Genomic DNA, 247,019 nt, shown 5'->3' with positions numbered 1-247,019 from the left:
GTCATTTCTGGGAGGAGCCTGAGCTCAGGTACCAGTCTGAAGGTGACTTGATGGACTTGGGCTACCCTAGGCTCTACCTCTGTCTCCTACCATATTGTCGAGTTGGATCTGGCCAGAGCTGGAGCTTGGTGGGGGTCTGCAGCTGTCAGGATGGAGCTCAGCCTCCCCTTGCCTGGGCTCTTGTGCAGGTCAGAAAGGAAAATATGGGCTATTTATGAGCAGCAGGGGACTGCATGAGGGTAGTGGTGGTCTTGGGCCAAGCCTGAGCTCCAGCAGGGCTCAGACAGTAGAGGAATGGAACATTCCTAACCTTTCCCTGGCTCTGGTGCAGATGCTCCAGCTAGACCTGGGCTGGGAATGAGCTCTGGAGAGTGTCTTGCCTGTGGGCAGAGTCGGTCCTGGACCAAGCCTGAGCAGAGGTGGAGGTCTGGTGATGGCCATGTGTTCCCAGTGTTACCCTGTGCCAGGGCTCCTGTGCACATCTGCAAGGGTTAACTGGTTGAATGCTAAGATACAGCAGGGTGTCAGCTGTTGGCAGGTGCTGAGGGCCATTACCAAGTAGGAATGACGCATCAAAATCCTTGCCAGCGTACCCCATGTTAAATGGACTTGCCTTGGAAATTTGCTGCGACCTTGCTTGTGTGTTTGAGAAAGGTGACCCTGCTCAATCACCAGGGTGGATCCAAGATTAGGGTGTATTTTGCAGGAAGTATCCCCGTCCTTGGGTTTAGGGCGTGACAATAGGAGTTTTAGGGAAGTTGGAGGTTGAAGATTATTCCTGCTGAGGGTAGGGCGTGCCTGCTGCCTGAGTTCCCGCTGAGTTCTCCTGGAGAGAAAGTATTTAGGACTTGAATTGTGCGGGAGATGGGGATTGCCCCTGTACCTGTGTGGAGGCAGTGTGAGATCGGGAATAAAGAATCGCTGTTTGAACCTACAAAGGTGTGTGGTGGCTCGTGATTCTGGTGCCAAGCCGAGACCTTGGCAGGCAGGAGGGAACAGGATCTACCCTGTCAGGACTTCTCAGTGGATCAGCAAGGTGGATTGGGGCACAGATGAGCTCTGGCAGAGGTGGGCCTTTGGGCAGAGACTGTCTTGTTTCTGGCCTGATCTCTGCTCAGAGCCTGCTTGTGGCAGTTGGATCCAGGCCTACCTTGGGCCAAGTTCCTGCACCTGTCAGCAAGGCTGATCTGGGTGGCTGCCAAAATGACTTTTGGTAGGGTAGGCCTTTGGGCAGAGACTGCTAGTCTCATGGTTACTGGATTGCCTTGGGCTACCCTGGGCTAGGACTTCATCTCCTGCCATATCATGGAGTTGGATCTGGGTAGAGCTGGAGGTCTGGTGGGGTTTTGCCTGTGGCGAGATGACATTGGGCCTATCTTTGCCTCTGCCTTCAAGCAGGTCAGCCGGGCCAATCTTGGCCGAATTTGAGCTCCACTTGTTGATCGGAGGTGGTCCCGTGTCTGGCCTGAGCTCTTCTTGGGGCCTGCTTATTTCAGCTGGTACCAGGTCTACCTTGGACTATGCTCCCGTGCCTGTCAGTGAGGCTGATCTTGGTTGGGGCTGAAGTTCTGCAGCTGTCTGTCAGTGGGCAGAGTAGGTCCTGGGCAGAGCCTGAATTCCAATGCAAGCCTCTTGATGACTGGAAGGACAGGGCAACCCTGGACACTGGTTTTGTCCTCACAGGTCCTCATGGTGACTCTGGACTGGATCTGAGCTCCTGCAGTGGTCTGCTGGTGGGCAGAGGCAGTCACCACGGCCCAAGGCTCAGCTCTGGGGAGGGTCAGCCAGTGTTGGGATGGACCTGGACCTACCCTTTCCTGGGCTCCATACAGGTTTGTGAGGCTGATCTGGGCAGAGCCTGAATTCCAACAGGTGTCTGCCAGTGTGGGGACGTGGTCCTGGGCCAGACTTGAGCTCGGTGCAGGTCTCCCAGTTGAGGGATGGACACTGGCCTACCCTGTGTCTGGCCTCCTGCCCAGGTCAGCGGGGGCAGATCTGGACTGTACATGAGCTCTGGTTGGTGTCTGCAGGTGAGTAGAAGCATTCTGGGCTGGGCCTGAGCATCCCACTGCAGCTTCAGTGCATCTGGAAAGGGCCTGAGCTCCGGTGGGTATCTCTGGACCTTTATTTTATTCATTTGTTCATAGAAGGTACTGAGAGTCAAACCCAGTGCCTCACACGTGGGAGACAAAGGTTCTATCACTGAGTCACAACCTCAGCCCTATTTGCTTCTTGTTGACCTTTAATCATACCATATTTTTGTTCTATATCATTTTTTTCATGCATGAATTTGAATTTTAATAAATAGCTATTATTTGATATCACCAGCAATGCTTCCCAAGCTGGCCCCAAATCAGACCTTGATCCTCAGCAGGATTACATCCCACACATCCACATCACCTCTGGCATAGGTGCGAAAGAGAGATAACTAAGACATGGTCCATGACTCTCAAGTTTTGGGAAAAATTGCTTTGAAGAGGTAAAGGGTAAGGCGACACTTGACAGAGATCTGCAGAATTTAGAGCAGGTATGTTTTTGAATAAGATTTATGTATTGATAGTTTGTTTATTTCCTTTTTGCTGATGTTGATTTATCTGTAATTTGTTTTTCATTTTTCTTTTTGGAACAGGGATCCAACCCAAGGCTTTGGGAATGAGAGGCAAGCACTTTGCGGCTTTGCCATTGATCGCTTCCCAGGCCATTCATTCATTGTCAGCGTGGGAATTTGGGGCTGATTCTATGAATGAATCTACTATGAATATTAAAAAGAGACTGACCAATGGCATTAGTATGTGTCCGACCCAATCAGCATAACTTTGGACCAATAGCATTGGTACTTTTTTCAAGTCCTAATTAGCATAAGTTTGGACCAATAGCAGTGGTACTTCCTTCAAGTCCTAATTAGCATAAGTTTGGACCAATAGCATTGGACCAAGTGCTATATAAACCCCTTGGAGGCTGTTCTGCGAAGAGAAGCTGCCAGTCCATCCAGATTGCCTCGCCGGAGCCTCGCCGGAGCCTCGCCGGAGCCTCGCCTCGCCGGAGCCTCGCCTCGCCGGAGCCTCGCCGGAGGCTCCCCTGGCCGGAGCCTCGCCTCGCCTCGCCTCGCCTGGCCGGAGCCTCGCCTCGCCTCGCCTCGCCTCGCCTCGCCTCGCCTCGCCTCGCCTCGCCTCGCCTCGCCTGGCCGGAGCCTCGCCTCGCCTCGCCTGGCCGGAGCCTCGCCTGGCCGGAGCCTCGCCTCGCCTCGCCTCGCCTGGCCGGAGCCTCGCCTGGCCGGAGCCTCGCCTGGCCGGAGCCTCGCCTGGCCGGAGCCTCGCCTGGCCGGAGCCTCGCCTGGCCGGAGCCTCGCCTGGCCGGAGCCTAGCCTGGCCGGAGCCTGGCCGGAGCCTGGCCGGAGCCTGGCCGGAGCCTGGCCGGAGCCTGGCCGGAGCCTCGCCTCGCCTCTCCGGAGCCTCGCCTCGCCTCTCCGGAGCCTCGCCTCGCCTCTCCGGAGCCTCGCCTCGCCTCTCCGGAGCCTCGCCTCGCCTCTCCGGAGCCTCGCCTCGCCTCTCCGGAGCCTCGCCTCGCCTCTCCGGAGCCTCTCCGGAGTCCCGAGGAAGTTCCAGCCTGCTTTGTTTCCCGGAGATGGTTCCTCGACTTTGTAGAGACTGCCGAAAGAAGAAGAAATGGTTGAGGATCTGCTGGGGTCTGCTGCAGCCCTGTGTGGAATGGCCCGCCATGAAGAGCTAGGACTTCTCTCTGCTGCCGAGGCCTCCCTGCCCCTCGCGGGCAGCGCCTACCTGCCAGCAGAAGCCATGGAGCTTCGTCTTCGAACTCCGGTTTCAAAGGTATTGTTATATTTTAGATAATTAGTCTAAATATTGAAATTTGTTAATTTTAATTTCCAATAGTGAAAATTATGAGATTTATAAAGAATAGAAAATTATTTCCCACAGTTCTGGAGGTAAGAAGCCAGAAAAAGTCTGTCCCAATAGTTGAGTCATCATTTGGCAGAAAAGTGGGAGAGAGTATACCCACTCTTAAAAGCCCTTTTACTTTCCATTCATTTGATGTTGATTTGAGTGTTATTAAATATGATTTTATTAATTTTCACTTATTGGTTGTTTAAATTATAAAATCCGTTTTAAAGATTTTTTTAAGTTGTTAATGGACTGTTTATTTTGTTTATATGCGGTACTGAGAATTAAACCCGGTTCCTCACACATACTAGGCAAGTGCTCTACCACTGAGCCACAACCCTGGCGTTTTTTTTGGTGTTAAGTTTTGTGAGTTCTGCATATATCCTAGGGATTAATGCTCTGAGGTGCATGTGGGGAAGATTCTCCCATTCTGTAGGCTCTCTTTTCACATTATTGATTGTGTCCTTTGCTGAGAATATACTTTTTAGTTTGAATCTATCCTGTTTATTAATTATTGAATTTACTTCTTGGAATATAGGAGTCTCCTTAAGGAAGTCAGGTCTTAGGCTGTCATAGTCAAGATGTGGGCCTACCTTTCCTTCTATTAGGCACAGGTAGTCTGTTCTAGTGCCTAAATTTTGATTCATTTTCAATTGAGTTTTGTCAAGAGTGAGAGAGAGGGCTTTACTTTCTGTTTTGTTTTATGTGGCTTTACAATTTTCCCTGCACCACTTGTTGAATAGACTTTTTAAATTTAATGTATGTTTTTGGTGCCTTTGTCTAGTATGATATAACGGTATTTTGTGAGTTTGTCTCTGTGTCTTCTGTTCTGTACCGTTCATTGGTCTCTCTGTTGTTTTGGTGCCAATGCAATGCTGTTTTTTGTTACCGTGGCTCTGTAGTACAGTTTAAGCTATACTATTATGGTGTGTCTTACTTCACTCTTCTTGCTAAGTATTGCTTTGGCTATTCTGAATCTTATTTTTCCACATGAATTTCATGGTTGCTTTTTCTAGTTCTGTGAAGAATTGTCTTTGGGATTTTAATATGAATTCCATTAAAATTTATCCCCAAGCACAAATTAGTTAAAACTGAAAAAGAATCCCAGTTCACTATGGACCTGACAGCTATCTGGTCACTGGTGTCTGTTGAGCCAGCTACTATCTCCTGCACACTGGGTGGTGGCTAAGCTGAGGTTACTTGTTGCATTTCGGTGTTAATGGTGTCTTAGAGTTGAGTCTACTCTGCATGTTGGTGCTGACTTCTAGATTCAGGCACACTTTTGCCACCACACAACCTGGGATACTTTTCTGGTTTTTTTAAACTTAAATGTGTCTGAAAATTTCTTTGGGTCCTTTAACCACTTTGCTTGATCAACGTCTGTGTGCTAGGCACTACACTAGGTGTGGAGTACAGAGTGAATAGGCCAAGTCCTTGCCATGGCACTCAATGAAGTTTGTAGGATAATCATAGCATCTATATCTACCTCAATGTTACTGTGAAACTTAGAAGACGGTATGTCTGTTAATAACTGCAGTGCTGAGGACTGTAATATTGTTGAGGAAATTCACAGACGATTTCATCAGGCACCACCTTGTTTTTGTCTGGGAAGTCAGAGCAATATAAAGTTGTTACTTTTTCTGTAATAAAAACAGACATTGTTTTATTAGTTACACATGACAGTACAATTCTCTGGACAATTCGTACATTTGAATCAAATGGGGTATAATTTCTCATTTTTCTGATTGTACAGGTTGCAGACTCACATTGGTCATACACTCACCTATATATACATACAGCAATAATGTCTATTTTATTCTGCTGCCCTTCCTATCCCCCCTTCCCCCCTCCCCTGAAATCTCTCTACCCCATCTAATGTGATATACTTCCTTTTTTTTTTCTCCTCGCAACATCATACATGTATTCTGTATAATGATGAGGGTCTCCTTCCATCTTCCGTGCAATTCCCCTTCTCCCTCTTTTTCCCTTCCACCTCTCTTTCCTATTTAGTGGTAACCTTCTTCTCAATGCTCTTCCTCCCTATCCCATTTTGAGTCACATCCCTTATATCAGAGAAGACATTCGGCATTTGTTTTTTAGGGATTGGCTAACTTCACTTAGCATAATCTGCTCTAATGTCAACTATTTCCCTGTAAATGCCATGATATTGTTATTTTTAGTGCTGAGTAATATTCCATTGTGTATAAATGCCACATTTTTTTATCCATTCATCTATTGAAGGGCATCTAGTTTGGTTCCACAGTCTAGCTACTGTGAATTGTGCTGCTATAAACATTGTGGCTGTGTCCCTGTAGTATTCTCTTTTTAGGTCTTTTGGCTATAGTCCGAGAAGGGGAATAGCTTGGTCAAATGGTGTTTCCATTCCCAGATTTCCAAGGAATCTCCATACTGCTTTCCAAATTGGCTGCACCAATTTGCAGTTCCACCAGCAATGCATGAGTGTACCTTTTTTCCCACATCCTCCCCAGCACTTATTGTTGCTTGACTTCATAATGGCTGTTATTCTTATTGAAATGAGATGGTATCTTAGAGTAGTTTTGATTTGCATTTTTCTATTTGCTAGAGATGGTGAGCATTTTTCATGTATTTGTTGATTGATTGTATATCCTCTTCTCAGAAGTATCTTTTCAGGTCCTTGGCCCATTTGTTGATTGGTTAATTTAATTTTTGTTGTTGTTTTAAATGTTTGAGTTCTTCCTATACTCTAGAGATTAGAGCTCTATCTGATGTGAGGGGTAAAAATTTGTTTCCAGGATGTAGGCTCCCTATTCTCCTCACATATTATTTCTCTTGCTGAGAAAAAAAACTTTTTAGGTTGAATTCATCCCATTTTTTGATTCTTGTGCTTTAGGTGTCTTATTAAGGAATTTGGGGCCTGCCCCCACATGAGAAAAACAGACATTTAACACAGTTTATATCTGAAACCTGTGAATTTCAGGGATCCCTGTGAGTTGCCTGTCTCCAGGTCAGACACACAGTTCTGTGCTTACTCAGTACAGGCTTGGAGACCCTTGAAGCTTCTCCTATAACCATGAGAGCCAGTGCTTCATAGTCGGTGGCAAATTCCGAGTCTCCAGCTCACATAGATGACATATCCCTATGGTGCTGACTTCCCCCCAATCAGTTCATCTCCTGCCTTCACATACTCACTGGCTGCCATTTAGCTGGAAGGCCCTGTTCCATGATGGGAATGTTCTAGACTTTGCCTTAATTGTTCAGAGCTCTTGGAGAGGGGCCTGGCCTTTCCTAATCCCCAGAACAGTGTGTCCTCTTCATGGTCCTGTTATTACTGGCTGTGAGTGTGCTTTTTGCAGATGGTGGTGTACTGCAAGCTCATACCAGATTCATTTTGTGTCCTCTTCCTTATAGCACTTAGCAAGGTGCTGAGAGTTGGTCTGAAAAATGACCCAAAACTTCATGACCATATGGTTAGGAAAACCTAGGGGTTGGAGGCAATGATAGTCTGGAGAGAAACCAATTCCTCCTAGGGAAACACATGCACAATCAAACTTCATTTTAGTAAAACAACATCCTGCACACTAAAACCAAGTAATTCTGGATGGATTTCGGAGAGTTAAAAAAATGAAGGGAAAACAGAAGTAGAACATAAAATTGAATAGTTTTTCAATTTCTGCTTGGGATCCGGTTGTCACTGTCAGATCACACTGTGCTCTAGCTGGGGATCATGAATATATCACATGAAGTGAGAGATGTAGAAACACATATTCAGTTATTTGTCTTGTTGCGACACAGCACATTTCCTTAGTCTTTTATGAGGGAAAAATTACACATTTCCTTTAAATATTGCTCCTAATGAATGCTATGCTAAGGCTGTTCTGCCTCAGCCAATAAAGACCTGGGCTTTGTTCAGAGGGTCCCAGATTTTTAGAAAAAGGCTAAGCAGCAGAGAGAGAGACACATATCAAATCAGTTGTCAGAACAGGACTCCACCATGACTGTAAATATTGAGCAATCACTTCTGGTTCTGTGATTTAGTATCTGTGCTGCCTCTGCATCTGGTGGTCTCTAACTGATAAGCTGGCTTTTGACATTGGCCTGCATGAGGACACCACAGGTGAAGACTTGGGGATGGTGGAGAGCCTGGCTGGGGTTGGGTTGGACCATTGTGTGAGATGCCATGGAAGATGCATTAGACCAATACCTGGTGGGTAGAATCAGGAAAAAGTGCTTTCTTCTTGACATTGATAGAGGGAAGGAAGTCTGAATTTTTCCTAATGGCAATCCCCAGGTAATTAGTTGGATATTCAAACTAGGTTTCAAACTCTACTCTTTCATGAGTTTGGAGGGGAAAACTAGTACTTACTATTTAGCTTACTGGGTGTTAACTATCATAGTGTGCACTGGTTAGTTTATAAAATATCACTGCATATCTCTCATTTTAATCAGATTTTAAGTTTACACATGTAAAGTCCTCAATGTCAACATACAAACAAAATAGAGAATGAGAACCTCCTTCATTTCTCTGACCATAGGCCATTGTGCTGAATTTAATATCTGTTAAGGAGATACGCATTTCCATATTTTTGAAACAAATATAGGTATATATTAACATACTTATACTTTTGGAAAGTCAAAATAAGAGAACTCTTCTCAGTTCTCTGAGGATTTAGACTTAATTGATAAACTCAGAACCACATTTAAATAAATAAATAAAATTAAGGCTCATTGGCAAATAAATAAATAAATGAAAACCAATAGCATACATTTTCTGGAATGCTATTGCACAGTAAAGTGGTGAGTATTGATAACATTTAGATATGGTATATTTCAACAAGGTGGAAGAAAAGATCCCACATGTTTTCACCATATAAAAAGGGGAAATGTTTAAGGAGGTGGGTGTCTAACCTGATATAAACATTGTACCTTATTTGGTGTATCAAATCATCACATGGTACTCTATAAATACATAGAATTTTTACATTTTATATATCAGCGACAAATTTAAAATATTTTCCATATTCTCTGAAGTTTTGTAAACAAAACATGATTAAAAAGTTATTTATTAATAAATAACTTCTGAGAATCCTAGGCACTCTCATTTCATTTTCCATAGGCTCAGTAATACTTCTGTATTTTCTCTAGGCTTTTGGTATTCTCATCTAATATATTTTGGCACACTGTTAAATGAAATTAAAGTGAAGGTTGCTCTTCAGCAGACATATAAGACAGGTTCTGGAGATTGTGTTCCTATGATAAGATGTTAAGATGATACAGTAAGTCCCTTCCCCTGCATCAGATCCCTTGTGATACTCTGCACCCCCATAGATCTACTTTTACTGAATTACTGGATTATTTATTGTATTTGTTGTCTGCTTCTCTTCATCAGAATGGCACCCACAAGGCAGGTGACTATTTTTCTTGTTTATTGATGTATCATAAGCTACTGTGAAACAGTGGTTGGCAAATAAATAGTGGTTACAGTATAAATGGTTGTGTGAGTGAATGCAAAACTAACTACAACTCTAAAATGTGGATCTGGTGAATAAAGATAAGGAATTCTGCCAGGTGACCTGCAAGTAAGAGAGATTGTGTAAGGAAAGCGTCATGAAGCACAGGCTACATATTGATGCTAAGGATGCTTCAGAAATATTATTGGATTAGTCTTCATTGACTCATGCAAAATTAACTTTAACAGGAGATTTTCTACCTCAGGGGCAAGTCTTTTGGGATAAAGGTCAAGGCAAGGTGTATATCCCTATCTGAGCTACTCTTTTCTTTGGCTCTGAATGTAGATTTAAATGCAGAAGTACATGGAAAAGTAAATCCCCTTTTCTTAACAAATAAGATAACTGGGAATCAGCAGTTTCTTAAAGCAAACTTTTTCACTTTCCCCCTTTTCCCAAAGCAGCAGATTTCTGGTCTCACCAATCAACTAACCATGTGAGTTGGGGGAGGAGGCATCTGCATTTGTCACTGGGATCAGTTCCCTCACTCCCAGGGCAGGTGGCTACAGACTCCCCAGTCCCCACCCTGTAACAACTGAAGCTTCAGACAGCCTTCCTTCCAAGAGCACCTTCCCAGTGGGTGATCTGGTGACACAGGGGAACCAGGACTCTTCTGGGGTCTAGACTGACAGTTTCCCTGGACCAGGTAAATGCTGCCTGCTGGGCCCTGGCCAGGCATCCTCAGCTAATGGGATAACAGAAACAAAGTTACAGTCCCCTGTCAGGGACAAGAATGAAGGCCAGGGGAACTGGGGCTGTTATTGCTGCAAAGCAGATTTCTCTGACATCTCCCTGCATTTTGCTGTTTTTCCCCAGTGGTGACCAATAACATCCTAGGCTGAAAGAGTTTTGTATTGTCTGGTTGTGCAACAAAGGAAGGAGAAACAGAGGCCTGACCTTGTGTCTCCTATTTATTTCTTCAAAAAAAATTCTCTTGTTCTGCAAGGGATAGAATCCAGGGCCTCACATATGCCAGGCAAGTACTGTGCCCCTGAGCTCCACCCCGCTGCCATCTTATCTTTTTTTATGCTCCATTCAGTAGTCAGCAGCTGTGCTGGTTCTTACTTCCAGTGCATCCAGAACCTGGCCTCCACTCTATGCCTCCATTGCTCTGGCCTCCCTGGTCAAGCTGTGGCCTCTCCTGGTGCCTGGGATGACCCCAGTGGGCTCTTGGCTTCTCCACCTCTAGATTTCTATCTGTAGGAAAAGACCAGTGGAGGGTATACTTCCAATCCTTTCCTTTTTAAATGAAGCACTGCCACTACTAAAGTTTGAATCTGGAATGATCCCTACAGGCCCAGGTGAGAAAGCTTTGATCACAGCCACAGGTGCTATTGGGAGGAAGTGGGATCTTTAAGGGGGAGGCTAGTGGGGAGCTTCCTGTTAAGGGCCTCCTTTCATGGGACTGAGGAATCCTGGTCTCTTAATTTCCCACTCTCTGCTTCCCAGCCACCATTAAGTGAGTCACTTGCCAGCATGCACTGCCAGGTAGATATGTGGTTTCACCCCAGGTCCAAGAACAACAGGGCAACCAACCACGGAGTGAAGCCTGCAAAAGTCAGCCAGAACATACCTGTGTCTTTTAAAGCTGATTACCTCATATATTTGTCACAGTAATGGAAGGCAATGAAAGTACAAAGCAGGGGAGGGGACCACAGAGAAAAAAAGTGTAACTTAGTGAAAAATTATGTGGAACACCCTAGAACCAAGTCAACAACAGCACCTTGTCAGCATCCCACATGGCTGCATCCTAGACCTAGTCCCTCCTTCCTCCGGAAGTAACCAGCACCAGGGCACACAAGCTCAAGGGCTAAGACAGACACCCCATACACCACTTGGTATGTCTTTGTGCAGTTCTTGGTTTGCAGGTTCTCCGCCCTGTGTGTCTTTTCCTTGGTCTCTTTGTTATAGTGGCAGGCCCTGGGATCCATGGACGTCCTCACATCTGGATTTTGCTAATTCATATTTAGAATATTGCACACATCTTTCTTTCTCTTTCTTCCATATCTCTTGCAAAATGGCAGCTGGATGTAGAGACCTGTTCAGAGTAATCTGTGATGCTGAAAAAAGTTCTGAATTTTAAAGTAGATATTGGGACCTGAGGCAAATAACATTAAAAACAAGATCATGATGCTAATGTCCACCAATTGAAGCTCACCAGGCTGTCACCTGTGGTCAGAGTCAGTTTACCTAGATTTCTGGTGGCTCCACAGCCACACAGAAGCATTTCAGAAAGAAACATGGAGCAGTGACCCTTAGAAGATTCTGTCTTTTATTCAATGACTCCACGATGTGAGTCAGGACAGGGGCAAGAAGTGAGGCAGCTTGGTGATTGAGCATCTTCAATCACTTTTGTACTTTTGTCTCAGGGGTGGGAAGATTACTGGAGAGTCACAGTCCATGTTGGTAAAGAGGTTGCTCGCTAAATGGCCATTTCCCCTTGTTCTGGGCAAACCTGGGGTAGGTAATGCCTGGTAAGAAAAAGGTTGGCTCCGTAATTTCTGTTGCCTCAGAGTCAGTTTTTGATATGACCACCATGTGGTCCTGCCTGAGGTTTTTGTTCTATTAGGAGTGCTTTTGTTGACTTGTGGAGATCATGGACGAGCCACCTATTATCAGGAAGGCCATTTCCCTTTCTCAGTTCCTTTCAGGGTTTAGATGAAAACAGCACTGACTTCTACCCATATAAAAGAGAAATTGATCCAAATTTCCAGGTTTTCTTGTGTCTCTAGTCAATTTACACATTAGTATAGATTTTTTTGACAAAGGCCCTTGTTCCCATGTAAACAAGTGCTCCACACATTACCCCAAGGCTGTGCTAAATACCACCATATATCCAAAGTAAAATGATGTTTGAAGTAAGCCATACATCTTTGTTTCAAAAAAAAATATTAGTAAAACGAATACGTGTAAACAGGGATTGAAGTTGATTCAGCAGAGAGAAAACTTGTCCACTGCCACCTATAATCCCATTTAGCAAGAAGTATGTGCACACAATATCACATAGATGGTAACAATGCAAAGGATGGCCAGAACCAGCATTATGAAGTCATAGACATAATAGATGTGAAAATGAAATACATTTCAATAAAGATAGAGCCAAAAGGTAAAATACTTCCCAGGCAAACAATAACTGCAGGCTACATAAAATATTTTTTCTCCAGTATAGGACAAGGCACAGCATTGGCACAACAAAGGAAGTTGGGCTGACCTAACAAATTTCAGCCAAGTATTATACCAATAAGATTTAGATTTTTGTTCCAAAAGGAATGGCTCTTGAAGCATGGTAATAAATAAATATAAAATTGAAGAAGGCCTGCAGCACACTGAAGCTGGGATAAGGAATGCCCCAGTGAACATCTGTTTTACCCATCTCCTTTCTCCTTGTCTAGCATACAGACTTCTTCCAAAATAATCATTCATTGGTGATGTAGCAGCATAGAAAAATATATAAATCTTCTATCATTGCAATAATAATAACAATGAGAAACACAGGAAATATCTGAAATCCAGAACCAAGTAGAGAGGAAAATATTAGCTGGTGTCTTGATGATCTAAATACATCTCCATGCACCTGTTTCTATCCATATCCATCTCCTAAGTCTATCCATGTCAGCCATTTCTTCATTACTGAACCAGACATAATCTTTCCTTAAGTTCTCATTAAAATCATTGAAACTAAGCCTATCAAGAAGATCACCATCCTGAAGGAGTTGAAAATTAAAAACCAATGAATCCCCTGTTGAAAAAAGGATGGATCACAAGATATTTGTGCAATCGTTCTTCAAATTTTACATCTGAATTTTTCCATTTTACCAAATATGACATCTGTATTTTGGTATTGGGAACAGTTTCACATTTCCTCCAACAATTAAATTTCCATTAAAATCTATTTCAAGCTTTTTGTAGGTCCAAAGATAACAAACTTGTACATTTTCATCTGCTTCACCAATAATACCCCATATTGCTAAATCAACTATGTGCATCTGGTACCAGTAGTGAATTTTGATAGCATAAACAAAGGCATCTCTTTTCTTTATCAAAATCAATTTCACAGTAACTGGCTGGCATCACATCATCTTTAAATTTAATATCTAGACCACTAAATTCCATTTCAACTCCTTGAAATGTTTCTCCTAGAGCTTCATGGTAATGACTGTTACTTTTTTTGACCCCACACAGATTAGAAGTGAAAAGTACTTATATGTTTCGAGGCAATTTTGGAAGGGTCCAGCAGTTTTCATCCATAAGACAACTTCTTCTGTATCTTGAAACTGACTTTCCTGCCTTGCTCCAGTTCACCATTCTGAAAACCATCCAGTCCTAAGTGAAAGCCACTCCTAGAATTCTTAACATCCAATCTTGAATGTGAAAATGCAATTAAACCACCGATCAACTTTAGACCAAATGCAAGAGATTGTTTTGGGGCCAGGCCTTCCACTGGGAAACTGGAGACTTTAAGGTCAGAAGTGGCCTAAAAGACTACCATATGGAGCCTCTGCTGGGAACATGTGTTGATGCTCCTCTGCCTGGGCCCTGGGCAGCAGCAGCAGCAGTGCAGCAGAAGCTGACAGGCCAGGAGCGCCCTGCAGAGGCCTCATCCTGAGCGCTCATGCCTGACTGGCCCATCAATTGCTCTGCCTTTGGTGTTTGTGCGGCAGTGATTCGCATCCACAGGACACTGGCAGACTCAAGGCCTGGGCCCAGCTGCTCTGCTGATGCCCCTGCCTTAACAGCTCCTGTGCCGCCCTCCTGATCCTGCCAGCCTCTTTCTCTGACTCAGCCACAACAGCATTGTGCAGATTTAAGTGAGTTTTTGAAAAATGCTTATCCCACCCCCAAAAGATAAAAAATTCATAGGGACAAGGATATCACTTGTTCTCAATTTGAATCTCCCCCACACCAGGCATAGAGCTTGCCAAAGGTGACTATATTTTTTGAAAGAATATATAAATAAATTTCTTTCAAATAGGTGAAATAAAAAGTAAATGAAGAAGTAATGAGTTGAGTGGAGTCAAGGAAGTAATTTTAAGAATGCTGTAGAGGGAGGGGTTGACAAAAGACTGAAGACTGGACCATGCGCCCTGATTGACAGACTGTTGGATCCTAGTGCCCCACAGTGCCCAGGAGCTGATCAAGGATAGGAAGCATTCATCACAAGACCTGATGGGGAGTCTTTCCCTGATTGTGTAGTTGGCTGCGATCTATTAGCTTACTTTGGATTCTAGTTCCATACTGTGTATATAGTAATTGTGTGACAAGCCAGAGACCATCTGTCACACAATTACTATATGTGCAAAGACTGGTTTTCAGACTGGATGGTTTTCAGTATGTGCAAAGCATGTGAGCATTAAATAAAGGCTGTTTTCATTTCTTCAGCTCCCTGTGCAGTTCTTTAGCATAATAGAAGATAGATAAGGAAAGCAGACAAACAGACATTTTAAAGCAGATTTTCAGAGTGGTCATCAATATATCATTATTGTAATTCTTCAAAGTTCTTGGTATTTTTTAATTGTATATCCATCAGGAACAAATCTAAGCTTATTTGTCTAAGGTAAGGAATTAAGGAATTTGTTTTTGCCTCTTATTTACTAAACTTTTTTAAAAGTCCAAGTTTTTAGAAAACATTTATTCACATGTCAGGCTTGATGTTGGGGTTACTAAGATAAAAAAAATTGATTTTTATCCCCAGGAAGTTCATTGTACATGGGAAATAGAGATGCACAAACCATGCATTTCTTTACACTGTGATAAGTAATATAATAGAGGTATTCACACAACGTATAAAATTGCAAACAAAGGCTAGAGGCATTTTATTTAGCTTCAAAATTGACTTTGGCAAAGGAGATTTTGTAAGGCAACTGTAAGAGTTTCTTTGTTTGAAGGAAAAGAAAATAGGAATCAGAGGGTGTGTGTGTGTGTGTGTGTGTGTGTGTTTGCAGTATCTTCATGGGGGGGTATAATTGGTATTTCAAGTGTGTTCAAAGCATGTGAAAGGTCATTAAGATTTCATATAGCAGTTTCTCACTTTTCATTCTATATAGCATTTCTGTTTAGTAATCATTGATGAGATGCTGTGGCAGACAAACCGGGGCCATAATGACTCTTTATTCTAAGGATAACGTGAACCCACTGGATTTTATTCAGAATTGCTTCTTAGCTTTTCTTTTTCCTTTCCTCTTTCTTTCTTTACACCACATACTCTTGTTCAATATTCACAAAAAGAATATGGCCTCCTTTAAAAGATTTTGACAATTCTAAATAAACATTATAAAACAATTATGATTTTGTCGATAATATTTTCCCAGTTACTCTATGGTGAATGATTTATTTAATTAAAGATGTCACCCTCCTTTTACCATACCCCCCCAACTCTTAGATGAAATTGTTATATGATTTCTTTGCAGTCACTGTGTTGAAAATAAAAGATTTAGGATCAGTGTGGTTAGTGGATAGATAATTTTCAGAATGAACTTAGGGGATCTGTTAGGAGTTTACTGTGTACTTCACGTAAAAATGATAAATGCCTGAATTGAAATAGTAGTGGTAAGAGCAGAGAGAGCAGGGTTGGTATGGGAGATACTTAAAGAGGTTGGATCAATAGGACTGGGTCAAAGTTTGAATGTGGGTTGGAAAAGATAGAAATGTTCAAGTTGACTGCCCAGGTTCTGACTCAGCCTTTTGGGTAGAAGGTGACCATATTACAGTGTGTTGAAGGGTTAGGTTCAGAAATAAGATAGGAAAAATTCTGAGTGTACCTGGGAATCTATTGATTTAGAGATGGATAATGTATAAAGTATATGGACATATTGACTGTAGCTCAAGAGAGAGATCTGATAGGCAAACAAAGATTTGAAGCTCATTGCTGAACAGACAGTAGTTGAAGTTATAGGATTGACTAAAATGTTCCAGGACAAAGTTAACTGGGATCATAAGAAGAAAATCCCATATTTACAGGGAGGAGGAAAAATAAAACCTGAAGGATACTAAACAGAATATCAGTGTAGTAGGAATTAAAGAAAATTATCAGAATCTTGGGAGATGATAGAGAAAATAATTTTAAGATTTTAAGATTATTCAAGAAGAAGGAGTCAATGTTAAAAGTGATTAAGAAGTCAAGGGGGTTAACCTCTACAATTGTCCATTTAATTTTGATGTTAAAAAAGCATAATGGCCATCATGAGGTGGCATTTTAATTTTTTTCTTTTAAAAAAGTGATTTCATTTAGAAAGAGAAAACAGAACGAAACCAAAAGTATACTGATCACAAAAACATCTACTTAATTTTCTAAATGTTACAAAACCAATTGATCATTTTTATGAAAAGGAAGAGAAATGGGTGTATTTTATTTGCCACTTCCATATCATTATTTCAGTAAATTGTTGATTTTAGTAAATCCATATTACTAAAAATGACAAAACTGCCTTCTCAAATCTTTTTTTTCAGGACATTAGCTGTATTTTCTTTATTATGTTAAGGTATAATTCAGAATGTTATTTTCTAACATATTATTAACAATTCTAGATTCATGTCACAGGGGTTATAGTTTGAAATTTTTCATCAAACTATTAATTCATTTTAAAGCAACAGCAACCAAACCTTGTAGCATCTCTTACGTGATTCACCAAATTAATCAGCAATTAAAAACATCAAGGAAAATGTATTCCCAGAGTGAGAATCTGCTCTTTGATTCAGGTCTTCAAGTTTAACTTCTAAGTATGGGAGACAACATATACAAAGTTAAAATCTGGTGTCAATGAAGACAGGAAAGAGGAAGAAACTATAAAGTTTCTCCTCTATTCCCTAACAATATCTGGTAAACAACAGGTCAACAAGTATTTCAAATTAATGTGAACACAAAGCTCAAAATAGCTTTGGCAATACAGGAGAGCAGAGAAACCACTCAACTGTATGCCAAGGACAAAAAATCAGATGAGAGGGTACAGGTGAAAAAACTGGCAGCAGGAGTAACATTTTGAGATGAGGAAGGAAAGAGATGCTTCCCTGGATTTGCCCACATTCTGAAGCAGGATTGTGTGAGTTATGCTTCCTAGATTTGTAGCACTTACAACATGCATGGCTAGTAACTCTGGAGATGTTAAATCAATTATGTATTTAATCCCAGGTCTCAATAAATTATTTCCTCAATAAATAATCTCTTCAATTAACTAAAGAAGATTCCAAGAATACATAGCATTTCCTATGTGAGGGTATCCTTTGTGAATAAATACATGTCTTCTTATTTCTTTGGTCTCTGTTCACCCAAAGGGCAGAGACAAGACAGCTAAAATGGGATTTATTCTCTCAATAAATTTAGCATTAAGAGTCTTTAGCCTTCAGAACATCTACAGAGCAATGGAATTATCTAATTCATATTAGGAGGGACAGAAGATTGTGTCTCTATAGAGTCAGAGAGGCACTCTAGATACTTCAGAAAATTATAAGCAGAGAACTTTCCAAAATCTCCTATGAAGCTATATCTGGTAAATGTAATTTACTTTCTAATTGACTTAAAATATTTTCAATTGGGAAATGAATTAGAATGTATAACTAAATATTTCAATAATCTAGCACAATGCATGACTTTAAGACTTGGAAAATCACAGCACATGTCAATATAAGCACATGGACACACACATGATTTGTATATTTCATTTAGGATATGACATAAGGAAATGCAAGATTAAATTCTGACATGGAAAATTGTCAAGTCTTCATGAAATTACATGCAGTTGAAGAGATTTAGAAAAGGCTTCATGTCTTACTTGATGTGCATAAATAATTTTTGAAAGAACTGCAAAAAGATACATTGTAAAAGAGGCATAGCTCTAGAAAGTTTATTAAACCAATGATAGCCAAAGGATGCCAACAAAGAAAAAGTATTTCGATTTCTGTGATCCTAAAGAACATCCTAGTTATTATTAGAAATAATAAAACATTATTTCATAAGATTGATTCCCAGTTTTCCAAATGTGAGAGCTGTTGGGAACAAATTAAAAAGCATTAGAAAGTGCATCAAAATCTCTGTTTGGAATGAATAAAATTGACACTAGAGATGTTGAGGCAGTTTCTTAGCTCCTGCTTGTGAAACCCTGGCCACATATGGGTGACTCCTTTCTGACACCCAGCTCCTATCTATTATTCAACCAGATTCATAGGTTGTATGCTACCTAGAAAATAACCCTTCCCTTGCTCCACTTAACCAAAATCTTACATGTTTTCAGGTTGTTTCTGAAATGTCACCTGCTTCATAAAGCCTTTTCTAAATCTCTTCAACTGAACGTAATCTCTCCTTCCACTGCCCTTGTAAAGAATCTCACTTCTCACCTTGTGACATCCATTTGTGTTATTGCCCACACTCCTTTTCAACTTCCTAGAAGGAACACAGTTTCTTGTTGAGATATGTATTCTTTCTCCCCTTAGACCAACATCAGATAGATGGATAAACAGACAACTGATGCTCAAATATTTTATTTTTAATTCAATTAAATTACAGAGAGGAAAAGCAGGCAGGTATAAAAGGATTTTAAAGGACAGACAGAAGACACTTTGGCCAAAATGTTGTTTATCAGAAGTGTGCAAATGGGCCTAAATAGAAGGTATCCTGCCAGTCTATGGATGGACGAATTCTCTTTTGTCCACACATGTTTTTAATTTTTCACTCTTATCACCATGGCTTGTTTATTATATTTGTGTCTTACTCACTTGCTTCCTACAGTTGATTTTCACAATGGTCATGTGCCAGTTGGCTAGAGCATGAAATGTTTCTTTGTGGAAGTCAAAAGTGGTACAATTACAAGGTCATTTTATCTCTGCACTTTTAATCAACCATTTAATTCATCCTGATATTTGACTTTTGTGTACTTCCAACTCATGAACATAATTTTACTTCTGACTTTAGATCCCATTTTAGAAATGTCAGCTCTGAGTTTTGAGTATTATTCTTCTTGGCTCTCCTCACTCTGACTCTTTCAACCTTGGCATCCTCCTTTGTAAGATCATTTTAAGCATTTTTTATTGGATTAAATGTAAAGAAGAGCCAGGGCATGGTATAGAAGACAGTATTTGTGATTGCTTTTCAGTATTACTTAAGTTTTGAATTTTTTTTGTCATCTAGCTCTTCCCCTTTAGTTTGTCAGATGGCTATTTCTGTGCTAAGTGGTTCTGAAGTCTTTGTTAGGGACAGTTCTGTTTCTATAATGATCCCTTAAATCAAGTGCAATATAGAACATTCAAAGATGTGATTTTATCTTCTTCAATTACTCATTCACTCCAAATTCCAATATACAGTATATAAGTAAAACTTCACAGAATTAGTTAAAAGTCTTTACGTGATTAATTTCAAAGTACATGTAAATTTATTTCCATGGAATATCAAGATTAAAAAGATGATATTCTAGAAGGTAATATTGTGGTCCTAAAATAAACTTTGTATATTCTGAGATAGTCTATACCATAGCTTTCAAAAAAATTTAAAAAATGTGAATTGAATTAAGATTCAAAATACATTTTAGGAGGAGTAAATTATGCATTTAAAAACCATTATATGTCTACAGTAGAAAGGATGTGCATAACATTAATTTATTTTAAAATTAATTACATTTAATTAAAATATAGGAAAATATTTCATGATAAGAAAATTAATAATTTGAGAATAACCATTTTTCAATTTGATAAAGGTTGTCTCCAAGCAAACAAGCAAGAATAAAAACATGCACCACCAACAAACAAACAAATGATAAAAATACCTACAGCCAACCACACACCTAATGAGGAAACACTAACTGCTTTCCTTCTAGAATTAGGAATAAGGTATGTTCACTTTTTCACATGTTTTCAACTGAAGCAACTGAAGTTTTACTGAAGCTTCTATTTGAGAAAGTAAAGCAAAAAAGAAAGGAAGGAAAGAAAGAAGAAAGAAAGGAAGGAAGAAAGAAAGGAAGGAAGGAAGGAAGGAAGGGTATTTGCATAAGAAAGAAAGAATTCAAATTACTTTTATTTGCCCAGAAGATTGTCACTTATGGAGAAAAATTACATGGATTGCACAAATATACTTCAAAAATGAATAAGTTAGTTTACTATGATTGCAGGATACAAGATAAATATACAATAAAATTGCATTTAAGTTAGGCACAATTAGACATTGAAATAAAACAAAATAGCATACATAATAGTAAGTTATATATAGTTACAAACATACAAAAAGTCAATTATGAACAATTACCAACAAGACATTTAACTTAACTTTTACAGAAAGAAATGCCATTGAAGTAATGCTCAATATTTTTGTCATTTGGGAAATTTAAATATTAAAAACACAAGATTACAGACATTCCCATTAGAATTTCAAATAGTTAAAAATTAACAAAATGTGATAAAATGCAATCATTAATTTTTATGAGTTGGCAAGGAGAAAGGGAAGGGAGTAAATTTAAGGTATGTTAGGAAGCTTTTAGGTGTGATGGATTGATTTTCATCTTGACTGTATTTATGGTTTCATGGATGTATCTATGTTAATAATTAAGTTGACTACTAAACATATCCAGAGTGAATTAGTAGATATTTTCCAGCTAACCCTGATTTAGAATGCTCATTACAACGTTTACAGGTTTACAGCGAGAGACCAAGAACATATCTTCTTACCTCAAGAAGAATGATAAATTTATAAATCAGGAAAATCATACCTGAACATATATATGATATATTTATGTTTGGATATATGTTTGAATATAACAACTGGTTGTAAATAACACCCCTATTTTAGCTCTCTTCCCCCCTGCCATTTGAAAGATGCTCTCATGGATGTGTACACATGTCAAAATTTATCCACTGTACACTATAATAATTTCTATATATATGGAAATTCTCTTTTCTACTTATGCACAATTAATGAATTTGTGTGTGTGTCATATTTCATCAGTTTCTTTAAAGTTTGGAATTCTAATAGGTATGTAATGGTATCTTAATTTGTGTTTCTCAATTTGCAAAGGATGTTGAGACTTACTTCACACACTTCGTGTGTGTGTGTGTGTGTGTGTGTGTGTGTGTGTGTGTGTGTTGTGTATAATATATGTATTTTATATAGGTTTATGTATATGTATATATATGAATTAGGTTCAAAAATTGAACATTAAAATTAAATATTAAATTGCTTCCCTGGTAAAGTTAGAAAATACACACAAACATACATATTCATGTGACATAATTTTATAATTTTCAAAATGGGTCAAAACATAAACACACATATTTATGACACAAATTTATCGTTTTCAAAGGGTTTTGAAACATGACACCTATTTAACAAAGTTGTTTTGAAAATTAAATGAGTTAATGAAATTAAGATATTTAGAATATTATCTAAGCCCAAGGTAATTATTTAAATGCTATATATTCCTCCTGCTTACAATTGGTAGCTCTATGTAGCCATAATGATTTTTAAAATGCTATCAATAAATGTTGTAAAGAAATTTTAATCTTCCCCTGTTAATCCAATAATGTCAATTGGGTAAGTATTACTCTTAAAATCTGCCTCTCTAGATTAATATTTTAATATTCTAAATGTACCTAAATAATGCAAAAAATATATATTTTACATTTTCCTTCAATGGTAAGTTCTTTTGTATATCTATTCAATTCTTTTGTGATTTGTCAATCTACTCTATTGACTTTCCACTATGTAAGTTTAAATTATAAACAATTTTGACATAAATGAAATTGACCTTAGATCCTCTCATGATAGCAGGTCGAGATTCATCTGGCTAAAGTTTTTTTTTTCCTGGTGACACATCTGATCTGTTCACAGTGGAGCAAAAGAGGAAAAATTGATCTAGAAAAAATAATTATACCTTTTCAAAATGCTATTTGATTATTTAAAATTTGTTTTAATGTTTTTATTATCTAATATTGGAAGAGGTCATGTATAAGTAAAACAAAATTTACTTACAATATATAAACAATAGGGAGGCAGAAGAATAAACATCTATAGCTGTAAATCACAGTGTGACAATTTAAATATTTATGTTGCCATGATGACATCCTTAGTGCCTATTTAGAATCGTGATGGACATCTTAAAGAAATAAATATTTCTATCTTATTCAATGGGCATAGACTCACTCTCTCTCTGTATAATATATATGTACATATATGTACATGTAGTGTGTACTGGCATGCAAGTTTTATATGTGCATTTCTATAGAAAATCATAAGTAGACATAACTATGAATATTTTGTATATGTATGTAATATTTTACACTGTATTTATATACAATGTCTGATAATTAGCATATGTATGTTCAGGAATACATCTACATATACATATATATGCTCACACACATCATAGCTTTATTAATATTGTTCATAAACACAACTAGTAAAACACTATGAATTTACTGTGCATAGGCATGTAAAGTATATGTGAATGTTCTTTCACAATGTGCAAATTATAGATATTAAAATTGGTTAGGCAGGATTAAAGAAGTAAATGAGAATTGTTAAATGAGGATTTGGTCAATGCAAATTTTGTGAGCTGTACATAAATTTTGTAGACCTAATGATTTTTGAAAACCATTTCCAAGGCTGTTTATGGCTCATATGGAAATCTAAATGGAATCTTACAGGAACTGGATTAAGGAATTAAGCTCTTGTCAAATATTGCTGGTCTCTGCTTTTTAATTTTTCTTGCCCTCAGAGTTCTCTTGCCTTTAATACATGTTTATACTTTGTAGGCCAGAAGTGGAACTCTCTAGCTAATATTTTTTTCTTCCTATTGTGCAAAGAAATCTTCTTTAATGCTTACATGGTTATTTGAATTTTGTAGTAGAATGCTGTGCACTACAGTTTTGTTTTGAAATGAATGATCCTCTTTTTTTGTTTGTTTCAAGGTAAATGATTTTCTGCAGTTTTGTTGTGCATCCTTAGGAGACGACTCATCCCATTGCTTAGATGTAGAAGGGGATTTTTTTTTTAAATCACTGCTGTGAACAACTAACTGCTTGATCATCAATGTTCCTCTTTTTCTTCTCCTTCCCTTTGTAGTGGTCTTAGTCCGTGCCTGTCCTCCATGGCACATCAGGATTTGACAAACTGGTGCTACTCAGAGTGGAAGCAATGTATTCTTTGTTAGAAAAGTTCCCTCTTTCTCAGAAGTCACATAAACATCTTAGGAAGAATGGTTGATTAAATTGGCTCTGCCAGGAGTTATACTTATCTGAACACATACTTTCTTTGTGTAGGATTTGGAAATTCTACCCAAACCCCACATCCTTTCTCTATAGAAGGTAAAATTAGTCTTGATTTCTTCCTGTATGTGCAAGCTTTGTTCTTTGTGCAGTTTCCATAGAAAGAGTGATTTTCAGTATTCAGGTCTTATCTTTCAGTATGAAAACTTAGTTATTGTTCAGCATTTTTAAACTTCCAATTGGGCCTTTGTCTTCTAGACAGTAAGTAGAAAGTTGTACTTCATAAATGACATTTTACTTCATTATATCGTTTCTTCCACTAAGCCATAGGTTGTGCATACATTATAGTTAGGTGAAATATTTGCTTAGAAGATAGTAAAAATCAGCTGAAAAATGATGTGCTCACCTGCCGAGAGCCTATTCTAAGTGACTTTACTTTTCCTGTAACATTACAGAAAAACGACACTTGGTCTTCTTTAGGACTAGATCAAGGGGATTTTGGAAACCATAGGTTTCTCCAAATACAAGGCAGTGTCTGAACTAAAGGCATACAAAATACTTTTTTGATTGAGTGAATGAAGGGTCAAAAGCAGGAAGAAAAATTAACTTTTGGTTATTTTAAATATTATGAAAATAATTATATCTTAAGTTTACGTGAATGTATAATTTGGAAATGATTATTCTCCTCTATTAACTATTAAGCTTTTGTTGTATTTACACCTATTTTGGAAATTATTCCATAGAGCATGAAAATTAGGTTTTGTATACGTATTTAGAGATTGATTAACAAATTATAATAGATTTTTTAAAAATTATGCTTATTAACCCTGAAAGTCAATCATTGACATTTAAAAAACAATAGTATAAAAATTGTGAAAGGGACATTATTTGAAAGTGGAAGAAGGATTATAATTTTTCCAGGTTACCTTTATGGGGTATAAATGGAATATGTAATATTTTGAGAATACTTTGAATTCTGAAATTTTATCATGTCCAGGTTAGAAATATGCAATGCAATACTATCCTGTAGGTAGAAGCAGCAAGCTATAACTCTCAGTCAACCACACAATCACAAGGGTAAACTGTGGATGCCCCAGCTTACACTTTGTTCCAGCTTACACTGCATTTCTAAGCTATGGTGTTCATTAGATTGAGTATATTAAATGCATTTTTTTCTTCAATTATTTTAATTTCACAATGGGTTTATCAGGATGTAACCCCGAAGTCACGGAAATCTGTAGTTCTCTCCTCTGTGGTATATATATGAATACACACACACACACACACACACACACACACACGTGCACAATTGCTGGGGATCAAACACAGAATCTCACGTGTGCCAGGCAAGTACTCCATCACTGAGATGTGCCCTCTGGTCCCTTTTCTTGGTTTTTAATGTTCCATATGATAAATGTTCTTAGTTCATCATGCTTAGCCAGAAAGTAACAATAGCCTATCATATAAAACAGCCATATTTTAGAGGACATTTGATTAAAAAAACCTGATAATTTTGCCAAAGACAAAGTTTCCAGTGATAACAAAATAAATTCTGGTTGCAGCCAAATCATTTTTGTTTTGCATTGTGCAGATGTCTATAATATTTTTTTTGGATAAATGCTTTCTGTCAAATTGGCAATTTTGCTTTTTCTTTCTGAAAATTTCTTTGGAATACAAATGAAATTAGATTTGTTTTTTTGGGAGGAGGGGTACATGTGAGGAAAAATGTCTGTATTATCTATCACTTGGTATTCCCCACCAGTCCTTCATGTTGTATTAACTATGTTTTTGCACATTGGAAATAATTCCTTATAAATCCAGCTGGCTTTCATGTCTCCATTATTGGTTTACAATTTGTTTCAGTTATATATAATCATGGAGCAGCCCCTTTAGTCAATAAGATGTTGGTAATGTTTTGTTGCAAACTATAAGGATGCTATAGGTTTTATTAGTTACAAATAGCTATTGCTAAAAACTAGCAATAGCATATTTATAAAAAGCCCTGTAAAATAGCAATATCTTTTTCCCATATAGCAATACTCAGGCAAAAATTATATTTTCTGTCTGTAAATATTAGTAGATGAAACATTCAATAGCTAGCCTTGCTAAAATATTCTCTAGGAAATGAAAAAATAAATGTATTTTGAACCCTATAGAAGAAAGAGAAGCACAATGTACCTTCACTTTTCTAATTTTACCTTGTTCTACTAAATATCAAGTTTTTGCTATGAATTTTGTCAACAGTATTTTAATAACTCTGCTGAAATTTCAGATACAAGTCTGTGATTACCTCCTTATTTATGTATAAATAGCACATCATTGGTAAAACATATACATGGATGGTGATTATTTATATATATATAAATGTGTTACAAGGAATTTCTTCTTGTAACCAAATTAGAAAAGTATATTCCTATGGTCTATGATATAAATGTAGCTTATTTCAGGACAAACTACCTCTAGTCATTAGATTGTGAACTTTAGGAAATTTATGAAAGTATATTTTCACTAATCTTAAGTTCCATGATAAATGGTGTCTGTATTTGAGAAAAATCAAGGCATTTTAATTTAATTTTGTTTTAGTTTTGCAGTGCTGTGGATATAGTGCAAGGTCTCACATATTCTAGGCAAGTATGTACCATTGAGCAACATCCCTAGCCCGACACTTCTATTTATTATTTATATTCCTTAAAAATCATGACTTTTCATTCATTAAGCTACTTATTTTGAGATAATAGTAGCATACATTTGTTTTAGTCAGCTTTTTTGCTGCTGTGATCAAAATATCTGCCAAGAACAATTTTAGAGGAGAAAAAGTTTATTTGGCACTCATGGTTTCAAAGATTTCAAATGGCCAACTTTATTGTTCTGGGTCAGATGTAAGAATACCATGGCAGAAGGTTATGGCAGAAGAAAGCGGTTCAGGACATCCAACCAGGAAGCAGAGTAAGAAAAAGTGTACTCATCAGGGACAAAATACATGTCCTAAAGGCATACCCCAATGATCTACCTCCTCCAGTCATACTCCACCTGTATTTAGTTACCACCCAGTTATTCCCTATTGGGGGATTAATTCACCAATTTGGTTAAGACTCTCATAATCCATTATTTCACCTCTAAACCTTGCATTGTCTTGCACATGAGCATTTTCAGGACTCCTCACATCTAACCAACAGCAATATTCAATTATAAAGCTAATGCATAATAGATCTTATCTATCCTTTATCCACTCACCACTATAGTAACATCTTGTCAGACTGTAGTACAATATCACAACCTGAATATTGACATTTGTTTTAATCAGTTTTTCTATATTGTAACCAAAAAATCCTGACAAGAACAAAGTGTATTTGGAGCTCATGGCTTTAAAACCCTAAATATAACTTCACCTTTAGAACTTTAGAGGTCTCGGTCTATAGAGAGCCATTTCTATTGCTCTGGGCCCAATAGAAATGGCAGAAAAGTATGGTGGAGGAAAGTAGCTCAGGACATGGCCATCAGGAAGCAGAAAGCAGTTCCACTTTCTAGGGATAAAATATATTCCCCAAATGCCTCCCACAATGACTCACTTGCTCCAGTCATACTCTACCTGCCTAGTTACCACCCAGTTAATGCATTCAAGTGGATTAATGCACTGATTAAGTTAAGGCTCTCATAACATAATCATTTCACCTTTAAAGTTTCTTGCATTATCTCACATGAGTTTTGGGGGACCACGTAATATCTAAACCACAACATGATGCAGTTAAGATACAGAATATTTCTCTAGTCACAGAGATCTCTCCTGTGGCTTTTACATAGCTATAACCATCCCCTCACCATATCCATTGACAACCACTAATCTATTGTCCATCTCTATAAATCTGTCACTTCGAAAACATTATATAAATGGAACTCTACAGTGTAGGATAACTTTTAGGATTGTTTCTATTTTTTCCCTCAGCATAAATCTTTTGACATTTATTCAGATTCTTGAATGAGCATAAATTTTTATTTTTCTGGGATAAATGCCCAGGATGCAATTGCTGAGTCATATCATATTTGCATGCTTAATTTTTAAGCAAATGCTAAATTCTTTTTCAAAGTAATTGTGCCATTTTATATCTCCATTAGATATGCATAAGTGGTACAGTTTACATTCTCAACAGCATTTTGCATTGTCACTATTGATTATTTTAGTGATTCTGATTGGTATATAGCCATATTTGATTTGTGGTATTAATTTGCATTTTCCATTTACTAATGATGTGAAACATCTTTTTATATGGTTGTTTGTAGGCTGTATAGCTTTTTTTAATATAAATTCTCTGTCCATACCTTTGTTTGTTATTGCTGTTGCTGTAGTTTTAAGCATTCTTTGTGTATTCTCAACCCTAGTACTAAGCTGAATTTGTGATTGGTAAACATTTCTTCAAGTCAGTAGCCTGTCCTTTCATCTTCTTTAAAGAATGTTTTTCTAAGTAAAATGTTTTAATTTCAATAAAGTCTAACTTACTATTTTTTTCTTTTCTGAATCATGGTTTTGGTGTCAAATCTAAGAACTCTGCCTAATCATAGTTGTGACAAATTTCCTATAGTTCTCTCTAAATATTATATCATTATATCTGTTACATTTAGGCCTCTGATCTACTTTGAGGTGATTTTATATGAGATTTGAAGTTTATATTAAGGTCTTATTTTTGTTTAAGGAAGTATAAATATCACAACACCATTTATTGGGAAATTTAAGTTTCTTCTATTGCTTTGATTTTTTAATTTGTCAAAAATGGAGTATATTGTAGTTTGTATTAATTCCATGTTCCCTTTTCTGTTCTATTGTACTATGTGTGTTCTGCAAATAATAAAACAGTCTTGACTGTTGTAGAGATATAATAAATTTTGAAAGTGATTAGATTTCTTGTTTTATTCTTTTTCAAAATTATTTTGCCTATCCTAGTTCTTTGGTTTATTCATAAACATTTTAGAATAATTGTGCCTGGGGGCTGGGGATGTGGCTGAAGTGGTAACACCCTCACCTGGCATGCATGGGGCGCTGGGTTTGACCCTCAGCACCACATAAAAATAAAATAAAGATGTTGTGTCTACCGAAAAGTAAATAAATAAATAAATATTTAAAAATTCTCTCTCTTTAAAAAAAGAAGAATAATTGTGCCCGTATTTATATAGCTTGCTATGATTTTGATGAAATTTTATGAAACAAGTATATAAATTTGTAGGAAATTGCTATATTTCCTCTCTTGTTTCCAATCCTTCTACATTGTATATTGTCTCCTTTATTTAGGTTTTCTTTGGTTTATCTCTGTTTCATCAATATTTTTTTGATTGAACATATAAGTCCTGTCTATTTATTTTGATTTACAGTTTTATTCTGAGAGATTATTAATGGCCCTGTATGTTTAACCTTTATATTTACATGTTTATTGCTAGTGTATAGATATAGAATTAATTTGTATATATTGGTCTTATATCCTGAAACATTGATGGGCTCAGTTACTAGATGTAGAAGATTTTATCTCTTTGATTCATCAGACAGGTTTACATAGTGAACTGAAAATAGTACAAATATTTTTTCTGATCCACATTCCTACTATTTTCTTTCTTGCATTATCACAAAATCTTTCAGAACTATGTCAAATAAGATTAGTGATAGAAGTCATCCTTATTGTATTGCTATCCTTAGGGATAAGGCATTTATTCTTTCTTCATTGACCATTTGGTAGTATTTTCCAGTAAACCATCTGGGCCTTGAGAGTTACAGATGTATTCAAATTATGTATTTCATATTGGATGGGCGTGGTTGTCCTTTAAAAAACACTGATCTATTTCATCCTGTTGTCCAATTTATGAATGTATGGTTCTTCATTGTACTGCTTTATTTTCCTTTGGGTATATTTTGAAATTCTATTGATATGTCATTTTCTTATATTGGTAATTACTTGAAATATTGCTTAGTTTGACTATTTGAGTTGTTGGTCATAGATTTTTTAATTAAAATTTGTATATGTGGGTATTATACAATTATACTCCTGAGATTATTTAAATCTTAAAGTTTATTTTGTTTTTCTCAGATTCTACTCTCACAGAGGAAGGGGTTGTCCTATCTAATTATATGCAGGGTAGAGTAGACATGCAGATTTCTCAATCTGAAGTGGGAAGAATGCCTGGTTTTCCTCTGGGCCCCTTTGATACTACCAGTGATTAAGAAAAACAGGAGTGCCGTGTTATTGCTCCTCCACTACCACCAATGGGGGATGACTTCATTTCTACTGGAAAATAGTGAACAATCTGGCTCTCTATCGACTATTCAAGGACAGCACATGGGTGAATACAAAGGAATTATGTAACATGAACAATAACTTATCAGAAAAAAAGCATGTTGAAACAACAACATATTTTTCCAAATAAGTGATTATTGGAGAATTCCAATGCACACTACAGGGGTTAGAAAATAAACTTAGGAAAATTTATAACAAGGAGGAAAATGATGAAATATAAAGCCTTGGACTCTCCTTTCCATGATACACAAACTGTTTCACTAGTGGTAATTAAATTGATGCCATTTGTGAGAAATCCACAAACTAGTCAGAATTTCCCTGCATCCAGGTGAAAGCAAAATCAACCACATCAAAAGTAGTAGAGAGACTGGAGACACCCTGTGGTCCCTTTCCCTTGCATGGCACCATGTAACAGAAGAAAACCTCAACTCCAGGTTTCTCTCTAAGGAGGAAAAGGTTTTGATTACACATCCAATATTGGAACTTTTCCTAGTGCTGCCTGAGAGATTGGCTTGGGCCTTTGACAGGATCCATCAGCAGGGAACAAAGGAGCATGGCACTCATCATAGCTTTTGTTCATAGCCCAATACAAAGCAAAGAGAGAACAAATAATCAAAATGCTCCCTGCGAAGGAAAAGTGTGGAACGTAGCATAAAACACTCCAATTTCTCCAAGTCATACCTGGGGGATTGGATTTGGTATTATCTATTGTTGAACACTGATGACAACATGGCCTGCTCTAGATAACTAGGTGCCACTAAGAACAAAATCTATGGTTCTGACCATCACAACTGTTTGAGGGGTCCACAGAATCTCTGGCTGGTTTAATCGATGATGTATCTTCTCCTGTGAAAAACCAATCTATGAATAGAAAAGGTAGCAAATTTTCTCTTGTGTGCATATGAACACAAAGAGTAAAAGACAATGAAGAAAGAGAAACAGTATTGAAACAAGGAAGAAGGTAAAATCACAGAAACTGACCCAAATTAAGCAAAGATATATGAATCTCCAAAACAAGAATTTAAAATAACTACCATTAAATTGTTCAATGAGAACAGGAGAACAATAAATGAATAAAGTAAAATAGTGGCTGGAAATTTGTCTCAAATAGGGAAGGAAATGACATTTAAATCCAGGAATTCCAAAGGACTAGAAAGAAGGATAATTCAAAGAAGTCCAAACTGAGATATAATCATATCGCCAGTAGTTAAAACAGAGAATTTTAACAACAGTAGTAGAACACCAAACCCCCACGTATAAGGAGATTGTCCTAAGACTAAAAGCAGATTTTCAGCAAAAATCCTGCAAGATAAAAGAAGTGGGATGATTTATTCAAAGCACCTCAAGAAAAAAAAATAACATAGCAACCAAGATTACTATACTTAGCCAAATTGTCCTTCAATAATGAAAGGAAAGACAAGGACATTTACAGACGCCCCCACAAAAATGCTGAGGACTTCTTCGGCATTTTAAATAATGTTTGTGTTTTTGTTGTAAAAACAGAAAAAAAATTTCTAACATTCCTAGGGAATCACAAAAATCCCAAATGACCAAAACAATCTTAAGAAGGAATAGCAATGCTGGAGGTATAGTACTTCATAACTTCAAAATATATTTAAAAGCTACAACAACCAAAGAGTATGTTAATAGCAGATGTACCAAAGGAATAGAACAGAGAGCAGAAATAAACCTATACTTACATGGTAAGTCTTCAGGAGAGATTCCAAGAATACACAATTGGAAAAGGATAGTCTCCAACAAAAAATGTTGGGAAAACTGGATATCCACATACAAAGTGTGAAATTATACACTTATCTTATATTGTGTGGAAAAAATACTCACCATGAGTTGAAGATTTCAACCTACAATCAGAAACCAAAATCTCTGGAAAAAATATGGAGGAAAACCTTTATGACATTGGTCTTGGTATTGACTTCTTGGATATGGCACCAAAAGCACAGATTTAAAAAAAGCAAAAAAAAAAAAAAAAAGAAAAGAAAACAGGCCAGTGTAACTACATAAAACCAAATCATTTCTGCAATGCAAAAGGAACAATAAATATAGCAAAAACACAAGCTATAGGATGGAAGAAAATGTTTGCAAACCATATGGTAGGCTATTAAAATCAAAATTATATAAAAAGATCCCACAACTTAATAGCAAAAAAATAATAATTCAATTAAAAATGGTCTAAGAGTTGAATAAATATTTCTACAAAGGGAAATAAATTCCCAAGAAATATATGGAAAGATGTCCTTTTCACGAATTGTTATGAAATTGTAGAATAAGATATCTCTTCTCATTTGTTAGGTTAGCTATCTTATGGGGAAAAAAAGAAGATAGCAAATGTTGGTGAGGATATGGAGGACATGTAAACTGTGTATACTTTTGTACTGTGAATGTAAAATTATATGTATGCTATAAAAACAACATGTAGTTTTCTCAAAATAATAGAACACCATATCAACTACCAATGCCACTTCTGGGTTATGTAAAATATAACTTAAATCATGATCTTGAAGAAATATTGGCACTCCTATGTTCTTTGCAACACTATTCACAATGGTCAAGATGTGGAAACCATTTTACTCTCCATTTCCCAACAAAGTAAAAAGAACACAAATGAATGCAGCTGTAGAAGATAATGCTAAGTGAAGTTAGCCAATCCCAAAAAACAAATGGCGAATGTTTTCTCTGCTGTAAGGTGACTGACTCATAGTGGGGTAGGGAGAGGAAGCATGGGAGGAATAGACAAACCCTAGACAGGGCAGAGGGGTGGGAGGGAAAGGGAGGAGGTAGGGGGTTAGCAATGATGGTGGAATGTGATAGACATCATTATCCAAAGTACATGTATGAAGACATGAATTGGTGTGAACATACTTTATATACAAACAGAGATATGAAAAATTGTGTTCTATATGTGTAATAAGAATTGTGATGCATTCCACTGCCATGTATTTAAAAAATAAAAGCATTTTCTTTTTTAAAAAAAAACATATGGTATATACATACATGAAATTTTTCTACTTTAAAGAGAAGAAAATTCTATAATATATGATGAGATGGATAAACCTTGGTGATATTATGCTAAGTAAAATAATCCAGTCAAAGAAAAACAAATACTATATGATTTCTCTAAGTGAGTTTCTAAGAGTTATAGAAGTAGAGAGTATAATGATAATTACCAGGCGGTTGGTAAAACGAGAAAATGGGGAATTGATAATTTAAGAGTATCCAGTCTCAGTTATGCAAAGTGAATAAGTTAGACAACTACTGAATAATGGTCATGTGCTGTACAATATCATTTTGGTCAATAATGAATCACATATTCAATGGAGATCTCATAAAATTCTAATGGAGCTGAAATTTTCTATTACCTTGTATTTTTACTGTATTTTTCTGACATGTTTAGAAAAATAAACATGCATGTTTATGTAACTGTGTTACAATTGCTGATAATATTCAGTACAGTAATATGCTATGTAGTTTATAGCCTAGGAGTGATAGATTATTTCATATGGCCTAAGTGTGTAGAATGCTTTACCATGTAGGTTTGTGTAAGTACAGTCTGTGATGTATGCACAACAGTAAAAATCATCTAATAATACATTTTTATCATTATGTGACACCTGAAGGTAGTGAATATAACTCAATTGGATTGTGTTCCTACTAAAAAAATATTACATGGTACTCTGAAAAATCTTTAAAAGGTAGATCTCATGTTAAGTGTTCTTATAATAAAAATAAAACTAAATCATATTAATGTGAAAAACAGACTTGAGAAACAGATGAAGAGACAGCTATGAATTTAATATTATTACCCAATGTAGGGTGATAGGTCAGGATATATGGAGAAAAAGTAGCAATCAACCAATAATAATTACCTCAATTAAAACCTTAAAGAATTTAAAGAAACCTGGGAAATTTAGAAAATGAAATTTAACAAAGAACTCAGGAAAACTCTTTTTTTTAAGAGAGAGAGAGAGAGAATTTTAATATTTATTTTTTAGTTTTTGGCAGACACAACATCTTTGTTTGTATGTGGTGCTGAGGATTGAACCCGGGCTGCAAGTATGCCAAGCAAGCGCGCTACTGCTTGAGCCACATCCCCAGCCCCAGGAAGACTCTTTTAAAATATATCAGTTAAAGTTCTGACTTTTAAAATTCTCAAAAATACACATAGACAAGAAAAGTTAAAAAATAAAAGTTAAAAATAGAATTAAATTACCATTAATTATATACAATATGATTTTTCTACTTAGAACACCAAGAATACTTGAATTAATAAGAAAATTTCTTTAAATTTCTAGTTTCAAAATACTTTAAAGATTTAATATCATCCATAAAATGATAATGATCACATTTATTTGGCTCTTACTATGTGCTTACTTTTTACTTAATAAAGTGCTTTGCATAGATTATCTCAAAGCAGTATTATGATATATTTATGATGTTATTATTTTCATTTTACAGATAAGAAAATGGAGGCAAAGAGAAATCATGAAACCAGTCCAAGATTACAACACTGGTAAGTAACTCATGAACAGTACACAAATATTTCTACTCTCATACAAAATACAATATTTAATTTCTAGGAATTTGACTTACATGATCACAAAATTAAGCTTGATTGGAACATAGAAGGTAGGAATCGAGAAGAGTTACAGGAGCTAGGAATCCTTAAGAATTGTGACACCTGGCCCCCTAGAGAAATCTTCAGATTATTTCAGGTTTTCCCTCCTGTGTCTTTACCTTCAAAGTTTGGAAGATAAACTATCTTGGTGCAGCTTGGGGCAAGTGTCTACTCCTGTGTTTTTCATTGGCATGAGAAAGTAGTGGAAGATCATTGATTAGAAGCCTCACTACAAATACATGGATTGATTGGGCAAGCAGAATTAGGCAGGGAAAGGGGCTCAAAAAGAATTAAATTCGGTGTCCATTTAAGACCCCAATTCTTTAGAGGAGAAGAGCAGAGCTAGGTGGCAGCGGGCAGTGTAAATGTACAACCACAGTAATGAAAGGATTGATTTTGCTGCTGGAACCTGAACAAATTCTCTGCTTTCAAGATTATTCGAGGGTTCTCATGTGGGTAACAGTCTATCTCAGATTCATTCTAAGTGGCTCTTTCTCTTTCTATCTTGAATCAAATGAAAGACTCTGCATAGAAGTATACTCCAGAGAGTTTGAAGGATTCAAATATTGTTTTTTTTGCTTGGTCAAACTGGTAACTTTTGAAAGTACCACTCTTATGGTACTATCAGTCACTGCACGGAAGTTTAAATTTTATGAACAGAATATAATGTATAATTAAATTGCTGCTACTTTGGTGTCATCTATTTTATGAGCTTTAAGGGGTTTTTAATTTGGATCATGTTGTTATTTAATGTGCCCTAAGAAGGACTTTGACTAGACATATTATTATAGATACTAGAGAAATTTAAAGATAAGCCTCTTAAGTAAATGTTTTGTGAGAACAAAATTTCTCACCTTTGGCACTACTGAATTTTGAGGGCAGATAATTGTTTGCTTAATGTATGGAAAGTGTCTTATGTAATTCTTGTAGAAAATTTACTTACATCTCTGGCTTCTACTTAAGAGATATCAGTAGCATCCTTAAAGATGTTGCAATAACAACAACAAAAATATCTCCAGTTATTGTTGAATAATCCCCAAGGGAAGAAATATTGCCAGTACTCCATTATGCAAGATGAATAAGTTCTAGAGATCTGCTATTTATATCTGCATGATGATGTTCTCCAGTCAATGATGGACCATGTATATGATTATACCATGGTGTTCTCATAATCTTATAACAGAGCTGAAAATTTCTATCAGCTAGCAATTTTACTGTTACTTTTCTATGTTTAGACATATTTAGATACACAAATACTTAGCACTGGGTGGCAGGTGCCTTCAGTATTCTGTATGGTAACATGCTGAGCAGGCTTATTGACTAAGAGCAATAAGTGGTATCAGAGAGCCTGGGTGTGTAACAGGCAACATCACTTAGGTTTGTGTAAGCACACTCCATGGTGTTTGGATAATAACAAAATTGTCCAACAATGTTCCTGAGGCTTTATCCCACCATTAAGTGACACGTGACTGTGGTGAAAGGCACTGAATGGACCTACCATGGTAGATAAAAGAGGGACTTCTTGACAATGGACTAGTAGAACACATTCCATTCACAGTGCTCAATAAGGTTAAGAGGACAAATTTCTACCAGTGTAAGAATTTTCAGTTTTGGTGTTCCTTAGGAAATTGGCATGCATACTCTTTACTTAGCAAGCCATGGTAGGAAGTGATTCTTAACTGTGGAGGCACAGTGATATTAAGACATTAGACTTTTAAAATAATACTGATTCTCAGGCCACATTCTTGATGAATTACATTAAAAATTCTGGTGGTTGCTATATTTTGGAACTGAAATGTTCCCCAAAGGTCCATGTGATAAAGTCTTGGTCTCTAGGCCATGGGAATACTGGGTGCTGATAGAGCCATAATGACAGGGGGTCTAGTTGAGGAAAGTTAGGTCAAGGGGTCATGAACTTGAAGGAGCAATTGGAAGCAAAGCTCCTTCCTCTCTTCTTTTTTTGCTTTCTGGCTTGGATGAGGTGAACAGGCCACATCTTCCATGAGCTCTGCCATGACACTTTGCCCCCATGAGCCTAAAGCAACTGGAGCAGTGGCCATGTACTAAAACTTCTGAAATCCTGAGTCAAGCTAAATCTTTTCTCCTTTCATCATTTCAGGTGTTTTATCATAGTGACAGAGAGTTGACTAATACAATGTTATAAACAATTTTTTTTAAAGTCCGCTAAGGGATCCTAACATATAGCAAATTGATATAAACTAATATGAAGTGAATCTCCTTGAAAATTCACCCAAATCAAGCCCAGGAATGTATGCAAGAGTATATAAAATTTATCACAACTGATTTCCTGCTTTACTACTTATAAGCTTGCAAGAATTGCATCATTTACAGAAGGCCCAGTGACAAAGTGCTCCAGTGGTTCAGTTACAACATCATGGCTCCATTGCACCACTGGTTGATAATAAACTAAGAAAAATAAACTTTGGAAAGAAAATTTACAGACTAGGGTACTTTCTGATAAACTGGTAATTTAAATATCTATGTAGTTCTATTTATCAATATTGGATATAACTCTGTATGGATTCTGACATTGTACAAATTAAAATAGAAAGCTAGGTATTGTATTTTTAGCATTATTCAGACTTCAACATCTGTGCTACACAAATGGCCCTGGATTTAACAGGAGAACTAATTCATTCTCAATCTGCTTTTGACTTGTAGATCTAACTTGGAAGCAATTTTTTTCATAAGAGAATTTAAAATAATCAAGTATATATATATATATAATACAGGAGTCCTTAATATCAGTCAAAGATATTCAGACTGGGTGTACTGGGTCAGAGTTATACAAACTAATTACAAGTATTTGTTTCTTGGGGCTTATTCTTAGGAGAAAAGGAATAAAGAACAGGATAAAAATGAAACAAGAATGTGGCTCCTGTATGCAGCACTCTGTAGCCCAGATTACAAGGCAAATTTAGCCCCACTTTGAGGTAACGTGGACCACATTTGTGGACTCCCTATCAGTATGTCATCAGCTTATTTGGGGAGGAGGGAAACATCTCTGAGATTATGTTTTGTTGAGTGAAATTCTATGGGTAAAAGGTATCTGGTTGGTTATCAGCTAACATGCAACAGCAGCTATGGAACTAGTGTGCCCATTGACAAGGAGGATATGGGCCAGTCACCAGGAAAATTCATTGAAGTACATAACATAGTCACCTCATTTCATTTAATATTTTCAGATGCAGCACTTTAAATATTGGATCGAGGAACTTGAACTGGACATACAACTTTAAGATATGTACATTTTGGTACATTTAAATCATGTACAATCAAATCTCTATTATTTTCATGTGGACTTATGAGACATTATGAATCAGTGCTGAAGGTATACTGCTCATGAAGATACCCACATACTTCCAAAATAAAATATGCGCTTTTATGTGGCTAAACCCCTTCCCCTTCTAAACTGAGAAACAGAAATCTCCAAAATAAACAAATATTTCATAGAGCTCATGCATTCATTTACCCAAAAAATGTTTATTTATAATACCTTCTACATATTTAACAATGCTATGTAATTTTTAGCTGAAAGTGCAAAAAGCAGATAATTTCTACAGGCAGTTCTCCAAGTTGTGAAGGATGATAAATTTAAATCCCTCCTACTAGCTTAGGAGGAAATAAGTGCTATAGGGAAATATAAAGAAGGATAATGGGATGGGAAGTGGTAGGTGCTATTTGAGATCAGAGGGGTTAGAAAGGCCTTTCTGATAAGTTGATTGCTAAACAGAGAGCTGAGCATGTGAGGAGCAAGCATTACAGACACAACATTTCCTAGATAAAAAGTGTTTGTTGAAAACACATAACACAAAATGCTTTAGTGAATCTGGGGGTTCTTCATGAAGGCACAGACAACTCTTACAGTTAACATGACATAGCACCAGTGGATGCCCATCACGGTCTACATTAGTGACAAGTGGTCTCTGAGTTATACCAAAGGAAAGAGGCAGCAACACAGACCTGATGTCTTATTTAAGGACACATGCTCTAGAGTTTGATTTAAAATAATAAAAGAGATTGCCTACTGTAGGTGCTAAGGAACTGTTTTAACTCTGATGCATGACCAATAAAACAAATCCTCATTATTTTCTCTATAACATTTAGGAATAATTTTATCATAATTTAGTGCTTATAAAATCTATTTTTTCCCTTCTAAAACATCGATGAATATAAAGGGGCTACTGATTCTAAAAAGTTTCACTTAGATGGACATAACTACTTCAATCTTGGAAAACAAAACAACATAACTACATTTTATGACTACAAAAGGGATGAAGAATGATGTTAAATGAAACTCTCCATGGGATCTCATAAAATGAATTAAGTAGCAATTTTAGACTAAATTGTAATCAAGGAACCAAATATTTACGTAATTTATTAACTATGTAGAAACTAAAATTTTTAAAAAGTCGTGGCACATTATTGACAGAGTTCTTACAACATCCTAATGGAAAAAGACATAAAAAACTTTTTTCTATACATTTTCAATAAAAATACCTTTCAACTGCTTAAAGCAGCTTTTAAAAATATCACTGGTGTTTTATTTAAATATAAGAAAGTGTTTTGTTTACTTAATCATATTATACCTGTTACACTCAAATTTTTAAAATGTGACATATGCAACATAATAAATTGCATATAGAAATATTAAAAGGTTGTTGGAAACATTGGCTGTTTACCAAAGCACATAGTTAGGCTTTATGTTTAAAATGACATTCAAATAGCCTAAATCATTAATGGAAAATCAAGCCAAGTTACTACAATAATGTCCTTTGTTAGAATTTGAGACGCTTTTTTATTCTTATTGTCAGATTTCTGAGTGAAATAATTGTTGTTGGGAATAAATGGAAATATTTAATTTCAAATAGTATCATCTGTGAGTCAATTACTTAGAGTGTTATGGGCAGATGGTTTAATCAGAGAATTGAAGCAAGATGAGTCTTTCTAGCTCTTTATCACTAACAATACATGGCTTTACAGATCTAAAAAGATTCCCTGAATTTTGACTTATGAACCAAAAATTATATCTGCTGAAATTTATATTTGGAAAAGCCCAGATTGTGTGTGCTACTGATGGTGTATATACCTCTCTTCAGGTTTTATTTCAATCATATCTATGTTAAAACAGGTTAAAGTTTTAACATAGATTATTTTCAGAATCTAAAATATTCCTCTAGTCTTGAGCAAAACTCATTTATCCAAAGTTATTCTAAATAATGATTCCAGAATAGATATTTTCACATTCAATGTTAATCATGAATGTTATAGAAGTACATTTATTTTAAATTATTGGGAGAAATAACATTAAGATATTGGTAAAAAAACTCCATCTCATATTCACATTTTTAAGTGAAATATATGAATCTTCAAATAAAGACCTCTAAGTAAGAGATTAGTAAGAATACTATTCTACTCACTAGAAAAATAAATCTATGCAACAACTGAAATTATTTGAAAATTCCACTATCAATTGTTTGACACTAGAAATAAGCAATTAGACATACTTACTGACCTAAAAATATTCTTGAAAATAATGGCAATTGATTCATCAATTGATAATTCCAAATATGCATTTTCTATTTTTTAAATACATTCCATTCTTTTCATCAGGATGTTGTTTTTGTAACATGAATTAAATCCATGACATCTGCATGACTGTGATCATGCTAATCTAGCATTTGTATACTAAGATTCATGAACTCAGGTCAAAAAACATAATATAATATGAAGGCAAACTAAGAATAGTGTTTAGGTTATTTTTCTACCAAATGGTAAAAAAATATGCTGTGTCTTCCTTTAAAACATGTGACTTTCAGAGATTTTGGGGTAGAGTTTATATGAAGTGAAAGATATATATCTGTGGGCTCAACCAAATTATAAAGATTTTATTTAAATCTTTTTAATAATTGAATATCTAAGTGCCCAACACAGTGTCAAGTCATATTCTTTTTTATGGTGAGAAATATCCAGTCACTCAAGCAAAGACTTTTTATAAGATTCCCTAATTTATAATGGAAACAGCACCTCAGTAATGTTTAGTTTAGTATCTAAATTGAGAGTTGAATATTACTGAGTTATCCAGAAAATAGGACAAATGATTCTAGAGGATGATGAATCATATGTCTAATAATCTGAGGATTTTTTAAATCTTTTTTGTTTCTGAAAGAGTAGATTAAAAACCTTGAAAACTTTCAGCAACTCTAAGTAAACTACATTAAAATCTTGACTAATAAACTTTTAGATAAGAACAAAAGCATAAAGGAATGAAATCAGAAGCATGATTAGAAAGTATGCTGACCATAGATTGGTTGCTTTGATCCTACATTTAAGTAGTCTACTTTAGGAAAAGTTTATGAGGTACCATAAAAGTGGACAAAAAAAATACAAGCAAAACAGGAAAGGATAAGGTCACAGATGATATCTTTCTTACATAATGTTCCCTCACTAGCCAAAGATGTGGATCCTTCCCCAGAAACAAGAAATTCCTGGAGAAAATAGCCAAGTTATTTTTACCGAGGTAAGCTTGTGAGGAAAATACCTGAGAAAATCAAGATACAGGAGGAAGGATTTACATTGGCTCACAATTTCCGAACCTTCAGACCATGATCAATTGATCAATCTGTGATGAGGCAGAAAACCATGGAAGGAAGGGTCACATCATCAGCAAAGGTGGTCACATCATTGAAGCCAGGAAGTGGAGAGAGCAAGCAAGAAAGGGGCTGGGGACAAGCAATATTCTTTCAGGGAACACCCCCAGTGACCTACTTCCTCCAACTAGCTCCCACACCCTGCAGTTTCTACTACCTCCCAATAAGCCATCAGCTATAAATAATCAATGGATTAATCCATTTGAAGATGTCAGATCCCTCCTGATCCATCCCTTTCTAAGAGCTCCACCTGTGCACATTGCTGCACTGGAAACCAAACCTCCAGAACCTCTGGGAACCTTCCAGAGTCAAACTATAAACATTGCTTCAATTATTTATTGCTTAGATTACTTATTGTTAAATATTCTATTGATTAGATTATTTATCATTAAAACTGGAGTGTACCTTTTGTCCCACAATGGATTAACATGGAAAGAGGAAAGTATAGTGGTTGCATTTCTTAGCTGAACCCCATTTTTTCTTTATAATGAGTTGCTGCTATAGAGAAGTTGTAAGTTATTAAGTCTACACTGTGACATAATCCTCTTATCATTTATATGAAAATATGATGCTGACATAATTGAATAATTTAATTAACTTTTCATTTCTACTTATCACACTAGTATTTCGTGTTTTTATATATTGGATTTCTAGCAATAGTTCTCTTTTTTTCTTTAATGTCTTGATTCCTAGAAAACCTATGAGCAAGCAAAAAAAAATAACAAAATCAATGATAAAGAGCATAATCTAGAGAACTCTCAAATCTGTGATTGATTTTTTTGGTTTCTACTTTTGACTTGGTATGATCTTGCCATTGGAATACCTTCTGTCTTAAAGGAGAAAAGATGTTTGTTTGCCTCATAGGCTCAGTTTTAGAAAACTACCAGAGGCTACCCTTGAGCTGAAATTAATATGCCAAAAACAATTGCCATTTCCTTCATTGACAAAGCAAATCAGCATTAGGTATGCAAAGCCATTAAGAGACCTGGATCAACTTTATCTGCTTTCCAACTTTTATCAAAGCAAACTGACATCAGATTTACACTTTCATATTAATCTAGGTGAGCAATTGTCAATACTGGCCTGAATTGTAAAAACATTAAGAATAGGCATTTAAGAAAGGGAAGCTGTTATTAATCTGTTAAGAATGATAGCACCTTTGGCTTGATCTTGTTTTGTCACTATTTCTTATTGACAGCAACATTTTTCTTTTTTTTTTCTCTGTTGCATATTTCCAGTAATGATGTTAACTTTTAGATTTTCTTTTTTCCTATGAATAGCTTTTTGGTATTTTTTAGTCTTCCTATTCTAAATTCAATCTATGCCAATGGTCATATTAAGAGAATTTCACCATTCATCTCCAAAACATGACTATGAATATGTTGCAATGCAATTAATTTACATTAGGAGTCTATAAATCTAAATTTTAGTCTTGGACTTCAAAACAACTATTTGTGTAAATTAAGGAAATCCTCTGCATAAAGTTTTATCTAAATAAAATGGAGATGTTGGGTTACTTAATCAATATAAATTTTCTGTCTATGAAAGTTGAATTTATCTTTAATCATAAAATATCCACAGTAAATTATATTGAATGTTGAGGGGAATGTTAAAAAAATAAACAGATCCAAAGATGATGCTGTTCATGTCCAATTATTTATATGAAATATACTGGTCTTACATATAAATAATAATTTAAATTAAGAAATTGATTTAAATTAAGAAAATGATTTTCAAGCACATATTCATCATAAATTTGAGTTATCAGTTTACTGTCATATCTTCCAGGAACAAATAATTCCTGGAGAAAATAACCAGGTTATTTTTACCTGGTCCCTATGTAAGAAAAATGTCTTATAGAATAAAAAATTGCTTATAAAAGAAAATATAAATATCAAAACGAAGTTAAAATTTAGAAATAAAGTTTTAAAAACAACAGAGAATTGGATATTTAAGAAAACTTGAAAAAGTTTTAGTTTATAAAATGAATTTTATTTAGAGCAAATTGAACATAAAGAATGCAATGTTCCTAAATTTAAAAATGATTTTTTTTCTTTCCCATCTCTGGCCTTTCTGCTGGTAATGTTAAATTTCATCTCAGATACATGCTCCGGAAAACAACAGTGATTAAGAAGTCAACCCCAACTTTTTGTTATCCTAAATCCTCATCTTTGGGGTTTATGGAAAACAGCATATCTCAAAGAACCATCCTTTTGCAGGTGAATCTCTGTCCAGCCTGTTTTATGATTCTTGTTAAGATTTGCAGATGGCTCCCTTGTTCACCTGTGACAAAGTCAGCCATGTAACTTCACCTCTTATGTCCGAACCTGCCAACAAATCTAGACTGACCTTCTGCATCCCATTCATTGTCTCATGAATACCGAGTTTAGAATTGTTCCCTAGGAAACCAGCTAGATGCAAGGATAAATATTTCCATTTTAGCCGTCTTTCCTGATTTAAAAAAAAAAATCCAGTTGTCATCTCTCTACTTTAACTTGTCAACCTTTTTTTGCTGAGACAATGATTTTTTTTTATTTCCCCATCTCAATAACTCAAATAAAATTAATCTCCATACTTTTGGGGGTTTTGTCTTTTATGCTGCTTTCCATTCTTCTCTTATTCGTTGTTTTCACTTCTCTTCTTCTTGTCTTTAATTTTTTAGATTATAAGAACCACAGGGTTTCTCAGATTTTATCCATGGAGAGACCTGAATCAGATCAGACACTTACCTTGCCTCACTAAGCCAGAAAGAATGATGAGTAGCAGATGGGCACATATCTACCAAAATGAGACAGGAGATCAAATGTTTACTAAAATAATAATAATAATGCTTTTCAGCTGAATAGCATTAGATGTTGATGGACCTTTATTTTATTCATTTATTTATATGCAGTGCTGAGAATCAAACCCAGTGCCTCCACATGCTAGACAAGTGCTCTACCACTGATCCACAGAATAACGTTGTAAGGGCCACACAGCACACAGTTTTTATCAGAGAATTTTTTGTCATCATTACAAAGGCTTGAATTTCAAATTTTCGTTAATAAGCTCCTCAGAATAATTGAGGTCCAAACTAGTCAGAGCCAACTTAAAAAAAGTAAATGTATGAACGCACATTGTGCATTGCGTTTGAATTTTAACTCGTTTCCATTTTATGCAATATATACGATTTCTTTCTGTCTTATTCACTCTCTTTCTCACTCTTTCTGGCTCTCACTCTCCACTGCCTCACACACACTCTTTCTCTAACTCACACATAACAAAAGAATCGTATGTAAAATATATAACTCCTTTATAAGCTGTTTTCCCATTGTGAGTGGTAATTCAATCTATTAAAATGTCTGAAATGCTTTCAGTATTAATACAGTTTCTCCAGCTTGAGAATGATTCTTTCATATTCCTTTAATTTGTAGCAGTGACTTATATAAAGAAATGCTGATTTCAAAGAGTTCCTGGAATTCTTGGCTTCTATAAACATAGCTCACCCTATGCTACAGCTCTATAGCATTTTTTAACCTCTAAAATATTTACAGGTGGGCATATCTCAAAAGATTTTATGTGGATTGGAAGCAGAAAGGCACAAACATTCCTGTCTCTCTCCTGTTCTGGAGGAATCCTCTCCCTCTCCTTGGGCAGGCACATTACTCTAAGTGATAGGGTTCATGGCACCACACAGCATGCTTTCTTGGATCAACACCAGCTCTTCAATCCCAACATCTCTCAGAGTGTATTTTGATGAATAAATTACCAAACTAATGAGACACACTAAGAGGTTAAGGATTGATGAAGTACTTAATCTTTTTAAAGAAGGACACAGCATGAAACACATTCCTCCAAATAGATACAATAAACAATTGCCTAAAACCTAATTAGAATAAAAATATGGAGAAAGGTGCACAGTCTTAGAATTTGTGCACCAGACAATAACTTAGCATATTCTGCAACAATGGAAAAGCTTCCTGTCTAGTGCCCTTATTTATATTTGAATGAGGTGAGTCGCAGGAGTTCACCAGGAGAGAATAATGGTATTTTAATATGGAATTTTAATATAGATTCATGCCTTTTGGGTCCATGAAAATTGCTTCAAATATAGCTTTTGAGCTTTTTTAGAACTTGCTCAGCCTTGAAGAGACTTAGCAAATATTTTGGAAATCAGTATATACACTTTTTGAGGCATTATGAAATGCATTTAGCTTTTTAGATGGAAACTTTTCATATAATTTATATCAATAAAATTTTAAAATTTTTATTGATTTTGAAAATTAAAAATAAGTTGTATATCTTTAATGAAAGGTATAGTGAAAACTGCTACTGGTGAATTGATTTTTATGACAAATCTATATTTAAAAATAGGATGTTAACAATAGGAATTAGGTAGCACAGTGAACCAAGTAATACACCTGAAGTAAAATAAAAAAAAATATGACAAAATGAATAGGCATTTTAGAGAGCTGAATCTATAAGAGTCTAACATTTGACTTGGTGATGTACATATTTACTGGATGCTTCCTTTCAAAGTTGATAGTGTAACACACTAATTTCTGGGTATCATCGCTGATTAATTATATCATAATAGTGCTACACAATATGCATTTGGAGTAATGTCCTTTTAGTCTCTAATTTTTCGTATTGTCTTTTGAGTTGAATATTTGGAATGTATTACTAAGCGTATCTACTTCAGATATCACTATGGTATTTAATAAAGCACAATTGCATAATCCAATTTTCCTTTTCTCAAACTCTGAGATCTGTTGTGAATCCTTTTTAACAAAGGGCTGTGTCCAAACGGGGATATCTGCACACTAGGTTTTACTCTTTCCTGATAAAGAACATGTGAGATATACCATCCTCTTTTCTTTCCTTACATTTCAACTGTATAACATTTCCTTTTCAATTATTTTACTACCTGCATGTACTTTGGGCAAAAGAGAAACATGGGCCCTATTTATTCTTCTGAATCTCAACCTCACGGTAACTTTTTAAACCAAAGTAAGTGTGCATTAAGTGTTTGTGATCTAAATGAATTCAATGTCAACCTTTCCATTTTCCAAATCAGACAATAATTAGAATATTTTTTCATTTGATCTATAAAAAAAAAAACCTTTAACTTGAACTTTTGACTTGATGACATTAAAAAATCTATAGTTTTCCAAAATACAGATATACTTTTTGTTCTGTGTAATATAAGAACCCGTGTAGTTTCCTTTTGAGTAAATAGATATTTTAAAAATATTTCAAACAATAGCTAAAACTACTGTGTTTTTCTAAAGCCATGAACTTTTTCTTTGCCAATAGGGAAAAAATCTAACAGAAAGAGGTAATTCTACTTTAATCTCTAAATCAATACATAATCATAGAGTGAAATTACTGAATTCCAATGAATTGATAGCTACTACTCCATAGTGCATCAATGACTGCCAAGCTTTCCTGTGGAAACAACGAAGGAATAGGCCAGTGGGCTAGAAAAATGTTTTAAAAAGAGAGAAGAAGAAAAAAAAGGCAATCAACCAGCTAAGTAATTCCACTGCATGAGAGAAAATGATGAGATATATTAAATTCAATCTTCGGGCATCATATTGCCAACTCTCAGAAAGTCAATATAACAAAGTAAACATTTTCTAATTTTTTTGTGTGTATTTTTGTGTAGTTCAGTCCAGAAAATAAATTGAAGCAGAAAATAAAAGGAGTTATTTTTCTGTTTCCTCTAGTCATAGATGGTTTTAAATTGGCCCTTGAGACAGACAGACATTTTCAATCATAGAATCAGATCTAAGTGACTCAGTGATTTTTTTCCTCCATGAAGAATTTTTATTTGATTTTCCAGCCCAGTTTTTTTCCTTCTATGTGTATCGGACTGTTTAAATATAGTGTCTTCCAAGCACACTACATTTAAATTCCTATTTCTAAAGAGTCATGTCAACAACCTACTTGAGCATTCATTAATTATTTGCATTTGTAAAATTCTTTGTGTTAAAAAAGCACTTAAGAAAAGCTTTTGCAGATACAGCCTTTTTTTTGTTCCCATAAAACAGTGATATAGTCCTAGCAAAGGATACCATGTGCCAATCTCTTCTTTTAGCTTGGGAAGTGGTTAGTTAAAATTACCTAGGAAATACAATAGGGATTTGTTTCCTCATCTGGTCTTCCTTCGAATGGAAGCCATATTTGAGCTGTGCAGCAAAGCAGAGGGAGAAGCAGAGAAATTAGAGAAGCCAGCAAACAGATGGCTTAATTGTGTAGTCCACTCTGTCACCCAGCCATGTGCTATTTTGGCAATCCAGGAAATGTTCTTTCCAGGAACAGCAGGAGTGGCTATCAAGGACAGCAAGTATGTTTTTATAGTAATACCATTGGCCAGTATCACTGAATACCATAATACAGACAAACCAGTAGCTAACAGCACGGATAGTGGTATTAACTACTTAACATCACAGGTATAATAATATTGTGTTGTTAATGCCATCTCTAGTGATATAGTTGCCTTCCTTTCTCACTGTATCCTAAGAAAGTAGGACATCACAATAATCCTTGAGTGACTTTATAATCATTTTTAAACTCTAAGACCAACTTGTGAGGTTGTGGAGTGTTATTAAAACATCTACACATACAATAAATATTATTGGTTTTTTGTTTGTTTGTTTAAAAGTGTTTGGCAATGTTTATTTTTTTCCCTAGTATGATGAAAATTTATAATACCATATTTGGTCATATTTTAATAATATTAAAAATATTTGTGGTATAGTCCCCAGCTCTTACAGAATATTGGATGATAATCAGGTTGAAATGAAAGCTGTATGATTTTCAGTAATCAGATTAATAATAAGTAAAACCAAATGAATGTATTAAAAAAAGAGAAATATTATATCACTCAATAATCTATATTTAAAAGATTTGTAGTGTGTGCATGAAGAGATAAAGAAGTAAAAAGAAGGAGGGAGGCAATATATTATGGATAGTACTTTTACATTTCAGCTTTGAAAAATAATTTACAGCTTTGTAAAATACTTAATTTTACTCATTTATTTAAAAAAGTATATATATATATATTGCCTATGGATATTCATACATGATTAATATAAGAACCAGTCAAGTTCTGAAAGAAAGAAAAAAAGAAAAATATCTGTATTTGGTATAAAATGATCTATTAACTGTCATGTCTCTTTATTTGGCAAACATCTGCATTTATTTCCTTAGAAATATAAAGAACTTCATGTCTAGATGTTCACATAACCATCATGCAAAGGAGGACTATTATAATTAAAAACACAACTAATACATAGTAAATACCATAAAAGTAGGAGGAACATTTGGATTATTAATCCTTTTTAAATTTTGAAAATCATTTTCCAAATTTCTTTTTTTTCCAAGAAATGAACAATATATTTTTTAAAGTTGACTTAACCTTTTGTGTCTGCAGATTCCCCAAATGTAGACTCAACCAACTACAACTGGAAAATATTAGGAAAAAGAATTATATCTGTATTGAATATTGGCAGAGTTTATTCCTTGTCACTATTCCCTAAACAAGACAATATAGTAACCATTTACAAAGCATTTACATTATATTACATGTTGTAAGTTATGTACAGATGATTTAAATATATAGGAGAATATTCCTAGTTTACATGAAAATATTACATCATTTTATTTTAGTTTTTAAATTTTTTATTTGTTCTAATTAGTAATACAGGATTGCAGAACACACTCTGATACACCATACACAAATGGAGCACAACTTCTTCTTCCAAATTCCTATTTCTAAAGAGTCATGTCAACAACCTACTTGAGCATTCATTAATTATTTGTATTTGTAAAATTCTTTGTGTTAAAAAAGCACTTAAGAAAAGCTTTTGCAGATACAGCCTTTTTTTGTTCCCATAAAACAGTGAACAATCCAAAAACCTATAACTATTTTATTGAGAGAGAGAGCAGGGAATGGTTAATGAATTTAATATTCCACACAGAAACTTAGGAGGTAGGTTGAGGGTCACTACATGGAAGCCATCCTCAAGTCCACTGTATGTTATAAACACTTTTACATAATTATGACCCAGATCCCTGAATTCTCTAACTAAAAGCTCTAACTTCCCTTCATTCTCCCAGTCACATTGAGCCTCTGTTCACAATCTTGGATTAGCTTTCTCAGCAGCAGGCCCTGATGCAAGAATTTAGGTACAAGTGATTTGTTAAGGAAGATCCCCAGGAGAAAGCCAACAATTGATTTTCCTAGAGTCCAGACCCAGCTGGAGCCCTCAGGGAGCTCCTCAGGAGATGCCTTTGTCCAGACTGGAGGCCAGGGAAACTGCCTCTTCACTCCTCAGTCACTGCTGGGTTCCTAGCTAGGCAGCCATGGTCAGTTCATCCATTCTTATGTCTTTTCCTCAGGACAAAGTGCCTGAGAGTGGCAGGAACAAGAAGTATGCTGTAAAGTGCTCTGAGGGACAGACATGGTTGCCCTGAGACTATCCAAGGGGTCTGAGGGTACTACGAATGTCTGCTACAGCCCCATTTTGCCTAAGCACAGAGGGTCCAGGTCTCCCTGAGTTACTTCTGTGAAATCCCAGCAAGGGTCTATCTCCTAGCAGTAGCTTGTTACCTGTTCCTTCCTTCTGACTTCTGAGAGACAGTCTGCCCCTGGGCCCTTGGATCATTTGGTGACTGCTTCTCAGAGTGGTCAGCTATAAACCTAAGACTGGTTCCAGGCTTTTCTTTCTCTTTAATCACAATTAATACTGAAGGCAAAGCTGTGAATGGAGTGGACCTAATTCTGCCTTGATAACACAACTGACTTACAAGGCAGAAAAGGAGAACTGAAAGAGCTCCTAAGTGCTCTTGGTTCTGTTATTCCTTAGAGTGAAAATCTCTTTGGCTGTTTCTCTGTTCTGCCCACCCCACCCCACCCCACACACACATTCTTGAGATCTAACCTGCTCCCTGGCCTAAATAAATAAGAACACTCCTCTTAACTGGTGCATTAATAAACCCTATTTAAGGGACTATAAGAATATTTTTAAAGGGTCATTATAATTCTCCAGGGAAAGGAAAGACCACCATAGTGTCTTACATACAAAAAAGAAATCTTGACAGTCTCCAATTTCATTTATGTACCTGTAGTTGATCCATCTCTTCTTACTGTCTGAATAGATCTGCAAATAGGGCCTTGTTTGACATACATACAACTAATTATTCACACAAAAGATGCAGGGCAGATATTAGATAGATCCTAGAAAACAGAAACTATTGTTGCTGCTGCTTCTTTTTTTAAATTCAGCATTGTTTTTTTCCTAGTCTACATCATTCAATGCACTTACCACTTGTACATTATTTTTGAAAAGCTTTAGCAAGTTTATGTAATTTTCATCTATCACATAGTTACTATATGGCATTAAACCACAGACTGCTTTCTGAATTATACTACAAATATGATTTTTCATACAGTTTTAGTTTTATAAACAAAATATAGCATTTTTTTTTCAGGGTTTAGGAAACCATTTGCCACATTGTGTGGCCTCTCAGTGTGTTCAGAAAATGCTGCTGTGTTTGGATATTGTTCCTCATTATAAATCCTTCCTTTTTAAGACAGTAAGGAGAACTTGCTTTAGAGTCTACCTGAGTGTTCAGACAAAAGAGTGCATGCCAAGTCCTAGAGCTCAGCTGTGAGAATTTATTAAGAAGGGAGCAATGTACGGAGGAAGGCATGGAACCTGTTCATGAGAGAGAGCATGGTGGGATTGTGGCTGACTTGTGTGGGTGATATTAGTAAAGATTCTGGCATTTGATTCTAAGCACTGATTGTATAAGCAGTAGACTCATCTCCAACTTGCTAACATGAGGATAAAATTCACACTGATCTGTTTCGGTGACTAAAAGATTAAATGAGATATTTCATTTATCATACTTAAGTGTTCTTAGCACAGAAGTAGTTCTCAGTATAAGTTAGAATTTTTGAGACAGAAGAATGAGAGGAGAAGGAGGAGGATGAGAAGAGGGAGGAGTAGGAGCAGAGTAGATAAGGGTGATTATGATATTCTTTCTCTAAGATGCTTTAATGATCCCCCAGACATTTCATGATAGAGGTCAAACTCCAAAGCCCATGCCACAGTGGCCTACATGAATTTCACCTCTTCTCTTGACAAAACTTTTCTTTTTCCACATGGGAGACAGATAGATTCATACATAAGTTACATTCACCTACTTCCAGCTTGTGAATATATGACATTTGCAGAAGTTTCAGTGCCTTTACTCAGGGTATGCCTCATTTATCTAGAATTGCCCTTTTCATGGCAATTTAAGTCACTTGTTCTTGAAATGGAAACATCTCTGAGAAGATTTTGATGATGTAATTTGAATTGGTGCTTGTCTCTCTTCTTTTAGGGTGATATGAATTTCTCAATCTCCGTGTTTAAAATCATTTGGACTTAAGGATTTGTCACTAACCCTTTTGAGAGTATGAAATGGATCTTATTGAAATGGCACCCCTCTGCCTTTAATCTCAGAAAGCCTCCATGAATTAAAAGAATTTTGTTGGAAACATTTGGTAGGATAAATAGGAGACTCTGAATCAAAAAAAAAAAATCTACTGGTGAGAACATGTATTCTACCCAAGCCCTACAAGAACAATCTATTATTCATTTTTAAATGTGTGCAAATATTTCCCTATTAAACACCATAGCAGAACTTATTCATTAACCTGTTCCCATGAGGCCACTGCAATTCCCCCTCCCTTACCAAATTTTCTTTATCCATGATGTCTGCTTTATCCCCCATGACTCTGCAATCCATTCCAACCTAGAATCACTACCACCTCCACTATACCTCCAGACACTTTTTAAACAAGGTCACCAATAATCTTTATGTCAGGAAATATAATGAGCCTGTTATGGTTTAGATGTTGTGTCCCCCAAAAGCTCACATGTTACACAATGCAAGAGGATTTGGAGGAGAAATGATTGGATAATAGCTTTAGTCTAATCAGTGAATTAAGCCCTGATGGGATTGCCTGAGTGGTAAGTGGAGGCAGGTGGGGTGTGTCTGGAAGAATTGGTTCATTGGGGGCGTGGCTATGGCGCATATATTTTGTATCTGGAGAGTGGACTCTCTCTCTGTCTACTTCTTGATCATGACTTGAGCTGGTTCCTTCTGCCACATACTTCCTCTGAGATGTTCTGCCTCACCTCAAGCTCTGAGGAATGGAGCCGGACCTCTATGGATGAAGACCTCTGAAAATGTGAGCCCCTAAATAAACTTCTAGAGTTGTTCTGGTTGGCTTCTTTCATCACAGCAGTGAAAAAGCTGACTAAAACAGAACAGCTTTGTTTCTTTACTTGCTAGATATTCTACCTACTTCAAAAAAGTTTGAAACAACTTTTTTTAAGGCTTTAGAGACCATTTTCACATTGTGTGGCCCCCATGCTCTCCTGCTGTTCCCATCTCCTAATTTTAACCTTCTTCTCAGTCTCCTTTCCAGGCTCAATTTCTTCTATTGTCTTTAAATCTTAAATTTCTTCATGGCACCATTTAAGATCTGTATCTCTTCTTTCTGGATAGCCAGAATGATGTTTTCAACACTAAGTGCATCGATTTCTCTAATAAGAAGCCATATATTAGTGGTTGTCACTGGTAAAATATCAAAAAAAATATATTCCAAAAGCACACCATGTGTAAATACTATATAAATATTATATAAACTCTGTATAATACTATAAAAATGCCAGAGACCAGACACATGCAAGAGGCCAAATGTCCTGATTTCCTAGAGAGAATTAGAATCTACCATTTGTTTAGGAAACAAAAGTGTAGAAATACTAAATATGTGAGCCTAAGACATAGAACATATATCTGATACCTAAAACACAGCCTGTAACTTGTAAGTATTCAAGAAATGCTTTCTGGGTGACCAAATTAATACATTTAACCTTTAATTATATATATATTTTTCTTTTTCTTTATTTGGTGAAAAAAATATACATTAAGAATGGGCAGGCTGGGGTTGTGGCTCAGTGGTAGAGTGATTGCCTAGCACATGTGAGACACAGGGTTGAATTCTAAGCACCACCTAAAAATTAACACATAAAATAAAGGCATTCTGTCCATTTATTAGAAAGAAAAAAAAATAATTGGCTAGCTGGAGCAGTTTGTATGATCGAATGATTATTTGGTAATATCCAAAGCATTCATAATCAGGAGGCAGTTGAATCAATCAGACTTGATCAGGGATTGACCTTGACCATATCAGTTTCACAGAGCTTCTTCCCAGCACGGTTGATCTGGTCTTTTCCAGTCTTCACAAGGAACATCAGTTTGCCACTGTTTTCTGTATTTCTCATGACAGGGTCAGTAGTCAGGGAACACTTGATAAAGGTACGGTGGTCAAGTCTGTTTCTCCTAATGGTATTTCTCATTTTCATTGTGGCCTCTGGAGACACAATGTCTTAGACTACCAGAAAGTGGGTGAAATATATGGACTTACTCTTCCCCTGCTTCCGGGGCTGTATATGCTTTTTAGCACAGCTGCCTTCTTGGTCTTCAAAACATTTGCTTTCGTTTTTGCTTTGGGAGAGGCAAGAGTTTCCTTCTTCCCTTTCAGCACCATCTTGCTTCTGGTGATGACTTTGAAAAGTTCAGTATTAATCATTTTGTTCATGATAACAGAGGGTATTCCTCAATGAAATGTTTGGGTATGTTTACTGGATGAATTAATGTTCACTGTGAAAAAATTAATGAACGAGTAAATTTAAAAACTAGCTGTTGTATTCTGAATATTAAATTACATTATGGTGGGGCAAAAATATTACTAGACAGAGGAAATATATATCCTTCAAATTGTTCAAGATTTCTAGTTAAAAAGGAGGATAGTGAAAATAAGTTCATGTTTGCATCTCAAAACCTCACATATGTTATAATAAGATTACACAAATTAATATTGGTATATCTTTTAAGAGGTTGGAAAACAAATAATATGTAAGAGTCCCAGAGAGATAGTGTATCCTCTTAAGAAGGTCCATTGTATTATGTAGTGGTGAAACTTGAGACTCATGTGATATTTTCAAGATACCAGTTTGGTTCTTCTACTGTTAAAATTTTGCCAATAAAACCTTTACCAATCTCTTGAACAATAGAAAAGATAGCGCATTTAGGAACCTAAGAGTTAATGACATTATCCAAGTATCCTAAGTGATCAGTTCAAATCATCCCTAGAAGTACATTTCTTGCGTCATCAAATGGACTTCATATTCTAAAGAAGAGTTTTAGAAATATGACTCCTGATCATCAAGGCTGATTAGTGTAAGAAAGTTAACATAAACTTATATTACAGGAGACTCATATATAAAACATACTAATTAGTAGTCTTACATTGGAGATTAATCACTTTCCTAACTATAAACTTTTCCTTTACTACACAGACCTTCTCATTGTTACAGAATGGGAAAACTTGAAACTGCAACTTTAGAGTAATTTGTTATGGCTGAAATCAGAACAAGGGAAGTAGAAGGTTTAGGAATATTCTTTTTATATCTTGTATGAATTAACCAGTAGCATAACAAAGAATATGTCTCTAGAAATAGAAAATGTTTTAAAATCAGATGTGTTGGAAAAGTTAGAAGTATATTTAATAAATGATGCTCTGTGTGTGCATGTGGCATGTGTGTTTGTGTGATATATATATGTATGTATATATATATATATATATATATATATATATATATCAGTTTCACAGATGTTCAAAATAGGAATGAGCTTAAATTATATGCACTGGTTATAGCCTTGTAATTGACTTAAGAATTCATATTTTAATTGGGTTAAAGTTTATTCCTAGAAAATTTTATTATTATTTTTTTTAGAGAGAGAGAGAGAGAGAGAGAGAGAGAGAGAATTTTTTTTAATATTTATTTTTTAGTTCTCGGCGGACACAACATCTTTGTATGTGGGGCTGAGGATCGAACCCCGGGCCGCACGCATGCCAGGCGAGCGTGCTACCACTTGAGCCACATCCCCAGCCCCTAGAAAATTTTAAATTATCAAACTAAGCAGAGAGTTCATGGAGGTATCTGATACCTTGAGGGGAAAAAAAACTCTCAGGGAGCAGTAGACACTTTCATTCTAATCATTTTAAGGCAAAGCTTCAAACTTATATAGTTTTTTGTTTTCTGATGGTTACATCAGTTCCACTTATAACACCAATTGTCCTTCCTTGTTTATATAAACAACTTGCCCGAAAACCTTATTCCTGATTCATTCATTGAGCTGATCCATAGGTATCATACACTGGTTATCCAACTTTTGCATATATCAAAATTATCCAGAATATGTATTAAAATTTCACATTACTGGGATAAGCCCTGCTTTTTCTCATCCTCATGATCTGAAAGATATTGGCCAGGCACAGAAGCTCACAATTCAGGAGGTTGAAGGAGGAGGATCACAAGTTTGAGGACAGCCTCAGCAACAACTTGGAAAGACCCTCAACAACCTAGAGGGGCCTGTCTCAAAAAATAGTGAGACCCGGGAGCAGAGGGATGTAGCTCAATATGGATCAGACACCAGGCTTTGTGAAAGACTCTCATACACTGATTTCATGACATCAGCCAATGTCCATCAGTCGCATTACCCTTTGATGTTGGCTGGGCTGGTGTCTGTTCTCATCCAAATGTCAAAATGAGTTATCCTAGAACTCCTAATCTGGTCTAGATGTCAAATGGTATAATCGGTGGTGTGTGTGTATCCAGCACATGTTCAAATGGAAAGACATCTATTCTCATCAGTGGTTGCTGAAGTACTGTTTAGCATTCAAAAATTATTCCTGCTACAGCAGTTCTTGATCCATCTATTTCCTAAAGAAGAATCCTTTCTTCAGTTATTTTTTTTTCTTTCTCTGGAGAAATATATCTGCTCAAATTTCTCAAAGAAACAAGGCATACTTTTTGCAAGTCAATAAAGCCTTGAAAGACTTGAAGTCTTTACTGGAAGACTTGGAAATAGAGAAAGACTCAGCCTTTCCTTGTTTTCTTTGTATGTAGGATTGACATAGTCACACATCTGTAGTCAAGATTTCACATTTTAAATCACCCAGTTCCTTCTAAAAGTGTCATAAGTATTCTTAGGCCCAATATTTAAATCTTGAAACTTTCTCTACAATTAATAAGGTTTGCATACAGAAAAGAAAAAAACAATCACTGAATTTAGAATTTTAAAAGAAATTTTCTATCAAGGGATTGTTAAAAAACCAAGATATAGGATCAGAAGAGGCAGATTTTTTTTTCTTTTTTTGCATTACAGATTTTAAATAAGTAGTTTAACATTCTACATTCAGTCATTTTAAATAAAACATTTAACATTCTATATTCAATACATGCTAAGTATACTTTCTAGCATGGTAAGATGGTAAGAATGATGGTTGGTGATGGTGATGAGCAATGAAGAATACAGGGACCATGGAGATCCAATCCATCTCAATGAGTGAGTTCTTTCCCCCTGTTCACATGTGCCAATGATGGATGTTTCTTGCATATAATACAATGCCTCCAGCTGGAACTTGCATCATGATTTTAATGAGGGAGGTGCATATCTTGGCTACTTGTCTGTTTAACATTAACTTCGAACAAAAGCATGTTAAGCACAAGTGCTTAATTGTTTTTATAGATATGCTTTCTCTCTGTGTTTGGAAAAGTACATTTGAACCACAAATTATATGTATTTAACCTGATTTCAACAATCTAGAGTGCTTTATTTTATAATATCTACTATTTAACACATACTCCTTCTCTCTTCTTTCCTTACCCTTTACACTTTTGCCTTTAATTCAAATTATTACTATAACCTCTTCCATCTTCTAACTTGAAGTAATTAATTTTATGATATACTTGGAAGTAGTTGCATATCCAAACACTAATGAATCTTGTGTTTATCTCTTTATATTTTGTTGTTAAAAATTCTATCTAATTAACAAGGGGCACACTGTTGCAACATGTACCAAGCCTTCATTTATTTGTGCATTTGTTTCCCCTGGGGGCATATAACATTTTGAAGAGAGAGAGAGAACTAGGGTGGAGGGGTGGCAAAAGGAAAAAGAACCTACATATTTTTTTGTGTGCTTTAAAAATAAAATAATTAATAGTGATAAACATAAAACAACTTTTTTTTCTCCCCTAGAAAAGCTGTTTTTGGAATTTGCTTTCTTCTGTCATCTTCTATTATATAGCAATTCCTTGGGGGCACTGTAGTTTGTCTCTGCTCATTGGTTTGAAAGCAAATCTTGAGCTCTTCCATCAGTGTGCTGTACTCTGTTTTCCTATATTCATCATCATAATTTTGATGTCTGGGTATCGAAATTGTTTCAGGGCATAACTGGATAGGTCGTACAATTTCCCTGAAGGTGGTGTTATTCTGATGTGGCTGATGATAAATCTGAACTCACCAACAAGGGTATCCATGCAGAGCAGTAAGCAATGACTTTAATAAAGATTCTAAATGTTCTTCTGATTAAACTGCTTTCCAAAATCCTTTGATTTTATGAAGTCAGTTTGGGTGCTTTTGTTTCTCTTTTGTTGTTTCATTCCCCCAGACTGATTTCTCTTAAAAGCTAAAGCTAAAACTAAGACAAAAATTACTGCTATTTGCCTATAAATCACTTTTTGTCTTGCATGTGAAGCACATACTGTAACTGTTGCTTATAGTAGAAAAAAAGAAAATAAATGAGTCCTTGATTTTCCTTGTTACTAACATTTTCTTTTAACCTATAGACAGGGTGCTGAATAAAACTCTAATTATATTGATAAAATTTGAAATTTATCAATTCAAATTGATAAAATTGAATGAATGAATGTTGACTCATAGCTGAATGAATGAGTGGTGGTTGATTGAAGGCTGTCACCTTAAATAATGGTCTCTCATTTCACAAATGCTGCAGTCACCTTGTACACTTTTAATTCAAAATTTTGGAATTGTTTTTTAAAAATAGGTTATTTTTATGCTTTCATTTTTTTACTTCCTTGCTTTATCTTCCTACTATCTCTTTCTTTACCTTCCCTCTCTCTCATACTTTTCTTCTGATTACTTCCTGGTTGGACTCCTAGAGGTAAAAGCCACAAAATTATAGCTGTTTCTTTTATTCTGGGTCCCACTGGAGTTTTTAATTCTCACACTTGTCCAAATTGAACCTTCAGCAGCTCATCAATTACAGTTTAATCTGCCTACCCCAACAGTGGTTCCAACAAAAATTTTTGCTTCTTGGTTTTTATTCCAGCAAGGTGTGTATTTTTGTATTTGCCTGTATTTACTCTGATTGTTGGGGCATTGCATTTACCCTCTGACCTTAGTTCTCATTTGTATCTAGGAAAACTTATCAATTTTTAGTTTGCTCAGCCCTTTTCTTATTACAAAGCCAGAATTGATGACTGCTAAGCTTTTTTCATGCTAGACCAGATATCAGAAGTCTCTTTGAGTACCTTTGAATGTAAAGGAAATTTAGAGCTTTGCAGAGAGTCTGGTACATTATAAGTCTTCTCTCATTTTTAGTTGTCAATGTTACTATAGTTAATGCATCATATCCTATTATTTTGAAAACTATATTTTTAGATTTCAACAATTCTGAAATTATGATATGGTGTCTTACATTTACTTGTATTTAATTCATTTTGCTTCTGACCCTGACTCCACCAAAAGAGAAGCTAAGAGACTATTGATAGAGTGAGATCTAGGTATTTGCCCCCTCCTTATGTTATACCTCCAAGATTCAGTCTATGCAGTGCCATTCCACTGAGGCCTCCCTATAAAGTACAGCCTGTAACAATACTAAACCAAGTTTTACACAAGGCAGGTTCACTGGAAGCCCACCAAGATTTGTCTGAGCCCTGTGTTAATCAGCTTTTCCTTATTGTAGCAAATACTTGAGATAATCAAAGATAATCAATGGTTTGAGAAGTTTCTATATACGATCAGTTGGCCCTCATGGCTTTGGGCCTATGGTAAAGCAGCATATCATGTGGGGAGAGCATGTGGAATTCATGTTGATCTCCTAGTGAAGAAATAAAGAGAGAGCAGAAGAGGAAAAGACCAGGGTCCCCAAATCCCCTGCAAGCGATGCCCTCAATGATCTAAAAATTCCCACAAGGCCTCACTCTAAAAATTTTCCTCACTTCCTAGTTGCAGCAGGCTGGGGATCAAGCCTTTAACACATGAGCCTTTGGGAAACATTTAATATTATAGTAGACCAAAACTTATTTTTGATATTTCTAAACTGTGATGGCACAACCATCTAGAACTTTCTCTTCTATTTCTCTTTGCATCTCTTTCTCTTTCTCTGAAGTTTAACAGAAGATAGGGAAATCTTCTAGGCCAGAGAATGTTTTTAAGGAGCCTTTCTAATAAATGCAAACATTAAAAATAAATGATAAAAAATTTTCATAGTTTAATGGGCAGCATTATTTCTTGCATATATACACATATATAAAAATATTAGACAATTGGCAGCAAATTATATTTGATCAAATTATACAGTGGTATGCTGAAGACAGCTCTTACTGATCTGTGAAGAAGATCATGTGTGTCTCTTCCCTCCTGTGTGTCCAGTGATGTGAATTCATAACTTGAAGTTAGTCATGGAGGGAGTATTAAGTCTACATTTGCCGCAGTCTGGCTGGGCACAAAATAACTGAGCCACCACACAAATTTGTAGATTCAAACAGCAACTCTTTATTGCCGAACTCTCACTGACACTCTACCCACACTTCCCGTGAACACACTGCCTCCATCCAGCTCTGGGCACCAATTCTCAGAATACCCCCCCACCCCCCACCCCCCAACTCAACGGGAACTCCAAAGGAGTGGGCTACTAAGGTAGCAGAACATGCCCTAATCCCAGCAGGATCCACCCTAAACCCGGAGCCACTTTAATCCCTGATCAGGGTCACCTTTCAACCCAAAATGCCATGCGTCATTCCTACTTGGCTATGGCTCTCAGCATACATTAAGATGCAAACATTAGAAATTAGCATGCCAGCCCCAACAGCCAGTTGTAAAACTGTTATCAGAACACTACTGATTTTATCTCTGAGTTACCAACTTCACTCTGGAAAAACTTTATATGCATATGATTGATCTCATAAGATACCAACATGTGAAGTTAAAACATTTTAAAAATGTGCACATATCACCATTTATTTAGATGCTAATTCTCAGCATAAAGGTTTATACAAAATAAAAATTATATTCAAGTTCATAATAAAGATATAACTCCAACAATTTTTTCCTCTTCCTTTGAAAAGCATTGAGTTTAAAAGTTTTTAAGCAATGTTTTTTAATAGCAAATCAAGTGATAACATTTTGTCTGTAGGTTGCAGTATGGAAATGTTTATTAATTCAGAAGACAAGTAGAACTAAGATTTAAGTGAAATTAATTGCATACTAATAATGGACATATCAGATTTAAACTTCAAAGTCCATCTTGCCTTCTGGTTTGAGATTATGGAAGCATCAAACATAGAGAAATGAAGGAAAATATCTGCTGTTCATCTGGCTGCATGTCCTAGAGGAATACTCTAAGCTTGTAGATCCTTGTCTAATTAGGAAATTCTGTACTTGAGTGGGTGCTGTAAGGTGATTTTTAATGTAAGAATTGAACTTATGTAATCCTGCTTCTATTTTATTAAACTATCGTAACCTAAGAAACTTCTGATCAGTTTATGATTATTTTAAAAAATATTCATTCTAAATGTGTGGCAATTACCTATGGAAAATATTAATCTTGAAGTTAATCTCCAGAGAGGAGTCATCAGGAGCCTTTGAAGGACACACACACACACATGCATGCAAGTGCACACTCATACACATACACACACACACACACATACACATTTAAATTTCTAACTCTTCATTTAGAAAGTCTTGGAAGACTGGTATTTGAAAAAATGAGAAGACTCTGGCTAGCAGAAACAAACAATAATGATCATAATGTAATACTTACTTATGATCTGGTCAATCAGGTCATTCATGGTGCCAATTTTGAACCTTTATTTCTTTAGGGTTGAGAATAGTGTTACTCATCTCTCAATAAAATGAATAAAAAAACCCAGAAATTAAAGATAGTACAACTTAATGTTTACTGCTTAGTAATGTTTACTGGTTAGTATCTTCATTTGCAAAATATTTCTCATATAATTAAATATCACATATTTGATATTCATATACTCTTTAAATGTTTTTAGATTTTAAAATTCTATTAACTTTAATATATATCTTTCCCTTTTCATTAGCCAGTCTTTTACAAGAAATGTGCAGAAGAAGATCACATGTGCCCCAGAAGGCTGACTTTAGTTTGGTGAAGGTAACAAACAAACAACAAAGTGTGTCTTGAAGCTCTTGAGTTATAATTTAGCAGTGAGGATGAAGGGTCCTTTGTTTTCATTTAACCACCTGAAATCAGCAATCATATTATTAAAAGAGGCAGGCAGGTGATTTTTGTTCAGATTAAAAGAAAAAAATATCTTTCAATTCTAAAGATAAAATCAGTCAGAGGGATAATATTCTGAACTGAATATATAATTAATATGATTAAAAAATTAACAGAAATTTCACTCAAGATTTGCGGTTTGCCTTCACACAAATAAGAATAGGAATTTGTTTTTATTAATCTGGACATATCTAACACTAGAGACAGTGATCTTTCTGTTTCTCAACAGCCGCTGCGTATCCTGCCACTAAACATGGGTTTCAAGTTTTCAAAATGAATTATTTTTGTGTAACTATGTCAGAAATACGTGGACTCTATAAAGTTTAAATAATTATTGAATGTGGCAAGATATTGAGTTAAATCAAGTTTGATTAATAAGACCTTGAACATAATATATATAACAACCCCAGAACATTCCTTTTGTCTGAGTTAATGATTATTAATATCATTCAACCTGTGATAGAAAATGAAAAATAAATGCATCATAAATATCAGTTACTATAATGAATACCAAACAAAAAATATTAGAACATAGAGTAGATAAAGTATATGAGTCAAAAAAAATCCCATTTGAAGTCCAAGTCATTTTCCCTACTAGTTGAACTTAGGACTCCTTCTTTTTTCAAAAGAGTACTTTCTTCATCTGTGAAATAGGATAATATTGCCATGTGTTCAGTATGTTGAACCTTACAGAAATGATTTGGCTTGTGAATTACTCAGAAAAACTAGCTTTAATAGTTTTCAAGATATAACATTTCAAAGAATTAAAGTACCATAGCATAGTTACAACTTTTCAAAGGTGTTATTTTCTATTTAATTCCATAAGCTAGTGAAAAACTTATCTTGTTATTGGAGGGATATAAATAAAAGTTAATTTAGACTTTTAAAATGTATCTCTTAGGGGTTGGAGTTTTGGCTCTGTGGTAGAGCACTTGCCTAGCACATGTGAGGTACTGGGCTCCACATAAAAAGAAATGAATAAATAACACCACATAAAAATACATGAATAAATAACAACTAACATTTTTTTAAAAAATGTATCTTAGAATTACAGAATATGTGCATTTGTGCATACACACATAGAAATTCCTATTTGTCTGATATGTTATTATTATTAAAGTAACTCAAGAAATAATACAATTTTGTAATAATTTCATTATGTTTTTTTTTTTAATGTGGTATTGGGGATTAGAACCAAGGGCCTCTTGTATGCAAGGCATGCTCTTTACCAACTAAACTATATCCCAGCCCTCATGATGTACTTTTAATAGATTTACAAATTATTCCTAATGAAAAAATGTTTAGTATCTCTAAAGTAGATTTTCAAACCTATGCCATATTCACTTCTGAATCAAATCACAAAATAACCCTTCCGAACATTTTTGGTATTCATTATTTTTTCATACTTTCTTTGATTTACTTGGGAAAAATAACTGTATTTTTCATCATTAATTTAATATCACAATATGATAGATCTTACTGCTCCATCTACATTTTAAAATACCAAATTTAGAAAAGGATCTGTGTCTGTACTCTGTTGTGTTTTTGTACGTTATTTTTCTGTTTAATTTTGTTACAAATCTATTGAATCTGGTTCACAGATGCATTTTATTTGGTTAGAACAACTGGTATTTGTCTCCATGTTCATGTTTTTGCATATAAATGTACAAATAAACAATCAAGGGAATGAATATCTTTTTGTTGGGGTGTGCATTGTCCAGTTCACCATAGGCTCTGCCCCCCTCCAGTGCCTCATTCTGAGCAGTTTCACATTCCATGTGCCAGGAAGATGGATGAGTTGTGACTCCATCTCTAGAGGTCTCCAGATTGACAGAGCCCTGTAATAAATCATGACCATTGACTGGTTGAGACACAGTCGTTTTAGTGTCCTCCAACACTTTTTCTCTGCTTATTTTTGTTGTTGAACTTATTGCTTAAATATATGACAATTATTTATTTTTAAAACCATGCAAACTAAATTGATAGACCAATAGAGATCATAGTGTTCTATGTAACAGATGGCTAAATCTATGTAAAATATTCAGAAGGTTTTTATTCTGATGACATTACATTTATCAGATATAAAAAGCAAAACAGCTAACTTTTGCTATGAAAGCACTTTCAGAGAAGAAACTGAGATATTTTCACTTTTTTATGTGTATCTAATGTAAAAATGAAGAACTGAGTTTTGCTAATTTCAAACTACAATTTTACATACATATGCCCTTGGTGTATACACTATCATTATTGTTTCCATAAAAGGGCAGGTTCAATCAATTCTAATTTTTGCAAAATGACAAGCAGACAGCATTTGTCATTGCCAAGACTAATGTGGGCTTGTACTTGGTCCTTTTCCAAGAACAGCTCTTCTAAGGGTCAGCAGACATTTAAAATTTATTTTTGAATTTTGTGCTTCTCTTAGTAATTACAATACATGATGTCTTATCTTTAGAGTTCTAAGTTTCTAAGGAAAGAATATAACATGTATATCTATATATTCACATACATACATATGTAAATATAAAAAATGCATCTATGTGCAATAGTTATATAATTATATTCATGTTTATGTGCATGGACATGTATATTCACATGTTAATGTATATGTATATATACATATCCCTACATCCCTTTTGCATTAGATGGATTTAGGCATTACGTCTAATAACACTGTAAGAGCATAATGATTTGTTTGAAAAGACTGGGCTGATGGATTGTAGGAATCAGCACTGAATCAGAAAAGAGATCAAAGGAATTGAAAAAGATGCTGACAGTGGAATTTGGAACAAATGAAGACAAGACAGTCTAACTTTTGTGAAGTTTGGTCAATACAGAAGGAAACATTAATTATGTCTGTCTGAGATGGAAAAACAGGGATTGTACCTGGCATCAGAATCTATGTGGTTGTCATTTATGTCCTTCTACACAAAAAGATTCAAAAATTTAGTACAAGGTAAATAAGTGTAAAACTTAGGTTTCAGGTAAAACTTTTTTTCTTCCAAGAAAATCTCTAGCAAACATGCTGTGTTTTAGTTCTCATCAGAAGTTATGGAAATTGTACAGAAAGCTTGGGGATTTATGGAGTGCTTGATACTGGGTGCTCTGATGGAGTAGGAGGTTAAGCATGCATTTAAAACAGGTTGGGAGAAAACACCCGGAAATGGAAGAGGCAAGCTCCCCGAGATTGGGGAGCAAACAGCCAGGTCCCAAGGACTCTATGCCCAAAACTTGACAAAGAAATTCTCCCTGGACAGCTGAAGGACAGAAAAGGAAAGCCAAGACATCTAAACAAAAAAACATGTATTAGGGCTGTTCCTTCTTTAAAAAAATATTGTTTTTTTTTAAAAATAGATGACAGTGGAATGTATTACAATTCTTATTACACTTATACAGCATAATTTTTCATATCTCTGGTTGTATATAAAGTATGTTGACACTAATTTGTGTCTTCATAGTGTACTTTGGATAATTATATCTAACACATTTCACTATCCTTGTTAATCCTCTTCCCCCTCCCTTTCCCTCCCACCCCTCTGTCCTATCTAGAGTTCATCTATTCCTCCCATGTTCCCCTACCCCACACCACTATGAGTCAACCTCCTTATATCAGAGAAAACATTTGGTATTTGTTTTTTTGGGATTGGCTAACTTCACTTAGCATTATCTTCTCCAATGCCATGCATTTCCCTGCTAATGCCATGATTTTATTCTCTTTAAAATTCCATTGTGTGTATATTCCACATTTTTTTTTATCTATTCATCTATTGAAGGGCATTTGGGTTGCTTCCACAGTTTAGCTATTGTGAATTGGGCTGCTATAAACATTGATGTGGCTGTATCCCTGTAGTATGCTGCTTTTAAGTCCTTTGGGTATAGACCCAGGAGAGGGATAGCTGGGTCAAATGGTGGTTCGATTCTCAGTTTTCAAAGGAATATTCATATTGTTTTCCATCTTGGCTGCACCAATTTGCAGTCCCACCAGCAATGTATGAGTGTACCTTTTTGCCCACATCCTTGCCAACACTTATTGTTGTTTGTCTTCATAATAGCTGCCATTCTGACTGGAGTGAGATGATATCTTAGAGTAGTTTTGATTTTCATTCCTTCTTATAATCAAGAATAGTTCAGAATCTTGAGTTCCAACTGGCCTCATGTAGGGTTTTGACTGAAGTACAGGTATTGGAGAGATGGAAATAAAAAACTAATATTTATGGCTAAGAATTAGTATTTAAATAATCAAGTTTAAATGAGCCATAGTTCAGATTAGTAAGTGAATAATTTTAAACGTATAAGTATCATTCTTTTATACAATTGCAGTAATAATTCCAATTTATAAAATAGGTATGCTTAAAATGTACATGCATATAATTATTGTTTTAATAAATTGTGTTGGTTTTAGCTGCATAAGGAAATTCGCTTAATATATATATGTGTATATATGTATCAAAAAATATTATCAGAAACGTGAACTTTGTTCTTCGGTGTATATCTTATATTTTTATAGTGATTTACATTTATAACATGTGTATTTATTTTCTCATCTCATTTGAATCTCATAACTCTGCAAGTTACACAGAAGCAGTATAGTTAGTTATATTTTATGGAAGTGGTAGAGATTAAGAAAAAGAAATATTCCCAACATCACACAGCTTTCAAAAATCAATTCTCAAGTCTGGGGCTGTAGCTCAGGGGTAGAGTGCTTACCTAGCCATGTAGGACACTGCGTTCAATCTGTATCACCACATAAAACTAAATAAACAAAATAAAAGTATGTCCATCTACAACTAAAATATGTTTAAAAATCAATTCTGGACCTTGGGACATCCTTGTATTTTTTTTTCTCTCATTCTTCTTTTTCTGTTTCTGCACAGGATGTTGCCTCTTTGTTTTGAAAAATGCATTCCTTCTTCCTAAGAGTTTCAGCGCAAGGGTGGAGTCTAATTAGTGAGAGAAGGTTGCCTTCTCCTTGGTCACATCAGCAATAGTTTAGCCCATTCCCTCAGCATGCAGCACAGCAGCTCAGAGCTGGAGAATATGGCTTCCCTTCCTTACACCTGGCTCCTCTCTCTGCATCCCTTGTTACTTGTGCTCAGTTTTCACTCTGAGCCTCTGATTCTGTGCCCAGGAGACCCCTCCCATTGCTGTGTGATCCTTCTTTATAGAGCTTAAACTGTAAGTCATAGAGCAGCCTATGTAGTAGCCCATGAGTACAAGGCATGCTGGAAATTTCCTCTTCTTATTTCAAGTCTGTTGTTACCACCGAGATTCTGTTTTGCTGCCACTCTGGAAGAACATAACTGACAGGGCACTTGCAATATTGAGGATAGCCTGTTACTACACCTTGGTTTTAGATGGTGCATAGTTCCTCATTGCTGCAGTGATCTGTTTGTCTTATAAATGATTTCAATGTTCAAGGCATGTATCTCAGTATAACTCTGTGGCTTAAAAGATTTCAGTCACCAGAAAAATGAGACACCTATCAATCTTACATTAATTACTTTCAGGTAAATAATTTTGTGACTGGACAATTAAATTATTATTTTTTTCTTATTGGAATTACACAGTGTTTCACATGTAGAATAGGTTAAATTGTAAATTGTGAACTAATTTGAAGAAACAAGCTGCGATCGTTCATTTGGGAGAAATTCATTTCAGATTCCCAAAGACTCATGCAAACCTAAATTTAAAAATAAAATCAACCTGTTTGCAGTTTCAAGGTTGTTTTGAGATGAAGCACATCTGCTTGACTAAAATTTCTAGTACCTTACTTATAATTTCTTCTCGTACAGCTGAATTCCACATACTATCTGCTCAGTAAATTAACTTAAAACCCTGTGGTGGGTAAAGTGAAGTAGTATCACCTTAAAAGCTTGATTATTTAATCATACTTTAGTTGAATTCATGAGTTGTTTTTTCATAAAATGATGTTTGACCTTTAAAGTATCAGAATTCACAAAATAACCAAGAATTACAACATATCTTAAACAAGAGTGTATTTGGAAAACTTTGCCAATTGAATGAGTGTTAAGTTGAATGGGAAAAGAGAAGGGAGTGGTCGATAGATAGATTTGATGAATAAATGAATTATATTGAAATGGAAAAGAAAGATTATAATAAAATAGGTTACTAGTACAAGTCAGAGGGAAATAATGGATAGAAGAATGTTATGGAGACTGAATACTATTTGAAAATTCAGATGGTAGAAGCAAGTAGAGAGAATTTGAGTGACAGTTAAAGGAACACAAATGTGAGAGACAGCTACAAACAACTAAGCTACAGAAAATAATTCACATGGTTTTCCCTAATAGAGAAGCAAACTGCACAGATGAAATATCCCACATTGATCAAGGAAATTCACTCTTATTATTTCTGTATGATCCTAATTTTTTGAAAGCAGACAATCTGGTGAATTTATATCTTGTCAACTTTATTGTTGAATTTTTCAACAAGCAATGTTGAAACTATGTACGTACTGTTGGTATTTGATTGATGGGGATTCAGGAATATGATCATGGCTGTTTTCAAATGAAGAAAGCCATGTAGTGAGCAGAATATATTCCTTAAATTTTAACAGGCAATACCAGAGCCTATACTTAGGACAAAAGTACAGATATTGAAGAAGTCAAGTTAACTCAAAAAACACAAAAGTTCTTTTTTACTTATTCATTTTTAATGAGTATGGACACAACACAATGAAATGAGCTTTCCAATGAGGAAACAAGGGGATAATCATGGGTGTATCTGTGGTTTAAAAGTTCAAATAGGTGAAGTCTCTGAACTTTCTAAAACTTATTAGAAGAGAAGAAAATGGTACCACTATTACTATTAATAGCCACAGTTTACTGAATGCTTACTGTATTTCAGGCATTATTTAATCTCATTATAAGTTTTTTTTTTTGAGAAGGGTGAGAGTCATCAAAGAGCTGACAACAGTCTAAAGAAAGTCTGTATAGAATCATGCTTTAAAAGATTAGGTAGGCTACTGGTGGTGTGGGTGGATTGTAAATATTGGCTTCTTGAGCTAGATAAAACACAATGGCATGAATATCTGAACCATTTGTTAAAAAGATACTGATAACTTCCTGGGAGTGATGGCACATTACTATAATCCCAGTGGCTCAGGAAGCTGAGCATGAGGATCACAAGTTCAAAGCCAGCCTTAGCAATTTAAAGAGATCTCAAGCAACTCAGTGAGACTCTGCCTCTAGATAATATATATATATATATATATATATATATATATATATATATATATATATATTATGTAATATATATGTGTGTATATATATGTATATATATATAAATACATCCCCTTGTTTAATATATATATATATATATATACACACACACACACACACACACACACACACATATATATATATATATATATATATATATATATATACACATCCCTATCTTTAAAATATATATATATATATATATACACATCCCCATCTTTAAAATATACATACAGAGATCTCTTTAAATTGATATATATATATATATTTTTTTTTAAAGATGGGGATGTGGCTTATTGGTTAAGTGCCCCTGGATTCAATCTCCAGTATCACAAAAAGAAATAAAAAACCTAATAATGTAAAGAAGGTACTTTCATTGTAATTTGAAAATGGTCTAAACAAACTTAAATATTGATTAAGACCCTGGCTATAGAAATTACTATTTAGAACATCAGATGAGTTGTATGAAGAGGGCAGAGAGGTTGTAGGAGAATAATCAAAACATTAGAAATATTAAAAGTAGGGTTTTTAGTATCCAAGCAGAATAAATAAATTTAATTGGCTTCTATCATATTCCCTGAATGTTTCCTTCTAATAAAACACTGTTATTTATTAGTCCATGATCAATTTATAAGATACCAAATCTGACCAGGCACTACTATTTTCTTATTTTTAAAAAAATAATTTTTAGTGTCAGTAGATTTTTATTTTACTTTGTGGTGCTGAGAATCAAACCCAGTGCCTCACACATGCTAGGAAATCACTATACCACTAAGCTATAACCCAGCCCACTACCATTTACTTATTTTATCATTAAAAGTATATTCTACATATATTTTAGTCTACTCATTCTTATTTCAAGGCACAATAAGAACAATTTCAACATGGCATATACTTTAAATAAGTATCATAGAGTGTATTCTGCCAAAAGCTTTTCCCTTCCTTTTCCTTTATTTATTTATTTATTTTTATTTTTTTAAGAAACAGAAATTCACTCTGTCTCAAATTGAAACCTGAGATGGGATTGTTCTAAAGAATTGACAAGCAGCATCAAATAACATTTTTGGGAAGGAAATTCAGTAGAGTGCAGTATCATATGAAATAAATTTAAGAAGTGAAGTAGCTGGAAGCAGATTCTTTTTCTGCTACTGTGTTCCAAAAAGTAGTTTTCCTTTTTGCTCCCATAACTAACTTATTTAACCTCTATTTCATAAAGACTCCAAACAGAAAGAAAATTATGCTAGGAGTAATAATCATGGGTGTATCTGTGGTTTAAACAGAAGTGTAAACAGAAGTGCTCCTGCTAGAAGTATTCAAAAATAATCTTAATAGGAGTAGATTGCTTATGTATTTTTAAAGATCTATTTGACACAGTCATCACTGACACAATTAGTAGTAGTACACTCTGATTTATTTTCATTAGGCAAACAGAAATTTCCACTTTCAATAATGTGTTTCCTTTAGAGATCACCTATACTTAAATTATTCTTCTTGGAGACAAGAAGTTTAGTTTGTAAGTTATTTAAAGATTTTAAAAATATTCTTAGATTCTGGACTTCACCCAAAACCTTGTAAAGACTTAAACAAAAAGTGATGTTCTAAGTATTTTTAATTAGTAAATATATGGAATGTTAGGTTCCAAAAGAGGATATCGGAGTTTCTGTGATGTTTCCTGCTTACTGCCAGCATTTATTCAAGTGGGAAGATCCCCTAATCTAGGGACGAGAACCTGAAATTGTATAGATTAAATTGTTTAACATAAAGAAATCTCAATGAGGCTTTGAGAAGTCATTTTTGAAAAACCTGTTTAAGTCACTAGAAACCATACTTACAGGTATACTTTCTAGAGATTTGTCCATGTCATTTCTAAAAACCAATTAACGAGAGAACAATTTTTCACAATCTATCATTTAAAGTAGTAACTATAGCAACTATATAATTTTTATCATTTCTATTCTGGCAGAAACACAATTACTCAAGATTTATTGGTCATTTTTATATTTTGGCTTCCACGTTTCTTTGAAGAAATGTTTTAATATTTTATACATTAATCTGATACAAAAAACTGTAATAAGCAATATTTCATAGTGAAAGTTTGACAATATTCCCTTTAATGTTAAGAACTAGAAATATGTGACTGTTCCAATAACTGTTCAAAATTAGATATTCAGTACAAAGGCAAAGAAGTAAATCATACGCACATGAAAGCAAAAATATCAACAACCAAAATTCAGTTATTTTGTATAGATCATGATCATTATGAATGAAGACACATTGATAGAATACATAAATAAATTATTAGAATTAATCACAGAGTTTAGATATGGGCTTAACAAAAATCAAAACACTAGTGCAAAAATATATGGAATTAAAAATAATGAAAAAAAACCCCAGTTTGAATGACAGCAAAAATACAAGTCGTCTAGAAAACTTACTATAAAAAGCTGTAAAAATGTATTTTTTAATATACCTAAAAAAATTTAAAAAGTTAAATAAATGGTGGACATACAGGTTCATTGCTCAAATAGTCAATAATAATCAAAATAAAAATTCTTCCAAACTTGTTTAATAGTAATATCCAATAGTATGTGAATTTATGTGTATACATGTATATTTACTTAAATTAATTATTTTAACCTAAAGTTAAAGGGAAGTAAAAGGAACTAACAGTATCTAAGCTAATTTTATGTAAGAATACACAGGGAGGAATCTCAGTACAAAATATCAAGATTTATGATGCAGTTATAATTATTAAGAGTACAGGGTTGGTCAAAGATATATAGACAAATGTAGCTGAACAAATACACAAGGAACTCACTCCTACACAATCACATATAAGGGAGTCAATGGGGAAGATATTTCTAAATATGTTGCCTTGGAGTTACTGATTATCATCCATTCTTTTTTTGTAAAGTGAGAATTAATTTTTTTCTATATATTATAAACAAACATTAATTCTATATAGATTTAAAATCTAAATATGAAAGGAAACCGTAGAATTTTAAGAAGGCAAAATAGTTTTACAACCGCAAAAAAGGAATGGATTTCTTTATTGAAAAAACAAACAAACAAAAAAAACACAGATGAAAATCATAAAAAGGAATTGCTGGAGGCGGCTACCTTTGAAAGGAATTTCTATATATCAAAATATACAAGAAAAATATAAAACATGCCCCATATATAATAAATGCAAAACACTTCCAGAACATGTGAAAACCTCTCATGAGTCTATATACAAAAATGATAAAAATCTAAATGTAATATGCCAAGAGTTTTCTACATGCACTGCATAGAGGGGATGGTCTAAAATGAATTATAATTGTGTAAATTATTAATCAGGAAAATGCAGATATAATTATTTTCTGATACATACATTATTTTACACAAAGAGAATGTGAATGGCACACTTTTTGCCTTAATGTAAGCTTGAAATTGTCCCAATTTTTTCTAAGCTTTAATTTTGTAGATAATTAGTCTACAAGTATTTTCTCTTTATATATAACCTATTTTTATGACAATTTTTATCACTCTTACAATTTACACATTTCATAAGACTGTGACTTATTTGCCAGACACTTAACACTTAATATTTTTTATGTTAAAAAGTAATTATACTTAGAAACTTAAATATGTGTGTATGTATGTGTGTACATATATATATATATATATATATATATATATATATATATATATATATATATAGTATTCATACATATGTAACAAAGTTTGCAAAGAAAATAGACTATAAATAATAAACTTTCAGGAAAAAATATATTTCTCAGTTTTTACCTCTATAATAACCATAAGGATTCCTATAGAAAAGATTTCCCAAATTAATCCTCCTTTTTTTTCTTTTTTTTTTCACTTTTCTATCTTCCATATTTTTTATTTTTGGAGTATGGAGAATTTCCTGGTATTCTCTTTTATTTAGTTCAATGATTTTGATTTGCTTTTCTGACTTATTCAATCTATTTTTCACAGTTTTGGGGAGAAAACATCCCCAGCAATCATGATTTATATTTCCAACTACCTTAATTAGCTATATTCCATGTGACAATTGCCAGTTCCAGATTTACCCATGCAACATGCTTTCTAATTTTCCAAAAATTAAAATAATTCCTATTTTTCTTGCACCTACAATTATTTACAGAGTATGATTTGCTGAATTCTCATTTTGCATGACATAAAAATGTGATCATTGTATAATCAATGTTTTTCGATTTATAGATTTTTTTCTTTTCTCTTTAATTCATGTAAATGGAAAGGCCTATATAACCAAAATTAATATATGAAGTCCTCTGATTTTTTTAAAAAAAAGGAGGGGTGCAAGAGCATAGAATAACAGATGGCTAAATTTAGCATAGACAAGAAAACTATAAGAAAAACTCAAATACAAATTATAAAGTCCCATACTTACACAGATATGAAGACTTTCTTCTATAGGCTCAAGAGCAAACTCAATAACTGAAAGCAGAACCAGTGAATGCAAAGATAGACACTGGAAATAGAAATTAGCTTTGAAAAGCTACAAAAAATAAAAAAAATGAACAAGGTTAAACAAATTCATAAGTGAAAAATAAAAGAGAATACAATAGCCATATATTAATAGTAAAGTTCTAACACATATAACTGACATCTCCTCAAGAAGAAAGAATGAGAAGGGAGGAGATAAATGAGGAAAAAATAAATAATTGAAGAAATAAAGGCCAAATTTCAAAATTTCCCTCCTCTCCTCCCCTCCCCTCCCCTCCCCTCCCCTCCCCTCTCCTCCACTCCCCTCCACCTCCTTCTCCTCCTCCTCCTCCTCTTCCTTTCCTCCTCCTCCTCCTCCTTCTTCTTCTTCTTCTTCTTCTCTCTCTCTCTCTCTCTCTCTCTCTCTCTCTCTCTCTCTCTCTCTCTCTTAGAAGTGGATATCCAATGCAGGAGAATAATCTCCTATTGAACTACATTCACAACCCATTTTATTTTGAGACAGGGTGTCACTAAGTTGCATGCACTGGCCTCAAACTTGTGATACTCCTACCACAGGCTCCTGAGAAGCTGGGATTACAGGCAAGAGCCCCTGTGCTTAGCCCATCAAAGTTTCTCTATATTGAAGGACAGGTATCAAATCATACATGCAAGTCATAAAAACACCAAATAAAGCAAGAATGAAAGAAATCATATAAATATTTAAAAACAAAGACCAAGAGAGAATCTTGAGGGCAACCAGAAAAGAAAAGCCAGACAACATACAGAGAAACAAATATAAAAAATACAATAGAAAATCTAGAAATGCCTTTAAATTGTAGTGTTGAACAATAATAACAGCAGAAAGTTAATCTAGAGTTTTAAATAGTAAAATTTCCTTTAAAAATGAAGTAGAGGGCTGGGGATGTGGCTCAAGCGGTAGCGCGCTCGCCTGGGTTTGATCCTCAGCACCACAAATAAAGATGTTGTGTCCGCCAAAAACTAAAAAAATAAATATTAAAAAAACTAACTCTCTCTCTCTCTCTCTCTCTCTCTCTCTCTCTCTCTCTCCCCTCCCTGTCCCCCTCCCTCTCTTCTCTCTCTCTAAAAAAAAATGAAGTAGAAATAGAGCATTATCAGAGAAAAACTTGAGGAGCTCACTACTAGAGGATCTCATTTACAAAGTTGTTAAAGGTTTTCATAAAAGGAATGCTACACTGTATTGGAATTTTAATATTCACAATGAAATTATGTATGTTGGAAAATACAATAAATGAGAATTAAAAGTAAACTTTATTGGCCTTCATATTTATAATGTCTCGGAAAAATAACTGAGTGTGTGAAGCAGAATAATGGCCAAGTATACTTTTTTCATAATTTTTTATGAAACACATAAGAGATTAAAAAGGGAAATTAAGCATATAGTTTTCAAAATTCTCGTATAACACATAAAGTGTTTCATTTATTAGAAATTATTGATGTATTAAATAAAGATATATGTTTTAATCATAGGATAGCCAATAAAATTTGAAAAGGGATAAAAGCAAAAAGTGAATAGAGGAAGTAAGAGGGAAAAATACTAAATCAGTCCAAAGAAAAACAGAAAACAGGGTAGAAGAGTGAGAAAAAGCAAAATGAATAAATAGAGAACTGCTAAAATATATTAAATTTTGATTCTATAATATCAAAATGTCACATTAAATGTGAACCAAATAAATCTACCAATTAGAATGAAGAATATTTCAGACTGAATAGAAAAATATGATACAAGTGTATCATTAGATTAACTTTAATATAAAAAATTATACCTGGATGATTTTCAACACATACTTTAAAGAAATAAATGGTGTCAGTTCAACTATAATATGCTAAAGAATGAAATTGGATCCCTAACTCACATCACACACAAAAAGTTACTAAAAATGGATTATAGATCTAAATGCAAGATTAAAACCAAAAAAAGAAAAAGAAAAAAAAAATACAAGAAATTTTTCACAATATTGGGTTAGTAACAATGTATTGAGTAAGATGCCAATAAGCAAAAGCAACAAAACCAAAAACATACAAGTGAATTGGACTTCATCTAAATGAAAATCTTTGTGATGTAAAAGATAACTCAAAGGATGGAGAGTCTATTTGCAAAAAAGAAAATATGATAAGAGACTTGCGTCTGGAATACTTCAAAAACATTTAGAGCTCAAATACTAAAAAAAATAATAATGATATAGGGAAAAATTGAAATAGATATTTTTTAATGAAGATATAGACAAATGTTCAATATATACAATAACCTTATTACAGATATTCAACATTACTGGAGATGCAAGTAAAAAACACAAAAGAAATACCACTTTTCACCCACCAGGAAGGTAAAACAAGATAAAAAAAAATTAATAAATAACCAGTGTTGGTGAGGATATAAAAAAACCAGAAACTTATTCACTGCTGGTAGGATTGTAAAATAGTACAGCTGCCTTGAAAAACAGTTTGGAAATTTCTCACAATATTATGCATAGAGCTACTGCATAATTCAGTAATTCTTCATGTAGGTCCTTGTCCAAGAAAAAAAATACATAGCCATACATATAAGAAAACATGAAATTTTTATGAAAATTTTATTCATACTAGACAGAAAATGGATACATCCCCAATATTCATATTCCCATTCAAATATACATTATTTTACACACAGTGAATAAATAAATAAAATGGGATATATCCACCAACTGGAATTTTATTCAGCCAAAAAAAAGGAGACAAAATACATATGCATGGTATAACATGAACTTTGAAAATATTATACTAAATGAAAGAAGCCAATCACAAAGATCACATATTATATGACATTATTTATGTCAAATATCCATAACAGGCAAGTTCATAGAGCCAACAAATAGGTTAGTGTTTGGTTGGGGTTGAGTTATGGGGATAGGAATAGGGAGATATTTCTATTCGATACAGATTTTCTTTTAGGAAAAACAAAAATATTATAAAGTTGATTGTAGTGAATATTCTAAATATTCACACAGTTTTATGGTATACTCAAACCACTAGACTCTCGATGTTCTACAAGTAAATTACGTGGATGACAGTCATATCTCAATAAACTTGTTTCAAAAAGTTCAAATAAAAAGATGTATACTACTTAAATAGTAATGAAAAGAACTAGATTAATATCAGAGAAATAGATTTCAGTACAATATCACAGGGTTAAGGTAGAAATTTGAATGATGAAAAGATCAATTAAGAGACTATAACAGGTATAATTGTATAAGCACTTACCAACAGAGCTTCAAAATAAATAAAGCAAAAACTGATAAGACAGAAATATGACAGAGATATATCCACAATTATAGCTGAAGACTGCAAAACTGCTTTTTCATTAATTGACTTAACAAAGAGAGACAAAAGCAGTAGGAAATAACTGATCTAAATGCAAGAATTAAAACCAAATTCAATAGATATAAAACCATTCAAAATGATTGATAAAAGTTTTTCAGTAAATGAAAAACTTTATCAATTTGAATTAATTGACATAAAAATCTCCATGCAGCAGGAGCAAAATACTTACACTTTAAAAATGAGCATGTACCAAAGGAGACCATATTCTGGATCTTAAATCAAAATTTAACAAATTAAAATAATAGAAATTACACAAAATATATTCTTATAATACAAGGGCATTAAACTAGAAATTGGTGATAGAGAAATATTCATATATCTTCAACCGAAAATTAAATATCACACTTCTAAATAACTGAAGAGACAAATAAGTAGTCTCAAATGAAATTAAAATATATTTGTACTTTTTTGAAAAAAAATTAAATAGCACATAAGACTAGAGGCAAGAAGATGAATAGAGGTATGGTGAAATTAATAGCTTTTAATAATTTTATTAGAATAAGGCTCGAATTAGTAACCTAAGTATCTATTTTAACAAAGTAATGAAAGAAGAACAAAAAATAAATGAATAAATAATTTAAATTAAAACTTAAATACCCAATGAAGAAAGAAAGAAGGAAAACAAGAATAGAAATAAGAAAAGTTAAGTAGAAAAACAGCACAGATTATAAATAAAACCAAACTCTGATTCTTTGAACCAGGCAGTGAAATTAATAAATCTCTAGCTGAGATAAGAAAGAAGAGAGAATATTCAATTTATCAATCACATGAGTAAAAGAGTGGGTATCATTTCAGCCCATATAGATACTACATGAATAACAAGTCAATACTACAAACAACTCTATGCCCATAGATCCAATATTTAGGAGAGAAGGACAAGTCTTTGAAAGGCAAACAAAAACAAAAACAAATGCCAAAACTAACCCAAGAAACAAATAATATGAATGGCTTTATATTTATTGAATAAATTTAAATCACAGTAACAACAAAATGTTTTTTTTTAAAAAAGAAAACAAATGGGTTCACTGGAGAATTTTAGTATACATTTAAAAGGGAAATTCTAATAGAAAAAGCTTGTTCTCAAATCCATGTGTCATGATGTGATTATCACACTACCAAAATTGGATGAAGATATTACATGAAAAGAGAGTACAGATTGACATCCTCATGGATATAGATAATAAAACCATCAATGAAACATTCATATATTATAGTTGACAATATATCACATATAAGTAGTTTTTATCTCAACAACTAAAATCTGTTTTATTGTTCAAAAATTAACAAACATGGACTGGGGATGTAACTCAGTGGTGGAGGCCTTATTTAGCATGAGCAAGGTTCTGGATTTGATTTCTACTACCATGAATTTCTAAAAATATAAATTATTATAATTTATACAAAAAGTTCAGAAAAGAAAAAAAATGACCATCTTTATAGACTTAGAATATGGTTGAATAATTTAACATCTATTCAGCATATTAAAAATGTCTATTGTAGGAACACACTGATGGTAGGATGCATCACTTTTACACCTGGACTGAGACAGTTCTCTGGGGATGCCTGGATATCTGACTTTGAGTCTTAGCTAAGATAAAGTTCACAGGCCCACTAACCAATTACCTACTGGTCTATGAAGTGCTGTTTAAAGTTCAAAAGTACCCTGGAGACACAGGCAGCCAGCATGTTTGTTCATGGCTTTTAACTTGTGTAATCCTTTAGCCAGGTGGACTTGGTTACATGACCAGTAGGCCATTAGAGACCCTGCTGGGAACTTCCATCATGAGTTCTCCTGAGGCCAGGATTCCTTGCACAAATTTTGGATGTGTAATTTGGAGACAAAGTGCATGTTGTGTGACTAAAATGAACCCTGAGGAACCGCTCCTTGATGTCTCTCAAACCCTTGGTGCTTGTCTGTACTTTCTTCTCCTGTATCATATGCTTTGTTTTATGGAAAGCTTTTGCCTGAGTACATTCTGTGATAATCTTTGAGTCACTTCAAATATCAAACATGAATAATCTTTATAGAAGAGGATTTATTTAACACAGTAATAGGTGTCCACACATATCAAAGCTAACATCATACTCAATAGTGACAAGGTGAATTCATTAAGGCTGGAAATAATTCTATTCAACATTCTACTAAACCTAACAAATAGTTCTAACTATTGAATAGGCAAAGAAAAAATGAAGGCATACAGAGCAGAAAGTTAAAAAAAAATGTCTCTATTGGCATACAACATGATTGGCTATGTGGAAAATATCAAAGTATATAAAAAAACAACAACAACAAAGATTAATGAGTTAAGCAATGGCATAGCCATAAGATACTAAATTGATATGTGAGAGTCAATTTTGGAGAATAACATTTGGGCTGGATCCTTATAGATGACAACAAAAAGAACTATAGCCCACAAACACTGTACTCCATAATTACTAAGATTATTTTAACTATTCTAATATTACTTTGTTTGTTAAATTTGAAGACTTAGGTAAGTATATTGTTGATAACCGAGAACTAAGTTTCTCACTCTCAGGAAAAGAAAATACAAATAAAGACATCTTGAAGACTAGAATAAAACCTGTGGTTTTCGTTGGAGACTCAGCTCATTTTTAAAATGCAAATACATAGAGATACAGAATACATATGGACACAGAAATAAATATAAATGTGCACATGAATAGAGTAGGTGTGCAGATATATTTTCTGGTTCTGTATATTGAGAAAGCTAAGTAGCAGCTGCACCCCAGAAATATTGGCCAGAACTTTTGTTCTAAAATCATTTTCTAATCAGAAGAACAGAACTCCCTTAGATGGTTTCTAAGGCTGGAGAAGGAAAAACCCAACAGTAATGTAAGGCACCTTATATCCAAATAGTCAGGGAGTGTAACTGAAAGATAAAGGACAAGTTGAAAGGGACACAATCCAGTCCAAAAGGCATTTCTAATGGCCAAGGCTCTTGTAATTTGAGCACCAAAGTACTTAGTATTCTTTCATGATAATATACAAAAATATATCTATGATCAATTATAATATAAATAAATAAATGATCATTTAAGAGAGAAAAGGGACAGGTCCCTCTTAGGGAAATTTCCAATTCATATATCTAAAAGGAATTAAAGAATTAGAAAACCACCTCTAGAGTCTCATGGCAATATCTGGGCCTCCAGCTATGTACTGGAAGCTATGTGAAGGTTATATTCGATGTTTATACTAGATTTCAGCTTTAATTAGAGCTTAAAATTATTTCAAAATAAAAAGGTAGAAAAAAATTTTTCAAGTAAATTTGCAAATAAAAATGAAAAGATTATTTTATAAATAAAAGCTTAAATTTAAACACTCCATTCCACCATCCTTCTCACCCCACACACCCCTTCCCTTAATTATAAAAAAAATAAAAATAAAAAAATATATAAAAAATAAATAAATAAACACTCCCAAACTTTTTGGGTTTAAATGTGGTATATAATTTATCTCTGTTTTTACATTTTTGCTGCAAAGCCTAGCTAGTGTCTGTATTTTTCTGTTTCTTGGTTCTTCTCTGCTTATTTATAATTGGAGCACAGCTTTGGACTGAAGCAAACAGAAAGGTATTTATTATAAGTGTTCTGAGAGAGTTGCACACCACTGAAATTCTCTCCTTTTCTCTCTCATCATGATTCTCTTTGAAAAAATGACTTAATCTTGACACATCAGTCTGTTACCACATCTCTGCAAAGACTGCTTCTGAGAGAACTTAACTCGCTGGTTTAGAGCCACCTTGTTGGGAGACAGAGTTCCTCAAAAGAAACACAATCTCAGAGAGTAGCATCCAGGAAGACAAAAAAAAATAAGTGTCTCCAAACCTAAACCAAGTAAAGTATATTTCATATTTTCTTAGAATAGTCAAGAAAAAGAAAAAAAAATGGGGCAATGAAATAGCACAAAACAAATTGAAATAGGATTTTTGTGACAGTTTAATAATGTCCTTTCATATTTAATAACACAATTATAAATGTTAATGCATATATTCAAGGAAAATCTGAAAGGAACTCTTTTGAAAAAAATAAGTAACATTGAAATAGTCATAGAATAATTTAAAATTGTTCTAATATTGATTTAAATAATTACCTATACAAAAACAGATCCTTTGCTCCACTGTTAAAATGAAAGCAACAGCAAACATATTCGCTTGCTAAGTTAAAATCCAAACATGATATTTTTCCTTATTTTAAAGTAATAATTATGTCATTAATTATTTTCACCTCTAAATTGTTATATGTGCTTTTCATTTTGGCCCCTTGCTATTTGAATAAGGTATATTGTTAATCTGATAAAAGGAATTATTGTTAATAACTCTTCCTATTTTTTTGCCTTTCAAAAATGTTGGCTTTCTCCTTTAAACTTGTTTTCTAAAAGCTTGCCCATAACTGAATGTTCTTCTGATGTGACTAAAACAGAGCAAACACCTGCAACAAAGAAAAAAAAGAAAAAGGGAAAAACTCTGAATTTAATTTGTGCCTCTGCCTATAACAAGTAGTGTGACCCTGAATGCATTGATACTTGACCCTCAATTTTCTCACATTTTAATTGGTAATAAGAAGGCTTGCTGTATTATTTTGCTGCTTCTTTTTGCCTAGTTGGGCACTATAATATAAAAAGGGCAAACAGGGAACAAAGACAAAACATAGATTAATACCCTGACCAAGTCAGGCTGCAAAATTCTTTTAGCCTCCCAAGCTGCTGTTGGAGGAGTTTGGTGGTGAAAGATAAGAACTATCCCCAGAGAAAAGGATTTCTGAATAGTACAAGAGACTCTTCCATGTGAAATTCTTCCTGGAAAAGCCCCTCCACCCCCACATTGCTCCAAAAGAGAGTGGTTATATATTTCACCTGGTACAATCCATCAGGAGAGCTGCAGAAAGTAATTTACAGAAATGTTGTAGCAGTCATTTATTTATTGATTTTTTTTCAGAGTGTTGGCGGAAACCATTCAAATATTTAGGTAACTCAAACATCAGCTGTACTCCAGCCTTCCTGGGCCAGCTGTGTTTCAACCTCATGCTAACTGATGTACTGAACAGTTCTTTTCTGTCTTTTAGTTTTCCATGTATTCTAGAATTTTGTGGCTATTTTGTATGTGAGTTATAACTCAACAAAAATTTAAATAAAGTATAGCATCACTTTAAAATAAATATGAATGAGACACACACCTTTTCTTTTTCAAAGTTCCCTTTAGACCACAGGGACAAACAATCATGCCCTTCTGGCAAGCCAATCTTCCTATTATTTAATTACACTCTTGTTTTCTGGCAAGCTTTTAAAAAACAAGTTTAAAAAAAGAAAGCCAACATTTTTGAAAGTCAAAAAAATAGGGAGCATTATTAACAATAATTCTTTTTATAAGATTAAGAGTATACCTTATTCAAATAGTGAGGGGGCAAAATGAAAAGAAAATGTAACAATTTAGAGGTAAAAATAATTAAAAATTTAAAAATATTAAATTTTTCTTCCCTTTTCCTTAGGAAAATAAGGACCTTCTCTAAGCCCAGGTTCTTGACTCTTGTATTTATTTGGCAGAGGTATCATTTTCAAAAAACAATGTCACTACTGTTAAAGAAAATTAATTTGCCAGGTGTCAAGGACATAATTTTTTTCTCTAAATTATCACATACTAATTATTGAACATCTTGGTTTCCATCTGTCCTACATCTTCCTTAGCTTTTCTTGGAGGTTTATAAAGAGCAGCCTGTCATTTGTGCTCTGTCTTCCTTTCTGAACAGCTAACCACATCTACTAAAGCATGGTGTTCTTAGTGCTTCTCCTAGCTACACAGGGGTACATCTCTGTTGTGCATGGATAATTGCATGCTTTTAGAACTTTAGTCATAGTTTAAAAAGCAACTTTTTGAATACTTCACTTAGAGTGCACACTGTGAGAGCAATGTTTACTTATGATTCTCTCTGTTGGTTCTCTGGATCTTTTACTTGAGTGGAGTAAGTAATACATAAAAATAGTAGAATGTTGATATATATGTATATATCACTGCTAGTTTAGCCTCATATTTATCTCTAGGTAGGACCATCTATGTTTTCATTTGAGGAAGATTTCTCCAAACATAATCTTGCTTGATATTGCTATTTTGGTCTTCCTTTTCTTATCTCTATGAAAGCTGTCTTATCCTACCACCCTTAATTTCACCTTGATAGAATATATTATTGGATGTTACTTTTTAAAAACTAAAATACAGAAAAATTTGCTTTTTGATATTAATTTCTATTTGATCTCATACATGCATACATTCTTGGAACCATTAGTACTGAGAGAATACAGTATACTTCCATTATCCCAAAGAATTTCCACAGGTTGCTCCTTTATATTGAGACCCTAAAACACTCCAAGCCCTTGCAATCATTGATCTTTGTTCTCTTCTATGGTATGCCTTTTCCAGAATAAATGGACTTATGTATTTTATAATCTTTTGAAGCTAGATTCTTTCCCTTGTTGTAATGTTTTTGAAGTTCATTTATGTGTGTATTGAGTGAATTAATAGGTTTTTTCCTTATTGTTGCTAACATACCATTGTGTGGATGTACCATAGCACATGCATTTATCCACTGAAAGATAGTTGAATTGTCTTCAATTTTTGTCCATTACGAGTAAAGCTTCTCGCTACACAAGTCTTTTTGTGAACAATGTTTTCATTTCTCTTAGATAAATACCTATGAAGTAGGATTACTGGGTTATATAGAATATCTATCCTTAATTTTATTTTTTTTAAATCACCAAACTTTTTCTAAGTGGTTGTACAGCTGCCCTTGCCTTCAAATTTTTTGCTTGATTTAGTACTTATATAATTTTCTTTTCTCTTATAAGAAAGGAAAATTGCAGCTATTTTCTAAATGTGTTTTTAGACAATTAATATATACGATGGGAAGACTTCCTCTTTATTTTAACATAGTAGAAGTTGTTTTATCTTGCATAATTAAAAAATACATTTGGTATATTTTTCTTCTGCTGACTCACTGTATAATCTCTTATTTGCTTTTTGATAAAATTGTGAAGAAAAAACAATCATGTATTATATCCTATCATCCACCTTGTAGGTATGATAGATTGATTTGCTTCTTGTATTGTAGAATAAGATCTTGATACTGTCACTTCTACATTCAGAACATCTGGACATATAACATGAGTTATAAATTAGAAACCTATCAGTAATAAACCAATTTATGAATTAGAAGAAAACATAATATGAGAGTATATATGTATTATTTGCCTTTCTTAAAAACTTTCCTGAATTTTAGGGATTGTTACAGTTGGTATCTTCTCTGGTGCTCTCTAATCCAATAAGGTCCTCCAAGTAGAACAGGTATCAATGAATCTGAAGTCCTGATCTTACAAGAGGGGATGTTTTTAAACTGTCACATCAATGATCTACAATAGAAATGAAGGTATGCCCCCAAAAGAGCTGAAAATTTAGAATCTGTGTTGGTTTGAATATTGCTATGCTTGCATTTTGTACCTTAATTCAACTATTTCGAAACTTTAGGTAAGTTTTGCAAATTTTTTAAAAATTTTTTCTCCTGAACTCCTACATTTTGGATTGCACATAGCTGTGGCAGACTCCTAATTACTGATACTATTCTTTTTATTCAGGTATTAATAAAGTAGGCAAGGAGAATTTTTCTAACATCTTTCTTCTATGAGTAGCTCCAATGTAATTCTGGCACAGGCAATCTTCTAATCGGTACCTGGTTTATCTATCCTACACATCAAGATGCCAACTTCCCTCAGGTCAGGGATTTGCCTGAAAAATGCCCAATAGAATGTTCATCCAGGGCTATGTAAAGAGAAAGATTATAGGGTGGCTGACGGAATTCACAAAACATGATGAAAAGTGTATACCAATTACAAAAAATTCTCTAATTGTAATTACACATGAGGAGCTGTGTATTATCCTCATTACAAACACAGTGAATAGTTTCCAGGTATGTCTAAAGGAAAGTTTTATTTTTGGTCCAAAATCTATGCTGATTTGAATTTGGTATCTGCTTTATTGCTTTAGTTCTATGCCCTATGTTTTTCTTGTCCCTGATAGAACACTCTGGAAAAGCATTTTTCTAATTTTGGGATCCTTAGTCCTAACTACCCTCATTTTCGATCTATAATTGCCCACAATTTTACTATCAAGAATTTTCCCTGTTCATCATTGCAGTTTTGCTTAATTAATATATTCTGTAAAATGTGACCTCCTGATTACTTAACTCTTCATGGTTTGCTGTATTATTCAGCTATCAGAGGCATAGGGTAAGCCAGCAGCACCATTCTGAATCCTTCTTGTCCAATCTTGTCTCTAGAGGAAGCATGTACAGCTTTGTATTTTTTTTTTTGCTGCTGTTACCTCAATATCAGGTAACATGCTTCCACACGATTTTTCATTTATTTGCTTTATATATGATATATTTCTTTTTTTAAAGGCAAAGATTTAGCTAGTTTACACTTATTTTCATCTTTATTTCTTTTTTTAAAGGCAAAGATTTAGCTAGTTTACACTTATTTTCATCTTTACGCTTCCGTCCAACAAAACAAACACATATGATGTTCAATTCAGTTTTCCTATTAACCAAAACATCATCTTCAGAAATATGTCTCTATAGATGTAAAGCATCATCAATAAATTATTTTTAAATATGATGTCTCAAATGTTACATGAGCCATCATATAGTCATCTCTAGGGGAAAGTATGGTTCTATAATTCTATTAATATAATTCTATTAATAATTTCTCTCTGTGTATTTTAGTTACAAATGATGAAATGAAAGATCTAAATGTAGAGCAGCTTAAAGCACATTACAACAGCAAACATCCTCTGACTTGGGCAAGATTTATAGAATCCAATGCTTCTGAATGGAAATACTAGTTCTGTTTCATAGGGTTGGATATGGAATTGAATATTTTCACATATAAAAAAAAATTATAAATGTGTGTAGTGGAGAGAATCCATAAAGTGTACATTGCCATAAAAATAGTTACTTTTATATTATTCTTTGCTTTCTGTACACCGTGTCTGAGAGTTTCATATGGGTTATCACCTACCTCATTGGATACTTACAACATCTCTGTAAGAAGATACGATTATCTGCATCTTACACATGGAGATGTGAAATAAAGAAAAGTTATTTATTCAAGTTGGCATTGCCAATGATTGAAGGAGGAAAATTTAAACATGGGCAGTAAAATTTCAGAGCAAATTTTCAGTCACCAGACACCAAACCAAACTATTGGGTAATAAAGTATGAAAGTCAGTTAGGATAATGAAAAAAGTTTACAATAGTTTGGGATTGGAACCTAAGTAGGATTCAAGTTGATATAGAAAGGAGAAATACAGGGACTGGCAAGTAGAGGTCAGTAGCACAAACCTTGGGTTGATATTTATGATATTAGTGCAATGAGTTCATCTCTTTCAAGATTTAGTTTGAGAGTTTTTCCAAAACTAGAATAGTGTTAATACCTAGTCAAGATAATGTTAATGATAGTAACACTTCAAAGTGAATTGAAGATAAATATTAAATGCTAAGTACAATTACTTTTAGAGATTTTTTGAAGAAATTGTGCAGAAAAATGAAAATATTGAAAAGAAACTTGTGAAATCAGAAAAATCATAAAATGTTGCTTACTGCATCTAATAGACATTTTTTTCATGTGCAGCAATAACTGCACAATAACATCTATGTTCTTATTCTATGACTATTTTATTTTTGTTTAAGTTGTTATGTCTTCTTTTAAAATTAATTAATTAGTTAATTTTAATTAGGTATATATGACAGCAGATTGCATTTTGATTCATTGTACATAATTGCAGCACAATTTTTCACTTTTCTGGTTGAACACAACATAGCATCTCACCATATATGTAGTCATATATGTGCCTAGGGTAATGATATCAATCTCATTCCACCATCTTTCCTACCCCCATATCCCTTATTTGCCTCTCTGTTTTGAATCGGTTATTTAAGTGTTTAAGTTTAAATTCCATGAGCTGTCCATTTCCTTGGTAGAGTTAAATGCAAATTCATCACCAATCTCTTGTTTGATTTAGGAGAACAGATTTCATTCTGCATTGTAAATAAGGATACTTTGAATATGTAATAGGAATGCTAGTTCTCTCTACCCAATCCTCATTCTAGACTTTAAGTTATTCATAGCCACTATTCCCATAACACTTAGAGTGATTATATCTATTGCCAACTTCTATAAATCATTAAGATCAAATCTAGCAATTCCCTGGCACCAAATCCCAACTTTCTACATAAAGCACAACTGGGGGAGGCTTAAATAGATTAAGGAAATGAAACTGGTAACACGGTCACTAGAAATTTAGTCTTTATTTACAAATGCTTTTCATTTCTTTCCTTACTAGTTCTTATTCACAAGACTTGGTTGTCAACAAAAAATTCTGTGTAAATTCCAAGAGTCCAAGTGTGATTTTACTGAGGAAAACTTATTCCACCCAACCTTTTCCCCACAGTTTTACATAATGAGGTAGCAGAGTCACTTCTCACTTAACAACACTGTGCAGTTATTACAGTTGATTCAGCAAGGCCTTACAGACTGGATTCATAAAACAAGAACTTATTGAATTCAAAAAGAGGAATGATGAAGATAAATTGAGAAATGTCTAAATGAAATTAAAAATTATTACTTTCTCAGAATTCAGAGAGTGGCTGGCAGTGGTACGCAATATCCAGTTAACAATGTTAGGAATAAAAGGTATGTATGTAACTGATAAAGATGGATGTCTTACTTTTGTGCATATAACTTGAGAAGTTTATAATAAATATTGTAATAATTGATCTTTCTTTATGATGTGCAAGTGTTAAATGACACTTGATTTATGATATCAACTTCCTGCCTTTGGCACTGATGGATGGTTCTCATGTTTCTTCTAATAAAAGAATGGTCAAGCCTTCAATTACAAATACCAAGGTGGTACACATAAACTAAATGGAGCTGGGAGCAGTCTCTACCACCACCTTCTAATATTAGCCCAGACTAAAACCATTTCTCCCATGCATGTTGACAACAGGAAGATATCACTGCTGATTAATGAGACTTGGATTACTCTGTCATAGCAAAAGAATGGGGCAGGGGAATTTAAACTCTTTTTTTAATAACAGCTACTTGGTTACCTAAATAAGTATAAAGAAGTTTCTGAAAGATTATTAATAGCTATATTGACATTCTGATTGAAAGTAATTTTTTAGGAGGCATGGGTATAATTTAGTAGAGATTCTTTTGGCTTTCAACCACAATTTCTAAGAAATATTTCAATTATTAATGTCATGATCTATATGCAATCATGGTATCTGTGTGAAATTTTTTCCTCAGCTCAGATCTGAGTTTTTTCAAAGATAAGAATTTGACAATTTGGAGCTGCATCATTATGGCTCTTTAGGCTAAAATAGTTAAACATAACCTAAATTGCTTAAGTAGATCAGGGTATGTTGGGGAATATTCTCTCATTTGTACCCAGAGCTATGATAAGGCAACATTTGATTTTATAGACCACATTTGAGACATAGGTTCTTGTAGTTAGTGAATTTTGTCTTTTGTTTTCTTTAAAATTCTAAAAGTATATTATTTTTTTAGTTTTGACCCTCATTTAAAAAATATATCTTTGTTCCGCCTCTGAAAGACTGATTTGTAGATTTCAAACCTCATGAAAAGATATTTCAATAGAAAAATAATTCAGAGTTTTGAAAACAGTAATTCAAACTAAGTTTCTGTGGGAAACACAATCCCTAAATTTTGTTGTTTTCCTGAACCCAATGCTATCTGTGGCAATTAATTTAAACAGCTACATATCCATAAAAATATTTTATCCTCTGTCTTCTACCTTATTAAGAAGTGTCCCCAATGTGAGAAGGTGTTACATAAATTTAAATTCAGTAATAAAGAGATATTTATTTATATTACCCTTGGAGTGCAGAGACTTAGGTTAGATAGAGCAGGGCTGTCACAAAGGAAACTTGCTTTTCTGCACTGTACGTATGTGTTTCACCATGTGTGGACATTTGTATTCTTTAAATAAAAACTCTTAAACATGGTATCAGATTTCACAAAATAAACAAAACCAGGTAAACATGATTCAGAAACTGAACATCACCTAAGCTTCAGTATATGTTCTCCCTTTGGCCATTACCTCTTTAATGACTCCTCTGAATTAATATGGTAGATATGAACTTTATCTTTTTATCTCTTTTCTTTTTAAAAGAAATATGTAAGAGATAAGAACTAGTCAATATAGTTCTCTTCTAAATAACCATACAGTATGTGCTTTATTGTGTCTGGCTACTTGTACGCAGTTAACATATTTAGTTTGTTTTTTTTTTTTTTTTTGCTATTTGATATTCCGTTGTAGGAATTTATTTATTTAATGGTTGATGGGGTTTGGGAGAAATTTCAAGTTGTTGTTGGCTTTTTGTAAACATCGACACACATTACTGATGGGTGTATGTTAGGAGTGAATTCTGGAGACTGGGTGACATACACATGTTCAGGTTTTTTTAAATATATGTATATGTATTTTTAGTTGTCTATGAACTTTTATTTTATTTATTCATTTGTGGTGCTTAGAGTTGAACCCAGTGCTTGCAAAATACTAGGCAATCATTCTACCACTGAGCTACAACCCCAGTCCCCATATGTTCAGTTTTAATAAATACTTTCAGGCAGCTCTCCAAAGTGGTTGCACTTGCATAGACTAATAGCACAAGTGTATGAGATTTCTAATCTTAAATTCTCACAAATGACTAGCATTTTTATGTGTGTGTTTCGATTTTAGCCATTCTTGTGTTTTGTGTGTGTAATTGTATTTTTTTATTGTTTCAATTTGTATTTCTCTGCAATTTAATACTTTTTCATAGGCTTATTATCCATTAGTTGTTCTATTTAGTGGTCTCTTTTGAATGTTTATTTTTTTCCTGTGTTGTCATTTTTAATTAATTTATTGTTTTTCATATATCCTGTATATAAAGTTTTTGTGAGATATATGCATTTCAAATATTTTTCTCCAGTCATTGCAGTGAGTAACCACGCTCTTAAATATTTTTAAGGCAAACAAATTATTAAATTTATTGTAATCCAAATGAGTAGAACATAATTGACAACATGTCTGCATCTCTCTCTCTCTCTCTCTCTCTCTCTCTCTCTCTCTCTACTGAAAACTACCTGTCAGAAGAATGGTTGAAATCAAAACTTTCTTGTAAACAAATTAGTGACCATATATCATAGCCTTCAAGCTTGTGGCATTCACTAGCAGGATGATAAACTCCTAGCCACAAAATGATTTTGAAGTAGAATATACCTGGTATTATGGTTTAGATGTGAGGTGTTCCCAAAAATTTCGTGTGTGAGACAATGCAAAAATCTTAGAGGTGAAATGATTGGGTTATGGAAGTCTTAACCCAATTAATCAGAATCGTCTCTTGATAGGGATTAGCTGGGTGGTTACTGTAGGCAAGTTGAGTGTGGCTGAAGGATGTGAGTCATTGGGGGTGTGCTTTGGTGTATACATTTTGTCCATGGTGAGGAGACTCTAAAACCAAGGCAACAACTTTTATGTGAGTAATGTTACCACACATATTGAAGAGGAATAGGATATTTTATGAACTTCCTAAGACTTTTCCAAGAAAGTACATTATTTTAAAAATACTAATTTTCCTTGCAAGAACATTTACAAAGCTTCTATGTACCCTATATATTTTAAAAAAAACATATGTATATGCATATTTAAATATATTCATATCAGGTCTTACCGTAAATCATTACAAAGAGACAGAGCTATATCATTTTTTGCTTTATTTCATTTTAAAAATTAATAAAGAGAGAAGATTTGAAAATCCTATTTGTTCTTCATAAAACATTATATACTCAGTCTCATATAATCTGACACATGACCTAAAATTTTAAATTTTTTAAAATAACTTTGCACAAATGTTATTTTAATAGGGGATATTTTGAAAAAAACTACTTTGCACATGTGTTATTTATGAGTATTATTTAAGCCTCACTTGTCTCAATTACCAAACTCATAATTGTGAATCATAAATCTATAATTCTATGAAGCCTTTTCTACCCTTAATATGCAAAAATATTGCTAATATATTTTGCTGGTAATTGGATAAGATACAAAGCTGGGATGTAGAGAAAATTGAGAAATGAATGTTTGCCTTGACATATTTTATATTATTCCCACTTTACTATCAATTGGCTAAGTGGAGTTTTTCCAGGAGAAATAATAGACCATTATCAATGGCTTTGACTTTGATAGATTCCTAAACTGGGGAGTCTTTTTAATATTTTAAAGCCAAGCATATTTTTTATGTAAAAAGCACACAGATATCAAATTTAACATTTTGTTATATAATTAAATAAAAATACCACTTTTAAGTCTAGATGGAGTCCTCTATTTAATATGGAGGTTAAACACAAGAATATCTAAAGTCATTGTCAGTTTCTCAAAAAACAGTTTGATTTATATTTATTTTCCAAACACATACTTTGATGTAGGCCTAGACTTCTGATCCAGAAGCATGCAAGACATTATCTTATCCTGGGAGTTATTTTGGGTGGGAGCCAGTCTGCCTCTGTCATAAAGAAACCTATATATGATTCCTAAAGGATACTTTCGTGCAAAACTGCAATCAATGAGTCTACCACGGAGAGTTAACTGCAAAACATATCCTTTGACAATTCAATCTTTGAGTAGAATTGCTTACTACTAACAACCTGGATGCAGTAGATTGTGCACCCAAGAAATTTTTAGTTTCATATGAGCTGTTTGCTTAAGATAAACAGAAAAATTAGTTTATCCTTTAGAATTAAAATATTTATTTTGGTACTTCTTTTTTTGCTTGCCATTGTAATGTTGAAAATAATATATCTTTATATTTATTCTAAATTCAATTTCCTTCTTGCTTCTTTCCTACCACCACCTGAATTTGATAGGTGCAGAGTTTTAATTCATTGTAAATTATGTTTATAATTTTGGAGGTTATGCTTTAATTTGTATTTCTCAATTCATCATCTTGATGCTGACTTACAGATCATGAGTAAATGAACAGAGGTCTGTAGTTTGTCCCAACTCCTTCCCTTCATTCTTCCTTCCTTTTTTCCACTTCTGACAGTTCTTCCCTTGCTTTTATGGGGTCATAGTATTAGTCATATGCATTCTACTCTCTAAATCAGGTGTTCCATGGTTTTTAAACAAGATGAATTTAAGAAGTAAAAAAAAAAAGAAAATATCCTCTAAAATTTATGGTTATATTATTAAAATTCACTGCAGATTTTTCATTCTACCACTAGAATATATCCTTGCTATCAATATTTTTTAATTTATACTTACTGACAAAGTAAATCTCTTATCTTTTTAGACCAACAGGAGTAAAACAAATTCCTTAATGTTTGAGGATCCAATGCTAGCTAAAACAGAGTTTCATCCATAATTTTCATACATAAAATTTACTTTGGTGATTAAGTTCTAAATATAACAAATAAAGGCTTAGCAATATGTCTTTCAAAGAATGTATTAGTAGCTGGAAATGAATCACCCATTAAGATTTCCATTTACTCTTTATGGGAGTAAAAGACACTTTCACAGTAATCATTGTTTTCAGAAATACTAACTTAAAAGGAGCAAAAAAAGGGTCTAGTATTTGTGAATAGATGTGTGTATGTATATTTCAATCTTTTCAGACTGCTATAAGAAAAATACCACAGACCATGTGACTTTGACAGCAAAACCTATTTCTCATAATTCTGGAGGCTTGAATCGAGGCATTGGGTGAAGGCTCACTTCCTGGTTCATACTGATATATATATATATATATATATATATATATATATATATATATATATATGCATTCATATACATACACTCATATATTTTATATATATATATATATACATACAAACATATAGGCACCTAATATAGGGACCTACCTGTCACACACACACACACACACACACACACACACACACACACACACGCATATATATGACTCACACAGCTTACATATTTACATTTGGTCTCTTGTTTTCTAGATATGTGACCTTGGACGATTAACATCTCTGAACCACAAAGATCCTATCTCAAAAATGGGGTTAGTAATCATTCTGACTATTTAAACGGTGGGAAAAAATTGAAAAAAACACTAAGGGGAGGTTTTTGTTTTTTTTTTTTTTGGATACCAGAGTTTGAAATCAGGGATGCTTGATTTTGAGCCACATTCTGGGTCCTAATTTGCATTTTATTTAGAGACAAGGTGTCATTGAATTGCTTAGCACCTCACTTCTGCTGAAGCTGGCTTTGAACTCATAATCCTCCTGCCTCAGTCTCCTGAGCCACTGGGATTACAGGTGTGTGCCACTGCCCTGGCTATAGGGAGTGTTTAAAATACACAATATTGTTATTATCATCTGTTTTAATGGACATTCAACTACTACTAAAACTAACTTTATACTAACAGAAAGATTCAACCATGTTATAATGGTGACTGTATTAGCAATTCATCTTTCCCTTAACAATTGTAATCTAGAAATATAGGTCAATTTAATTAACATTAAATTTGATGTTAATAAACATTAATTGGTGTACTTTATTTTTTTACTATTACTATACACAAACGCAGTTATACTTTTAACAAGCTTCCCTCTCCTTTTTTCTTCTTCTTTTTTTTTAAGTTTAACTTCTTCTGGCAGAGTATTTGTTTCAAAAATCATGCAAACACAAAAGATTATTTTTTAAAGTAATGTTGATATTGATTTAGATTTGTGGTCTGCTTACCAACTTGGTAACAATGTTATTAAACTTGTGACTCAAATTTCTCATATACCAATTTTGATGATATGCATCTACCTTATAGAATCGGTAGGAGTCAATGAAATAATGCATGCAATAAACTTTCACTTTACACATATTATACACATAATAAATGGTAGTTTTTAAACTCATAGTTTTAAATTAACAACTATAGTTCCTAAATTACTATAAAATGCTTGTTTAAATTAGAAAAACAAATATATATATATATATATATACACACACACATACACACACACACATACTGTTTGGAGTGTTATAAGAGTTTTAGTCTAGCAAGGCAAGTATGGCTCTTGCCTGAAGAGAAAGATATTAAACATTAATAATATGCAACACTCTCAATTGAATCATGTTACGTTCTCCATGTCAACATGTTCTATCTTTAATTAACTGCATAAAGGTTACATTAAATGAATCAGAAGGAAGATTATACAGAGCACACTTCAGACTTTGCAGAGTTTTATCCAACCATAATCTTTGCAATAGTGATATTCTGAAGTGTCAGATGAATTGAAGGAGGTGTAAAAGCATAGACATTTAATGAGTGCTTTATCAGTGCTCTATCAATTTATATCTAAACTTCAATAAAATAAATCATTTCAGTGTGGTTTACCTCTCAGCACATTGACGTGTGCCATGATGGTTTATTATTTATGTATGTGTGTGTGTGTGGTGGTGGGGGGTGTCTACTATATTATAAAAGAATAATATCATTGGATCAAATTTTAAAAGTAGGATTGCTAATTGTATCAAAAATTTATTCAAATTTATAAAATATTACAATGATACTGTACATTTGATATAAACAGAGACAAATAATCAAGATAAGGATATGATCTTACCCTCTTTATACTTACATATGCTATGGTCTGAATGTTGGATTCCCTGAATCGCTAATATGATAGCATTAGGTCATGAGGACTCTAACCTCGTGAATGGGATGACTATCCTTACCAGAGAGACCCCAGAGAGCTAGCTCTTTCCCCATGTGAGTATGCAGTGGGAAGGCATGTCAATGAGGAAGCAAGTCTTCATCAGGCAAGCCTGGTGCCTTAGCCTGGACTTCTGTATTTCTAGAACTGTGAGAAACAAATTTCTGTTGTTTATAAGTCACACAGTCTAATGCACTCTGTTATGGTAGCCCAAACAAACTAATATGCCCATAATTACTTTTATAATAGTAATGAAATACTTATCTAAATTACAGTTTATTATATTAAAGAAAATAAATCTCATTAACAAATTCAATATACCCAAAATGTGTGAACAGATAATGAGAATCAGATTTATTTACTTGCCTATTTTCTTATTTATGCACAAATTCTTCCAGAAGGAATTACGTTGTTAAAGGTTATCATTTAATTGATATATAAATAAGAAATAAAATTTCACATACACATCACAAAACTTTTGATAGAATGATTTTAAAAAAAATCTTTATTTTTTAGTGTAGTTGGACATAATACCTTTATTTATTTATTTCTATGTGGTGTTGAGGATCAAATCCAGGGCCTCACATGTGCTAGGTGAGCACTGCTGAGCCATACCCCCAGCTGTTGATGGAATATTAATTGAAAATTTTCTCATGTGTTATACAGTAATACTTGAAATAAAAATTTTAGGACTCATCATTGGACTTAAAGTTATTAAGAAGTAAAACCCAGACAGTTACAATTCTAAGTGAATTACATTGGAAATGCTGTGGTATCTAGTTGTAAATACCCTGAATACAAAGTAGAAAGCTTTGTTCCCAGAACAATGTGGACCTCATTGGACTAGCAGTATTTTGAAAGTCAGCACCTGTGACATCAGACAATGGTTCCTACTTTTCCAAGGACGTAGATAAAAAGCAGTATTAAAATTATCCAACTCTTATCTACCTCTTAGAACACTTTAATTGGCTACTCCACACCATCCTCCATTAAAGATGATGCACCATTATTGGAGGTTCACTCTAGAATCATCCTGTAAGTAGTGGAGTACCCACTAGGATCCTATCCCTCACTTTTTCTCTTTCCACTCAATTCCTATGTTTTAGGTGTTGTCATTTAAATCCCATGGTTCTAGATATCATTTTACATGGTAGTAAATCTCAAATCAACATCTTTGGTAACTATTTTCCAACTAAGTACAAACCATCATCATCTGTCAGCTGAGACTCTTTAAGTTTCCTCTACAAACTACTCTCCTCAAATCAACTAGACTGACTTTGGCAAAAGGTATAAGTAACTACTGATTTCTTGCTTAAAAGACCTGTCAGTCAATCCTGCTGCAAGAACAATACAATCCATCTCAGATCAAAAATAATTTAAAAAGATATTTCCTATCCATCCACCTGGACACACACACACTCATACATAAGAGTTATTAAGCATGTTTAAATGTTTTCTAAATTGTACATAACTTTTTTTGTGTTAATCGTGGTGGTAGTACTAATGATGATGAAGATTCTGATGAAACAATGCCCTGACAAGACCTTTTGTCCTGGGAATACCAGTAGGTAATTCCAACTAACAATGTGACACATAGTTTCTATCCAGAACTAAGATCATATATTTGCCCTACATTGGGCTCAATTCTCTCAGTGATAATGTGGTTAAAAACTACTGATTTTATTAAACACTGTGTAAAAGATTTATAAATGCTACTACATATGGATTTCTTAGCAATGTATAGAGTGCACCAGATGACTTTAGAAACTTTGCTTAAATAGGCAGAACTGATATTCATTTCCTCTTTTCTACTCTTTTTATTTATTTATTTATTTATTTTTCTTTTTTTAATTAGTTGCTCATGACAATACAATGATCTTGACATATCATACATTTGAATCAAATGTTACAGGATCTGATTCAAGTTACTTACAGAGGTATTCTATCTCTAACTTAGTTAACTTTTCTGTTTTCATGTATTTTAGTTAATTTCACAATTTTGTGGGTTAACTTTTCTGTTTTCATGTATTTTAGTTAATTTCACAATTTTGTGTACTCTTAGACATTCTTAGAAAGTAAACACATATGTGCTTATATAATACATATGTATGTACACACAAACATGCAGATACATGTAGATACTAATAATTTTCTCATTGAAATTTTTGTAAAAACATTTTAAAAGACTTAAAGAGATACAGCATACATATAAAATATTGAGTTTTAGTAGTGTAGGTTTTGTAAGTGCTGAAATTAATAAAGCTGAGCTTAGCTGAGATCAAGTTTGAAGGTTCAAATTCCATTATTCTCAATCTTGTTTTATTTGTCTTCCTGAAGATCTCAATAGCTTTAGTCATAAGCAGATTTTTTCCTCTCATAAAGGTCAGCTTCTACTACTGAAATTCTGATTCAGCACAATAATTAGACTCCTGTTACTAGGCAGATGAAATTTTCAGAAGATCCTTCCCATATACATAGTCCACTTAATATCAACATTTTCTTCATTAGAATATTACCAACTTTTCTCACTTCCACTGAATTGAGCTCAATATGTGTAATATTGCATAATTTGATGGCAATTTTGTTCAAAAATTGTAGTCTTAAAATATTTAAAAGAATAAGTGTGGTTCAATCACTTAAGAAATAAAATATTTCAATTCCATTGAAATATTCTCTAAATAGTAATCATTTTGCTTAATTCAGTATTCTTACAGTTTGGTAAGAACTTACATTATGCTTTATTTCTAAAATATACTTTATATCTATTTTATTAAAATCCATTCAAATGTTTTATTGTCTATATTGTTTTCCAAATTGCTAATTTTTCTTCAATGTCATTTTGAGAATAATACACCTTGACTATCTTACTAATGATCATCCATCTCACACATATTGAATAAATTCTACATATATGTGTGTATATACATATAAATATACACACACTTATGTATGAACCTTTTTACTTTATGAAAATATAAAGGTAAATATAAATTACCTTTAAATATAAAAATTTAAAGGTTGCTGCTAAATTTTCTTTATTATAAGTGATTCTATGAGCATATGGCCTTGTACAGCTGCCTCTTTAGAGAAAAACTGTTGGGTTTTGAAAAAAAATATATATATATACACACACATACATATTAAGTTTATCTAGATATCATAAAGTTACTCTTCAAATTGGTTGTATTCATTTAAATTCCCAATAACAGGACACAGAAATATTTTTGCTCCATATCCTTGTCAAAACATGTTATTGTCAGACTTAAACGTTCCCAATCTCTTAGTGTGAAATGGTTTCTTATAGTAGTTTTAACTTGCAATCCTCATATTACTGTTGAGATTAAATATTTTTACACACAAATCACGTTTCCTCTTCCTTCAATTTTCTGTAGCTGTATTTTGTTCATATTATTGGATTACTTTCATTTCTCTCCCTCTCTGCTTCCTTCTCCACTTTCATCATTCTTTCTTCCTTCCTCCCCTCCCTCCCTCCCTCCCCCTCTCTCTTCCTTCCTTCCTTCCTTTGTAAATCAACTACATAACTAAGCATGCCAATTTAGTTGAAATGACATTCGAAGCCAACCTCTCTCAGGGAAGTAAGCAGTGTGTTGATTTACATTCTAGTATAAACTTCTAATCCAACTGCTGATCAACAACAATCAGCTAATTGGCTATTTCAAGAAACATTTTCTATTACATAGTATTAACAGAATTAATTTGGTAACAGCTTTCCCTTACTTTTCTTAAAAGGCTTATTTAGTTTGTACTTATCAATTTCTTGAATGTTTTGACAATTAAAATTAAATCACCATTTTTTTCCTAATAGTTTTTTTTTTTGGTGTGTATTTTTGGGGGATAGATTTGAAAGTTCTGATGAAACATTTTCTACTTGTTATATGATATTTTTTTTCTTCAGTTACTATTAGAAGAAATTTTCCAAGTCATACAAATTTTACATTCATCCATATAGGGAAAGTCATTGTATTTTCATATCACTTGAAATCTCTTCTATATCCTTAATATGAATGACAAATTTCATGTCTACAGATTGGGTAGGGGATGCCGGTATAGCTAGTGAAACTTTATGTCAGTGTGCATATGGGAGGATGTTTTTCCTATATTTTTACATTTATTTTTGCCCAGAATCACACATTTCTCTTATTTTTTGCATTGAAATTAATGTATTATTGCCTTGAAGATCTTTCTTCCTTATAACTCATTTTTATCCTTTAGTATTTGTTTTCCTTTTGAAAGACATGCTTGAGATTTTTCTCAGATTTGAATGTTACCTCTCTGCGAATGTTTATATGCTGCTTTTTTCTATAATAATACTTTGACCATGTACAAAATTATAGGTTTTCAATTATTGTTTTTCTCATAGGTTGAAAGGTATTATTTATTCTTTCTTGAAAATGACTTTTCAAAACTCTGGTGTTAGTCCTGGTCATCTTTTATTTCTTTCTGTCACTGTTTAAAATCTCCCTGGCATCTTTTGTGTTTTATAGTTTTAATTCTATGTGTCAAGGGATGAGTTTTTCTCTTTGTCATGTGACATCGTTTGGAAGATTTGTGAATCTCCCCAAATAGAGTTATTTTAATTATTAGTGATCTACTTACACATTTAAACTGTGACTATTCCATATCATTTATCTTACTTTGGTGTTTTTAATGAGAATATTTTCAGGACATATAATGTGTTTTATTGCTAGATACTAAAGTTTCATGAATTAAATTAAAAACTGGAAATTATTTTGTTTATAAAACATGTGTGAAATGGTGATATAACAGAAATATTTAAGGAAATATATTATTTGAAAACTAAAACAAGAGAAATGTTTAAGAGTTTCACCACAGGTAGATGAGAAATCAAACACATATAACTTTTCCAAGAAGATACTATCTTTAGTCATGCATTTAAAAGCTCAGAAAGAAAATCTGGCAAAGGAAACTCATCTTCATTTTGTGAGCAACAAATAGAAACACATTTGCCTCTATCTACTGAAAAGAAGGAAAAATATTAACCACTGAATGTAATATGGACAAAGCCTTATCTTTAATTATTCAAAATTAAATGTTCACCTTTCATGTGAAAGAAAAGAAGGGTATATCTCTACAGATTGTTGAAGAAACTTTATTTGGTGTTTTAATCAGCTATTGGTTGCAATGTAGAGAAGGAAAGGTTTATTTTGACTCAGGGTTTCAGAGGTCTCAATCCATGGTTTTCTGAGTTCATAACTCTGGGTTAAAGGTAAGGTAGAAAATCATGGCAGAAGGGTAAGAAGGGGATATGGAAATCAGGAAGCAGAGAGAGAAGTCTACTCACTAGGGACAAAATATAATTCACAAAGGCAGGCTCCAGTGACCTACCTCCTCCAGCCACACTTTTCCTTCTAGAGTTACCACCCACTTAATCCATATTGGTGGATTAATTCACTGATTAAGCCACATCTCTTATAATCTAATACTTTAGCCTCTGAATGTTCTTGTGTTGTTTCATACATGAGTATTTTGGAGGACACTGCATATCTAAACCATAACATCTGGGAAGCAAACAAGGTAATTGGAATAAGGAAAAAAACAAAAACACTTTCATTGTGCAAATTCTGTAATTAATACTTAATTCTGTAGAGATGACCTTAAGCATTTTGTCTATTGTTAATTACTATAAAAATAAAAACATTTAAACATATTTTAATTATTTTTTTCCTAACAAAAAGTGCCTGTTTCTTTCTTAACTTGAAAATTACCTTTTTGGTGGTATTTAAGGAACATTATGACATTATAGATTTCCTGTGCTGAGGCATCATGCTGATTCATACAAGTAGAGAGAAAGTATCACACTATGATGTGCCAGCCTCTGAGACTGAGGAGACATATTTTCTTAACAAGCCACACCGAGGAATTTTCTTCAGTGTAAAATCTCTTTTATTTTTTTTTCCAATATGATTCTTCTAAAATACATATATTTCAAAACACCTCACTGAAAAAAATTTTTACTGGGTGTTAAAGGAAATGATCTGGATTAAAATACACATCTGATCAGTACATTCTGGAAAACTGATGTCATCACATGTGAATAATTTTAAAAATACCTAAAAACTTTAATTTTAAAACTGATACATTTTCAGAAAATTATTAAATATTATGTTGAATTGTTGCAATTGAGTTAATCAGGATTTTGTAAGTATTTTGTATTAAAATTTAATATTATTTGTTTAAGGATAAAACAATTAAGTGTACCATTTGAATTTGAATAGTAGAATTAAGAAACTAAGAATAATTAAGGAGAAAGGCAAGGGAATGGAACAGTATGAGAAACACAATCTATCTCTCATCACTAATCATTACTGAAAAACTGTCAACAGAAAATGTCTAAATGTCTTCATTATCCAAGAAACATAAATCATGAAGTAGTAGTATAAGCCTGATATTGGGGACATGAGGGAAACACAAAAAGATTTGAGAAATGAACAAGTAAATGTGGTTGCCACTAAGAAAAACTGTGATTGAAGCAGCTACCAGATGGATCCTTCTCATTAAATCTTCTATATGCCTAGGTTTTTCTTTCCTTTATTTGAAAACCATGTTTATGCATCACTATGGAAAATCATCAATAGAGTTTTATCAAGTTGAATATATCTATCATAGGGTCCTACTCAGTATACAAGATAGTTCTGTGAACTGAGGTTTTTTAAAAAGAAAATGCTGTAGGAATTTGTACACCAAACTAATACCTTTGTTAGTTTTCAGTATCAACCTGAAGAAAGATATGTTCATGTTTCTCGTCTTGGGTCAGGGGGTTATTATTTCTGTACTAACATACATGCTATATAAAGAGCTATGAATCTTTTCAGGAACATTCTTGATCTGGTTATTTATGTCTATCCTGTCTATTAGAAGCAGGCATGAAATTTTTTTCATTCAATGTAGCAGTCTACATGGAACAACAAAATGAATGTATTCTTTAACTCATAACTTCTATATCAAAATATAATAATCATAACACAAGCACATATGTATTTTGTATTCACACGTTTTTCTATTCATTTTCATATTTAATTACATAGCAGAATATAGAATTCAAGCAGAATATAGAATTTCTCTAAAGTCACACAATTAGCATATTGAACAGACTACCGTTGTCTTATTTATTTATCTATTGTGATTTTCTTCTAGATCTCCAATGACATTTTTAATCTCATGTATTTGAGAAGCCTTAATTGTCACTTCTAGATAATATTGCAAAATGTTTTTTCTCTTTTTGGGGGTGTTATTTAATTAATAAATTAATTACTATGTTAATAAATTAGGCAAGTATGTTGATATTTCCAGTTATTGATTATTATGTAACAAACTATTCCAAAGTTAAGTAGCTTAAAACAACCACCATTTTTTTATGACCCATCAAGAATTAGGGGGAGAGTTCAGCTGGGTAATTGTTCGGCTTCTAATGTCATTACTCTATAACACTCAATTAGCTAAGAGTTGTCTGCAGCATCCAATATGACTTCACCCACACAATGTGTATAGCTGTAAGGCTAGACTCAGCTCACACTGTTGACCTACCTGCAGCTTCTTCACTATATGATCTCAGGGTTTCAGAGTTTCTTAAGTAGCTGCTGGCTTCATATAGTTGTTGGCATTATAAGAGGTTTTGGTGAAAGCTAAGAGCCCTTTCTTCTTTGAAAATCCTAGACCAATTCACCCTATTCCACTTGCCAAGCTAATTAATTAATCCAGCTTGTTTAAAGGGGAATTGAATTTTTCCTGCACTCTCAATGAAAGGAGTAGCAAAAGATTTGCCAATATCTTTAATCTATTATGATAATTTGGCAAAATGATGCTTCATATCAGTATTCTCTATTTCTCCTAAATTTTTGAATTTTAATATACAAAACTCAGAGTATGTGCTCCTTCATCATTCCACACCTTTGTCTTCAGATTTTCAAATTATAGCCCTGTCAAAATCATGTGCTTATTAAATTTGAAAATGTATGGCTGTGAATGTGTATTTCACACTTTTATTTTTATTCTGACATACTAAACATTTTCCTACAGAAAGTTTAAGAATTGATCTTGAACAAAATTTATAAATTGGTATAAACAAAATAAAAATCGTGAAAGATGCTGAGAGATTGAACATTTTCTATTGGAGTGTATGAAAACTTTAGCCCCCAAGCACTCCCCTCTGGTCCATCTGAAAATCCCAAATGGGCCAATAAACAGTAGCTAAGCTGAGACTCCAGGCTTGCTTTCCCTGCATTCCATCCCCTACAAACATCTGTTTCCTCCTCTTTTCTAACATTTTTAATAGTGAACAGCACTGAGCTAGGTACTTGTCTATGCATGTATGATGTAATATTTACAATTCTTATTTACTAATTTAATATCAAATCTAGGCATTAATTTAGTAATCCAATGAAGTAAGTGAGATACAATTTAAACAAAGAAATAATAATAAAGAATCTTATATTTACATTCTTCCCAAATTCTCAGATTTTGTAACAAAGGACTAGAGAATAGAAATATTGAAAAATGGCAGATTATAACCATTTTGTGAAATAGAACATTATTTTGACTCTAACGTAAAATATTATTTATATTAGCTATCAATGGCTGTATGCCATTATTCAAAATTTAATTGCTAAAAATATTACACACATATTATTTCATAGATTTTGTGGATCCAAAATATGGATGTGACTTAGGTGGATCCTTCTTTTACAGGCTGCAATGCAAGAGTTGAGCTGAAGCATCATCTCAGGCTTGAATATGGGTTGGCTCCCCTTCCAACTCTCTCAGTGACTGTTGATCAGGTTCATGTCTCACAGGCTGAGTAAGGTAATTCGTTCCTTGGTGGCTATTGATGCTGCTAGCCATGTGGACTCCTCATAGGACAGGCCAAAACACAGCAGCTGGCTTCATCAGAATGAGCAAAAGAAGCTCCAAGACATTAGGACACTTTTTAAAAAATGATTATCTATTATTACATGTAGTACCACACCATTTTTAAAAATTTTGTTTGTTTGATTCTTTGTTTGGTATGCAGGAGCACTTAACCACTGAGCCGCATCCCCAGCCCTTTTTATTTTTTATTTTGAGACAGGGTTTCAATAAGTTGCTTGGAACCTTGATAAATTGCTGAGGATGGCTTTAAACTCATCATCTCCTGCCTTAGCCTCCCAAGTTGCTGGGACTACATCACTTTTGCAGTATTTAATTCCTGAGAAGCAAATCATTAGGTCCACTACATACTCAAGAGATTACCAGAGTACTAATACCCTATGCAGGGATAACTGGAAGTCATTTAAGAAGCTGTCAAGGATAATTATGAGCATATTTAAAACTTTTAATTAATTTACACTTCTCTAAGATAAATATATTGTCAGTTTTTGTAAGTGTAAGCTTATTTCTTGTCAACTGACATATTTGAATTATGATGTGTCTTTATTTCAGTGGATAAGTGTAAGAGTATAAATCTTTGGTTTGAGTTCTTTTATTTATTTATTTTATCTTTGCTTTTTCTTAGCCTCAAAATACCAAAGCTCAATGAATCATCCCATCTTCATTGTGTTCAGCTCATAAATATTACAAAATATTTATACCTAGAAAAATCACAAAGTATTTATACTTAGAAAATGTTTTTTTTTATATAATCTTTCAAAATCATGTACAATGGAAGTATAACCCTTGTATACATCTAGCCAAATGCAAAGCACATATTTTAGTTTCATTAAGTGTTATTTAGGGCCGGAGCACAAAATCTATAAACATGGTTCCAGAGTAAGATACACACGGCATATGGTGTCTTAAGTAAGTTGAAGCACATAAAAGGAAAATCTTATAATTGTTACACTTAGTAAAATTAGCACAAGCAAAGTTAAATAAAAAGTTTGAAATTTTTTAGTAGTAATATGAAATAAATATTATTTATCTATAATAAATGATATTTCTATTATTATAATGATACTTCTGTTATTATTATTTCATTGATTCCGTAAAATTTATAAAAAAATAGAATATTATGTAACATTGGAATAGAAATTCTCTTGTTATATAGTTGATGATTATTACCAAAACAGGATTGACATAGGTGACAATGTTAGTTGAATATTAAATGACATTATGTTTTCTACCTTTCTCCTTTAACTTTAAAAAAATTTGATATTCATCTTTAATGACCACGTAGAAGATATTAGGATATATAGATCCTGAAAAAAATTTAATTTGAATGTTTTGGTTGTACTTATGTATAATTAATTCTTTTATTTATATAGAATTCAAGTACTTTATAGAAAGCTAAACATTTTTATAAAAAGCATTTGTATTTTTTTCACTTTTCCTTCTTTGAGATCACTTTATTCATTCTTGGCTTTCAGGGTATTTCCACCTTTTCTGGGCAGTAATCTGTCTTTACTTTCATTATATTATGGGGGAGAAAAGATGCTCTTCAAAGGATAGGATCACCAATAAAACTGTTTATGACAATTTGGAATGGAAAGATTATGTGAAGAAAAATAAAAATGTCAAAGGTCTGCATGTCAATGAATTAACTGGTGGGCACATGGTCATAAGATTTCTAACAATGATGGATGATGTTATACTGAAAAGATAAACATGGAAAATTAGTCTGTTTTTACAATAAGCAGGTCTTTACTTCCTTAGTAATTCCGGTCCTTTATTATCATTTTATAAGGGTGAATGTTAAAATATTTTGTTAATGTACTACTCTTAGAATCTATTTCCAGATTAACAACAACAACAAAAGCCTAATGCAAATGAAAACATTGGATTACTATAAAACCCATTATGTATTTTATCTACAGTTAAATAGACTTATTTGTATAAATACCTGTTTAATTTCATCAACTTATAATTAATAACTTTGAAGTCTGTTTAATTTTTGTAAATATGTAGATAGTATAGGTAATACTATTTTCCTGCCATGCTAATACAGTGTTATAACTCTGATTTCTATGACTTTTGTTGCTCCCACAGTTCCAACTAGTAGGAAATCCCAAACCTCCATCTTCACACAACTTCCCCCCATCCATTAATTTAGTTCCTTCTGTGGGTTGAATGTTTGTGTTTTCCCACATTCATGTAATGAAGTTCTAAATTTGACTATTTGACAAATCTGCTATTTGACAATGTTTGGAGGGGCTTTACTTTTTTTTTAATTTCAAGTACAGGATGTTTTATTATGAACATTTCCAAAATACAAGTTTTTAAAAATTCCATTATTAGTATGTACATGCTTGCTCCAGTAACCAATATTTTTAAAAATATTTAATACTCCTGCTTTGCCAGAGAGTGAAGCATTGTTCACCCTTTCTATGATTCTGTAAACTAAGATGCTTCTTCCTCCTGTCCCCAGGACTGTCAGAGTTGGAGAGGAAAGGCTACAGTTTCATTCACTTCCCACAGCAGGTTACCACAAATGTTTGCAAATTCTTTTAGAGGAAGATAATAAAAGATGGCATATCAGAAGGCCTTACCCCTTTTCAAAGACATCTGCAATATCTCTCACCCCACATGCACTTCCACAATGTGATTTTGTCACCTACTTTCTGCTGCTTTCCCAAGAAATGAAGTCTTTTTAATCTCCTTGAATCCTGGTGATCTACAACTACACAGACCTCTAGAATATGGCAGAAAAGAAGTTGTGTCCATTCTGGGTTCAGCCATCAACTGGCCTAGCAGCTTCTGTATCCTTCCATTTGGATCACTTAGTCTTGACTTGTTCCATCTGAGAAACCAAACAACGTGCTATGAGATTTACAAGCCAAGAGGAGAGACCACATGCAGGCATACTGATTGACCAACAACCACTACTGCCAGCCACAAGAGGCTGCCATCTTGGATGACCAGGACAGTCTAGTCTTCAGATGACTGCAACCCCAGCCACCATCTAACTGCAATGACATGAGCTATCCCCCAGAGTGTCATTTGTTTTTAATCAATACAATTTAAAAAAAATCCTCGTTGGGTGATGTGGCTCAAGCTGTACCATGCTTGCCTGGCATGCGCTGGGTTCCATCCTCAGCACCACACAAAAATAAAGATGTTGTGTTCACCAAAAACTAAACAAATAAATATTAAAAAATTCCTTTTCTCTCTCTCTCTTTAAAAAAAATCTGACTTAGTCCTATTATGATGTTTCACAGATGGTAAAATGGATGCGCAAAGAAGAGTGGGAATTTTGAATTGTTCCTTCATGGACACAGTCACCCATGTGGTGGCCAGGTCTGATATTATTATATATACATGACAAATTGGAATAGGGGTATCTAGTTATCTATTACTGTAAAAAATTTTCTCTAATTTCAGTGGATTAAAACAACTATTTATCATCTTTTACCATATTTCTGTGGGTTGAGTGGATTTATTTAACCTTTAATTAAGTTTTAGTGAGGTCAAAAGGTGAGTTCTGATCCAGTGGGATCAGTGTATTTATAATAAGAGCCTCCAAAATTCCCTCTCTTTGTCTGTCTCTCTATCTCCTCTCTCTCCTCTCTCCCTCCTGCCTGCTTCTACTATGTGATGATAGAGGCAAAAAATGGTTATCCAAAGTCAGGAAGAAAACCACCATGAAAAGCTGAGTTGGCTGGCAAAGTGATCTTGGAATTCTCAGTGAGAAAATGAATTTCTGTTGTTTAAGTCCCACAGTCTGTGGTATGCTGTTATGGCAGCCTGAGCTGACTACAGCAGCCACCATTTCACTCAGTCCACAAGGTGCCCTCAACTTTCTAACAGGAGAACCAAGAACTACACCTGGAAATAAATTCCTTTTATATTTCCTTCTTTGTTCCTTGATGAAGGATGGGCTGCTTTTCCAATGCTGTCAGAAGGAACTGTTTTAGTTGGTTTTTTTTTTCATTCTTGAGACCAAAAGACCTGACAAGAACAATTAAAGGAGAAAAGTTTATTTTGGGGGCTCACAGTTTCAGATGTCTCTTACCATGGATGGTGAACTCCATTCCTCAGGACTCCAGGGGATGCACGACATCACAGCAGAAGGATATGATAGAAGAATTCAGGTCAAGACATGGCTACTGAGAAGCACACACAGAGATTCCACTTGCTATGGACAGAATGTATACCCCACAAGCACACCTCCAAGTACCCACCTCCTCCTGCCACACCCAACTTGCCTACAGTCACAACTCAGTTACTCCCTATCAGGGGAGATTACTCACTGATTAGGTTAAGGCTTTCATAACCCAGTCAGTTCACTGCTAAACTTTCCTGCATTGTCTCACATGTGAGCTTTTTGAGACATCTAATAGTGAAACCATAGTAGGACCTGACAGGCAATGTCTCAAAGACTAGAGTGCTGCTGGCCCATACTAAGCCCCTAGGATGACTAGCTCTTGTATCTTAGAATTTCATGTTAAGCCATTTTTTTATACTGTGTATCTGCTGGCTTAGGGTATCAGAGAATGGAGGATTCCTAGAGAAAGGAATGAACGCTTCTCAAAGAACCATTAGGCTCTGGACCCACATTCTGAGTCTCAAGACTTCCTTCATCATTCTTGTTTTCTACCTAATGACACATATGTCACAAAGACCCGTATAAAGCATGCCTTTTGTTATTTTATTAAACTATGAAACTTACAACTCTATTTTAAATTGCATTATCTTAAAAATGCTCATATAGGAGCTGGGGTTGTGACTCAGTGGCAGAGTGCTTGCCTAGCACGCATGAGGAAATGGGTTTGATTCTCAGCATGCCATATAAATAAATAAAATAAAAGTCAATTGACAACTACCATGTTTTTTTTTTTTAAAGTTGAGGTAACTTTTGAAAATATGTGAGTGAATGTATATGTGTTCAACATATATATTAGAATATATAATTATACATTTTAGTACACTTACTAATATAACAGCTGGATTGTTTTGATATAATGGAAAACATGAGTAATTTAATTTTTGATATAATGGAAAATATGAGTAATTTAATGTGTTTACTTCATAGTTAAAATTTTTTATTGCATAGAACAATTTTCAAGGTATAGGTTTATAAAATTACTCAGGGGATATACTTCAGGGAACTATCCATGAGAAAGTAAAATTATCAGGGAGTTGAAGTTTACTAATAAAGTTCACAATGATTACTTATTGAATATGATTGAATTTGACCTACACTTTTCTGGAGATATCACATCACTACCACATTAAATAATGCTTATAGTGTGTCTGAAGAACTAGAATTTCTTATATTATACCTCTGTTCTATCTGGCCCAAAATATAAGTGTCAATCAGAAGATGAAAAGAGAGAAGTTGTGGAAACTCACAGGTCATTTGATATCAGTGAACACAGAACTGCCACTGTAAAGAATTTGAGTAAACTGAGCTAGACCTTCAAAGATTGAGTGAGCTTAGAAATCATATTCATATCTCACTAAATTTTTGTGAGAGTGAATGAGTTTGTACATGAAATATCTGGGGAGCAGCTCTGCCTATATTCTTTGGAGTTTTATAGATCTTTATAAAAATTTCTAATTGTGTAATTTAGGCAAAAATTATTAATATCTCTCTCCATCAATTTAATCAGCTTTAAATTATTTTAAATGACTGCCTCAGAATTACTTTGAAAATTATATAATGTGTGTAAGATCTTCATGCCTTAATAGATTCCCGGAAAATGATAAGAATCATTACTTGAGAGTTGGGAACACTAACTTATTGCTTCTCATATTTATTTCAGCAAGGAAAGGTGCACATTAATGAGAACATCACATGCCGATGTGGTCTGAGCCTTTATTTTGTACATTTGTTCTGTCAGTCACATGGGTTAGACTGCAACTTGAACTTACACCTCCTCTATCCAGTTTATGAGCTTGGGTGAATAAACACTTAAAATATTATACAACCAGAGATATGAAAAATTGTGCTCTATATGTGTAATAAGAATTGTAATTCATTCTGCTGTCATATATAAATACAAAATACTATGTAGATGTAGAAAAGAAAGGAAAAGCATGTTTTATAATTTATTTTTAATTGGTAAATGAAGGAAATATACATATGCAATATAAAAATGAGAGAGGAAAAATCAAAAATAAATTTAAAAATTAGATTAGCTACCTAATTACAAATAAAAAAAAATTCAAGACTAACAGTCAACTTGAATTCTGGTTCCTTTATAGCAAGAATTATCTTTATTCATCTTCATATTTATAATGGTCCTTCACTCAGCACTTTACTCAATAAACAGTAGTTGATTGACTGTCATTTGAACATATGCTGACAGCTTATTTCAATTGTTCATATCTTAAAATAACCCAACACATTAAATATCTCTAAACAATGTCTTTTAATGATTGACAAGCTTTATTAATTAATATAGCTTGTAATGGACTTATTAAGATCAAGCATAATTGGGTTCCATTTTGACACCTTTGAGTAATACATTTTTTATCCATTGTACTGCTTTTTAAGCCTTGGCAATCTTAATGGCATGTCTGAGTCACCTTTTCTGTGGCTTAATGCAATATCGGATAGAGGACATAATGAGTGGAAATGTATTTAAAGGTACAAATATGCTCCTAAATTATCATTCCATTCTGTGACATTTGGTAGTTAAAATCTATTCCAATTAAACTCTTTTGAGATAGTAATTTATGATGAGAAGCAAGAATATTCAAAATACTTAAATGCTCAGAAGCTTTATTCTATTAAAAGCATAGATGTCCAAGAAAGATTTCAGAGCATATCTACAAGAAGCAGAATCTGCCTATGGTAAGGATTATTAGTGACATTAAGTTTACATAAAGTATTTATATTTCTAAAATATTGCTAATATATATGGTAAACAATATAATTCCTCATTGTGGGGTATATTTAGATGACATTTTCAAACAAATAAACATGGATATGTTTAAGCCATTTAGCTAAGGTTCAAATATTTCTTATCAAAATTTAATTAAAGTTTATTTTTATATATATCAACCTTTTTTGGTTCAAATATTTTGCATATGGATTAAGTATCACTAGTCAGGATGAGTAGTTTTGTTTAGTGGAAATATGACTAAACAAGATAAAATTGAAATTGTTTTATTTATTTTAGAAAATGGCTTGAAGATGCAGTTCTCAAAACGAATTCCATGAAGTGTTTGAGTTTAGGTGAAATCCTAATATATTGAATCAATATATATTCTCAGCAACACTGTGTGTCTGGCAGGAAATGAAACAGACAAGGTAGTTGCCCTTGTGGAACTGATGTTGAGGGACTTCCATCTCAAAGAAATGAACATACACTTAATAGGTTAGATTATGATAAGTGTAGAGAGCAGGATAAAGCAGTTTAGGAGGTTGGAGTGCAATGACATGAGTGGATAAAATTTTACACAGTGTATTACTGGAAGGTCTCTCGAATAAGTAGTTGTTAGAGCAGATGTAATGCCGTGTGAGTGAGCCATGGACTACCTAGTGGCCGAGTCAAGAAAAGAACAAACATAAGGGCCAGTAGTGTTAATGACCTTGGAACTGTAGGATGGTTGAGGAGTCCAGTGGGCTTGGGGAGGAGAAGAGAAAGTTAGAAGATGAAGCTAAAGATGTTCAGAGCAGTGAGAATGGTGGACATTGCAAAGACTTTGGAATTTATTCTGAGTGGGGAAAGTGGTTTGGGGAGGGTTATGAATAGAGATGAAAATGGCAATGAATAATTGGTAGCAACTATGTATCACTTCAAAATGTTAACCATATTAAAATGCATTATATCAGTATGATGTTATATATACATTATTGGATGTATTAAATTCTTATTTCAAACATGTATCATATTTTGAGAAAATATAATAATTATTTTTCCTAATTTAAAAAATCTTGATGCATATTACTTTTGATGAATATGCTAAGAATACATTAAACATTTTAAACTGTTTTAAGGTGAAGTTTATTTGTAAAACTCTGATCTAGACACATAAGTTTGAAACATGTAATTATGCTACTTAATTGCCCAATCCTGAGTCAATCAACTGAATTTCTTTGTAACTTGCTTTTGTTTTTGTTTTTCTGCTATAAAACAAGTGTATTGGTTTGGATGACTTCCAAGGACACTTATAGCTTTCATGTCCTGTAAAATTTCTATTTTCCCAACTATCAGAGAAACTTCTAAGGAAGTAATATTCTCCAAAATCATATTTTAAATCTTAATAAATTTCAGAATTTGGAGAATCATTGATTTCTTGATGTAAACCACCATAATACTAGAAATATTCAATACTTTGATATTGTATACTTTGCTATTATAAGTAATTTATAAAACTATACTTTGTGTATACTTTGCTATTATATATACTTTGCTATTATACTTTGCTTTATAAGTAATTTATAAAACTAAATATACTTTGCTATTATAAGGTTTGGTGCAAGAAATCTATGAGCAATCTTATGCAAACATTGCAAGCTCCAAAAAGTGTTACTTTTTTTTTCTCTTACACACTAGAAAGCAGATATTTAAACAAAGGAAAATAGCTCTATAAGGCAACATACCAATGTGCATTAAACTCCTTATGACTTGACTTAATTACATGTATTCTTTTGTAATTTGTCCATACATTCTTTTTAATTTTCTTTAATTTTCCCTGATCAGACATTTTAAAAATTTTCTCTAAGACCTGAGGTAGTAGGACTCATTTACAATGTTCCTTTGCTTCTCTGGCAGCTTTATGTAACAACTGATGCTGAGCAATCTTTACTTAAAGTTCCTCATCCCAGGCTCCCAGTTGTCCAATTAAAAACAGAATCACTGCATGACATTTGAATTATTTTTATACACCCAATGAAACTATGTCCAGTTTCCATTTCTGCAACTACCAAGAGAGAATCCCTTGTAAACACATTTTTTAAATGAAATAAATTCAGGAATACATTCAAATTAGGAGCCAGATATATCTTTAAAATGAGTGTTGTTTGAATAAACTGAGATTAAGAAGCACAAGGGGCTGGGGTTGTGGCTCAGAGGTGGAGCGCTTGCCTGGCATGCTTGAGGCACTGGGTTTGATCCTCCTAGGTTTGATCCTCAGCACTACATAAAAATAAAAAAAAAATAAAAGGTACTGTGTCAACCTACAACTAAAAAATAAAATTTTTAAAAAAGAAGCACAAATATTCATTTGTGTATGTGCGTGTGTGTGTGTCTGTGTTTGTTGACATTTAAGGATGAGGGGACGTTTCTTTACTATGCACTTATGTTTCTAGTTTTCACAGATACTTTACAAATAGAGAAGCATGAGGTTATGTTTGAGATATGAGGTATCCCCCCAAAGCTATTATGTAAGACAATGCAAAGAAATGTGGAGGTGAAATGATTGGATTATGAGAGCTTTTTTTTAAAAAAATAATAAATTTATTTTTAGGTGGTGCTGAGGATCAAACCCAGTGTCTCACACATGGTAGGGAGAACTCTACTGCTGAATAACAACTCCAGCCCATAGATTATGAAAGCTTTAACCTGACAACTGATATGGATTAATCTGGCTATCACCATAATCAGATGGAGAGTGGCTGAAGGAAATAGATCACCGGTTCATGCCCTTGGGGTGCTGCAGTCTGACTGGGCACAAATAACTGGTAGGTCACTAGACACTTGTAGGTTCAAACAAGTCTCTTTGAGGTCTGGTGCTAAGTCCTGAGCTTCTTTCCTCTACCATGCCCTTCTGCTTCAACTTTAGGCCCAGAACAATGAACAGAGCCATTTATGGATGAAGTCCTCTCAAACATTGAAGGCTAAATAAATTCTTTCTCCTTTAAAATTTGTTTTGTCAGGTCTTTCTGTCAAAGCAGTAAAAATGATGACTAAAACACCTGACAAAGTGGTGTACATAAATGGGAAGAAAAAATATGTGAAAGACCTAGGGTTTAGAATAATCACAATTCTGAGGGGTGAGGGTATTGTGTTCCACTCCTTAGTTTTATAAGTAGAGTTTTTTTTTTCTTTTTCCCTATTTAAGTAAATGTAAATGATTGCTTGTCATGGGTCCCAGAAGCAACATATCAATCTTAATAAGGATTTCTGTTAGTGATAACAGTAGGATGAGATTGGAAAGTGAGAATGCAGTGCTCGTTTATTGTGTGGTCCTAGTGCTAAGTAAATGGCAGAGGACATTTGATATGAGAAAGGAGCTATGATGTTTGTTTGGCAAGTAGAAAGAAACATTAGGGAAACGTGAATGACCAGCTAAAACTTGTAGACCAGCCTTTAAATTTTTATTTTGTGTTTTAACTGCTTATAAATCCAACTGCCTTACTCTCAAATGTTTACTCATAGGTTATGAAATCTCAAGTTTATGACATCTAATTCATATCATATTGTGGATAATGTCATTCCATAATTTCTGGAACAGATAACTTTGAATAGGAAATTGTGGTTATTTCCAAATGGCTTAAGCTAAATTGATCATAATTGACCACAGGTTGTCCATCATTCCTTGTATGAAAACTAATAAAATAGTTATTTGACTTAAAGACTCATTGGTCTTCAGATTTAGCATTTTCACCCATGAAGTGAAAAAGAATCTCTTATACAGCTAGATAAAGCATTCATGTAGTTGTTTTTCAATTTTCTTCTTGAATCACATTCTTAAGACCTATAATATAAAAAAAGTAAAAGGACTGTATTTTAGTCAGCTTTCTGTCACTATAAAAAAGTATTGGAGACTATCAACTTATAAAGAAAAAAAGGCTTATTTTTAGCTCATAGAGGATCCAGTCTATGATCAGTCGGCCCCAAGACTCTGGGCCAATGGCAAGTCAGCTCACCATGGTGGGAGTGCATGGTGGAGCAAAACTACTTAGCTCCTGATGAGCTGGAGAGCAGGAAGGTGATTGGGGTCCTAGTATATCTTTTAAGGGAACACCCCCAATGACCTCCTACTAGGCCCCTCACCTCTTAAAGATTCCATTACCCCTCAAAAGGCACTTTATCACATGGGAATTTGGGAGAATTTGATATCTAAACCATAACAGGCAGTTAGTGTAATACAATGTAAAATAAACACATAATTTTTTAGAATGGTAGTAGTATACAATCTATGTGATCTTTGAGGGAAAATCAAATTCTTAAGACATTGAAAGCATGATTCTAATTTCCTTAGCACTTCTAATAATTTCTTAATCTTTTTCCAGCAGTTGGTGACCATTCCAACTTGACCTATCTTTACAGACTTTGGTGGACAATACCTGGGATTGGTTCATAGTCTGAATGCTGAAAACTACATCTCTCAGACTCCTTTGCAGTTGGTGCTCTGCATGTGCTCAGGAATTTTCTACCACACACATTCTCATGGAAAATACAAAGGGAAGATCCTTCCACAAACTGCTTCTTGACTTTGACCAGAGGAGATTTTTAAACTCTGCGGTTAGGAAGAAAACATAAAGGTTATTTGAACGTGACACAGCAGAATGAGAACCATATACAGTATCTTACTCGTTCATCTCAAAGGAGTAACTAGGGCAACAAGAGAATGAGGAACATAAGAAAAATAGGTCTTACTTGCTGTCCATTTGCAACCTGGTGGGTACCAGAGTAGAGGCTTTCAAATAAAGTAAGTCCCACTGTGAGACACACAATAGCTAGTTTCCTGTTCTCAGGTTCAATAGTTAGAAAATGCCAAAGCTGGGATCTGAGCCAACTCTGCTCAGACTAGTGCACTACAATACCTCCACTTCAGGAGACGTCTGTATGATATACAATCACATCTTTGTACTAATATTTTTGTATCTTTTCTGGTTGGGCTAGGATTTGTGTCTTTGTTTAACTGACTCTGGTCTAGGGTTATGTTCAGTGTGTCTTAAACCATTCTTGTCTGGTGCTGTCTAATATGGGGCTGCTCTGTTCTCTATATCAGGGTCTTTATAATTAATTGCAAAAAATCATCAGTCTATTTATTGGTCTACAGTAACTAGAAATCCAGGTTATAAATATGCTGCTGACAGTCTTGTTGAAAGGATGCAGCCCTCCTGAACTTTCTTCCTGTAACCTAAAGGCCTCCAGGTATTTAGCACTCTGGGAGTAATGTAACTGAGGGCTTTCGGGTCCTGAATTTGTGTTTCTGAGCTCTTTGCTTGCTGCCTTCATGGTCAACATTCTCTTGCTTGAGGGGCTGGGGAGATTTTTTTTTTGAAGAAACAGGCACTCCTGAACACTGGGTCAGAGCTGAAAACAAATAGTTGTCATACTTCTTAGGAAGTATCACGGGAAGTATGCACTTAAATCCCTTGTCTGGGTAATAACAGTTCTGGTTTCTATGCTTGAATCATTTTATGTCCAAGAATCATGTCAATATTGGTTTTAAAATATGCATGCCATCCAAACTGGTTGTCTACAATTTTTCCATTGAAAGTGTTTTTCTTAACTAAATATTTCAGCATTTCCCCTCACATAGACAACAAAAAATGAGAAACTGAAGCTTATTATGAAAATAAACATTTAGACATCATCTGAAAAATCAAGATTAAATTCAAACTGATACAATAAATTATACTTTGCTTTTTTGACAGATCTCCAAAAATGCATTTTTGACACATTCTGCCCGTATATTCCAATTTACTAATTATAACTCAATTTAAAAATTTTTTAAAGACTGCCTGCTATCTGCTTTGTCCATGAGAGTATTCCCTAACCCTCTAACCCTAACACCCAACCCTAACCCTAACCCTAAATCATAACCCTAACCCCTAACCCTAAACCCTAAAACCTAACCCCAACCCTAACCCTAACCCTAAATCCTAAACCCTAACCCCTAAACTCTAACCCCTAAACCCTAAACCCTAACCCCGACCTCTGACCCCTGACCCTAACCCCTAAACCTAAACCTAACAATAACCCTAACCCTAAAACCCTAACCCTAACCCTAAAATCCTAACCCCAAAACCCTAACCCTAACCCTAAAACCCTAACCCAAAAACCCTAACTCTAACCCAAAAACCCTAACCCTAAAACCCTAACCCAAAAACCCTAACCCTAAAACCCTCACCCTCACCCTCACCCCTAACCCCTACACCCTCAATCTAAACCCTAAAGCTAAACCTAACCCTAACCCCAAACCCTCACCCTCACCCTAAACCCTAACCCCAACCCCATCCCCAACCAACCCTAAGCCTTAGCCCTAGCCACAGCCCCTAACCCCTAGCCCTAGCCCCAACCTCAACCCTAACCCCTAACCTTAACCCTAGCCCCAGCCCCTAACCCATAACCCCTAACCCTAACCCCTAACCCTCTAACACTAACACCCTAACCCTAACCACCCCAACCCTAACCCCAACCCTACCCCTACCCCTAACCCTAACAACCCTAACCCTAAACCTTAAACCCTAACCCTAACAACCCTAACCCTAACCTGAACCCCTAACCTCTAACCCCAAACCCTAACCCTAAACACAAACCCTAACCCATAACCCCTAACCCAACCCCAAAACCCTAAAACCTAATCCCACCCCTCACCCTAAACTTAACCCTAACCAACCCTAACCCTAACCCTAACCGTAAACCCTAAACCTAACCCTAACCACCAAAACCACCCTAACCCAAACCCCTAACCCCCTAACCCCAACCCTAACCCCGAACCCTAACACTAACCCTAAACCCAACCCCTGACTCTAATCCCTAACACTAACCCTAACAATAACCATAACCCTAACCCTAAAACCCTCACCCTCATCCCTCAACCCAAAACCCTAACACCTACACCTTCACCCTAAACCCTAAACCTAACCCTAACCCAAAACCCTCACCCCTCACTCCTCACCCTAAACCCTAAACCCAACCCCAACCCTAAGCCATAGCCCTAGCCCCAGCCCCTAACCCCTAGCCCCAACCCCAACCCTAACCCTAGCCCCAACCCCTAAACCTAACCCTAACTCTAACCCTAACCCTCTAACCCTAACACCTTAACCCTAACCCTAACCCCAACCCTACCCCTAAACCCTAACAACCCTAACCCTAAACCCTAACAACCCTAACCCTAACAACCCTAAACCCTAACCCCACCCCTCACCCTAACCCTAACCAATCCTAACCCTAACCCCCTAACCCTAACCCCTAATCCTAACCCCTAATCCTAACCAACCCCTAACCCTAACCCCCAACCCTAACCCTAACCACCATAACCCTAACCTTAACCCTAAACCCTCACCCTCACCCCCACCCTCACCCCCACCCTCACGCCTAACCCTAACCCTCTAACCCTAACCAACCCTAAACCCTAACCCTAACCCCCTAACCCTTAACCCTTAACCCCTAACCCTAACAATTTTCTCCATTAAATTTCCTCCTGATCAATAAAGATAATTAGAAATGCAATATCGCATAGGCTTAAGACAAAAATAAAACCAATACAATTTTATGAAAAGTCTACTTACCTCTACATAACTCTTCAAAAAAGGGTCCCAAACTCCAGGAGTTTTAATCAATCCACAAATATTTACAGATGTCTTTCAGCTGTCACTGAGCATACTTTGGGTTGCTGAACTGTATGCATAATCATTTTCATCTGCTCGAAGATAAAAAAATTTTTAAAGTCATTTGGTGAAGGCCCAGAGTTCAATACCCAGCATCACAAAAAAACAAAAAAGAGAGAAAAGTCGTTTAGTATTGAGAACTTCTGTTAAGACAATAGTAAACTGAGCTATTGTTAAAAGAATAATACATCATGCTCAAGTGGGATCTACTCTAGGAATGCAAGGTTGGCTTAACAACTGAAAATCTCTTAATGTAAATAAAGATCTACTGATCTAAACCAAATCAGTAGACCAAAGAACAAAAACTACATGATCATCTTGTGACCATGGACAATCTAGGAACTTTCCACAATCTGATTAAACAGTATCTATGAAAAACCCACAGTAAACATGAAATTTAATAGTGATAGATTGGATGCTTTTTTTCCCTAAAATCAAGAACAAGATAAGAATGTCCCCTCTCACTATTTCTATTCATTATACTGGAGGTTTTAGCTAGGGCTTTCAGCAAATTATAGAAAAGACATCTAGACTGAAAAGGAAAACTATATTTTCTGTCTAGAAAATTCTAAAATTCCATTAAAATTTATTAGAATTAATAAATGAATTCATCAATGTTGCCAGGTACAAGATAAATACAAAAAATGAATTTACAATGAAGAAGCAAACAATGAAATTAGGAAAACAATGCCATTTGTAAAAGCATCAAAAACTAAAAATAAAAGGTGTAAGTTTTACGAAAGAGATGAAAAGTTCCATCTGAAAAGTAATATTGTTGAAACAAATTTCAAAAGACCCAAATAAATATAAAGACACCTCAGATACACAGGTTGGAAGACCACTATTGTTAAACTAGTCTACAGAGTCCTATCATTCCTATCAAAACCACAGGGAATCTTTTTGTATAAATGGACAAGCTAACTAACTGCATTGTAGGTTTTTTAAAATTATATATATATTTTAGTTGTAGATGGACACAATACCTTTATTAATTTATTTATTTTTATGTGATGCTAAGGATTGAACCCAGTGCCTCACACATGCTAAGCAAGCACTCTACCCATTTAACAACTCCAACCTGCAACTGGCAGTTCTTTTAAAGTAAAGAATAAATTTGCCAAGGCCTGTAATCTGTTCAGCTCAGTAGGCTAAAGCCAGGTGGATCACAGTTCAGAGCTAACCTCAGCAACTTAGCAGGGCCCTACGCAACTCAGTAAGACCCTGTCTCTAAATAAAATACAAAATAAGGCTGGGGGAAGTGGCTCAGTGGTTAAGTGCCCCTGGGTTCAACACCTGGTACCCCCCCACATACCCAAAAAGCATTTAATTATGTCAGAAGCAGCCAAAATAAATAATCCATTACTCAACTATTACTATGTTCCAAGCACATAAAGATATTTCCCCTTAATTTTAAAAAATTCAAGCCTAGAGAAAGAAACAATAAAATGCAAATAACAAATACAATACAAATAGTAGTAGCTAATATTTATTGGATCTTTACTACATACCTGGTCTATTATTTAATTTGGGGCTAGGGATGTAACTCAGTGGTACAGTGCCTGACTAGTGTGCATGAGGCCCTGGGTTCTATCCCTCCCACACAGAATCACACACACTCACACTACATACTAATTGTTTTCTTCCACATTATGTTGAAAAAACTAAGGGAGTGAAATTATGAAACTTGTCCAAGGTCACATACACACACACAAAATGAGGACAAGGAAATTCAGAGAACATAAAACTACTAGGCATGACTAGAACTAGGACAAGAGATAGGTAGGAGGCAATGATATTGCAGGTGGCAAACGAAACTAGAAATACAAATGCAAAAGCGAGTTTGGAATTAATCCTCAAGAGGCTCAGTTTCTCTCTCCCTCATTTCCCACATCGACCCAAGCATTAAAGCTTCTGATCCTACCACCTAGAATTTCTACAATATTTCCTCTTCTCTGGAATTCTACAACACCCTGAAATTGTGTTAATCACTGCATTAGCTTTCTAACTAGTTACCCTGCCTAAAATACTGCTTTTCCACATTACTACCAGAATTAAATCCTTTAAAGTCAATTTCCGGGGTTAAACACCTAAGTTTGAAATAATATGTGACTCTGAATGCGACCCAGCATGTACTTTGAGGAGTTATAACACAAATTCTCTTTTCAAATCCTCAAAAACCAGAATCAGTAACACATGGTTGCCACAGTAACCAAAGCTTCTCCAGCTGGCTCACATTTCCCAGAACCCAAGGTTTTAGAGCATAAGGGGAAAAAACTCGGAAGGAAAATCCTCAAAAACCAGAATCAGTAACACATGGTTGCCACAGTAACCAAAGCTTCTCCAGCTGGCTCTCATTTCCCAGAACCCAAGGTTTTAGAGCATAAGGGGAAAAAACTCGGAAGGAAAACACGGGTAAATCCAAGCACACCCTTTTTGTCTTCTAAACAAGTAAGCTCGCAATTATACTCGCGGCACTCACCCACCTACCGCCGGAGCTCCGCAGGAAACCGCCTCCACTCCAGAAGAAAGCTCTCACCGGAAATTGTGAGCGTGGGCTTGCTCTGAGCATGCCCCAAAACCTGCCTTGGGAGCATGCGCAAAACCTAGCCCCGCCCCAACTCCTCCTTTGAAGGTTGGAACGAAGTTGCCCGCCCCTTGAGCCGCTACCGGCTAACGGAAGTGAACCAAGAACTGACTATAGGATGCTGCCTTCCCATTTGTTTGGCCAGAGATTTGCATCATTCTGTCCCATCCAGAAGGTGTAAGATTTCCATTGCAAATAGAGATTGTGGAGAGGGGACGGCGGCTGGACTAGGGGAGTAAGATGTCACTTTACCTGGTGGTCCTTTGGATTTTGCTTCGCTTTCCGACGGGAGTGGTGGTGCACACCTGTAATTCCAGTGGCTCAGGAGGCTGAGGTAGGAGGATTTTGTCAGTTCTACCTTTGGTTAAACAATCCCTGCGAAAGGAAACCACATAAGCAGTAATAAATACCTAGAGCAAAGGACTCATCAGGTTATGTAAAGCCAAATCATAGAATAAGGAAAAAATAACAAAGAATTTTTATTTTAAACCATTAAGTTTATTACACAGTTAACTAAAACACACAGTGCATCTGTTTCTACCTGATGGATCATCTCCTTTTATCCTGAAGAGGTTCTTTTAGCATTGTTAATAGTAGAGATCTATTGGTATTGAATTTTCTTACTTTTTATTTATTTTAAAATGTCTATTCTGCTTTCAGTTTTGAAGAGATTTATCCTGGATTAGCAGTTTTTGTCTTCTAGCACCTTAAACCTTTCCATTAACTTTAACCTCTCATTTCTGATAAGAAGTCAGCTATCATTTTAGTCATTTTTACCAATGCATAACACACCACTTTTTTCTAATTGCCTTCAAGACCTTTTTCCTTCTAATTGATCATTTACAGTTGACTCTGATGCATCTAGATGTGATTTGCTTTGTAACTAACCTTAGTATTCACTGAGTTTCCTAAATCTCTTGACATCTTTTTTGTTAATTTGGGATAATTTTAGTCATCATTGTCTTAAATATTTTTTTTCTGTACAATTTATGCCTCTATTCTTCTAGAAATGTAATTATATGTATGTTAGGTCACTTTGTATTGATAGTAACCAAGTCTCTATTTTTTTCTTTCTAATTTTTAGACCAGATAATTTTTATTGGTCTATCTCCAAGTTAACTTTTTGCTGTTTTTGCACTATACAATCTGATGATAGATTTGTTTCATAAATTTTTCGTTTCCAATACCGTACTTTTTATTTCTTTTAAAAGAAATTTTTCATTTATATGTTGACACCCATATCTACATATTCATTATGATTAAGCTTTTCTTTAACTCCTTGAAATTAGTTATAAAAACTATTTAAATTTTTTCTGCTAATCCTAACATCTGGGTCAGCTCACGGAACTTTTTTTATATGTGATATTTTCTCTTGTGGTTCTCATTTTTCTATCTTCTTTGCATCCTGGCAAAATTTAATGATATTCTACATGCCTATAATCCCAGCGACTCAGGAGGCTAAGGCAGGAGGATCAAGAGTTCAAAGTTAGCCTCCGCAACTAAGGGATGCACTTAGCAACTCAATGAGACCCTGTATCTAAATAAAATGCAAAAAAGGGCTGAGGTTGTGGCTCAATGGTTAAGCACCCCTGGGTTCAATCCCTGGTACCAAAAAAATTTTTTTAATTATATTCTGGTCATTTATAGATGATACATCATAGGAAGTCTGGATTATGTTTTCTTCCTATAAAGGATATTCTGTTTTATGTGTCATGCAGGCTAATTACTGGTGAATTGTTTTGATCATATTAGATTTGGTATTATTATTATTATTATTGTTATTATTATTATTATTTGGTTCCAGAGATTGAACTCAGGGTACTCAATTACTGAGCCACATCCCCAGACCTATTTTGTATTTTATTGAGAGACAGGGTCTTGCTGAGCTGCTTTAGCACCTCTATTTACTAAGGCTGGCTTTGAGCTCGTGATCCTCTTGCTTCATCCACCTGAGTCACTGGGATTATAAGCATATTCCGTGCCTCACTAGGTTTGGTATTTTTCTTTATTTCCATATTTCATGGTGCATTATACTTGTACATAATGGTGGGATTTGTTGTTATGTTTTCATACATATGTACAATATAGTGATAAAACTTAGCCAATATCATTCTTGAGTATTTCTCTTTTACCTGCTTTCCTCTCTCCCCTGATCCCTTTCCTCTATTCTACTGATCTCCCTTTGATTGCCCTCAGATTCCTTTCACACACACACACACACCTTTCTTTTCCTTTTTCCTTTCTGGCTTCCTCATACATTTTCAGCATGAATCAATTTTGGTTTCAAATTTAGGTCTACCATTTTCCCTTTACTCTTTTTTGTGTGGTTCTTTTTGCTAAGGCTTATTTATGAACTCTTAATTAAGTACCTGATATATTAGTGAAGCTGCTGCAACCTGACTCTGCTGAAAACCTAATTTCTTCCAACATTGCCATTTAGCATCATCTTCAGTCTCCTTTATAGCAGTCAAACTCTGCTAAGCCTTAAAGAGTCTCATCTGGTACATTCATATCAAAAATAAATTTCCTCCAGGCTTTTAGTATTCTCTCTCTCTAACACACACACATAATCACATTGCACCCACCATAAATAGCTCAGACATTCTTGTCCACAAAATTCCAACCACTATGATAATCTTGCACTTTGATAATTTTCTCCTTAACTCAGTATGACCACCATCTTACTTGAGCTTCATCCCTCTGAAATTAATACCTGAAAATGTTTAGTTTTTCTAGTTTTATACTCTTTTGTGTCAGGAAAACAAATCCCGTACAGTAGAACTATAACAGTTTCAAGTAAAAGTACTAAATTAGTTATATCCTTGCCCATCAATAGTGGTAGAAGAACTTAGGTGAACTTACATAGAAACTGCAACATCTTACATATTCAACAACAATTTCATTGCCCATGGAACCCAAAATTAATTGAAAGAGTAAACCCCAAAATGGATATCTGAAAAATAAACTGGTCAAAATTAGTAAGGCAATCAGAGTTAAATAATCATATATTTTACCAATAGCACTAGCTTAAAAGTATGGGTCTACAATAAGTAGAAAAATACAAGTTAATGGCTAGAGTCATAAAAGTTTCTATTATGATAGGCAGTCTCTTATGATGCTTTAATATTATATGATAGTTGTGAAATGATTACAAACTAATAATGAACATAATCTATTTGCAGATTAAAATGTTCTTCCCTGTATTATCTACAAATTTTAGATACACCTCAAAATGCCCTGGAAAAGAAATTTCTTAAGTCTCATCAAAATGAACTGCCAGGTTTTTTCCTACATTTGACATGACACAGTGCCAAGATTTCTAGTCCTGAATACACACTTTCTATAGGGAAGAGACATATATCTTGGCAATTAATAGATCATTTATCTCATTTCATACAGCCAATTTTAGTCGTAAGAAAAGAAATGTTTATGTATTCATTCTGCTGACTTTAGTCTATAATCTAATCATGGATCAACAAACTTTTTCTGAAAAGAGACTGATAATAAACATATTAGACTTTGTAGGCAAGTCTTAATTGCCACTCAAATGCCAGTGTAGCACAAAAACAGCCTAGACTATGGGTAAATAATATAAGCTTCTGTGTTCTAATAAAACTTTGTTTACAAAAGCAAGTGTCATTGTTGGACACCGTGGTGTGCTCCAACAGTCACAACTACTCAGAAAGCTGAGGCAGGAAGATTACTTGAGCCTAGGAGTTCAGGCCAGCCTGGGAAATAAGAAAGAAAGAAAGAGAGAGAGAGGGGGGGGGAGAGGGAGGGAGGGAGGGAAGGAGGGAAGGGAGAGAGAGAGAGGAATGAATGAAAGAAAGAAAGAAAGAATGAAAGAAAGAAAGAAAGAAAGAAAGAAAGAAAGAAAGAAAGAGAAAAAAGGAATAAAGGGAACAATTTAAAAAAACAGTGTCAGGCTTACAGCTATGATTTGCTCAACACTGTTCCAGAGTATTAATGTTATGCTCACAATAGATGTTTGGCTAGGCTGTATACATACATACATACATACATACATACATATATACATGAAAGCAATTTTGTTCTTTTGTTTGCTTTCTTTTATTTTTTCCATTTTTTTGTTGATACATTATAGTCGTAAATCATGGCAGTATTTGTCGTTACATATTTCCACATGCACAATATAACACTACAGTTTGGCCAATATCATTCCCCAGTATTTTCCCTTCACTCCTCCCTCTCCTGGTCTCTTTCCTACACTCTACTGATCTCCATTTGATTTTCACTTTTTTTTCCTTTTTCCTCTCTTGCTTCCACATCCGAGAGAAAACATAGGCTCCCTTGATCTTATGAGTTTAGCTTATTTTGTGTAACAGAATGTTCTCAAGTTTCATCCATTTTCCAGCAAATGACATAATTCACCTTTATGGCTGAATAAAGCTCCATTGTGTGTATATGCCACATTTTCTTTATTTATTCATCCTTGATAAGCACCTAGTTTGGTTCCATAGTTTGGCAACTGTGAATTGTGCTGCTATAAACATGGGTATGCATGTACTACTCTAGTATTATGACTTTAATTCATTAGGATAAACATTGAGTAGTTGTATAGCTGGGTTATATGGTGGTCTCCTGCCTAGTCTTTTGAGGAACCTCCATACTGATTTCAATAGTGGTTATATTCATTTATAATCCTATCAACAGAGAAAAAAGTGTCCCTTCTTCTCCACATTCTCTCTAGCATTTATTATTGTGCATATTCTTTTTTTTAAGTAGTTGGACACAATACCTTTATTTTTATTTATTTATTTTTAATGTGGTGCTGAGGATCGAACCCAGGGCCTTGCACGTGCTAGACAAGCAATGTGCTGTTGAGCCACAACCCCAGCCCCATATCGTTCATATTCTTGATGGCTGCTATTCTGACTAAAGTGAGATGAAAGCTCACTGTAGTTTTGATTTGCATTTCCCTAATTGCTAATGATGTTGAACATTTTTATAGATTTGTTGTCCATTTTTATTTCTTCTTTTGAGAAGTATCTGTTTAATTCATTTGCCCAATTAAGCTAGGTTATTTGAGGTTTTGGTGTTAAGTTTTTAAAAGTTTCTTATATAGTTTGGATATTAATCCTGTGTCAAAGAGTAGTTAGCAGGGTTGGGGATGTGGCTCAAGCGGTAGCACGCTCGCCTGGCATGCATGCAGTGCAGGTTCGATCCTCAGCATCACATACAAACAAAGATGTTGTGTCCGCCAAAAACTAAAAAATAAATATTAAAAAATTCTCTCTCACTCTCTTAAAAAAAAAAGAGTAGTTAGCAAATATATTTTCTCCAATTCCTTAGGTTCTTTCTTCATGTTACTAATTGTTTCCTTTGCTGTGCAGAAGCTTTTTAATTTGATGCCATTCTGTTTATTAACTTTTGTCATTATTTTCTGAGCTTTAGGAGTTCTAATAAGAAAGTCATTGCCTGTACCTATATGCTGGAGTCTCAAATGTATATTTTCTTCCAAGGATTTGCATAGTTTCTGGTCTAATTCCTGGGCTTTTGATCTCTTTCAAGTTTGTACAGGGTCTAATCTTATTTGTCTACATATGGATAACCAATTTTCCTGGCACCACTTGTTTAAAGCCTGTCTTTTCTCCCAATATGTTTTTGGCATCTTTGTCGAGAATCAGATGAGTGTTAACTGTGTTGGATCTTTTTCTGTGTCTTCTCTTCTTTCCCATTGGTCTATGTATCTGGTTTTATGACAGAGCCATGCAGTGGTTATTTCCATAGCTTTGTAGTACAATTTGAAGTCAGGTATTGTGATGATGCCTCCAGCTTGCTTTATTGACTTAGAATTGTTTTGGCTATTCTGAATATTTTATTCTTCCAAATGGATTTCAGGACTGTTTGTTCTAGTTCTGGAAAAATGACATTTATTATTATTATTATTATTTTAAATTTATATATGACAACAGAATGCTTTACAATTCATATTACATATATAGAGCACAATTTTTCATATCTCTCATTGTATACTAAGTATATTCACACCAATTCATGGGTATTTTGATGGGAATTGCATCAAATCTGTATGTTGCTCCTAAAACCAATTTCAAACATATACAATCATATTAGTAGTGATTTTAGTGTCCAAAAAGAGATCTACTAAACAATAATTACTGGGCTGGTTTGGTGACTTGTAGTCCTAACTACTCAGAAGGCCAAGCCAGGAGGATTGCTTGAGTCCAGGTGTTGGAGATCAGGTTAGGCAACATAGCAAGACCCCCATCTTAAAAATAATAATAATTACTGATGTCAAAACACATCTCAATCATTATGCTAGTTACCAACTCTTCATTGTTTTCCTTGAAACTCTAATATACAATTAGTGAATGTCAATTTAGGACTAATTGTGCTGTTTTATAGAGGAGAAAGCTGATTATAATAGTAAGTGAAATCATCTGTCATGAACTGATTTGTGTTTATTTAATCACAATTATCATGCTGATGACTCTACATATTAAGTCTCCACCTATAGTCCCCTAGGTGCTAATTTTAAAAAACGTGAGTTTTCATTAAAAATAAGAAAAGAAACCCCTCCATATGCATTTCAATAATTCAAATTGTATCATAATTTGACTATTAACACAAGGGAAAATCAATGCAACTAATTCAGATTTAAATTCAAGATTACACAGTGCAAAAGAGGGAATAGTCTTGGAAAGGGAAGTAGAAAAATGTAAGATCCCTCTTAGAGGTCAGAAAAAATAAAATAAAATTTCCTTCAGAATAACAACTGGACATAAAGCTTTCAAGAAATGTTAGCTACTAGCTTTCTTCTCTGACAATCGGTTTTGTCAGTTGGTTCCCACTAAGTTGTGGACTTTTTCCGACCAGGACCAGATATCTTGTCTTTTGATTTTCATCCACTCCCACACCATGCTAGGGCTTTGGTAGCACAAAATGAGAATTAAAAATATGCTTTTGAATTAAATAATTTCTTCCCTTACGGATAAAGATAAGAATCTCAAGATCTTAGCCTGAAGACTAATGTCCATCTCTCTGCCCCCACCTGTCCCCGCCTTAAAAAAAAAGCAGGCCACTGTCTCCAGTTTACACCCTCACTCACAGTTCTATTCACCTTCCCCTTTCCTAATCAGAGGGATCTTGGGGTGGGGCTTCAAGGAACCTCAAAGAGATTGAAGGGGAGGGAGCCTGGAACCATAGACTAGCTGTGACAAGTCATGGGTGGGATTTGGTAGTTCAGAAAAGGAGGTACCAGACCAGGAATGGGGGATGGGAGTGATGGTGAAGTGGAGTGGGCTAGTTTAGGATGGACCAGAAATGAGACATTAAGGAAAGCCAGAAAGGACCAGTTGGCAGGGGGGGGGATGGGTGGGTGACTACTAGAATCATGTGGAGGGTCGCTTGTGAGGTCACAGGAGCAAAGGCAGGTGATTGGACGAGAAGGAGAGTTCCAGTTGCCAAGGCAGCGACTAGAGGAGAAGGTCTTCAGTCCATGAGAAGGTCTGGACTAGAGAAGGACGGAGCTCCAGCTCCGTGTGTTCTCCAGTAGAGTCTGTGGATTGACCCCCAGATATCCCTGCTGAGGTGTCACCCGGGAAAGGCTTAAGCCTTCCCGGGCGCCACCCCTCTGTGCTTTGCTACCCACCCCACCCGCCCCCCTGAGCCCCGCCTCCGCCCCCTGACGCCCGCCACAGCCTACTCCACCCTGTCACCGACTCCCCAAGGTGACCACAACATGGCTGCAGCGCCAGTGCTGCTCTTCTTGCTGTTCGTGCTGTGGCTGACCTGGCGAGTGCCGGGCCAACTGGACCCGAGCACCGGCTGGCCCTTGTGGAAGCACAAACTCTGTGCAGATGACGAATGCAGCAGTGAGTCCACAGGTGGGCGGGCAGCCCAGGGTCTCCGTGGTGGCTCTTTGGGGCCGCATGGGGCTCTGATCCCCCGGTCCCCTGCCCCGTGGGCTGGGCTAGGGGGTCGTAGGATGACGGGTGGGGCGCAGGAGTGACAGAGCCTCAGGACCCTGCGTGTGTCCCCTCCGGCTCTGCCGGTGCCTCAGCCAGCCCGTTCAGGTTGCTGAGATGCTGAGCCTATGGTGCAGACTTCACCAGCAGTCAAATTCATAGACCAATAGTGAATGGAGGGCCTGGGGTTGTAGCTCAGTGGTAGAGCGCTTGTCTAACATGTGAGGCACTGGGTTTGATTCTCAGAACTGCATACAAATAAATAAAATAAAGGTCCATCAAAAACTAAACTAAAAAAAATTAGGCAAAAGCTTAAAAAAATAGTAGTGAATGGGAATCTCAGGGTTGAGAAAGACCTTAGAAGCAACTGGTCCAACTTCTTAATAACTGCATGTTGGACTCCTGCTGTTTAATCAAACGTACCCCAGGCTGTAACTCATACTGAAATTCCACCCCTACAAGCTCTCAGTTCTTACTGGAATTCTACCTCATTCACAGAGCCTCAATGCAGGTCTGTATCCAATTCCCTTTAGTCTCTCTTGATATTTCTGTGTTCTTTTTAAATAGCTGTCATCTGTGCATTCAATAAATAATTGTTGAGTATCTCTGCCAGGTGCCAGATACTGTGTTAAGCCTTGGCTCATTCCACCTGCAAATCTGCAAACCAAGACTCCCTCTATTTCAGCTTTCCTAAAATTTTAAACACAAGGTTTCACCAGCACTAAATCCATGTTTGTTGAATGTGACCCTGGTCTATATATCTCTGGTTTTAAATTTTCCCTTGAGTGAATATTGTTCTGGTAGCAGTTCTATGGCCATTGAAGTAGTGGAGAGTAGACTAGAGATTGTTCATTTTATAATTGAAGGGTCTAATAGCTCTAATTAGGATTATGAAGTTTTCTTCTCTGTGTTAATTGTCTTTAGGAGAGCCAAATATTCCAGGCACTGTGACTCATATATTTAGTGAAACACTCGATGAATATTGAAACTGAAGAGAGACAATTCTTATTCTATAGCATAAAATAAAATAGCCATTTCCCCTTTCAATTTTAGAGCTACTTATAACAGAAGGTACTCCTGTTGATGCTGCTGATACAGAAAACCAACTAGAGATAAAGGTGGAAGAGCCAGAAGATGCCACCACCATACTTTTCTTGTTACATTCATTCTTGCTTTATTTGTCTAAGATGGTAAGTTTGACATAGTTTCTTCAATTAGAATGTTGATTATTTATTAGTTTTTAAGTGGCTTCTGGTCATGAAGTGAAGAACTTAAAATGTCTTTATGAAAATTACTCCTGATCCTTTGAGTAGATAGCTCCTGAAACAAAAGCCATAGGGGTGTGGCTTTAATGGCTACTTGGTTTAGCACATGAGGAAGATTTGCTGTCTACCAAGGCTGGACATTTGCACACCTATAAAAACTTGGTTCTTCCCCTCAGAACCTTTCATTCTGGCAGGGAGATAACAGCATTCACTTGAAACACAGTAAGATAATGACAGAAAGAGAGGTATTTATTCGATGGTAGAACATTATTGTCCATAAATGCATTTATTATGGTTGGAAGGGTGATCAATAAGGTCAGAAAGTGGTTGAGATGTGTTTGAAGCACAGGCAAAGGGCAAACAGGAGTCTGACATGTGGTTTGTTGTTGATTAGACAGGCTGGGGTGGTGGGGGAAGCTGGCAGTCAGAAGAAATGTGTTCAGAGAAATGGAAACATGAAGAAAGGATATTTGGGGAGGGCAGGAGAATGTGAATAGTTGGTGTTGTAAAGTGTGAAGTTGGAGGGGGATGGGCCTGTTGGAGAGGCCAGCAAATCTTAACTGAAGTCATGAGCCAAAGTAGCATTAGACCATTAATAGTGGGGATCCTTAGAAAGTTTTAAGAATGAAAAGGAATTAGGTTAGATCTGTTTCTTAGAAAGAGTCACTTAAGGCTGATCTTTCTAAAGAAAATCATGATTCAAACAAGACATTTAATCTGTCTAGAAGCTTATCTAAGCATTTTAGGACTTACCTCCCCCCCATTGGTATTTGTTGATATTGGACTTTTAGAATTTAATTATAGGAATGAGAAAGCTTTTAGAGGTTGGAGGTCCTAGGGCCTTTGTGACAGTAATCCTCCTCAACTGAAGTTGTTTCCTGTAGATTGTGTTATTTCAAGGCTTGTGTAAGAAAGATGATGTTGTTGTTTTCCTTGTAAAATGTATAGATTTTGAAGCCAGGTAGATGTGGTTTCAAATCCCAAGGTTATCATTTAGAAGTTTGGGCAAATAAGTAAACTTTTGAAAAAAGTTTTCCTCATCTGAAAAATGTAGATAATGCTTACTCCAATCATAAGAATTAAATGATTTGACAAGGTAAAATGTCTGGTGAGGTGTCTGGCATTTTGAAGGGTTTTACCCCTACGCACCCCCTAATTCTCATGTAGGCAGTCAGAAGGTGGTATAAATCAATGAATACCTGGGGAGGAAAGACCACCAGGGTGGAAAAGATGTGGTGGGGAGAAACAAATCATTTTTCAGTTGGCTCCATGTTTGTTCATGATGGTGGCAGCCATCTGGGTAAGGGGTATGTACAAGCCAGGCAGTTAGAATAATGATATTTCCAGTGATTAAAGCAGTCTTCCACAGTCATAATTTGATTATCAGAATGAATCAGCATCACTTGGAAAGTTAACAGCCTCACGATATGGAAAGGATTTCTTTATTCATATTTTTAGGTATTCACAGAGCCCTCCTCTAGGTCTAGGTCAGGGGACACGAATGTGGTGCAGGTGTGTCAGTGATTGTACGGTGATAGGTAAGACATAGACGTGAGTGGCAAAGAAGAGGCACAATGTTAAAAGACTGATTTGAAAGGAGATTTCAAAAAGGCATTTTGATGGCCCAGTATGTACAGGACATTGTGTGAGGACTAAAAGAGTCTAACAGGTGTAAGGCATGATTGTGATTTTTGAAAGCCTTAAGAAAAGGACTTAACAAATATATGCAAAAATTATGAACAAATCAATGTAAAATCTTAAACAAGTAGTATGATATCTGATAGGACTGGAGAGTAATAGGCTCTGATGTGTTTGGGAGATGTGCACCAATCAGGTTCATTGATCAATGGAATCTTAGTAGAATCTTAGTGTTAGAAGAAACCTTGGAAGGCTGTTAGTCTAGTTTCTCACTCATTGCTGTTATTTTCTTTACTGTGGCCCTGACGAGTAGTTATGAGGCCTGTACACCAGTATTTCCTAGCATGAGTCACTCTCTTACAAGGCTATATGTTCTTCTGTTGTCTAGTTCATCCTTGTATTGACTCCAAATTTTCCTCCACATGATTTCCTCTATAAAACTGAATTCTTTTCTACATAGAAATCCTTTAAATATTTGAAGTTATATCTTAATTTAAAAATTATTTTTAGTATTTTTATCATGGAAACTTTCAAATAAGAGCAGAGAGAATAGTAGGGGACTATAGGTAACCATAACATACTGTACATTTTAGAATACTAGAAGAAAAGGTTGTGAAAGTTTTACCATAGAGAAATGATGTTTGAGGAGGTAGATATATTTAACTGATTTAAACGTTACATAGTGTAATCATGCATCAAAATGTCATGTTACCTACTTCAATAATTATAATGTTTGTTTCTATGTACTAGTTAAAAAATAAATTTAATTAGAAAAGCTTTAAAGAAAAGCACAGAGAGTAGTATAATGAACCCACGGGCCATCACCCAACTTAACAGTAATTCCTTGATAGCTAATATCAGTGAGTTTTTTTTAATTTGTTCTAATTGGTTATACATGATAGCAGAATGCATTTCGATTCATTGTATATAAATGGAACAAAACTTTTCCTAGTTGTACACAACACATTTGTATTCCTACATGTACCTCGGGTAATAAGGTTCATCTCATTCCACCATCTTTCCTATCCCTATGCCCCGTCACCTGTCCTACCTCCCCTTTGCTCAGTCAAAGTTCCTCCATTCTTTCCATGCCTCTTACCACCCACCTTACCCCCATTATGGGTCAGCATCCACTTTCAGAGAGAACATACAGCTTTTGGTTTTTGGGATTGGCTTAATTCCCTTAACCTGATATTCCCATTCACCCGCAGATGCCGTAATTTTTTTCTCTTTTAAGGCTATAAGTAATATTCCATTTCATATATGTACCACAGTTTCTTTATCCATTCATCTGTTGAAGGGTTGGTTCCACAAAACTATGGAATGCTTCACAAATGTGGGTGTCATCCTTGCTCAGGGACCATGCTAATTTTTTCTGTATTGTCCCAATTTTAGTATATGTGCTGCCAAAGCAAGCACACTCTGAGTTTTAACAAATGTAGATACCCATGTAAAAACTACCATAATCAAGATATAGAACAGTTTTTTCACTAGAAAAGGGGTTTCCTTGGGATCCTTCCCAGTGAGTTCCTTCACCACCTGTTCCAGGCAACCACTGATAACTTTTTTTTTAAACTATAGATTCATTTTTCCTACAGTACTATTTCATATATATGCCACTATAAATGGACTCATTTATATCTAGGAGTGCAATTGCCTCCTACGTTTAATGTATGTTTTTATCTTATGTGATACTGTCAAGCCATGCTAAAAAATGACCATAATCATTTTATACTTCCACCAGCAATTTAGGAGACTTCCACTTGACTTCATCTTCACTAGCACTTGGGCCATTCTAGTGGGTATGTCTTTGTGAGTTTATTTCCTGATAATTAATGATATTGAGTGAACTTTTTTTTTTCTTTTGAGATAGGGTCTCACTAACTTGCTTAGGCCCTTGATAAGTTGCCAGCCTCAAACTTGGGATCCTCCTGCCTCAACCTTCTGAGTTGCTGGGATTACAGACATGTGCCATGATGCCTGGATCAAATACTTCTTCATGAGCTTGTTGACCATACTGTTTTTGTATGTCAACTCTCTCTGGCTAGCTGGAATCCAGACTTCTCCCAGCTCAGTGCCAACTGTGGGATTGGTTAGCTTATAGTTGTTCTTGGCCCTCGCAGGTACTGCTTAGAATGTAGCCCCAAACTGAAGACCACCTCCATGCAGATTTCTGGAACTCTCTTTCTTTGTGGCTCCCATCTTTCTGGTAGTTTTCTCTACATATTTTTGGCTGCTTAATCTCCTGGAACTCTGGTCTCTCTCTCCTCAGTGAGACTGTTATGCCCTATTTGGGTTCCCCTTCCCAAACTGAGGTCTAGAGGGTGCCTCCAGGTGAAATGCTCATCTATTTGTTCTCCTGCTCTTAGGGGTGACAGTTGCATGTCCCTTGTGGCTTTCTATCTGAAAAATAGCTCTTTAAAAATATATTTTCACTGGGCATGGTGGCACATGCCTTAATCCTAGTGGCTCGGGAGGCTGAGACAGGAGGATCATGAGTTCAAAGCCAAAAGTGAGGTGCTATACTTAGTGAGACCCTGTCTCTAAATAAAATACAAAATGGGGCTGAGACTGGGGATGTGGCTCAGTGATCAAGTGCTTCTGAGTTTAATCCCTGATACCAAAAAAAAAAAAATATATATATATATATATATATATATATATATATATATATATTCCAACTTTCTGGTTGCTTTCAGTGGGAGAACAAGTCTCATATAAGTTACTCTCTATTGATTTATCCTTTTGTTGTAACTTTTTGCGATAATTGAAAAAAATATGTTTGTGGGACTTCTAGGATATATTGTAGCTTTGGTGAATAAATGACATCCCCCTGGTACAACAATTTAACCTGTTTTCTCTATTGCCTTTTTTTTGTTTGTTTGTTTGGTGGTGTTGGGGATTGAACCTCGGGCTCCATGCATTCTAGGCAAGTGCTGAGCTAACAACCTCAGCCTTTCTCTGTTGCTTTATATTTCTTGGAAATTGGTAGTCAGGTTTAGGTTCAATTCTGTTTCTTATGAAAACTTAATAAAATATTGCATTGACATCTGCATGTCCTCTCCTTTGATGTTGACTACTAGTCAACAGTGACCTTGGTGAGATTTGCTAATATATTACAGGTTGCAAAATAGCAATGGTCTGAGTTGCTGGGATTTTTCTTTCTTCATTTAAAGGCTGGGATGCCTATACAAATAAAAATTTATGATTGATTATTCTTTCTTTCTTTCTTTTTTTTTGTACTGGGGATTAAACTCAGGGGCACTTGGCTAGTGAGCCATATCCCCAGCCTTATTTTGTATTTTATTTATATACAGGGTCTCACTGAGTTGCTTAGCAATTCGCTTTTGCTGAGGCTGACTTTGAACTTGCTATCTTCCCTCCTCAGCCTCCCGAACTACTGGGATTACAAGTGTGTGCCACGACGCCTGGCTATGATTGATTACTCTTTACACAGATATTTGGTTTGTATAGTTAAGGCAGGAGATAAACATTTGATTCCTTTTCTTCATTACTTTTCAGAATAGTAAGGTGGTATTCTAGCATTATCAAATGATACCCAAAGGGGCTTTTGAAATCTTTTTAACTTTTATTTAAGAGTCAATATGACGTCATGCATTTAAAAATATTTGGTGTGTTTAATCCAGTTAGGAATAGTAATTGTTCTTACCTGATGCTCAATTTCTCCCCCTTTTGCCTTGTAGAAGCCTCTTTATCTTGGCTCCTGGGACCCTTTGCCACCACCTAGTGGTCATTGTTACCTATTTCCCTTGCTTTTGAACTATGAGATATTCCAAGTTCATCTTAAACATTCCCTGTCCAGACCTTGAAGGAACTATTTCTCTAAAAGAACTTTGGTTCCTTTCAATAGGAAATGATATTTAGAGGCTACATTCCAAGTACTAGGATTGCTTATTGCTCAAATTGACTGTCATTTGTAGGCCTTTTTAGTGAACGAAGCTCAGAAATATGTGGGGATTTTTCATCATGTCATTTAGATAATTCCCATGAAAATTCAGGAGAGATTTTACTTCACTTCATCTATCTTAGATTTGTGTTTTCTTTCTCTGATGTTGGAGTTCCAGTTTTCAATGACATCAGTATAATTGTTTACAGTCTTGTGCCACTTAATGACATTTTGGTCATTAGTGCATAATAATGGAGCTAAAAAATTCTTGTCACCTAGTATTTTTAATATCTTTTTTGTGTTTTGATATGTTTAGATATATAAACATTTACAATGTTACAATTGTCTACAGAATTCAGTATAATAATATCTTATAGGTTTTTATCCCCAAAGCGATGATATACCATATATGAATACCTACGTGTGGAAATGGCTATATTTTCTAGGTTTGTATAAGTATGCTCAATGATGTTTACATGCTGAAATTGCCTAAGATGTGTTTCTCAGAATTTATTCCCATCATTAAGCAACACAAGACTATATTTATGTTATTTAAAATACTTTCAGGAATGTATTCCTGAAATGAAATTCTCTTGTCTTTAAGCTATATCCCACTAAGGTATGTTTGAACTAATTCATTTCTGTGGTTTGTCACCAACTTGATGTCACAGGTTGTTTCATTTTTGCTTTCAATATTTAGGTATTACTTTATAAAGATTTTTTTGTTTATTTTACAATTATTTAAATATTTAGAAGAGCCAAAGTTAATTTGTAAAAATAAGTTGTTTCTGTTTTCTAGTACTGGTGATTGAACCCAGGGCTCCTATCCACTGAGCCACATACCTAGCCTCTTTATTTTTTATTTAGAGATAGTTCTCACTAAATTGCGTAGGGACTTGCTAAGTTGCTGAGGCTAGCTTTGAACTTGTGATTCTCCTGCCTGATTTTGAAAGAATTCTAGCTTTTGTCCCAGTTCTGTCTACCCTGATGTTACTCTCTTTTATAGTTAACTTTTAAAATTTATTTCATTATGTATTCTGTTATTAAAAAAATAAGCAAATGAGAAAAGGGATATGTAGCTCAGTGGTAGAGCACTTGCCTACCATACATGAGGCCATGTGTTCAATCCCCAGCACCATAAAAAGAAAAAGAAAAGCAAATGATTTTTACATCTAGCTATGATAGCTTTATATAGGTACTGGCTTCACCTTCCCAACTGAAACAACTAAAATAAATATGAAAAAAAAACCCACAAACAGATAAAATTTGAAGATCCAGCAACATTGAAGATCAAGCAACAAAGAATGATTCTGGAAACATAAGGAACAAATGCTGTGAGCTCTTTAGTTTTCCCAGCTTTTACTATGTTAAGAGATTCCCAAGCCATGACAAAGAAGGGGAAGTCAGGCAGAACCAGAGGATACCTTGAATTGAGAGATGGTGCTGAGATTCCAGGAAAACCGAAGTGACTAGAATTCACAGGGTGGAGTACCAAAAGAAGGTTGCTACATTGAGAGACAATTCTGGAAATCTGTGAAAGGCTCTCTGAGTGTTCAGCAGGGTATTGATCTGCACATAAGTGTGATGAAACTGCTTAGCAAGTCAGAGAAACAATCTTAAGTGATTAGAAGGAACAGGTCCTAACACAGGGACCAGAATAGCACCTGGAAAAAACTATCTAAGGAAGTTGGGTAGAATAATCAGAAGGGCGTTACCTCGGACTGACTATTACAATTTATGTAATACCTAGCAAATATTCAGACCCAAGAGAATCAAATTGTTTCCAGTAATTTAATTGTATACAAAATATTAAGAATAGTAATTCGTAATGTATGGCATCGAATCAAAGCTTACCAGGCATGCAAAGAAGCAAGAAAAATACAATCCACAATGATGAGGAGAAGAATCATCCAATCAAAGCCAACCGAGAACTGCCGGAGATGTTAGAATGAGGTAATGGCATTTTTTAAAAAGTTATTACTACTATATTTCGTGTGTTAAAAAGGTAAAAAGAGATATAGAAGATACATTTTAAGAAAATCAGACTTCTAGAGTTGAAAATATATGATAAACACAGTGGATGGGATTAATGTCAGAATAAGCATTTGTGATGAAATTGTTAGTGAACTTGAGGACATAACAGGAGAAGTACCCCAAATGAAACACAGGGAAAATTTCTTCTGTTAAAGAAAAGTGAACCAGAGCATCAGTGAGCTGTGGGACAGTTTCAAGTTGAGCGTTGAGAGGTATTCAGAAAAATATTTTAAGAAATGATGGCCAAAAATTTTCAAAAATTTGTGAAAACTGTACATCTGCAGATCCAAGATATTAAAAGGAACTAGAGTACAAAAAGCATGAATAAAGCTATATCAAGGTATATTATATCATAAATAAATTGCTCAAAACCAGTGATAAAGAGCAATCTTAGCAGTTAGAGAAAACATTTATGTAGAGAAGAACTAAGGATGACATCAGATTTCTTGTCAGAAATTAGGCATAAGAGAATATAGTGGAGTGATACCTTTAATATATTTGAAGAGTAATAATGTTGGCTGATAATATCATGCCCAGTGAAATATCTTTCTAAAATGAAGACTTGTACTGACATACAAGCTGAAAGAATTCACCCTACACTTGCACCAAGACAGCAGATGGAAATAATGGAATAAAGGAGTAAAGAACACTGAAAATGGTGACTGTGTGCATAAATATTTAAAATAATTTTTCTTATTTGAACATTTTAAAAAGTCATTGACTGTTTAAAGACAAACATCAGTGTAGTATGGGATTTAGAAAACATGTAAAGTAAAATACATGACAACAGTATAAATCTCAGAAGGGTAGTAATTATTGTAACGTTCTTATTGAATATGTGAAGTAATACAGTATCATCTGAAGGTATATTGTGACAAATTAAAGATGTACATTCTAAACCCTGAAGCACTAAGATTAGAAAACAGAGTTATAGCTTAATAAGCCAATAGAGGAATCACTAAAAATACCGATAGTGGTATTTCTGCAAAAGAAGACAGAAAGAAAAGAAAAAGAACAAAGAACAGAAGGAACAAATAGAAGATTATATTAAGCTTACACCTATGCACAGCAGTAATCCTATTAAGTGGAAAGTATCTAAATACATCAGTTAAAAACAGAGATTGTCATATTGCCTAAAGAAGCAAGACCCAAATAGATGTCTAAGGGAGTAACACTGTAAATAGACACAAAGAAGTCAAAATTAGAATGATTGAAAAAGGTATCTCATGTTAAACACTAGTGAAAGGAAATCTGGAGTAGCTACATTAAACCAAAAGAGGTTGTGGGGCAAAATATATCATCGGGACTCAAGAAAGTTATTTCCTAATGATAAAGGAATCAGTCAAGATTATATAATAAACTTAAATGCTTGTACTTTTAATATTAGACCTTCAAAATACATGAAGTATAAAAATTGATAGAATTATGAGGAAAATGATGAATCCTATAGATTACATTTAGAGATTTTAATATCCTCTCCTCAGCAATTGGCAGAAAATGAAAAATAAAAGTAAGATTGTAGAAAGTGTGAATGACATAATCAATCCATCCATTTGAAATTAATTGACGTTTATAGAAAACTCCCAAGGAGCTTAGTGCACATGGAACATTTACCAAGATAAACTGTATTCTGGATCTTAAAAAAATTATCAGTAAATATAAAAGTATTCAAAGTCAGGCAAAGCTTGTTCTCTTAACACAATAAAATGAGAAATCAATAATGGAAAAATCTGGAAATTTCTCAAATATTTGAAAACTTTAGTGCCAGACTGCTAAATATATATATATATATATATATATATATATATATATATATATATATATATAATGAACAACACAGTACATTTATTTTTATGTGGTGCTGGGGATCGAACCCAGTGCCTCACACATGTGAGGCAAGCACTTTACCACTGAGCTACAACCTTAGCCCCCACTGCTAAATAATTTTTGAGTCAAATAAATCAAAGAATAAATTCATATTTTGAGTTCAATAAAACTGAAAACAACATATCCATTTGTGCAATGTCACTAAAGCGTTATTGGAAAATTTATAGCACTACCAGGCCCAAGATAGCTTTATTAAAAAAGAAGTCTCCAGTCATTGACTTTAGTTCCTACTATGAGAAACTAGAAAAGGAAAAATAAGTTAATCTCCAAGTAAGCAAGAAAAAAAGATATAATAAAGACTATAAGTCAGTAAAATTTTAAAAAAGGAAAATAAGAGAAAATCAATGAAACCCAAAGCTAGTTCTTTAAGATGAATAAAATTGATCAACATCTAGTGAGGGAAATAAAAGAGGAGACACAGATTACCAATATCCGCAATCAGAGAAGGGATATAACTACAGATTTCACAGATACTAGACTGATAATGGGGATATTATGAACAGTTTATGTTAATTAACTTGACAATTTAGATGAAATGAAGAAATTCTATTTAAGCCACAAATTGCAAAAGTTCACTCAAGAAAAACAGACAACTTCATAAACCTTGTTGACTATTAAAGAAATTGAAGGTATAGGTAAAAACCTTTCTACAAAGAAAAAAATATAAGACCCAGATAGCTTTATTGGTGATCCAATTCCTGTAAGGAAGAAATGATACTAATTCCTAATAGTATTAGTAATACTAAACCCTTGTAGAATATTAAAGCAAGGAAATATTTCTCCTATGAAGCCAGTGTTATCACTACACCAAACCAAGACAAAGATATAACAAGAAAAGAAAATCACATACCTCTCAAGAGATCTCCAATGAATCTGTACAGAAATTCTAAACAAAAATTTAAGTCGAATACAACAATATGTAAAAGGAAAATACATCATAGACAAAAACTAGACTGATGATGGGGATTTATGTCAAGAATCCAAAATTTATTTAACATTTGAAAATCAATGAAATTTACCACATTGATGTACCTAAAAGCTGAATAAGAGAAGCCATAGAAAATACATTATTCCATACACATATCCCATACTCTTGTTTAGCTCAAGAGATACAAAACAAGCATTTAAAAAATATAGCAGAGGGGGGAAATGTTGGGGAGTAATATTGGCCAAATTATATTGTTATTTTGTGTGCATGTACAAGTAGGTGACAATAAATCCCATCGACATGTAAAAAAAAATCAGCCCTGATTATTATTTAAAAATTTTTTTTAGATTTTGATTGACTTTTATTTTATTCACTTATTTATATGTGGTGCTGAGAATCGAACCCATTGCCTCACACATGCTAGGCAAGTGCTCTACCACTGAGTATCAACCCCAGCCCCTCAGCATTTATTATTGATGTAGAAAAACAAATAACAAACTAGGAATAGAAGGGAGCTTAAAATATCCTCTGAAAAAATGCAGCTAACCTCATACTTAATGGTTGATAATTGAATACTTTTCCCCAAGATCAGAAACCAAACAGAGATGTCCACTCTCATTACATCTATTTAGCATTGTACTGGGGTGCAGTAAGGAAATAGCTAGTATACTAAGGCAAGAAAAAGAAATAAAATGCACTCAGATTGGAAAGAAAGAAATAAAATTCTCTTTATTTTCAGATAACATGAATATATATAGATACAATCTGGTATGATCTAGAAAAAAGCTATTGTAAGGTTGACAGATAAAATTTACATCTAAAAGCAATTATATTTTCTATATATTAACAATGAATAATTAGAAATTGAAATTTTAAAGATTTCCATGTACAATAGAATAAAAATATGAAGTATTTAAACATAAACGTGGCAAAAACTAAAATGTATATATTAAAAACTATAAAATATTGCTGATAAAATTAGGTATATCTCTCCTAAATGGAGAGATATACCTAATTTATGAGTCAGAAGACTAAGGTGTCCATTCATCCCAGTTTAATCACCAGAGTCAACATTATTCCAATCAAAATTCCTGCAGAGTTTTGTAGAAAATGACAAACTGATTGCAACAGACCTAGAATACGTGGCTTCAAGACTTAATCTAGGCCTGGGGATGTAGCTCAGTGGTAGAGCACTTGCCTAGCATATGCAAGGTCCTGTGTTCAATCCCTAGTACCATACGAAGAGGAAAAAAAGAAAAAAAATATTCTAAAGCTACAGTAATCAGGATTGCAGACAAAACATTGGAACAGAGCCAAGAATTCAGAGATAGATACACAATATATATGGCAACAGTCATTGACAAAGATGGAAAGACAAGTAGAGAATGGGAAGTTTTTCAGCAAATGGTACTGAAATTACTGCATATTTATATGCAAAATATTGATCCATGCCTTGCATTAGACACCTGAATTAACTCACAGACTTAAATATTAAACTCAAAACTACAAAACCTCTAGGAAAAAAATAAGAGAAAAATTTTTGTTGAACTTAGGTTTGGCAAAGATTTCTTAAATTTGACAACAAAAGCATTAAAAAGGATTTGACAATGTGGGATTCATCAAACTAAAACCTCTGTAATTCAAAATACACTTTGAAGTGAATGAAATAGACAAAACACAAGCTGGGAGGAAATTACTGTAAAGCATTTATCAAGACTTGCATCAAGAATATATGAAGAACTCTTAGAACTCATTAGAAAAAATATAGTCCTGTAAAATAACACTTCATCAAAGAAGATAAACAGATAGTAAATAAAGACATTAAAAATGCTTGACATAATTATCAGGGAAATGCAATTTTGAAGCATAAGAGTTACCACTACACACTTATTAAATATCTAATATTAAAGACAATTGTGCTGAGTGGTTGGAGATGGAGGAACTGGATGGGTACACAGCTGGTGGGGATATAAAGTGGTAGAATCACCTTCTTAAAAAGGTAAACATATACCAGTCATATCCAACCATTCTTTTCCAAAGAAAAGATAAGTTATATAGCAATAGGAGGAATTTTATATTTGTAAAAGCCCCAAACTGGAAAAAAATCCAAATGTCTATCAATAGATGATAGACAAATTGTGGTATGTACATATAATGAAATGCTACTCAGCAATAAAAATAGATGATAGATAAACTGATGTAGATGAATCTCAAATTATGCTGAATAAGAGAAGCCATAGAAAATACATTATCCCATACACATAAAACTTGAGGAATACAAAGCAATCTATTAAGATAGACATTTTGCTGGAGGAATGGGAAAGTGGGGGGCAAGAAGGAAGGGTGACAAAGGGCAGAATTACCTAGAGAATGAGAATATTTTTGGAAGTAAAGGATGTGTATATTATCTTGATTATAATGGTGATTTCATAATTTCATGTTAAAATTTATCAAATTGCACACTTTAAATACATGTAATTTATTGCATGTCAATTTTACCTCAAAGCTATAAGAAATAATATACTCATCTTTTTTCACTTTCTAAGATACAATTAGTATTCTACAAATATTTTTCTCTACTTCATTTTAAAAATATATATTCTGGAAACCAGCTCTTAGCAGTATTTAAAATTATTTTCTTTCTTCTTTGGTTTATTCAACAACTTTCATTGATGACGGTTGTTTCAGCCTTTTGTGACCATCTTGTATTATTATAATTAATGCTTGAATAACATAGTTTTGTAAATACAAGTTTTAAACATTTGTTGTTGTATTCCCAGTATCTTTAGAAGTTAGGGCTGGGGGACTATAGCTCAGCAGTAGAGCACTTGCCCTAGATACCCTTCCCCAGCACTGAAAAAGTTAAAAAAAAAGTGCGATTGTTGAGTTAATAGGTAAATATATAAGCAGTTTTGGGAGATGTTGCCAAATCTCATTCATAAGGGTTGTATCATTTTGTATACTTATCTGAGAATTTGTATTCCCCCACATTCTCTCACCTACTGAGTATGTGGTCAAACGTTTGGATCTTGCCAATGCAAGTGAGAAATGGTATCTTGGTGTGGTTTAATTTGTATTTTGTTCATTATGAGCTAAGCAGAGCATGTTTCCATATGTTATAGCTATTTGCATTTCTTTTCCTGAGATCTGTTTATTTCTTCAGCCCATTTTTGTATAGGTTTGCTGGCCATTTTATTTATAATGTTCTTTATATTTCAGGAACATGATTCTTTGGACAATAATAGGTTGCAAATATTTTTTCTCAGGTTGTCATTGTCAAACTGTGTGTGTGTGTGTGTGTGTGTGTGTGTGTGTGTGTGTGTGTGTGTGTGTGTGTAGCAGGTTTAGATACAGCCAGGAAAGATTTTTTCAATGAGGCAGGTTTTGCCCACTCATAATACATAGAAAATTTCACCCAATATTTTCTAGTACTTGTTTATTTTCTATTTTTACATTCATGTTTCTTATCCATTTGTAGTTTATCTTTTGAATAAGTAGAGAAAAATCCAATTTTATAATTTTCCATGTGGTAACGCTACTTATTAGAAAGTCTATTTTCCCCAAACTAACTTTTATTGTACCCCAAGTGTCCAGTTGGTTCTGTTTCTGGATTCTCTCTTCTGTCCCACAATCTCTATGTATTCTTGGGCTTGGACGAGGGTACATGAATTAATTATATAGTCTGCCCTCCCTGTACCCTTCATTGCTCTTCTTTTTCAGTGCTTTCCTGCTTATTCTTGTTCTTTTGAATTGACTATAATCAACTTGATGACAGATTTTTAAAGATCCACATATGTTCATTCCCTCCCCAAGTTAAACGTCCCCAGTTTCTTCAATTTTTAGCACGTGCTTTTCGGGGGCTATTCATGATTCTGTTCTTTTCCACAAGTCATGCAACCTTAAAATGTGGCATCCAGAAATGAAGCCACCGGAGTGGGGTGATAATGACATGATTCCTTAGGGTAAGGCTTTTTAAAAAGAGTGTCATCCACAATTGGAGAAAGTAACAGGACTGGATTGAGCAGGGAAGGAAAGCCCAGTCCAAGCAGTAGTCCTTTATAAGGGAGCAGGAGAAGCTTCTCCTCTTCTGTCTGCACTTTTGGGGCAGGTAGGTACCTGGTGTCTCAACACGTTGACAAAAGGGTTTTGCTCTGGGAGGAGCTGGGAGGCCTGACTTTCTCCTTTTTCCTAGTCTCTGCCTATAATCCCCTTTTGCTAGTTCCCTGGCTTCCTCCAGGGCCTTCTAAATCGCTGGTCCTCTCCCAGTTCCGGGGACAGGTGAGCCTCTTTCCTTCTGGAGTCCTTTCATTTGGACTCTTCTGCTGGGCTCTCCTTGCGCTGTCCCCCGCTGGGCTCCGCAGTTGGTTCTTTCCACTCCCTGCCCGCCCCTCTGCATCCTCTGTCCTCTCACTGCTGTGGGCCCAGGGGCTTCCTCTGATGACGCGTTTTACTTGCGTTGGGCGGAAAGCGCCTGCGGTGGAGGAAGGCAAAGTTCACTCCCAGTACCTGCCCCCTGCGCTGGGTCCTACCGAAGTAGGAAACGGTGAAAGAGGGTCCTGTGCTGTTCTGCATGGAAGCGTTGCTTCCGCTCAGCTGTCCCTACACCATGGACTCAGTACCTGCCACTGTGCCTTCTGTCACTGCTTTACCGGGGGACCCGGAGCTCCTGGGACCCCTGTCGGTGCTCTACGCAGCCCTCATTGCCAAGCTACTGGAGGTGACGGTCCCATTCCCAGGGAGGGACCCCAGCTCTGGCAGGCGGGTGGCTGAGTTCTGGCGGAGTGGGTGCACTGACTGTCATGGCAACGGAGAAATGGAGTGTGTCGGGCCCAAGGCAGGCAGGACTTGAGTGTATTGTTAAGCGAGGCCGGTGAGAGTGTACTTGAGCTTTCCCCACTTGCACTTTTTTTTTTTGACGGAATAGAGGTGACAACCTCATGGTATGTTCCGAAATGCAGCCAACAATCCAAACAGCTAAGGTTACTACAGGTGTTTTCCCTACGGAGACTGCTGGGGAATTGGGCCCAAATGACAGTTATCTCCTATTACGTGTAGAGGGCGGTGAAAACAGGGAAGAATAGGCAGGTGTTTACTGCACTGCCTTTGAGCAACCATTTAAAATTAGGCTTTGAATTTTATAGAAGGATGTTAAATTCAGAGAAGTTTAAGCCAGTTTTCAAGAGTTGTCTGAAATTACATGTCACTTATCTGTTTATATAAGAGTGGAATGGAAGTAAGATTTAAAATCTTATATCATCATTGTTTTTATTTGTTGCCATAAAATTAATTAGTTCTTTCATATATTTAAGTTTTTGTCTTAAATGAATTTTTTAAATTATAAAAACCAGGTTATCTAAGAGAAAAGAATGATCCAGAGGGATTCTAGCCAGGTGTTAGACAATGTGATGATATAGGGCCTGTTACAAACTGGAAATGTATGCTCAATTTAAAGTATTTAGATTCGGGCTGGGGTTGTGGTTCAGTGGTAGAGCGCTTGCCTAGCATACATGAGGCACTGGGTTGCATCCTCTGCACCATATAAAAACAAAACAATGTGTCCACCCTAAAACTAAAGATACATAAATAAATATTTTTTAAAAAAGTATTTAGATTCATTATACTTGAAAACACTGCAAGCCAACAAAAAATGTGAGACTGCCAGTATCCTCTCTCTTGAAGAAGCTATTGGAAAATATTGAGGAGGTTGATTTCTGATGAGGAGGTTGGTTTAGAATTGCCATGATTCTTTGTGACTGTTTTGTTATAAATTTAAGGTTTCCCATTTCTTCTAATTTGTCTGTTTCAGCTGTTTACTACATTGCCTGATGATACTCAACCTGGGCCTGATTTTTATGGACTACCATGGAAGCCTGTAGTTTTCACTGTTTTCTTTGGGATTGTATCCTTTGTCATTTTTTTTTGGAGAACTGTTCTTGTTGTGAGTAAATTAACTTACTTATACCTCAGCACATAAGCACAAGGATTATTTTATATAGTCACTGCCCCCCCCTTTTTTTTCTTTTTCAGTTGCTAAAACACAAATTAGTGGTTTAAGTCAAACTAACCTTATAAAATAATTTAGTGTGGGTGCAGTTGGTAGAACTGGTAATTCTTACAGCCATCCTGACCAGTAGTTTCATATGTATCAGAAGTCTTAAAAGTGGGATAAAAGATGGGATAGGTTAGATAAATATCCTTTTATGTAGCATATATGTCTAGTAATCTATCTTAAAGAAATAACTATGCTTTGAAGATTTTGGTAATGTTTTTCAATGGAACAGTGTATTAGATTGAAGACTTAGCACAACATAATTCATTTAGGGGTTATTGTATGTTCAATTAATGGAATAGTAGGCAGATGTATTTATTTCAAAGCTTTGAGGTACAGAAAATGCTCACAATTAAATGTGAAGTGGGGAAAAAAAGGAGAAACTAAGATTTAAATGTTGATGAACTGTATGTTAATATAAACACATATAAACAGGGGGAAATGCTGCAAAGAAATACAGTAAAATGAGAAAAAGGAGATGAGATAATTTTTCCAGTCTTTTATATAAATTTTTCCCAGATTTTATGATTTGATCATATGTTCAGAACATACCTTTTTATTTGGAAGTATAGATTATGTGTTGTCCAAAAATCCATTAAATGTTTTGTTCATTAAGTCTTTTTTTTTCCTGAGCAGAATTAGTCTATCTCTGTGTATATGTGTACATATATGTATAAGTGTGTGTGTGTGTGTATATATATATATATATATATATATATATATATATATATATGCTTATACATACTTATGTTTGTACTGTAGGTCATTCTGTTTCATAGTTATTTAACATAATTGGAAGAAAATTATTTTAGGTAAATGGACTTTGCATATGAAAAGCCTAACAGTTAAAGAGGTCAAAAGCATTGGATACAAATCTTTTCAAATCTGATTGTTCTTTTTCTGATTTCTTAATTATATCAGACATATCATTGTTAAGATAAGTTTCCTCTCCTTGTACAATTGAGTGTAAAATCTCCTAGAAAGTATTCCCTTCTTAAATAGAAGAATCGTTTGCCTGGATTCCTGTGAGGAATTTTCTAATCTCATTGAACTTTTTCTCAGCTAAAAGGAAAAAGGAAATAGAAGGATAAAGAGAAGGGAAAAACATGACAACATTTTATATTTCTCTCTCTTGTTTCTTTCATTTCAAAAACCCTGGTACCTGTTTCTCTTTTCACTAGGTTATGTGGGATCTGGTTCCTAGCTTGTTGCTCCTCAGTTTCAGCATTTGACTTTGGAACTTTAGTCCTTACCTTAGATGACTGCTTTTATGCTACTTCCCATTTTCCTCTGTTGTCATTTTGAGTAAAAGGTTAGCAAGGCTATGACATTAAAGAAATGTTCATTTCTTTCTGTGTTGGAGTTTTCTGAATGCAATTTCCTATTACGAAGATCCCATGGATGATCCATGGACACATCTGAGTATCCCATCACCATTTATAACATTTGAAAGGACAAGTAATATGCTAAGTTATAAAGAAATTTAGTGATGTTTTTAAAAAATTTCTGCTTACGTTTTATTATCAGGTAGTTTATTGCTGTCTTTTGGAAATGATTGTTTTTGTCCTTTCCAGAATATGTTAATTGTCATTTCTCTTGTTTCTTGTGCATTTTCTTCTAGCAGTCTTCCCTTTCAGAATTCTTGCTATACATTTAGTGGTTTGCAGAAATAAGATGATGTAGCCTCTTAGTTTCTAAATTCAGCCAATAGCCAAATTTAAATTGGAGTTCTAAGATGTTTTCTTGTGAGTGAAAGTGGCATATCTTAGTACAAAGATTATGCCTTTAATATTGTTTCCTCAGATTCCTTTTGAATAGTCATTGTTTCTAGACTTTATCCTGGTTATTTAGAATTGTCAAGTAAATGATTTTGAGTACACACACACACACACACACACACACACACATACACACACACATATTTACTGTGAAATAAGGTGCATATCTTAGTGTTTTTATGTCAGAGGCTATTTATGAAATATCACTACCAATTAAATTTAAAAGGCTTGTTAACCTTTACTTATTTTTAATCCTATAAATTATTATCCTGAACCAGAATGTTATTAAATTCTCACTTGGTTATGATTCTGATTGTTGTTTTAGGAATGCTGTTTCTATTGAGCAGATGTTTGATATCAAATTTAATCTTTTTTCTCTCTTCTAGGTAAAAGATAGAGTATATCAAGGTAAATTTTTAGGTCTCTTAAACTTGTAATAACCCTTTGTATTGGTGTTTGATGTGTGTTTTATGTATGTTAGAAGTAGATACAGTGACTTTTAATGTCTATTATCTTTTTTACCTCCTGAAAATTTTACTGTTCCTAGGTTGCTAGCATGGATAATAGAGTAGATGATGATGGTTCCAACTCTGAGATAGGAGATAAAGAGGAGGAACAAATTGTGGATAGGGAGATGATAAGTTTTAATTTGGGGCAGATTAACTTTGAATATTGATATAATGCAGATGTATTACATTTGAAGAGTATTTCTATGCTAATGATTTAATCATGCATAAAGTAATTGAGTAGATAATTTAAAGAATGTTAATGTGAATCAGTATGTTTTCATTTCTGTTTTTCTTTGCAAAGAATTAAATGATTCCATTTTCTGAAAAGAAAGTGTTTTGAGAAGGGAGGAATATCAAGCTACAACACTTTACTGTATTTCCCATCTGTGAAATAAGCTTAAATTTAAATATCATTTTGGATGGGAGGGGTACCTGGGATTGAACTTTGGGGCACGCTACTGAGCCACATCCCCAACCTCCTGTATTTAGAGACCAAGTCTCACTTAGTTGCTTAGTGTCTCGCTCTTGCTGAGGCTGGCTTTGAACTTGGGATCCTTCTAGCTCAGCCTCCTGAGCCACTGGGATTACAGGTGTGTACCATTGCACCAAGCAAAATATCATTGTTCTTATATTTTTCTTAAATTTTAATAATTTTTATACTCTTATTGCTAATAAGCATAGATTTCTTTTTAAAAGCATAATAGCTATGCTAAGAAGTATTTCCTCATAGTACCATATAACATGTCTTTGCTTTTAGTAGATTGAATAATTGAATTTCATTTAGTGATTGTAATAATCTTGTATATTTCCCCCTTTTAGTCAATGAACAGCAAATTTCCAAAAAGGTGAACAATTTCATAAAAGAAAATGAAGAACTAGTGCAGAAATTGTCAAATTATGAACAGAAGGTATAATTATTTTTTTGTTTCTTTCTCCTTTGGTTCTAGCTTGAATCATTTCTACCTGTTTTAATTTAAAAATCGTATTTTAAAATTTTTTTCATTATTTCCTACAAATCATCCAAATTCTAAGCAGTCATGTATTAAGTACTGCTTTCTTCTGGAAAGGGTCACTTGTCTGGAAGTAACTTGTATAGTAGCACTATAATTTGTGTATCTTAATTCTGAATGCTTTATTTGCATAGGTGAAGGAATCAAAGAAACAGGTTCAAGAAACCATGAAACAAAAAATGATTCTTTCTGATGAAACAACTAATTACAAGGTAAAAATCCCTTTTTTGGGGGGAATTACATTCTAAACTCAAAAGTAAATGTAATGAGTGAGTAATCTTGACACCTATTTTTTCCAGGATAAAATGAAGCTTCTTGAAAAAGCTAATGAACTTCTGGATGAGAGAGCTAAAAGTCTTCATGTTATGTTAGAATCTGAGAAAGAACAGAAAGCTAAGAATCAGGACTTGGTAAGAGTTTTGCTGCTAAGTGTTACTGCAATTTGGCTTTTGGAATATTTTGTAAAATTGGTTAAGTTAAACTTAGTCTAGCTGTTAACTAAAGTAAGATTAGGAGCCAAGGAAGTTGAACCCACTTCTGCCCATTTTGTGGAACTTTTAAGTACTGATACAACAAATTATTTTTATGGGCCTAGGAAATATTTTTATTCTCAACCTTGGATAATTTTCATATTGCTTTGCTCTGCCCTTGGAAACATGCAGAACAACTAAAAAACTATTGTCCAGTTGAACAGTATTTGTTTACTTTTTACTTGAAAGAGTAATGAATTAATCAATTTTCTGTACTTAAAAAAATTTATTTCATTTTCAATTCATGTTTCATTTTCAATTTTTATAAGTTTCTATAATTACATAAAAGTTGCAAAAGATAGTAGAGAGTGTGTTCTAAAATATCCTACCCCCAAGTAAGCTTGATCACCTAGCTGAGGTAGTATTTATCAGATTTCTCCACTGTAAAAATTCTTTCCAATCCTTTTCATATTGTATTCTTTGGAAGTTACCATGCACAGCCCACAGTTAAAGTATGAAGAGTTACAAGCTCAGGATGCAGCTCATGGTAGAGCACTTGCCTAGCATACATGAGGCCCAGGATTCAATCCCAGGCATTGCAAACAAAGATTGCAGAGTTATATCCACTTCCTTAAGGAGCGGGTATATTTATAAATTTTTTGGATTTCTTCTGTATGTGAGATTAGTCTATTCTTCCTTAAATTTTATCATTTTTTACTTCAGATAAGAAAATTTTAAAAATGATCTTGGGAAATTTTTTTCTCTATCACTAGAAAAAAATTACTAATTTGAACTGGTTTACTTGAAACAGTAATTAATTAGTTAATTTTCTATGCTTTAAAACATTTTATTTACTTATTGCATTATGATTTTCTATACTTTGACCTTTTTTTTCTGGTTATCTCATAAACAGTAAGGTTGTGGATGCCATGAAATATTTATGACTTCATTTTCCCTCATCTCTTTCAGTTCTTGATTTTTTGCTTAGTCCAAAGCTGGATCCCCTGCATTTACCTGAAATGTAATGGGATGGCTTGACAAAAATTTTGTTGTGTTTATCTTTTTAGTATATATATGTGTGTGTACACACACACACACATATATATCAGTATTTCTACTGAAATCCTAATGCATATTTTGTGTTCTGTTTTCACCTGGCAGATAATGGAAAATAAGAAAACTATAGAGAAGCTTAAAGATGTCATTTCAGTGAATACTTCTGAACTTTCAGAGGTAAAGCTGCCAACTCTTGCTAACGGATATTAATACTATATCTTAGTTTTGTTGCAGACCAAAAATTTGAGGTGTGCTAAAATGTGCAAAAAATGAGAACTGTATGATGTGTGGTTTGGGAAAGTATAACTTTGTTTTTTCTTTGGAATTAATTCACTAACTGTAGTGTTTTGCATTAGCTTCACATTGTCCTTAATGAAGCTAAGCTTTGTGAAGAGAAGGTGAAGTTGGAATGCTGTCAGCTTCAGAAAGAAAATACCATGCTTAAGAAGAAGAAAGAGCAGGTAAATAAAATTTGATGTCATACATAATGTAAACTAGAGAAGTGAATATCATTATCTTGTATCTTTTTTGGATCTGTTTCTGAGGTAAGGAATATTCATGTAGGACCTTTTCTAGATATGCAAAGTTTAAACAATGCTCCCCAAATTGAGTGCATATATATGGTCTCCATCTGTTTTGGATTTTTGGATTATTGCTTTTCTTATCAAATGTCAATCAGTTATTAACTTGCATAGCCTCAAAGAAACTTTTTAAACCAGAAAATTAAGTATTTTATGATCCTCTTTTGAGTAGTTACTGATTCACCGGCCAAGGGAAGATTACATGATAAGGAATCTAAATTTAGGAGACAGTCATATGTGCCCAGCCATTCCTGCTGGAGGTAAATTATTTGAATTGGCAGCAATTTTCTGGGGAATGCAATAAACAGGGTCAACTTCCTGATAGCTCTGATGTTCTTACTGCAGCTGTGAGAGTTGAGGCCACTCTGCCCTCTTCCTTAACCAAGGTCTCAACCTCCTCGATTGAGGGAGGCCACCGAGGAGTATGGCTCTGTATTTCTTTGTCTAAGTCTTGTAGTCCTGATGTATCCAGTGCAGAAACCCCTCCCTAACCCATAGGAATTCATGTGTTTTGACTTTTCAGTTGCAGCAGGAAGTGAAAGACTGGAGTACATCACACGCTGAGCTCAGTGAACAAATGAAATCATTTGAGAAGTTACAGAAAGATTTACAAGTAACGCTTAGTCTTAAAGATGATACTATTAATGTAAGTTTATACTCCAAATACATGTTTCATCTCATGAATTCTCCTGAAATCTTTGAATTAAAATCGAGAGTCTTCCAACCTTTTGCTTCTTTTCTAGGCTCTAACTAATTACATCACACAGTTGAATCGGTTACAATGTGAATCTGAATCTGAGGATCAAAGTCGAGATGAGTCAGATGAATTAACCAATGGAGAGTTAGCAGGTAAGATCAGTCTCAGGGAGGTTGAATCCTTTTTTTCTTTCCTGTCTTTAATTAAGTATACAGATGCCACTTTTCAGCTGGCTGAATTTCTTCTTAAGCTTCAGGGTTGTAGACACATATCACTGGATCTATAGATATGTCTGTTGCATTGGCAGAGGTGGGTTGCTGGGGTATAATGTAGCAATAGGCATATGAAGAACACTTGACTTTTCCTATCCCATTGAAAACTAGTAAGTACACTGCAGCTACAATAGTCACATCCTATACCTCTAAGTATTGAACATTGTACAGTAAGAGAAATTTATTTATTAACTTATGCAGATGATACTTGATTTTGATACTCATCATCTCTATGGCTCTGTGGTTTTAAGTCCACAGTCAGTCTTAAGAGTCCGGAGGTAGTTGGAACCATAAACTAAGGCTGTGAGAACAGAGGCTAGAGACTATCAGAAAGCTAGAGAGGGAGTGTAACAATGTTTACTGATGAGGAAAATATTTCCAGATGTTTTCTCCCAAGTTGGATATTGCTTACATAGCAAGTATTTCAAACCACACCTGGTAGTAGATTCAGGGAGAAAATAGAGGATTGAATCTTTCAAAACAAGACACTTACTTGCCCAGGTGAAGATAGATCTGAGAGAGAAGAAAAGCTTTTATCTTACAAGAATAACATAGATAACATTTTAGTTGTGCAAACTAGAAATTCACCTTTTTAAAAAAAAAAACAGACACAGTACTTTTATTTATTTTTATGCTGAGGATCAAACTCAGTGCCTCACACATGCTAGGTGAGCACTCTACCACTGAGCCACAACCCCAGTCTGAAATTCACCTCTTTCTTTTTTTTTTTAAATCTAAGCTTGCAATTCTCTTAAAAGTCATTAGTCTAATCAGTTTAATTATTTAATTGATTTTTTTTTCTTCCGGTGTTTGAACACAATCATTCTTTAGTTTGGGGAAGTTAGGAGAATATAGAGTTAAAAGTAAGGAAAGGAAAAGCTAAAAGTCTTTTGTTTTTTAGGTGATCGGAACGAGAAGATCAAAGATCAAATTAAGCAGATGATGGATGTCTCTCGGGTATAGTTCTTTGTAAGAGTCCCATAGTGCCTGTGAATTCTTCCTATGCCTCACTTTTAAGAATACCTCTCTTTTCTGCAATTTTTAGACACAAACTACAATATCAGTAGTTGAAGAGGATCTAAAACTTTTACAACTTAAGCAAAGCACCTTGATGTCCACAATATGTAATCTAGAAGGTGGGTTCTTCTTGAGAAGAAATTGCCATGTTGAAAAGACTTAAAATTTTATTGGAAAGATAAAGAATGGCTTCTTGCTTTCATGCTTCTTACTTTTCTTGGCACTACTCCCTCAAACAAGTTCTTAAGTCCTTGTACACATATAGAGATAAGCTGTTTTATCCTTTACAGACCAAATAAAGAAATTAGAAAGTGACTGCAATTCACTACGGTCTTCTAAAGCTGAACTGGAAGAGGAATGCAAAACTCTTAGGCAGAAAGTGGAGATTTTAAATGAACTCTACCAGCAAAATGAGATGGCACTACAAAAGTAAGATTTTCATTGTTTGTTATTGTTATCACTGTGTGAACTAACAGATAATTTTATCTTTTCTTAAGATTATTTACAATTTTTTCTAGTTGTAATAAGTAGAGATTTGTCTTTTTTCCTTTGTGTTTTGTGTCCTATAAGTTGCATTTTTCTTTCCATCGTCAGTCTTAAGAGTCCTGAGGTAGTTGGAACCATAAACTAAGGCTGTGAGGACATCGTAATCAATTGTCAAATTCATATGAAGGCAGGAAGTGGTAAACTGGTATTAACAGTCACTGATGTGGAAATACCTCTCAAAAGATCTAGGCCCTTTCTATGATCCCACTATTTATTTTAATTACCTTTCATTGTAATCAGTTATGTAATTCTAATGTTTTGAACTTTTATCTCTAACTCTGGACCTTTAAAAATACTGAGTGATTTGGAATGACATGTTTTAGTAGAATAAAAACTTCAAAAAGGAATAATATTTACTTATTGATGGTACAAGTTTTGGACTTGAATATCTCAGATGTTCACACTAAAAATTGAACTGTGGCAAGGACCTTAGGAGTTATGATTACAGAAGTACTTGTTTGTAGTATATATTTATATATTAATCTTCTCAGTGTGGAGCTAGTTATTTTTTGAAAGTTCATTTGAAGTTTTTAATCCACAAAAATACTTGAATTCTCTAAAAATAGGTTTTTTTGTGTCAGATTTTGTTTGTTTGCACCTGATTTTACTCTTCGGCATATATATATATATATATATATATATATATATATATATATCTTGTTAAAGCAAAGACAGACCTTCTTATAGACCTAACTATTTTTAGGTATTTTGACTTCTGTTGCCTAATTAATGCATTAAATATTGAAACCTTCCCATTAACTTTTCTAAAATTCTGTGATCTCCAAGCGACCTTTTTAGAATCTCAAATTTTTGTTCAGGCCAGTTCTAAATGCCTGGCCTGTTTCAAAGAAACATTTCTCATTTTATCACTTTTTATTTAAGAGAACACTTGTTTTCTCTGTCCCTACTAGTAATATGAATGACCTAAATGGCAATTAATTTTCTTTGTAATGCAGTTAAATTATAGCACTATTTTCCTCAACTCCTCCAAAATTCATTCAGTCATCATCTGTGGTTTGTACTCTTTTTACTCATCCCCAGGTACTATGTTAGTTCATGCCTGTGTCATCTTTTCTGTTTCTAACCTAGGTCATCTGTCTTCATTCTCCATTATTTATATTTTTATATAATTTATTTCAAATTCTTAGTAATTTTCTCTATAGCTGCTTGAGTGGACTTTCTAAAATATGTCTGTCCATGTCAATATGTGCCTGTGGTTTATGAAGAATTTGCTTTCTATTTGATGACCTGTTCTTTTTTTCTTCCTTGTATCTTTTTAATAGTTTAAATATTTTTAATTATTTTCCTCATCCCCTGTATAAGCTTGATGTAATCATAAATTATAATGGAATTATAATTATATAATTGTAATTATATAATTATAATTATAATTTTATTCATCTTCTCATAATTTAAAGGCCATGGTATATATTCTGGATTTAATAAAAACCTGACATAGATTAATAGGTTTATTATTTTTTTTATGGGCTTTAAGTAGCTCCCGAATCAGATAACTGTTGTGGCATTGTATGTTAGTACTTCATATACTGTGAACTCCATAAGACATTCATTCAATTTATACACATATTTAAAGTTTCTGTAGTTCTGCATTCTACACTGTTGGTTTCATATTTGAAATTATTTTCATTCTATTTGAACATTGTCCTTTAATGATAGATTTGATTAGTGTATCAAAGTAGTACAAGGATAAACAGAATAGTATTTTATCCACTAAATATTGCTACCTTTATAATCTGTATTAGGTTGACATGAACTTCATGATTAGAGTTAAAACCAGTTTCCATTTTTAAAGGATCTCTCTTTTGGCTACTGAATTTTGACTGTTACTTAGTTTTAGCAATTTAAAAATATCCAATTAATTACCATCTGTTCTAAATTTTTTCTTTATGGAGTCCATTATCATTGTTGTTTGGTCTTATCCCTCCCCTAGTTCCTGTAGTCATTTCTCTGTTTTTTTATCAGTTTTATTGGGAAGTGCCTAGGTGTAGTTTTCCCCACCCCACCCACTTTTTCCTCTTGCAGTTATGTTGTTTGGGACCATTAAATATTTCTTGAGTCTTTTTTTAAATGTTGATTTTACCTCATTCTCTCTTCTGATTATAATAATGCATATTAGAATTTGATTTCCCCTGCCTCCTACATTCTGGATTTACTTCTTCTGGATATTTTCTTCTGACCTGTCTTAAAAGCGCTAGGATTTATTTTACTTCCCAAATCTGCTGCTAAAATCATTCATTGAGTTTAGGATTTTAAAAAGTTCAGGGTTTAAAATATTATTTTAGTTGTAGATGGACATAATATTTTATTTTATTTTTTATAGAATTTTTTTAAGAGAGAGAGAAAGAGAGAATTTTAATATTTATTTTTTAGTTTTTAGCGGACACAACATCTTTGTTTGTATGTGGTCCTGAGGATTGAACCCGGGCTGCACACATGCCAGGCGAGCGCACTACCGCTTGAGCCACATCCCCAGCCCGACACAATATTTTATTTATTTTATGTGGTGTTGAGGACTGATCCCAGTGCCTCACACATGTGGGGCACGTGCTTCACCACTGAGCCACAACCCCAGTCCTATTTCAGTACTAAGGCTCAAACCCAGGACCTTGAGCCATGTGCTCTACTATTGAGCTACCTCCCCAGACTCCTTGCTCTTTCTCATAAGGGACTAGTGTCTTACTGCTTTCCAAGCTATCTTTAATCTCATCATTCTGCCTCTGCCTCCTGAGTATCTTCGATTGTAGGTAGGTCACCACACTCAACTATTTCTTGGTTTTATAGTTTCTAATCCTTTGACAAAATTCATAATCTTTTTTTTTTCCTCTTTTGTGGTGCTGGGGTTTGAACTCAGAGCCTTGTGCATGCAAGGCAGCACTCTAACAACTAAACTATATTCCCAAACCTGAAATTCATAATCTTGACTTTACTTTTTTGAGTATATAAAGCACAGTGATTTTAAAACATGTGCGGATAACCCCATTAGGTGGTTTCCTTTTCTGTGGGATTTTTTTCTCACAGAATTTTGTCTTATGGAGTGCCTGATCAGTTTTGATTGGCTAACATTGTTGTGATAATTATAGATGAAATTTGAGGACTAAGATGAAGTTATCTTTTTATATAAAAGTGTTGAGGTTACTTGAGTAAGATTGTCTGTCACTTTAAACTTAGTCAGCAATTAAGATAATTCAAAAATGACTTGTCTTTTCAATGTTTCAGTATTGTTCCTTTTGGATTTTTTGCCTGTTCATCACTTAAGTGTGCAGTACTTTCTAATCTAAACTCAAAGGCTAGGGCTTTTATTAAGGGTCCCTTTATTTGTAGCCCCAAACACTTGTTTTTACCTCTAAGCCCAGGAATTTGATGAAGGCTTAGTTCAAACTCATTATATCTTTGTGTTATCTTCAATATGTGGGTAAATCTAGGAGAAAAGTACCTTAAAGTGCCAGCCTTACTTGTAATTCTGAGATTCCTTTTTCTAATGGATCTTGGCCACATACATATATCTTCACTGCCTTTTTAGCTTGGATCCTTTCAAACACATTTTTATATTCTTATAAAGATGTTTTGATTGTTCTTAGTGCTCTCAGACTAACTCTTTGATAATTGGAAACAAAATTCTCTCTGTCCTTCAAGATTCAGTTTTCTCCATATTCCTTCTTAAGCCAGTGGGGAAAATTATTATATTCCTTTAGGTGTCATTTATACCTGAAACAGTGAGATCTTTTATTCTTTAGCATCTTACAAGGTAACTAGTATATTATAGCCACTCATAAAATACTTGCTGAAGAATTAAATGAGAAGCTATATAAGAATATATAATCCCCTTTTTCTATTTGGTATCAATAATCCTTTTTTACTATAGTTCTTCTGATTTATGGAAAATTAAGTTTCAATTTAATTATCTTTTGAATTGGAACTATGGCTAAAGTAATACAAGGATAGCAGAAAATAGTATTTTTTAAATCATTAAATGTGGCTACCTTTGTCTCAGTAGATGAACATCTTGAGTTTCATGATCAGAGTTAAAACTTGTCAGTAGATAATACTCTGATCGTGGGTCAGTTTGGCTTATTTTCAGACATTATCAAAACTCAGGTTTGTCTTTTTGCTTAATTGCAATTCTTTTGAAATAGATATCTAAAGTGTGAAAAATGTTCTGTCGTTAATTGCATAGCTAAAAAGACATATTCTAGAAGATTTTTTCTTTGACTGACTATATCTTTATTATGGTACCAGTCTTGGATTGAGAAAAGAGTTCCTCCATGACAAAGATATACTTAGTGTCCTACCCATGGCAGAAACGAGAAAAGAATTATCCCCTGCTTTATCCTAATATGTTTAATTATGTTAGGTTGATCAGTCCTGATCTTCCACATTGAAGTAAAGTGAGTTTTTATTATCTTACACACAGGATACTTGCCCCTGGGGCACATGTTGTTTTCACATTTATTTTATTTACTGGTAAGTAGAGAATTAAGAGGAGAAGTTAGAAAATGTAAGTGATTTGCCAGAGTTTGATTTACGAAATTGCAGGTTTGAATTTCTATTTTATGTGCCTAAGCATTTTATAGAATTGTGGGAAGTGATATTTACAAAGAGAAACTTTTGATTTGATAACTGGCTTTATTTTAGGAAACTAAGCCACGAAGAATATGAGAGACTAGAAAAAGAGCAGCGGCTGTCAGCTGCAGATGAAACGGTGGTTTCCGCTGTACAGGAAGTTAAAAATTACAAGTGAGTTCAGTTTCTAAAGGAGGGTGTCAATGTCTAATGATCTAGTGTTAGCTTTCTTTTTTAATCTTTTTTTACATTATGTAGATAGAAGAAAATAGCATGGAAGTATAAATAACGAGAGGATATGAATACATTCAATTCACACAGGAGAAAAAATAAATTTCAACTTTACAAATGAAAAATGTTAACAAAAAATTTACTTACACCCAATGGGGGAAAGATCATAGGGAACTTGGTCAATGCAAACAATTCTGCGGGTTTTGATTGTTGTAGTAATTCTTTAAGAAATCAGTTTGCTGTGTGATGTATCAAGACCCACAAAAGTGTGGCATTTGATAGACCTTGGAAATCTTCTATGGATATAATTTGAAAAAAATAAAAAATGTTTTAAGGAGGAAGATATTTCTAGCAGAATTACTTGAGAACACACTGATGAACAGTTACAGAAATTATAATTTATCATTCAGAATCTTTAGCAATTAAATGATAAAGAAGTTATTAGTATTAGGTTTTTATTTTATTTATTTATTTATTTTTGGTGCTTTACTACTAAGCTACATCCTTAGACCTTTTTTTTTCCCTTGAGACAGGGTCTCAGTTGCATAGGTTCCCACTTAATTGCTGAGACTGACCTCGAACTTGTGATCCTCCTGCCTCAGCTTCCCAATCATTGGGATTACTGGCATGTGGCATTGCACCTGGTCTGTAGTTAGTATTAGTTTTGATCACACTGGATTCATATAACCATAGAAATGTTTTTCTTATGTATGATAAAGTCTTTAAAAGTATAGCTGATGGAATAAAGGGAAAATGGTCAGAATGTTTCAAATGTTATTCAATTGTTGTAATTCTTAGGCGGAGAATTGAAGAACTGGAAGAAGAACTACAGAAAACCGAGCGCTCATTTAAAAACCAGGTAGTAATTAATACTGTCCTATAGTTGCAGAATTCTTTGTATCTAATACAGACAATTATAGGCTATTATAATGAGTCCCTAAAAACATATTTTTTAATGTGTTGTCTTTTTCAGATTGCTGTGCAGGAGAAGAAAGCTCATGATAATTGGGTAAGATTTTTTCCCCATTTTCTTTATTTTGTGCATAGCCTACCGCAACTGAATTTGAATATTTTCTCTTTAATAGCTCAAAGCTCGTTCTGCAGAAAGAGCTATAGCTGAAGAGAAAAGGGAAGCTGCTAATTTGAGACAGAAGTATGTGATTTTGGTATCTTACTATATGTTTTATAGTGTTTTAAGGTTATGCTAGATATTATCTATGAAGGAATAGATTGCTGTTTCATAATTCAGCCCATTCTTTCTCAATATTCAAGACTATTGGAAATGACCCAAAAGATGGCAATGCAGCAAGATGAACCCATGATTGTAAAACCTATGCCGGGAAGACCAAATTTACAAAATCCTCCTCTGAGAGGTAGGGGGCACTTTGTAAAAGGAGCTATTTTATTTCTTGGTGCAGAATGTATGTAAATTACTTTTTATTTCTGTCTGTAATGATTATGAAATAATCTGAATGATTTGCTAAAGCAGGAGGTGAGGGTTGGTGTCAGGGAGAAGGCTACCTTAAAGTAGTAACACGGCATTGTTGTCTTTAGGTCCACTGAACCATAATGGCTCTTTTGGTCCATCCCCCGTGAGTGATAGAGAATGTTCCCCTCCACTGACAGCAGAGCCAGCTGGAAGACCTCCTTCTGCTACTCTTAATCGAAAAGATATGCCCAGAAACGGATTTGGTGAGCATTCACATGTTGCTTTATAGTAAACTGCTTCAAGGTTTTGTTTTTTTTTCCCTTTTGAATATTCTAATAAAAACATAGAATTTGGGCCTGTACAATACATAGAAGATAATTTCTTACGTTATCTTAGTGAATGTTTTCTGTAAAATCTGTTCTAGAATAGAAAACATTTTTTTTTTCCTGGAGGTCCCTGTATTGTTTTTTTCTTTTAAATTTTACACTGTGAAGTGTAAACCTTTATCTTTAAATTAAATCTCTATGGTGTTCCTTTCCAAAATATTATAAAAGTAGCCTTAAACTTTATGTAGCATACATATTTCCAACATGAAATACTGAGTCTTATTTCCAATTCTAAATAGGACTGTAGCCTTGGTAAGATTGGAATTCAGGTTATACAGACTAAAGAAAAAACAGCCTACACATACTTCAAGTCTATAGCTTAAAGTTTAGGACCAGTACTTATTAATCTGCTGTTCTATCAACCCAAGGCAGTTCTTTATTTTTCTTAAGTCTCTTTATAAATTGTGATTTATGTATTGGGCAACCCATTTTTTTTAAAAAAAATATTTTTAATTGTAGATGGACATGATATCTTTATTTATTTTTTAAATGTGTGCTGAGAATCAAACCCAGTGCCTCACACATGCTAGGCAAACACTCTACAACTGAGCTATGACCCCAACCCCTGGGCAACCCATTTTTAATGTTGCTTTCCAGTTATTGTTGAACCCTGACCTGTCCACCAGTGGTTTATTTCTTCTGAAAAATACATACAAGGGCTCTGATCTTTCTTTCCCAAGGGTCAATGGATGGACCTTTACCTCGTACTGGTCTTCTGAGGCATCTGGGAAACCCATTGCCTCTGGTAAAGGACCAAGTAATTTCAAAGAATCTGTAATTGTGGATGGAGGATTTTTATTCTTTTCATGTTAGAATAAGTCTGAATCCATTCTTTGATCTCTAACAGACCCAGGATGTGGTCCAGCTCACATGAACAGCAGCTCCAGAAGTTCTTCTCCAGCTAAGGTGACGAATGAGGGCAAGGTAAGTTTTGTAGTTACTGTGAATCATGTGGTCATGCAGGAACATGTAGCTTTCCTACAGTACTTTCTCTTTGCTTTATCCTTCTTTGTGTTCTATTTGTACTATCCCATTTGTTTTTTAAAAAGCAAACTGTTCCCCAAGAACCTGAGACCCCCTCAGTCTCCACCATTACTTCTTTGACTGAGCATCCAGTTGGAGTAAGTACTTAGAGGTTGAGAACTGAATTGGGTTTTATTCTGTGCATTTCTGGGAAGGATATTCAGAGCATGACACTGATCTTGTTTGCTTTAAACTGCATGCAATATTGAGCTTACTTTTCTCCTTAACTTGGGAATGTTGCTTAAGTGTGTACAACTATAATGAACTACAGAATGTAAAAAGTTATCACTCTAACTTTATATGGTGTTTTGTGTTGAATCTTCTAAGGCAAAGTAAATTCATTATAAATTATATAATTCATCATTTTTATTTTTGTTTGGAAGAATGTTATTTAAGAATTCCTCCATTTGTGCAAACCCTATTTTGAGTGATTTGAATTAGATTGGTATCAGATTTTCTGAAAGTGAAATACTGTTTCAGTGAAACAATGATAATCTGAAATGACCTCTTGAGCCAGTCCCAAGCAATGGTCTCATTTGTTCACATAAGTGTATTCTCTTGTAACTGTGTTGCTATTATATCTGGTAGGTCTTCTGAAGCTCTATAATAAAATAAATTTTTAATTGTTTAGTTTCAAACCCACTACTCATAGGAAATGATAAATCAATATCTCAAATGGTGTACAGTAAATGAAAGTAAATATTAAAGCCTTTTCTTCCTAATTTGTGTATATAGCACTGTGATGGAAAATACTTCTCAAGTTCCAGTGTATATATATTCTAGGAATATACATCTCTGGAGAAATCTAAGGGCAGCTTAGATAAGACCCCAAACCCCTTTGTAGTAGAAGATTTAAAAGAGAGCAAAGACCCATTGTTAGAGAGGAGTAGAGGTGGGAAAAGCATGGCTTGGAGGCAAACCTGGGATTGAGTTTCTTTAATATGCAGTGTGGCCTTCAACAAATTATGATATTCCATTTGCTTTTGTTCCCTCTTATTTAAAACAAGACAGTCTACTTAAAGATCTCAGAGGTTGAATAATATATGAAAGACTTACCGAAGATACTCTGAATAGTAGCTATTATTACATGGGTAGAGAATGGATTTTTCATTTTATTCTGTTCATTCTTAATATGGAAGTAATGAGCTATTGTGATGAAAGGGAAGTGATGGGGAGGGGGGGAGTCCCTTTGAAATAGATTGTAGTGAATACAACATGACATACTGGTCAGAAATCACCTCTGTTAACAACCTCTGCCAGTCCTCTTGCCTTTCCCTTTCCTGTGCAGATATAATCAGTAACAAACTGGTCCCTCTTGTGGCATCCTTCCAACTTCTGTAAGCTGTCAGTGGGAATACACAGGAGGGGTGGGTAGAGTTTTGTTGCACTGATGGTGTTCTCTGGACAGGTGCCTGTTTTGGGTTTTAGCTTTTATCGGTGTTGGTACTTTGTCTTAATACATAGGAATTTTAAAACTTTTAACTTCTTTCAAATCTTAAATTGCAGGTTCATATGGCTATGAATGGGCCCCCTCCTTTCTCAGGGGTACCCTTCATGGGCCCCCCCATGGGACCCCCAATGGGATGGCCTCCACCACCTCCCATTCGGTATGGACTGCCACTTCAGCTCGGTGGGCCTTTTGGGCCTCAGCCAATTCCTCCACCTTTTGGTATGATGATCTGAATAGTAGTGATTGACTTATAAATCACATTCATCTTCCACTTCTATTGCTTGCTAAAACAGTTGGTTGCTATCTCAGGTCTTAACAATGAAAGGATAAAGCTGAGTACATTTTAACTTTTCCTCCAGTTTTCTGGCACATATGGGACACTACATAATCTTATACTGAGATAGGCAATAGCTATCTCTCATAGACAAGGATAAGGGGCTATATACAGAAAAGCCAGAAATATTACTTCTGCAGATGTTTGTTGAAAATCTGTTGATATGCACTGCAATAGATGGAAAGGTGGATGAGATGCATGCCATAACTTAAAATTTTGTCACAGATATGAAAATCCTACAACATAAAGTTTGTAATCACCCATAATGGAAGCATAAGCAGTAGGTTATAGAATATAGAAAAGGAAAAGTCAAACCCTCCTTACCTTGAGAAAAGTCAGAGGGAAGTGTTAAAGAGGAGGATTTAACAGTGATCTAATAAATGTTGCTGATTTAATTAGGTGGCTGTGGAAGGCCTTTTCCTGGAGGGCCTGCACCTTGATTCTGATGGCATGTGTAAAGTCCATGCTGAAATACTTCATGAATTTTTAATGGATAGAGTAATAAATAGTGGGATTTCCTTTTATCAAAATTTCTTTGATGTAGTAAAGTTCTTATTTCATAATCTATCATCTTTTCATGGTAATATAGTACTTCCAAATATAAATGGAGCTCTTGTGAGATAGAAATAATTCTGCAATTATATAGTAGGAAAAGAAAAACGACAAGCCTGGAGCTAGGTAGAGCCATATTTAAATCCTTAATATGTTGCTTCATGGCTGGTTGGCCAAAGTCTATAACCTAAACTTGTTCCATTTCAGTTTGCCTCATCTGGCAAGTCAGGATGTTCACCAGTTGATGTTCTAGGCTTGAGAGAAATTAAAGACTATAATATCAACATACTTGAAATCACCCTAGTTCAGAAATTTCTGGGTATTTACATAACTTCCTTTTTATTTTCCAGGTCCTGGTATTCATCCACCAATAGGCTTCAGAGAATATGCACCAGGTGTTTCACCTGGAAAACGGGATTTGCCTTTTGACCCTCGTGATTTTTTTCCAGAACCTGCACCAGCACCATTTAGAACTTTAGGCTCATTTGGACCAAGAGAGTACTTCATTTCTGGTGCCCCATTACCACCTCCAACTCATGGTCCCCAAGACTATGGGCCACCACCTGCTGCAAAAGACTTAATGCATTCAGGCTTTAAAGATGAAGCTCCACCTACACCTGATTCTCAGGTGTGAGGGATGTTCACAGGCCTTAAAACAGGGCCTGTAAATTTAACCTCTGACACTTAGTCAGAAAATGGACTATGAACTATTCATCGAGTTAAAGGATTATTGGCTTCAAAATATAAAAGTTTATTTTAAAAGATTTATGTTTTTAGAATAAAGCTGCCTTGGCGCAGTATACATTTTGAGCCAAAATATTTTCCCCCTAAATATCCCCACTTAAGCTAGAGTATTCTTCCAATTTTAAAATGTGCAATAAGGAATATCTTTGTTTTAGTTAATGTAGCATATACAATTGCTAAATGATTTAGAATGTCATAATTATGGACATTTCTTGTGGAAATGCTTTAAGAACATGTATTTCCATTATCCTATTTTTAGTGTATTGCAGTTGATAACAGAGAAATGGTGTTTTATAAGCTTGATTTTTTTCTCTTTCAATATCTGGTCGCAGAGACTGTTACACTAAAAATGTTTACTCAAAGATCATAAACTTCATTTTCCTTCTTGCTGAAGTTCTTTGTTGTAATAGTTCATAAAAAATTGTTTATTAATATTTCCCAAGTGTCTGTTGATTCATTGGATCGTCATGAGACTTTGTGCCATTGGGGAAGCATGTAAACTCACTCTCAGAACTGAAGATGGTAACTTGGCAGCATATTCCCTGTTGCTCACTGTTAAGGAGGCTGGACCTTGGTCAACTGTGGACTTCTATAGAGGATTTCTTTTACTTGTGAGAAGTCTTGTGGCTCTATTTTTGTAGCACATTCCTGTACTTTTTTCTAACCACTGTCTATGTGAGAATGGTTTTCTGAGAATGAGTTTACATTAGTAGCAAGAGTTGTTTGACCTGAAGTTCTACTGCTTTTGCCATTATTGCATTATAACAGTAAAATATAAGGTGGTATGTTGTGTCTATAAAATAAGGAAATTTCTTTTTAAAAATGTACACAACACACTCTTCTCTTTCCCATACCTTGCCACTGATTTTCAAGGAATATGATAAAAAAAATTAGAAAAGTATAATCCTCTAAGAATGAATGAAACTCATAAACTTATAATGTCTATAATCAGCAAATATGGGCTGAATTAAATTCTTTTTTTGATAGATACTCAAATATATTTTATTTAAAAATCAATTAAAGCAAATCCTGAATCTGTAACTACTGTCTTTAAAACAATGTTTCTAAGAACTAGCTCTCCAGAACTGTAATATTAATTACGGCAATTTTAACAGTACATTTTAAGAGGTTTAAGATTTAAATAAAATTATAAAAGCCTAGTACTTTTTTTTACTGCTAGACCATATTCTTCCATTCTTTTAAATTCTAGAAAGTAATAGGATTGTTAAAACCTAGAACATAACATATCATTGTTCTTTTTATGTCCCCTAAGTATTCTCAAAATAGGGGCAAAAGCTTCAGTGTGAAACAAAATCTCTAAACTACTGAAGATAACTCAGAATAAAAAGAATTTGAGTCCTTTAGGAAGAATTCAATCTACATAACCTCCATTTAATATTAGAAGCAGCAGCTGTGTGTGTAAGAGGAAAACCATATAATAGCTTATGCCATTTTTAACCATGTAAAATAAAATTTAAGTCACAAACACCAATTTTGAATGTATCTTTAAACCTCTACAGGACACAAGGCAATGCTGAAGTTACTAAAACTTCTAATTTTAAAATAGCATTTAAATAAAGGTGATGTCAGCTAGGAAGATAGATTTTCAAGGAAAGGCAGATTTATTATTTTATTCAAAGCAACAGTAGTTTTCCCTCTAAAGCCTTTTTTGTATTTATTCTATTAGTAAGTTATAATGCATTCTACATAGTTTATCTGAGCAGTTCTGAACCCACCCATAGTTGCCTCTCCTTACATCCATCTGATTGATTGTACCACTTCTGTAGCAAAGCCCAAGGTATCTGCCCATATACAGGTTGTGTGGAGAATACTGTCCCCTGATTCAATTATACTTTTGTATCTCAAAAGTTTTAGAAGTCCTCTCCAGCAAATTGTGTTTCAGTTTAGTTACTAAAATCATTTAATTTGTGAAGCAGTAGTGTTTCAACCTGAAAATATTACTGCTATAGTTGTAATTATTGTCCAGTGACTCATCCCCTCCCACACTAGAAAGTAAATTTAAACAACTAATTTGTGAGATACAGATTGCTTTGTGTTAACTGCTTCAAGATAAAATCACCTTTTTTGGGGGGGGTTGGTCAATCAGGTCTGAATTAAAGCTAAGCTGACGACAATGTTCAATTTAAGTTTGTTTAATGCTGATGAAAGACATTCATATAAAGCATCCTCTTTTTTTTCCATATAACCCCATTCTTTGGTGGCAGCTGGGGTTGTGGCTCAGTGGTAGAGTACTTGCCTAGCACAGGCAAGGCCTTGGGTTTAATCCTCAGCACCACATAAATAAATCGAGGTTAAAAAAAAGCATTCTTATGTGAAGGATGCTAAATATTTCTTCATATAAATTATCACTTTGAGGGGCTGGGGTTGCATGTGAGGCACTGGGTTTGATCCTCAGCACCACATATAAATATAAAGGTACTGTGTCCATCTACAACCAAAAAAAGTTTGTTTTTTTTAAATTATCACTTTGATATACATATTTTATAGTATGAGAAAACAGAAAGAACAATGTATCAGTTTTGCTACATTTTAATAGTAGATTTTAAGGAAGCAACATCAAACATCAGTAACATCAAACAAAAAGGTACTGAGCACTCCACAGGGTACAGAGTAGAGTGCTGCCAAGCACCTTGGAAAGTTTACATGACATGGAGAAGATGAGGCCCTTCTCTTGAGAAGTTTACAGTCTGGAAATTTTGACTACTCAGAGTTTCGGTTGAGTGAACATTTTATTAAGGCAAATTCTTCATTTCCTAGAACTACTGTATACTGAACTATTTTTGCACTTGTGAAATTAACCCAATCCAGATGAAAGAAAAGACTAAATTTGGTTGAGAATTCTTTCAGGCTCATATAGTTTTATTAACATTCATCTAGTAAACAAAACTGACCTAACAGACAACTGAAAAATTAAAGACTAGATCTCTTGAAGTGCAAGGGCTAAAATAACTGTTATTCGTTTTAAAAAGCAAATTGATGGTATGATTAGGGTTTACACTAGTTTAAAAATAGGTCAAGTATTGCATTCCCTTCATGCATTGTTCATTTAAAATAGTGAATATTAAAATACATGGGTTCTACATGTAACCCACAAAAAAGCTCCTCACAAATCTTTATTTTCTGTGTATCAAATATCCACCTTGTGTACTATGACAGTTTTATATATGTCTCATCAAGTTAAAAGTAATGTAAATAGTGAAATTATAATAGGCTAATAACCTGCATATTTTCATATGAATGTCAATATATCTAAATAGGAAATAAATGGCAGTCGTATCTACCTATATTAAAAAAATAGAATATCTTTCCAAATTTTGCATACTCATCACTTTATAAAGACAAGGTATGCAGGTTTTAAGGTTTCACAATCAGTTGTCAGAAAAACAGCAGTTGTTCCTGCAGTATCTCATTAGCATCTGACTCAATTATTTTTAGATGACATGATTTAGACGACGTAAACCCACTCAAAAATTTGTAATTATTCTGAGAGAGATAGTTTTAATGTTAACCCTAGAATCATTTAATGTTAACCGTAGAAACAATAGCAATGTGATATAGAACAACTAATCAACATGACTAAAAATATGCTCACTTTCAGAAAAACAATCTGGTCATCTGGAAAAAAATCACAGCTACAATCTGGGGAACACTCCCATATAAGATATTGATCTGATCAAGGCACACTATTTCTAAGTAGAACTATCAGATGAGGGTGAATTTAGGCCAGCTCTAAGGAACAGCCTAAAAGACAGACCATAACTGATCCAATTTCCTTTCAAAGCAATCTAATACTATCCTACCCACTTCAATTCAAAAGTTTGAAGTTAATTCAAATCAAAAGACCATATTGGAGCAAAAGTGAGCAAATGTGTAAACTCTAGCACATTCTTATTGCTGTATTAAGTTTGAAGATGAGCATACCTACCACAGCAATATTGTTCCAGGAAGCAGGGTAGGAACAGTGGTAAATTAGGAAACAGACTATTAATTGCACAATTAATAGAAAAGTAAAAACAAGTTTCAAAATCTACAATAAATCTGTATCTAAAGGAGTCATAACAATGAGGTGCTGGACTTTAGTTCTGTGGTACAGCTTTGCAATGGACTCACTGGCCTATAGATATGGTTCACTTCCTGCCTCCTGAAGGATGAATATGCTACACAGAGCTATGATGGTTTCTACTGAGTGGTAAAATTCACAGAAATTCCACATTACTCATGTCAGAATCATTCCTTGTGCAAAGTTTGATGTAGATGAAGATAAAGTGGTTTCTTGGTCAATAATTGCAATTTCTTTTAAAGTCAGTGGGTTTCTTGTATCTGTAACCACAATAGATTTAAAATACTTTGATGATTGATCTACTCCAATGTTACATTCTCGATAAGAGGGACTAAGAAGAAACATGAACTAGTAACCATTAGAACAGTATGAATCCTATATGTATATCACTTACAGTTCTATTACAGTTGGCCCAGGTTTAATCTCATCCATCTCCATGAAAGCAAAACACTTGATGCTGGTAAACCTTTTTTAGGCTTGTAGTGTTTGAAATCAAAGAAGATAGCTGCACCTAAGGAATTAAAACAAACAACATAAGCCAGAGACCACACATTTCTTATGTGTCACCAGAAGCCTATGATTTTACAAAGTAACATGTGTCAAACAGTCTGATGACACAACTGTTGATAACTCACTGTGGCTGTCACTCCAAGCTCTGGTACTAGCATGTCTGAGTGACATTTCTCCATATCATTTAATTCTACAAAGTACAACAAAAATGTATAGCAAGAATGTAAGTTATGTACACAGGTAGAATCATAAACTACCAAAGAATATAAAATATTAAATACCACAAGAAAAACAGAAGTTACTTAAGTATCAGCAGTACCTATAGAAATGGTTTCAATAAGCACCTGTATTAGATAGAATAGAAATTTAAGAGTTCCTTTAAAAAAAATTCTACCTTATATCATTTCTCTCCCTCCTGAAACCACGCCCAGATTGTCCTTTCCATATTCTTACAAACTAACTGCCAGTTATAGTATCTTTTTACCCAATGCATCTTATTGAAAGAAAAAAAAATAATTCTTTAACTGTTAGAAAGTAATCATTAGGTTCCTAAAAGGACTTAAGGTAATTATTAGGGAACCTGCTTCCTTAACTCTGTATTATGAGAAAAACTTCCCTATCAAATAATATTTAACCACATTTATTACACAACTAGATAATGCAACTGCTAATTCTCATATTTAAAAAAAATTTTTGATTTGACTTTAAGTCAATATTCATAACTATGTGACATAAGATCTTGTGTTAAGTATACTATGAACACAAACCCAGATAAGTACTGTGTCCTTAAGAAGTCAGTAACTGATAATTACAAACCTTTGGTTAATTTTTCAATATGCTTCTGGAGCTCAATGTCCACATTAAAATGAACATATGTATCTTCTTTTCTTGAAGCCACAGGAGTATCTTGCACAGGAGTTAAATCTATGTCATTCAGATCTGGAGAAACAATTAAGTTTCTGCTTATGAGCATTCACATATACAGACGGAAAATATAGAAACTGCAAAGGTTACAGTTCCTAAAGAGGCATGGAAAGAGCTGAGAGGAGATTCTCAGGCTAAGAGATTCCTATTTGGTGTGAGCAAGTATGTGAGAGTTGTTAAAGTTCATGGGGTATGTGGAGATAAATGAATATAGACTGGATAGGAGACCTCATGAAGGGGACAAGGAAGCCTTTACATGGCCCAAGTGGACAAAACTTGATCTTCATAGTGAAGTGGTAGGAAGCCTTTACATGGCCAAGTGGACAAAACTTGATCTTCATAGTGAAGTGGTAAAAAGAACAAACATGTTTTTTTTTTTCATAGGGAATATCCCACTATATATTTCTATGCCAAAAAAATCTGGAGTATATAATTTGCCACAATGGAGCTCTGCCACCAATTTCTAACTTTGATCAAGTATATGACTTATTTAGAAAAGCCTTTAAACCTAACCTTATCATAATTTCCCTGTTAAGAACCAAAAATGGATGAGAACAGCCAACAAAAACCCTTTGGTTAATGAATAATTTTTCATATATATTATCTAAATTCTGGTTATACTGTTTACAACATACCCTGAATTTACAACAACCAGATGGCACGTTATATATAGTTTTAATTTTCCGGGTTTAAAAATCTCAGTTTAGTCAAATTCAACATGGACTCATTTAATAACTCCTCAGTGTTTATGTGTTATTCATTTATGTGTCTCAAAAAGCTCAAAAAACAATTTAGTACATTTAATAATTAAAAAAATATTTACATAAAAATATTTCAGTATAACATATGCAAAGGTAATTTAACATTTACAACATCATTAAATATTTTTGTGTTTTAAGTATACTTTCTCAATGAGTATGCAGTTTTATAAATGGCCTATCAAACAATGTAAATATTTTCCGGTACACTATATATTTGATAACTGGTAACCTCGGAATTTAAAAGTGTACCAGTATTAGTGCTGTGGATTATGTTCTTTAAATAAATGTTTTTCTTTGTGGTCATATTTTTCTTTTAATTAGCACTAATGAACCCATGGATCTGACTTTATTTCTGCAATTGATAAAAGTTCCTCCATTTAATTTCAGCACCGATCTGTTCCTTTGGTGCAAAACTACAGATTAAAATAAGCCGTTTGTACTAACTATAGTTATTTCTGTAAAATGGTATAATTTATTCCTTAATCACATCATCATCCCACGGGATTGCTTTCAGGGCATGGATGTTATGGTTGCACCCTACTTCCCTGTCCCCTGATTTTCATCTGCCTCTGTAGGATTCACCTAAGTAGATACCTCAGTAGCACAGGAAGAAGAAGGGGCTGAAGCAGGAGAGATGGGAAAATAGGAAATGGGGCTTTGTGGAGAGAAATGAATATAGACTGGATAGGAGAAGGTGAGGGGTGCTATTGTTAATCTATATCCTGAAGACTGTAGCTGCTGTTAAGGACAATGTGTATGTTTAGTCTGCACATTAGATGGAATCTGAAGAGCAAAAATCTATACAAACTCAAAAGCAAAAGTGAGTGTATAAGTAGGAAATATTTTTTGTAAGTCTTTCGAACTATGTTCTGTTATGATCTCTTCTAGGATTTTGCCTCATTATAGAATGCATTAAAGTAAGTTGTCACATATACAAGACCATCCCCTGTCAAAAACTTTGTCCCATATGAGAAAAAACATAATGCAATTTGCCAGTTATTTACCCTTTATACTAACTGTAATATAGGGATCGATGCACTGTCCAGTGTCTTTCAGACCAATTTTCTCAATCCTGATAGTGAGTAATGTCATTCCCGGTTCTGATGGCAACCTTGGTAATAAAGTACCTGGCAACAGAGAAACCTCAGTAAAAGTTAGCTCCACCAACAATTCAGAGTAAATACTTTGACAAACAGAAGATATAGCCTACCTCTTAGGAACTAGCTAGGCATTATGTATTTTTATTTCCGAAATTCATGAACATCTGATGTTATACTTTTTTAGAAAAATATTTAATTTTACACATAATATATCTGCATTTCCCAACCATAAATCACCTTTAAGCAGAAATAATCATTTCTATAATAATAGTATATAGTATGTATAATAAAAGTATGTTAAAAAGATTACTTGAGGAAGCCCAATTATACATAATTGTATAATATGCTCACATAATATTTATATTCCATATGTACTTCTATATTATACTCAGCATCTTAATATGAAGTGGTAGAACAAAGACGAGAAAAGCTTTTAAAATACTTGTTATACTGTTCTAAAGTCTGAGACATTTAATATCAGAGTTGATCAATACATTCTTCTCTTTAGTTACTCCTAATAAAGAAAATAATTTACAATTTGATATTTATGTTTTAATTTAACTATATAGTCTAACTTCTATTCTTCATTCTATTTTGTATGAGTTATTCTCTCAGAAATTAGTACTATAGAGACTGCCATATAAAATGGCCATTTGTATAACTGAACATTTTCCCCAAAACCAACTAAAATTTTTAAAACTAAAAACCTACCCAGAACAACATGACAACATTCACCCACCAAGGACATATGAAGGAAGAAATCAACTGTTCAGTATGTTCCCTTTTTTGAAACTAGCAATAGAGAACAGATGCAAATAAGCTGATTTTAATCAAGTATGTATACAGAACCTCAAAATACACTTAACAAAAGATTTTGGTTGATGTTTTTCAAGTTTCTATTCAACAATGTGTTATGCTACTTTTAATGATGAGTTATTTGAAATACATGAAGCAATAAACACACTACATTTGAAAATACACATTTGATTGATGGCAAATGTGGCTTGAGAAAATTTTGGGAGGTGATGGGAATGTTCTCAACTTGTATAGTGATGACAGATGCAAAACTCTATAGAGGTGTCAAAAATCGATGAATTTTATACTTACAGAAGGGAAATGTTATGAAATGCAAATTATACCTCAACAGTGCTGTTAAAAATGTATTACTTTCTAATTTAAACAAATATGAAGACAATACAGACAAATGCAATAATGGGAAGGCCTGGAGGCTGCAGTCCACTGTTGCATTAACAAACCTAAATGGGCTCAGGCTGATATCATTAAATATATACATAATACCTTTTATGCATCTTCTTTGATTGACAAATGAGGGTACTTTTAGAAGAGGGGCTTGTACCTGGACATCTGGGATGAACTTCAGAGAGTTAAAAAACACCTCTGAAATTTTATGAAAAATGTGAATATGTATACATTTATATTTATATACATACATATTCACATGTATGTATATCATATATGAATTTTTCTGCAGAAAAGTTCATTCTATTATGTAGTACATGGCTGTATAAATATGCTACAGTTTATGTACACATTCTTGTGTTGATAGACATTTGAATTACTTCAAGTGTTTGGATATAGTTAACAAGGCTATAATAAATACTCTTCTGAACATCTTCTGGTTCCCATAAGCACCCATTTCTGAAACAGAGGAATCACTAAGTCACCTGGCATGTTACCTCCATACCTACTATGTAATGACAATCCATTTCCCAAGGTGGTTGTGCCAATTTTTATTCCTAGCCCAAGTGCAGTAGTGTTCCCATTGCTCCACATCCTCACTAGGTACTGTTTTCTCAGATTCTTCATGTTAGCCAATTTTGGTATAAAGAAATCAATCATTTGAATTTGCATTCCTCTGAAGATTAATAAGGTTGAGCACCTTTTAGAATAAATCAAATATATGATTTCCTCTTTTCTGAAGTGTGTTCAATTATTTTGCTCGATTTTTTATTGAGATATCTATCTTATTGAGCTGTAGGAGGTCTCTATTATTTTGCTGGACAAATGTTTTACAAATAGCTTCTTAGTACTTTTCCTTTATAAAGACTTTTTGTTGAAGTAGAGCATATACATTTTAAAATGTACAAATTGTTAGTACAGTTTGCTGAACTTCCACAAAGTTAATACACCTGTATAACTAGTATCAGATCTAGGAAAGATATGATCAGCCTCCTGGGAGTGTCCTTCCCCCCACCATATCCAATTCACTCTTCCAAAAGATAGCAACCATTGCTAACTTCTAACACCAAGTATTAGTTTTGAATGTTAAGAATGACTTTTCTCTGCCATGGTGTCTTCTGATTATGATAAATACTTACTGCTAGTAATATCAAATTTCTTAATATCTTCCTTTACTATCAGTGCTTTTTATGTCATATTTAAGACAACTTACCCCACTCCAAAATCATAAAGGTATTATCTTGAAAGCATTTTATTGTTTTGCCATTCACACTTAATTCCATATGTCACACAGAATTATTGACTACAGTGTATAGTAGGGGCTTTAATTTCATTCAATTTCACATAAATACTCAATTGTCTCAGCACTACTCATTAAAAAGACTGACATTTTCCACCACTGATCTGCAGTCCCACTTCAATCATAAATCATGTGGCAATCACTTTCTGAGTTTTCTATTCTGTCTTACCGGACTGTTTATCCTCTTACCACTAATACAGTATCTTCATTCTATAGCTGCAATAAAAATTCAGATGAGTTTCAGAAAGAGTCTATCTTTATAAACTGCTTCTTCTAATTTATGAACTAGTATATATCTTTACATTTTAAAAATCATTACAATTATTTAATAGAATTTTATTTGACCTAAAAGCCTTCAGAAATAAAGACCTAGAGATCCAGGGAAAACTCCTGTTTTTATGTTTATGTTCCATGAAGAATGGATGGCCATGTAGAAATGACTGGAAAAGGGGGTGTGAGCTAATGGTAAAAGGCTGCCAGGGTCCCAGCAAGCCCTGTCTGGTCATCTTCTTGGCCTTCTTTCCTTCTGGACCTAAGGCAGGTCCTGTCTGGAATGAGGGTTTTTAAGAGAGGGGGGAAGGGAGGGTAGGGGGACAGGAAGGGAATAGCAGGGAAGGAAGGAAAGAGAGAGGGAGAGAGAGAGAGGAGAGAGAGAGAGAGAGAGAGAGAGAGAGAGAGAGAGAGAGAGAGAGAGAGAGCACTTTCTAGGTTTTATGACTGGCTTTGGGAGAGAAGGGTGAACGGACAGGAGGGCAGGAGGAGAGCAAAGGCTTTGCTGCTGAGCTTGCTTTTGAGATTCCAATCTCCTTCAGTTAGAAGTTCTCAGCAGGCCAAACCCCACCCTTTGGGTTATCATATTCTGATCTGACCCTGCCCAACTTCCCCCTCTCCCTCCCTCCTCCTCCTTTTCTCCTTTTAAGAAGGGAATGTGTAGATCTTTCCATCTTTTAAGATCTTCTTTGATTTCTCTCTTTAGGGTTCTGTAGTTTTATTGTATAGATCTTTGACTTCTTTAATTGATTCTCAAGTATCATTTTTTTGAGGTTATTGTGAATGGAGTAGTTTTCCTCATTTCCTTCTCAGAGGCTTTGTCACTGATATACAGAAATGCCTTTGATTTATGGGTGTTGATTTATATCCTGCTCCTTTGCTGAATTCATTTACTATTTCTGGAAAGATCTACCTTGCTCTTGGATAGGCAGAATTAATATTATCAAAATGACCAAACTACCAAAAGCACTATATAGATTTAATGCAATTCCAATCAAAATCTCAATGGCATTCCTCATAGAAATAGAAAAGGCAATAATGAAATTCATCTGGAAAAATAAGAGACCAAGAATTGCTAAAGAAATCCTTAGCAGGAAGAGTGAAGCAGGGAGTATCACTATATGAGACCTTAAACTCTACTACAGAGCAATAGTAACAAAAACAGCTTGGTTTTGGCACTAAAACAGACTGGTAGACCAATGGTACAGAATAGAGGACACAGAGACTAACCCACAAAATTACAATCATCTTATTTTAGACAAAGGTGCCAAAAACATGCACTGGAGAAAAGATAGCATTTTCAACAAATGGTGCTGGGAAAACTGGAAATCCATATGCAACAAAATGGAATTAAACTCATAAATCTCACCATGCACAAAACTTAACTCAAAATGGATCAAGGACCTAGGAATTAAGCCAGAGACTCTTCGTCTAACAGAAGAAAAAAGTAGGCCCTAATCTTCATCATGTGGGTTAGGCCCCAACTTCCTTAATAAGACTCCTATGGCACAAGAATTAAAACCAGGAATCAATAAATGGGATGGATTCAAACTAAAAAGTTTTTTTTCTCAGCAAAAGAAAACAATCCGTGAGGTGAACAGAGAGCCTACATCTGGGAGAAAATTTTTACCCCTCACACATCAGATAGAGCACTAATCTCTAGGGTATATAAAGAACTCAAAAAGCTAAGCACTGAAAAAACAAGTAACCCAATCAAAAAATGGGCCATGGACTTGAACAAACACTTCTCAGAAGAGGATATACAATCAATCAACAAATATATGAAAAAAATTTCAACATCTCTAGCAATCAGAGAAATGCAAATCAAAACTAAGATACAACTCCAGTCAGAATGGCAGCTATTATGAAGACAAACAACAATAAGTATTGGAGAGGATGTGGGGAAAAAGGTACACTCATACATTGCTGGTGGGACTACAAATTGGTGCAGCCAATCTGGAAAGCAGTATGGAGATTCCTTGGAAATCTGGGAATGGAACCACCATTTGACCAAGCTATTCCTCTCCTTGGACTATACCCAAAGGACTTAAAAACAACATACTACAGGGACACAGCCACATCAATGTTTATAGCAGCACAATTCACAATAGCTAAACTGTGGAGCCAACCTACATGCCCTTCAGTGGATGAATGGATTTTTAAAAATGTGGCATATATACACTATGAACGTTTTTTAAAGAGAATAAAATTATGGCATTTGCAGGTAAATGGATGGCATTGGAGAAGATAACGCTAAGTGAAGTTAGTCAATCCCCAAAAAACAAATGCCAAATGTTTTCTCTGATATAAGGAGGCTGACTCATAATAGGGTAGGGAAGAGGAACATGGGATGAATAGATGGATTTTAGATAGGGAAGAGGGGAGTGAGGGAAAGGGAGGAGGCAGGGGATTAGCCTCCTAATGAATGTGGAATGAATGTGATGGACATCATTATCCAAAGTACATGTCTGAAGACACATATTGGATGTCAACCTACTTTATATACAAACAGAAATATGAAAAATTGTGGTATATATGTGTAATAAGAATTGTAATGCAAAAAAAACAAGTATATGTATAACGTGAATTGGCATGAACATACTTTATACAAAGATAAAAAAAGTGCTCTATATGTGTAATAAGAATTGTAATACACTCCATTGTCGTGTATTTAAAAAAAATAAAATCAATAAAAGAAAAAGAAGGGAATGGGGAGTGGGTAGGGAAAAACTGTGGAATGAAACCAAATTAACTTTTCAATGCACATATGTGAATATACTATAATGAAACTCATCATTTTGAATATCTATAACATACTAATTTTAAAAAATGTAAATAAATAGATCAGTAAAGTAGATGAAAGGGAACAGTGGGAGGGAGGATGGGGAGGGTGAAGGGACTTAATTGGAGCAAATTATATCCCATGCATTTATAATTAGTCCAAATGAATCTAATGTCAAGAATAACTATTATGAACAAATGAAAAAAAGAATAATGACTTCACTGTTTTTATAAAATGCATTCTCATAAACAATTCAATTGAGAGAAATGAAAAAAGTAAAAGAGAATGTACAATTCAACATCTCACCAACCATAACAATTATTAAGTCACTCTTCCATCTTTTTCCCTAATTTCAAGATTGCTCCAGTTTCCTTTTCCTTTTGATATTCTTTTATTTCTTTCAATAAAGGTTTATTTTCTACATAAAATTCTTATATTTCTTTTGTTGAATTTATAATAAGGTCCTTGATATTATTTAATACTACTATAAATATTATAATAGTTCATTTTCTAAGCAATTATTACTTGTTTGAGATAAAATTGATTTGTCTGTACAGATTTTCTATCCAGGAACCACATTATCTTATTAATGAGTTATGAATAGGTTTTTTGCATATATTCTCTATATATTCATAAATGTGCAAATAAAGAACATCCCCCCTTTTATATTTCATTTTCTTGTCCTAGTGCAGTAGCTAGAGCTTCCAAAACAATGCTGATGAAAAGAAGTAATAGACACTCTTGTTTTGTTCAAATTCATCATTAAACGATTTTGGGCTGTAAATGTCATGTAGCCATGTTTTATCAGGTTAAGGATGTTTTTCTGTTCTTTGACAAGAATTGTTTAAAATCAAGGCTGTATTTCAAACTTAACTGAAAACTTTTTCTGCATTGTTGACAACTTTATGAAATCTTTCCCCTTAATCTGCTAATGTGAACTACCTTGATAAATTCTGCTAACAATAATTTGAAAAATCACTCATTAGTTCATGGAGATTTTCTGAATTATTTTCTACAGCATCCTATGTTTATTCAGTCAATCTTCATATGGCAGTTACTTTATTTCTAACTTTTTATCATTATAAAAAACACCTAAACAGAGAATCTTGTGTATATGCAAATGTTTCCTCCTCTTTTTCCTGTATTTTGGGGGTGCATCTTCAAAGTAAATTCTCAGGAATGGGATTGCTAAGGAAAAAATATGTACTTATATGTTGTTAGAGAATGCTCAATTCCCCTCCAAAGGAACCTCACCATTTTTCTGTTCCCACCAGTGATTAATAAGTACCTATTTCCCCTAAGACTCACCAACAGTAGCTTTAATTTCTGTTTTTTATTAAAAATAAAGTTGAGTATCTTTTTATGTTTAACGGATGTTTTTTAAATGTGTGTGTGTGTGTGTGTGTGTGTGTGTGTGTGTGTGCACGCTCGTGCGCTCGCTCATATTGTCTGTTCCTCTCATGTATTCTGCTTTGGTTATTACAATTAAAATTTTTCTTTATATATTAAGAATGTTGGGTTGGGATGTAGCTCAGTGGCAAAGTGTCTGCCTTGCATTTGCAAAATACTGGATTCAAACCCCAGTTCTAAAAAAGACAAAAAAAGAACCCACCCCACCCCACCCCCCAAAACCCCCAAGAATGTTACTTCTTTTATGTATTACCTCTTTACTACCTTTTTTGACATTCAAAAGATGATTGCTTTACAACTTTCAAAGTCTTTTTGATGTTAAGATTATTTTTTTCCAAGTTGATATTAAACTTGTTGTTACTTTGGGGTGAGTCAATTTTATAACCTGTCATCATCTAGGTCTTTCAGTTGAAATGGTAGGGCTGATGCTACATTCCTTACCAACAATCTTTTTGCCTGAGACTACACAGTAAGGTTTAATGTAATCATTATGCTTCGAATAATTTAATATGGAGGCAGTGATTTCAAGTCTGAATTTCTTGTTTAATTCAAGGTAGAATAGCAAACATTGTGTTCCATTATGAAGGAAGCTGAGTGTAATTAAGATCATAGATTACATAGAAAGGTGCCTATTTAAGGTGTTTCAGAATGGTCTATGATGTGCTCTCTCTCTCTGCATGGTCAACTCCTACATACTCAGTGAGTCCTAAATCTGGCTAGATTTATTGAATTCCCTCAGCCCTTCTTTTTTGCCAACCTATGACATTGGTGCACATCTCTAATCATAATCATGTGCTTTTGGCTCTGTCTTGCTGACTACACAATAAGCATCCTGAAAGGTGTGGGAACTGTTCCTTTTGTAGTATGCACAAGGAATAAACAGATCTTTGTTGAAGAAATATTTTATTGAATGAATGACTGAATTTTCAGTTCTAGAGGTTATCATGCTCTAGTAAACAAATGGCTAGAGAATCTATATCAATGAGTGAAGAAATAATAAACATAAAAGAAGATCAAATGCTAAAATAATACCATACCATCTATATGCATGTTTTTGCATCAAAGATAAAACCATGATAGTTGTAAATTGAGCCAATGCATTAAAAGGAAGATTTCTAAGTGAAGAATTAACATATCCAATTACATAGTGTAATATGAGAACAAGTCAACTACATTCATAAAATTCGAAGACTAACAAGGATAAGAAAGAAATCACTACACACAATCCAGTGTAAACTGTGCTATTCCAGCTAGATCATCTGCTCTCAGATCTAGAGCAAAGATTAGAAGAAATGTTCTTCCACATGGAATTGCTATGTAAATAAGAAATAGCTAACACTTGTGAGTATTTGTGATGTGCCACATACTATCCTAATCCTCTCATCTAATCCTCACAACAATAGTTTAGTTCTATTTTTCAGAGGTGAAAAGTGAGGCATAGAAAAACAAATTATCCATAATCACACAGAAGTTTGGCTACAGAGTCCATGCTTTTAACCATCATGTGTCATTTTAACATCTTTATTTTAATTGTCCCTAAAGCCTTAAAAGGAACTGCAGGAGAACCTCCCCATCTCAAGCTTCTGCAAAGTTCCTTTTGCCATGTAAACATAACAGTCACAGGTTCCCAGGATTAGAATATAGACATTTTTGTGAGGCCACTATTTATGCCTCATACTTTTAAATATGGAAAATTCTAAATGGCTACAGCTGTCCAAACCAAGTTTTCAATAACATCCCATGGATGTTATTGAGCTGTCACTAAGAACTCCAAGTAAGGGAGTGATTAAAAAAGAGTAACATTTGAACTTTGTACACTGGGCAATGCACATTCACAGGAATGGACAGAGACTGAGCAGCCCAGATAGCAATATGATAGGTCTTTAACACTCATATAGCAGTGAGCAGCAGGACTGTGTTCATTTGGTTAATTCCACTTTCAGTTTTTACTGCAAGACAAAGGAAGCCATTGATAGCTGGTGAGCCCCAAGTTGTACTGAACACAGAAAGCATGTCTTTTTCTGACTTATCTGCCCCCAACCACCTCTTATGCACCAACCAGAGCAAGCATGCTCTCACTGGTGTCAAAAAGAGTTGGAAGGAATTACTCAATTCAGTGTGATTTTCTGCGAGAGGAAGATTCTAAGCCTAAACCTAAAGACAACTCTGATAAAGTAATGACAATGAATTAGAAGGTTTGGAACCATTTTACCACACTACTGTAATAGGGGATACCAAAAAGTCCATCTTGTTGATGGAAACTGTTTATTAACAGGTGGTACTTGGGTAAAAACTCAAGTTGTTCTATTTCATTGTGCTTCATCTGTGGAAAACAATTTGTGAAGGTAGCTATGGATCCCCCAAATGGCTGTTTGTTAAACATAGACAAGTTCCCTCAAGAATGTTTTAAAAACTGTGTAAAAGCGTCTGACCTAGCCAAGAATGTTACAGCCACTGCCACTGTGGAGAGGAAAGGGAATTGTGCAAGTAAGGCCTCGGCCTCTGCTGGTCACCCCACAGCACTGACACAGACCAAGCAATGAAGCACCACTCTACCTGCAACAGGTACAGAAAAACAATGGGAGAACATCTGAAGCCCCCCACCCCCTGCCCATAACTTCTTTGTTCCAAGAGGATGCTGAGAAAAATGAAGGTCTAAGTATCAAGTAGGATGGCCATAGAGATCATGGAGAATCAGACAATGAAAGGACCACCAGCCTGAGGATGAGTCTGGAGTGACATGGATATGAAGGTCAATGGGATCCTTAAGACCCTGTCCTCACATGCAGAAGAGGAAGTCATTCTTTTCTTTCAACTTTTTTATTTTTGCTTTTTAAAAATTTCTATTGTTTATATCTCATATCATACTATAAGGACAATTTCTAGTCCAAAATTGGAAATGGCATGACAGTCTTCATTCCAAAATAGTACATCATTTTCTAGGTCAGAACATTAAAAGAGGAAAATTACCAAAGATTATATTTTTTAAAACACTGATTTGAATTTGCTTTTTACATGATATTGTACAAATGTTTGTCACAGGCATTTACTTCAATAAGAGGTGAGTCAGTCTTCATTTTGCCTTGGTGCTTGGTAAATTAAATGTCATGAATAAGGAGTACAAAATTTGTTGTCCATACTTTTAGGACAGAGATGAACCTGATATCTAAAATGTAAACTAAGCATTATCATATGTGTGTGATTATATATTTATGTCTTCTTTGTTTTAGATTTATCATACTTGTAATTAAATTCAGATGTTTGATACTACAAATTCAAAGTCTGTCACACACATTTTTTAAGTGCACATTTCTTTGTAATTTTAAAATCCAATAAAAATGATATATATAAAATAATATTTTCTATTATTTTGGGATAATTTTAACATAATTTAAAATAATGGTATTATCAAATCATTATTTGGTCATAACATTTTGTAAATGGCACAAAACATGAAATGGGTCTTAAAAATCTAGCAAGAGAAAAATTTTGCAATTTGTACTGCACATCTGCAATTTGTACACACATACAAATTGTGTGAAAATATGAAAACACATGCACAATTTCTTTTGGTTGGTAACTGATTAGTAGTTGAGAAACTGGTCCAACCTTTCAAGATAAAGAGTAAAATCATAAGAAGTTTGTTCACTTTGAAATTATATTAAAAGTTTGATAAAAATCTTAGGGGTCATTAGCATTCAAATAATAATATTTCTAGGTCTGTGAAAAATTATACCTGATTAAAGTTGTTTGTATATAAGTTATATGAATATATTCTTGTTTTTATTTTCTTTATTGACTGGTACTAGAAATATGTATTTTTCTGTGTTCAGAAATATGTGATTTGGATAATGGCTGAATTCTTAAGTGTAACCATCATATCTGGAAAAAATAATAAATACTCTCACAAAACCTAAGATGAATCAGTGGGTATATGCTTCATACACAGATGCCATTTAGCATGCAAGGAAGAGTTACTACAGGTGTTGGGTTAAAAATTTGAGTGGCCAGAGGACTTTCAAGACAAAGCAGGCCAGATGTTGCTTAGAGCCTTGATGAAGAGCATACTCAATAGAAATTTCCTATAAACCAATTTCTGCAAAGCTCTGGAGAAAACCTTTTGACTTCAAGTGACAAGATTCATGGATTAAAAAAAACTTAGCCAGACTTAGTGGTGCATGCCTGTAATCCCAGGAACTTGGCAAGTTAAGGCAGGAGAGGCCAGCCTGGGCAACTTAGCAAAACCCTGTTTCAAAATAAAAAAAAAATAAGTCAAAGAGCTGGGGATGTAGCTATGTGGTAGAGCACCCCAGACTTCAATCCCCAGTACTACAAACAAACAAGACAAATTATAAAAAAGAAATCTTAAAATGTTTCCAAAACTGCTTGAGAGTAATAGAATATTAACAAGCCTTAAAACTATTGAAAAATAGCTAGGAGAACTTCCAGATAACATTGAATGGTATTTTCCTTTCCTTTCAATATAAGTACATGACTGGATAAGGGACTCTGGCTCTGACTGTTCGGCTCAGTCTGAGAATTTGAGACTTTGAGAGAAAGGAAGTGCACGGAGAGCCAGAGTTTAACTGCACACTTTGGTAGTATTTACTGCTTAACCCTAAATATATTCTGAAATTCTGTGAAATAAGGATGCCCTAATATTCATGGAACAGCAATGAATATTTTGTTGCAGTTTTCAACTTCCTATATGCATGAGTAAGAAAAACACTGCACTTTAGCTGAAAATGAAATCCATATTTGCTTAACTCTCAAGTTCAACTCAGAATTGAATATTTATGCAGGAAAGAAACAAGTACAGGCTTGATATTAAAGAAGTAAGATTCACTCTTCATTTTGAGTTTCAAAAAACAGTTTTTGTACATATCTAAGACTATATAAAAGATGAATAACCAATACAAATTTAGAATAATGTTGAGATTGCTAGGCTTATGTTTAGGTCACTCAGAAATGTTTTTTTAAATTTTGTCTAAAATTGTGTCATGGCTATTTGTGCATGTGGTACTAGGAAACAAATGTAGGGCTTCACACAGGTGAGGCAAGCACCCTACCACTGAGCTACATCCCTAGTTCTTTCTATTTTGAGACAAAGTCTCTCTAAGTTGCCCCCACTGGCCTCAAACTTGCAATCCTCCTGCCTCAATTTCTTAAGTAGCTAGGATTATAAGCATATAATCCTGATCAGCTATTTTTTTTATTTGTATTACTTTGGTTTATCATTTAGAAGCTTTAATATTCAAAATGATAAATAAGTTTTCAGGTAATAAATAATAGGTTATAAATTTATATCCTCTATTTAAATGAAATCTACTGAGATTACCTTAAGAAAATTAAACTACTATTTGTACTTAAGCCAGTTAGTGTTTAAAGCAGTACACAAAAGTTACTGTTTGTCTTATGAGAATTGAAGGCTTTGAAAATGATATTAATGTCAAAGAAAGGTTTAACAATTTTTTATTCTTTTCAAGAAAGGTTGGATAAAAATTCATTTTTAATTTTAAATGGGAATAAACTACTCTTGGTCATACCATAGTCATATATTATACTTCATCTCATTAGCTTAACAGTAGTAGTGTTTAGCATGTGTGTTTGTCAAAACTCATAAAGCTGCACACTAAAAAAAGATGCCTTTTATATATGTAAGGGACACCTTAATCAATATTTTTTCAAAAGATCATAATAAGCTAGATGCTATGGCACAAGCCTGTAATCCAGGTGACTTGGGAGGCTGAGGCAGGAGGATCCCAAGTTTAAGACTAATCTCAGCAACTCAGTGAGGCCCTCAGCAACTAAGTGAAATCCTGTCTCAAAATGAAAAATAAAAAGGGCTGAGGATGTGGCTCACTGGTAAAGTACCCCTGTGTTAAATCCTCAGTACCAAAAAAAAAAAAATACAACAAACTTACAATTATATAAATTACATAAAATAAAGATAATAAAAATGTTATAATTCTTAGGAGCACCCTGCCATGATAATATAGACACAACAGCCTTATCATGAATGAAATCTTGGATGTCCACAGTATAACAATTTTCCCCATTCTACAATTAAGTTAAAGGTCAAATTGTCCTTCAATGACATTTTTAATTTTATAATGACACAGGCCCTGGAAAATATGATCGAAAATCAAATATAGCCAATTGAACTATATGTACTCTTTCTTACTTTGAGGAAAATAATTCAGGGAATAGAAAGGTTTAGTGAGCTTTCTGTATCTCTGAAATAAAATACCAAAATGCTATATCAGAATACAAAAATCTAATTACTTTGGGCTTAATCTTTCATAGCAAATAGACTTAATTTACAGAGTTTCTTTTCAACTCAGCAACCTGAAACCCATAAAGACCTTAATCTGTCCATTTCATGACTTACATCATCTGCTTCAAGGATCTTGTTTGCTACAGAAGTATAGCTAGTGAACAAATAATCAAACCAGAAATTTATAGAACTGGAATCTATTTCAAGTACAGCATGTGGTTTGAAAAGGAAATAAAAAATACAGAAAAATTTTAGCAAATTTATTTACCTCATCATCTCAGCAATCTTGAAATTTCCTACAAATATGACAAGTAAAATATAGCTCTTTCTTCATAAGGACAAACAGATTGGAAATAATTACCTTGTATCAAAGAAACACTAACAATAACATTTTATAGTGACTGTAATTTTTCCAATAACCCTATGGTGTAGGACTGTTAGCACCATTTAGAAGTGATAATGAAAATACAGTAGCCACCACTACCCCAGCAAATGAAAAGTATCATGCCAAATGCTTTGTATGTGGTGCCTTAATTTTCATTGTAACCCTATGAATTAGGCATTGTCAACATCTCCTTTTATAAAGAAAAAAGTACAGTCACTCAACTACTGATTGGCAGATGTTAGACTCAAAAGCGCAGGTATCTTGTTTGTCTAAGCCTATACTGTTTATATTTCAAACGTCTTCTACCAAAGAGTGTTTAAATTACTGGAATATGACTTTAATTATGAAGTTTTCTGGATGATATGTATATTATATTTAATTATACCATAAAGCATAAAAAATGCATCACAATAGTACAGTGTTATTTCCACACTTCCAAAAAATGAACTAGTTCATCAGAAGTAAAAACTGTGCACTGTATAAGAACAGAAGAAATTATAGAAGTGGAAGAGGCAAAAAATTCACTCAGGGTGCTTGACTAGGGTATTTTACAACCTTGTCAAATCTTCCACAAATAAAAAGAACTTGCTATGTATTCTTTATTTCCCTGTTAAGGGCAACTGTATAGTATCTGTTCCTCCAGGTCCAGGTTTCACAATCATGTATGATTATTTAAAGAACAGCTAGATATATAAAGAAAAGAATTAACATAGCAAACAGTTACTCTAGAAAGCCTACTTACAATGTTGGTCCATGGCTAGCATCTGGGAACCTGGATTTCAGCAGGATTCCCATCATGCCCTGTTAAGAAGATCACTGTGCCTAAACCGTCCATGCAAACAATATGGTTTGTGCTGAACACTTGCTTTCTTCCTGGAGTCTTTAGTTTTGGTTCATGCTAACCCCAATAAGTGTCTTGTGCACTGAATCTCTACAGTGTTTCCCCAATAGACAATATTTTTCATTTTACAGGTGTGAAATAATGTTGAGAGAATCAAGTACATATTTGACTCTGCTGGGAGAGGACTCTTAGAAGTTTGGTTTCCTCTGGAATTTGCCTGTGTGCTTTTACCCTTTGCTAATTTTGTTCTTGTGTTTTCTTGTTGTAATGACTCAGAATACAACTGTGAGTACAGCTATATGCTGAGTCCTGTGGGTCTTCCTAGCCAATCACTAAACCCGGGATGTTTTGAGGATCCCTGACACAAATAGTAAGATACTTTCACAATAAACCATTAGCTACTGCTATCAGAATGGCCATGATAATTTGCTTAAGATTGGCAAACCTGGAGATGTTTTACCCGCCACTAACAAGTACAAAAGTAAGTTCCAAACACCTGACCTTGAATTATATAATGTACATTTTTTGTACCCACCAGGCACTCTAGCAGGAAAAGAATCAGGAGACCCTGCTCCAGCACCACCTTCTTCTTCATCTTCTTCAAATTCCAAATGCTCTTCCTCACCAGGGGCTGAAATTCTCCTATATAAAAAAGGACAGAAAAATTAGTGAGCTACTCCACTTAATACACCAGCTAACCCTCATAGCCACTAACTTCCCAGATAAGATGCTGATTATTAGGTTAATGTTGATATAAATGTCAATGTCAATCATCTCATTGCTACCAATGGTATCAGCCATATCACCAATACCAAATTTGATAGGGAAAAAATACAGAAATATTTGAAAAACAGGCATAAAATAGATAATAAAATCAGAAGATAAAATATGGATGCTTATTTATTTACCTTAATGGGACAGGCTGAACATCAAATGGAAATTCTTTATTATATGTGAGAATATTCTTTAGGACTAGAAAAAATACATAGACCAACATTAGACTTATATCATAATCTTAGACTTATATATTAGTTAGTCTTATATGTTATATCTTAAATTGATACTTTTAATCATATTTTATAGTGTATTAACCACACATTAATATATGTATTTTAAATTCCGAGCTTCACTATCATTTCAAGACTCTGCAATTGACTACTGAATGTCATAGCAAAATAAAAATGTCCATTGTGGACTGCAGGTACCAGTATTTTCAGAGTACTGTAAGATCTCCAAGGAAAGTCTCAGAGCCCTCATAGAAAATGAACCATAAAATAGTTCTCCAATGTACAAGGTCCTAGGTGATATGAGGTACCAGTGAAAGAGAATACCTCTTCTCCTGAAGTATTTTAATTAAAAGATTGATACTGAAGATGACTAATTAAAGAGAAATAGATAATCACATCTTATTCTTTATCCTCAGTAGATTTTCCTCAATACTTATCACACTGGTAAGGTTTGTAGAAGCAAGGTTATAATTCTAATATTCCTTTTATGATGAAATTTATTGTATATGTGTAAATACATATATACATGCATATATATATATTTTTTACACGTGTGTACACACACATACACATACACACACACACACACACACAGCAGACTTTCTCCTCAGGGAAGTCATCAAACAACATAATGCTATTACCTCTTGTGTCCTGGTTGATTACTTTCTGGCATGTAAGCCTACAGACAGATGTTCTACAATTCTATCTGTATCTGGAAAAGTATTTTATGAAATTTATTGTTTCATTCCCCAATTTATGGGTTCCTAGTGACTACCTGCAATTATTTCAAGGTGAATATTTAGCATTATTAATTGTGCAACCCATGGTTTTTACTCTAATTACTCAGACTTTAATTTTGGAGTCTTGCAGATTTGAGTTAAAAGGAGTATGGCATATTGGATTCCTAAATAAGGAAATTCAAAAAGAACAGGTTGTAATTACATAACTTATTCCAATAGGAGTCAATCATCCAGTGAGAAAAAAGTTGGAAACTTGTACCTAGATTCTCATTACTCACTCTTATTCTCTCTCCCTTTAGCTCTTCCTCATCCTTTATCTCTTTCTTCATCTCAATAAATGCATACCGAGTACTCACAATGTTCCAATCACTGTTTTAGGTGCTAAAGATACACATAGTTATCAAGAACTCATATCTGGACCTTAGACCTTACTAAGGAAAAGTAGACAATAAATATGCCAACAAATAAACAAGATAATGTAAGATTGATTAGTGGTATGAAGGATACAAACAGGATGCTGTGTAAAAGCAGAGAGAACTTGGTGGAGTAGCTAAGGTAGACAGGGTGCCTTTCAAAACTATACTGTAAGAAGACATTTGAGCCAAGACCTGAGATGAGAGGAATCATCCACAAGTGGCTCTAGCATAAGGGCTTCCCAGGTATTAGAGAACAGGCTGGAGCAACAACAAAGGTTCCAAGTAGGAAACAGTTTGTCTTATTCAAGGCACAGAAAGGACTGTGGGAACTTAAGTCTGACAAGCAAAGGGGAAGCAGCAGGAGATCAAAGTAGAAGGTTTAGATCAAAACCTAGCCCTACAATTACAACAATAACTTCAACATTTACATAAATACTCTAATCTTCCCAGTTCTAAAATGAGAATGCTACTTCCTTTACAGGCTAATGAGAGAATTACAGCCTAAATAAATTTATACAAAATGGCAAGGGAAAATCTAAAATGGACATTCACTCTCTCCATGACCTTCTTGATCTAGTTGACTAGAATCCTAATATTTCTTATCTCACTAAGAAGTACTGTTTATTTTTTAATATAAGAACATCTTTTCTATACTTCTGCATGATCATTGTTACTAAACTGTTAAATGAACTCAATATTAATAAGTAATATTAATAAATATTGATCACTTACACAACAATGGAATAGATACCAAGAATGGGGAGCAGGTAACAAAAAGATCATGTCTCACTCATATCAGAAACAAAAGCACAGAAATGATCATATTGTAATAAGAGTTTAATGAAATGGGCAAAAAAATCAACCATTAAAAATGTATATAACAAAAATTTTTAAAAGTTGATCCTGTTATGGTAGCATGTGTCTGTAATTCCAGGTACCAAAAGCCTGAGTCAGGAGGACTAGAAGTTCATCTGCCTAAGCAACATAGGGAGACCCTGTCTCAAGAAGCATCATGATGGCCCCCTGGTTCTGACAAGGTTCACATGGGGCGAGGAATGGACCTGTCCCAGGTTCTTCTCCTAGATGTCTGGGGCCACAGATCCATTCAATGGTTATTTCAAATTCTCTGAATTTGTAACTGAAATGAATCATCCATGGACTTAGTGAGTCACCTGTGGAATCAGGGATACCCTAGTAGAGAGGGTCAAGTACAATCTTCTGACACTACTTTCCCCAGACCAATATGTTTAAAATAGTATCCCATCCTGGAGAACACACATTTGTCCTCTACTAAGTGTATCACTTCACCTTGAGCTCACACCTGTGGCTTTAGAAAGTGTACCCTATAATCCGCATGAACCGAAGAATCCACTGGGCAGCAAAGGGTGTGAGTGTGGGTGGGGGTACAGTAGGCCTCAATCTACAGGAACCCCTCCTAAACACCAGACCATCTGAAGCCACAGGAGCATAAAATATGCATCTGCAGAATCACTTGGGAAAGACAGCATAAGGATGGGCACCAACACTGGAGACACAGGAGATACCCTAATCTAGGGTGAGAAAACTAGGGCATAGAAATCTATGCCAGTGCCCCATTCATTGGCATGTAGTCTTCAGTTGCTCTCATGAGTACTTCATATAGAGACAGTTATAGTGTGGCCTGCAGAGGCCTGCCACCCCTTACTATCTGCCTTTATGGAGAAAGTAAACAACTTGTGCCTACTTTATACCCTTATATGATGCTGGATCCTCAAGAGTTAGATGAGGCTAGGATCCAAGGTCAGAAGTCTATAGATGCTACTACAGAAATGTATAGATGTACCATTGCTGTTAGGGGACAGACAGATGAGGAGGGTGGGAACACACGTTTAGAGAATAATTCTATGAAATGTCCCACTGTGCTGATTCCCACATGCTTTCTTCACCCCCACATGCTTTCTTTGCCAAAAACCAATTTACCTGCAGCCCTGACTAACCAAAGTGGAAAGAATATGTCTTATTCTTCAGCAAACTATTATCTACAAGGAAATTCAGGCAGGAAGTAACATTGACAAGAATAACCCAAGTTATGTGTCCCTTCACAGACCAGATTCTGGAAGATAAAGATAATTCCTCCTAACCATAAAACCTGTAAAAATGATTAAGAATCCAGATAGAACCAGTCAGCATGGGCCAAGGTGACAGAGTTGTCATGGCAAAGCAGACTTGAAATTCTGATGTCACCCTGCTGTCAGTCAAGAGCCAAGAGGTGGGCCTGGTGGGACTCTCTGGAAACTTTCCTGCCCCCACCCCCCAAAGAAAGAACTGGAGCACAGGAGAGTGCTCTTTGTCTCTCCCCTCTGAGAGGACCCACTCTCTCCCTTGAGAATGTCCCTTTTCCTACTTTGAGCAATGTCTGAAACCTTTCTGAGTTGATCAAAAGAATCAGGGTTTGAAGATGGGGGTCTTCCAGCTGCCTCAGTTTTTAGGAAGACCCCCAGCTGTATAACATCACCAGGGTCATTAGAGAAATGGGGCCCCTGCTCTTGCTTTAGGATCTTGGGTGAGGTGGGGGATGTTTGCAGGGTATGTCCTCAGGCAGAGGCATATGGTGCCAGGTGGTCCTGGTGGAGGTTAGGGTCCCTAGGAGGAAGGGAACTAGGGAGGCCCTGGATGGGGCGTGGCTAGATGAGAAAAGGAGTGAAGGGAGGTGAGCTGGGTGGTGGCTCACTGAATCACAGAAAAGTGATTGTGGCTGTTGGCTGGTGAGGCTCTGTGGGCGCATGTGCTGAGATCCCCAGGCAAAGTGTGGTGGGAAGTTCAAGAGTCAACAGCCTTGGGATGCTGAGGGTTTGCAGTGGGTGAAAGAAAGTCTGTAGAGCAGAGCTGGGTCTGGGAGTGTCTGTTGTCCTGACCCTGGGGGGATCACGCCCCTGTGCACGACCACACCTGGTCCTGGGGGTTGTGGCTCTGGCTCCGCTTCCTGGCTGCGAGATGTCACCAGAGACTGCCAGCCTGTGGTCTCCTTCCCTATTGTCTCTCCCACCTCCTGCCCTTTTCTTTCTCGCTCCTCTCGAGGGCCTCAGGAGAAGAGCCAGACACTTGCACCAGGTGGGACTGACCCCGCGGGGGCGGTGGAGGGGCCTGGGGAGGGACCCAGGCTCAGTCCTGTGATCTGGTGTCTGGACTGGAACCCTGTCCCAGTGATCCTCTGCCACACCCCTTAAATTGTAATGTGGGAACTCACCGGTGCTGACAGAAAAGAGCGGTGAGGGTACCCACATCCATATCTGGACTAGACAGAGCGCAAGAGGGTGCCGAGGTGTGCGGTCCACGCGCGGAACGGGGCGCGTAATCCTTCTGTGCGAGGGAGAGGGGCAGGCCGAGGTGAGGCCCGAGGACCGCGCAAGGGACAGGGGCGGGGCAAGGTGAGGCGCAGGGACCGCGCCCAGGACAAGGGCGGGCGGAGGTGAGGCGCGAGGACCGCGCGCGGGACGGGGAGCTTGACAGGGCGGGGTGAGGTGAGGCGGGACTGGCACGGAGACCCTTGGTGCGCAGGACAGGGGCGGGAGCAGGGTGCGGGGCCGGTCGCAGGTCTGGGAGGCCTGCTAAGGGCGGGGCAGGTCGCGGAGCGGAGCTTCCCGAGGCTTCTCCTGCCTTTGCTGCAGAGGTTTGGTGATAAATTTCAGACTTTTTACTTAACGGACAGAGGCCGCTTTCCCTAGGTTTCTACACCCGAGTTTCAAGTCTCCCCCCTTTTCTTTCCATAGAAAATGGTTTTATCAAAAACATGTTTTGCAACTTTTTTCCAATCGAGTTTTGCTGCTTTTTTTCCCCTTCATTTTAAACGTGTGTTTAAAAAAGCACAGGAGTTTTGTGTGTAGTGGTGACGTCTTGTCGGGTAACCTCTGCTGTACTGGGGGGGGGGGTGGACGAGGAGAAAGTGCTCATTTCGAGCCTGGAAGCTGGATCAGGCGAGCTGGGGCGGAGAAGTCGGCCCTGCTTAGTCAGGTCCAGCACACTCCCAGCTGTTTGCCACCAAAGCAGAGACTCCTTCAAGCTTCCGGGCTGGGACTGTGTTTTTGTTCTGATCTGACAATAAGATTGATTGACTGTTGGGCACTGCAGAATCAGAGCAGTAGACGACTAGTACATTTATTTTTCTGCAATCGGACAGGCAAACTCGGAATAGGTTATAGGAACAATGTTCTCACTATGAAAAGGAGAGCTGGGTTAATGCTTATTTTCAAAGCAAATATGAGCCCATATACATTCAGTTGTTCTCAGTTTATATCTTAAAATAATACATATTCAAGATAGTCCCAGACCATTGCGTTGTACAGGTACTTTTCTTTTTAACTCTGTAAGGCAATGAATGGAATGACTGACAATTTATATGTAAGTAGCTGTCTGTTGATGAAGATAAAGAAAGTCTCCTGTTAGTTATTTTAACCAAACAAAAAACAAAACTTTGGAATAACCATATGTGTATGAACCTCTATACAATTTCTTAGAATAAATTGCTGTGCAAATTGATCCAATTTAAAACTGCATCATTTCATCGGGGCAATTTTTTTGTAAAAACTTGTAATTGTTAAGGCCCAGCTTTGGAAAGGGAAGTGGAACTGTTACTATGCTAGGAGTGCTAACTGGTACAACGATTTTTAACACAAAAGTGACATTATTCATCAACTTCCGGGGGGAGGGGTGATACATTCTCATGTGCTAAGACTTCCTGGGAGGATTACAAAAATCTAATCAAACTTTATCTTGAGTGTGTGGCTAATACCAGAGGATACAGGCTTGCATGGGGGAGACACTTTATGCATACTATAAGTTATATTTTAATTGTTTGCTCATGAAATGTGAGGATGTGATATATATATATATATATATATATGTGTGTGTGTGTGTGTGTGTGTGTGTGTGTGTGTGTGTAGCAGGAATTGAACCCAGGGGTCGCTTAACCACTAAGTCACATCCCAAGCCCTTTTAATATTTTATTTAGAGACAGAGTCTCACTAAGTTGTTTACTTAGGACCTTGTTAAATTGCTGAGGCTGGCTTTGAACTTACAATCCTCCTGCCTCAACTCCAGAGCTGCTGGGATTACACGCATGCATCATCACACCCAGCTTTCTTTTTTATTTTTAGTTGGCTGAGCCTTTAATTTTTATAATTTTTAAAAAATGGATAACATTGTATGTATTTTTATGTACAATATGATGCTTGAGGTATGTATATTTATTTCAGTTTTCCTAGTTAACTTTGTCCTGTGAGTTTTTCCAAGAGGCATCCAATTCAGAAAGTCCCATCAGACTATCTGGATTGGTCTCTCTGCTGCAGCTGTTGAACCATTAGTGCCGCTGTATGCCCAGGATTGCTACAGCTGCCCGGTAAATATTAGAATTTTATAGTGTTCCCTGGGCCAAAGCATAGGCCAACCACCAAGATATGCACATCTTTTGCTGTGGGCTCTTTTTTTTTTGCTTACAGTTGCTACAGTTAATCCAGTTCTGAAAGTTCTCCCAATTTTTTTTTGGGGGGGGTGGCAAGAGAGGGGCCTGCCTCTTGTGAAGAGCCCCAAAATATCAGTGAAGCTGAATGTCCACCTCCACCTCACATTTTCCACTGTAAAAGCTCTTATGTGTAGGGGGATGTGTGTGGTTTCATTCCAGCTGGGGGACGGACAGCATGGGAAAAGCTGTTTCACTTACCCTTTGAATCCTGCATTTCTTGAGAAACGTTGTCTAGGCTCACTCCCAGGGTAATGTTCTTGTCTTTGGAAATTTGCTGGGTGAATTTGTATGAATGGGGCAGGATGAAGCTGAAGCACTCCTATTTGTCGATCTTCCTGATGCTACCCATACTAATTATCTTTGAGTAGTTAACATACATGTAAGTTTGTTTGTTTGTTTGGGGTACTGGGGATTGAACCCAGGGGCACTCAACTACTGAGCCACATACCCAGCCCTTTAGACACAGAGTTTCACTGAATTGCTTAGGGCCTCACTAAATTGCTGAGGCTGGCTTTGAATTTGCAATCCTCCTGCCTTGACTCTTGAGCTGCTGGGATTACAGGTGCCATTGCACCTGGCTATATATTACTGATTTTCAAATGGTCTGTGTTATGGTCTAGATGTGGTATCCCCCCAAAGCTCATGTGTAAGACAATGCAAGAGGGTTTGGAGGAGAAATGATTGGGTTATAGCCTTAATCCAGCCAGCGAATTAATACCTGATGGGATTACTGAGTGATTACTGAAGGACAGTGGGGTGTGGCTATGGGGTATATATTTGTTTCTGGCAAATATTTCTCTCTGCTTTCTGATAACATGAGAGCTGCTTCCCTGTGTCACACTCTTGTGCCATGAGCTTCGAGGAATGGAGCTGGCCTTCTGTGAAATAAGACCTTGGAAATTGTGAGCCCTTAAATAAACTTTTCCTCCTCTACAGTTGTGCTGGTTGGGTCTTTTAGTCATAGCAGTGAAAAAGCTGACTAAAACAATCTGTGATCAGTATGAATCAATTTTGCAGTCAGAAATTACAATAATTAGTTATAAACCATCCCTTTAGTGTCTGGTTCTTTCCATTTTTTTCTGATCACCATCTCTTGCTTCAAACTGGGTGCTCCTTTTGTATTGACATTCATGTTTGTCAGCTTCAAGCACTGAATGATTTTCTGCCTTACTTCAGTTTGAACAATAATTCTAGAGTTCAGCCAAAAGGAGTGAATCTTGGACTTAGAGGAAGAGAATAGACCTGATAATAGGAGTGCCCCTGGGGAGAGCCAGGATAATGACAGTCCTCAGTATTCTAGTAAATTCTAATTTCCTGTGCAAATAAGTTCCATTCCTGGGCTTTGATGAATGTGCAGACAATAAGATTGGCCACTGTTGGAACTGTGTTATGTGTTAGGAGCCATGTGTGAACTGTATGCAAACTGTACAATGTTGGAGTCATTAAGGCAGGGAAGTCAGTCTTCCAGGACTCCTGGGTAGAATTCTCTAGTTGGAGATATCCCAGATCATGCTGGGATCCTGACCTGGCTCTAAGCTCCTGTTCAAACACAGCCACTGGAAATAGGCATAACCTGCCAAGGATAAACAACCTGTTTGTCTCCACTCTCATCCTGTCCACCTTCCTGCCCCAAGGAAATCTCTATCTATCCCCTTTGTTCTGTACCACTATAAATAAGCAAGCATGGGCTTTTTCTTTGTTAGAAGTCAGACCCCTCTGGTCAGCTAAACAGGTCATGACATTGCTTTGAAAATATATAATTCTTGCCTTTTGCTTTTATTTCACAGCAGTCCATCCCTCTGATGGGTACCCACTTCCTCACCCAAGGAGGATGTGAGCGACGTGTGGTAATGTGTTATGGGCAATGGGCACAGGCCAGTCCAAATTCTGAGAGATTTCTTAGCCTGATAATTACTGCCATTTGGGCCAGATAGTTCACACCCTCTACCCAGTTGTAATAGCCTAATTTGCCTCCAGAAAGTGCCAAATGTTCCACTGATGGACAAAATCATCTGTAGTTGAGAAGTGCTGGTTTAGAGGAGAGTTCTAGAAGGACTACCTAAGTCTTCTTGTTATGAGACTTGGAAAATATAATTTTTTGTAAAAGATTCTTGAACCAGTTTTCAAGACAAATTGTGAGAACTCCAAGAGGAAACAAGTGTGCTCCTCCAGCTCTTAAATAGGCTTCCTATGTTGGGTGTACAGGGGCAACAACATTTACCTGTTCAGATGATCTCATGTGTTTCATACTGACATGAATGGTAGACTAATCTTTTGAAAATATTAGGTAATATTTACTTATACAATTTTACTTTTTATTAAGAAATAGAAATTTTTGATATTGGAAACTGAATCCAAAGGCACAGTACCACGGAGCTATACTGCCAGTGTTTTGAAATTTATTTATTTTTGATACAGTCTTCCGAACTTGCTTAGCCTCACTAAGCTACTGAGGCTGCAGGCTGACTCACAATAAGGGGAGGTTCTCGGGATTAGACAAAGGTAAATGGGGAAACAGAGGGGGGTGGGAGAAGGAAAAACAGTATGAATCAGACATAACTTTCCTATGTTCATATATAAATACATGAACAGTGTAACTCCACATCATGTAAAAACCGCAACAATGGGAAGTTATACTCCATGTATGTATGATATGTCAAAATACGTTCTACTATCATGTATAATTAAAAAGAGCAAATAAAAATACTAAAAATAAATAACTAAAACAAAACAAAAATATTATAAGAAAAAAAAGATGCCATTAAAAAAAAAAGTTTCTGAGGTTGGTTTTGAACTTGTGATCCTTCTGCTTCAGCGTATTCAGTCACTGGGAACTTCACTGGTAGTTTTAGAGAAGACTGAGAAGTATGCATTGGGAAGGGGCATTTGTGTGGTGAGTTACTCACTGGCCATGCCAAAATAATACAGAATAATGATTTGGAGAGCAGTGGTGTCACTCTAGGTCCAATTGTGAAACTAAAACTAAAGTAACTTATAGAGGCAATGTTTAGTATGAGGAATTATTAATTCTAACAGTGATTATCTATTGAGAGGGAAACAGCTCTAAAGATTCATAGATGATGTGTCTGGGGAGCAGCCCTTATCCCCAAGGCTGCGGCAGAGCCCTTAAGGAAAGAATATCTGAAAGAGCCTCCTGCCCACCTCCAGGGCTTCAGATCCAATCTTTCTTGGACAGAACATGCCTTGTTCCTCTGGGTTGCAATGAAGGTTGCTAAGAGCTTTTGTGCCAGGTGTCACAACAAGATGTTAATATATCCACATGTCACTTCACTCTATGGCCTTAATCATTTGTGTCATAATATCTAGTGAGTTAGCAGAGTTGACTTGTGGTTTCTGTCCATCAGTAACTTAATTATATACAAAAATAAGTGTGAATACATAGATAAACCTCATTAAACCAAGATAAATATCCTTTTAAATCATCTTCCTCTATAAATAAGGAAAATGAGTACAGGCTTTCCAATTCCACTCAAATGGAGGAAAGTTTGTTGGAAAGAGTGGCAGAGTAGAGACAGTCATCTAAGGACACTTCTTGCCACCAAGGGTGGTCTGATGATGTTGCCTTCCCATGGTCCACAGAAGACATAGTAGATTATGGAACAGCTTCTACACATTAAGGAAAACTATTAACCTGTGTTATATTTTCCCAGAGAGCAAATAACTCCTCAACCAAAGATCTGGAGCCAACACCCACCAGATTCTCCAGATCTGAGGCACTGCCCCACTCAGGAGGAGACTCCTATGTGTCCCTCCTCTCACTGCACTGCTGTGCTACCTACAGTGGCCTCCTCTACTCAGCAGCAGTCATTCCAGCACTACTGTGGAATGGGCAGTGCTCAAGGCTAAGGAAGGGCATTACTTCTGTGGAGAGATATCAGTGGCCAGGGGCTTGGGTGAAACTGGTGGGACACCTGTCCTAAGGCCCTACCAGACTGAGACAGCACCACCCAAAGGCCAGAGGACAGACTATTCCTCACCTTTCATGGTGTCTGTTGATTTCCTATACAACTTGATGGGCATGAAGATGATGATGACTGACGACTAAAATTAAGACAATGATGATCCCTAAGCTGGTCACTGAAACAGATGAGGTACGTGGAGACCCACTGGTAACTGGGACTGTTGATGTTGGTGCTAAAACAAACAAAAGAGCAAAATCCCTGTCAAAATTAAAAATATCCATTGTTCAGCACCTGTTTTCCCCATACAGTGCATTCAACTCATATATACTGACTCATCATGGGACAATTATTCTACCAGGTCCTGGGGCTACAGAGATGAACAGAGGTTGTGCTATGTCCTTATACAGCTCACATTACAACTGGAGGGGACAGCAAAAGTCCATCCAATTTGTTGTAACAAGAGAAGGCCTGGAAGTTTACAGAAATATATATATATATATATACCTGGGAACTAGTTGGCCGACCATTAATGACTGCATCATTGATTAATGGACAATGGGGGCTTCTGTAAAGAAGAGACCTTGGGAGGTGAGATGAGAAAGGAGGCTAGTGACAAATCCACATGGCTATCACTGATTGTCCAGTCAAGAAGCCGATGAAGAAGTCAGTCATTCAGCCCATCAAATTTTCCATTATATGCACATGCTCACACCCCACAGGGAAGTCATCAGACCTTTAAAGAGAATTCCCACATCTTTCCCATCCTGCTGAGTTTCATAGTAACTCAGCTCTCTACCTGGCATTTCCTCCAAGTGCTCTGAGAATTCCCCGAGCCACTGATTGCAATCTCCCATGGAGACCTTCCTTAAACGTTCTGTCAGTTCTTTCTCATTCTCCAACTTCTCCTTGATCCCTCTGGCTCTAGGATTAATCACTGTCCACTCCATGTGCATCACATTTAAGTAGAGAGATGGCTGTCCATCAATGCTGAAATTCCAGAATGAACCAATGTGATTTTTTCCTTCAAACTGACAAGACATCTTGGCCTGCAGGGTGAGATGACCTGCAATACACAACAAAACTATCATCTTTCACTCTTGATAGATTCATCACCTCCCAATAAGTTGAGCATTTCTCTGCACATTTAGAGGCCTTTATTCTTTTCTTCCAGATTTGCCCTTTCTTGCCCATTAAGCCCCACATCCCTCTAAGGCTGGGCCAATGTTAATCTCTTTTACACAAATACATCCAGAGCCTCCTCCACATGTACACTCCATCCCTTCCTCTCTCCTGTTTTATCTCTTCACCCCATTCCATACTTACCCATGGTCTTATTTTTTTTCCAAGTCCATGTCAAGCAGGATCATCCTGAGATCTTGCCTCAGTTCTCTCAGCATTTCGGTCAATTGTGTCCATGTTTTGGTGGCATTCACCTCCCTTCCCAGGTGACCTAAAGGTTTGATCTTATTGCTCTCACAGTCATACTGAAGGAAAGCAGTCTTATCCACTGAGCCCTGCACTTCACACCAGGACTCCCCAGGTCTGGACTGAGATTTGACAGTGAAGTTGAGGCAAAGAGAGTGGGTAACTGTGAGAGAAATATGGATGTGAGGTTCAGGACAGGGAGAAGAGGGCCATTAGTTTCCATCCTTTTGTGACTCTCAGACTCCCTCTGAAGGGCCAGGCTGGCAGATAGAGGACTCTTTATCCTAGACCCCCTTAATCTTCTAGATCCTTATTTTGGTGTCACATTTAACTGAGATTGTAGGATGCTCTTGTTCTATCAGGGACCCCTCACAGGCACAGTGTTACTAGGAGAAAATCTGAAAGCACTTTCAGTGACCTCTACTAACTTTTGGTTACAAAAAATACAAGATGGTATCTGTCCTCCTGAAACTTAAAACCTAGCTGAACAGTCAGTATTTCCAACAGAGAGAAAAAGGAGGCATCAGGGATCACAGGTCAATTCATCATGGTCTTGGTGTTCAGGCAGATCATCATGGAGTAGATACAGGAACATGGCAGCAGAAGGGAGCTGCCACACAGGAGCACAGAACCTAGTCTGGTGTCCTAGGCTGGTGCCCTATGAGCTGATCATCAGATTCCAGGGAACCTCTCTAGCCAAACCACACCCTTTCCCCATTCTTTAGAAGAGGTATCCACTTATCTGTGCCCAGCATGGAGCCCCAATCTCTTCTCTCTGTTCCCAACCAGTTCTTTTTTATTTTTTATTTTATTTTTAGTTTAGATGGACACGAAACCTTTATTTTATTTATTTATGTAGTGCTGAGGATCAAACCCAGTACCTCACACATGCAAGGCAGGTGCTCTACCATTGAGCTACAAACCCAACCCCTAACCAGTTCTTGCTAACACTTATGACTCACAGTCTTCCAAGATTCTACTAGCAGCATAAGTAGCAAAAGAAGATAGCTACTGGAATATACTGGAGACTTTCTATTGAGAATAAGTCTCAGAGAAATGCGCAAAATTAGCCTCTAGGGTGTGGGCATGCCCCAAACCTACCATTGGAGGACTAAGGACCAGTCTATTGAAACTCAATGAAGAAAAAGGTTGTTTAAGGCATGTTTAGCAGGTGATGCAAAACAGAATTACTTATTAATAGAATTCTAAAAATTAGAAATGCAGATGTTAAAAAACAAAATTCACTGTGAATACCCAGTCTCTGTAGGGGAAGCAGAGCTTGCTGGAGGTTATATGAGTTTCTTCCTTCTACATACTGCTTCTTCTCTTTTCCCTGCCTCTTTTGCTATCTGCTTTCTTCCCATGTCTGTATTTTTTCCCAACCTCACTCTCCTCTGTCCCATTACCTCTAACCTTTCAAACCCGTCTTCTTAAAGACTGAGATCCATTTGCATTCAATACCCCACAATGAGAGATTCAGTCAATACAGACACGAGCCCTAGAGCCCCAGAATTACCTTTTTGGTTGAGAAATAGAGGCTGACAAAGATGATCACTTTCAGGTGGATAATGATGAAAATGAACACAAGTAATTTTTAAGAATGGTCTTTTGATGGGTGGTGCAAAGAATGAACTGCACCTTGCTGAAACAAAGGCAATGGATTATGAAGGCAGTCCCAGTAAGGCAATGGTGGCAGTTTTGAAAAATGTCTGTGCAGTAAATAATTTCCCTTGGAGACTTGAAAATTATACCATGTATGGTCTTGATATGAAGTGTGGTCCCTGGTCTATGCACACTGTGGAGGAAGATCCCAGGTCAGAAGCATAGAAGGATGTCAAGCTCTTTAGTGAATGTGAAAAGCAGTTGGACCCTAGAAGCAGTAGTAAGGTTCAACAGAAAGCAGTAAAACTTGTTGCTACTAAAGATGATGATTTTGTTGATGAAGAAACTAAATAAAAGCACTAGTGAGGAAACCTCTTTGTGACTCTCCAGCTAAAAATGCACAACAATGACATAAGAACAGGGAAGATGAAAAACCACTGACACCTAGATCAAGAGGTCAAGAATCCTCCAGAACACAGGGAAAAACTCCTGAAAAACCAAAGACCCACTTCTGCCAAAGCAAAAAAACAGAAATGAAAGAAAGTACAAAAGGGTCCTTCTCTTCCCAAAATGGAAGCCAAGTTCTTCAATTATGTGGAGAGATGTTTCTGGATGATTGATCTGGAGGCTATTCAAGATCTCTGGTATTGGAGGAAGTTTCTTTAAGGAAACAGTTTACCAGTTTGTCAAAAGTTTCTGTCTTAAATCTCTAGATACATATGATCTACTAAATTGAATCAGGAGGGCATAAAAAATTTGAATGTACCAATTTCAAACAATGATATTGAAGACACCATCAAAATGCTATCAACAAAGAAAAGCCTAGGACCAGATAGGCTCTCAGCCAAAATATACCAGAACTTCAAAGAAGAACTTACACCAAATTATTTCATGAAGTAAGAAAGAAGAGGGACCTTCCAAACTCATTCTATGAATCTAATATCATCTTGATACCAAAACCAGACAAAGACACTTCAAGGGAAGAAACTTTCAGATCAATATACCTGATGAACATAGATGCAAAAATTCTTAATAAAATAATTGCAAGTAGCATATCAAAACATATTAAAAAGATACTGCATCATGATCAAATGTGGTTAATTCTAGTGCTGCAAGGTTTTTTTCAACAGATGGAAATCAATAAATGTAATTCAATAGACCTAAAGACTAGAATCATATGATTCTGTGAGTACATGCAGAAAAAGCATTTGACAAAAATCAGCATCCATTTGTGCTCAAAACAGGATAAAAATAGGGATAATCGGAACATAGCTTACCATTGTAAAAACTATCCATGCTAAACCCAAGCCAACATCATTCTAAATGGGGAAAAAATGAAAGCATTCACTCTAAAAACTGAAACAATACAGGGATGCCCTCTTTTTCTTACTCCTATTTAACATAGTTCTTAAAACCCTAGCCAAAGCAATTAGACAAAAGAAAGCAATTAAAGGAACATAAATAGGAAAAGAAGAGCTCAAACTATTCCTATTTGCCAAGACATGATTCTCCATTTAGAAGACCCAAAACTCCACCAAAAAGCATCTAAAAGTCATAAATGAAATCAGCAAAGTAAGAGGGTTTAACATTAACACCCATAAATCAATTGCATTCCTACACACCAATGATGAATCAGCTGAAAGAGAATTTAGGAAAACTATTCCATTCACAATAACCTAAAAAAAAGAACAAACAAAAACTTGGGAATCAATCTAACAAAGAGGTAAAAGTCCTCCACAATGAAAACCATAGAATACTAAAGAAAGAAACTGAAGACGACCTTAGAAAATGGAAAAAAAAATCTTCCATGTTCTTGGATAGGCAGAATTAATATTATCAAAACAGCCATGCTACCAAAAGTCCTATACAGATTTAATGCAAGTCCTATTAAAATTCCAATGACATTCTTCATAGATATAGAAGAAGCAGTCATGAAGTTCAGTTGGAAAAATAAGAGGCCCAGAATAGCCAAAGCAATCCTTAGTGAGAAATGTGAAGCAGGAGGCATCACAATAGCAGACCTTGTATTGTACTACAAAGCTGTAGTAATGAAAACAGCATGGTATTGGCATAAAAACATTTATGAAGAACAGTCCAGTATGAAGGGAATATATAGAACAGAATAGAAGAGACAAACAAATAGAAGAGACAAACCCACATATATACAGTTATCTCATACAAGATAGAGGCATCATGAACATAAATTAGAGAAAAGACAGCCTCTTCAACAAATGGTGCTGGGAAAACTAGAAATCCATACATAGCAGAATGAAATTGACCCCCTATCTCTCACTTTGCACAAAACGCAACTCAAAGTGGATCAAGGACCTTGATAGTAGAGCAGAGACTCTGTGCCTAGTAGAAAAAAATATAGGCCCATCTCTCATCATGTCAGCTTAGGAACCAAATTCTTCAAGAAGACTCCTAAAGCACAAGAAATAAAATCAAGAATCAATAAATGGGATGGCATTAAACTAAAAAGCCTTTTCTCAGCAAAGGCAACAATTAAGAACATGAAGAGAGAGTTTATAGAATGGGAGAAAATATTTGCAACTTGTACCTCAGAGGATCATATTCCAGGATATACAAAGAACTCAAAAAACTTAAAAAACAAAATCTATAAATGGGCAAAGGAAATGAACAGGCACTTCACAGAAGAAGAAATCCAAATGGTCAAAAACTATATGACAACATCTCTAGCAATTAGAGAAGTGTAAATTAAAACTAAACTTAAAACAAAAAAGATGTCCAGTGTTCCATTTAGGATTTTGGAATTCATCACATCAATAGACTTAAAGAATAGAATCAGGAAAAGGCCAGGAAATATATTCTTTCTTAGAGTTTTCTGAAGGAATACAGCCTTACAAAGAAATGATTATTGATTATAACCCTGTGAGAGTTTGGTGTTTACATCTTCAGAACAATGAAAGAATATATATATGTAATTTATTACAGTAGCAATCAAAATCTGGCACAGTGTGTTTAAATAGGTCACAGAATGAGGGGAGGGGAAAAACTCAGGTTGAGAAGGTTCAGGACTGTTCCAGCAGGTGGAGGTATTACAATTTTAAATAGATACCTTTACAAACAAAATGGTTAAAGGGGGAATATATATATATATATATATATATATATATATATATATATATATATATTATATGACAATTTTAAAAATTAAATAAAGAATAAATGAATAAAGGATTCAAAAGGGGGAGGCATAGAAGGGTGTGTCACCTGAGAACTAGATGTGAGAATGACACAAGTAGATTCCTCAGGGAAGAACAGTCCAGTCTGAAAGGATGGCAGTGCAAAGGCTCTTAGGCTAGAGAATTCTGCAATATGCTGAAGACCAGCGAGTAAGCACTGGGGTAGGGACTAAGTGAGCAGGGGACAGAGTAGGGAATGGTTGGCCTGACTATAGAGATACCTAGGCCTTTGGTTTTTACTCTGATAATATTCAAGTGACAAATACAAGGGCTATGTGCCTTATTCAAGTTTCTTCATCTATTTGGTGAGACAATTCAGCAGAAGGATTATTATAGCCTGAATATTTGAGTTGTCCTCAAATTTATATGTTGAAACCTAATCAACAATGTGTATTAGGGATTTAGGATAAAGAGAGAGAAATATGGAATCTTAAGGGAAACACCCTCAAGCCACTGAAGTGCAGAATCATGCCACCGAGATGCAGAAGACACAGTTGCAAACCTTGGCCCGTGCCCTTGTAAAATGAGGGAAATACACAAGTGCAGAAAAACTTGGGAGAAATTTTGCAGCCCCACCCTGGATCCACCTCCACTCCAGCTTCTAGTACAGCTCATCTCTAAATATTGGGCCCCCAGCCCAAGTCAGGGCTGCTCCTCACTCAAGTCAGCTGCGTTCTCCCTTGGATGTGTATCTACTTTCCTAAATAAAGCCCAGTCTATATCTTTGTCTGGCTCATGCTGAAATTCTTCTCTGATGCATATGCCAAGGACTCAGCTAGTCCTGAGCTGAGTCAGCCTGCTTCATGGAATCCTCAGACCCCTTCTCCAGAAATTTCTTCTCCTGTGACAAAGTCATTGGTTGTTGGGAGTGGTGACTGAAGTATGAGTCTTGAACTGTCCTGTGACAGAGGTGATGCCTCTCTTGGGAACTCTCAGGGAGAAGGTGCTATTGAGATAGCCCAGTTGCTGTGGTGACACCCTGCTCAATAGGAGGTTGTTAGCCACAGAGTTATCCAGTTCTTGACCTTGAGGTTCAGATGCCAGCTGTTCAAGGGTAGAAAGTTATGGGTGCAAGCTAATTATCATAATTGGGCTGCTTATAGCTATGATCTTGATTCTGCTTGCTTTAAAGAAACTTTCTCACAAAACCCTTTTAATGATAAAACATATAATAAATGTGCTGAGCTGACTCATGGTCACTGCACTCCACCAGAGTGTAATATCTACCAGGTCCAAGCTTTTTCTCTCCCTCTGTGTCTGTCTTTTTTTTTATGGTGCTAAGTATGAAATCCAGGACCTGTGCATGCAATGCAAGCACTCTACCATCTATTTGTCTTTTCTAATCCCCTATTGCCCCTCATCTGGTTTCCTGAATTAACTGCAGTGCAGGTCGCAGCATTAGGCCATGAAGATGGAGTCCCTTAAGTATAAAATTAGTTTGCTTTTAAACGAGAAGGTAGGGGTTGGGGTTGTGGCTCAGTGGTAAAATGCTTGCCTTGCACATGTGAAGCACTGGGTTTGATCCTCAGCACCACATAAAAATAAATAATTAAATTAAAATTATTATATCCATCTACAAGTAATATATATATATATATATATATATATATATATATATATATATATATATATATATATATATATAAAGACAAAGTTGCTGTAGGAATTCCCCTTGCCCACTTTTGCCAAGAATGAGTTCTGTGTAGTCAAATAATGATGAGACCTATGAATGGGGCAACTCCAGAGTGCACCAAGGCCAGAGTGCACCTTCTGGGCTGGGATGCTAGTTTTCCTAGAACATTGTGCACTCGCTCCATTTCCAGGCCACTTCCAAGATGGGTGTGGGGAATGGGAATGGGTCATGTTAACATGCCATAAATCTCATTGTTCTTATTGAAATTTGGCCATTTTTCTTGAATAAATTCTCCTCACGTTGGTGTAAGTTTTGATTGATTTTCAGAGGCCTGACAAAGCTGATTGTTGAAAACATTTGTACTTGTTATCAAAAGTTCTATGAGGAACAGATTTTTAGGCATCCTCACTATACCATTACACAAGGCCTGGACTTAGACCAGGATAAAAAGCTTCTGCACATCAAAGGAAACAATTTTCAGTGTGAAGAGACACTGTACTGAATGGAAGAAGATGTGTGTAAATGGCACATCTGATGAGAGGTTAACATCCAGACTACATAAGGAACTAAAAAAAATAACAACCCAACAACCTGATTAAAAAATGGAGAAAAATCTGAGCAGACATTTCTCAGAAGAGACACACAAATAGCCAACAGGCATATGCAAAAGTACTCAGTACTAAAAATTGTCTTTGAAATGCAGATCATAACTACAATGAGATATCATTTCCCTCCACTAAGAATGGTCATTATTAATACACAAAAGATAATAAGTGCTGGCTTGGAACCCTTATATACTATTGGTGGGAATGTCAATTCATAGAGCCACTAGGAAAAGCAGTATGGAGTGTCCTCAAAAATTAAGAAATAACACCAGGATATGATCCAGGAATTCCTCTACTGGGTATTAGCCAAAGGAAATAAATATAGTCTATCAAAGACACCTGCACTCCCATGTTTATTGTAGCACTATTCACAAAGGCCAAAGACACCTGCACTCCCATGTTTATTGTAGCACTATTCACAAAGGACAAAGAACAGAAACAATCTACTGATGAACAGATAATGACCATGTGATACAAAACACACACTGGAAAACTATTCATCCATAAAATGGACAAAATCCTGTTATCTTCAACACAATTGATGGAAATAGAGATCATTATGTTAAGGAAGTAAGTCAGGCACAGGAAGACTAGTACCATATGATCTCATTTGAAGATAGAATCCGAAAAAGTTGATCCCAAAAGTTGAGAATTGAGAATGGTTCCAGAGGCTGTATATGGTAATTGAAAAAGGAGGGCTGGGAAAATGTTGACTGAGGGGTCCTAAGTTACAGTTACAGTTATGTAGGAGTAAGAAGTTCTGGTGTGCTATGGCACAGTGGGGTGAGTATAGACAACAACAAAGTCCTGTGTATCTCAAGTAGCTAAAAGAAAGGATTTTGAAAGTTTTCACCATAAAGAAATTATAAATGCTTGTAGCAACAGACACATTTAACATGATTTAAATCTCACACAGTATTAAAACTTCACATGGCACCTCCTTTAATATATATAATTTTATGTTTATATGTAGCAATTAAAAATAAAACAAAATGAAAAACCTGGCAAGAAGGGCATCAACATTGTCTAGGAGGTCACTGATGATGACTGGTAAGGGCCAAAGTGCTTGCTGGGTGACAACCAGCAACTATTTGGGGAAGACAACCTGGGAATGGGCACCAACATTGGAGACACTCTATCTAGGGTCAGATGACTAGGACAGTGGGCAAATCTAGTGCCCCATCCATTTTCATGTTGTCTTTAGTTCCTCTCACAGTAAAGCAGAATTGAGTATTTGATATAGGGACAGGTATAGTGTGTTCTGAAGAGTTGAAAGTGCTTACTGTCTGCCTTTACTGTCTGCAACTTGTGCCTACTTTATACCACTATAAGATGTTGGCTCCCCAAGAGGTAGACTACATAGGCTTAGGATCCAAGGTCAGGAGTCTATAGATGCTCCCACAACAGAAACGTATAGATAGCACCTTTGCTGTTAGACAGTTGACAATGGTGGGAACATGATGTCAAGAGAATAATTTAATAATAATTATAAAATGTCCCACTGTGCTGACCCCCATATGCTTTCTTTGCTAAAAAGCAATTTATCTAACTCTGCTGGACAGGATATGTCACATTCCTCAGCAAAGTACCTGTTATCTGGAAGAAATTTAGGCAGAAAATAATGTTGATAAGAGGAACCCAAGTTACTTTGAAGGGAGAGCTATGTGAAGGGTGTTTCACAGAACAGATTTTGGAATATAAAGATAATTCCTTCTAACCATAAAACCTATAAAAATGATTAAAATTCCATTTAGAACCAGTCAGCATGGGCCAAGGAGAGAGAGTTGTCATGGCAAAGCTAACTTGAAATCTGATGTCACCCTGATGTCAGTCAAAAGTCAAGAGGTGGGCTGGGGTTGTGACTCAGAGGTAGAGTGCTTGCCTAGCATATGCAGAGCCCTGGGTTCGATTCTCAGCACCACATAAAAATAAATAAAATAAAGGTATTGTGTCCCACTACACCTAAAGTGTGTGTGTGTGTGTGTGTGTGTATATATATATATATATATATATATATATATATATATATATATATATATATATATATATATGCCAAGAGATGGGCCTGGGCAGGAAACTTTCCTGGGATCCCCAATACAACTGGAACACAGGAGAGGCAGGTTGTCTCTTTCCTCTCTGAGAGAACCCACTCTCTCCCTTGAGAGTGCTGCCTTTTCCTTTTCCTATCTCTTCAATAAACTCATTTTTGTTATTCTGGCAAAATGTCTGAAATCTTTAGGACTTGATCAAAAGAATTGGGGTTTGAAGAGGTCTTTGCACTATCTGTTTCTTAGATGACCCCAGCTCTATACCATTACCAAGGTCATACTTGGAAAAATGGGGCCCCCTCCTCTTGTGTTAGGATCTGTGGGTGAGGTGGGGATGTTTGCAGGGTATGTCCTCAGGCATGGGTATATGGTGCCAGGTGGTCCTGGTGGAGGTTAGGGTCTCCTAGGTGGATGGGAAGGTAGGGAGGCCCTGGATGGGGCATGGCTAGATGAGAAAAGCTGTGAAGGGAGGTGAGCTGGGTGGTAGCTCACTGAATCACAGAAAAGTGATTGTGGCTGGTGGCAGTTGAGGCTCTGTGGGCGCATGTTCTGAGATCCCCAGGCAAAGTGTGGTGGGAAGTTCAAGGGTGAAGAGCCTTGGGATGAGAGTCTGTAGAGCAGAGACGGGCCTAGGGATATCTGTTGTCCTAATCTTGTGGGGTCACGCCTCTGTGCACCTGGCCCTGGTCGCTGTGGCTCAGGCATGCTTTGGGGAGACAGCGGTAAGGCTGGGAGACATCACCAGGGATTGCCAGCTTGCATTCTCCTTTCCTCTTGCCCCTCCCATCTCCTGCCCTTACTTTTTTCTTTCCAGCTCCTCTCAATGGCCTGAGGATGAGAACCAGACAAGATAAAACTTAAGGGGTGGCAGAAAGTCATGTGACAGGCATCACGTATGTACACCTGATGGCAGGACTGAGCCTGGGTCCCCTCCTCAGGCCCCTCCACCGCCCCCGCAGGCTCAGTCCCACCTGGTCCAAGTCCTCTTCAGTTGAACTCACCGGTCCGCGCCGGCCAGAAACACTCGGGCAGTAGAAGCAGAGCTAGGGTGACAGAAAAGAGCAGCCAGGTGAGGGTATCCAGAGCCATGTGTGGATTACACTGGAGCGCGAGGGGGTGCCTGTGTGTGCCGGCTGCTTTTTAAAAGATCCGCGGGCGCGGGGGCAGAGAGCGGAGCTGGGCGTGGAGACTTCTATACATTGGGCTAAGACCGGTTTGGAGGCAGGAGGCAGGAGTCAGGATGAGGCGGGAAGCTGGATGCTAGGCGGGTGGCCCATAGCACAGACCTTCTGTGGGCGCAGCTTGAAGAGGGGTGCCGGGCAGTCCCGAGGAGCTGGGGCCAGGGGTCGGAGCTGGGGCCAGGGGGCGGGGCTGGGGCCCTGGAGTGGGGCTCTGGGATCCACCCGGAGCAGGGGGGAGCGGGGTTCGGGACGGAGTGGGGAGCGGGGAGCAGGGAATTTGTGCATGCTGGTAAGGGTGAGCAGGGGGTGCTGGGAATTTCTGGGTGCGGGGGAGGCGCGGGGGTGTGGGCCGGGCTAGGCACTGTGGTGGGCGTGCATCCTGGAGACTTTCTAGGCCTCCGCTTTAGTACTTTACTGAAATTTCTCTTTTCCTCTTGCCCGAGACTTTTCACTGAAGGGAGTGAGGCTGCTTTCCCTTGATTTCTGCATCATCGTTTCTAGTCTCCGCCCTTTTCTTTTCCATAAAAATGGTTTGATCAAAGTAGAATCACACCATTCGTGCCTTCATACATCTTCATGTACTTCATCATCATTCTAAGTACATGTATGAAGACACGAATGGTGTGATTCTACTTTGCATACAACCAGAGATATGAAAAAAGTGCTCTATATGTGTAGTATGAATTGTAATGCATTCTGCTGTCACATATAACAAAATAAAAATAAATAAACTAAAAAAATTTTTTAAATGATTTTATCAAAAACATGTTTTGCAAGTCTTTTCGTCCCAAACAAGTTGTGCTGTTTTTTCTTTCTTTTTTTTTCTTACATGTGTGTTTAAAAAAGCACAGCAGTTTTTTGTCTAGTGGTAACGTCCTGTCAGGCAGCTGTTGCTGTACTTGGTGGGGAGGTGGGTGAGGAGCAGGCGCCCACTCAGATCCTGGGACCTGGCCCAGGGAAGCTAGGGGGCAGAGAAGTGGGCCCAGCTTAGTCATGTCCAGCACACTCTGCTTTTCTTTGCTACCAAAGCAAGCGACACCTTTAAGCTTCTGAGCTGGGATCATGTTCTTGTTCTAATTTGACAATAAACTAGGTTGATTGTCGGACACTGCAGAATCAGGGGAGTTGATAACTAATACTAGTGGCTTTTCAAATACATTTATTTTTTGACATCAGACAGGAAAACTTGGAATGAGTTTGGGAACACTTCTCGTTAGGGAAAGGTGAGCTGTGTCTAGTATTAATGTTTATTTTCAAAGCAAATATGGAGCCCATATACGTTCAGCTGTTCTCAGTATATATCTTAAAATATTACATCTTAAAGATCCTCCCAGACTAGCTCATTTTATAAGGACTTTTATTTTTCCTTCTGCATGGCAATCTATGGACTGTCCATCAGATTTATATGCAGCCAGCTCTTTGATGAAGATGAAGATGGTCTCCCATTAGTTACTTTAGCAAAAAGAGAACATTGCAATAATCATACATGTTTAAACCTGTATACAATTTCCTAGAATAAAATGCTGTGCAAATTGATCCAATTTAAAAGTGCATCATTTCATCGAGGGCAACTTTTTTGTAAAAACTTGTAATTGTTAAGACCCAGCGTTGACAAGGGAAGTGAAATTGTTACTATGGTAGGAATGCAAAGCGGTCCAATTTTTCTCAACAAGAATGTGACAGTATTCATAGTGAGCCTAAAATTAACAAAATTTCCAGTGGAGAATAGATTCCCATGTGTTGAAATTGAGTTAAGACTCCCTGGGAGGATAACAAATAATCCCATAAAATTTTTTATCTTGAGTGTGTGGCTAAGGCCAGAGGGTGCAGGCTTGCATGAGAGATAAATTTATGTAGTCTATAGGTATATTTTATTCTATTTAAAATTTTTTTGGGAGCTGAGGATGTGGCTCAAGTGGTAGGCTCTCATCTGGCATGCTTGAGGCACTGGGTTCGAGCCTCAGCATCACATAAAAATAAAATAAAGATATTGTGTCCACCTAGAGCTAAAAAATAAGTATTTAAAAACATTTTTAGTTGTATATGGATTCAATGCCTTTGTTTTTATGTGGTCCTAGGATTGAACCCAGTGCCTCACACTTGCAAGGAAAGTGCTCTACCACTGAGCTACAATTCTAGCCCTATGGGCTATATTTTAATTGATTGGGAAATGTGAAAATATATATATATATATATATATATATATATATATATATTGGGGAGGTAACAAGGATTGAACCCAGGGGCACTTAAACAAGTGAGCCACATCCCCAGCCCTTTTTATATTTTATTTAGAGACAGGGTCTCAGTAAGTTGCTTACTTAGGGCCTCAGCCTCCTGAGCTGCTACAGGCATGAGCCACCATACTGACCTCTGTTTTATTTTTAATTGGCTGAAACTTAAATTTTTATTATTTTAAAAAATGGACAGATAATATTGTGTATATTTGTCATGTACACTATAAAGCTTGAAGTATGTATACTTACTCCATTCTTCCTAGTTAACTTTGTCCTGTGAGGTTTTCCAAGAGGCATCCTATTCAGAAAGTCCCATCAGACTATCTGGATTGGTCTCTCTGAAGAACCTGTTGGACCACTAGTTACCACTATATGACCAGGATTGCCACAACTGCCCGGCCAGGTCAGAATTTTGCAGTGTGCCCTGGGCCAGAGCATAGGGCATCCACCAATATCTACACATCTTTTGCTGTGAGTTCTCTCTCTCTTCTGTCTTTGTTTATAGATGCTACAGTTGATCCAGTTTTGAAAGGTTTCTCAATGTTTTTAGTGGGGAGAGACAGGGGCCTGCCTCTTGTGAAGGGCTCCAGAATGGTGGTGAAGCTGAATGTCCACCTCCACCTCACATTTTCCACTGTAGAAACCCTGGTGTGTAGGGGGATGGGCCATGTGTGGTTTCATTCCAGCTGGGGAAGGGAGAACTTGGGAAAAAAATGGTCTCTCTTACCACTTGAACCTTGCTTTTCTGGATTTAAATGTTTGTCTCCGGTCACTCTTGTCTGTGGATATTTGTGGGGTGAATTTTTATGGGAGGGGCAGGATGAAGCTGAAGCACTCCTACATGGCTATCTTCCTAATGTCACTCACACTAATTATCTTTGGGTTGTTAATGTACATGTAAGTTAATTTTGTTATTTATGTATTCTTACTTTTCAAATGGTGTGTGATCAGTATGAATCAATTTTACAGTCAGAAATTAAAATAATTGGTTATAAACCTCCCTTCAATGTCTGGTCCTTTCCATGTTTTTCTGATCACCATCCCTTGCTTCAGACTGGGTGCCACTCTTGTATTGCCATTCATGTTTGGTAGCTTCAAGTACTGAATGATTTTCTGCCTAACTTTAACAGAGACAAGAATTCTAGTGTTCAGCTAAGTGGAGTGAATCTTGGACTTAGAGGAAGAGAATAGACCTGGAAACAGGAAAATGGGAGTGCTGGGTGTGGGCAGAGAGCCAGGATAAAGACAGTCCTCAGTGTTCTCAGTGAGTTCTAATTTCCCGTTCAAGTAAGTTCCATTCCTGGGCTATGATGAATGTGCACACAGTAAGACTGAACAGTATTCATGTTTCAGACAAACTTGAATAGTGGACTAACCTTATGGAAAATATTAGGTAATACCATTTTCATAGTTTTACTTTTTAAAATTATTTTATTTTTATGTGATGCTAAGTATGAAAACCGGTGCCTTGCACATGCTAGGCAAGTGCTCTGCCACCAAATTACAGCACCATTCTGTGGTTTTACATTTTTTAAAATAAGTTTTTATAGTTGTAGATGGACACAATACCTTTATCTTATTTAGTATTATGTGGTGCTAAATGTCAAACCCAGTGCCTTTCACATATAAGGAAGTACTGTTAGTTGCAGAGCAGGCTGAACAAATTTTAGCTGTGGGGCAGGCTGAACACTCAGCGCTCACCTGTCTGGTTCCCACCCTTCATTAGCCCTTCCTTTTGGGATGATTATTTTGCACCTTTTCCCTTTACTTCCTCTTGTTGTTTTTTAATTTGAAACCCACACCTAGCCCATGCCCAATCTGCTTGAAGGCAGAAGATGACACCCTTATCAACTACAGTGTGACCCAATCACTGTACACCAACAAGGAAGCTAGCACAGTAAAGAGCTATTAAAAACCTTCTCCTGCTGGGCCCTCTCTCTCTCCTCTTTTTCTCCGAGTCAATCAGACACTGCTGCAATAAAGATCCCTTGATTGCTCCGAGTGCAGTGATTACTTTTCTTTCACCATGAATAGGTATAAACCTGTCTAAGAGAAAGACAGTTTACTGCAACACAGTCTTACTTTTGAATGGTTTTTCTGGATTATTATACAATTCAGAAGTTGAAGTAGGCCTATCAGGAGTAAAGTATATGAAGGATCCCGTATGGGCAGGCACTTAAGAAGATCAGGGTTCTCAACCATCAGGAACTAAGCATAAGGTGCCAAAGGTGTTGCTGCTGGTGTGCAAGGATAGCAAGACACCAGAGGAAAGGGTCAAAAGATTTCAGTCTTTAAACCCAGAGCTGGAACTCCTAGCACTGTTCCTCATCCTGGCCCCTGTCAGCTGCAGGTCATCTCACTGTGGGTCATGGACACCAGCCCTAAACCTGGGGGAAAATCACAGAAAACTGCCTGGGCTCTAGAACAATAGCCAAAGAAAGCCTGGACTCTGTCCTGCCTTTCTGCCCATTTTGTTCTGGTGTGTGTGGGGGGTGGAGGTCGCTGGCTACAAAGGATGTGATAGTAGGTCCCAGCTCTGTCAGTTTATGACTTGGGGACAGGAATAGTCTCCATTGTTAAGATCTGACAGGACACTCCATTTGGCCAGGGCAAATTCATCACTGGGACAAAGCAGTGTTCTTGCTACAACACTATCCCATAAACTAAAAGCCTGGGGAGTCTGGCAGGACAAATAACTGCACCCAGAAAAGAAAAAGACAGAAACTAAGGACAACCTGTGTTCCATAGGCAGCCTCTGCAAAGGGATCTTCAAGAATTCCTAAAGAGAAAAATGGAAAGGGCTTCTTTCATTGCATATCAGTCTGCTAGTATAAGAAAAGGCCCAAATGGAGCCTCTGGGTACAAGTGACAGTGGGGAACTCACTTAAAGTTGATGGCATTGTGATAGTGTTCATGGAGACAGGTCAGGCTCAAAAATGTCATTGAAAGCAACATAGGAGAAAAAGATTAAATCATAATTATTGTATATGTTGGATTGTCCAACCCTCTCCTGGGATGAAATTTGTTATGTAAATTAAATGCACAGATAACATTCATAAGGATTGTTTCAGAATATAAATTTTAAAAAGGTTCCCAAAATAGTAAATATAAAAGAAAATTACAGGTATAGAAATACATTTTTTAGTATGGAAAATTAGAAGGTAAGAGAAATGTTTCTGAATGAGAAAATATTTTGTCTGGTAAAGTAATATTCTTGTGCTAACGTCCCAGATTAAAGGTGACAAAACTAAGGATGTAAAGTTGTGAATGTCTAAGTAAGTTACAGAAAGTTTGGGGAAGGGGAAGGTGTGTGTTTGTTTAATTTGGCTATAATTTATCTATCAAGATAATTTTATTCTATTTGTTGGGCTTGTGGAAACTAAGTCTTAAAGTAATTAAGGTTTTTATCTTTTTGAAAGTCTGAAATAATTACTTTGTAACTTGTTAATCAAACAACTGTTACTTAAACCTACCAATATAGATGTCACCCTAAGTATATGTGACTAGGTATAATGTATTCATTATACCTAGTCACATATACTGAGAACTATGGCTATCTAAGCCTTGTATAAGTATTATGTAAAAATTTATAAAATGAGGGGCTGGGGTTGTAGCTTAGCAGTAGAACAGAGACCCTGGGTTCTTTCCTGAGCACCACATAAAAACAAAGAAACAAATAAATAAACAAACAAAATAAAGGTATTGTGTCTACTTACAACTGAAAAATATTTTTTAAAAGTTTATAAAATGAAAGTATATGCAAGTTTACTGGCAAGATAAACACTAAGTGCTCTCTTTTATACATTGTATCTGACATTGAAGGACCATGCTCTCAATTGAAGACCTGTCTTATATATGTTTGCTTTGAGTAAGTCAATTTCTTATCATTAACCCTGTTTCCTAAATGTATAAGAAACTTAAGGCTATTGATTTTGTTAATCCATAGAGACCTGTGATTACTGTTACTATACACTCTGGATTCTAAATTGCACTTTAAAGTTAAACTTAGTTGAATGCAAAGCTTTGCAAAGTTAGTGTTCTCCAAACTAAAATTATGTGTAGCAAAATCTCTTATTTGTATAAAAATAACAAATTTGGTTGGTATTTATTCATGTAATTTGAGGTTTTATAGCTGTATCAAGTAACATTTTGAATAAGTTATATATATAATTTGGTGTTAATCTTCACATTGGAATTGGAATTTAAATACATTTTTGGAAGCTAATAATGAGAGTCTGATCTGTTTAAAGGTGAAATTGTAAAACAGGGATGCATTTTGCTGCTTTTTTCACAAAAAGAAAGTTAAAATTTCTCTTAGTCTTTGTTTAATTTATGTTTCAGATGTAATGTTGTATTGTGTTTTTTTGTCAGGATCCCCATCTTACCTGAAATAAGAGTCTGCATCCCACCTTACTACATGTTAGAATGACTGCAAAATAGGCTAGACTTGAGATCATTTAGAGTTGTGATAGGTGGGATTATCTAGAGTTTGATGATAGCTCCAGTCTGGTGGGGGCCAGACTGGTTGGCTGGGCAAGTTGATAGCAAGATGCTCTCACACCCTCTTACAACCTTCTGACCAGCTCCATCTGTCGCTGGACACTTCAGGACTAGTGGTGCTGGGAAACTTGGCTCTCTTCAGCATTTCCAACCAATGCTTCCCCCAGGCAAAATGCCCCTAGTCTGTGAAGTTTCACAGGATTGCCTGGACATGAATGACCCATGCAGACCCACTCACTATCTGACAGATAAGGATGTAAGATACCCCAGGCTCAGCCATGTTGCAGTCCCAGAATCTGAACACCATTTCACCTTGCAGAAAGACCATGAGGGATGTGCTCAAAGGAGGGACCCTGCAAAGAATTGGCAAGATGGTGGCCACCAGCACTCCCAGCAGGAGGACCTTAGGGCAGCCAAACACTAGGCACCCTGGCATAGGACATCTAGGTCTTGGCTGGTGTCCCCAGACAGAGTTGGCTGCACCACGAGGTGAGGTGGTGGTGGCAGCAAACCTGCAAGCATCCTGCCCCCCATCCCCCAGGCACTGGCCAGTGTCTCAAGATGGAGATGGCTATGTGCAATCAAATCTGCAGGCAACTTGGCAATGGACCTCTGGGTGCGGGTGGAAGCAGCAGGACTAGTAATTGAAAGTGAGGTCAGGTTGAGGTTTTTGCGGTTAAAACAACAACAACAAAAAATCACTATCAAGGGTGAAGTTCACTGGGGTAAAATTTCATACCTTAAGCACAAGAACATTTGTTTTGAGCCAGCAAAATGTTTGAGATTGCAATCTAGACTACCTGTTAAGAGTGATCCTTACATTCTACTTATATGAACCAATTTAGCAGAATCACTGGTTTTTGTTTTGTTTTGTTTTGTTTTTACTCTACAATATGAAGGAAATATAAAATATCATTCATTCTCTACCAAGACTTTTTGGTCAGAGTTCTGCAGGGAATCAGAACCAAAAGACTTATTGTAGAAATTGGCTTGTGAGTTATGGAGCCAAGAAATTTTAGTGTTTGTCTGCAGGCAGGAGAATCAAGAAAGCAAGGGGTATAATTTGGTTTGAACCAAAGACCTGGGACTGAGGGCTGATAGTTTAAGTCCTGATCTGAGTCATGGAGACTGAGAAATAGTGAAGGTTTTTCATATCCCAGAACCAGGAAAGATGGACATCTCAGATCATGCAGAGGAATTTGCCCTTACTATGACTTTTGGTTTTGATGAGCCCCTAAAAGGACTGGATGATGCCTGCTTTTACTAAGAAGGGAGACTTTGCTCAGTCTACTGCTTTGAGAGCAAATCTTTGCCAGAATCACTGTCAGAACACCACCCAGAAATAATGTTTTACCAGCTATCAGGGTATTCCTTAGGCAGTGTGTTGACATATAAAATTAACCACCACATTCATTGCATTAAAAAAATTGTCAATTCATTAAAAATTGTTTAAAAAACAGAGATGTTTATTTAAGTACAACAAAACATATAAAGAGAGTCCCTGAAGTTAAAAATAAAGTCTGCCATGGTATTTTACAAACAATATTGCTTGCACCATCAAGGTTGTTAGCTTTCCATCACTGTGAGGAAACTACTGAAGACAGTAAACTAAAGGAGGAAATATTAGTTTCTGCCTCACTGCTTCAGAAATTTTAGTCCAAGTTTGGTTGACTGTATTGCTTTAGGGTCTGAGGTAGGGAAGAATATCCTAGCAGTAGGATCTGTGGCAAAAGAGACTGCTCCCTTTATGGTAGCAATGTTAAATAATTTATTCTTTTTGAAAGTAGATACGAGGGGGGGAAGAGAGACAGAGAAGAGAGGAAAGAGAGGGAGGAAAGGGCCTGGGACACAAAGAGCCCTTCAGAGAGTGACCCAGCTCCTGTCCTCATAAAGTTTTCCTCACTTCTCAATAGCACCATAGTCAATACATGGATCTTTGGGGGACACCCCAGTTCTAAACGATAACAAAGGTCAACTCAAGGTGTGGAGAAATATTTGGTTACACAAACCAAGATGGAAACTGTTGAGATTTCTTGTTCCAATAGCCAGAGGCTAAGTGTATATTTCCACAGGTTAGCGAAGGACATGGCTTATCACATTAACGAAAAGTGCAGAATTGAACTATCACAAAACACAATAAAAAAGCTCAAAGTTGGCTTTTCTGCCCGCGGATGCAGCATAGAAAGCATCGTTAAAGTCTCTTTTCCTGCTGCCATCATGTCTAAATCAGTGTCCCCTAAAGAGCCCGAACAGCTGTGGAATCTATTCATTGGAGGGCTGAGCTTTGAAACAACTGATGAAAGTCTTAGAAGCCATTTTGAGCAATGGGGAGCACTCACGGACTGTGTGATTGTGAGACACCCAAACACCAAGCGCTCTAGAGGCTTTGGGTTTGTCACTTGTGCCCCTGTGGAGGAAGTGGATGCAGCCATGAATGCAAGACCACACAAGGTAGATAAAAAAGTTGTGGAACCAAAGAGAGCTGTCTCAAGAGAAGATTCTCAAAGACTGGGGGCCCACTGAACTGTGAAAAAGATCTTTTTGGTGGCATTAAAGAAGTCACTGAAGAACATCACCTACGAGATTATTTTGAACAATATGGGAAAATCTAAGTTATTGAAATCATGACTGACCAAGGCAGTGGAAAAAAAGGGGGCTTTGCTTTTGTAACTTTGATGGCCATGACTCTGTGGATGAGATTGTCATTCAAAAATACCATACTGTGAATGGCCACAACTGTGAAGTGAGGAAAGCCCTGTCAAAGCAAGAGGTGGCTAGTGCCTCATCTAGCCAAAGAGGTCAAAGTGGTTCTGGAAACTGGTGGTGGTCGTGGAGGTGGTCTTGGTGGAAATGACAATTTTGGTCATGGAGGGAACTTCAGTGGTCATGGTGACTTTGGTGGCAGCCATGATGGTGGTGGACATGGTGGCAGTGGGGATGGCTACAATGGATTTGGTAATGATGGAAGCAATTTTGGAGATGGTGGAAGCTACAATGATTCTGGGAGTTATAACAATCAGTCATCAAATTTTGGACCCATGAAGGGTGGAAACTTTGGAGGCAGAAGCTCTGGACCTTATGGTGGTAGAGGCCAATATTTGCCAAATCATGAAACCATGATTGTAATGGTGGTTCCAGCAGCAGCAGCAGTAGCCATGGCAGTGGCAGAAGGTTTTAATACTGCCAGGAAACAAAGCTTAGCAGGAGAGGAGAGCCAGAGAAGTGACAGGGAAGCTAAAGGTTACAATAGATTTGTGAACTCAGCCAAGCAGTGTTGGCAGGGCCTAGCTGCTACAAAGAAGACATGGTTAAGACAATACTCATATGTATGGGCAAAAAACTCAAGGGCTGTACTTGCGACTAATTGTATAACAGGTTATTTTTAGTTTCTGTTCTGTGAAAAGTTCAAAGCATTCCACAAAGGGTATTAATCTACTTTGTTTTTGGCACCCGGGCTGTTGATTGCTAAATGTAATAGTCTGATCATGACGCTGAATAAATGTCTTTTGAAAAAAAGCTCAAAGTTGAAGTTACAGGATCTTCATGAGGGTCATCATATCCTGGGGTATCGGGGATCAATAGGTGGCAAAGAAAAAGTGGGTGTGGCTGCTGCAATGGACAGGAGAGTGAAAGCAGCTATCAGAATAGTCCATCTCTTGCAAAAGAGGGTATAGGCCCATTGTGTCCCTAAAAGTGAAATACCTGAGGGTCTTCTAAATCCTGACTGGATGTGAATAAGCAAAAGAACCATATATAAATTAGGGGTTTGTTTGAGCCATTAAGGCACAGAAGCCACTTTTCTGGGAACTCCTGGGTGAAATTCCCCAGTTCAAGAAAGCCCAGATCATGCTGGCCCTTGTCTTGGCTCACAGCTTTAGGACCAAACAACCTATTTCCTTCAAGATCCTTGCAACACCAAGAAACAAGCACCAAAACAACCCTCCTACCACATTGAAAACTATCTACTGACCCCCTTGATCTGTACCACGATAAATAAGACAAGCATGGGCCTATTCTTTGTTAGAAGTCAGACCCCTTTGATCAGCTCAATGGGTCACACCTACCTTTGAAAATATATAACCTTTGCCTTTTTGACTTTACTTCTTGATATATTACTTTCATAGTTTTTGGTGACCTTCACCCTTGTGAGATAGGCATGGTAACCATTACACTATGGTGATCCTCTACTCAAAATCTGAATCCCTCTAAAGCTAACAAGCTACAATTCATTGCTTCATCAATAGCCTTCAGGACAGGAACCCTCTCATTTTCTTAACAACTAAAATGTCAATAGCCAAAGTTAAATGAGAAAAATTCCAAAGTTAATAAAGAACATTTAAATTATGCTTTTTAATGGATTATTTTAATGGATTATTATGTTTGTTAGGGATGATGCTAACAGTAGTTCTGAAAATTATTAGAACAAGAAGCTGGCAATCTGAAATAATTTATTTCAGTGTTCTCATAATTGTCAGATTTCAATGTGGCTTATCCATCCAAGCAGGCCTGCCTTGTAATTAAATCATATAAATGTTTTATTGGTTCTAATGTAATTCCTAAACAGGTTAAATCAAATAAAAGCTTTGATAAGTATTTGTACCACTCCATACTACCTTTGGAGCTCCACTTACAGAAAGTTATAAAAATTATTTTATTTTTCTGATTTGTAAATGTGTGTACATAATGCTTATGTCTATGTTACATGATATTAAAATTGACTTATAAATCAATAAGCATGCTCATATTTTAAAATTAACATAAAATGGACCCAAATAGCTTTAATTCACTTGATTTAAAAAGTTTCAATTGAAATAGGGTAGAGAGATAAAAATAAAGATATCTTTAAAATTATTAATTCAAAATTTTCCAGCTGGTTAAATAATTAAGTTGGGGTTCAGTGATAGAATGCTCCCCTAGCACATGCGAGGCGCTCGGTTCAATCCTCAGCACCACAATAAATAAATAAAATACAGATATTAAAATAATAATAATAATAATAATAAAGTTGTTAATCCCTATGATATTTAAAATTTATATCTATTTGCTTCTAACAATTTTCTTTAACAGGAAAAAGATAATTAATACTGTTATCTACATTTGTTTGATGTCTTGTATCTTACAGTTAAGAATAAATACATTTAAGGTAAAGGGGAGTAATTATATGTCTTTATTAAAACAGGTACTTATTGATTTGCAAGGTTAGAGTGCTAGAATGTCATCCATTGGATGCTAAAATATCATCTACTAAATATAAAAACATCAGATCCTATTAACTAAAATATACTTAAACTTTAGATGTGTTTGTAATTTGGTTAATATAAAATAAGATCTAAAATTCCTTTATTTTCTATGTCCTCATGAGAACCAAGGGGCTGGGAGTTAAACTTCTATCAGGTGTGATTTATATAGAAAGGTTTAAGAAAAATTTCACCCAGTAAAGTAAAAGGCTATAAATGTCTCAGTAAATTAAAACAAAATATGTACAAAATAATTTTCAAAATGTTTACATATAGCTAAATTGGTTACATGAAATTAACACAATCAGCTGAAGTTATTGAAAGATTTTTACTCTTTAAATCCTGCTAAGTTTCTGACATGAGGCCTATTTACCAATATAGATAAGATCTTTTCACAGACCTTTATTACTTGGGCATTCTAACTAAAGGATAAAAGAAATAAGAAATACTGAAAACATTAATCTACTCTCATTCCAATAAAATAATTTTTTATGTCTGTTGAGTTTTATTATTTTAAAAAAAACTAGTTTTAAAGGATTTAAGGTATATAAAATTTTGTTTAAACAATAACTGTTATTTTAAAAGTACCACATTACATTCCATATTTCAAATTTTTCTTTAAAAGCTAAACTTGGTTAATATAAAAAAATCAGTGTAATTATGATAATTATTAATAACATATTAATTGTATCTTTATTTCCCAAATATACACGTCATTAAAGTACAAGATTTAAAAGAACATTTTACTAAGCTGATGTTCTTCAAACAAAAGTTTCTACAACAATAGCTCTTAAACTATATAATAATAACAAATTAATTGGAAATTAATGGTGTTATTTAATATTTTATATTTAAATAAATACGTTATAAAATTTTACGTTACTCTCTACACTGAGAAGTAAACTATATTTCGAAAAGACAATTAAGACACACTGGCTTATTTAAAAGTTAACAATATGAAGTATATAATTTTTTTTGTGTGTGTGGTGTTAGGGATTGAACCGGGGGCCTTGTGCAAGGGAAGCACTTTACCAACAGGTCATGCCCTGCTTTGAAAATATGATTCTTGCCATTTTGTATTTATTTCTTGATAGATTACTTTCACAGTTTTTATTTCACAGCCAGCCCATCTCTCCCATGGGTACCTCACCCATGCTGGATATGAACGGAGAGCTGTAGGCTAAGTTAGAATACATGATGACGTACTGGAGGCCTCTGGATTTGTACTTCAATCTTCATCTGCTCTATGGAGGAAGAGCAGGGAGTAGATGGGCAGAAGACCGTTAAGGCCAGTTATTTAACTGAATCACATTTTCAGAAGTTTCTTGGGAGCACCTTTAGAAAAGAAACAGGTGTTACTTCGACTCTCTGAAGAAATTCTATCTCAATTCTTCTGGGTGCTCACTTTGGGATATGTATTTCCCTCCATCCATTACCCAAGGATCCAACAGCCTCTATCACCCTCCTCCCTTCTTTCCCACAGGCCAGAATCAGTTCCTGCCCTGCTATAGGCTTTGGTCTCAGGACTGAAGCCCTAATGACTGGATCTGCTCCCTGACTGGAAGTCTGCTCCTCCCCCGATAGGAGGGTCCATAGGACCTGGGGATGCGGAGAGTCCGGCCAAAGAGAGGGGATATGGAACCTAGTTCCCAGACTTTGGGTGGGGTTGCAGATGACATGTTTCTTCCCCCTTCTCCCTCAACCTCTCCTTACCTGGGAGCAGCAGAGCTCTAAAAGTGACTGGCCCTGCCTACTCCCTCCACTCTGGTTAAGTCAGCTGGAGCATCAGACCCCAGCAGCTGCTCAGCCCCACCAGTCTCTGCAGAGGCTCTGCTCAAGGCAGGGGCTGCTGAGCTGGCTCAGGATCTGGAGTCTGCAGGAGGCTGGGTTCCAGGGCCACAGCCCAATCCTGGTGTTGTAGGAGTCCCCAGAGAACTGGCATCCTCTGCCTTCATCCTGAACAGACTCCACTCTGTTTTCAACTCAGCTTCTGGAAATGAGCCTCCTGTGGAAATGCAGCCCTGAACTCCAGCCTTCCAGGTTGGGCTGGGAAAGGCCTTCCCTGTGCCTTACCCTGGCATTAGCCATAGGACCCTCTCTCTCCCTCTCTTTTATATATGAACATAATAACTTTATTTTAAGTTTAAACTCAGTGCCTAACACATGCTAAGCAAGCACTCTACCACTGAGCCAGGACCGAGGTCCCAGGACCCTCTTCTTTGACTGTGGGTATGAAGTTCCTTTCTCTGTACACACTGAATGGAGATACCATGCTGCCATCTTTCAGGATTGGGTATTTTCTTCCTGTGTTCCTGTTATCTCCACACCATGCCCCACTGTGTCCCTCTTATAGAAATCTGGTCTGAACCAGACCTGCATAAGCTAAAACCCTTTAGAATCCACAGGCGGCCTTGGTATGGTCACTCCTCTTTCCCTTGGGCCCTGACAGGGAGGATTTCTCAGAACTCAGGGCTGAGCATGGTCAAGCTATTGCTTCCAGTGACTGGAGGCCTGATTCTTCTGTCTCACCTCAGAATGGGAAGGACCAGTCAAGGTACAGACTAGGATCTTGGGAATTTACTTGCCTGTCCTCATTGCTCCCCCATCTCCCCCATCCCTCTCTTCAATCTGCCTACAATACCTGTCAGAAAAAAAATTATGATGCATCCTATGATGAGGATTCTAGTGATTAAAGGTACTGAATTCCAGTGATTAAAGGTACTGGCTGAGGACTTCTCAGTGACTGTGTCTGGGGTGGTGGTTGAAGGTCCTGAAATGAAAACACAAAAGTGTTAGCCCTTCTTCAGACCAAAATATGAGGACATATCTGCTTAGATCCTGCTGCCCCAAGTCATTCAGGAAGGCAGATCTCTGCTATGTGGCAGCTGCTGTGACAGGTCCTGAGAAGTGAGGGAGACAGGAAACAGGCCATGTCTTTAAGGGGCTCATACAGCTAATGGGAGAAGCCTGGGTGACCATACAACTCATCCTTCCTGGTGGCAGAATATGAGGAGACCCATGAGGATGGTGGTGGAGAAGCTGACATGTGAAGTGATTTAGAGGAATTTCCAAAAAGAGACGAGCACATGTCAGACCCAAAGAATGTGCACTAAAAAAGACACATTAGGAGGTGAGAAGGGAAAAAGATAGGAAGACTATAACTATGAATGTTAACCCAGGTCTGACTCATGCTTGATGGATTGTACACACACACACACACACACACACACACACACACACACACACACGTAGCAGCATCTCATGTGAATCCCACTTCTTCCCCCTCCTGCCAGTTACCTGTTGGCTCCAACTCCGCCTCCCATTCCTTCAAGTTCTGAATCCAGGTTCTACAGTCACCTATCGAGGACCTGTGCAACAACTCGGTCACCTCCTTGTCATTTTCCCACATTTTTTTCATCCAGTTGGACCCAGGATGTATCTCTCTCCACTTTCTGTTGTCTGAGTCAAAAAGGAGCCACATCTGTTCATTGAAGCCAAACTTCCAGGAGCTGTTGGATTTATGCTGACAACACATCCTGCCCTCCAGGGTGTTCACACCTGCCCCCATCAGAGAGAAATCATCCTCCTTTCTTAACAAATCCTTTGTCCAACTCAGTACCACCTTCCCTGTTTTCCTTCTAATCTGGCTGTGTTCTATCCTCCAAAACAGCTATGTCTGGGCTTTTAGAGGGACCAACATCTAACTCTTTTTTTTTATATGCACACAATCAATTTCCTTCAACCAATATCAGCTCTCTCATGTCCCTGGACTATCCTTACATACCTCTGGCCATGTCATTTTCTGCTTTAATGTCAGCTAGTTTCTGATTTAGTGTATTCCCAATATCTCTCAGTGAGGTTTTCTGCTCTTCCCAGGTGACTGTGGCACTCACTTTCCCTCCCAGGGCACTCAAGGAGTTAACCTTGTCCATGCCACAGTCATAGGAGAAAAAATTCTTCTGGTCCACCTGGGCGTGGACTGTACACCATTGCTGTCCAGGTGCTGCCTTAGAAGTCATAGCAAAGGGAGTGAGTGCCTGTGAGGAAAAAAGGCGGGTTGGACTGGTAAGAAAGGACCCTTTAGGCATCTCCTCTCCATCCCTCTGAAGGGCTGAGCTGGCAGAGCAATAATGGCCCTTCCCAAGCTCTCTGCTTCACCTGTTTAAGGTGAGCATGTTCCCCTCCTTTGAAGTGGAGGGGACAACAACCTCATGTCCCAGGACATAGCCCACTTCCCCTCTGCCCTTTGAACAATGCCTACACGCAGCAGCACATCACCTTGCAATGGTGGTGCCAGGCCTGCTGTGAGGGAAGGGCCTGCCTGGCAGAGGACGATCAGACACAGGAGAAGGGACTGTGCATGCTGAGTCATGGTGGGTGCAGTGAGGATGGGATCACAGCTGCATGAGAAAGAGTTCATAATTATGGTTCATAGCTTTTAGCTTGACTCTTAGGAGATGGCACTACTGTCCCAGGAGATTGCCTTTTTTTAGGTTGGAAAGTGATATTGTAATCTGAATAAAATGAAAAATCCATAGTTTGAAGAAAGGTAGTAAAGGAAGGAATCAGAAGCATGTGCTTTGTGGCTCAGAAAATTGTATATGCCAGGTTAGATATACTAGAAAAGCCAGAAAAATGACCAGTCCACTGTGATTTTTAAGCAAGCCTGGGAGACTCTTGTTTATCAAGTGTATTAAAAATATCTAGTATCCAAACCTGAACCAAAATTAGTGGAAAGGAAGAAATAAATAATAAGTTCAGAGCAGAGCACAAATAATGAATCAGAGACTAAAAAGGAGCACGAGAGAGTAATGAAATAAGGAGCTGGTTCTTCAAAGAACTAAACACAGGTGAAAAGTCAGTAGCTAGACAACTAGGCAAAGTAGAGAGAAGACTCAAATTCAGACAAGAAAAGGGAAAGGTTGCAACTGACACCACAAAAGTACAAAGAATCATTTGAGATTATTAGGAACAAAGATACCCATGTTTGTTATTATTTGCAAAAATTTGGTAACCTAGAATAAATGGAAAAATTCCTGAACACGTACACATATATATCTTACCCAGCCAGATTGAATCATGAATAAATAAAAAAGCTGAGCAGACCTATAATAAGTAACAAGATTGAATCAGTAGTAATAGCCTTCCAGAAAAGAAAATTCCAATATAAGAGAGCTTTACTGCTAAAAGTTCTACCAAATATTTGAAGAACAGTTTCTAGTTCTCCTTAAGTAATTCCCAAAAATAGAAGAGAAAGAAATTCTTCCAAATACATTTGATAAAGCCAGCAATTCCATGATACCAAAACCTGACAACACACACAAAAACTAATCCACAGCTATTTTTTAAAAATATTTTTTAATTGTTGATAAAACTTTATTTTATTTATTTATTTGTATGTGGTACTGAGAATCGAACCCAGTGCCTCACACACGTCAGGCAAGTGTGCTACTGCTGAGCCCCAGCCCCAGCCACCACAGCTAATATTTTTGATGAATAAAGATACAAAAATCCTGAACAAAATACTAGCAAACTAAATTCAATTGCCCACTAGAAAGATTATTCAACATGACCAAGTGGAATGCATCTCAAGGATGCAATAATGGTTCAACACTATCTAATCAATAAATGTAATATCCCACATTAACAGAATGAAGGACAAAACCGATATAATAGATGTAGAAAATGCATTTGATAAAATCAACATCTCTTCATGATGAAAATGCTGAACAACTAGGTATAGAAGGAATACATCTCAACATGATAAAAGGTGTGTCAAATGAGCCATCAGCAAGCATCATATCAAATGGATAAACACTGAAAGTTTTTTTCTCTCAGATCTGAAACAGAAGAATGATGCCCATTTTACGACTTTTAATCAATGGAATTCTGGGAGTGCTTGCTAGAGCAATCAGGCAAGAGAAAAAATGAAGGGCATCCAAACTGGGAAAAAAGGAATAAAATTCTCACTGTTTGCAGATGAGCTGATGTTACATTTAGAAAACTCCAAGGACTTCACCCAAAACTAGTAGTGGTAATAGATGAATTTAGCAAAATTGCAAGATACAAAAAAATAAAATTATTAGAGTTGTTATATACAAATAGCAAATCATCTGAAATAAAAATCAAGGAAACAATACTACTTACAATAACTGCAAAAAATATAAAACCTTGGAACAAATTAAAATAAAGAGGTAAAAGATCTCTAAAATGAAAACTATAAAGTAATGAGGAAAGAAATTGAAAACAACAACAACACACACACACACACACACACACACAATAAAAAGATAACCAATATTGTTCAAATGTCTATTCTACCCAACAAGATCAGCAGATTCAATGTAATCACTACCAAAACACCAAGAGCATTCTTCACAGAACTAGAAAAGACAATCTTAAAATTTCTATGGAACCACAAAGCTCCTGAAGAGTCACAGTTATCCTGCATGAAAAGAACCAAGCAAGAGGAGTTCCATGACTTGACTTCAAAATACAGGACAAAGCTGGAGTAATCAGAACAGCATGGTGCTGAATTTCAAACAGAAGCATGGACCCATGGAACAGAAGAGAGAGCATAGAATTCGACCCACACACCTACAGCAGCCTATTTTTGAAAAAGGTGTAAGAATGTACAGTAGAAAAAGGACAGTTTGGGGGCTGGGATTGTGGCTCAGCGGTAAAGCGCTCACCTACACGGGAATGACCCGGGTTCGATTCTCAACACCACATAAAAAAAAATAAAGGCATTGTGTTGTGTCTATCTTAAAAAAAAATTCTCTCTCTCTCTTAAAAAAAAAAGACATTTTTTTCTATACATGGTGTTGGGAAAACAGGGTAGGGAATTCACAGGAAAAAGAATGAAACTAGACCCCTGTGGCTCTTTACTCAGAAACAATCGTCTCAAAGTGGTTTAAATGGGCAGTGGTAAAATGCTTGCTTACCAGGCAGGAGAACCAGGGATTAATTGAAAAAAATAAAATTTTCTTTTTAAATATTTTAAGGCTATTGTAATGGGAAAATATTTTTTAGACAAGACCCTAAAAGTAGAGAAAACAAAAGCAAAAACAGATAAACAAGATGAATCAAAATAAAAAATCCTCTGCACATCAAAGGCAACAGTTTTGGGAGTGGAGAAACAACCTACAGAATGTCAGAAAAGATTTGCATGTTGTGTATCAGGTAAGAGGTTATATATGGAACTCAAAGAACTTAATAATTAGAAAACAAATAGCCTGATTGCAAAATGGAGAAAAAAATCTGAAGACATTTCTCAAAAGTGATAAGTAAATGGCCCATAGGCACACAAAACTGTGCTCAGTATCACCAGTCATCTTTGAAATGCACATCACAACCACAAGGTGACATCATCTCACTCCAGTAAGAATGACTGTTAACAATAAAACAAACAAACAAACAAAAAGTGCCTGCAAGAGAATCCTGTATATTGCTAGCGGGATGTAGATTCATAGTGGGGGAGAGGTAGGAGGGCTTAGGCAACCAGGGCAAGATGGCAAGGGAGGAGGTTGGGCAGGGCCCAAACAAAGGAGCGTGGGGAGGGTCTTCTGATGAGGTCAACTTCCTGCTTGACCTAAGTGCTGGTGGTCACAAGTGGGGGACCCAATCAGATAGACACTTCCATATTAGCACTCCCAAGCAAGAGATCCAAAAGGGAAACTAAAACAGATGCATGGACAGAGGGGGAACCAATAAATAATATTTAGGAGTATGTAGACAAGGGAGGAGATAAGAAAAGGAGGAATTCCAGAGACCATCAAAAGAACAGGCCAAAACTCCCACTGGATTCCCAGCTCTGAGGCCCCCTTTTCTCAGAGAAGTCCTCTCTATATCTCTCTCACTTTTGCAATAAACCCACTTCTATCTCAGTTTCCTGTTCTTAGATTCTTCAATGAATGAACACAATGATAGGTGTTTTCTAATTATTAATTATAGGTGGTAATAATAGGGCCACTAGGAAAAACAGTATGAGGTCCTTAAAATTTGAAAATTGAACTAGCATACGATCCAGGAATTCCTCTACTGAGTAATAGCCAAAGTAAATAAATACAGTCTGTCAAAGACATCTGCATTCCCATGTTCAATGTAACACTATTCAAAAAGGCAAAGAAACATAAACAACCTAGGTGTCAATCAAGTGATTAACAGATTTAAAGACAATATGATACATAACACAAACTGGAATACTATTCATCCATATAAAGGACAAAATCCTGTCATCTGCAACACAATTGATGAAAATGGATGTCATCATGTTAAGAGAAGTAAGCCAGAAAGACAAGTATCATATGATCTCACTTTCATGTGGAATCCAAAAAAAGTTCATCTCAGTATTTGAAATCAGATGGTGTGTACAGAAAAAGGGATGGGAGATGTTGATAGATGGGAATTAATTTGCAAGTAGATAACAGTGATAATTTCTGGTGTGCTCCAGCACAGTAGAGTGACTGTAGAAAACTGTATTTTGTTTAACTCAAGAATCTAGAAAAGGGCTGGGGTTGTGGCTCAGTGGTAGAGCATTTGCCCGTCAAGTATGAGGCACTGGGTTCCATCCTTAGCACCACATAAAAATAAAATAAAGGTATTGTGTTCATCTACTATATTAAAACAAAAACCTTAAACTAACAACCAAGCCCTAAGGAGGGGCTCAGGTTCTACTCCTGGACATCTACTCATATCAGAAACAGAGAAAGATACCAACAAAGGGACACATGTAAAAAAAAAGAGGAAAGAAAATCCATCTCATTTGAAGTGAAAGTCCGTGATCTCAGAAAACATGAGGAAACAGGCACGCCCCCCCCCTTTCACAATGCTCCAACAAAGGATCCCACAGTTATAGAAGTAGATAAAATCACAGATAAAGATAATGAAAAACTAATTATTAAAATGTCCAATGATCTAAAAGAAGATCTAACAACTGAATAAGAGAATAAATGCAGACGAAAGACCATGTCGATAAAGAAACGGCGATATTGAAAAGAAACCAATGAGAATAGCTGTACATGAATGAGACAAGGAATCAAATTAAAAGTTCCCTGGGGACAGCGCCAACGCGTTAGACTGCCTAGAAAGCAGCGCTTCCAGCTTTGAGGATAGGACGTCAGGCCGTGAAGACAGAGTGAATCAGCTGACTACCCGGTGTGCAAAGAAGAATCCAAACGAGGGGCGCGGCAAGGTCCCGGGCGCTGGGCTGTACGGCTCTTCCCGCCGCTCTCCTTTCCCTCACGTGTCTCCCTGCCCAGGCCGCCCTCCTTAGGCCGGGCGCCGGCAGAAAGCCGCTGCCGGCAGCGCTCCCAGCTCTCGGACAGTGACGGACTTTTCCCTGCTGGGTTAGGTCCTCTGCCACTCGCCCCCATCCCCGCAGTAACTGTCTCCGGCATCAGCAAGGAAGCCACCGGTCCGCGGCCCCCGCCCTTCACCCCCCAGCAGCCAGCTCTCCAGACCCCTTCCCTGCACCCTCTCTCCGGCCGCCCTCTCCCCCCACCATCTGGCTCTCCCCCCACCTCTCGCCCGCTCCCTCCGCTCTCGCCCGTTCTCCCCGCCGCCAGCTCCACTGCCCCCCGCCGGCTCTCCCCACTCGGCCTCTCCCTCACTGCCCCCCAACTGTCCCACGCGTCTCCACGGCTGTCGCTCCCAGGCCCGTGCCCTCCGCTCTTGCCCGCTCTCCCTGCGGGTCCCCGCTTCTCTCCAGGTGGGCCAGGGAGGGAGAGCAGCGCGACCAGGGTCCCCCTGCCTCTCTCCATCTTCCCCGCCCTCCAGCCTTGCTTCTTGCCTGGGACTGGCTCGCGGGGCTCTGGGTCCGAGGGTTCCGGGCACCCCGCCTCTGCGTCCTCCCCAGGTCGGCGGGACGTCTGGTCTCCGTCGTGCTCCGGCCACCACTTGGAAGCACTTGCCGGGTCCCGCCTGGTCCCTTTCGAGGACTCCGAGCCTGCTCCCCATCCGGCCTGGTATGGGGCTCCTCCTTGTGGCCAGAGGAGAAGATGGACCGGATCTCGGGGCCATGGCGCCTCACCTCGAACTCCTACCAGCTGGGTGTTCTGGGGGCGGGCCGCTAGGCGGCTCCAGTCCTGAGGCTGGGGATAGGCAAAGCGCTGCTCTGGCTAAACTTTGATAGGTGGCACAATACCTTTATTTTATTTGTTCATTTTTATGTGGTGCTGGGGATCAAACCCAGTGTCTCACGACTGGTAGGCAAAAGCTCTACCACTAAGTCCCACTAAGTCCCACTTGCAGGTTTTTTCCCCCTGGGTATGGGATAGTTTTCAAACTTTTTTTTCCTTAATGTGTAAAGCTGTGACTGTAACAGTTACAGTTCATCTTCTGAAAGTAGCCGTCATTGCTCTAAGGCTTATTTTTTTTAATTCCCCCTTCTCTCCTCTCCCCCTCCCTAACAAGTTTAGGGAGATGGTGTAATCTTTTCTTCCCCTAGTTGATTGCCCTGGAACTCACCCACTACTGGGAGGAGATGACTGCTGGAGATCTGGAAATCAAATGGATCTAAAAGACATCTACAGAATATATTACCCCCAAGCAGCTGAGTTTACCTTCTTCTCAGAAGCTCATGGAACCTTATCCAAAATAGACCATAATCTAAGTCACAATGTACATCTTAAAATACCAAAAAATTGTCATAATGGCATGAATCCTTTAGGATTATAATGGAATGAAACTAGAATTCAACAGTAAGAAAAAAGAATTGATACCACATAAATACATGGAGATTGAATACTCTGAAATGAATAATGGATCATAGAAGAAATTAGAGAAAAAATCATGAAGTTCTTAGAGACAAGTATGAAGTGAGAATCAATATATCAAAACCTCTGGGATAGTATGAAAGCACTTCTAAGGGAAAAATTCATAGTGCACAATGGCAATCTTTAAAAAATGGAGAGATCCTAAATAAATAATCTTATGCTCCATTTCTAAGACTTAGAAAAGGAAGAGCCAACTACTCCCCAAAATAATGAAATTGAGAATTAAAAAAATATACAGGATCAATACAGGAAATGGTTGGTTCTTTGAAAAGGTACATAAGATTGATAAGCCCTTAGCCAAACTCACCAAAAGAAAAGGAGAGAGAAGCCTTTAACAAAAAGGATGAAAAAAGAGATGTTATCACAGACATTTCTGAAATTCAGAGAATCATCAGAAACTATTTTGAAAATGTATACTCCAATAAATTGGAAAACCTAGAACACATTGAATAAGTTCTAGACATATACAATCACCCAAAGTGAACCAGGAAGACATTTAAAACCTATATAAAGTAATAAAATTGAGATGAAAATTAAAAGTCTTCCAACAAAGAAAAGCCCAGAACAAGATGGATTCTCAGCTGAGTTCTATCATACCTTTAAAGAAGAAATAACACCAGACTTTCTCAAATTATTCAACAAAATTGAAAGGGAGGGGATACTCACAAATCCACTCTCCAAAGTTAGTATAACTCTGATACCAAAACCAGATAACGATAAATCAAGGAAAAAATTACATAGCAATCTCCCTGAAGAACATAGATATAAAAATCCTTAATAAAATGTTAGCAAACCACATAAGAAAACATTTTAAGAGGACAATACACCATGATCAAGTGGAATTCATCCCAGGAAGGTAAGGTCTGCTCAACATGTGCAAATCAATAAATGCAATTCTTAGCCAGGTGTGGTGATGCATGCTTGTAATCTCAGTGACACGGGAGGTGAGACAGGAGGATCCCAAGTTCAATGCCAACCTCAGCCTTGGGGAGGCACTAAGCAACTTAGTGAGAAACTGTCTCTAAATATAATACAAAATAAGGGCTGGGGATGTGGATCAGTGGTTGAGTGCTCCTATGTTCAATCCCTGGCATGCCCAAAATAAAATAAAATAAATGTAATACTTCACACAGATAGAATTAAGGACAAGAATTGTGTGATCATCTCAATAGATGCAAAAAAGGCCTTTGATAAGAAACAGAACCCATTCATGTTAATCTGGAGAAACTAGGTATAGAAGGAACATACTTCAATATTATAAAGACTTGATAACAAACCCAAAGCCAATATCACACTGAATGGAGAAAAACTGAAAGCTTTTTCTCTAAAATTAGCAATATTACACTTTCACCATTTCTATTCAATTTAGGTTTTGAAACTCTACCCAGAGCAAGTTGTCAAGGGCAGGAAATTAAAGGGATACAAATAAAAAAAAAAGAAGAATTCAAACTATTTGTTTGCTGATGACATGATCCTATATCTAGAAGACCCAAAAAATGTTAATCAGAAGACTTTCTAGAAATGATAAATGAAACCACCAAAGTAGCGGGATATAAGAACACATTTATAATAGTTTCCTATACTCCAACAGTGATTCAGCTGAGAAGATAAGAAAAATCACTTTATTTAAAATAACCTCCACAAACAAACAAAAACAAAACCCCAAACCAAGAACCAAAACCCAAACCAAACCAAACAAAAACATCCAAACCCTTGGGAATTAATATAATCAATGAGATGAAGAACTCTACAATGAAAACCTTAAAACTCTTAAGAAAGAAATTGAAGAAGACCTCAGAAGACGGAAAGACCCCCCCCTTGTTCTTGGAGAGGCAGAGTTAATAATGGCCATTCCTCCAAAAGTAAAATATAGATATAACGCTGCAGTCTGGCTGGGCACAATTCATGAGCCACTTATTAAGCAGGAAAGAACTTTATTTTTTGAACGCACACACTGCACCATGCCAGCTCTTCAGGAATTCCCTCAGAGGCCAACTGCCACCACAGGCTCTCCCGGCCAGCACCTCAACTGCTCTTGAGGCAGATTAGCTGGGTTGCGTGGGCAGATCCAAAAGAGTCCCCCAATGAGCAGCTCTGTGGTCTGAAAGGGCTGGGAAACAGCCCAATGAGCATCACCACAGAGGAGCCAATCAGCTGGTGCTGGGGCCAGTTTGGCTGAGGCTCTCAACAATTTAATATCATCCCCATTAAAATACCAATGACATTCTTTACAGAAATAGTGTTGAGAGCCACAGCCGAAGGGGCCCCAGCAAACTTCCAGCTGCCAGCAAACTTCCAGCTGCCAGCAGAAGATAACGCCATCATACAATCCATAGGGACAAGGCATAGTTGAAAGAGCTCATCAAACTATTAAAATGTTCTTATTAAAGCAAAAAGAAGGAATTGGGAATGGGTATTTATTCCCCAAAGATAAACTTAAAATAACCCTTTTTACTCTAAACTTTTAAAATTTGGATTCATCAGGGTTTAGTGCTGCAGAAAGGCATATATGTCCAAAAAATGTACATAAGCCCAAGGTACTTTGGAAGGATATTCTAACAGGAAAATGGAAAGGTCCTAACCCAGTAATTGTCTGGAGTTGGGGGTCTGTTTGTGTGTTTCCACAGGGAGAACAGCAGCTGATTTGGATTCCAAAGAGATTAACCAAAGCAATTTCTACAGACCAAAAATAAGATGATTTGGCTCAAATCCATAACAGCTGATATCCAGAACTCCAGTTTGGCTACCCTTACATCTGTGACAGAACCAGGATGCTTTTTTTAAATATCTATTTTATTATTGCCCTTTCCCACATCATGAAGTTCTATTTTGTTTTTTGAGCTCATACAGACCTAGGTTAATGTTTTGCTGATCAGTTCTATTTTTTGACTATAGAGTTTTTAAACATTGCAATGGAGATTTCACCTTTAAAAAGTTATAAGGCCTTTACTATTATGTTATGTGTTGTGTGCACACTTGTGTTTTATGTTGTATGTTTGTATGTACGTATGTCTATATATCATATATGATGAGCGCTCATGAAAAAATGGATCCAAATATATTTTTTTATTCACGTGATTTAAATGGTTTAATTTAAATTGGGTAAACAACTGTTGAGGATTGTTTTAATATGTGAACAAAAAAGAAGGTTAAGAGATCTGTTTACTTTCACCTTTCCTTTTCATTATATTTAATAATTCTGTTCAAGATAATGTAAATTGTCAAGAAAATTGTTTTCTTTTAGTGACTTCTGGAATGTTACATAATTTTTTCTTTAACTGCTGAGGGCCATTGCCAAGTAGGAATGAGGCATGGCATGACCCAGCTCATTTGCAGTGACATTTCATGTAAGGTGACCTTGCTCAAGGACCAGGGCGGATTGGGTTTAGGGCGGATCAGGGTTTAGGGTGCTCCTTGGGTTTAGGGCGATTCCAGGTTTAAGGTGCACCCTGCTGGGAATGGGGCGTAACCTGCTGCCTCAGGCACGCCCACTCCTTGAGTTCCCATTTAGTTCTGGCAGGATTCAGAGAGTATTTGGGATTCAGAGCCTGGTGGATTTTGCCCAGAACGCTGATTTCTCCAGAACGTGTGTAGAGTGCCGCTGTGAGTTCAAGAATAAACAATTGCTGTTTGAATCTACAAGGCTGTGAGTGGCTCGTGACTTTCTGCCCAGCCAGACTGCAGCATTTAACCATTATTGCCAGAATTCCTATCTTCATCCCAGTGCTGGTGAAGACAAAGATAAAACCAATCTACAGCTTCTGCAATAGCCATCACTGAACTGCTTGCAGAACTTCCCAGTGCTGGTGAAGACAAAGATAAAACCAATCTACAGCTTCTGCAATAGCCATCACTGAACTGCTTGCAGAACTTGCCTGGACTATGTATCACTTGTATGCATTGTGAATTCACCTGTATGCATTGTGAACTATCTGTTGTTGCAGTGACTTGTGGTAGTGTTGGGGTATTTTTGCTGATGATGTCATCGGTGGTACAATTTATCCAAAAGGAGCCATCAATTGGCTTGGTGTTTCTTCCTCCCTTCTGCTTGTCATGATCGTTCAGCTAAAATTTGGGGGCCAACAGAGGTGAGGCAAAGAACCTCACCCCCACCCCCGGTACAAAGACCTCTCCACAGGTGTGGCTGTATACTGGACAGTCAGTGACGGGTAAGATCCAATTGCAATGGTACCAACCTAAGACAGGAGGCTGACACCTTGAGGTCAGCTCATCCAACAATGGGTAAGAACCATATGTACTATTGGACAACCTAAGGCAGGCACGGTCCCTAAGCCATATGCTTGTTGTTTAAACAGAGAGGGGGAGATGTTGAGAGCCACAGCCGAAGGGGCCCCAGCAAACTTCCAGCTGCCAGCAAACTTCCAGCTGCTGGCTGATGATTGGCTCACAGCGGTCCCAGCAACATCTAGCTGATTGGCTCCTCTGTGGTGATACTCATTGGAGATGCTCATTGAGCTGTTTCCTTGCCCTTTCAGACTGCCAGCTGATGATTGGCTCACAGCAGCCCCAGTAAAATCTAGCTGATCCGCTCCTCTGCTGTGATGCTCATTGGGCTGTTTCCCTGCCCTTTCAGACCACGGAGCTGATCTTTGGGGGACTTTTATGGCTCCACCAACACGACCCAGCCAATCGGCCTCAAGAGCAGGAGGATTGTGGGAGGTGGTGAGGCTTTTGGTTGAGAGAGAGGCTTGTGGGAAGCCAGTGGTGGCAGTTGGGCTCTGAGGGTTTTTCCTGAGGAGCTGTTTTGTTTTGCCTGTGTGGTTCTAAAAATAAAGTTCGTTTCTTTTGACAAGTAGCTCCTGAATTGTGCCCAGCCAGACTGCGGCACAACCCTCTCTGGACCACAGCTCACTATCTGGAGGGCAGCTTCTGCAGAAATGAAGTTGGGCTGTGGAAGTTAGCCTCTGCCACAGGCCCCATCTCATGATAGACACCATCATTCATAAAAGACTTAAAGTTGGAAAAAATTTTCAAAATCCATGGAAGAAATTTGTCACCCGGAATTACAGAATGGGGGGTATTCTTGGAAGTGGTGCTTTCCCGAGCCTCTTAACCCTCCTGCAGTTTCTATCACCCCTTTATTGACATTCACCCCACGCTGTGCTGAATACTACGTACATACTTTCATGTTTCATACATACATGTTTTTTTCACAAGCTCATGAGATTGACTTTTGGACATCTGAACTAAGACCACTCCTGGGAAATCTGCCAAGCTGCCTTCCTCTTCTTTCCTTACGTGGTTCAAGATTCAGCTTATGTTCCCTAGGCAGCACAGTTCCATTCTCTTCTCTCTGTCCCACTGGGACCTGTGAGCTGGTGTCTGAGAACATCTCTGCCTGCCACCTACCTTCCTACAGCTAGTCCAGTTTATGTACGGAGAGATCTGAGGCAGCCCATGCTTATGGGTCAGGGATTTTCAGAGAAAAAGAACCAATAGAGTATTGAACCAATGTATTCTACTAGAATATAGAACCATTCTATTGGTTCTTTATACACACATAAGCAAACACACACGTATATTTGTATATGTATACATGCATATATAAATCATAAGAGGAGATCTATTAGATTGGCCTACACAATCAGGCTGATACTCCCACAATGGCTGCCTGCAGGTGGGAGAGTCAGGGAAACCAGTAGTCGCTCAGTCTAAGAAGTTGGAAGCCTTTGAACAAAAGAGACCGAAGATGCAGCCCTGGTCCAAGGCTGAAGGCCTGTAAGCCTCCTGGACAGTTGCTGGTACAAGTCCACCGCCAACACTGAAGGATACAGAAGCTGAAGTCCACACCAGGGCAGCAACAAGGACTGCACCTGCTCAAGAAGTGCTTTGCAGCTGCGCACAGTGGCCACACCTGTAATTCCAGTGACTCTAGAGGCTGAAGCAGGAGGATCTCAAGTTCAATGCCAGCCTCAGCAATGGTAAGACACTAGGCAACTCAGTGAGACTATGTCTCTAAATAACATACAAACTAGGGCTGGAATGTGCCCCTGAGTTCAATCCCCCCCCAAAAGCTGCGCATGTGCACAGCCGCAGGCTACCCCTATACCTTCCTTCCATTTGTTTTGTTGTTGTTGTTCCAAATGCTCCCCCAGCCTACTGGGTGGTCCACTTCTGGGTGGTCTTACCCCCTCTAAGTATGACACATGCCAATTGTCTCTGGAAACACACACCCAGAAATGTACTTTATCAGTTTTCTAGACAAGTCTCAACCCAGGGGAGCTGGCCACTGAGACTAACTGGCACAGAATGTCTTCTGCATAGTCATAAACCCCCTGGAACCTAACCAAGCTACTTTCCTGTAGCTGATGCTTAATAACCATGTATTTGAATAATGAATGCATTCCAATCTTCTAAGTCTTATTTATTAACTATTCTTTTAGTTCTTAATCCTAATAATATCAGAATCAAACAGGAAAAAATGATACCATATCAAACTTTTCTGGGGATAGGCTTCAGAAATCTCTCTAACAAGTTCCTCAAGCAATTCAGAAGCAGCCAGTTTGTTCCCAGCCTGAGGACTGGCATTTGAGAATCAAAGGGCCACTCTGTCTTTCTTGACCCCCGAATCCTATAACATCTCCCTTTCTCCACTATCCATGTAGCCCTAACCATTTTCTCTTAGCAACCAAAAATCAATAACCAAGCTCACCCATCCTGAGAGTCTCACCATGAGACAAAGACATGCTTGCAAAACATTCATCAAATATTAAGCTCTGCTGCATATTAAAACTTTCCCTAGCCAATCAGTCCCCATCTTCAAATAAGTGACCATGTCTGCAACTCTAAGTCAATGGAGATGTACTTCCTGGACACTGTTTTGCCCAGTGTTGGACTCTCATCTTTCAGCTGTCTTTGTGTCTTCTTGGTATTTTGGAATCTCGTGCTCTCAGATGGCCTGATTCTGCTCTTTCTGTCATGCTGACCCCACCTTCAGGATCCCCTTCTGGGGAGTGTTTTGTAAAGAAGCTGTTAAAGTAAAACAAGCAGATTTGAGAAGACTGCCATCTGGTTTCCACGCTGCAGAGGCTCACATGAGCCTTGAAAATATCTGTCCATCGGGTGGGGTTGGGGGTAGAAGGTCCTGGGATTGGCTGACAGGGAAGGGCTGCCTAGCGGACTTTCCACCCTGGGAGCTCCTGCAGTCAGACCCTGTCACTGTAAGCTGAGAGAAAGAGCATCCCCTTGTAGCAGAAGAGTCTGTGACATCTGAAGTCTTAAGCAACCACCTCATTTTTACATTCCATATCCCAGAGGCACGCACTGTACAGCCACCTTCGTGGCACCTCAGAACTGTGAGGGAACAAGCTTCCTACCTGATCCCTGGCATTCTGCCCTCTTGCTTGTGTTTTCTGTCCAGACTCCTGGGGTGACGAAAGGACCAGAGTTTTCAGCTGTACATTCACATGTGTATCATTTTAGTCATTTGCATGTTATATGCCATGTGTATTTTATGTATACTTAAAACATAGGTTTATTTTTCTTATTTGATGAAGACAAAGAAAAAGTCAGGCTATGAAAATGTAATTAGACTTTTAAAACATGGAATTTTGGAGCTAAAATAAATCCTAAAGATTATCTAAAACAACCAGCCCTCTTTTAGGGGATAAAGTAGAGGTGCACTCCTGTCTCCCCGTTTCCTAAGAATTTTCCTTTGGGGATGGGAAAAGAGCTCTTACCATGCTCTGCCAGGCCTCTGCCCCTCTGGGAAGATGTAGTCCTCCAGCATATACAAGTCACACATCTTGCATTTGGTGGGGACAAACCCAGCTTGTGCAAGATTCATACCTCATACCCCGGCAGTGAAGAGTGGTTTCTGGAGAAAGCAAAGACTAGAAGAGAACCCTACAGGTTTCTTCCTCTTCCATTGACAGTGACCCCATAAAACCAATCTGCGGTCACCCTCACTGAAGCCAGAGCAGGTATCGCACACCAGAAGCCCCCGACTCTGTCTGTCTCCCCACCGGGCCCTGTCCTAGTCTGAGAATGGCAGGACTGTGCTGGCCAAGGCAGCAGCAGCGCAGTGGCTGCTCCTGGGGTCACCTCAGCTCCAGCTTCTCTCCTAGTCCAGGTGTCCCCTGCCTCGCCCCCAGCAAGCTGAACCATGAGTCAAAGACCACGGCCCCCTGACCCACCAGCTGACCCCAGCAGCGCTCCTTCCTCTTTCTTCATGACTTTCCATTCCATCGGATGTCATTTGTTGGCCAAATGATCTGGGTCACTTGCTCATGTTCTCTGGCACTCAGTATCCTCGTCTGGAAACAGGAATCCTGGTGCCCATCTCACAGGGTTGCTGTGAGGACAGAAGGGGTCGTGCGGTGAGCACTCTGGCCATGGGCCGATGGCTCTTCCTCACCAGCAGTGGCCTCCTCTCAGGAAGACACATCTTCTGCTTTCTTCTCTCACTTCAAAAGAAGCGGCCATGTTCTCCAACAACAGGGACATCAACACACCCAGGTGGTGCAGAACTTGGGTCGGAGTCTCTCTGCTTCTCTTGGGATCTGCGTGAACTCATACCCGTGTGCCATAGCCACACATTTGGAAATGTCCTCACCAACTTGACATTTGAAAGGGAATTCTAAACCTAGGCCACATTTTCAACTCTGCAGATAATTCAGCTGTTTCTCTCTCCTGCTACTTCCGCTTATTTCCCCTGAACATTACGTTGTAAATGCATTGACACACTGACATTTCAAGCTCTTTTAATTTTAAGCTGTTTCTCCTTGAAGATTTCTCACCACCAATCCCTGTCTGCTCCCTCTCAGGGATGAAAATATCAGAGGGAGAAGGAAGCAAGTCATGTAACTAAAAAGAGAACTGCATGTTTGAGGAACATAGACCGCATTGTTGGCCTGTGGAAAAGACAGACCACTGCTGTCAACTGTGTGGCCACTGTGCAAATCCAGAGGCCCTGAGTCTCAGTGGGCAGTGATCAGATGGAAAAGAAGAAGAAAAATAAAAATTGAAGAAGGTGCTATTTTCAAACAGAGTACATATTTGGGTTTTTAAAAAAAGGAGAAAAATGCCTGAAATTTAATAATTATTTCAAAAGAGAAAAAAGAACACAGATGGAGGAATTTCCCTGTGCCCTTGGTCATGCCATCTGCCTTATAAACACTTATTTTAACACTTTTAGTTACATTTTAAAACCACTATAATTATATTTTCAGTTGATGAATTTATTTGTCAATATCATAGTTATTTTGACCAGATCCTATCCTCCAGGTTTCAAATGGGGAATAGAATAAAGAAATATAATGGTCTTGGCAACTTCACTCAGTGAAGACACAAGGCATCTTCCCCCACACAGTACTTTTGCTAAGGAGAGCTAATATTTATGGAGCATGAATTCTGTGCCCTGCACAGTTCTCAGTACCCCCTCAAGCCACCTCCCTTGCACGACACTCCTGTGAGCCATGTTATGCCTTGTTCCTTAGAGCTGAAGTCTGTCTGGGAGGTGGCCAACCCCTGCCTCTGATACTGACTTGGCTGCACCTGGAATGTGGCTGTAAATCTCAGGTCTGGACCGTGGGTTTCTAATCTGCAAGTGTGACACCCCACTGAATCATCTCAGAGGACTCCGCCCCCTCCAAAGTACCCGGATTTGGGGCTTCTATGTCTTTTTTTTCTAGAAAACTGGATTTTAAAATTCATAGAATATTTTAAAATGGAAAACAGGGAAGACTACTGGAACAAAGCCCTTGGTAGTGTCTGAGGGTGCAGAACAGGGTGCCGGCTGAGCTTGGCTTGGGAGTCACGAGTTTCTATCTCAAGAAAGAAAGAATCAGAAATTGTGGATAAGGAGGTTAGCATGATTCAAAATGAAAAGTAAGTCTAAAAGCCAGAAAAGGATAGGATGGGAAGAGATTTCCAGGATAGGTAAGTGAGAAACGGGGCAAGGGAGTTGAGCACCATGACATGTTTTCCCTTTTAGAAGACCATCTGCTGAAATGGAACACAAGAACACAATGGGATTGAAGGATAAACAAAGCAAAGAAAATTCTGAGAAGTCTTCAGACAGAGCAACTTCCAGAGCAGCCAACTTCCTCAGCCAGGCACAGTGGCACAGGCCTGTAATTCCAGTGGCTCTGGAGGCTGAGGCAGAAGGATAGCGAGTTCAAAGCCAGCCTCGGCAACTGTGAGTTGCTAAACAACTCAGTGAGACCCTGTCGCTAAATAAAATATGAAATAGGGCTGGGGATGTGGCTCAGTGATCCAGCGCCCCTGAGTTCAATCCCTGGTATTCCCCCCACAAAATAAAATAAAAGGGAAAAGTGTGCCTTCTCTTCTGTCTAGCAGAAGTCTGTTGAGGGCTCACTGGCTATGCGATGTGGTCCAACCTCCACACAGTAGAGAGCCACAGAAAGGGGTAAGGTGGATGTTGGGGACGGAGGCTTCGTAGCCCTTGGGCACTGAGTTAGTGGCTTCTGTCAAAGGGGACAAGAAGCAATGGCAGGGATGGGCTCCGTGGTGGAGCACTTGCCCAGCCTGCAGGAGGCCTGGCTCAACCCAGCTCTGGCTATGAGTGAGCTCCAGAGGGGATCCCGGAACTCTGCTGCCCTCCCATCCCTACTGCTCACAGGTGGAGAGGCCAGGGTGCACAGAGGCCAGGCAGGACAAGGTCATCACGCCAAAGATACTCTCATTTACTATCTTAAATATGTGAATAAGCCAAGAAAAAGAAGAATAAATTTCCCAAAGAAATAACTAATCAGCTACTTTTGGACCCTTCAGTCATCCAGTCATTGCTGTTTATGCTTTGAGATGGGTTTCTTTGTGGCCTTGAACCCGTGATCCTCCTGTCTCTGTCTCCTGAGTTGCTGGGATCACCACGCACCACTGCACCAGCTAAGCAATCTGTTTTCAAGGTCATGGTATTAATTTATCATGTCTTCTAAAACTGCTGATTATGTGTAAGAAATTGTGAATCAGCTGAATAAGCTTAAGTCTATTGTCTTTATATTGTCCAATTTAGGGTCTAACACTAATGACAAGATTCTAAAATACAAGCATTAAGCAGAAGAAAATACATATTTAAAAAAACCACTTAACAAACACAAAGTGCCCTCCTTAAAGGAAAGCAGCAACATCACAAGGGCCTGGAAAACTGTAGAAAATCAACCCAGAGCTATTTTTGGCAGTTGTAATTTTTTAAATGTTATCTGTTAAAAGTGAAAAAAATGAATCAGAGGTGAAATGAAGATTCATCACTGGGAAAGAAAAAAAATTGCATGAATTTTTAGTGACTTACTGTTTATGTATTTTCATTAGTTATTATTTTCTTTTTTAAAAAAAGAGAGAGTGAGAGAGAGAGAGAGAGAGAGAGAGAGAGAGAGAGAGAGAATTTTTTAATATTTATTTTTTAGTTTTCAGCGGACACAACATCTGAGGATCAAACCTGGGCTGCATGCATGCCAGGCAAGCGCGCTACCGCTTGAGCCACATCCCCAGCCCTAGTTATTATTTTCATTGTACACATTTGTGGGGGGGGGCAATGTGACAGTGACTTATATATGCAGTGTCTAAGGATGATTAGGAAGTTCACATTTAAATGAATGTCTTGTGTGTGTGTGTGTGTGTGTGTGTGTGTGTGTGTGTGTGTGTGTGTGTGGTGCTGATTGAACCCAAGGCCTTGAGCACACAAAGCAAGCACTCTATCAGCTGAGCTATATCCCCAGGCCCTGAGTGCTTTAATTTAGCTCCTACATCTATAACCTACAATAGTTGCCGTGTCTCATTTTCAGAAATGGCAAAAATCTGCAAGGAGACAAAGAGGGGAAATACTTTGAAAGTTATTTTATAGCTAGAAGCTGGGACTTAGGCAGTGATCCAGCCTCTGTGGCCCTGGTCACCTGCACCATCCATGGCCCAAGGCTGAGGGTGGAGCGTGGCATGGCTGGTGTCCTCTTCCATCTGAGATGGAGCGTGGCCATCGCTTGGTCCCTGCCTTCCTGAGCACAGCCGGCTCCTTGCCAGCTGTCCTGCCCTTGGTCCCTCCTGGGATCCTGGAAACCATGAGCCCCAGGGACTTGAACAGGTGGCGGCCATGTATCCTGCTGCTGTGAGAGAGCCCTCAGGTTGCGCGGTCCCTAAACAGCAGCCCTCTGTTCCTCAGTCTGGAAGCCTGGAATCCAAGGTCAGGCGCTGGCAGTTCCAGGCTCTGGCAGGGCCATGTCTGAGTACTGTGCCCATGTGGCAAACGGCATGGAGAGGCACAAAGGTCAGACGCCATGGCAGAGGGCTCTCCTAAAGGCCTGAGCCCACTCGCCTGGTCACCTCTGGAAGGCCCTCCTCTTCTACTCCTGTCCTGGGGACTGCATTTTCTCCAACGAGAGTAGGGGATACAATCTTTCTGCCACACAGCCCTGTGATTAAAGATGGAAGCCAACACCTGGCTGTCCCCAGTCTGGTGGGCAGCATGTGCATCCAGGGAGAGGACCCGAAAGCTGGCGACGCTCCTCCTGGGGGTTTTCCCCATCAGGCCAGACGTGCCTGAGAGTCTCTGCAACCTGCCAGACATCCTGCCTTGGGAAAGGGGGCTCTCTGGTGGCTTTGAGGATGAAGCGGGAAAGGCTGCAGTTAGGTCTGAGCCCTTTCAGAACTCCAGGCCCCTCTCATGAGAGGTCCTTCTGAGCTGCTGATGGGTATAGACCACCTGTGGCGCTTGGCCCCTGGGGCAGCAGCTGTCCCCACAGTCCATCTCTGCCCTGTCTGAGAAGGGCTCTGGCTATTCTGAAGAGGAGTTTCATTTGGATCTGATTGCTTCTCTGCAGCACTTACTGTGAGGCAGGATTGTTTGGGAGCTAGTCTGGGGCATTTGGAGCTCACGTTTTTAGCAAAGATTTCTCCCTCCATTTTATCTGCTGCCTCCACAGTCACCTTGTCCAGCCACCGCTAATTCTCTGGGTCACTGCGACTGCTCCTGATTGGTTGTTGTGAATCCTCCTCTTCCCCACCACCTCAGCTAGGGACCTTGCCATGCCCACAGCCCTATACTTTCCCCCTTCTTTCTCTACTAGGCATCACGACCTGTGCAGTTCCTGGTCTCTGCCCAGTCTCTCTCCCCCTCACCTCCTCTTCCTGCTTCTTGCCCACCACCCAGGCCAGCTTTTTCCCATGGATCTGCTGGTGCCCTCTGTGGACGCCTTTCTGTCATCACCTCCTATGGCCTGGCTCTGACTTGTCAGTCAATTCAAGCACCCCCTTGCAGTGGACAAGGCATTGCCATCTCCGCAGTGTGGGCTCCTGGAGGCCAGAAGCTAGGGCCCCAGGAGTCTTGTCCAGGGCTTGGCACTCATCAGAGCTCAGCCCACATCTAGGATGAATGCCACTGACCCTGACAGAGAAGGGCTGCCTGCCACTGGTGGCTGGATCTTGTTTCTTCTTCCATTTTTCTTTCCTGGCTGAGCCTCCCCTTGGCAGAGGGGGATGGGGAGGACAGGGGTCTTTGTTCCTCCTCCAGATGGCTGAAGCTGGGACGGAGCTCAGCAGCTGTGTTTGGGTGAAAGGCGAGAGAGCAGATGGCCTGGTGTCTGTTTGCAGACAGCCCGAGAGGTCACAGCCCTGTGCAAGGAACAGTAGGGTAGTGGAGTGGGGCAAAAGCCAGGCCCGGCCACCGAGACAGCATTCACTGCTCAAACACTGGCCAGTGTGATCTCAAGGCAGCAAAGAGAGAATACTTTATGGATCTCATGTTCCTGGTGGTGGCTTTTAACATTGCAATCCAAACAAAGCCTTTCCTATGTGAAAACTCCCTTAATTACTATCATTTAAAAATTTTCTGCAAATTTTGCCAGCCATTGAAATAGTCACCCAACCAATGCTGGTGGTAGGAGGATGGGGAGCAGAGGAGGGGGCTTCTTCAGTGTCTAGAGTATCTAGAACCAGAACATGACCTAAGGCCTGAGCATTTGTGTGAGGACAGAGGTCACATGCCAAGACTCAGATGCACTCACTGACGTTCTCCACTCAACAGCCAGCACTCTGACTTAAAGGAGGGGCGGGATCCTTGGAGAACCAGGGCTGAGCGAGGGGCAGCACCACCACCTCCCTCTCTCCTCCCCTGACTCAAGGCCATCACACCCGTGTCCCTAGGATATACACCTGGCTTTCCTTAGGATGCCAATTTCCACACACGCTCATGGACAGCCCCCTCCCAATCCGGGATTCCTCATTCTGCTCTTTCCCATATTAAAAGCCCAAGCTCTGACCTGAAGCCACCTTCCCATCTCTGCTTGCAGTACGATCTATCACCAGTCAGCATGCCGTATTGCT

At 36.3% G+C, this 247,019-nt stretch overlaps 2 protein-coding genes, 4 long non-coding RNA genes, 1 other non-coding gene and 2 pseudogenes across 15 annotated transcripts; 2 read left to right on the top strand and 7 right to left on the bottom strand.

Annotated features, from left to right (window-relative positions):
- The first annotated feature begins 3,545 nt into the window (after positions 1-3,545).
- Positions 3,546-165,285, top strand: LOC144373264 (transport and Golgi organization protein 1 homolog). Of its 6 annotated transcripts, none has more exons than XM_078036367.1 (24): positions 3,546-3,827; positions 34,312-34,366; positions 129,531-129,667; positions 145,943-146,074; positions 148,350-148,371; positions 149,292-149,380; positions 149,617-149,694; positions 149,782-149,892; positions 151,114-151,185; positions 151,365-151,469; positions 152,113-152,235; positions 152,333-152,438; positions 153,460-153,515; positions 153,604-153,694; positions 153,866-154,004; positions 158,775-158,876; positions 159,732-159,792; positions 159,907-159,942; positions 160,019-160,086; positions 160,206-160,306; positions 160,488-160,625; positions 161,596-161,672; positions 163,278-163,440; positions 164,458-165,285. In XM_078036367.1, exons 1-24 carry the CDS (start codon positions 3,666-3,668, stop codon positions 164,739-164,741), a joined length of 2,508 nt encoding a protein of 835 aa, XP_077892493.1. In that variant the 5' UTR covers positions 3,546-3,665; the 3' UTR covers positions 164,742-165,285. The 6 variants fall into 6 exon arrangements, with proteins under 6 accessions (XP_077892493.1, XP_077892495.1, XP_077892497.1 ...); XM_078036369.1 differs by having other exon boundaries at positions 3,549-3,827; positions 163,278-163,378; positions 164,458-164,681; XM_078036371.1 differs by lacking the exons at positions 163,278-163,440; positions 164,458-165,285 and adding an exon at positions 161,798-163,271 and having other exon boundaries at positions 3,552-3,827.
- LOC144373266 (transmembrane 9 superfamily member 3-like) lies at positions 12,114-13,986 on the bottom strand (annotated as a pseudogene).
- LOC144373267 (uncharacterized) lies at positions 103,116-120,574 on the bottom strand. Of its 3 annotated transcripts, none has more exons than XR_013432999.1 (5): positions 120,424-120,574; positions 117,846-117,976; positions 114,666-114,838; positions 107,436-114,073; positions 103,116-106,223 (listed from the first exon to the last, which is right to left on the bottom strand). It is a non-coding gene; the product is annotated as an uncharacterized LOC144373267 (long non-coding RNA). The 3 variants fall into 3 exon arrangements; XR_013432998.1 differs by having other exon boundaries at positions 120,428-120,573; XR_013433000.1 differs by lacking the exon at positions 107,436-114,073 and having other exon boundaries at positions 103,116-107,371; positions 120,428-120,535.
- LOC144373268 (uncharacterized) lies at positions 124,896-170,029 on the bottom strand. Its single transcript, XR_013433001.1, has 2 exons — positions 169,327-170,029; positions 124,896-126,407 (listed from the first exon to the last, which is right to left on the bottom strand). It is a non-coding gene; the product is annotated as an uncharacterized LOC144373268 (long non-coding RNA).
- LOC144373269 (U6 spliceosomal RNA) lies at positions 132,693-132,799 on the bottom strand. Its single transcript, XR_013433002.1, has one exon. It is a non-coding gene; the product is annotated as a U6 spliceosomal RNA (small nuclear RNA).
- Positions 170,030-170,120: 91 nt separating the features above from the next.
- Positions 170,121-187,689, bottom strand: LOC144373265 (axin interactor, dorsalization-associated protein-like). The gene is made up of 4 exons (XM_078036373.1): positions 187,601-187,689; positions 187,228-187,334; positions 172,132-172,254; positions 170,121-170,381 (listed from the first exon to the last, which is right to left on the bottom strand). The coding sequence occupies exons 1-4, from the start codon at positions 187,687-187,689 to the stop codon at positions 170,251-170,253; spliced, it is 450 nt and encodes a 149-aa protein (XP_077892499.1). The 3' UTR covers positions 170,121-170,250.
- A 9,059-nt stretch (positions 187,690-196,748) lies between these two features.
- On the bottom strand, positions 196,749-199,881 carry LOC144373263 (uncharacterized). Its single transcript, XR_013432996.1, has 3 exons — positions 199,599-199,881; positions 199,072-199,338; positions 196,749-198,507 (listed from the first exon to the last, which is right to left on the bottom strand). It is a non-coding gene; the product is annotated as an uncharacterized LOC144373263 (long non-coding RNA).
- A 19,035-nt stretch (positions 199,882-218,916) lies between these two features.
- Positions 218,917-220,049, top strand: LOC144373262 (heterogeneous nuclear ribonucleoprotein A1-like; annotated as a pseudogene).
- Positions 220,050-222,931: 2,882 nt separating this feature from the next.
- Positions 222,932-226,918, bottom strand: LOC144373261 (uncharacterized). Of its 2 annotated transcripts, XR_013432995.1 has the most exons (3): positions 225,247-226,918; positions 224,591-224,719; positions 222,932-223,284 (listed from the first exon to the last, which is right to left on the bottom strand). It is a non-coding gene; the product is annotated as an uncharacterized LOC144373261 (long non-coding RNA). The 2 variants fall into 2 exon arrangements; XR_013432994.1 differs by having other exon boundaries at positions 222,932-224,719.
- Positions 226,919-247,019: the final 20,101 nt, after the last annotated feature.

The sequence above is a fragment of the Ictidomys tridecemlineatus genome, unplaced genomic scaffold (assembly GCF_052094955.1).
Source record: "Ictidomys tridecemlineatus isolate mIctTri1 unplaced genomic scaffold, mIctTri1.hap1 Scaffold_335, whole genome shotgun sequence".
NCBI classification, from domain to species: domain Eukaryota; kingdom Metazoa; phylum Chordata; class Mammalia; order Rodentia; family Sciuridae; genus Ictidomys; species Ictidomys tridecemlineatus.
This window is presented reverse-complemented; position numbering and strand designations above follow the sequence as displayed.

What these genes read in the sequence shown, in the direction of transcription:
- LOC144373265 (XM_078036373.1), bottom strand. Translation starts at nt 187,689, where the DNA reads ATGTTGGTCTATGTATTTTTTCTAGTCCTAAAGAATATTCTCACATAT. An exon ending in GTTCAGCCTGTCCCATTAAG is followed by an intron (nt 187,335 to 187,600) that starts GTAAATAAATAA and finishes TTTTTTATATAG; the next exon opens with GAGAATTTCAGCCCCTGGTG. An exon ending in TATTACAGTTAGTATAAAGG is followed by an intron (nt 170,382 to 172,131) that starts GTAAATAACTGG and finishes TTGTTTCTCCAG; the next exon opens with ATCTGAATGACATAGATTTA.
- LOC144373264 (XM_078036367.1), top strand. Translation starts at nt 3,666, where the DNA reads ATGGTTGAGGATCTGCTGGGGTCTGCTGCAGCCCTGTGTGGAATGGCC. An exon ending in TTTGGAGAACTGTTCTTGTT is followed by an intron (nt 146,075 to 148,349) that starts GTGAGTAAATTA and finishes TCTCTCTTCTAG; the next exon opens with GTAAAAGATAGAGTATATCA. An exon ending in CAGGAAGTTAAAAATTACAA is followed by an intron (nt 158,877 to 159,731) that starts GTGAGTTCAGTT and finishes TGTAATTCTTAG; the next exon opens with GCGGAGAATTGAAGAACTGG.